The sequence below is a fragment of the Ambystoma mexicanum genome, chromosome 4q (genome assembly GCF_040938575.1).
Source record: "Ambystoma mexicanum isolate Mex_15411 chromosome 4q, UKY_AmexF1_1, whole genome shotgun sequence".
Lineage (NCBI taxonomy): Eukaryota > Metazoa > Chordata > Amphibia > Caudata > Ambystomatidae > Ambystoma > Ambystoma mexicanum.
The window spans coordinates 879294589-879582946 of record NC_090928.1 but is presented as its reverse complement, the minus strand read 5'-3'; the positions used below and the strand labels follow the sequence as shown (position 1 = coordinate 879582946).

At 44.6% G+C, this 288358-nt stretch overlaps 1 long non-coding RNA gene across 1 annotated transcript; it reads right to left on the bottom strand.

The window, feature by feature from the left end:
* Positions 1 to 143513: 143513 nt before the first annotated feature.
* LOC138468051 (uncharacterized) lies at positions 143514 to 279770 on the bottom strand. The gene is made up of 4 exons (XR_011268189.1): positions 279681 to 279770; positions 158664 to 158701; positions 156473 to 156855; positions 143514 to 146857 (listed from the first exon to the last, which is right to left on the bottom strand). It is a non-coding gene; the product is annotated as an uncharacterized lncRNA (long non-coding RNA).
* Positions 279771 to 288358: the final 8588 nt, after the last annotated feature.

Below are 288358 nucleotides of genomic sequence, written 5' to 3'. Positions count from 1 at the left end.
TGTGCCATGCCATTTAGAATCATGGGTTATTGATCCGCTCCCAGAGGGGTGTGCCGCTTTTATCCTTACTTAGAACGCATTATTCATGGATGAGTGCCACGAACTTCCTAGAACATGACTAAATTAAATACCCCCTAAAGATGAAAAAATGGTTAGGTGCCAGGCTGCTTTCCTGACAATGAATACATTATAATGAGGAGAAAATGAATGATGAAGCGAAAATAAAAATTCAGCTTAAGCTCTTTCCAATGTCAATGTACATATATCTATTCCAACCTAACGTATAGATATAATTATTGTAATAATTGTAATTATAACATCAGGAGATTTGATATCTCGGGATCAAAAACTGGCAATGCATTAAGTATTAAACTGTAATTAGTAGCTGGCAGAATGATTTGGGATGGGGAAAAGTACTCGAGGTAATATTTCACTGCGCCCTTGGACTTCTAGTTATGCCTTCTACCGCATATATCCATGCGCCTATTGGGGTTTCTATGTTGAAGCACTATGCCAGGAGATGGAAATCTGCCAGTAATTGGCTACTGGCCCTGCACCTTATACACACGGTTTACAGTTAAACTCGGTGCCTATTATGCATACTTTGGCTTCAATATTAGTTGCAAGTCGCTAGATGGACACTTGCTCTCCGTAATCTTATAGCAATTGAATCATGTGTTTATCGCTAATTGTAAGGAGGTCCTTGTGCTTGCTTTGGTCGTATTTCAGAAACTATGCAGTGGTGCAGGTGACATTACTCACGGTATTAGATCTAGGGCCAAGATCGTCCCAGTGAAAACAAATTGATTCTTTCAATGCATTTTTGCACAGTGGCAATATTTGCTACCGATCTTTGCTCTAGTACTGACGATGTGCAAAATTGCACTTGCAGTAGGGCAACGATTCTGTAATATGGAACTTGCAGGTGGCTTGTGTGCACTGCCACTTAAGCAAAAACAGATGATGTAATTGCCTCACACATGTTGAGTCTATTTAGAGCTTGATTTACAGAAGCATTTTATAATGGTGCACTCCCATAGGAAAACACTGTGCATCAGGCCCGTAGTCTCCACCTATAGTCTTAAATTGGCCTCCTCAGCTTTAACGGTCAGTCAAGATTGCCCATCAGTAGGGGTGTTCAAACTCCCTAAATGTGACGTGTGTGTGTGACTTGTTGAAAGGTTTAATGGCACACAGAATGGTGCAGTCACTTTTAGGGTTGCATGCCAGCCAGCCTGGAGCCGAACACTGTTCTCCAATGCCTCCTCACCCCATGCCCAGCATCCCATGAGAGATGTAAACAGTTTTTTCACCTGTTGACACTTTCCTTTTATCACAAGAGTGTTGGAAAAAGAACACCAGGTGAACATTTCCCAATGAAATGTGGGGGCCTGCCAGGCAGAGGAGCATTTTATAGGACACTGCAAGGCATGACATTGACCTGCCCTATATCAGGGGCCTCTTCTTCTTTTATTTGTTTAGCCCTGAGTGAAGTCAGGGTTTTCTTGATAAATCTCTGGAAAAGCTCTAAAATGTTGTGGGACTCAAACAACCCAACATTCTTAAATGGTTGGAACACATGCAAAACAATTCCCCAAAATTTGAAATTTGAGTGTTCCAGCTTCACACACTAATATATATTTCACAATTTTGCATGAGAGTCCGTTTGCAGAAAATACCTGCATGTACAAATGGATTAAGTTTCACCCCATGCAAAAATGCAGACCAGGCACAGGGGAATTTACAAAGCAGATAGTAGAAGCATGTACATTAGATATCTACATTTGCGCCCGTGATATAGATGTGTACATCCAAAACATGCATTGGAAGTGATGGGTCCTTTACTCTCCATCAGATGTAATGTGGGATGTATATCTTTTACTCAAATAAACTGCTTACATTTCGTTTGCTTGTTTTTTGCTCCCAGTATTTTAACACAGAATGTGATGCAAGACCCCTACAGCCCCGCCATTAGTACGTAACACCCATACCAATATTGCCTGACCCCCAACCCACCAACTACCTTTGGTGATAAAGTTCAAAACAAAAACAAAAAGACTAGTAAAATAAATGTGAGCAGTTTTTGGTCGAGCAGTAAACCCACCACCCTAATGTGCACCCTGCACCCAAGTAGAAGATGGGCTTACCCGACCTTTCCACCCATGGGTTTCAAGTGGACATGTGTATAATGCACCCAGGTGCTCATATTTTGTTTAAACTCTGATACCAAAGCACTGTGTAGAAATGAACACAACCTTTGAATAAGTCAATGTTACATTGGATGTGTGGGAGATGGTCCTGAGCTAGCTTTGTATGATTGGCAATGCTGGTGTACAGGTCATTCTTTGTTACATGTTTCTGAGATACCTTATCTCCCAGTTATTTATGGTTCTGGAATCCCAATGTCAAACCCATAAATTGAGGTTGGGTTAACAAGGACACATTGAGGTCAAAGGCTCCTCGGTATCAGAATCTCTTGGCTTTTGTCAGATTCCAGCAGTCATGTGTATGGAATGATATCTCACAGCCATGGTGCTTCAGTTTCTTTCAGTCATGAGCTATAAATGACTTTTCTCTTTTATGAAATATCAAGGTCTGTTTCAAACTGTCACTTACCGTAGGCTGGGTGGTTCTCTGATTTCAGTAGCCGTGTTGGGTCACTGGAGAGTCATGGGGACTTATTTACAAAAATCAATTTTCATGTTATTTCTCCATCCTCTCAGCCTTCCCCCTCCTAGCACTTACTCCTATCATCTGTTCCCTTGGCTTTTGATAGTAGCTTGTGTGTCTCCCCTCCTCCTCCCCTATTTTCTTCTCCCTCCTCCCCCCACCCCTGCTTTTTAAATTTGTCACTGACAAATTTGCTTAGTAGTGTGCCTTGTTCATCTCCTTCTCCCCCTTCATATCCCCCGTCCCCACTCCCACCCTTCCTCTTGTAAACCTCCTGCACTACTTCAATTGTCGTCAGACATAGTGATGTTACTGCTTGCTTTGTTCTCTTTCCTTTCCATTACCTCTTGCCTTACTTGTTCCTATGCACTTGCACTATCAGAAATGTCGTCAGGCCTATTACGATAGTTATTTTTCACATTCTGTATTGTTTCAAGGACTTTTGCTGAATGTAACTGTATTTTCCTATTTTCCCTCCCTCCTTGAAGCACTTTGAAAAACATTGTGTATAGGCGCTATCTAAATAAACAATCAATCAATCAATCAATGGGAAAATCATTGAAACACGATTTGTAAATCCATCCTGTAGTGTTGAGATCCCTGAAATCCTCTTAAACGATGCTGCCGAGTGGTGTAGATCTTCTGGTTTGAGGGAGCCACATCATCCTTAAAACTGTTAAGGATATAGGAATGGATGCCTCACAGAAATGCAGACGAGGAATGGGTGCACTTTAGGGAGTGCAGAATAAAACTGGAATGAGCCACTGTTGCATGGGAGGTGAGGGCACCACACTCTGCCGGATGAACTCTGATTAGGGTTTACAGCAGCAGGCAAGTGGATTGCATAAACTGTAGGGTATCGCAGTTCCGGTAGTTTCTGTTTCTCCATAGAATGGGGCTGGCAAGCAGAGTAGGGGATACAGGTTTAGATTTTGTCCCAGACAGTTCTGCTTAGACAGGAGAAGTGAACGCCTGTAGTGTTCACATTCTAGAAGATGTGGAGACTCTGGCTTCTCAGGTTGCTTCACATATCTTCTAACTCCTGGATTATCAATACATGTTCTTCAGCTGTATTTGTTTATTTTATTTATTTATTTTTGCGATTTATAAAGCGCACCCAGCCCTGTTCACATCTATTTCACTTTGGGATGTCTTACATATAACTTAAACTCCATGTAGTACAGAATCTATGTTTTTGGAAAATGCTTGTTAAGTTTAGTCCAAGAAATCAATCACAGTGCTGCATTCATTCAAGCATTTAGTGTGCACCCAATCATTGAGTGGTGCCAAAATTAAACTTGGTGTGCTTTGCCCTGGACCAAAATTCACTCCACCTTCCCATCACGCTGTTCAGTTCTGTGCGTGGGTTACACAGAGTTGTAAATCCCATTCAGCCCTATATTCACATGCATGTTGCAAACTAACTACTCTCATATGAATAATGTCTGTTTTCAAGGTATAACTATTGGATGGAAGGGTGACTTATATTAGCACTCTCGGGTTACAGTCATGCTATTATCACCACACAAACGATTAAAACTTCCAACAAACAGGCAGTCGTCACACTGCAAGTACGACGTAGTTATTAATGTGGGCAAAATAAAGGGTACATAGTGTGCTCCCAGCCCTTGAAAGCTTCCCCTCGGGTATGCACCAGGAATTGTTTCCTTGCCGCTCTCAGTGATCACAGTCAATAAGGCAAAAGTAAACAGCGTGGAATAATGAAAACATGTATGGACGACGCTTAGGCCTATACCTAAGTGATGGCAGATCCATCATACAACAAGTCACAACAGTTAAGAAATGAAGAAGGGAATGCCCAGGAGAAAGTGGTTTCCAAAAGAATAACAAGTTATCAACAACAATAAGCAGCAGCCTTGATAAAAAAGAAGGTTGACCATAGAACATGAATTTAAGGTTAGACCAGATATTAAAGACGGCTATGGACCCAAAAACTCATTATCAGAATACACATGGTCCAGAAAAGGTAACTTTTTGTTTGGATGGGTGGGAGGTGTGCAGTAAGACCAGAGGCATAGCAGCCCAGCGCTCCAAAATGCCCTAATAAGCCCCTATTGATGAGACTACTAATATTGTTATGTAACCATCTCTACTCAGAGATATAATTTAATGGTTGGAACTGATAAAGCTTATGTTTGTGTAGGGCTTGGAGTCAGTAGTTGAGACTTGCTTTCCCTTGTTAGGTAATTCAAGAAGGATAACAGATAGCACCAGATAGTTGCTGGTAAGCCTTGTAGATTGTCCCCAGAGAATACACAAGGCGAGCTGGTTCCAAATTGGCGTTATAGATATTTTTCATACCAAGGTCCCCTGACCAAGAAAAAAGCTTCTCTGCACAGAGATGTTCCATGCAAATTCTGGAATAATGAATCCCCTCTTCTCCCTCACCCCTGTTCTTTAGTCATACAGTCAGCACATCTCCAGACCACTCACTTGGCTGCTGTGCTAGAGCCAGAGATGAGACCCTGCAGCATTGAGTGGACAATGAAGCCACGGCCACAGTAACAGATCATAAGGTGGCTGAGAGGGTGGTTATTGAGTGAGATGGGGAGGATGTCTTGCCTGCTGCTGTTCCCTCCCATAGTAGTCCCACTGATACCAGAGATGTAGAATTCAAAAGAGACAATACTACAAAGGAATTAAGATCAACAGGGAGGCCAGAAAGAAATGGCTGTCCCAACAATAACTAACTCCACCCTGTTACCAAAAACACAAATGACAGATCAAACAAGCTTTTAACTGCAGTCCCAGGTGAAGAGCAGTAGAGGGGAGAATGACCCGGAGAATGGAGATTGACAAGGGGCTTAGAATCTTTAAGCAGTAACTAGGGACACAAAGTCCCAGTGGAAATTACTGACCTGGAAAGGGAGGGTGAGGATGGTCAAAAGACCATGAATGAACTACAAAAGCAAGAGTATGGACCCTTATCCAAGCTGGGAAGAAGTAGGGACACTAACGGTGGTGGTGGGGCATTGAGTGCAAGGCTTAAATGTAAAAGAAATGGAGGTGTATTCAACTGGAACTCAAACCTACAATGGCATTATCAGGGATAAGGAGGAGCAGATCATTCCTAAACTGAAACACTAAAAGAGGTAACCTTTCATAAAGGGATGGTGAATCCAGAAAACTAAGCTGCAGAAGCTCTGAGGAAACACAAGTTCACCAGCTAGGTGTCCCAGAGGATGAACCATCAATGGAAGAGACAGATCTAACCAAGCCTACAGATTGCCGAAAAGGGGCAATTGAGCCAAAGAATGAGAATTTGCAGTAGAGATACAAAATAATTACTTTTTAAAAATTTGGTGTACGGTTTACATGAAACTTTTACCACTCACAAAAGAATTATGAAAAGAACAACATAACTAAAACCAAGGGAATTAAATTTTCATCCTCTTATAAAATTACATCTTAATATTTCCAATTCTTTCCAGAGTTAGTATAGTTTTTCCTGTCTAACTTAATAATACTTTGTCTCTGGGAAGATGTCCATTAAAAAGTGTGTTAACCCAAAAATTAATTTGGGATCATTTCCTCCATAAAGATGCTCCCACCACTCCTCATCATTGGTCCATAGCGCATCTGATATTAGGTGGCCCAAGTGGGCTGTTCTTTGCATTTTCACTGCTACACAATTCAGAAGAACATGTTTTAAGTTTTCTGTCGGCCCACAACAAAATCTGCATGCTGAATCAACCATTCCTTCTTGTTTCCTTGCATGAAGGACTTCTTTTGTGTGGATCATATTCACCCTGAAGTGGAGAAATACATTTCTCTGCATTGGGCACGGAAATTTCAAAAGATACTTAGGTGTTCGATTTAACAATCTACCCTACATCTTCGCCAAGTTCCTCAGTTTTCGATGATTCCAATTGTTTTTCGGTGCGACTCCAATCAACACCCCATAGTTTAAGCTTTGTTTTGTTAGGATTTGATTTCAGTTGATCTTCACTGGAATCAATGTCCTGTACAATCTGTTTGCAGTTTGTGGCACACGCCAATAGCACTGCATCTTCATTCAAGTTATGTTTCTTTTTTAGAATCTCGAATTGGGGCAGGCTGTCTTCCAGAATAGATTTCCTAAACAGATTAAGGGAATTCCACAACTCAGCCATAAGTGGAAGTTAGGCCCAACTCCCATGTGATTGCAGCTGTTGGCAGTGAAATTGGACGACCCAAGATCTTTTTCCAGAAGCTATCTTCTATTAACTCCCAGGTTTTACAAGATGTGGAGAGGGCTGCTTCTGCACCAAATGTCAGTACGAGAATCACTTTCATTTTGTAGAATTCAATAAAAGGAAATAGAGAACATTTTCCATATATGTTTGTGGAATACTTGAGCCTGAGATCTCAAACTTAAAGCTTTCCTTTTCAGTTCACAGGTTCTTTTTTTTATTCTGTGTATAATAAGGAAATCAGGGAAATTAAGAAACCCCCCAGCCCCATTCTTCGTAAAACCGAGAATAAAGACAGCCACTCAATGGAATCAAATGCCTTGGTGGCATCTAGCAGGGCTGCAATCGTTGGCTCGTCTTTGGGCAATGCCGCCATCAAACCAAAAATTCTACACAACCCAGAGGATATTGACCGCCCAGGAATAAACCCTGCCTGGTCAGCTCTGACCATAGTGGGCATCAACGGCGCCAGTCTGGCAGCTAGCACTTTAGCCAATATTTTATTGTCCAGATTAATGAGAGAAATCGGACTGTACGAAGAACAGTATTCAGAGGGTTTCCCCGATTTTAACAGCACGACTACCACCGCTTCCCTAAGGGACCTTGGAAGCCTCCCCTCAACCGCTGCTTACAGGTATACCTGCAACAGGTATGGTGCAAGTTCGTCTGCATACAATTTATAAAATTCAGCTGTGAAACCATCTGGGCCGGGAGATTTCCCACTCGGCAATGACTTAATAGCCCCGACCACTTCTTCCAACGCTAAGGGTCTGTTCAACCATTCCCGTTGCCCATCCGAGCAGCAATATAATCCCACCTCATCTCAGTACGTGTCTCTTGCCGCCTGCGTGGCCTGTGACTGGGCGGAGTATAAATGACTATAAAATGTATGAAATTCGAGAACAATCTTCTCATCTTCAAAATGATCCACCCCCCTTTCATTGGTAATTACTACTATTCTATTCACCTGCTCACCCATCCGAGTGGCTTTAGCAAACGACCGACCTGGGCCTGACCGTCTCCATATTGACGAGTAGCTACCCTATCCCACAAATATTTCACCTCCCTCTGAGCGAGGGTGTGAAATTCTTGTAAGTTCTGCATTCATTCTCCTTGTTGAAGTTTTGTCGGGATGGGGGCATCTCTTTGCAAGATGCGAATTTCCTCCTCTTTGTCGGCTAGATCCTTCTGTATGCGTCTTATGATACCCACTTCCTTCGCTAGACACATCCCCCTAATCACATACTTAAATCCTTCCCACAGGGTGCCAACTGCGCCACCGACCCCTCATTATACTTGAAATACATATCTATGGCAGCTGATAGTTCCTCCTTAAAGACCATGGGGCCTCATTACAACTCAGGCGTTAAGGGCTTAACGGCGCCGGCGGCGCCGTTAACCCTTAATGCCTGATTCACATTTTAACGCCTGCTTTTTGCAGGCGTTAAAATGCAAGGTGCTAAGCCACCTTTCTGCTAATTACGGCACCGTAATTTACGGTGCCGTAATTAGCGCCTTTCCCCATTCCCATTATGCCCTATGGGGCAAAAATGGGAATGGGGAAGGGGCCATTGGTGAATGGGGAATTACCGCCCCACTCACCTTGTAAAGGGGCGGTAATTCTGCCATCCACCATGGCGTTAACGTAAATTACGCCTTGGCGGTAAAGTTGAAAACTTACCGCCAAGGTTGTAATGAGGGCCCATGTCTGTGAGGCTATCACTCTTGAATCTCCAAGGAAGTCTCGTCTCCACCCTTCCCCTCAAATGGATACTCAACAAAACAGGGGCATGATCCGAGAGGGTACGAGCTAGTATGTCCACCCCTTAGTTTGTCCCAGAAGCGCACGGGATATTAGGAATAATCTAGTTGCAAAGCCGAGTTGTGTGGAACAGAGTAATGCATAAATTGATGCGTCGCTGGATTCCTCACCCTCCATCCATCCTCCACCCCCCATATCGACATCATACCCTGGATTCTGTCAGAGCTTCTGCTAATCGAGCGCAGAGCACTGCCCATTCGTTCCTGAACCAGGTCCAAGACCGAATTAAAATCACCCACCCACAAAATCTCTCCATCCGGGATCCCCCCCAATTGCCTCTCGACCCATCGCAAAGGGTCCGTCACATCCTAATTAGGAACATAATAGCAAATCAGTGTATAGCTTTCCCTGGATTACCCCTGCACTATCAATGCCCTTCCCTCACAGTCCTTCAACACCCTAGTCTGCCAAAAACCCACCGAGCTATGCACCATAATGGCCACTCCCCTAGAGTAAGAGGAATAAGATAAAAATGCCTATGACACCCCCAACTCTTACCAAATTTGGACTTGGTATCCGCCGTCAGGTGAGTCTCCTGGAGGAATGCTACCCCCACCTGATGACGCCTCAGGTATTGTAGGACTTTCTGACATTTAGGTGGGTTAAGACCCCTAATATTCCAGGACAGAAGATTACGTGTCGCCATCTCTGAATAATTCATCATGCCTGCTCAAATTACCTCTCGCCTGCCTGCACCCCCTACCATCCATAACACCATATCCCCCCCAACTTGTCGGTGACTTATTACCCCCTACCCCCTCTTTTACCCCCTACAACCAAAACAACTCCCCCTCCCCCACTTATTACCCCAACATCCCAAAGCAGTAGCACCCCAAACCATAACAATTATCGAGCTTCCACTTCAGGGAAGGCTAGGAGCCAACCCTCTCTGCACATACTAGATATCGCATATCCAAGAAACACCCCACCTCAGGAGATTGCATCAACAGTAGGTGACTCAAACCGCACCATGATCCCTGCGGTTATATCATGTGTTGTTGTCATGGGATCCTGGAGACCTCAGCAGCATGTCCAAGAAGGAACTGGCCTCTTCAGGTGTTTGAAAGAAAAGCGGTTTGCCCTCATGCTCAACTCTTAATTTTTCCAGATACAACATGGCGCACTTCATGCCCTTGTCTCGCAATCTCTTCTTAATGGCAATGAATGTTCTTCTGGATGCCTGTACTTTATCGGAGAAGTCAGGAAAGAACCTTATCGGCTCCCCCTTGTAGGAGACCGTGCCCTTCTCCCTTGTCTTGCCAAGGGCAGTGTCCCTATCGTGGTAATTCAGCAGACGGGTGATTAGCAGACAGGGCAATACAGCATGATGAGAAGCCCTCAGGGCCCAGCGCCTCCCGGAGAATCTCCTCCACCAGCTCCTCCATGTTTTTCCGGTTCTGCGACTCTGCCAGACCCACTATCCTGACGTTATTCCACATAGAGCATGACTCCGAATCATCCTGCTTCTCTGTGATCTCCTTCAGTGCCCTCTTGACAACTGTCATGTCCCTGGACGTGGAAGCGGCCTCATCCTCCACTCTCGATATTCTGCCCTCAGCTTCATCTAGTCTCTCCCTGTGCTTGTCCAGTCTCACCTGCATATGGTCCACCTTGCAGGTCAATGAGTCCAGCTTCCCGTCCAGCAACTGTATGCCAGATTGTAACTGCATGAACATCACTTTGATATCCTGGAAGGCTGTCGCGTGGTCCGCAGGAAATGCTAGTGGCTGGGTCTCTCGCTGCTCCTCTGCCGGTTTGCTTCCTTTCGCCTGCGACTACATGTCAAAATTCAGTTTAGCATGCTGCTGTCCACCTTTACCAGCTTTAGACATGTCACTTAGGGTCAAAGAGGGGAGCCCAAACAAACCTTCAGGCCTCTGAGCGAAGTCTCCACTGCCCCCGACTCTTCCCTCTGCTTGCAGGACATTCCGTGCCACTCAACCTCTTGAGGGGGCAAGGGTAGGGCGACCCCGTTCAGGTACACCACAGTACTTAACTAGGACCCCTTTTCACTACCACCCGGAGTCGCCTGTTCCGAGCACAAGCCCCAGGCCATCTATACAGCAGCTGCCACCTTGCACTCACCCGTCGGACTCGTCAGCTATGCCAAGCCCCACGGTAAAAGGTGTCTCCTTTTGCCACCCACTCGCCCTAATGCCCCAATGACTGACTGGCGGAGTCAGCAGAAAGTGGGTTCACCCCACTGCACAGTGCTGTATAATTAAAACTTCTCAAGCAACCCAGGTATGCTTTAAGGGGTCTGTTGGGTTGCTGATCATACAGTCCCGTACAGTCCACCAAGTCTCTGATACACAGTTCCGGGGAAAGTGGTCCAGAGACCCACAAGACACCACTATATGTCCCTTAACATGGGTCCAGGGGCTCGACACCCACCCCCTATGTAGAACGGTTGGGAGGCTCCTCACCTTGCACAGGGCAGCACAGATGTTCCTGAACCAGATTGGTGCCTTGCTCTGCAATCACCGCTACCGAAGATCACGGCCCTTCTCAGTCACTGATGCCCCCAGCTGCGGACAACGGGCCCCATGGCTGCTCCGACCGGGTCCGATTCCCATAGCATTCCACCCCATCGCCGCCGGCAGTCCCGCCAAAAACAATAAGCGCCGGTCGGCAAGAGCCCCCACACAGCGTGCTCCCAGGCTGCCACCCTCCTCCGGCCTGGGTCAAGAAGCACACCGTCTCGCGCGTCGACCTACAGCAGCACTCCACTCCGGCAGTTGGGGCCCAGGCAGACCCTCAGGTGTCCGGTGTATGAGCAGGGAATCCCACACAGCCCGCTTCCGAAGCACCGCCAGAGCTGGCGTAGCACCTCCCCCACTCGGCAGCGTGGTCCCGGCCTCCTTCCGCCCTGCAGTTCCACCGTCGGATTAGGTCTTCCCAGCACCGATTGACTTAGGAAAAAATCCTTCTGGGTCTCGAGTCCTCCCGCACTTCAATCTCATCAAATATTCACAGGTGGGGCACTGAATACCGTCCGGATCAGCTACCGGATCTGTGAGTGCATAGGAGCTTCACGGACTCGCAGCCATGCTGGTCGGGCTCGCTAGCACCCCCCTTTTCAGCTCACAGATTCTTACTCTGTCATCTCGATTACCGTTGACAAGTATACCTAATATTTCATCACCTTTACAGTCTGCAAGAAGTCATTGTGCAGTCTCCAACAAAATGACATTGGGCCTCATTACAAGTTCAGCGTTAACCTGCCGGTTTTTCCGGCTCGGTTACCGCCGGACTCTTATCACCATTCCGCCTCTGTGATTCCCGGGAATTACCGGGGCATTACAACCCCGGTGACCCGGGAATTCCGGAGGCGGAATTTGGTAAATCCCCATTCCCATTGAGTCCCATAGGACTCAATGGGAATGGGGACCATGTTTCCACGTCCGCCTGCAGGCGGGTGGTGTTAAACACGCCAGGTCAAACCTGGCGGGAATGACACCTCTGCGTGCAGGACTTGGGATCACCCGGTATGGAAACAACAGTGGTGGCGGGTTTACCGCCACTGTTATTTCCATACCGGGTGACTCGTAATGAATCCCATTTTCTTTTTTTAGTCTTGCAAATTTTGGAATGTCAGGATTTCCGATGTTCTTGTGTTCATTTCTAGGTCATTCATCTTCATGTAGGTCTGTAAAATGACCAGACTTCTTTGTAGATCTATTTGTGTTTGGGACATTCAGGGCTAAATCGTCAGCGTAAATCATTCAACCTAATGATTTGCTGTTTAACTTCAGTGAACATGTTACAGAGTTGTTTAGAACATGTTTTAGGTAGATGTATAAGCTGAACAATTCGGATGCCATGGGACAGCCTTGTTTTACTCCTTTCTGCGTCACAATTTCCTTTGATAAATGACTGTAGGCATCTAATCATACTTGTATCCCAGTACCTGAGTGTAATTCGATAATTGGATCAAGAAGATCCTTCGGGCAATTCCATGCTCTTAATTTGTCCCAAAGCAAGGACCTGTTGGCACTGTAAAATATCTGTCTTAAATCAACAAAGGCTAGAAATAGAGGTCATCCTGAAAACAATGCTCACATCTTTAATTTTGTATCTTTCTCTTCTTAATGCCATAGGAATGAATGTAGGATTCTGGTCATCCACACTCACTTGTTGTTGTTCATTTGGCGATTCAACTGCAGCAGGCAGCCCCCAGGGAACTCTACTCGCTTCTGTGTTATGATTGCTATTGCCAACGCTATCTTCACTATCATATACTGAAAGATCCAACAGATCTGATTCAGTTATTGAGATTTCCGCTTCTTGAGAAGTCACCTCATTCTCTCCTGCATGTGTTTCTGTGGTTTCCGGCATCCTCTCATTGCGGTCTTGATTGATTAGCTTCTTTTTTATTATTACAGCCTTTGATTGCATAGTTAGATTTGTTGTATGTAAATTTCATAAGAAGCCCTTGACAATTTTCGTGCTTGGACGTCTCCATGTATTTATGTTTTTCGGTTTTTTTCTTGGAGGCTATTTCAGTTTTGTGCTTATTTTGCCCATTCTGTTTCGGCAACAAGTCAAATATTGCAAAGTTAGATTCCAGTTCAGATTGAATTTTGCCAGTTGTGGGTTGTCATCAGCCTCAGCATCTAATTCAATCGTGTCTAGCAGCCTATCAGCAGCAGGCAGCAGGGTTGATGGTTTTGCTGGCGTATTTCTTGCTGCCTTCATCTCCATAAGGACTGGTTTGATGTTTTGTGACGATAATTCTTGAGTCACTGTCAATGAAGCTTGAATTTCTATCCGTCCTTCTGACATGACGAGACTGTCAACAACCCGTACCTCCTGCCTCTGAGGTAGATCTGGCCAAGCCTGTGTTGTTTGTAGGACAGATTTTTCAGCAGAGGCACCCTGCATTTTTGTGGGGGGTGGTCCAGAGGACGACAGCAGATGTTACGGTTGGCTATTTCCATTGATCTGAATAGTGGCTTTTAAAATATCTTCTGAGAGATTTAAGAGTGATATTTTTTCTTCTCTCACTTCTTTCAGTAAGGTCAAGAGATAATTTTGAGTGCTAGTCTCAGAGGCCATATTTTGTACCCAGACACATTTGATTGTATTCATGAAAGATTCACTAAAGATTAGTTTGGAGTTCGTCATTGCAGTTAAGGTTAATTGATCTCTGTGGCCAAAGAAAAGTTAATTGATAATATGATGATGGCTTGATGAGTAATTGGGTCTAACTGGCTCCGGCCTTTGCAGCTACAATCTTGTTTATATCCTTGATCATGTTTTTGCGGCATCTGTTTTTCTGATCTTTCTGATGAGCTTGTCTCTGAATCTGATGAGATCTGAGTTTTTGTTTGTATCCTTGGGGGATTAGGCCTCAAATTCAAATGACCAGGAGATGGAAGACTCCCCAGACCTTTTGTCGCACCACATTTATCTTATGCGACTATGTAAGTATGACTGACAGAAGCGCGTCCTGCATTCTCTACTTATATTTTGTCTAATAAAGCAGAGACTCGATCCACAGAATCGATTAATGTTTACTCTGTCGTGATCTGGTTCTTCACTTGCAACTTGGGTGAAATCCTTAATAGGTCTCTTGATGTATCATCAAGGGCCTGGCTCGCATTCTCCATACTGACTCTATCCATACGGTTTGGGGGAGTCACCTCTTCGTGAATAAGGCAAACACAGCCAAGGACGAAGAGTTACGAGTTGCCATCTCCAATCCATTTTTTTTCACTTCTTTTGATTTTGAGCTCTTCGCACTGAGAATAAGATGTGGTTTTATTTGTGTTGTTATAAGATTTGCTTGGGCTCTACAACGTGGCATCATTAGAAGGGCCTAACTCCTCATGCGAATTGTTATCATATTTGTTAAGTTGAAAGTCATCCTCCTTGTAGCCGCATACGGCTGGCACTTCTATATCTTGTGCTTGACTTTCCATTGATGTTTGAGTCAGACCAGCCGGAGTTTCATAATCTGTACATGACATAGAGTGAGAAGTGCCAGACAAAAACAAATCACTCACTGCACTAGGTCCTGACAATATATCTGTGTCAGAAATTTCTCTCGTCAGTTGTTTGTTGGCAGTACTCAGCAATAGTGTTTTTTTCCATGGGGAGGCAGTGGATAGTGATTTTGATAGTTTCGCCGGGAAAAGTTACGTCCAGCAAATGGGCAGTTTACTGTCACTTTGGTAACTGTCTGGCCAGAAGATTTAAAGATTGGTGCTATTGGTCGCACAATAATATTTTCATGAAGATGGTCAGCAGTAACTACCTCTTCAGCATTGCCCTGCAGCTCGACATTACTGCATTTGTTTATATTGCTAATAGTGTCTATGGCTGAAGACTCAGGGGGTTTTGTTTCACAACCGGCGTTACTTGCTTTTTCACATTGGAAAGTCTGTGCCGTGTTTGTTGAGTTCAGACTGGTCACTCCAGCCCCACCCGCTGTTTATTAGATCAGGGTTTTGGACTGGGTGCACGTGGGTAGACTGAATGGCTGTAAACTTCGCACATACCTTGTGTTTTTCTTGAAGTCCACTCGCTCATGTCATCATCCATTTCAGCACAGGTGTCTTTCCACAAGTAGGCTTCAGCCAGCAATTGCACACGGGTTTGGCATGCAGACCAAAGTGAAACAATGTACGACTGATTATGCGTTGAAGAAAAAGCAGACAGGGAACTCGGGGCAACATGTAGATTAAAGCTCCTTGGCTCCGCCTCCCCCGGCACCCCAGGAAACACAGGCAACACATTCCCAACACTCTACAATGCTCCACTAGGTTGGTGTGTTTTATGGCGTAGCTCCTCCTCCTGGAGGGATGAAGTAAAGTGCTAGGAAAGACTGCACACTGTTCATACAGCAGCAGAGTAAGGAACGGGCACAGGCAACACACTCCCAACACTCTGCAACGCTCCGCTAGGTCAGGGTGTTTTATAGTGGAGCTCCTCCTCCTGGAGGGATGAAGTAAAGTGCAAAGAAAGACTGCACACTGTTCGTATGGCAGCAGAGTAAAGAACAGGCACAGGTAACATACTCCCAGCACACTGCAACGCTCCACTAGGTCGGGGTGTTTTATGGTTTAGCTCTGCCTCCTGGAGGGATGAAGTAAAGTGCAGGGAAAGACTACACACTGTTCGTATGGCAGAAGAGTAAGGAACAGGCACAGGCAACGGACTCCCAACACTCTGCAATGCTCCGCTAGGTCGGGGTGTTTTATGGTGGAGCTCCTCCTCCTGGAGGGATGAAGTAAAGTGCAAAGAAAGACTGCACACTGTTCGTATGGCAGCAGAGTAAAGAACAGGCACAGGTAACACACTCCCAGCACACTGCAACGCTCCACTAGGTCGGGGTGTTTTATGGTTTAGCTCTGCCTCCTGGAGGGATGAAGTAAAGTGCAGGGAAAGACTACACACTGTTCGTATGGCAGAAGAGTAAGGAACAGGCACAGGCAACGCACTCCCAACACTCTGCAATGCTCCGCTAGGTCGGGGTGTTTTATGGTGGAGCTCCTCCTCCTGGAGGGATGAAGTAAAGTGCAAGGAAAGACTGCACACTGTTCGTATGGCAGAAGAGTAAGGAACAGGCACAGGAAACGCACTCCCAACACTCTGCAATGCTCCGCTAGGTCGGGGTGTTTTATGGTGGAGCTCCTCCTCCTGGAGGGATGAAGTAAAGTGCAAAGAAAGACTGCACACTGTTCGTATGGCAGCAGAGTAAAGAACAGGCACAGGTAACACACTCCCAGCACACTGCAACGCTCCACTAGGTCGGGGTGTTTTATGGTTTAGCTCTGCCTCCTGGAGGGATGAAGTAAAGTGCAGGGAAAGACTACAGACTGTTCGTATGGCAGAAGAGTAAGGAACAGGCACAGGCAACGCACTCCCAACACTCTGCAATGCTCCGCTAGGTCGGGGTGTTTTATGGTGGAGCTCCTCCTCCTGGAGGGATGAAGTAAAGTGCAAGGAAAGACTGCACACTGTTCGTATGGCAGAAGAGTAAGGAACAGGCACAGGCAACGCACTCCCAACACTCTGCAATGCTCCGCTAGGTCGGGGTGTTTTATGGTGGAGCTCCTCCTCCTGGAGGGATGAAGTAAAGTGCAAAGAAAGACTGCACACTGTTCGTATGGCAGCAGAGTAAAGAACAGGCACAGGTAACACACTCCCAGCACACTGCAACGCTCCACTAGGTCGGGGTGTTTTATGGTGGAGCTCCTCCTCCTGGAGGGATGAAGTAAAGTGCAAGGAAAGACTGCACACTGTTCGTATGGCAGAAGAGTAAGGAACAGGCACAGGCAACGCACTCCCAACACTCTGCAATGCTCCGCTAGGTCGGGGTGTTTTATGGTGGAGCTCCTCCTCCTGGAGGGATGAAGTAAAGTGCAAAGAAAGACTGCACACTGTTCGTATGGCAGCAGAGTAAAGAACAGGCACAGGTAACACACTCCCAGCACACTGCAACGCTCCACTAGGTCGGGGTGTTTTATGGTTTATCTCTGCCTCCTGGAGGGATGAAGTAAAGTGCAGGGAAAGACTACACACTGTTCGTATGGCAGAAGAGTAAGGAACCGGCACATGCAGCGCACTCCCAACACTCTGCAATGCTCCGCTAGGTCGGGGTGTTTTATGGTGGAGCTCCCCCTCCTGGAGGGATGAAGTAAAGTGCAAGGAAAGACTGCACACTGTTCGTATGGCAGAAGAGTAAGGAACAGGCACAGGCAACGCACTCCCAACACTCTGCAATGCTCCGCTAGGTCGGGGTGTTTTATGGTGGAGCTCCTCCTCCTGGAGGGATGAAGTAAAGTGCAAAGAAAGACTGCACACTGTTCGTATGGCAGCAGAGTAAAGAACCGGCACAGGTAACACACTCCCAGCACACTGCAACGCTCCACTAGGTCGGGGTGTTTTATGGTTTAGCTCTGCCTCCTGGAGGGATGAAGTAAAGTGCAGGGAAAGACTACACACTGTTCGTACGGCAGCAAAGTAATGAACAGGCAACACACTCGTGCTCTGAAACACTTGTGTACGAGCACGATATAAATAAAATATCATATCTCCCCAGTAAAGATAATCAGCCCACAACAGGGGTACAGAAAGCACAAGCGACTGTTAAGACACATATGTTAAGTACATTTGTATTCTGTAAAGAAGTGCTGTTGACACTAAAAATAATAACAGAGTGGTCACTCAACAAATCCCTCCCTTCTGAAGTTAAGAGAGGTATTACAATTGTTGATAGAATCACTGTGTATAGCTTCACCATTGAAAGAGTGGAGTTGCAATCATAGGTTTCTGAGGTGGGAAAAGTGATAACAAGAAATATAACTGAACATGTCTGCAAAAACATATCTGATCTCACTGCAAGGTAGAGGGTGTTCGACAACATAAACAGATCATATAATGTGTGAATCATTTACAAAAAAGAAACATGAGAAAAACATGTCATAGTTGCTTGACCAAAGGAGGCCTTTCCGGAATGGGAGGAGTGGAACTTTGATAGAGAAGTGCACCTGCTCACCTGATTTCCCTTCAGGAAAATGAAAGAGGCCAGGAGAGTGAGAGAGAGAGCTTTTTTTTTAAATGTGGAGGGAATTTGCTGTCTATATAATAGCTATTATGCAGCCACATGATGAAAGTCATTGATAACAGAGGACAACAGATGTTTTGTCATAGCTGATTGATGCTGGAAAACATTTGAGAAACATTATCAGCAAAGTGGCTTCTGTCTCACCTTCTTGAAATAGGGGCTGAGGTGCAGTTTCAGGACCCACATCATTAAAGAGAAATTGGAAAGGCTGAGCAACCAACATAGACAAATGGATTAGGCCAAATAATAAGGCAAAGCGGTCCACTGTAGAAAGAACAACAGAGTTGAAGGAATCAATCCGAACACTAAGAAATGTTCTTTTGCTCAACCTACCACATATGATAACTAGTTAAAGAGGTGGGTAATATCCCATTCAAACACACATTTTATTCTGCTTCCTCTGCACTTTATTTTTTAACAAGAAAACATCATATTATTGTTGATAAATGCTGTATCACATCTGTAGATTTAAGGGATGGGTGTCCGTCGGCATATGCTGCTGTAGTAGGCAACCATTAAGGGGGTACCATACTCCCTCCCACATGAGGAGGGAGTAGGGTAGTGAGGTGAGGAAACAGAAGTGCATGGATATAGACTTTTGGGTAGAGCATAGGACTAAGATCAAATTAAGAGGTGGGGGGAAGTTAATAGAAGCATTGGCAACACCAATAGTTTTGTCTTTTGCAGTTGTTCATTGCATTTTACATTCATATGCAGGAATTTGTTTTGGCACCATAAAGGATAGAGCCAGCTCAATCAATGTGCAAGCTGAATTACTGGTCATCACAAAACTATTATACCATCAGCTGTTAGCCTCAGTTGGCTGATAAAATACCTCTAGAATATTAAATCAGCAGCTGAAGCACACAGCCTGTAGCTTACACAGACTACACAAAAGGCCATAGCATGTTTAAGATCTTATCTGTACCATCCAGCATAGTATCATCACTATTACAACAGTCCTTCAAATCCCAATTACGCAGGTTGTAAACAGTGTATGCTAGAATGGAATAACCACTATTAATATTTTTACTACAGATAAAATAGTAGGACTGCACCACTCTGAAATGGAATACAGACATACATGATGTTTGAGAAGTATGGTTAAAGCATTTACTGCTTGCTAACTATACTTTGCAGCAAGAAGAAAATAGTGTGCTGTATCAATATTGAGCACCAATTTGCCAGTCATGCCCATACAAAAAGGGTATCAACATTAATATAAACATGCTAGTTACAACTGATGTAAGGATGATCTGATGGGCATATCACGGCTGAGAAACATTTGAGCAGTATGCATGCATTACTACTATGTCCTTGCCTCCACTTTCTACACTTGTTAAAAGAGCTTCAAATCCATGAATTAATAAAACCATACAAATGGGCCAGGTACAGTTTGCCAAGTAGCATGTCTACCATACCTTCAAATAACCAGCTTCTCTGAATTCGTATAGTTTGTATAGGCTGGCATCAACCATAGTATCCCCTCAAAAACATCTTATGGCACATTTTGTGGCACGGCTTTGTTATACCATAGTTTATGTCTTGCCATGGCATTCGGCCGTGGCCACTGTATATGTTCCACCTGTAGATTTACTTGGGCCCACTAGCCATGGCCTTCAGCCCTGCCCAGTGGGCACGGCCTTTGGCCCACTGTATATTTTAAGACCCTAGGGGCCCGATTCACAGAGAGTTTTCCTATGGGAGTCTGCCATTATAAAATGCTTCTGTGAATCAGGCCCTAGGTTTCTTCCAAGCCCACTCATCATGGCATTCAGCCATGGCCACTGCACATGTTTCACCAATATGTTTCTTTGGTGCCAATTGACCAGGGCCAGTGAAACAAAGACCCAATTCCCTCTGCTTAGTAGATGTGATCACAAAAGATGTTGCCCAATTTATTTTTTCCCTTAGTTTTCAATCCTCTGAAAATGACCACAGTAATTTTGCCGTAATCTCACGCTAATTACCGTGATAATGCGTGAATATTAAAAAGTCCCCCCCACGTGTCTCCTTCCTTTTCCCCAGGTACCCCACCCACCTCAGTTTATTTTTACTTCCCTGGCCCCCTTCCGTAACTCTCATTCCCTGTTTGCTTTATTTGACGCAGTTTCGTTCAGCAGCATGACTTGCGTTATTACCACAGTAATCTTGTGAGATTCCCCCGTATTCCCCCAAAATTGCAAAAATGTCTGAACTGTAACTGGCACCCCAGATCAACCCCAACTCCACAGCTTCATATGATGTCCTCTTCCCCCTCCCCACCATTAGCCTGATGTAATTTCAACAATTTCCCTCCTTCAAATAGCATTTTTTGCACTTTTCGTTTCGCATTCTCCTGGTATAACCATGGTAATCACCCACATCGAGCACACCAAAAATTGGGCTTTTCATTTCGCAGAAGCCTCTCTGCTGCAAAGCACCATGGGAGATACAGCTTTATATTTGGGAGAAGGGGCACTCCCCTCCCTGTCAAATATTTTTGAAACTACTGGACAGAATAACCCCAAACCTGTCCCAGACATTAAGTCAATGCTTCGTGCCCAAGTTGAATAACCTCCAGTGATTTTTGTGTTTCGGCTTGATACAATTTTGACTTTTTCTCTATGGGAAAATGAATGGGAGTACGCCAAAAAACATAGTTTTTTTTAATGCTTTCTTAATAACTGTCTAATTTTTTTACAGATCTTCCCCATAATTTCTAGTCTGGGGGGGGAGGAGTGATACACTTTATGTTTGGAAAATATTAACCAAATCTGTTATGCAAGTCAAACGTTATTAACAATAGAATTTTCGGATTTCCTATAGCTCATGCTATACACCTTAACTATGGTGCAGCGACCGCCACACTATAATATGTATGTATAGGAAGAAAGGAAGATATATATATGTACAGAGAGAGAGAAAGAGAGAGAGAGAGAGAGAGAGAGAGAGAGAAAGAAGATTCATAGTCAATGAAAAACGTTTGTAAAAATGTTCAGCGAAAATCCATGGCTTGAAGTTATGTTAAGGTGTGGGTTTAATGAAATAGGCACTTTGAAATTTGGGGGGCTTAGAAGGTGACGTAGCTTCCAATACTTGCTCAATTGCAAGGGCTTTGTTGCGTTAAACCATCAACTTATTGTCACTTCAACTAAGTTTGTCAGTAAATTTCAAGGGTTTTGTTGTTTTGAACCATTTCATCCTAACTCTACTTCAAATTAACATTTTTATTGAAATTCCGAAGTTGTGTTTTGCCATATCTATTGACACCTGTATTACCAAAGATATTTCTTTTCATGCCATCCCAGATGCCAATCAGAAAATATGGACCAATAGATTGAAGTCATGTATGGGTGATTTGGTTGACGAATCTCAGGTAGGTTTTATACCAGGGTGTTTTGGGTATGATAATATATGGACTGTGTTGGATGTGATAGGAGTACATTTTGGGAAGGAATCAGACAAGATCATTGATTTTTTCGATGCTGAAAAAGCATTTGACAGAGTCAATTGGAGATTCATGGAATATACTTTGTTGCAGATGGGTTTTGGACCTGTATTTATGAAGATGATAGGATGCATTCATAATGGTGTTAGGGCTAAGTTGTTGAGTTATCTCAAGGTTATTTCAATTATCAAGAGGTACGCGCCAAGGCTGCCCAATGTCGCCTTTTTTGTTTAATTTAGTATTGGAACCACTTGCGGTGTATATTAGGCAATGTGAACTGATAAAGGGAATTAGTGTTGGGAAGGTCAAGGTTAAGCTTTTATCTTATGCTGATGATATGTTGATTTTGTTGTCATGTAGTGTTGTGGTAAGGGAGATGTTTGAGGAGGTTGGTAGGTTGTCTGGCCATAAAGTTAATTGGGAAAAAACTGAGATCTTTCCGCTGTCTAGAACTTGCGATAATGGTATTAGGGACATTTGGAATTGTGGCTGGTCGCCTGGGGGGGGTCACTTATTTGGGGATTTGTGTTATTGGGGATTTGAATAAAATAGTGCAATGCAATTTAGATAAGGTGTTGACTAAGATGGCCTTAATAGTTAGGAAATGGGAAAGATTGAACTTGTCTCTATGGGCTAAAATAAACGCCATTAAGATGGTTCTGTTGCCCAAAATATTGTATATTATTCAATCCATTCCATTGTTGATTTATAGAAAACAATTTTTGAAGGTTGAGAATCTCTTTCAAACTTTTTTGTGGGGAGTTGGGAAAAGGTCTCGTGTTCCGAAGTTCATTTTGATGCAGAAAGTGGATGAAAGAGGTTTTGGCTACCCAGATCTAGTAAAGTATTATCGGTCCTTTTTACTCAAAAAGGGCTCCTATTACTTTGGAGTAGAGACTGTTAAGGAGCCATTTTGGTTACAAATGGAGAGAGGGATGTGTGCGCCATTTTAATTGGATAATCTTTATTGTATGGAAAAGTTGTCTAATAAGAAATTGGTTTTGAAGCCAATTGGGGTTACCAGACAGGTTTTGGGAGCTTGGTTTGATGAGAATGGACAGACTTATGGTTTCAGTGCAGATGCCTCCATTTGGCATAATGAAGCAATAAAGATTGATAATGAATGTCTTCATTGGAAGAGTTGGGTCTCAAGGTGTATTTTGCAACTGGGAGATGTTTTGGATGGCACTCGGATGTTGAGTTTTGTGGAGTTGGTGGATAGATTTAATCTGGGTCAAAGAGAAATGGCTAGATATTTGAGATTGGCTCTGATAGTTGAACATAGAATTGCTATGGCGGGTGGCTCGCTTGGGAGGAGACCGGAGATTAGTAAATTATTGGATGGTCCAGAGTATGGTGCACGAACTTACATGAATTTCATGTCCATGAATGCGAAACACCTGTTGGCATGGGGTGGGTTGAGGACTGCTTGGTCGAATGATATTAGCAGGGTCATTTCTGATGTTGAATGGAAAGATATTTTGAGAGTGGGTGTGAATCTAGGGAAAGATTTAACCTTGCGTTTAATTCGGCAGAAAATTGTGGGTAGGTTGTGTTGGACACCTGTGAGGATGTTTAAGTTGCGGTTGAGTTTGGATGATTTGTGTTGGAGTTGTGATGCGAATAGGGGTACTCTTTTACATCTATTGTGGGAATGCCCTAGAGTACTGTCATTTTGGTGTGAGGTGATAGATAGGATTGATTTCATTTTTGGAATACGTTTAGCTAGATCTGCGGCGAATATAATCTTGCTCTCGCATGTTGAAAGGGGTGCTCAAATTAGGAAACCTAATTTTTGGATTGATAGAGCTGTGATGGTTGCGATTAGATTAATCCTCAGGATCTGGAATACTAGGAAGAAACCAAGCGTTGAGGATTGGTTGATAGACCTGAGGGTGTTGTCTAGGTATGATAAGGTTTCGTTGAAGAATAGAGGCAAGGAGGACGAGTATTTGTTGCTGTGGGGTTCGTTTGATGCTCTCTATGATTGATTTGCTCATTCATGGAACATTTTGGTGGCAGGTGGAGATTGGTATAAGGTTTTTTTGTCTTTTTTTTTTCTTTTTTTTTCTCATTTTAATTCCCTTCTCCTTGTGATGTTGTGTTTTGTCTTCGTGGTGTTTTGCGTGTGTAGGTCTAGACATTTGGTGAGGTTCATTTAGCTGAGTTTTACATAGTTGATTTTATTGCAAGATTTGGTTTAATTGGTTTGTTCGTGTTTTCATTTGAATTGAGTGCTTTATGGTTTCTTTCATACTATGTGGAACTGATGTATTGTAAACCTAATAAACAGAAGTTAAAAAAAAAAAAAGAATGTTCAGAGTCCAGTCAATAGCTACTGGTATTGACTTCATTCTGAACATTCTGACTTCAAATGCAGACAGGGAAACAATAATGCATTACCAGCCTAGAGGCCTTTAATCAAGACATTTTTCTCTAAGAGATAATTTTCTTTGACTGCAACATCCTGTTTAGCACATCAACAGAAAAGCTAAGACATGGGAATATTATTTTACTTTTAGAGAAACTATTTTGCACAACCCCTAATGCATGCTCATGTTAAATCTGATACAGTTCAACAAAATGTGCAATTGAAATGCTTAACTTATGAAGACAGCGAAAATCAAGAGGTGATAGCTGGAAGGTTTAGAATTAATCTTAGCCTCTGGCATTTCTCTGGGCAACAGTCCAGACCATTGTTCTTCAATTGCCCAGCCATTACAAAAGCTGAAATACCATATGAAAATCAGGATTGGTCCCACTCCAAAAGGGGCAGTCCAACCTGAACTGCTAGCTCACATCCCTTCTGTGTGAGACCACAAGCATCGCCATACATGTTTCAGCCTTGTTGGGCCTCATCAGTGAGGAGTAGCTTGGTTCTCTAGGCCCAGCAGTGACGGAACCCATGTCTGGGCATACCCGTCCCAGTCGCGGTGATTAGAGCAAAACAAAAGAGGTGATGGCTGGAATTATAATTAATCCTAACCTTTGTCATTTTTTTTTTTTTTATTTGAACTTTTATATTTACAATAAGTTTTATCAAAATTTCGCCTCATCTTCAGTCGAATGAAAAGAGCTAAAACTTCACCAACTACATAAACCTCCCACATTAACTGGTACGTAGCCATGGCTGTTATACGAGAGCAAGGATCTAAGACATAGGGCCTCATTACGAGTCCGGCGGTAACCAAGGCGGTAAAATCGCCTGGTTACCACCAGACTCGTATCACCATTCCGCCTCCGTGATTCCCGGAATTACCGGGGCATTACAACCCCGGTTTTCCGGGAATCACGGAGGCGGAATGGTGTTAATCCCCATTTCCATTAGGACTCAATGGGAATGGGGATCATGGAAACACCGGCAGCATTACGAGATGTCAGACCTGGCGTGAACTCCCCTCCCGCCTGCAGGAGTTGTGATCGCCCGGCATGGAAACAACGGTGGCGGCAGGTTTACCGCCACCAGTGTTTCCATACCGGGCGATTTGGAATGAGGCCCATAGTCTTTTGAAATTGACGCTCTACGCCACTCCACCCTCAGGTCCTTGGCGATTTATCTGTTCGAATGCGAGTTCGAGTAGTTTGACCAGTGCAATGGTCCATCTCGTTTTTTCGCCAGGGATCAGTCTGTTCCACAAATCGTCAGAATTGAATATCCATAGGTTTTCCACCAGCGATGGGAGGTAGATGTTTCTGTTTGCGTTGGTTTTAGAACAGTCAATCACCAGGTGTTTGAGTGTTTCAACAGATGAATCCTCCTTACATAGGCGACATCTCTTGTCGGTTGTGGTTCCTCGAGTTGCTATGATCTCTCTGGTCAACAAAAGGTTCAATCTCGCTTTCATGGCATATATTCTCATTTTCTTGTCCGGAAATCTTTGGCAGTAGTTCATCTGTGTTCTCACTTTATTAAAAGCCGGTGGCAGGTGGCTTAGGAGTTTGTTCCCCACCGCTTTCTCTATTGTCAGAATCCAGTCCATCTCTTCCATTTTTCTTTTGATTTGATCTGGATTTTCCTTCAGCTCTACTTCTGTGCATGCTATTAGTGCTAGATCGGTCTTTCTGGCCTTGACCCATTTTTCCAAAGCCTCACAATTGCCTGCTTCGATTTCCATCTTCATGAAGTTAAAAATGGGTAAAGTATCTGACATGATTATTCTCCTGTACAGTCTCATGGCGCTTTGATCTACCATCGACGCTAGTGAGACTAGCCCCAGCTCTCTCCTAATGGCAGTTGATTTTGGAAGGCCCAAAAGTATTTTCCAGACATAGCCCTCTAGTTTGCTCCAGAGATGACGTGGTATATACAACGAAGCTTCCATTCCATATGTCATCGCGGGAATGACTTTGGCCTTGTAGAAGGTTATCGCTGGTATTGAGAACTTTTCAAACTTGGAGTCAACCATTCTTGTCTGGGAGGTTAGACATCTCACTTTTTCCCACAGTTGGTTTTGCGCACTCATGTCTGTTCTTGAACTGCCCATCTGGACCCTTAGATATTTGATATTTTGACAATTTCAATTTTGGTCTTGTTGAGAAACCAATTTAGTTTTTTCATTGCTTTGTTGGTTACTTTTTCAATTACCAAGATTTTCGTCTTTGTTTTATTTATCTCCAATTGGTTTTCAGCGATGTATTTCTCCAGGTTAGCTAGTTTTCTTTGAAGCCCCACTTTGGTCTGATCTATTAAGATGACATCATCGGCGTACAGAAGATGATTTTAGGAGGAAAAGCTCTTATTTTACTTTCAGAGAGCTGGTAATCGGCTAAAAACGCTATGAACAAGGCCGGGGCCAAAGGGCACCCCTGCTTGACCCCTCTGTTCACCACTATCTCCTCGGAAAGTGCGCCTTGGAGGTTTAGTTTAACTCTGATTTTCGTGTGCGAGTGATTAGCTTTTATGGGGTCGAGTATTTTTTTCGGACAGTTCCAACCTTGAAGTTTCAACCACAGTCTGTTCCTGTCGATCCTATCAAAAGCTTTCGAGAGGTCAACAAAAGCCAAGTAGATCTTTGGTGCACCTTCTTTGACTTTGGCTTTCAAGATGTTTATTATCATTAGGTTGATAGTTGTAGAGCCATTTTTTTGGAAGCCCGTTTGTAGATGGTCTTTTGAAGGGCCGTCTTTTTCCCAAATTCTGAAGTGAACTAGCAGGAGGGTTGCATAGATTTTCCCAATTATGTCCAATAGGGCTATTGGTCTGTAGCTCTCAGGTTCGTTTCTACCTCCTTTTTTGTAAATCGGGACTATCACCGCTTTCTGCCATGACTCAGGGATCATCTTTGTTCTACCATATTCGGCGAAAATCATGCTGATCATTTCCGACCATTGTGTTGGGAACATTTTTAAGTCCACATTCGTCAACCCATCAGGACCTGGGGCTCTCGATGGTTTAAGTTTCCTTATGGCTGCTTCGATGTTTTCTGCGTTCGAGAGGTCTTCCCAGGGTGTGTTGGAAACCTGGTTTATCATTGCTGGGTCTTGATTTACGCCTTCAAATTCCGTTGTAAAATAGTTGATCCACCTTACTTCTGTCACGGCATTACACCGGACTGCATTTTGAGGGCGATTCTTTGCTTTTATCATAGTCCAAAAATCGTTGGATTTTTTTGTTTGAAGTTTTCTCATCATGTTCTCGGCATCGTTTTGATATTGAGCTGCTCTGCGTTGTTTGCGCCAGGTGTTATAGCTTTTCATTTCCATTTGCCATTTTTCCCAATCCTCGGGGGCATTTGATTTCTTCACTATTCTTTTCAATCTGCGGCCCACCTTTCTTTTTGCAACCAAGTCTTTGTCATAGGTATGGTTCGTATGCTCAGGTTTCGTTAATTTCTTCTTGCCCCTTACTTGGAATGACAATAGTAGAGGTAGGTAATTCGGTCTATCCTTTGTTGTGTTCAAGACATCGCCGTTGACCCTCTGCTCCCAGGCCTGTTTAATTTGCACGATATCTTGTTCAGTCAGTCTAGCCGGGTCTGTTGGATATTTGTTTCAATGGCCATATAGTAAGAGCTTGGCTTCAAAATTCTTATTTGCCACGTACACATCAATAAGTTATGATCACTGTGCACCGTTTTTTGCACCTTGAAGCCCATCAGGTCTTGAATCATCCCGTTAGAGACAAAAATGTAATCAAGAGTTGCTTTTGAAGAGTCACGCTCCCATGTCGGGATGTTCACTTGGTTTGGGAACAAGGAGGCGACATTTTGGATGTTTCTCGAGGCATTAACTTCGTTCCACGCCTTGCCTCTCTCGATGGTGCGATCAGAGCCTCCCAGTGGTTGGACGGGTCTTTGTTGGTCGACCGCCGTCGCCGAGCATTTGGCGTTGAAATCACCACAGATGATAAGCTCAATTTTGTCAAATTCAGTGTAAAGCTGGTCTATCATTGCACTCATGTTGGAACAGAATGTTTTTATCGACATACGCTATGGATTCCAGTAGCAATTAGCTATGGACAAGGGATTTTGTGGACCATTTTGGTTCTTGTCCTTCAATTCTGGCTGCGAGGTCAGAATGACCAGCCTTTCATAGGACTCTTTCCACTTTATGGGTTCACTCAGACCCGTTCCTGTTTTGATAGCAGTTAAAACACCCGATGAAGGTCTACCTAACAGGCCTTTCACTGCGGGTGATATTGTCACTGTGATGCCATCGAGAGCCGGTTGTTTCAACAACCAGGTCTCTTGCAGACAAACTATGTCGAAAAGACCCAGATTGATGTCTCCAGCTATTGTGAGATGAACATGTCCTCGCGTATTCCATGAGCCCAGACTGTACTTTTCCTTTACGGGTCGCTGGATTTCTCTCTTGCAGATGTTGTTGTCGAGTCGGGCTAACCCTGGACATTGCTATTTGCCAGTATTTTTGTTCCAATTTGACATTAGCCTCTTCCAGGGCCCTTTAGGTTGTCTCGATCCTGATGTCTCTTGAGTATGTCCACAATGAATTTATCTTCTTTTCCGAGTATTTGGGACCTACTTCTGTACAGGGAGAGGATTGCTGGTGTTCCTCTCTTTGGGATCTAGGTCCCTTGCGACCCGATTCAGAATGCTCCCAGTTGCTCGGACTTTGCCTTCGTTTTTTTTTGGAGAATCCCTCTTAGTTGCCTCAAACCAACGCTTCTCTGCCCCAGCCTTCCAATGAGGTCTTCTGCTGGATTCATCAGACTCCCGAGACCTGTACCATTGATTATTGCGGTACAGATCCTCCGTTTTTGATCAGTAGTGCTTTTGGATTTTGTTCCTTTCTTTTTTTTCAACTTCATAATCTTGACTATCCATCTTCCTTTTTATTTCCGTCAGACGGAAGCCCAAAAATTCCAGCTCTTCATATGCAGACTCATCAATATATTGAATGCATGCCGATTTCATGTGTAGAAAGGCTTTTGCCTTCATTTCCCTGTGGTATGGTTCCAATAGCTCAAAGTCCTCCATTCTGATTTTTTTCATTGTTTTTGTTTTCCGTGTTATTTGCAACACTGTCGGTCTGTTCAGTATTAGGAAGTTTTTATCTGCTTCCATTTGCTCCAGTTTGAAAACTCGTGTCTCTTCTTGTCCATTTTTTTTTTGATGGTTCTCCACTTCAAACCTTTCGGCTCGGTGTTTCCACGAGCTTCCTCGTTTGACTGCCTCCTTTCGTTCATATCGGGGTTTCGATGGACTCCTTCTTGCTCTACCCTCATAGATTTTATCCTGCTTTTCTTCACAGCTTCGGTGTGGTTTGGTTTTGAGCCGAGCCTCATTTGCATCCGGCTGGGAGGGTCCGCTCTTGTTATTCCAGAAGGCTCCCTCTTTGGCCACTTTATCCGTGTCTATAACAGAAACATCCTGATCATTGCGCTTTTTTTTCCGTTACATTCTGTTCGGTCTTCCTTGGTCTCCTTCCTCTCCTTTTCTGAGTGTATAGATCTATTCATTAAGTCCGAGCAGACTAAAAATTCTTCCGCTGTTCTTGGCGATCTTAGTGCACTATTTTCTTCAGGCAAGTTGGTTAACCTTTATTAGGGGCGTTCCAGTTCTACCGTCTGCTTTAACCAACGTTTCAATGGTGTTCTTGAAATTAGCGTTTCTCTCAATCTGGGGGGTTATAGGCAGCGGGGTCTTTTTAGGTTTTGCAGAATGGGTCCCTTCGTTTGACACTTGAGGGAGCGTTGGGACGCTTTTATCCTTTCCATTTGGCTGCACCTGAACCTCTTGAACCATTTCCTCGTGCACCAGTGTTGTTGGTTTTTGAATTCTGTTTTGTGTGTCCATAAATTCGATCTTTTTTTCCAGGGCTAAAATGTTCCTTTCCCAACAGGTTTTCTGATTGAGCGCTTTATCTTCAATTGCTGTTATATAACTTTCTACGTTGGCTAATTTCCCTATTGTATTCGAAAGGATTTCAGTGTTGTCATGCACATTTTCTTTTATAGCTTCATATAATTTGCAAAAGGGTGCTAACACGATGGTCATGGCCGACATGATAGCTATCATGTCCGGTTTTTTATTTGGCGATTCATTTTGCATAGCCACTGCAATGTCACTAAGTTGTCTCTTTTTTGGCAATACTTGGGTTTTTTCAGATCGCCTTGCGGGTGTTGATGAGTCCAACACCAAGCCTTCCACTGGGGATCTTGTGTTCCAATCCGAATTCACCCGGTTTCTTAATGGACCATTTTTTAATTGAGCGTTGTCCCAATTTCCTTTTAACTCTTGTCCTTTCGTAGTTGGGGAAGAGATCAAATGGCCTGTTGACAGATGGGGCTTTCTCCATGCAAGACGGAGCTCTTTTTCCTGCTGAGTGATGGACTCACGATTCAAGTCCCGGGCTCTTTGATCAAATTTCTCCCTTTCTTCCTCCTGTTCATCCTCCAGTATCTCAATCTCCTCTATAATTGCCGAAACCCCCTTTAATGCCTTTTGAGTCAGGGGGGTGGGGGCCATCTCTCTTGATAGGGCTTTTAGGCTCTGTACCGATGTACCCAGTGCCGATGTATCCAGACTCCCTGCCGCCGTTGGCTTTTCTGTATCATTGCTCAGTTCTTTAGTAGCTGTATTCTTTCTCTCCTTGGGGCTACTGGTTTCTCGCCCTTGGTTGTTATTTGGCAATGTTGCCGCTTCAGTTTTCCTCTGCTTTAGAGCTGGCAGTGTTTTGTTTGCTATTTCAAGCATTTCCGCATCTGAAACTTCCGTCTCTATACTCTTTTTCCTTTTATGTTGTTGGGTAAAAAACACCTTTAACGGGCAAGACAGAAGTGGATTAGGCAGTCCTTTAGATGTTTGCCCCGTCTTCTGATACTTTGTTTTTCTTTCGATTCTCCCATGGACAGTTTATTCAGGGCTCTCGTGTTTGCCGTGTTTTTTGTCCCTTGTTGCCTTGCTTTGGCCGGGGTATTGCTTTTGTTTCTCTTTTTTCTTTTCACTGCTTAACCAGTTTTAAGTTGCTCCCCATCCGTCTGCTTATTCGAGTCCTCCTGCTCTCCCTCCATTTGTTTTTCACTTTCCGAGCCACATTCTTCTGATTCCTCCTCTCTGTTTAGGTCGGCGTTCCTCTCATTATCACTGATCTCTATAACGGGTCTGGTGACCCTTGATTGCCTTTTACCCTACCTTCACGGTCTGTATCATAGAGCATAACTTGGATGCGCACTGTATTAGGGGCTTATTTGTGTGTCTTCAGCTCTACCTGGCGGATTAGTCAACCCTTCTACTTCGGTGACATGCTGACGGGACAGACCCTCTCCTGCCAAACGCTGTTCTGATGTCTCAGATGTTTCAAAGCATGCTGCCGATTCTATGGTCCCCTGTTTGAACCCGCTATCCGGGTCCCGTGCCCGGGTGGCCGCCGCACCATTTCCAGCTGGTTTCTCCAAGGGTATGCGTACCTCCCGATCCTCCGGTCCCTCTGGTTCGGGACTCTCCTCAAGACCGCCACCCGGTGACGGCTTCGAGTCGGGTGGGCGCCGTCCTCCGACCGCGCCCGGACGAACTCTTCTCACCACCTCCGCTGAAGGCGGACCACTCCCAGCTTGGTGTACTATGGCCAAGGTAGGCGGGCGTGGCCCCTCCTGAGCCCCCTCTGCCTCCTCCTCCCGGGCGGGTAACTCCTCCCGCTCCTCTGCTGATGCCGTGGACTTCTTCACTCCAGCGGACTCCTGCCCATTACTTTGTGGTTCAGGTAGGATATTATTTTCTTTTTTGCTTCTTTTGCCGAGTCCATGTACCGGTACCTGTGGATATGTCCGTCCGGGCACTATCGGTATAAGGTCAGCCATTGGTGATGTTAAAGCCGGTCTTGGTGCCGAATCCGATTTACTCCTCCTCCTGTCGGTTGATCCCGGGGCCATCGCCCCCTCCGGCTTGGTTGTTTTGGTCGACGGCGAATTTCTTAGGAGTGGTCTCAAGAGTGGTTTCAGTGAATTTGGAGGTCGAACCTTCGGCTCCATAAGACTCAGACTTCGCGTCTGCAGCAGACTGCTGCAGACTGGCTCTCCACCTCGGCTCTCCAACTCCGCTCACCGCTCTGCGGTGTATTGAGGCACTTATGGGCACCTCCTGCACAATAGCGTGGATGGGCTGCACAACGCTGCAGACTGGCTCTCCACCTCGGCTCTCCAAACCTTTGTCATTTGTCTGGGCAACTCTCCAGACCATTGTTCTTCACCTGCCAAGCCATTACAAAAGTGGAAAGACCATATGCAAATTAGGCTTGGTCCCACCCAAAAGATGTAGTCCAACCCGAATTGCAAGGTCACATCCCTTCTGCCTGAGATCACAAGCATTGCCAGACATGTTCTGGCCTTGTTTGGCCTCATTCATGCAGGGTAGCTTGAATCTCTAGGTCCAGCAGGCATGGGACCCACGTCTTAGCATACCCACCACACTCAGGGTGACTACAGCAAAACCAAGAGGTGATAGCTGTAAGGTTTAGAATTAATGTTTACCTCTGGCATTGCTCTGGGTACCCCTCCAGACCGATTGTTCTTCACCCGACAAGCCATTACAAAAGGGGAAAGACCATATGCAAATCATGCTTGGTTTCACCCCAAAAGGGGCAGTCCAGCCTGAACAGCTAGGTTGCATCCCTTCTGCATGAGACCACAAGCATATCCAGATATGCTTCAGCCTTGTTGGGACTCATCAGTGAGGAGTAACTTGGCTCTCTATGCCCAGCAGTCACAGGACCCTTGTCTGGGCATAGTGGTCCCAGTCGCTGTGACTATAGGAAAACACAAGAGGTGATGACTGGAAGCTTTAGAATTAATCATAGCATCTGGCACTTCTCTGGGCAACATTCCAGACCATTGTTCTTCACCGACCACACCATTACAAAAGTGGAAAGACCATTTGAAAATCAGACTTGGTCCAACCCCAAAAGGGGAAGTCCAACCTGAACTGCTAGGTCACACAGCTTCTGCACGAGACCACACACATTGCCACACGTTTTGGCCTTTTTGGGCCTCGTTCATGAGGAGTAGCCTGGATCTCTTGGCCCAGCTGCCATGGGACCCACATCTGGGCATACCCATTCCACTCAAGGTGACTAAAGAAAAACACAAGAGGTGATGGCTATAATGTTTAGAATTAATCTTACCCTCTGCCATTGCTCTGGTTAACCCTCTAGACCATTGTTCTTCAGCTGCCAAGCCATTACAAAAGGGGGAATAGATATGCAAATCAGGCTTGGTCCCACCCCAAAAGGGGCAGTCCAGCCTGAAATGTTAGGTTACAGCCCTTCTGCATGAGACCATAAGCATTCGCAGGCATGCCTCAGCCTTGTTGGGTCTGATCAGCGAGGAGTAGCTTGGGTCTCTTGGCCCAGCAGGCATGGTACCCATGTCTGAGCATACCTGTTCCACTCGGGGTGACTATAGCAAAACACAAAAGATGATGGCCTGTGACTGTTAAAATGAAAAATATGATGTCTGGAAGGTTTAGATTTAATGTTAACTTCTGGCATTGCTCTAAGAAACCCTCCAGACCATTTTTTGCCTGCCAAGCCATTACAAAAGGGGAAAGTCCATTTGCAAATCAGGCTTGGTCCCACCTCAAAAGGGGCAGCCCAGTCCAAACTGCTAGGATGCATTCCTTCTTCACGAGACCACAATCATCCCCAGGCATTTTTGGCCTTTTGGGGCCTCATCAGTGAGGAGTGGCTTGGGTCTCTAGGCCCAGCAAGCACAGGACCCATATCTAGGCATGCCTATCCCAGTCGGAATGACTATAGCAGAGGTAATGACTGGAAAGTTTAGAATACATTTTAACCTCTGACATTTCTCTGGGCAACCCTCCAGACCATTGTTCTTTGCCTGACAAGCCATTACAAACGTAGAACGACCATATACAAATCAGGCTTGGTCCCACCACAAAAGTGGGATTCAAACCCAAACTGCTAGGTCACATTCCATCTGCATGAGACAACAAGCATCCTCAGATATATTTCGACTTTGTTGGCCCTCATCAGTGAGGAGTAGCATGGGTTTCTAGGCCCACCAGTCACAGAACGCACATCTGAGCATACCCGTCCCAGTCAGGGTGACTATGGCAAAACACAAGAGGTGATGGCTTGAAGGTTTAGAATTAATCCTAACCTCTGGCATTGCTCTGGGCAACCCTGCAGACCACCGTTCTTCACCTGACAAGCTATTACAAAAGAGTAAAGACCATATGAAAATCAGGCTTGGTCCCACCCCAAAAGGGGCAGTTCAATCCCAAACTGCTTGGTCACATCCCTTCTGCACGAGACCACAAGCATCCCCAGTGGTTCAGATTAATTAAAAACCTTTCACCCATGCCCAGACATGCTCACTGTGCCAAAGGGAACCAAGCTACACCTCACTGATGAGGCCCAACAAGGCACCAGAGCACCCCGGAGTCTCTCGTTTGTCTTAGACTCACCAGATAAATTGCTTCATGTACGCAGGACTGCTGGACGTGTGGCTTCTCCCGACCAGGCGCACCCTCTCTCTTTAGTCACTGCCACTTCAACCATGCTGGTTTGGAGCCGCTCTGACTCCCGAGTCAATGCAACCCAGCCACCTAAGAACTCTCCACTGCTCACACCACGTCTGCTTCCCACTGCGTAAACTCTGCACAATGTAGTCTTAATGGGTAAGCCTTTCTTCTCTATGCTTCCTGATGTGCGACCTCTGAAGTTTGGAATTTTAGAGGCAGAGACCCTCTGAAGGCCCGTCTTGTGCCCAGCGTTTTCTTGCTCCTCTACTTCTTCCTCCCAAAGCATGCAAAGCCCACACTGTCTTCTCCAGTCCTGCTTCCTCTTTACCTGCACCTGAGGGGGCCTTTTAAGTCTCTCAGTCTCCCTCAGTTGAAGGTCATTTTTACCAATCAGCTAACCACTCCTACATCTTTGTTCCTCTGCATCCCTCTTCCTCGTCCCAGTGCTGAGGGAATTATGGGACTTGAAATCCATAATGATAAAGTTTGTCTTCTTAACCCCTTCTTTATTACAAATTTTATGTCTTCTTTCTAAGACATTTAACAAAGGGATATCAGAAGAATCAGTCATAAGTCAGGTTGAGAAGAAGTATATGTATCTTTGGCCTTAAGACTTCTAATACTGTACAACTTCCTTTAGTTATGCTTTTGGGAGCTAGGGGGATTTAAAACCATATGCATTTCTTGGATTATAAAAGAATGTTTATTACTTTTAACACCAGATGGTTTATGGCAGAATTCGTTCACATTCAAATGATATGCTTGTGAAACAATGGTGAAGAGGAAGTGCCAGGCATCATCCTCACTCCAGCCACCCCCTTCGAAGTGCCAGGAACGTTCAAGCCAAAATATGTGACGTATGGAGAGCAGATAAACCAGCAGAGCCACAGTTGGGCTCTGCCCAGTGCCTATCGGAATAACAGCACCTATTGAAGTACCGACACCTAAGAAAAAATGTACAGAAAGGTACCCAGTGAGAAGACCATATCTACAGACAAGACAAAAGGACGTTTGTCAGGATGAAATACCCGAAGAAGCCAAGAGGATACTAAAAGAAGACGAATGGTGACGTCATGAGAAAATCGGGCGCACGCTTAGAAGATATAATGGCCTAAGAGTACTGACAAAGAGATGAAATAACATGGATAAGTGACATCTTGTGCCTAAGGTGAAACAGTTGATGTCAAAATGAAGAAACTTATGCCAAATGCCCAATGAAGAAATTCAGTTAGTTTAAACGTGTACAGAGGCAGGAAACTGCAAGAAGCAAAGAAATCGTGAAGCTTGCTTATGCTTAGTAGTAAAATAGATTGCGGCAAGCGCCAACTATACATATATCTACCTCCAAAGCACTTTATAAATGAGTGAAAAGCACATGAGCAGAACTGAACAGAGGTTACTAAAGGTCTCAAGAGGAGAGTGGCGCAGCAAACAAATCAAGAATTAAGACAGAGAGAAACGAAGCTGAAGGTAACCATGCAAAGAAGCCAAGGTCGTATCAGGCTGGAACGTGCTAGCAATGGCTACAAGTAAAGAGAGCAGAGTCTCCAGTTCAGAAAAGTTGAGATAAGCCACAGATGATAGACGACTGGCAGAATTAAATCAAATACACGAAATTGCATGAAGAAGAGGCCAGTTTCATGGTGTCCTAATCACGTAGCAAGGCAGGCAGAAAGGGATGAAACTTCCACACCTATGCATGGAGCCCTGTCATACCCGTACTCCTTAACTTTCTCAGACCAAGAACCAGACTCAAGAAGCAGACTCAAGGCCAAACTACAAGGCAGTAATTGACACACGACCACTAAGGTGATGAATGATTGTAACATAATTGGAGGGAAGCTGGGGTGCAGACTTACTCCCTGCACCTGGCTGATTATTCTGCATGCTGCTAAGAGTAAGTGGAAAAGTATGAGTGGGATTATTTCCAACCCAATCATAGTGGACCATGTAATCTAGGGTCCTAAAGAGAGTAGAGCCAATGGGACGTTGTACTTTTAGTGACGTTTACAGTGGCCAGTTTGAAGGAAGGGCTTAGTTGCCCCACCTGACATTGATTATCCAATCCCCTTTCCCGGTTACCATATACAGATATAGTACCTATGTTAAAGTTAACTTCCTATAACCAATCAAGTTGCATGTTAGGTTTTTAAGATTACGCATCAGTGATGAAAAGTTTTGGTATAATATTTGTTTATAAATATTGTGTTTTTTCTGAAAATTAGTTGCAGTTTAAGCGAGAAGGAAGATCGAGCGGTTGCTGATGTTCATTGAACTCCCCGTTTTTTGTACTTGTCATTAAACGGACTCCCTTTGCCAAGCTATTGAGTTATCATTATTATTTGGTGCAAGAGTACGAATATGCATCCCCATCTATCTCAAAGGTGCTGCTGCTAATCTTAAAGGGCTGTTTGGAGACCCCCAGTCTTATGGGCCGGCTGGGGTCTATCCAGTTGACTTGGTAGCAGAGATTAGATGGTTAAGATTAGATAAGACACCCATTGACCGTCGACATAAGTAACTTCGTGTCCTGGCGATATTACAAGTCCTTTGCCATTTGGCTGAAAGAACGAGAAGCTCCCAGTAGATAGTGGCTAAATTAATTAGAAAACCCTGCAGGTTAGGTCTGAAGGAACCTTTGCTTTCTCCCAAGACCCCCTTCCCACTTCTACGAGCAGCTGATCAGACAAACAGTACGGAAAGGCGGTAACAAAGGCATTGATCAAGAGCTTCCGGAGAGGAAAAACATGCGAATGGTGAGTGAAAAAGATTGGCTGCTTTGGCAAAAAGCGCATGCCTTAAAACAAGTAAAGGAAAGGTAACGGAGGCAGGTGGGACAAAAATAACATCAGAGTAAGAGTATATTGTATATATAAGGGGAAAATATTGACTCGAGGGTGACCGAGCAGTAGAGAGAGATACTGGGAGTGACTGTGGTAGAGCGTATACGCCCATTTTCCTATGTTTTAAAGAGCGCTACAAGAAGCCTTCATTTAAGGTCCTGAATTGATCGGATCACGTAGGAGACCATAATCGATTAAAGACGATCCGAAAGAAATGTGCTTAAATTCCATGTCGGAATACAATTAGGGGCAGACTGCATCTGAGGAAGCAGATGGCATGAGCTTTGTGTAGCCGGCCAGAGTCTGTCTTGCCTGTTTTATGTTTTTTTTCTCCTATGTCATCAGAAGGTTAAAACTTTTTAAAAAGAGGAGCATGACAATTGTGCGATTGAATAGATAAAATGTTGCATGGCATGCATTGGTAGGTGTTTGTAAAAAGTAAAAGTAAATTCTTTTTTGAAAAACGGGATTGCAGCTTGCAACGATTGGTGCTCGCTCATATTGTTAATCTTGTTTATGAAACGTAAAGCATATTTAAGTGGTATACAAAGATAAGATAAACAGGAAAAGCATGGAAGACATTACCCCATTGGCACACATGTGTAAACAGCAGCCGAAACATGCACCTAAGCTTAAACAGTACAGTGCAGAATGGGTTAAAGGGACCACAGACAAAATGTTTATACCATGGCCCCAGGGTGGATCACTATCTAGAACTGTCCTACAGCACATGACGACATATTTGCATGCCGCATACACAGGCAAAAAGTTAGATAAACGCCTAGCTAGTTTGGAACTTTGGAAGATGTACCAACAAGAAAAGGAGGAGGAGCCATCGTTAGATTGGATACTGAATATATGTACAGAGGGGGGTAAAGAGCCTTCTGCACCACCCGCCCCATCCGAAGCGAAAAGCAAAGCTAGTAAAGACAAAGGATTATACCCGTTGAGGGAACTTAAAGCAGCCACAGGATATAGCAACCCAGCATATGAGTCACCTACACAAAGTAGTGACGAAGGCCAAGAGAAAGACAGAGACAGAGATATTACCTCCAAAGTCCTGAAGGACAAGGAGAGGCACGAAAAAGAAGAAGGAAACCAAACACAAGCAAGTACATCCCCAGATACGGGAAGAGAGGGAAAGCGATGGAAAGGAGACGAGGATAGGACTGATGAGATGGCATTCGCACAGAACGAATGGATGGGAGGTAAGATTTTATTGAAACTCGATGGTAAAGGCATTGAGGATATGAGCCAAAAAGGAGAACGGGACAATCAGAAAGGAAGGAGAAACGAGCGAGACACGAAGGGGCTAAGAAAAAGGATACACAGAAACGAGAGCAGTTACATCATGATGACCAGGTCAGAAACAGGAAATGGCAGAAGAGCAAAGAAAATGCGATCATAAGCAGAGAACAGCATAGAACAAAGGAGAACAGAAGAAGAAGAACAAAAGATACAGGAGAAGAGAATAAAAAGACAAAGGGATGAGGAAATGCAAAGGACAAATGAATGAAGAGATGCGAGGAAGCAAGAAGAAGATAGGGTCAGAGAGGATGCAAGGAAACATAGAGAATTTATGATGACATAGAATGTAAACGAAGACAGAGAGGACAGAGAGGACGGGATAGTGAATATCTGGAAAGAGAGGTTATAAAACCTGATCCAGTAGTAGGGTGGGAAGATATAGAGGAATTCTTCCCTGGGTACGATTCAGTACCAGGCAAGTCTAGGTCAAATATCGAAGATGACTTCGACACCAGAAGCATCAGAGAGATGATTGATAGAATATATGATGAAAAGGGGCTAGAAAAGGTACCTCAAAGGAAAGGAGAGGATGAGCTTCTTGAGAGCACTCAGTTGTACGATACTGAGGACGCCTTCTGAAGTAGCATAAATAGAGAGCTGTCATTAAATAGTTTGACTCTAACCAGAAATGAGGAGGATGAGAGAAGTTGCACGAGTTGGGCACAGAAAATATCGGACGCAGAAGAAGAAGAGTGTGAAGAAAGACAAAAGAAGAAAGAGAAAAGAAGATGCGAAAGGGGAAAGGGAGTAAGATGGTCAGATTCTAATGGGTCTGCACCTAAGACATCAGAGTCAGAGGGGGGTGTCTTCACCACCCTATGTGAGCAGATTAAGGACATTGCCAGGTAGACTGTGATGCAGTAATATTACCCATGTGGTAGACAGAAAAATTATGTCATTACTGGTGCTGTTTGGCTGTGCTGCGTGCTGCGTGAGAGGAGAGGAGAGGTGAACACGAGCACTTGCTGAGAGCTGCAAGGAGAATCAGCTGTTTTTGGACTGAGCCTACGGAGCACCGTGAGGCAGAGTCATTGATTGACAAGTTTGCAGAAGCCCGCCTACGGCCCTCGGCTCTGCCCCCTTCAGGAAGTTGCTGGTTCAAAAGAACCCCCCGGCGGCGCTTGCGGCGTTAAGCCCTGTGGTGTCAAGGGCTGTCATTACTGGTGCTGTTTGGCTGTGCTGCATGCTGCGTGAGAGGAGAGGTGAACACGAGCACTTGCTGACAGCTGCAAGGAGAATCAGCTGTTTTTGGACTGAGCCTACGGAGCGCCGTGAGGAAGAGTCATTGATTGACATGTCTGCAGAAGCCCACCTACGGCCTTCGGCTCCGCCCCCTTCAGGAAGTTGCTGGTTCAAAGGAACCCCCCGGCGGCCCTTGCGGCATTAAGCCCTGTGGTGTCAATGGCTGTCATTACTGGTGCTGTTTGGCTGTTTGCTGCATTGCTGCAGCAGTAGCCAATGATTTCTGAACCACGAAAAAAAAAACATCTGAACAGGAACGTTTAAAACAAGGTGTTAAGGTCCCGGATGCGGGGGAGAGTTGGTGGAATGGCTGAGATTCGTTCTGCTGATGTGGCTATCCCGAGACACAACACCCGAGCGAAGTCAAGACTACCTACCCACCCTCCTACTATTTCATCTTCAGATATGCTTACGCAATTGGACTTTGGAAGATCAGGTAAGGAGGGGGACTGGGACTCTTCCGCGTTATGTTACGCAGTAGCTACAGAGAATGGTGGTAAGGGCGGCACATTGGGGAAACTTAAACAACAAGAACAGACATGTAATGTGGTAATAGACGAACCACGATTCAACATGAGGAACAGTTTTATACAACCATCTTTAAAAAACACTGCAACACAAATGCAGATGCACCTAACAACGGAAGGCAGTCCACAAGAGCTACCTACCTGCTCTCAGGCGGGAAATAGCAGCCTGCAGCAAAGTACTGGTAATATTTTACAAAAAAAAGGCCTTAGCGCAACAGAAACTATGGCGTGAGACTCAGGTGAAGCCATTTAACATCAACAAAAGAGGGGAAAAAACCCTGGTGGTTACGGACGTGGAGCTGCTCTTCAAGATAGGGAATCAGATTGATGATGTCCTTGCTAATGCACAGTTGGTAACCAATGGTGGCGACAGGCTATTGGACAACAAAGCCACCCAGGGTAATGATTCATTAAACACGCCATATGTTTCAAACTTAGTAGAGATTTCAGCCGAGTTGGACTTAGTGCAACCAATCCAAAACAACCTAAGTCTTGACTCTGTCACAAATCTGGATGAATCTATATACTCTGATGCATCAGATGTAATGCTTGCCGCCGAGCGCTACGAGGATATGATACCCAATGGACAATCAATGACAGAGGAACTACTAACTAAAAACAGTGCTGAGGTTCCTTTAAACTTTGATGAGGCCTTGAGAGCCTCCGATAAAATCCCTAGGCTGGTCAAAGGAATAGAAGAGGTTGGGTATGTGGTGCCCGAACGCAGAAAAGATTCACGCTCAAGGGCCAGTAGGCGGTGACCTTGAAAACAAACACAATATGAGGGGCAAAAGTACGGAAAGTTCTTCTGACCACAGGCAAACCGAAATGCTCTACGAAACCGTAAAAAAAATGTGTCTCTAAATTCCAATGGAAAGGAAAATGAAGTGGGAAGTGAGGAGGAACCTAAAACTCCGAACAAAGAAAAACGTGTTTTCAAATCAAGAAATGTACATACCCAAGTGAAACGGCTATTAGATGAAGTGAGAAAAAAAGCTGCCTCCCCCTAATTGGGAAAAGAATAAGCCAACAAAGTACAAGTAAACATGAATTATCCATTGCAGATGAAATTTGTGAGCAAGAATGGAGAGAACAATTCATAAAAATGATGAAAGGAAACTCCAAGAAGAACAAAGACCAAGATACTTCAGTTCAAATGGCATACTATAAGGACTTGACGGAGTTGGACGGAGGTGCTTTTGTACATTCCCTATTACAAACGCAACATGCTACAACACCTATGAATCCCCAGATGGTCCAACACCAACTGAACAATTCTGAAGATGTAGAAACAATCAAACTTGTGCAACAAGACAAATATTGCTTACAATCTACCTTTGTGGCAAAAGGAAGAAACATCGATGGCACTACGCAACAAGAAGTAACGAACCGGTTAAAAGAAAAAAACAGATCAATCGTGACGCAAACTGAAAAACTTACGATCACCACAAAATATAAAGGTGTGTCGACTGGAAGTGAAATCAATATAAATGAAGACATAGAAAAAGTGAACTAACTAATGAGGCGTCTAAAACAGTCTATGACAAAACTGACATCGGTGAAGGGAATCGAGGAAATAAAAGTCAGCTGTCAATTGCAGCTGGCATGCAGATTCACAATAACGTCATGGCCGCACTGTCAATCTCCTTAGCCCCCTACACGAAGCTGTACGAAAACATAAGCAACAGCTTAAAAGATAACAATGCATTATTAGCCCTAATGCTAACCAAACTGTCAGCTCAAGAGATGATGTCAGTTAACTTGGATGCCAAACTAAATCAGGAAGCTGAAAATTCTGTGGCCTGACAACAAAGACTTTTTGACCTAGCAAGTGGTGAAAAAAGCGAAAAAGAACAACTATCGCATGAACTGGTGGCCTCATTAAAATGGATGAGGAAAACCTACGAAACCAGAGATATTGACCTAAGGAATGGGCATGAAAAAAGTTCAATAATACGATTGAGAATAGAGTGGTCTCTGACTTGGAGGGGAATTGCAGCTTTTCAACCACACAAAAAGAAAGTGGAAGCAGACGGGGAGATAATCATCCCACGACAGTGCAATCCACGAAAGGCGCAAACGTGATACCAAGGGCACAGATTGGAGAGGGGCCAACACAAGGAACAACAGATTCAGAACCTAACAAAGTAAAAGAGATCACTCAAGAGAAAGATGCCAACATAAACACCTCTATAACCTTAACAGAAAAAGAGGGGGTGGAAAAATCAATACCTATACAGAAGGGAAGTTTGACAGAAACAAGAAAAAGCACTGTGAATGACAAATTATTCCCTGTATTTGGGGGGAGTCATGGTCCGTTACTATTTAGAACTCTGCAGGATTTACAAAAAAACTGCGGAAATGGAAAAAGAATAATGAAGGGAACGGCTCCTAAGGACGCTCAGAAATCAAAAAATGTTAAAGGAAGTCAACGGAACCAAAATACGGGTACAAGAGCATTTTTTAGAAATATAAATCTGAAGCCCAAGGCCACGATGGAGGAAAACAAAGGCTGCACGACAGTTCAATCAGTGAAAATGAGACCGACGCAGATAGTAGAGAGCATTGAGGACTCATGTTATGAGGGCGAACAACAATCGCAAGAGCTAATTGACGACATTTCATTGTATATTAATGAAGTGGAACAAATACCAGTAGCAAGTTCAATGGGTCAAATTGAAGAAAAACTGAGTACAGGAACAACACAAAATGGTCGGGTAGTGGAGATCAGGAGTAATGGCTCCACAGATACAGATGATGAAGACATAAATGAAAGGGACCAAGAATTTTTCACATTAGATCAAAAACGAAAAAGAAACTTGAGAGACAAAGTGAACATCAACGGATGGAACAGGGGAAAAAGAAACTAAAATGGAACACAAAACAAAGTGGAATCCAACAATGCCAGGCAAAAGTAACAGTAACAATAAGAGTAGGCAAAGAGAGCCCGAAAAAAAAAGAATATAAATTGCCCAGATGAATTAAAGATTGTGATTGAGAATATTTTACCTGAGAATGGTGAGTATAACCTGAATCGGAAAAATGTCATGAAACTATTACAATGTGTCCCAGGTTATAGGGGAATAAGTTCCAATGACATTGTCGTTGTGGAATATGGTAACGAGGATCTGGTTGACCATGTGATTCTGCATCTAAACAATAAAACAACAAAAATATCTGTGCTTAAAGATGCAAAGGACTTTAAGAAAAGAGGCTATGATATGAGGGATCTCAACGATGAGTTCCCAGAGAGGGAAAATTATGAGTTTATCCCATCTTTTGCGAATAAAGTGGGTGAAGTTAACGTGCCAAACAAAAATGCAAAGGAAAACAAAAAAAGTAAAGAAGATTTTAAAATAACAATAAGAAATAATTACAGTGAGAATAGTACCCAAAACAGATGGCCGGAAGCTTAACAAATAACAGCGAGGACTGGTCTTGGATAGCAACCTCGTTGGCAAACAAGAAGACACAGCAGTAGCATGATGCAGAAAAGGTGACAAGTGAAGACATCATAATCTCATGTAACACAAGGGCCTTCAAACACCTTATGACAACCGAAAATCAACATCTAAACAATGCCACTCTAATGTTTACAAGAAACATGGCTAAATGACCTACCAACTACCAACAGGTTCGACGTACACATGAACGGAGCTATAAAAGATCTGCTTGGTCGACCATCGGCGGGTTTACTGATACTGGTCAAAAAAGGTAATGGTCACAGGATAACAAAGAGTGGAAACCCTAACACATTTTTGCAATGGGTATTACTTGAAAACAGAGAGAAGAAAAGTGAAAAGATAGGTAAAATATTACTGATCAATGTTTACTGGAACCATACAGGGATTACGGCAGAGAATTTACTATCAGCAATAACTGATTTATTGCGTATCCAAACTGCCGCTAACACAAACTTGGACATACTCATCTGTGGTGATCTGAACATAAGATGTCTGAATGTAAATGGAATTCCACGTCTGGATGACTTGGAGTGTGGTGGTTCAAATGCCGCAAAATGGGTTCAAATGGCATTTGAAAATAATCTATTAATGTTAAATGGCCAGACAAAGGGTGACATTCCCGGTGGTGCCACATGGTCTAATGGAATGATAAAATCAACTATTGACTACATGTGGGTATCAGCGTCAATGTTGCAAAAAATAAAAAGGTCCAGAATTATTGAACAAGAAGACAGCGACCATAAAATACTGGAAGCTTCCTTATGGCCAAGAATGAAAAAAGGAATGATAACAGATAACATAGGCACACAGGACTTGTCATTGAATCCAGCTGGAAATCGGCTGCGGTTTACCATCAAAGACATTACGAACCTAAGTGAAAATATCACAGCTCTGAATAAACATCTTGAATATGATTCCATGCTTACAGTATATGTGACAAAAAAAACAGGCCTAAAACAAGATGCGATGATAAGAAAACATCAGTATAGCATCGAACTAGTGGCAAGAAGGAAACAATTTAGGCAAGAAATAAGGCAATTGAAAAAAGGAAATAAAAAAGTCTAGATGGTAAGGCAATAGCACGGGCTAAAAATCACTATAAATCCTGGCTTAGAGAATTTAAAACCAGGAGATTGCAAGAACAAAGTGAGCTAATGTTAAGGTCTCTATGGAATGCAACAACAAGAGACACTTGGAAGATCATTAATGACTGCACCTTAAATCAACAACAGAGATTGACGGTTGGGGTTGGCGAAAAAGACTGGATCGCACACTACACTCAAGTCTTCAAAGTTCTCGATGAAGATGTGACTCAGTGTGAAGTGGATACAAAGACTCTGTGGTCAGGGAGGATGGAGATAAAAGATCTAATAGTTAAAATAAAATACCTAAAAAATTCGACAGCGGCTGGTCCGGACGGATTAACTAATATACATCTGAAAAAAGATCCAAAAAAATGGCCACGATTAATTCATAATATATTCAACCAGATAATACTACAAAAGAAAATACCAGGAGTTTGAAAGAAAAGTATCACAGTCCCAATATATAAAAAAGGAAATAGGGACGAACCAAAAAACTATCGTCCTATATCCCTCTTAGCAACTATGGGTAAGATTTTCGCTGCAGAACTACAGCGGCAATTGACAAGTTGGGCAGAAAAAAACAACATAATTGACCCCAGACAAACGGGTTTGACGAAAAGAACAAGTACTGACCTGAATCTCTTTATACTAGATATTGTGAAAAAAAAAGCACAAAAGTCGAAGAGAGAACTACACCTGGCATTCATAGACCTAAGTCAGGCATTTGACACGGTACATAGAAGAAAATTATGGGACAAACTTGAAGACTGGAACTGCCCGAAAAATCTTCTAAACCCGATAAAAGCTCTACATCAAAACACTGCAACACAGATACGTCTCGACAACAAAGGGACGCTGTCTCGGGATGTGGCTATAAAAAAAGGAGTTCAACAAGGATGCCCGTTGGCAGCTACCCTTTTCAAGTTATATATAGCCGACCTCCCGAAAATAACAACCAACATAAGACACTTCCCTCCAAAACTGAATGAGAAAGAAGTACCACTCATTTGCTATGCCGATGACATAGTATTACTGGATCAGACAATAATCGGGCTACAGAGGCTACTAACCAAATTGAAGGTCTATATGGCAGACAATCACTTGGTGATCAATAGTGAGAAATCAAAGATCGTCACTATTGGAGGAAGTATGATGCTCTCTACTAAAACATTTAAATGGCAAATTGGAGGTGAGCTACTGGATAATGTCACAGAGATCCGATACCTCGGTATCAGGTTTAACAGCTCAAGCATAGAAAAAAAATGGGAAGAAGAGTTACTGTCAAAGGTAAAGCTGTTATGCTCACAGGGCAATATTATAAAGGGAAGATTTGGCAAATTCTCTCTGGTACCGGTGAGGATGTTTTACTCACAAAAAGTGGTGCCGTTGGTAACGTATGGAAGCGAGGCAGGCATGAACTTAAGTCACGAAATCTGGCCAAAACTTGAAAGTATGTTTTGGGAGACCATACTGAAATTGCCGAAATCTATGCCAATAGTTGCAATAAGAGCAGAACTTTGCCTTGAGTCAATTGAAGCAAAGATGAAATGGAATTCTCTATGTCTTCTAAGGAAAATCAGCGAAGAAAAACCCGCTGAAGGGTATAGAATACTGGCGAAAAATGGCAAAGGAAAAAGTGCTGAGCTCCTAAACATATGGAAAAAGGAGTTGGGAGATTTACTGCTAGAGTTGGATTCATCTATGGACAAACTAATATCCAAACCAAATAAAGTGAAGGAGAAACTTCTCAGACGCGACTGGATTGTGACAAGAGAAGCGAAAATGGCTCTCAAAAACAGTGGAAATATGGCAAACGAACATCGAAAAAGAAATGAAATGCCTGGATATGTGCACAAATTTCCCTCAAATTTCTATAGAGAAAGACTGATGAAAATCAGGCTGGATGTTTACCCAACCAACGAGTATAAAAAATGGACTGGTAAAAGAGGGATTGCCAATGGAACCTGTAGAGGATGTCAAAGCCTAAATCAAATTGAAACAACAGTCCACTTACTATTGGAATGTAGTGCTGAAGAAAATGCAAGAAAAAACTTGCTGAAGAAATACCTTGACACAGAAGGTGGAACAAGCAACAAGGAGCGTTGGGACTATTTCTTGCAGGGACATAACCACAAATTCACATGCCAAGGGATACATTTCCTAGAAAAGACTCTACAGAAACTGGAAACCAGCGTGGAGAAAGCTACCATCGATGAAGTAATTATGAAAAAGGGGTTGTAGGAATACAATGGTGTTGTTTGTGGTTTATGTAGGAGAGATGGATTTTAACAAATAGGAATGTGATAAAAGTTTTCAAATGTAAAACAAAATGTCACAATAAAAATAAAAAATAAAAAAGGAGTGTCATGTGTCAGAGTTCCCTTTAAAAAGGAGGAACGAACCCACAATATATACCCTGGCCTCACATGGACAGAGAAAACCTGAAAAATAAGCTCCCAATGTTGACATCGGGAGCCGGAAAATGGATATATGAGTTAGAAAAAACGACAGTAGGGAACATGCTATCTATAGGGGGTATTAAGGGTCTTTTAATCGCCATATTTGGTGATAGAGCTGACGATGTGTGGACACAGGCAGGTTACCCTGGAGTGACTACAGTTAATACCATGCATGACTAAGAGCCATTTAACAATTGCAGAACCATGGTATGGAAAGTGCTTTGAGTGCTATACCCGGACACTTCTGATATGGGAGCCATAATGACACATAAGATGAAGAAGTCAGATGACCGTTTGCTTTTCATTCAGAGTTTCCAAGCCTCCTGGATGCTGGAAACTCATGCATCTTGGGGGAAACTATACACATGTTTCACCATACATTATGCCAATGGCTGCCAGAGCAGGTACAGACACAGCTCAAGGAATTGGTAGGGATTGAGGCTAAGCCATGGTCTGAAATACAGTTGACCATTGTGTACTATTTCAGGTTGCTGCTAGAGAAATATCACAATAAGGATTCTGCACAAAAAGGTGAAGAGGCTAAATTGGTACAGTAAAAATTATCAAAGTATGCCATTGAGGGGGATGGTAACTAACACAGACGGATCTAAAACGCAGCAGATCAATAAACAAAGGCAGTTTGATCAAAACAATAACAAGCTTTACCCAAGGGGAAGAGGCTTTCGAGGAAGAGCATGGCAGAGTAATCAGGGAGATTTTCAAATCAATCAAAGAGGTTTTCAAAATATGCAAAATGGAAACTAGGGTATGCAAAATGGGCAAATAATCAGACCACCGCCGACATGGACGTGTGGAATGACAGGGCATCTAACACGCACATGCAGAAGTCAAGGCCTGGTGCAAAATGACCAATTCACAAGAGGAGGGATGGTGAATCCATCTGTATTCTCACAACAGGGTGGAAATGGAGTTGTGCAGAATCACACGATGCAGCAGCAAGCGCCGGGAGTACAGCAAAGTTTGCAACCCCAGAATGTGACACATTTTCCACAGGGACAGTCTCAACAGTTGCCAATGCAAATGTTACAAACAACAGGTATAGGACAGATACTGAATTCAGGAATGAGAAGTGCCACAAGTGACGGGGGAAATCCATTCACTCAGAATGGGACAAGATTATATGTAGACTAGGACAGCTCACTGGGAGACCTGATGTGTTCTATCCTATCAGTAACACCATACCCTCACGAGGAACCAAGAGTAAATGTCTGTATAGGGGATAAAGAATATTCTTTCTTAGTTGACAGAGGTGTGACATGCTAATGTATATGTGAAGGCATGTTTTCTTTGTCAGGTGATGCCATAAATACTCAGGGCTTCACAGGAGCAACAAGTCATGTTCCTTTTACCAAAGAACTTCCAGTCTCCACAGGAGAACGTGACATGAATGTGCCACTGTTATACTCAAGGCAAACCCTGTGAATATATTGGGACGAGACCTAATGACAAAGTTAAACATGACAATCTCATTCACGCAGAAGGACATAGTATGTTCAACCCCAGGAATGATATGATATTTTATTCATATCGTGCTCATACACAAGTGTTTCAGAGCACGACCAAGCAAAGGGAGGGGAACAGGGGAGAACAAAAATACGATCTTACTATGCCCAGTGACATGACATTAAGAACATGCAAGTGCAAGGAAAAGGGAGAAAGGGGGAAAGTGCATTGAGGGGTAGTAGTGGAAAGTGCAGCCAGAAGAGAGAACAGAATAGATAATACGTGGGATAAATAACTAACTAAATAAATAATGCATTATTTGAACGTGTGTGAAATTATTACAGCATACGCAGAAGAAATGGCTATGAGAGCTATTGCATTGGAACCAGAAATCTTCGCTTATGGAGTGCGAATATTAATGTCATGGCTACCAAGCCTTGCAGACAAAACCATGAGAACCCCAGATGAGTTTTTATTCAGTCCAAGAATACCTATGCATGAGGAAAAGGGACAAGTGTTTCCCTTGACAATACAAACAGCCATAGTGCGATGAGAGATGGCTCTGCTTGATGATTGTGATGATGAAGGCAAACAATGGTGTGCAGTAATCGCCATTGGGGAAGGTTACAGATTGACTGACGTCCCTGATGATGATCTGTTTGAAGAACAAACAAGTGAAGATGAGATGACAGCGGAGGTTAATCTCATCTATTTGGTGAAAATTATCAAAAGAGAAGTACCTCAGAGAATGATGCTGGCACAAAAACGTCCTGAATATTTTGATGACGACAGGGCAAAGGTGCCTGTCTCAGTATGGACTACAGGCCCTTATGATGGAGGATTACTGAAAGAAGTTAGAGAAGTGAAGATTAAACTGAAACCAGGAGCAATTTTACCAAAAGCACGATATGCATGATATGGCAGGGCATCTTATTGACGTCAGAGTCATCATGCAATACTTTGATTTACTCAGTAAACAATGGAAAAGGGGATCTTGGAGGCTTGTGCAAGATCTACACCCAATAAACCAGCAGATAGTCAAGGCTGAGTTCCGTCTAGTCCCTAATCCGTCCACGATCCTATGTAATAGACCCATTGAAGCAAGGTATTTCACGGTGATTGACTTGAAAAATTCATTTTTCTCAATCTTGTTACACAAAGACTCACAAGATTTGACATTGTTCACATACAAACAAGTTTGTCTGAAAAGCACAAGGCTGCCTCAAGGGTATTGTGAGTCTCCTTCGATTTTCAACAGAGTCCTGCAGACGAACTTAAGCAGTATCGCATTAGAGAGTATTGTCTTGCAATATGTGGATGACATTCTAATTTGCAGCATGTCAGAGGAAAAGTGCAGACACGATTCTATTCATCTATTGACTATACTGGCTGAGAAAGGAAGTTGACAAAGAGAAGATACAATATTGTCAACAAGAAGTGCTGTATATAGGCCAGCTAATCTCACATGAGGGAAAAAGGTTACCCTAAAAGAGCTGAAGCCATTTCAAAGACAGCTTACAACACATGATAAAACAAATGCAGAGTTTTCTCGGATTATGCAACTATGTCAGAGCATGGGTCTTTGACTACAGTTCCTATACCAGACCCTTGTTACAAGCCTTCAAGAAAGCATAGGCCATGAAAGAAAAAATCGTGTGGATCGAGACCATGGAAGAAGGGTTTGTTCATCTAAAAAAGGCCATTTGCACGGCACCAGTTTTAGGGATTCTCAATTATGCAGAGGAATTCTACCTGTTTTCACACAAGAATGGCAGTGTCATGACAGCAGTACTTACACAGAGAACCACGCTGGGGTACAAGCCCCTTGCATAGTACAGTGGGAATTTAGACCCAGTGATGAGGGGGTCACTTCCTGTGCGAACAAAGTTTGGCTTCTGCAGCGTTCGCCATAGAGAAGGCCACATCCATTGTGATGGGATGCCCAATGACGTTGTTCATCGAACCCGCACTATTTGCCATTTTAGAGAAACCAATAGGCAAATTGACATCTCAGAGAGCTTCTGCTTATGAAGTGGTCATATCAAATCCAATGATCAAAATAGTTTGATGCAAAATAGTGAGCCCAGCTATGTTTATAGCAGAGCCAGTCACTGAAGGAGAGCCAATACATGATTGCGCAAACTATGAAGAATTCTATGATAAGATTCACAGAGTGAAAGAAAATCCATTGGCTGAAGATGAAATCGTCTTCGTTGATGGTTTTTTCGAGGATCGATCAAAATGATGGACAGAGATATACAGGCGCCACTGTGGTGAAGCACATGGCAAATGGGGAATATCGAGTACTCATTAGTGCACGATTACCCTCACACTATTCAGCACAAGCTGCAGAATTATAGGCATTGATACTTGAACTCGAGAGTCATGCAGACCAGGAAGTAACGGTGTGCATTGACTCCGCCTATGCGACGTCAACAGAACACGCAGGCCTAGCGTGCTGGAAAAGGATGGGCTACCTCCGAGCGGACGGCACGCCAGTGCAACACGCAGCCTTATTGGACAGGCTCATTAGTGCACTACAGCTCCTAGTGGGCATAGCGGTTGTGAAATGTGCCGCCCACACGAAAGGGACAGATTTTATCTCACATGGAAATCAAACAGCAGACACTGAAGCCAAGCGTTTGATGACTAAAGACGATGTAATAATGAATGTGGAAATAACTGATGTGCATGCGAGAATGATTGGTGCATGAAGTGAGCCTGAAGACTATAGCAATTTGGCAAAAACTCAGTTAATGGAGCTCCAAGTGGAGGCACCACAGGAAGAGAAGAACCTGTGGAAGCGACAAGGGTGTTCGTTAAACCCCTCCGAGAGCTCGTGGCGACAAGACAGCACTGGTAAACCGGTGATGCCTAAAACCTTATTAAAGATAGCACTGGAAGCGCACATGACAAAGGAGAATCTAGCAGCAACAATTGCCGAAGACTGGTTTATACCGAACTTGGCAGAACACGTTGCATTTTGTATGGTGAACTGTATAATCTGCCAGCAGTTCACGGGTGGGCATACACTGCATGTGATTAGAGGGGTTATCCCAAGGCCTAATGGGCCTTTTCAGCACTTGCATATCGATATGATTCAAGTTGTAACAGATACAGGTATCTAATTGTTGTGGTGTGTCCATTCTCTAGATGGAAGCAGGTCCATGTACACACACAGACTCTACCTGTGCGGCCAAATTCTTGGGAAGGGAGGTGTTTCCCAGATGAGGAGTGTGTGAAGTCATGCGGTCAGACAATGGTCCTCATATTGTTAATGCAGTATTTGAACAGATTAGCTTGTTGATTGGTATAAAGCACACGTTTTCTTCGGCATATCATCTGCAAGGGAATGACATATACGAGAAGCTCAATGGCTTGTTAAAGTTGAAGCTTACTATGAAGAAGGGATGATTACACTGTCTTCCACTGGCACTGTATGCACTCAGAAACCAGCCTGGTTCTGACCATCATCTCACGCCACACGAAATTGTGACAGGCAGTAGGATGCGCACGCCATTGACATCTCAAAATACAGCTAGATGTGATGCCCAGCCAACAAGAGAAGTGTTAGGATTGGAAATGCAAAACTACTTGAATTGCATGACATCTTGTCTTACTGTAATTTCAGGACAGCTGCAGCAACGACAAGAAGGGTGCAGAGCAGCACAGAACACAGAAGGAGGTACTACAACAGACCAAGTTCCAAATTTATGTGTTTGGCCAATATTCCCTGGGGACACGGTCCTGGTGAGAAACCACACAAGAAAAATGTGGGATGAGCCGAGGTTCAGTGGCCCCTTTAAAGTGGAGGATGTTACACCCTCTGCAGTCAAGCTACAGGGGAGAAGAGCTTGCATCTTTCTGGGTGATATCAAGCCAAAAATCGGAGAAGAACCTCTGCCCACACCCCACCGCTTAGAGACTACAGACAATGGGGAAGAACCACAGCACGTGCAGAAGAGATTCATGACGAGAAAGAAGGACGCATGACCAGCAAGGCAGAGACAAAGAACATTTTGTTCAAGTTGTGGTTTAGTTTTGGACACTTTCTTTGAGCAAAACAGCAGGATGTTTAAAGGGAGTGATAAAAATATGGACCCCAAAGGAACATTTCTGCAGACCTAGATGTCTAGATCCAGAGGATGACAGAAAAGTGAATACAAAGAACGAAGTAAAAGTGGTCGATGAATCGCCCAGAGGGGGGAGTGAAGAGGAAGTGCCAGGCATCATCCGCACTCCAGCAACCCCCTTAGAAGTGCCAGGAATGTTCACACCAAAATATGTGACGTATGGAGAGCAGATAAACCAGCAGAGAGCCGCAGTTGGGCTCTGCCCAGTGCCTATCAGTATAACAGCACCTATTGAAGTACCGACACCTAAGAAAAACTGGACAGAAAGGTACCCATTGAGAAGACCATATCTACAGAAAAGACAAAAGGACATTTGTCAGGATGAAATATCCAAAGAAGCCAAGAGGATACTAAAAGAAGACAAATGGTGACATCATGAGAAAATCGGGCTCACGCACGCATAGGAGATATAATGGCTTAAAAGTACTGACAAAGAGATGAAATAACATGAATAAGTGACATCTTGAGCCTAAGGTGAAACAGTTGATGTCAAGTGAAGAAACTTATGCCATATGCACAATGAAGATATTCAGCTAGTTTAAACGTGTACAGGGGCAGGAAACCGCAAGAAGCAAAGAAATTGTGAAGCTTGTTTGTGCTTAGTAGTAAAATAGATTGGGGCAGCGCCAACTATACATATATCTACCTCAAAAGCACTTTATAGATGAGTGAAAATCCACTACGCACATAAGAAGAATTGAACAGTGGTTACTAAAGGTCTCAAGAGAAGAGGGCCGCAGCAAACAAATAAAGAATTAAGATGGAGAGAAACCCAGTTGACAGTAACCATAAAAAGAAGCCAAGGTCGTATCAGGCTGGAACAGGCTAGCAATGGATACAATTAAGGAGAAAAGGAACAGAGTCTCTGGTTCAGAAAAGTCGAGATAAGCCACAGATGATAGATGACTGGCAGAATTAAATCAAATACACAAAATTGCATGAAGAAGAGGCCGGTTTCATGGAGTTCTAATCATGTGGCAAGGCAGGCAGAAAGGGATGAGTTTTCCACACCTACGCACGGAGCCCTGTCATACCCATACTCCTTAACTTTCTCAGACCAAGAAGAAGACTCAAGGCAAAACTACAAGGCAGTAATTGACACTCAACCACTGAGGTGATGAATGATTGTAACATAATTTGAGGGAAGCTGGGGTGCAGACTTACTCCCTGCACCTGGCTGATTATTCTTCATGCTGCTAAGAGTAAGTGGAAAAGTGTGAGTGGGATTGATGCCAACCCAATCATAGTGGACAGTGTAATCTAGGGTCCTATAGAGAGTAAAGCCAATGGGACGTCGTACTTTTAGTAACATTTACAGTGGCCAGTTTGAAAGAAGGGCTTAGTTTCCACACCTGACATTGATTATCCAATCCCCTCTCCCCGTTACCATATACAGATATAGTACTTATGTTAAAGTTACCTTCCTATAACCAATCAAGTTGCATGTTAGGTTTTTAAAATTAAGTGTCAATGATGACGTGTTTTTGGTATAAATATTGTGTTTTTTCTGAAATTAGTTGGAGTTTAAGCGAGAAGGAAGATCGAGCGGTTGCTGAGGTTCATTGAACTCACCGTTTTTTGTATTTGTCATTAAACGGACTCCCTTTGCCAATCTATTGAGTTGTCATTATTATTTGGTGCAAGAGTAGGAATCTCCCCATCTATCTCAAAGGTGCTGCTGCTCATTTTAAAGGGCTGTTTGGAGACCCCCAGTCTTATGGGCCGGCTGGGGTCCATCCAGTTCAATGGAGCTATGATGCAACAAGTCATTACATACTGTGGTATTTGTTGGATGTCTTCATTAAAAGAGGTTGATTACAGCGCCTCATCCCACAAGTATCCCTCACTTCCCAGACCCTTTTCTCCTCCCAGGTGATTTTCCCACAGTAAACCATCCCCAAGGTCAGGATCAGGAAGCATCTGCCTTCACCCCGGCCACCCGGAAGTATACTTTAGGCAGCATTCAGTGAGGTATCGGTAGGATTCATCACACCTAGCAGTTTGGGTTGGGCTGCTCCTACTGGTGGTGGTACCTGACTGATTTGCATATGGCTGGACCCCTTCTACAATGGCACAGACGTGCTAACAAAATGGTGGCGTGGAAGGTTGCCCACAGCAGTTTCAGTGGTTCAGATTAATTTAAAACCTTCCACCCATCACTTTTCTGATTATAGTTTGTCTCCCTACCATAGGGAACCAAGCTGCACCTCACTGTTGAAGAACAACAAGGCTAAAACATGTCTGGGGTTGCTTGTGTTTCCATGCAGAGGAGACCTGGCCCAGCGGTTTGGGCTGGGGTGCACCCATTGGGGCAGTACCTGACTAATTTGCATATGGCTGGACCACTTTTCCAATGGTTCAGAGAGGCCAAAAATCTGTGGTATGAAAGGTTGCCTAGAGCTGTGCCAGTGGTTTAGATTAGTTCAAAACCTTCCACCCATCACTTTTTTTGGTTAAAACGTATGAAGACAAACTTGTTATTTAAATACTACAAATAAAACAACAATAATTCACTAACTCACTTTGTTGATTTACTTTCTCATTCTTAAACCAAAATGTTTTACTTTAGCTGTGAAGCTGCAAAACATGTATTACAAGTACCATTATGTGCTATTGGATTTATGGACCTTGAGTGGGATCATTATTGCTTGGCATAACGACCCTTCCCAAATTTATAGCCTTCGACTCGCCTTGGGCCATAACTTGGTGGTGGATCATTATTCCACGATAATGACTCCACTCTCAGTCTATAAGGCTATATTATCAGTATATTTCTAAGAAATGTACCATAAGATTTTTCCCCATTACAGATTTTTGGCCCACTGGTCACGCTAGCATGGCCACTAGCCATTTTTCGATAATGAGGAACCAGTAAGAGAATGGGTGTCATAATTGATTTTGCATACATTTATAAGAGGGACTTTTGTGACCCTGTTTTACTGTTCTCATGATATGTTACCACTAGAATTTACCACACTAAACTACAATGAATTTACAGTGTAATTAATGTGAGAACGAATCACCATATCTGACAGAAATCTGCAAATGTCTTATTCCAGTTACACACTACAAAAAGCATTTTTGTGAGAACATCACCATTCTTATGAAAAGGTGAAAATTATTCGAAAGAAATACTATCCCAAGCCCACTACAAACTGTACAACTTCCCATTTCCTACTATTTCAGCCTCTCCACATCCACCCTGAGGGCAAACATCCCTTCACTGCTCCTAATATTATTTTACTAATGTTGTACATTTTCAATTTTGCAAACATTCTTGGAAGAACGCCTTGCGTCGGTAAAGAAAATTGCCAGGTTTTTATTAAGGAAAAGTCTCAGCTGCAGAAATACATCACCGGAGTCCACTGCCAAATTAAAATAGAACTGCAATGATTTCCACCAAATTCCCAAAAGGTTCAACTTGTTTCAAATTTGAAGCAAAGCTGTCCATCAGTTTGGGCTGTGCGACTGTTCAATGTTTGCACATAATAGAACCTCTTGATATGATAGATTATTTATAATTTATAGATTATTTATAATGCACTTAATACCCAGAGGTTTCTAAGCACGGATCCAGGGATCGAACCTGTGTTGTTCCGTGTCGTCCTGCTTCCAAGTTGACCACGTTGCCCCTGAGCTATCCTGCAGAGACTTTGATTTACTGAGAGGTATCAATGGACACCGAATTGTGAATGGGGTCCATGGACTCGATTCAGATATTAATTATTTTTGTATCTACTTCGCTGGGCGAATTTACACAAAATTACAAAAATGTGTTTTTGGGACCAGTTTAACACTCCTCATGCAAGCTTGCTTCTAATCCATCCAAGTCAAGGACTTTTTCATATATATATATATATTCACTGAAGAAAAACATTAGCTTAGGTGCATAATGCCATTGTGAATCTCTTCTTTTATAAAATGTATGTTCTCATGGGCATTGCAACAGCAATGTGTCTAGTTAAGCTGATCATGACTTCCCACATCCCCTGAATTTCAAGGGGTTTGTTGCATTAAATCTGTGCAACCTAACTGCACCTTAACTAAGGTTTTTCAGGGAATTTCAAGTTTTTTTTAAATTCCATAGTTTTTTTATAGGTCACTAGCCATGGCCTTCTACTATGGCATTTGGCCATATCAACTGTACATGTTCCCCTAATATCTTTCTTTTGGTTCTTTTGGACCTTGCAGGTGGCCACAACCTTTGACCAGGGCCTCTATACATTTGTTTTGGGCCCACTAGCAAGGGTCTTCGACCGTGCCCAATGAATATTTTAAAATGCTGCCAAGCCACTATCCACGGCCTTCGGTCGTGTCCACTGTACATGTTCCCCAATTTGTTTCTTTTGGAGCTAGTAGATGGCCACAGCCCACTATACATGTCTTTCAGGCCCATTATTCAAGGCCTTTGGCTCTGGCCAGCGAGCTCGGCCTTCAGCCATGCCCACTCTATATTTTAAGATACTACCGGACCACTGGCCTTCAGCTGTGCCCACTGTACATGTTCCCTACAATATGTTTCTTTTGGACCCGCTAGGTGGTCACAGTCTTCAGTCATGTCCACTATACATAACTTTCGGGATCACTAGCCAGTGCCTTTGGCCGTGTCCACTTTCCATATTGCACCCCTTGACATGTTGCCACAATAGGTTTTGTTGGGGACCACTAGCCATAGCATTCGGGCATGGCCAGTAGCCAAGGGCTTTAGCCGTGTCCACTTTCGATATTGCACCAAACGGTTCCTTAAAGTAAACCAGTACCCATATACTTTGGCCACACCCAATACCCCCAACATCACAGAAGCTGTAAGATTTCTCTTTTTTTGTATTGATCTAATTTTGTAACTTTTTTGTAAACTTTTTTCTCATAACCGCAGCGATATTTGCATTGTACTACAAATAACCGTGGTTATTTGTAAAAATGCCCGCAAATAACTGATTATTTTCATGAGACACACTTTCATTCCTGATCCAGTTTCCTACTATATCCCCGGTTATTCCCAGGATAACCCTGTTATGCAAAAATGTTTGATATCTGAACCTGGTCTTCAGGTCCCCAAACTCCCCAATTTCACATGGTATCCCTTCCCCCCTCTCCACATCTATTCTGCTACCATTTCGTCATTTTTTCCCCTTAAAATGGCATTTTTTCCACTTTTAATTTTTGGCTAATCCAGCATATTACCGTTAAAACCCTGGTTATCTCTCCCACTGAACAAAAAAATTGCAGCTTTTTCATTTCTGAAAAGCCTCTCAAATATTTTACAGAAGGAATAATCCCAGACCTGTCCCAGAAATGGAATCGATGCTTCATGCCCAAGTTGTTTTATACCTGTTCCTATTCCATCCAGTAGTTTTTGCTGTGCAGTGCGCAGAATTTGGGACTTTGTCTCTATTGGGAATTGCATGTTGCTAGGACGAAAAACAGTGTTTTAGTGCTTTCTTAATAATTTTTTCATTTTTTAACAAATCATTTCCAAAATGTCCAGTCTGGGGTTGGGGGTGGGACATGACAAACCTTTTGTTTGCAAAATATCAGCCAAATCCGCCATGCAAGTAAAAAGCTATTAGCAATTACATTTTCAGGTTTTCTATGGAACTCAACTTAACTATGCTGTGGCGACCGCTGCACTATAATGTATATTACATGGTCAGTAACTATAGTTAGGGTAAATTGCATTCCCCATAAGACAAACACTGTTTGGGTAGCTTATAACTTTGGTACCCTCTGATATCTGCCTGAAATATTCAAAACTAAATATAGACCTGATTCTGAATCTTTCTGGAAGGTTTCATGTGGTTTCATTAAAGAGGGACAAGTCATTGGAGTGCTGCAAGCTTTTCAATTCCCGATTCACTTATATTGAAAACAAATTCGGACTCATCTGCAGCCCGAACTGCTGGACACATTTTTACCAAACTTGCATAAGCAGCAGAAGCCTGGTCCCAAAAGCATGTTTTTGCAAACCTTGTTTTAATCCAGCCAGCAGATTTTATGACAAAAATAGGGCAACAAATTTTGATATCTTGGTCTGATCCATGGACCCCCTTTTGGAGTTGGTGTTCATGGATACCCCTCAACCAATCAGAGAATCCTAACAAGTTCACAGACTCTGATAGGTCGGATAGGGAATGTGAGGTACGGCAAAAATGTTGAAACCGGTGTTATGTTAGATTCACAGATATCAAGTGCATTCAAACCATGTGGTGAAAAATGTTGAAACAAAACATTTCAGTAATATTTCGCCTACAGTGATATTTTGCCTAGTTCAATGTGACAGGGGTGGGAGGTGGTCAGTATTTGGTGGAATATATTTAAAAAATAGTCACCTAAAGATGCAGTGTTTTTGTGGTGGTGATGGCGGACATACCCATCAGATCACAGACAATGCACTGATCATTATGCGGGAGAGAGAGCTTTACAATAGTCTTGCAATTAAAACACCACGAGAGAGTGTTTGGGGTGGTTATGATGGGACGGCAGATGTTTGCAAAATGTGTGGGCTTGCTTATGTTTATAGCATGGTAGAAGTGTCTCTACGTCAGTATGTCTGCAAAGAAAAGAAAGCATAATTGAACTGTAATATGTTTTAGTGGATATGCATTAGTGTTTGGTTATTCTGAAGAATTTGCTAGAAACATTTTTTTTTACTGGCACAGCCAAGATTCCTTTTGTTCATTTGAACATCCAGCCACATCGTACACCATTTTCTTTCCTCGCCTGTTTTTTTTTCATCTCCTGTTTTTCTTTTCTTCAACTTCTTCAGTATGCTTTACCCTCAGGTCAAAAGAAGTCATTCTTATTACCAACTTTAGCTCCTTCTTTATTTATTTCAGTTAAAACTGAGATCAAAAGAATATAATTGTTACATGCAATAGCAGTTTGTTCAATCAGGTGATACAATACTTATATACATCAAGTAAAAATTACCATTCAAGTATAGGCATGATGCATGTGGAGACATTTAAGTCTCATTTCTATCTCAGTTTCTCTTTCAAAACCCATGAAAATTTCAGCACATTTTAAACTACATCAGGTACTTAGAAGGTATGTATGTAAAGAATGGCAGCACAAGCAATTTTAGATATATTACCAATTCAGGAGGTCTCCTTATATGTTGATATTATTCAAAGCGAAGTGCTCTTGAAGAGATAAAAGGGGCACCTGATGTGTTGAGCTGAGATGAGTACGTTTGATCAATTGTTCATTTAATTTAGTGGATGCTTGTGTGTCTGGTTGAATTCAGCCAATTAGAGTTATTTGACTAAAACAAAGGAAGGAAACCTGTGTGTCCCTTGTGCAATGTCTGCAAAGAAACACAGGATCTCGTAGAAATCAAAGGTGTCATTCATAAACCCTGCCGTGCTCTTTACAAGATGCATCTTTTCTCCCCGCTTTCAGCACGAACAATATTGCTGTACATGGACATTTTAGGGGGGAAAGGACGTTTTCGTCGGGAAGCACAGGTGTTATGCCCCCTTTTACTTGCCAATGTTGGGCACTGCCTGTAGTGTTTGAAAATGTTCAAGGAGCTTCTGAGTATTTTGTATCGTCAGTCCAATGGTAAAGTCGGTAAGCGGTTTGGCTGTACAACAGAGGAGCCAACCTTTAATTATACTGCGCTCAAACACAGAGTCCAGGCACCCTTTGACGTTCACATGCTCTCCCACTGACGACTTACACCCATAAAATCTCACAAACACTCTCATAGAACTGTACAAGCCACTATAATGTGCAAGTTCTAGCACAAACCATTGTCACTCTTGCATGTATGAAGTCTCCCTATGGACCTATGAGGCCAGTCCATCACCAAGGACTGCCTGACCTCATTCCTTCCTACCAACACAACATCCAGACAGAATGGAAGGATGGTACAGCTCCATATGCAGCTCCAGATTGTAACCAACTACTGAGTTCAGCTCCCCCCAGCTTACATGCATGAATAAATGCACGGATTGAGAACCTGCATGCCTCATTTCCAAGTCTCAGTCTCAGGAATTATGCCCAACGCTGGGTTCTACCAGTGGCATGCCATGCCCATCCACTTGTTGGGACAGCGCCAGCACCAGAGGCCAGCAAATGGCTGCAACGGCCAATGTCACTGACACCGATTGAGTAGTCTGGGTGGGTAGGGGTGTTTCCTGGGGCTGCTCGCCATGCATGCCTAATGATGCTGTGCTGCATCTTCATCCTAACTACCACTGGATGGGGTGGGGGTGGTAGCCTGGTCACTAGTGAATACTGTAAAGGTAGGAGACGCATTCACCTGATAAATTGCAACATGATTTTATTTTTGATGCATTTCTAGCATGCTTCTAACATAATTAACTGCATCCAAGCGTAGATGTTTGTTTATTTATTTATGCATTTATTAAGTGCACTAAACTCTTAGGCATCAATGCACTGGTACAATCAAGCCAGGCAGATATGATAACTTATTTACAAGAGTGCTGGTACAAAGCAACAAGACAGTTGTGATAACTTGTTTATATATGTGGTGTGCCAGTATATGTTAGAGAATAGTAAAGTTAGTGAATTCACAAAAGAGTCTTGAGATAATGATAATGATATGTTATTTATATAGCGCCTTAATCCAAAGTGCTTTACAGAGCACATATTTACATACAATATCACCCAACCGAAATCAGTACACATTTATCGATCTCATGACTGAGGTTTCCGAAACACCCAGTAGGATGGTTCAGCACTGGTTAATGGCGGTAGAGAGTTCCAGGTTTTGGACGCTGTAACCCAAATGTTAGATTCCCTGCTCTTTTCCACATGTACCTTGGGATGGAAAGTTGTTAAGGGTAAGAGGAGCATGTGGGTGTGTTGGATTGTGATTTGGCACATTTCTGGGAGAGATATCTCATGGCCCTACCGGTAAGGCATTTGTAATTAATAGCTATGGATTTAAAGATGATGCGTTTGTGGATCGGTAACCAGGGTAAGCTATTTCTTGGGGCTGAAATATGCTCTCTCTTGGGAATATTGAGTGCTGCTCTAAGAGCATTATTTTGAATAATTTGCAGTTTGTTACTGTTGCGCTGTGAGGTCCCTGCAAAAAAGGCATCGCAATAGTCCAGTCTTGAACCTATGAGGGCTCTGGCAAGGGTAACATAGTTTTCCACTGTAAGGAAGGGTCTGCAAGCCTTGAGGTAGACATCCAAGGTCTTGACATTACTGGAAACCTGTATTGTGCTACCATCAATGGTACAAGATTTGTAGGATTGGTTCAGTTTGGAGTGTGAGTTGGGGGATCCAACCACAAGGATTACCGTTTCTTCTGTCATTCAGACAGAGGAGGTGTGTCGCCATTCAGACCTGGATGTTACTAAGTTCTCATCCACACCAGTATTGCTAATGCTCATACCGAGAAGGAGAATGTAAAAGCAGAACTACTACGTAACCGTATGTGTCTTTAATGCCTTCCAAATTGGAACAAGTGACATGATAATTCGAATGTGACCAGGCATTGAGTTCCATAATCTATGTCCATATGTCGAGAAGCGTCTGTTGGCATTGTAGACAAATCTAAATGCTAGAATTACTAATAAGTGTTGGCAAAGGGATCGCAAAAAGCATTTGGGCTTGTAATCAACCATCCTGATAGACAAATAACTTGGCTCCAGATTATTTAGGCATTTAAACGCTATGTAGAGGATGTTAAAGTCAATCCTCTGCTTCTATAGAAGCCAATAGAGTGTTCTGTGCATTGTAGAGATAGCTGTAGTGTTATGTGCTTTAAATATCAGTCAAATGCTGCATTCTGAGCCCTCTGAAGGTGATTCATTTGTTGGCTATCTCCATAAGTGTGCTATTTCCACAGGTATCCAGTTATATTTTCGAATGTAATAATTTCGAAAGTCAAAATGTCAAAAATATTATTTCGAAAATATTACTGTTGAATAAACAATAAATTAACATTTTTCGAAATAATTCTTCATACAAGGTAAGTGTTGTAGTATATTCTAAATTTTATTAAACAGTGAAATTGGTATATAGTTAATTATAAATACTCATTCATAATGTGTGATATCTACCCATTTTTTTGTGGACGGTGAGACGGTTCCGTGGGGGGTTTGGGGGAGTGGGGGGGTGGAACCCCCTCCCATAACAACGTTACTGTTTTGGACATTTTACATTGATATTTTAGCATTGCATTTTCGAAAAAAAATTGACATTTTTTTCCGATGAAATGATTTTGTCCATTGTATGTATGTAATTTCGACATATTTACATTCGACATTTTTTTCGACATTTTTGTTTTTCGGCATTATTTTTTTAATATTATCACTATAAACCATTTCCACATAGCACCAGGAAACGTGTTTTCACATGTCAATCAACCCCCAAAGGATGGACATTGCTTCTCTGCCTCTGCTTCACTTTTTTACCACAGCCCTCCACCCTGCAGAAGGTCTTCCTTGCCTCCCCTTGGTTGTCTTTCCGTGTGGGAGGACAAAGTACTCCCAAACCTGGGACAATGTGGGTTCTGTACAGGCGGAGTAATCCTGGGATTACTGTACCCGTATTTCCCCTCCCACAATGGCAGGCACGCAGTGATGCTCTTCCACCACAACCTCCTTGTCTCCCTCAAACTGTGGTGCCACCACATGCTTGTCCTCCCTTAAAGTTCCTCCTTAAGGGTAGGCCCTTCCATTTCACAATCAACTTGCTGGGTGATGGCTACTTCCTCTGCTGCAATGGCCTCCTCCCAGGTAGACGTTATCCCACTGCACTCATACACCAGATGTCTTGCGGCAACCACTCCCTCCTTCCACATGAGAAATGTACCTGTGACCTCCTGCTTCTCCAATGTCTCTCCCATCATAGGGATCACTGCTGCTGTGCTCTGAGCCTCTACAAATGTACCAACCTCCTCTCTCACTCCACCTGAGGCCACACCCAATACCTCTGAAGCCCCCCCATGCCTACTGGCAAAGCTGTGTAGTCACATCCGCAACTCAGCATCAGTAAACAGCCTGATGTTCCCTCCTCCTCATCAGTCATGAGAGAAACCTCCTCAAGTGAGGAGAAACACAACTTCTCCTTTCCTCATGTTATCTTCCCCTGAAACAATTTACGCATGCCATTCCCCAGAACCAAAATAACCCAGAGAAACAAAAACACTAAAAACACCCAGAAAACACATCAGCAGCTCAACTCATCCTTACAAGCACTACACAGCATCACAAAAAACTACTGTTAGGAAGATTTTTACAAAGTCCTCTGGTGAGGAATTTGAAACAATCTAACCTAATGGAGAAACAGCAATTCAGACAAAAAGGGAAGCCAAACATTTCTCAAAGTCTGGCAATTTTAGAGCAGTAAGATTTAAGTGCAGGTGGCAAGCTAGACCGCTAATAAAATTCTCTCAGTTCGCACAGTTAACTCAATTAAAAACCCAGCAGAGGTATACTGAAAATGGTACTTTAGGTAAACTTGCAGTAATATCACATGAGGTCCTTCTTTGAGTGGAGATGTTTTCCTCCACACAAAGGCAGGCATACATGAAGAGTTTTGGTAAAGAAACCTAAAGTTTGGTGGAGGGGTAACACATGCTTTATTCAGAAAAACATCTACTGCCAAACATGCAATCGCTCTCTTAGACTGAGGGATACAAAAATTGACAATATAAACACTCCTCAGAACAAATTACATAGAAACAAACATATAACTAACACAACCACATACCACTGTGCAAAAAGTTCTGAATTTTTGAGAAGCATCAAACACTTTCTAGGTGTTCTTGAATGCCCTCTGCAACACCTTCCCTCACAGCCGAGCAAACCACACAAAGGTACAGAGAATGAGCTGAGTCTTTTATAAAGCCTCAAACTTTGTTTAGGAAATTCTAGGGCGTTGATTTGTTAAACAAACTCCCTCAAACTTCATTCATGAGATTCTAGGTCTCTGATTTTCAGATTGAACTCAGTGAATACATTTGAGATTCAATCCCAGAACTGCTGCTCCTGATTGGACCACAAATCATTGTAAGAGACTGGGAAACCGCCATGAATTATACTTGGGTTTTGACCATGCCCAAAACCTGCTGTACCCTCCAGATGCAGGGAAAATAATGCCAACGAAATTTGAGAGGGTCGCTGGTTCCCTTTTATAATGTTCTACCAGACTTACTACTCACATATCACCTTTTCTTTCACAAAAGTATCTCTGCTGACTCTATTTCCGAACAAATGAAAGTCCACTGGGTAGAATTTAAGGGGTTCATGAACCATTTAATGTCAAACTCACATGGTGTGCTTCACATCCTCATTCCTCACTCCTTTTGTCTGTCTCCTGTAATATTGACTCCTCAGCCACTTCCTATAACTTCAATTAATTTTCCCTTCCAGTGTTTTCTCCTTTATCAGATTCTGCCAAATGAAATCTCCTCTTTCCACCCTCCACATTTGTTTCCTGAATTAACTTGACATATTTCCATGAACCCGATAAAATAGTAAAGATCATATGAATGGAATTATTTACCAAATCCTTTCGCACTATCTAGCGACCTGACTATAGTGATGAAAGTCACAACAAAACAAAACCTATAAATGCAACACAACCAACTGGTGTTCCCTTTTTGCACAGAAACGCTTTAGGAATAGATGCATTATTTATTAATGAAGGGGCCATTTTGTATTTCGCATAAATATGCTTAAGCCATTACTTTTCCCTTTGTCTTTACAATCTGCTTCTTCGTCCGTGCCTGCCAGCAGGATATCCATTTTGAGAGCCGGGCAAATTGCTCGGAATCGCAAAGAGATTTGCCGAAGGTAAATAAATAAATAAGCCGCGCCTGTGCATTCAACGACTCCCAGAGTTCCAAGCGCTGGTTAAAGGCTTCGCTGTGTCTCACTTCAGTAAACATCATGCTCCAGTTACCACTTCAAACCACCAGGGTATTATCCCGCGCTGCACTTATCAATATTTTAACATGTGAAAGTCAAATGATGTTGAAACATTGAACTATATTTCCATCTGTGCACGATAAAATGGTCCAAATGCTTCCTTTGTAATTGAATACTGCATCCCCAGCTACATACTTACAAGTGATACCTGACAGATCCCATATTTCGTAAGGTTTTTTCCCTCATCCAATGTAATGGTGCCTCTATGCACACTACCTTTCGTATTAAACTCTAGGGCATTTAAAGGTTTCCAGCATGACTTGATGTAAGAGAGTAGGCCAATATATCATGGTATTTTGGCATCCTATTAGCTTTTTGTCTGTCTGCTGTGCTTTCATTTGGAAGGATGTAGGAATTAAAGTGCCTTTCATTCACATTTAAAGAAGTTCGTCTGAGCTGGGAATACGCTTATATTCTAAAAGCAAACATGACTTTACTCCTATGCTTGTGGCATGTTCACACTTTCCGGCCAACATTGTTTGCTATGCATAATCAACACCTGGATGGAGTTAGGCGCTAAACTGAGGCAATTGCATTCGGCCACTAGGAAAATCATGCAGTCACTGGCTCCTTCCCAGGTTTCTCGGAAGGGGAAGGCTTCACTGCACTGAACACGAAGGCCTCATGTTATAAGAGAAAGGATTTAACTGATCATTATTTTAATGGCCTGCTCACACAAAACTATTCAGAAGCGCTTAATAACATTGAGATTCTCTATATTTGGAACAATAACCTTGACTAATATGCATTTAAAACTAAACTATGAAACTGACGTTCTCTAAATCAACGGATTCAATGATACATTTTTGAGTGACTGTCTCATGGAGATTATAATCAACGACTGTCGGCAGAATTGTGAGGAATTGATATTACTAAATATAGTTCTTAAATCCAACTTACTTTAAATAACTTACGGTCCCTGATGTGTAGTTTTACATTCACGGTTGAGTCTAGAACATTTATGTAAAAATGGCAAGCGGAGACATATCACAGCTGGCAGTCTTTGTTTGTAGTTCGGAACAAGCAGGTTAGGCAGAATGAAGGCAGGTGTGATGATGCCTGGAGCAGGCAATGCTGTTCACAGAAGCATTGCTGGGGGGATTGGGTGAGGGGGCTATAGCCCCAGGCCTTCTGGTTGGAGCCCTGGATAGAAGCTCACGCTCTACAACCAAAAGGCTAGCTAGTCCCAAGTCCCAACAGCCCTGACATTAGCGTAGCTCCAGATCTTTTACAGACCTAGCAACACCGACAGGGTGTGAACCCCGCCAAAATAAAGCATGAATACTGGAAAGAAATGACTGCACTAAAGAAACATAGCGAGGACAACGACCGATTCTACTGTGATCCATCATGTTTTTGACAGATAAAGAGAACAGAATCCGTCATGTCCTGATCGTTATGTGGGCGAGTCCTCACACTGCCCAGGTGTGATCAGGAAGTCTGAGAGTGAGGAGAAAAGAGGTTAGGATGCCACAGAGGAGGGGATACTTTAGGCGTCCCTTGCTCCAGAGAGAAGAGCGAGACCACCAGTGAAAAAGAAAATCAGTGCATTCCCATCAGTCCAGAGATGCAGCACTGTCAATGAGACAGCATCCTACTAAGCAGACTTGCTGAACCCGCTGATGAGAGATTGCATCCATGAGCTGACACCGAGGTGCCACATTTTTTGAAGAGGCACAGGCTGGTGACCAAAAATTCCTGATGTGATATGATAGGTTATTTATAACGCTCTTAATACTCAGAGGTTTCTAAGCACAGACTCTGGGATCGAACCTGTGGTGCTCCATGTCTTTTTGCTTCCAAGGCAAGCACATTGCCCCTGAGCTATCCTCCTGAGACAGCATGTGGAGGGGATGCACGAGGGTCCTTGCCTGTGGGTTATGCAGTGATGGTGTTTCAAGTGCTGAAGCAAAGATCTCACTGGGGTATGCATCACAACACACCCCTGCCTCATTCACACTGGAAGCATTGACCTGTTTTCTTCGCTGTGTGGCAGTGTGAGAATCACAATCTTTGAAATTATACTTTTGAGAATTGGAGGACAAAGGTCCCACATAAGTGCTTTGGCTGTGCTTAGTAAGTAAAAAGAGAGCAGTTGTCTCCTGGAGAAGGGATGTAACCAAGCAGTTCGGGATGGACTGCCCCTTTTTTGGGGTGAGACCAACACTTATTTACATATGGTATTTTTGTAATGGCTTGCCAGGTGAAGAACGATGGTCTGGAGGGTTGCCCAGAGCAATGCCAGAAGTTAAGATTAATTATATACCTTACAGCCACCACCTCTTTTGTATTACTGTAGTTACCCAAGTGGGACAGGTATGCCCAGACGTGGGTCCTCTGCCTGCTGGGATTGGAGACCCAAGCTACTCCTCACTGATGACGCACAACTAGGCTGAAACATGTTTAGGGGTGCTTGTGGTCTCATGCAGAAGGGATGTGACCAAGCAGTTCGGGATGGAAGGCCCCTTTATTGGGGTGGGACCAAGTCTGATTTGCATATTGTTTTTCCCCTTTTGTAAGGGCATGGCAGGCGTGGCCAGAGGGTAAGATTAAATCAAAACCTTCCAGTCATCACTTTGTTTTTTAGCAGGTACTACAGTCTGACATATATTCTCATGAATATGTTGTACAAAATGTGGCACATTACTATTTTTAGAAGATATATTACATTGTCAACACAGTCATTCACAGAAATTGAACTTCCTTGCAGATAGTATTGCTTTCTTCTCTGGTATTTTTCAACAGCCAGAGCGCTTCACTTACCTGATTGCAGCAACGCTTTTGGTCCTCTGAACTCTCCACTTACCTGACTACAGCAACGCGCTCCCGTCCTCAGAATTCTCCACTTACCTGATTACAGCCACGCACTCCAGTCCTCAGAGAGCTCCACTTACCTGGACTACAGCTACGTGCCCACTCCTCATGGCACTCAACTTCTGCAAAGGAAAAACATATGAGTGAGTGGAACGTTTGGTTTACGAACTCACTCCCATTAGAGTCAACTTACCAGATATCACATTGCATCCCAGCACCTCGCTGGCTCCCCAGTGGCACTTCAACTCTGCTTGTCAGGGTCACAGGATCCATAGGTTAGCATCAGCCGCTTGATGCGGCACCTGCAGGGACACAAGGAAAGAGAACATTATTGCGCAATCCACACACCGCGCTAAAGACTATTACACGCTGCCCTGAATCGCACAGAGCCACCAAAGACATTTATACATAGACTTACCAGAAGAAGCACCATGTGTGTCGCAGCTGGATTGGATCACTGCATCAACACGAAGGTGAGCCAGATCCCCTGCCAGTCAGTAAACCTAGGGGAAAGAGAGGGGTGTGAGGAGGAGGTTGAAATTGTCTTGTGACCCCTGGTGTAAAGTCAACAACTCACTGTCTAAGGCCTGACCTTGTGTTCGACGTGCAAAGAGCTTATCCAGGTCTTGCAGGAAGGCCGGGAAATGGTGCAGAATCGGGTCATCCCGGTTCAATTATGCAACAAACACCCCCAGAAAAAAGCAATTCCTGTAACAGTGCCTCGATGCCAGCAGGCTGTGTGAGCGCTGTAAAAAAATGCAAATAAATTAAAAAATAAATTAAAAAAACAGATCAACTGGTAGCATGCCCACTCATATATTACAAGACAAAATCGACATTGGTTTGCTCTGTTGGGAATTCCCGAAGTCGACACAAGAAGTGCAACCAGCACTGATTCATGAAAATGGAATACTTCATAGGGTCCCCCACAAAGCGTTCTGGAGGAGCTAAGAGAACTCTGGCAGGAGTGGTAACTTGTACGTATGCGGGCGGCACTGTAGTTCCTGTAGCACCATCAGAGGGCCCAGGTAGAGGGACTTGACCAGCTTGGGTTTCAGTTAGAGATTTTTCTAGCTTATCGGTCCACTCCCGATTTACCACTAATTCTTTCCTCATGGCATTGGTCTCAGAACGGGCAGCACGGACCTCAGCTCGAAGTTCCCCCATGGCAGATAACTAATCTACCTCAGACACCATGACGCTCAGGCAGGGCTTACAAACATGGGCCTAGCATTCTGTAACGCTTACCTGTTACCCTGGGGGAGTGCCTGGTCTTCAGGTATCGGATGCGTGGCTTGCATGGCTTTCTGGTGTCAGATGCGCTATCCAAACCACTCCTTCCCCACAATATTACAGAATGGCAAAATAGCCTTGCATACTGTGTGGTCGACAGTGGTTTGGAAGGTCCCCAGGATCTGGATAGGCAAAGCTGTCCCAATGACTGGCTAGGCTGAGCTGTGGCCAAAATGGGGATCTATGAGTAAACAACAGGGGGATGTTAGTAATCGTGCATGCCTGGATAGCAGGTCTGAAGGCAGTCGGCGGGGAGAATTTCTTTTTTTGCGTTTGCCAGTTTATGATTGCATTATGGCACTCCAGCCAGGCCTTACCTAGAATGAGCTGGAACTGGGGGGCACTGATCAAATCAAAGATGATACATTCCCGGTGGCCATCAAGACAGAGCAGCTCGACCACCCCTGTACACTGGGTCACTGGTCCGGATGTTAGCTGCGTTCCATCGACAGAGACAATATGATCCGTTTTCTCTCTCAGCTGCATGGGAACGCCAATCCTTTGGACCATGGTGAAATCCATTTAGTTTCCCATGGCTTCATTGTCCACATACGCTTCAAGGGCATGCATCTTCCGTGGTTGTCCGGGCTAACTGGTATGGTGGGATGTGAGACCGTTGATGCCTTCTTTTTACTCAACAAGCTGACCTCTATTCTTGCAGAGCAGAGTAGTTTTCTGAGGGCTTGGCCGTTGCTATGCCCACTGCATCAATTGCCCCCAAGAGCCTCTTAGGTAACTTATTTGGCAATCTCTTAAGAAATGTCCAGTTTTGCCACAGTATAGGCACAACTGTTCCTGCCTTCGCCTGTCCCTTTCCTCCTTGTTCAAAGGTGCCCTGACAAGCCCCAATTGAATGAGTTATGGGGTGTTCTCCACTGGGTGAGAAGTGCTTTCTCGGGTGCATAGGTACAAGGCTGTCCCTCTGAGCTAGACCGATCCATCCTCATTTCCTGCAGACCATTATCCAGCTGGACCACTAAATCGATATATTCTGTGCAGCGCTCAGAGGGATTTACTGCTTGTGCTAAGACATCCTTAAGTTCACTGCGAAAGCCCCGATAAAACAGTGTGGTTCTCTTCAGGCCAGTTAGTTTTGCCCACTAACTGGTCTACCCAGTCACCAGTTACAGTTGCACAGACAAAGAACCCTGGTTCAGTTTTAGGCATCACAGGAAGATTTCCCCCCTGAATATGAGGAGTACCAAGACGTTTTCCAGAAGTAACAAACAAATACCCTACCTCTGCACCGGCCCTACGACTGCCAAAAGAACTTGATCCCAAACTCCCAGGTGCCCTGTGGTCGAATCTACGCACTGAGAGAGAAGAAATATCTACATCTCCGTAGCTACTTTGATCAATACCTGGCAAATGGTTTCATATGGCCTTCCAAGTCGCCCGCTGCCTCGCCCCTCTTCTTTGTACCCAAGAAGGAAGGAAACCTCAGGATCTGTATTGACTACAGAGGACTCAACAAGATCACAATCAAGAACAGGTACCCTTTGCCGTTGATCCCGGTGTATCTTGACCAAGTCAAAAGCGCAAACATCTATACCAAGCTGGACCTCAGTGGGGCATACCAACTGGTGCTCCATGTATCAACTAAATACGTTCCCATCCGTTCTATCAAAATATTCTGTTCAGAATCCCCCTTTATCAGAAATCGCAACTAAAACAGCTGATTCATCATCCTCTTCTATGTTCATTTTAGCCCACGTATATAATTATCTCTTTCTGTATTCAGATACTATGCCACAAGTCGCTATTCTTGGATCAGCTCCCACCCCTTCAACCACTACAGGTTGTGCAGAACCACCTGGGAAAGAGAGTTCATACAAATCTTGTACAATAGGTAGCGGAGGCAATACTGCTGGCAGTGCAGACGGAATTGTGGGGACGGCAACTGTTGGCACGGGTGGAGGTGCATGAGCAGGAACAACAATGGGAGGAGGAGGAACAACAATTTTCAATGTTATTAATGAACTCGTCTGATGTTTGAAAATCCTGAGAGGGATATATCTTTTGCACATCTAGTTGGAAAGCCCTATCCATTCCTCTAATGGATTCTGACTGTTTCTGCTGATCATGCAATAATGCTTTCTCCGCATTCGTCATGTGTCTACGTGCATGCTTTTCTCTACTTTTGAGTTGCCGCATAGCTTCCTTTCTCCAATCTTTAACTGCATCAAATGCTGCAGGCATAGCCTTTTTCTCAACAATACAGATTCTAAATGCTCTAGGCGGGCAATTTCAAAACTACCATAAACTGGCCACTAAATTCGGAAACATGTCTGGTCTGTCTGTGCCAAATTTCATTAAATACGATAGTTCCCAGGCCATACTTACAATAAATTAAATAAGCCGGCGACCCTTCAGGTGGCGCCGGTTGGCCTTAGTTCAAAGATTCTCTTTCCCTGCGGAATAATACCCTGAAACAGGATGACAATTTCCCAGGCATAGTTAAACCGTGATCTTACCTGGCTACGTTTGTTTCTGCAGAGACAACACTTGCAACAAATATCAGGATTTTTTAGGAATCGGGGTCTGACGCACCTGATTTCAATCAATCAAAGGGTCAGATCGGATATGAAATTGTTGTGGCTGGCGTTTTTCAGCAAACAGGCCTCGATACGGGGACCCTCGTCATGATGTCCAACTAAACGCTGCTCACTGTCCAGGGATCGGTCGTGCTGTACTGCGGAGGAATCGCATCTCACTTTGCAGGGGCCCTCGTCACTCTCCAATCCCAGTCCGGTAGCCTCATCTTAATCTAGCGATGTGACATCAATCTTGACGATCCCTATTCGGGCACCATCTGAAAGGTTAAAGAATATCGAGGATTAATAACACATAATAGAAACACGCCAGTCACGAGTCCAAAGGTACCATGTACATTTATTAACAGGCAGGTGTCTGGTCTCTAAACACCCCACAATGTGTGCAAGCAGACACTGTGAGATGAGAGAGTGCTGGACATTTCGAAAACACAAGTATTTATACAAGTTTTCCACAATCCCGGACACATCATCGAGCCCCTCTTTGTGTAATACATTCACCTAGGGTTCATGGCCTATCCACATAACTAAGTCATGCTTAAACATCTTTGAATAGTTTGTTGTTTTCCTTTAAACATTTCGCATGTTTTCCAAACATAAGACACAAAGCTAACATTCCTCATTTTGCTCGCTTATATTTGTCTATCATTTGATCTTCAGTTTTAAAGTCAGCTTAGTTTCAAAGAGCGAAAACAAAGATTTCTGAAAGAAGAGCACGTTCAACTATTCATCATTCTACTTTGCGGTTTGAATGGAGAAGGCACTATTGGAATGCATGGTATCTAAATTACTGATTAGTTTGGCTTTTGTTTAACTCCAAGGTTTCTTATCTACATTGACATCATGGAAACAGTACAAAGTTCATTTTTCCTCGCTGGAGCCAAAAACACAATTCTAAAAATGGGACAGAAAGCAAGAGGCGATCAAAATGGTGGATAACTCAAAATGGTGGCGTAGTCAGCCTGTTTCAGGTTTATTCAATGCAATTTATTGTGCGATGCGAATGCGTTCAGGCCAATCGTTTACTATCAGGCAGTATTCATGCAAAATATACTTTTACACTACATAACCACACCTTGGGACACACCCTGTGCTTAGCATTTTTCCTGCTTCCCGTGCCGCAGTGTAATGCTTACTGCACTGCCTGTTTTCCGATTCAACAGCCAGAGCACTCCACTTACCTGACTGCAGCAACACGCTCCAGTCCTCAGAACTTGCCACTTACCTGACCACAGCAATGCGCTCCAGTCCTCAAAATTCTCCACTTACCTGACTACAGCAATGCGCTTTGGTCCTCAGAGCACTCCACTTACCTGGACTACAGCAACTCGCCCGCTCCTCACTGCATTCAGCTTCTGCAAAGGAATAACATATGACTGAGAGGAACGGTTGATTTACGAACTCACTTCCATTAGACTCAACTTACCAGATATTGCATTGCATCCCAGCTCCTCGCTGGCTCCACAGTGGCACTTCAACTCCGCTCGTCAGGTTCACTGGATCCATCTATTAGCCATCAGCAGCCCGGTGCAGCATCTGCAGGCACACAAGGAAAGAAAACATTATTGCACAATACATGCACCACGCGCGAAGACTTTTACGCACTGCCTTGCAGCACACAGAGCCACCAGAGGCATTTATACATAGACTTACCAGAAGAAGCACCACATGTGTTGCATCTGGACTGGTGCACATATCTCCAGTGACGGAACTGGACTGGGTGCCTTCCTTGCACATTGGGGTGCACAGCATCAATACGAAGGTGAGCCAGTTCCCTTGCCAGCCAGCAAACCTAGGAGACAGGGTGGGGTGTGAGGAAGAGGTTTAAATAGTTACTAACTTCCCTGTGCTGTTTACCCAAAGATCCCCATTTTGGACACAGCTCACCCTAGCCAGTCATTGGGAAAGCTTTGACTATCCAGATCCTGGGGACCTTGCAACCCACTCTCGACCACACCATATGCAGGGCTATTTTGCCACTCTGTAATATTGTGGGGAAGGACTGGTATGGATCGCACATCTGACACCAGAAAGCCATGCAAGCCACACACTGCATACCTGAAGACCAGGCTCCTGCAGCGCAACAAGAAAGCGTTACATCCTCTGACATATAAATAATGTGTTGAAGCCGCTATTTTAAATCTGTCTCATTATGGTGAAATAGCAGATTAAAAGACAGGACTCAAAACACAAGAAAGCATATGCAAATGCAATCCTAGCTAGATTTTAAAGTATGTACAGTAAACATTTCCTTAATTTGAACGTACTGTTCAAACTGCTCCCATGATCAGAAGCACAGAATGAATACCTATATAAAGATATGTTTACATTCTAGGTTGTTTTTCCTTCAGCAATTAGGTGAGGGGGTTTGACATTCCATGATAATGGTCGTTTCTCTCTCTTCAATTCTTAATAGTGGTGGAAAGATGATTTGGTGAAATGAAAACTGGACTCACTGCCACGTTTTAAACTTAAGGGAATTGTATCTGGTTCATACCTGTTTTTATAATAGCATTTTTTTTTCTGCGTTTGTTTTATTACAAACCTTTCACAAAAACAAAATATCCATACATTTCATATAGCAATACATAAAAATGTAAAAATACCTGAAGACAATGTTTATCTACTAAAGACGAAGACTATCTTTTCCCCCAAGTACCATTTTTAGAATTCTAACCACAGTTATTGTTAAGGATGTTAAGCTCCCACTTAAGATTTGTCTCCAGAAGGCATGTGTTTTAATAGTTGTTTTCTCATGAACAAACCTAACAAGGTATATTTCTCTTAAGGACTGCAGCCAGCGACATTCCATAAATAAGTGCTCATGGGTCTTTGGTTTACCCTCCTCTGTACACAATCTACATCTTTTGGGTGAATTGACTCACTTTAATCTAGTATTCAAGACTTCTAAAGTCAGAAACAAGTTAAATGTAATTCTATTGAGGCAATATCGCCACTTCTCATTTGGAAATCTAACCAAATAGTTTGGGAGTACATTTAGTTGTTTTTCTTCTCAACCCAAGTAGCGGAACAACGTATAACAATTTCTCAAAGATCCAGTATTATTCTTGTTGTGTAACCACAACTTTTCTTTTACTGAAAGTGGATTACTTACTAGATCGTGCTTTGTGTCATTGATTTTCTCTAATTGCATCATGCAATGAGAAAGCCACCTTTTTAGAGCTTCACAAAAACCTTCCAGTGCCTCAAACCTTCGGTGACTCAGGTCACAAAGAAGAGAAGACACCGGAAGGTCTAATACTTTGTCAAACAAGGTCAGGCTCCTCCAATCCACTATTGCCTGCATAGATACTAATCCCAGCTCAAAACAGATGATTGCAATGGGCACCCCTGTTGGCAGATACAACGACCTGCACTACAATTGTCCTTTCATTTCAATCAAAGGAAAGTCCATTCTCTTTGATTCGGCTCCAGATAACAGGTCTGGTATGGCCTTTGCCTTGTAATACTTCAAAATAGGAATTATGGAAAACCTACCATATTTCCGATTCTGTTTATTTTTTTGACCCATAAAAGCTAGTATTCATGGGCTCATATTTCTCTGTTCTTCCACCCTATTCTGCCTCTGTTTTATTAGGAATCATAAATATGTTCAATTCACAACTACCTCTAAACCCACTTCATCCAAATGCCATTGAAAATGTTGTTTTCTGCTTGTAGTAGGATTCAGCATTAGTTTCTTAGACTTGACTGGATTCATTTCCAAGTCATGAACCTTGGTAAAATTAGCCAGACCATCAATAGAATACTGTAACACAATTGGGGCTTGATAGTCTTTCAGAAATTATAGTAACAGTAGATATCACAAAAGACGGAGGCAGCTATAGATAAGTATTGCATAGAAAGGAGATTCTCTTTATTTTTTTTATTGAACAAAGAAACAAAATGAAAAATGATTAAAGCAGGCATAATATTTTTAGTAAAAGTATTCACTGTGCAATATCAGATGTTATTTAGGAATATTTTTCCTTTATACATATCAACATCTTCTTTTTCCAATATGTCTTTAATAGTGTCTCTGATAGTGTCAATTTTTCTCTTCATATATTGAATATCTTGCTTTAGAATTTTCTTATCAAACATACTATTTTCAATTATTTCAGTGATTTTAAATGCTTTTTTAATTAATTTCACTGTCACTGTCTTTTGATGATTTTGGCTTTTGATAAAAAGTTGTTATTTAGTTTGAATGACTTCTTTTCCTGTGTATAGTAAAAAGGAAAAATCAGTTTACTGTTATATCAGTTCATTTAAAAAACAATATTTTATGAATCATTAGATATTTTATGAGATATATGTAGTAGTGGTTCTCACTCCAATCTCATTCACAGGCTTGAGCTGACGCCATCTTTGTAAAAATTAATGGAAGGGATGATAAACACCTGTTAAAGCATTTTTAGTTGGGTAAAATATAATTTTAATATGCATATAATAAGGAATTAAGGGAACACGTGTGTAATAAAAGAGAAACTTGAAGAGGTTTTAAAGCTTTTTAAGGAAATAGTGAGCACTGAATTCAAAGGGTAGGGAACATGAGAAGTTAGTGTTAAAGCAGTCCAGGATAAAGTAAGGAGATGGAAACACATTGTACTCCTTGACACGTTTCCCTTAATAACATTTATAGATATATTATAGAGAGTTGGATTGTAGAAGATTTTAGAGTACATTAAGGAATGAAGGGGACAGGCACAACTTTAGAATGAAAGAAAACAGCGTAATGTGACTTAGATATGACTTAGAAGATTAAGTGCACAACAGAGAGAATGAATGAGTCAAGAATGCAAATTTAAAAATAAAAATATTCACTGGTTCCTTAGGCAGTCTCAGGTTGTAACGTCCTGAGGTCCAAGATGCAAGACCAAAGTGTACTAAGGACATTTAAAAATGTTTGCTAGGTTGTTACCTCTCACTATAGCCAGGGAGAGCAGTGATTATTTCTGTTAGCACCTAAAGTTACAAACTCTGTGTAGTAGCAGAAACATATTTCTATGAAACAATGGGTTGTGACAAGCATGTGACTCATCATGTTATACAAATACTCACTATACCTACTCTTCTGTTGAAATGGTAAATTGGGCTCTCAGAGCCCCCTCCTTTCTATTACCATGGCTGCCTCAAGGGCTAGTGAGGAGTAGCAACCAGATGCCACTATAGTGACACATACATGATAAATGGGGAGTTTAGGGAAGAAGGTGAGCAGATACAGAAGCAGTTTGGAGAAAGAGGGAAGATGGCAGGCAAGTGAAAGTAGCACTCTGCTTGCTCATAGCATACATTTTAAAAATGAGGTTCAACCTGCATTATGAGCAGCTTCTTTGCTTACCGGCCCCACTCTGTGTGCTAACATAAAAGAAAATTAGGTGGAAGATTAAGGCTAGTGGAGGTCATAAGTAGAAAAGATCTACTATCAAAAACTACTATCAAAAACAAATCTCAAAATGAAGGATATAATTATTGAAAAACTATAATTTAATATTTATTTTATTGTGTATTCATTGTCATTATTTGGGGAGTACATATGGAGACAGTTAGTTACACAGATAATCAGATAATCTTTTTTGTCATTGTAGACTAAGAAATTGGCTTTATTTTGTGTGCTTCCATTAACTAATCAAGTTGTCTGGTCGAGACACTAAAGTTTCAAATAAGGTCTGATCTTAGTTGTTAGCTCCTCTTTTTATTTTTGAATGGAGATGTAGGCAATTACAGACTTGCATATTGGTTTATTGTCCTTCAGTATCCTGTCTTTCTATGGTTTCTTCTGCAAGATGTTTCTCCTTTGGCCATTTTATGTGATTTTTATCAGAAATGTTGTTAGGATGATATATATAATGATTGATAAGTTTGTCAATAGGTTGATCATAAAGAGCATAAGAACCTTTTATCCCCAAACATATCACTATCATAGCACATGCTTTATGACTATATCAACTATTTACAGATACTTACCATGACCAACATACCTTAAATTTACAGATTTTAATTATGTATATGTTGATGTCATTTGCATACAAGCTGTTCATAACATATAAATACAACCTATCCAAGTTATCATATTATAGTGTTTTTAGCGAGTACTATTAAATTTAATTTCTCTTTTCCTTTTAATGTAATGTAATGCGAGTGGTCTTCTATAGCAACTCTCTGCCACTATTGGTTGCCTCACTGTCCTTGGCTCTATAAGAAAGACTTGGGGCGGGGTTCATTAGTGGGACAATGAGAAAGGCAGATGCAAAACCGGTGGTGTTGGTGGGTGCATGATGGAAGTACCTGGTTTTTGAGTGCCAGTCCACTTTCTTTCGGCTTGATGGAAGAAACTAGCGAGTATGTTATCCTTAGGAAGAGCCCATGATCTGCTGGACTACAACACTTTGGCTATAGTTAGCTGCTGATATGGGAGAGTGTGACATGGCTAAAGAGGAGAGCTTAGTCGTAACTCGGCTACTGTTGAGGTGCTAAAAGCTAGGCTTATGGTGGCCTTTCTTGGTTGGGTTTGAGTGTAGTGTAAGGAGGTAGGAGATCTGACAGGGAAGTCAGTTAGTCATATTTAGGCAAGAGTGGGCCTTACAAGGCAAAACAACTTGCAACCCTACCCCATGCATTTGGAAACAGGTACCCTTTTGCTGTTTCACAATTCCACCTCTCTTTCTCTCTATCTCACTCTCTCTCTGTATCTGTCTCAGATACATTGTTCGCCACAAGGAACAAAACAAGCATCTGTAAGATGGCAAATGAGGGAGTAGGGTGGTTTGGAAATTCAAACATTGCCATAACTTGGTAAGGCTTATGGGAGGCAACAGCATAAGGTGCAGTGGAAGGGAAGCTTACAATTTGAGGACCAAAGTCAACCATTTCACCTTATTTAGTAAGCTGAGATTTGTTTTAAACCTTGCTCTCACATGCTCTTGTACTATGTTCCATTGCCTGCTGGGACTTTGCCTGTTGAGGGCAGTGCCAGTGGAGGGCAGAGCTCATCGACACAGAGTAAGGCATTTGTCAAGCATTTATCAGGGGATTGGTCAGGGTAGGGGCCAGATCCCTGCTCATTTTGTCCAGAAGTCTAACCTGCTGTCTCCCACAAGCCTCAAGCTCTTCCCACACAGTCCAAAATTAACCCCTGCCCCTCCCATCACTACCAACAGCCACTCCATGCCTTCGGTATCATACTGAGGCTGCATCCCTGTAGGGGATTTCTCACAGTGAAACAAGTAGCCGATGGAAAGATCGTAGGTGGATTTCTAAAAAGAAAAGCACCTCAGCCTACAAAAGGGTACAGGGAAGTGAGACAGGTGCTGAATGGTGAAGAGCAGTGTGCTGACAGTGATCCAGGCTGTACTCACAATTTCAAAAAATAAAGGGTACCTGAAAATAATCTATGGTCCTCCAGGTGAGAATACAACAAATACAGTGAAAATGGACCGGTAGATCAAGGATGACAATCATTCATTCGTTATTTTCTCAAAAATGATTTTATTTCATCATACAGTTTAAAATACACAGTTACATTTTTCTCACACATATAAAAGATAAATGCTCAAATTCAATTACCCCATCGCTCACACGCACTCATACATTCATACATAGGACCTCTCCATCTAAGTTGATACATGGTTTCATGATCATTATATTCAAGGGGAAGATTTGTTCTATGGAGGGAGTTGTTTCCAGTCACCTGCCAGTAAAATCAAGTGTTAAAAATACAAGTACCAGAATCCTCAGAGTCAATTAACTTGCCACACCTGAAAAAGAAACACAGACACGCCTGAAAAAGCAAAGAAACTCAGCCTCCCTGAAGATTGATGGAGTCATCAAAACGTGCGTTTGGATGAGAAGCTAATGAGTGGTAACAGAGAGCCTACCTTACCTACTTTTAAACATTGTTCCAGGAGTCCCGGGCTCAAAGGCAGCAGCAGCAGGGCCATCATGCCTTCCAATGGAGAGCCACAACCATGGCTTTCTCCCTCCCCCCAAAAAGGGGAAGATGTGTGTAAAGGAGGGAGTTGTTTCCAGTCACCTGCCAGTAAAATCAAGTGCGAAAAATACAAGTACCAGAATCCTCAGAGTCAATTAACTTGCCACACCTGAAAAAGAAATGCAGACACGCCTGAAAAAGCAAAGAAACTCAGCCTCCCTGAAGATTGATGAAGTCATGAAAACATGCGTTTGGAGGAGAAGCTAATGACTGGTAACAGAGCGCCTGCCTTACCAACTTTTAATCATGATCATTAGAACCATCTCGCACAGTTGATTTACTCAATGTTTTTTCACCCATTCCCAAATTCAAGTTTGTCTATCTGTGTGTACCACAGATGATATTCAAGTCTACACGTGATTTGGTCGGTTATGCGGGGCTTTACACCTGTAGCCCTTGTATTGATCCAACCGTCACCAGGACGGAAGCTATGTGCCAAATATGCCTTGCTTTAAAGTAGCTGGAGTGAGAGGCATCTATAAAAACACAGCAGTAAAAACCTATTACCATAATTTTACATCCTTGCCATCCTCGGTTATTCATTATGTGGAGGAAGTACAATAGTTCTGGCCGTTGTCCCATGCAGACTCTGCCAAATCAAAAAATCTTCTAACCTGAGCCTGAAAATAGGAAAACCCGAGGATGAAAGCATACCCCTTGGTTCCCAATTTAAGCAACACAACCTTGATCACAACCTCCTAGTTGAGGAATGGAAATGTGGATGTACTCACTGTTTAGTACACAAACAGCTAAATCTAGCCCTGTAATCCTTATTTGGTGGCTCCACAGTGCATCATTGTTTACTGCTGGTCTCCTAATGAATGTTGAGAATACAACATCCTCCTTTTAATATTACAGCACCCCGGTATCAATGTGTTGAATGCACTGCAAAATATCCCTAATGGGAGGGCGTACTACTTATTAACCTCAGTTTACAGTAGACTCGAACTATATATTTAGTTAATCAGCGGAGTAAATTTGCTGCTCAGTGAATCATCACCTACCTATCTTCTTTTGAGTGATTCCAATAGGCATCTGGCAATATTCTGATTCCTTATCACGTGAGGTCCCGGTAAATCTCAGCCACATCAATGCTCGGACTAGTGGAGCTGCAAGGAAAAAGCAGAAAACCCAAGGTTTCCTGTTATCCTGCCAATAATGGAGGGTTGCCCCTGTTGAAAAAAGACTCATTCCCCTTGCCCCGCAGTAGGGAGATTTGTCAGGGACATTAGGTTGTTGCATATTAATCTGCTGCGTCATGTTCCTATCTTTTGGTAACGTATTGCCACAGCCCATACAGGCTCATGTTCGTTCACGGGCCAATGGGTTCCCGGTGGATGCTACGGTACGTTTTATCGTTAATGTACTGATATACTCAAGTGCCGGATCTTAGGCGAATGCGGCACTGGCGTGCAACACAACAAACATCTATTTAGACTTTGCGTGGTAACAGGGATCACTCACCTCTAGTATCGCTCTCCACATTGTGAATCAGACTGAGGGGGTCTCGGTGTACACCCCTCCTCTGTGCACCTGATACTTTCTGAAGCACAGTAGTCATAGAAAGAGGACAGGAATTTTAGAAAATGTTCCTTGTTCATATCAAAGCCCTTTCATAGTTTTCGGGCTAAATGACTTCTTGTATGGCCATGTAGGTGACTGTGATTCCATTGGAATATTTGTCCAGGCCGATATTGTATTCCGAGCATATGTATGAATACCTCCCACAGATTTAGGTAATGCTGGGATATGTAGTGCTGACAGTTCGACCTGATACCCAGTTGTGTTGGTGAACCATACTACCTTCTTGTGGTCAACTCTTTTAGATCTGCAACACCATTTTATTACAGGCTGTCTTCTACCCGGGGGTGTTACCTTCTCATTCCTTCTTACAGGATCTTCACTTGCTCCCCATCATTATGTCCTACCCAGATTGGTAGATCCTAATTCAGCCACGGACTGATTTATTACACGGGTGCATGCCAAGATAGAAGGAAGTCTATGTTCAGTAAGGCTTTATAGATTGAAGAATACCATCGCACATGAATGTAAAGATATAGATAAATGCGCTGGTTCTTATTACCAAGGCCCACCATTTTATATAGGCAAGGTATCCTTTTCCTATTTTGAATTAATCGGTTCTGCCAAATAAGGTCAATGTGGATGTTGCTTCTGAGACAGAGGACAGGGGACCAACGACTCCTTACTCATTTCTCCAGAATTAACACAATTTGTGGTTACTGCCAGCTGCCACCATAGACGCTAGACTTGTATGACCCACATCTCATCATCTACTGATCAGATTATTCTACTCCACCGAGACGGTGTGCAGTAATTTTTTCGAAAACATAATGTTGAAAGACAATAATGTAGAAAAAAAAATATCGAAAAAAAAGTCGAATTCTTTTTTTTTAAATTATATATTTATTTTGGGGTCCGGGAAGAAAAAAAAGGGGTAAAATAAAAAAATAGAAAAAAAGGGGGGTTGGGGGGAACCCCCATTTCGAAAAAAAAAGGATTGAAAAAGAAATTCGACATTTTTTTTTTGATATTTTTTTCTTCGGAAAAATGAATTTCGACATTTTTGTTTTTGAAAAAATGACTATGAACCCCACCGAGACATTTAATCCATGTTGTACGGTATTGAGTGTAAAAATCCAGCAGTGCTCAATCTTATGCATAGTCATTGCCATATTCCCACCACGTACCTGTGGTTTGATAACCTGGAGTACAAACCACCTAAGCTCAGTGTCTTTGTGGTTCCTTTTTATAAAATGGCCCACTAGAGGTTTTTCAGCCACTTTGTTTTGGATACACGATCTGTGTTTCGAGATCATCTGTCTTCTTTGCCTAATAGTTTTGCCTACGTGTATCAACTCACGTGGGCAAATAATAAAGATTTCCCACCCTTACAGCTCTGGAAGTCTTCATTCTACTAAAGACAAGGAGGCGAGCATTAAGCTATACTTTCTTTAATACTGTCATCATAGCTTTTCAACTTATAGCTTTTAAAACTTTAACATTGTGCTTTATTTCTCTGTAGTACTGAAAATAGCCAATCCGAGGTTTAAAAGTTCCAAAACAGTGTATACTCGTTTGAGATCAGCTTGAAATAAAACTCCCATGAACCTTCGGGAGTGTAGTAGTCCTGACCCTAGCTCTTGCTCCAATCTGGTGTCCGGTCAGCCTATAAGAACCCCCAGTCCCAGGTCCTTTCCTCTTCTTTTTTGCCTTTCATGTTCTTCGTAACAAACTCAACCAGTGTTATGAACGGCCACCAACAAACTTCCAACACAACCATGAACAGTGTCCTTGAACAGTAACTGCCCGGAATCCTTGGGCGAAGTAAACAAGCCTCTACGATGATGTTTCACTGCTTGCAATCAGGCTGCTTTCTGATCGTCTCCTAGGAGAAACAGAGAAATACTCATAAAGGCTGGCATCGAGACCCAGCTGAACAATTTATACATGACACATAGGGGTTGGCAAAGTTGTACATTTTGCTTTACGATACACAATATCAACTTCTGTCCCTTCTGGGCGGGATATAATGCTTGCCTCCTTGTCTTTAATAGAATGAAGACTTCCTGAGTTGTAAGCGTGGGCAATCTTTATTCTATGACAAGACAGGAGGCTTGCATTATGCTTATTCAAAGCTAGCCACCACTCTGTTCGTTATGTCAGACACTGGTTTGAAATAAAATGTCTTAAAGGTCGATTCTGATGACCAATCGGCAGCTTTCGTTATATCTTATCTATCCGCTGAGAAGGCTCTAGACGCCATCGCACCCCTAGCAGATGCGCGCCAAACTGGGACAAATCTATCCTTGCCCATTGCATCACTTTGCGCCCCCATCTTGCAATTGTCGCCGTTGCTACTGCATGATAAGGCTTTCTATGCGCTATTAACAACTGTGTTACGCCTGGCGGTCTGAACTGCGCTGTAACAAACTCGTAGTCCTTGATACTCTGTGCTACACATACTTTCTTATTCTGAGTAAAATAGGGATATGAGATCACTTGAGAGTCTGATTTTGTCTGCTTAGCTATGGTGAAGGCTACTCCTTCTGGATAGAATATTTTCCTATGAATTTCTAGTGCTTTTACATCGGATACCCTTCGGCATGCCGTGAGACACAATAACATTGCTAGCTTGCCTGAAAGCTGTGATCGGGATAGATCTCTATTGTCTGGCCACCTGAGAAATAGCTGAAAAACTTCTTTGACATCCCCAAATGTCATATATCTAGGCTACGGGGGCTTCCTCAACATCATCCCCCTCAATAGCCGCAAAACTGTCGGGTGTTCGCCAATGGCATTACCCTTTACTCCTGCTGAAATCGCTGACCGTAGAATTCCTATCGTTCTAAAGGCACTACCTCCTTGAAATCTCTCTGCCAAGAAATTTAATAACTGTACTACAGGGGCAGAAACGGGATCCAGACTGTGCTCTGAGCACCAGTGTGTCCAACTCTTCCATGATGCGTTATAGCGCCTGACGGTGGATGGCGCCCATGAATCTCTGATACAGTCTACAGCGAGTTGCAAACTGCCTGGCAACTCCCGCTTTCTCCTGAAGCCTTGCAGATCATCAGCCGCAATGTGTCCGGAGTTATGAGCGGGTGAGTCTTGCCGGTTGGGTCGAGCAGAAGGTCTGGCTGGTGAGGAACTGCCCTCGGAAAATCCGTAGAAAGTTCCATCGCCACTGGAAACCAGGGCTGAGATTTCCAGATGGGGAGCACCCTTATTAGATCTGCTCATTCCCTGCGGGCTTTCGCCAGTGCTCTCGTGATCATGAGAAACGGAGGGAAGGCATAATTTAGTGTTCCGTTCCATGGTTGGAGAAAAGCGTCTGTGCCAGCTGCACCCGGGTCTATTCTCCAACTGAAATATGTCTGTGTTCAGTCTGGACGCAAATAGATCTATGTGAATGGGGCCCCAGAGGTGTTGTATCTTCTTGAATACTGTTGGGTGTAGCTTCAAATTCCTGGAACATACAAGATATCGTGAGTTCCAGTCCGCTACCTCGTTGAGTGGCCCTGGCAAATACTCTGCTGTTACTGCGATCTGGTTCTGCAGGCAATAATGCCAGAAGTCCTTTGCTAATTCTGCTAGCATTTGCGATCTTGTTCCCCCTAGCTTGTTGATATATCGCACCGCCGAGATGTTGTCTATCTTGAGCAGCACGCAGCATTGTACTTTGTCTTCATAAAGGAATGTACTGTGAAAGAACCTGCTAATAGTTCGATACAGTTTATGTGCATGCGTAGTTCTTGCTCTGACCACTTTCCTCCTGTCTCTATGTTCTCGCACCTGGCCCCCCAGCCCAACCTGCTGGCGTCCGACTCTATAATGATGTCTGGGGTATCTCCGAAGATCGCTTGGCCATTCCAGGCTTCCATGTTGTGGAGCCACCAATGAAGTTCCGAGATTGCTTCTTGGTCCAGTGTTAGTAGCTGGTGGTAACCTAGCCTCCCTTGTAGATGCCTTATTTTGAGCCTCTGTAGAGCTCGATAGTGTAGCGGACCCAGGTAAATTGCCCGGATTGAAGCCACTAGAAGGCCCACTACTCTCGCAAGAGCTCGAAGAGATATATTCTTCTTTGCAATGATTATTCTGAGCTCCTTCTTTATCGCCTTCACCTTGTGATGAGGAAGTTCGAGGGTTGCTTTGACAGTGTTTATATTGAAACCTAGAAACTCTATGGACTGGTCTGGTACCAGCTGGGACTTGTCCTAGTTTACTAAGAATCCTAGAGACAACAAGAGCGTGAAGATCCATTGGACGTTTTTGGAGAGGGTAATCTTGTCTGCACACCTAGGACGAGAATGTTGTCTAAATAAACGATTATGCGAATACCTCTCTCTCTTATGGCTGCTGCTACGGGCTTCATCAGCTTGGTGAAGGCCCAAGGTGCTGATGCCAGACCAAATGGAAGACACGTGAATCGCCATGTCTCTCCTCTCCATTGAAACCAGAGATATCTACGAACTCCTGATCTATTGGGATCGTTAGGTAGGCATCTTTGAGGTCTAATCATGCTAACCAGTCCCCCGTATGGAGGAGATCCCGAAGAAGATGGATACCCTCCATCTTGAAGTGATTGTATACAACCCATTCGTTCAGGCCCTTCAGATTTATGACCGGTTGTGTCTTGTCCCCTCGGTGTACCAGGAACATGTTGCTGAGGAACCCTGGTCCTCCCTGTGTATCTCTCTCTATAGCGTTTTTGTCTATCAAATTGAGAATTTCTTTGTGTAGCAACGCTCCCTCTTCTTGTGACACCCGAATAGGATGTGGTTCCATGTTCTGAACGGGGTTCCCTATGAATTCTAGTCGCAGCCCCGCTACTGTTTGCAGTACCCATGCATCGCGCGATAGCGCTTGCCAAGCGCTCAGAAATTGGAGAGTTCTCCCTCCTACTGGTAATGAAGTTACACTCACCTCCTGCGGCGTTGGGTTGTCGATAGGCACCTCTTCCCCTTCATCCCCTAGGGAATCTGGTTCATGTCGGAAAGAACAAGTCCTGTTGTTTCCCTTCCCAGTTCTGAGCACGTGGCCCCTGGGTTCTGCACTGGTAGTTAAACCGACCAGACGAATGACAACAGTAACGTCCGGTCCCGGAAAAAACTCCAGTGGGGAAGATTTTCTTGATGAAGCTTTGGGCCCTCTCTAGCGCTGAATAAGTACCTACAAATTGTGCCATCTCTTTAGCAAATGCCTCGCCAAACAGTAGTCCTTTGGCTCCTGCCCCTGCTTCGTAGGAGGCTAAGTCACTTAACTTGTTATCAATCTTCAAAAGTACTCCTCTTCTCCTCTCAGAGGACAGAGCGCAGTTAGCGATTCCCATAAGGCTGATCGCTCTTTGAGCCCAGTTGGCTAGGACGGAGGAGTCTACCGGGGTTCCCGTGTCTCTCGCCTTCTCTGCTAAGTCTAATATTTTCGCTAACGGGATAGCGATGTCGAGGAGCTTATCTTGGCATACTCGCCAGGCGCGATCTATGCCCTTTCGTAGGTCTTTTGCTGTTTTTGTTACAAAAGTGACCATCTTGGGGTCTAATTCTGGCGTTTCTTCCAGCTTTCCTGGCAATTCTGGCCTAGGACACTCCGAACGCATGCGCGTCCTCACCTCTCTATCAAGAGGTTTTCGTATATGTTGCGCCTATAGGCAGCTACTCTGGGTGAGGGGACCCATTTAGAGGACTTCGGGTGTCTGATGGCCTCTGGGTCTAACATGTCTGATGTACCTTCTGGCTCTTGAGGATCTATGTCCCCCTCGTCGTGACGATCCTCGTCTAATTTCTCCTCTTCATCGTCGGGCATATAGCCCTCATCATTGTCCCCTGATTTGTCCACCCTTGGGGCAGGGGGTATGTTCTGGGACCGTTTCTTCTACTGAAAGGCTTTCTTTAGCCTGGCGACTCGGTCGCTTACTTCTTGGGGAGTGGAATCCTAACTATCTAGATTGCTCAGGGGGGTCATAGAGTGTTTAGTCTTGCGAGACGCTTTCCGCCCCTTTGGTTCAACCCCTTCCTCGGGGTGTCTGGCTGACAGCTCTTTCTATGGACTTTCTGTCCTTCTTTTCTTGGGCAGTTGAGTTTGCTGTTCATTAATCACAGCTTCCAACATGTCCAACCTCTGGGCAATAGGCTGTACTCCCTGAGACACAGCCTTTGCTAACAAATCTCCTAGCAACCTTTTAAAACTTTGTGAAAGTGCTGTGTCCTGCTGGTAGGGACTTTCTTCTTCCCACTCCTCCTCTGACCACTCTGGTGAGGTGGAAGGATTGGCACCGGGCTCTCCACCATATTCCATAGTGTTAGCAAAGCTAACTTCACGTGATGTCAGCAGGGGTTAAAAAGTCCTTGTACTATCACCCTTTCTTAGAGCTCTGGTGTAATGTTCAATAAGATTTCTCCTTTTTTTTTAATGAGCCTTGGTACTTAAAGTCTTCCTCGCTCGACAGACGCTACGCAATTACATTGGGAGCGCTCGAGCGGAAGAGATCCCAGGGGATTAAGGGGATGGAAATCTTCCCGCTCCCCTGGGTCCTACCGCTCGCCGTGTTCGATGGCGCTGACTTGAGGGATGAGGAGTGTGACCGGGAGCCTGAAGCAGGCGCGTTCACTCACGGCGTGCCGGTCCCGCCTCCTCTTTTGAAATGTGCTTGCTTGCTCGCTTGATAGTCGCGTTCCCTAATGCGTCACCGGCGATGAGAAAAACAAAGCGGAATATAATCAATAAAATAATGCGTAGTTACTTCTAATTTACTCGCGCCGCCTATGCGCAGATAATATCAACAATAGCATGTACATTCCATAATATTCCATTTTCTTCAAGAGAATGACAACTGATGTACTTATCTTTTGACAGCAAAAAAGAAAGAGGAAAGGACCTGGGACTGGGGGTTCTTATTGCCTGACCTGACACCGGATTGGAGCAAGAGCTAGGGTCAGGACTACTACACTCCCGAAGGTTCATGGAGTTTTAGTTCAAGCTGATCTCAAAAGAGTATACACTGTTTTGGAACTTTTAAACCTCGGATTGGCTATTTTCAGTACTACAGAGAAAAAAAAAACACAAATGTTAAAGTATTAAAAGTTATAAATTGAAAAGCTATGATGACAGTATTAAAGAAAGTATAGCATACTGCGAGCCTCCTGTCTTGTCATAGTCATTCAGTGCTTGAGAAACCACCCGCCAATGAGCACGCCAAATCCCCAAGCCGATTACGGCTGGATACCCGGAACAAGCACACTAAACACGTGCTTTTACACTGCACTATTGCTACAGCTGCGGTACCTCGGCCAAGCAATTCACCACGACTTGCCCCGAGTAAAGCATACTGAACTGATCAGCAACATGTTTTGGGAATTATCCGTTGCTTAATTTTTTCTATAGTTTGACTATGACCCATCTGAGAACAATTATAATAAGGTTTTTGGAATGAATACAGTTCAGGTTTAGCATTAGCATTATAGTCCAACGTACTACATGTATCTATATGCCCTGATGACGACCCTATAGGTTGAAACACGTGTTGGCATTTTCTGTATTTCTTGGCATTGTTTGGCATTTTCTGTATTTCTTGGCATTGTTTGTATGGACTTCATTTTGGACACTGCCTGGTACTTATCTGTTTCAAGTACCAAGTACCTTACAAACTTGTTATGCGTGGCACTCAGTCCACTTTATATATTTGTTTCGAGTGTCAGATTACTGCTCACTGGCAAAATGCTTTTCCAGTACCACACCATTTTACATAAGGGTTTATATCATCCTGTTTAAATATCCCTTTTCTATAAACACATGAAATGTGTGCCTATGTGTACCAAGAATGTACCACTTTTCTTTTGAAACTCTAAATCAGTATGTACTATTATTCATTTGAATGAAAAAGAGTTGGGCTTATTGAACCATAAACTAATTGAACCATAAACCAGTTGTGCCTTTTTGTGAATACTCCCCATCCACCCTGCTCTAACTTACCACATCTAGTGAGCATATAACAGGTAGCAAGCGCAGCCTGTGCAGATGGTTACCCCTCACAATTTATAGAATGATATAGATCACGTTCTTAATTAGAAAATTAGTATGATTTCTGGGTTGCCACTTAATGGCGCCATAGTTGAATTCCTGTCTTGTTTCAGTGAAAGGACATGCGGCACAATTGCTGCATTTATAGTGCCCTGTCACTGAGAGAAGACCCATTGCTGCCCTGTGACTGTTCAGATTTAAACTGTGAACCCCAACGATTTTGCCATATGAACTTGAGTTCTACAATGTAATATCATGATACGAAACAAGGAGACAATTATATATACAGCAAAATATCGATGTACATGGGTTTCTGACTTCTGCCTGTGGACCCTGCGTGACCCCCCAAAACAATTAAATGTAATTCCTGGAAATGCCACAATGTGTCTACGCAAATTTGTGCCAATTGTATGATAGGAGTGATGAAATGAATTGTGAGTGAATGGAATGAGGAGTCCATGATGTCGATGAAATTCTACTGTATTGTAGATGGAGGATTTGGCAAAAGTGCTGAGGGGCCGCGGGTTGTTTGCAATTTACATGAAAGGTCCCTGGAACCTAAGGAGAAGAATAAAGTAGTAATTTATAAGACAACATATATTTGATTATTGCAAGGATACACAACATTTCTCACGCGAATTGCCATTTGACAAATAGAAAGTTTGTTTAATGTCATATAGCCAAAATCCATAAGCCGAATAAAGGAAAACCCACATAAAATTCGTATTTTGCAACAAAAGCGATACCGTTAGTAAACAAGGCCATCTCATCATTTGGGATTAGACCTATCGGCCATAATATTTTTCCTCAGAAAGAGGTTGATAAAAAATCCTAGTGCCACTTCCCCAGCTGCAGCTACCAGGGCATAGATGCCAGACGAATCCCGTGTCAGCTTCTCTGATGGGACTGTCGCTGTTTTGAAAATGCTTGTTGACCCCAATTATTTGAACATTTGATTTTTGATGGGACGTGCTCCCTAGAAATGTGGGTACTTTGAACTTGGGGCTTTGTTTCCATTCGTTTATTAGGTGACGCTGTTGTTCTGCATCTTGTGTTTCATTTCATGTTCAGTAGCGTGGTTTTGCTTTTAATTTCTTAATGTGTTGTTTTACTCTGGACTCATGAATGCCTGAGTGCTTTAATCTAATTGATTCAGAGACGTGTAATTGAGCTGGCATAGAATGCGTAGCTGGCATTAATCTCGGCATATAAACCGTCAAGCAATTGACAGCCATCATGTTTACCGGAAAATATTGTCCATTTTAACTCCGTTCAATCCCGTTAGCTCAGATTCATTTGCCAAATTTTAGATTTAACAACATGTTTTAAGTACTGACAAGTGCTGCTAGCTGTGTGCTTCTGTCTGACACTGGGGTGCTTTCTGTAAAAGGTTAAAGAATAAACCAGGTTGAGTAGCGGTTTATGAATATACACAGAAGTACATTTTATTTAATTCACCCACAGAGTCACCCTAAAGTTAGGTCACAGGCTGTCCGGTCCCCATGGTGTGAGGGTACTCTGGGATACAGAGCGAGGGGCCTGTCATGGCCACTGCACGCGCTGCGCCCAGCAGGACCGCAATAAGGCCCTCAGACAGCCGTCCCCGTGGGTGATGTCCTGTGATCACCGAGAACACATACGTGACTACACGCGCACCCTCGGGTGCCGCACTGCCGTCGCACCTAATAACGTTCCTGTGCAAAGATATGTTTAAAACTATTGCAGTTAGAATACATGTTTGCTTGATGTTGGCCTAATTCAGAAGGTGATGCAAAGCTGTTCATCCACACGTTTGCTTTGTTTGGGAGGTTTCAGTGAGTTTAAAACCCCAAACAGGAAGTGGTAGGAAGCACGCATAACAGACCTTAAAGAATAAAAACACACCCAATTCATACAGCAAGTTCATAAAATATTTCCAATAAATAATCGCAATAGTTAACACCATAATACATAATATTAAGATTGTCGCCATCCATAAAACATTTCCAGAGCTCATGTTTGCTAAATCTTACACAATCATTAATGTATTTGATGAAATATCAGTCCCTAATGGCATGCATGTTTGAGCAATCAACAAACAAATACCTCATAGTTTCAATGACAAATTCCCCACAAAATCTACAAAACCGCTGCTCACGGGCAATGCCAATGCGTGGACCAATAATTTCAAATGTTGCATACACTTACATTTAATTAACATATATTTCCAAGCTTTGGTTGCTTTTGGATAGGCCATGAGGTATTTGGGTGTGCTCATCATTTCATCAAGGTAACCCATTAATTAATTACTGTTTTTGTTTGTAGCCAGATCAACAAACAGCTGTTCTCTAGTGGTGGTTTTCCACACTTTCTTCACCCTATATTTACACTTAGAAAATGTCAATCCCCCCAGGCTGCAATGGGTTGGTCCAATTAACCTCAGTCGTTGATGCCCTTTTCCAAACAACAATTATGCATGGGCATTTTCCAGTCACTACATGTCTTGTAAATCATGTGAACAAGAGCGGACCATTCTATTTCTTTTATTTTCCTAGTTATCAATAATAGTCTTATCGAGACTGCAATTCCAATGCTGCTGCATTTGTGGCCCCATGCTTCCACCCCGTATAAAATAATGGATCTTATGTTTGCTTGGATAGATGGTAAGAACGGTATGAATGTATGTCGCCATGCATCCCAATGAACTTGCTCAGTGCACCAAGTCATTGTTGTACCTTTGCATGCATATACACCCAATGTGCGTACCAGGATAGTGTGTCATCAATCACAATCCCCAAAAAACAATCGACCACATCAACTTGACTGTCATTTAGGATCCATGCAGAGCTACACATATTTTATTCCGAACCATTATGAATTCCATAAATTTCGTTTTTCCAACATTAATCTGGAGGCCATTCGACATAGCATAATTCTCAAGTGCGCTAAGCGTTTTGTGTAGTCTCTTAGAGGGTAATACATAATCACTGTGTCATGGGTGTGCCACAACCATGATACACTGTGCTTCCCATACTGCGCTGCTATCAGCTAAATCGAGGGCCTGTTACAAGTCATTCATATATAGATTAAAAAAGGTCAGTGCAAGTACAATTATAATTATAATTGGTTTTTTATAACATGCTTAATACTGAAGATGTTTCTAAGTGCGGGCTCGGGATCCATAATACACGTATCTTGGGATCATGACGATAATTGCAGATAGATTGTGTATTACATGTACTCCCTCTAACCACCCTCTTTCGTATTACATGTGCCTGCTTTTTCAAACGGACCATGAAACTTTCATATGTCATAATACAGCCACTGTCACTGATTCCAAGAGCTCAGTTTTCTACAACAAAATGTGCTACTTCCTCACTGGCTAAATCATTAGCCTTTAACAGTTTAGGGTGGTTCCATCTGATGCAATTACCAGCACTGTTGACTGTGATCACACCACAATTGCCATAGCTAAATGTCTGCCTTTTTATATATCGAAAAACACCTATAAAGGAAAGCAATAACTTTTCTCTCAATATACATTACTCATCTCAATCACAAGAAGCAGCATTGTTTGGTTAACAAAAATATAATCACTAGTGGATACACAACACCCATCAACCCTGGTGAAACCACCTTCTTTTAGGTGCACAAAACCATATTTGTACAATAGGTGTGCTCATGTCAATCCCTTGCTGTCATACTGCCTTACTTGTCCTGGTCCAGAGGACACTGTATGACTATAGTCATCAGTGTGTGGTGGAATATGGGCACTGAAATCCCCTCCAACAATCACTGGGGAATGAGTGCCTATAATCGCTAGTGACTCCTCTACCTTCTGCATTATGGTAACATGCGTATCTCTGGTGGGAGGGTTGTACACATCATGGACCCACAGTTCATTATCCATAATAGGTATGTCAGTAATTTTACCTACCAAAACATATTCAAAACCAGAATCGATGTTTGTAAGTAATGCATGCCTTGTTTGCAGCAGTAAGATGAGCCCCTCTAGGCCTTCCTATTGATCCTTCGTGGTCAACTACAAATATTGTGGCAAATCCATCAATTGCATACAGGTCGATAGACCATGTTTCCTGGAACATCACTATACCACAAACCTCAATATGATCCAGTAATTCCCCCTCATGTGTGTAGTATGAATGCCCCCTGGAATTCCAAGAGCACAACAGAAGTCTATTATCAGGTATTCTGTTTGAAGTGCACTTGGAAGGCCTTTGGCAACTACTGCCAATGACCATCAGTTTGGACTCCACCTAACTCCTTGGAGTTTCCATTCCCATCCATACACACAGTGGACTTAGCCGTGTTGTACTGACTGTCTACAGCGTTGGTAACTGCAGGGTTGGATTAAATTCGACTTTAGAAATGTTCACAATTTCACACACGTATCCTTTCTTAAAAAGTGCCATTTCACAACCCATCACATATTCCAGTAATTCATCAATACTAAACACTGCATTAGAACACAATTTTCCCCGTCCCTTCCACCATATCTACGAGCAGGATATCATCCATACTCACAACCTGCAATGGTACAAGGCATTGCACTATTTTAAGTAAATTCCCTCTGTTTATCACATGGTGGTTGCCATCCATTAATGTACACGTCAGTCTCAAAGCATTATGTACCAGCACAGTACTCAGTGATGGTGCCATAATATCGGCTGTATCATTCTCCTTGGTAATTTAACAGATGTTAGTGCTGAGGATATCATTCGGTGGTGTGGACGCTGACATGACTGCTTTATCTGCCAACTGGGTGTCATTATGGAACACGTTCAAGACCATCAAGTGCTTCAAGCCCCACAATTTCTAGTCTGCCTCTGTTAGCCAATTTATTTGAATCAGTGATGCGTGCAGGTTTACCCACCCATTGTACTTCAGATGCACACATGTAGGATCGTATGTCCCTGTCTTCTCTCACCAGCTGTCTCTTCTTTGCGGTAGCATTGGGCCATTTACTTCTAGATTCCCCCATTTGCTGGTCCAAGATTATCAGCCACTGAATCGTGGATTGCTCCACTGTCAGACAGTTGGCCAGTGGGCATGGAAACGGAATCTATGGGACATATTTTTTGCCCCTTCTGACTACTATACTTAACTGCCTAGACCACTTATTTTTTAATTTTATTATATTTATTTAACTTAGTTTTTTGACCCCGCCGTGAGGCAACATTTCTATCTAGTATATCCACTATGGTAGTGTCGCAATTTTTATCAAACAGTAATTTCATCTCCAAACGCAATGCACGTGCTATCTGAATTATTGTTATTAGGCCCTTCAATCACTAGCTCTACGATAGAGTGGCAGTTGCATAGAGTGGTACCCAGTGCCGCGCTTACAGTGCTCAGACCCTCTGTATATGCAGCTCTGATGGTCATGTCAACATCCACTGCGACATTAGATCGTAATCCCTTGTTGATACCATTTTGCCATATTCTATCTAACAGTACACCATGCACACCCAATTTAATGTCAATGGCATCATATTTACTCAAAATGGTTGTCAGCATTTGCTCAAGCACTGAGTACAGCATTATATAAGACGTACTATCATGCCGACTGACATTTGCGGCCTCACCATGGAGTTCAAACTCCGATTCCTGCAACGTAGCACACATACCATCAGACAAATTTATGGCATCATTTTGCAGCATTGAGGGCGCGTCATAGTGAACACTATCATGTCCACTCCTTCCTGCATCATCACTCGTTACTTTCTGGTTTGATACGTCAGGTATATCACTATAATCATTCGTGGCTACCGTATTGCCCAGCTCATATTGTGTAGCTGCACATAGGCCCACGTGTATGGCTTGGCCGGGGCAACCTACTGTCCCATTTTCCAACCTGCTCGCAGCAACATGGATATGGGCTGCAGACAGGTAGCTTGATCCTTAATAGGACCATAATTACATAAGACGCTTTCAGTCCCATTAGTCAACATTTCCTTAGACAGGTTAACATGATAGGGGGAGATGACATCAATAATGATGTCTGTCATTTTAGAACCCAGGCATGCCACTCTCTCTGAGAGTTCAAGCTCCAGCGGGTTGAGATACCTGTTTAGCTGTCTAGGTCGAGTTTAGCTGTGTCCAGTTGCTGCATGTGGTTTCACATGGCCTGCCTAAAGTCGAATTTAGCTGTGCCCAGTTGCTGCATGTGTTTTCACCTGTCCTGCCTAAGGCCGGATTTAGCTTGGCATCTGCAGCCTCTACTTTCTGCCCGCTGTTTCTCCTCCGGCCCTCCTCTTCCCACTCTAGCCCGCCCTATCTGCTACCACTCTCCGCTTCCTCTATCCCCCTTGTATTGTTGGTGTATTTTCCCCCTTCTGTTTTCAAACCCCCCCCATCCTCCTCTCCCCTCCACCCTACTTGCCCATTTCCTTAAACTTTAAAAACTGCTTAACGTGGTAATGCCCATTAGTCTACCTTTCCTACACTCCTCTTCCCTTTCCCTCTCACCCACCCACCCACCCACCCCCTCCACTGTATTTATGTCACGCCGCTATATAATTGTATGATCCATTTCAACTTAGCATTGTATAGTAGCCTCTCTGTTCTACCCTGCCGCCACCCCACCCACCTTTAGCCTATTTGTGTAAGGCACTTTGAAAAACGAAGGATTGTCGTCAGACATGAAAGAGTTATCTCCACTGTTACATGTACTATTTGCACGTATTCCTGCACAAACCCTGCTCTGTGCAGACCTGTATCATTCAGAAAGTCAAGGGCTCTGAATGACTGTTGTTTTTTTCCCACTGCCCCCCGACAGCCCCATCCTTGAGCGCTTTAAAACACTTCTCTGTGTATAGGCGCTATACAAATGAACACTAAATTAAATAAATAAATACATTTTCTCGATACTGACATATCGGATAAAAGTTGGTAATTCTTGAAGATTGTATATTTCTCGACGCGTTGTGTGTTCCCTTTGGGGCTTGTACTACCTTAGGGGAATAAACACGTGGGTGCCTGAATGAAGGGTTTGGGCATCAATGATTGGAGTCTTGTCCATGGTCTAATCAGAAGTCGCCTCAGGGATAACTCCCATGGCACCGTTGTCCTGATTTGCATGCACATTACAGCACACCTCAATCTCATTACCTGCTACCAGTGCAATGCCATCTCCATCTCCCTCTCCATTTGCCATTAGTCCTAGTAGCGTGGCAGCCACTCGCATTGTATGCTTTGCACACGTCGTCGACTCAACGCTAGCATGTCGCATCAGTGTCCGACACTATCAGAAAGAAGCAGAAAGTGGTTCAAACGGAATTTAATTGGCCCCACAGTCACGACACAATGTTTTGTCACAGTAGACCTGGCGGGTGGAATGGCACCCACCCGCAGAGTTTCACGGAAGCACCGGCACTGTTGTTAACAGTGCCGGTGCTTCCGCGGACCCCTTTCCCACGAAGTCCTATTAGACTCGTGGGAATGGGGACTTACAAAATTACTGGCGCCTGATTTCCCGGCCAAAACGACTCAGAAGAGATGTTAAAATAGCTATGCGGGAAAAGTGCCCAGAAATTTTGGGCATTAATCAGATCTACGGACCGCCAAACAAACAAGGTAATAACCATCTCCATATCTGAAGAAACATGGATAGCCCACTACAAAAATCTATTTCTAGGTGTGAGTCAAGATCTTGACCCCCGGAATGAAGAAAATGACCAAGAAAGCCACAGAGAGGAGCCATCATGGGTAAAACTCCATGACAAGTTGGACATTCTGAAAGTAATACGAAAACTTAAAAACTCCAGACCTCCTGGACCTGATGGCCTTTCAAACATCAAATTGAAAAAACATCCCGAGGAATGGTCCGTCTTTATCAGCCTGGTCTTCGAACGCTGTGCAGAAACAAAGCTACTCCCGGACTCCTGGACATCGTCCATGGTGGTTCCGATATACAAAAAAGGAAGCAGGGAAAACCCTGCAAATTTTCGGCCGATCACATTATTGGACGTGACTGGCAAGGTATACAGCTCTCTCTTACTTCGTCGTTTTCAAAACTGGTCACGAAAAGCAGAATGTGAAGATCCTTTCCAGTAAGGCTTTAAGAAAAATATGGGCACTACAACAAACATCCTGACTATTAATGTCCTAAAGGGAAAGGTCATGACAAGAGGTACCCGACTCTACCTGGCATTTATAGATCTAAGCCAGGCCTTTGATCAAGTCGACAGGCATATCCTGTGGGAAAAACTACAAATGTGGAGATGCTCAGAAGAAATCCTGCAACCGATAATATTGCTACATAAAAACACCAGAATGAAGGTACGACTAAATAATCAAGGTTTATTGTCTGCAGCAATACCAACAAACTGCGGAGTCACACAGAGATGCCCCTTGCCTCCAGCCTTCTTCCTGTCTTTTATGGGAGACTTCAAAGACTCGGAAAAAGAGGTGCGCTCCTTCCCTCCACAGCCAGGCAAAAGTAAAATTTCAAGACTGCTCTATGCAGACGATATCATACTACTTGATCAAACAGCTATCGGTCTCCAGAGACAGCTGTCAAATTTTGCCAAATACATTGCCAATAACCATCTGGAAATCAACAAAAGTAAGACTAAAATACTAACCTTTGGCAAACGTGAAGGAAGCTCAAAAAAAATTAAAATGGCAAATCGAAGGCGCTCCAATAGAGAGCGTAACTGAGTTTCAATACCTGGGAGTGATGTTGGACAATTCAAACCAGGAAAAGGCAATGCAAACTGCACTACACACAAAAATCAGAAGCTTAACTACCCAGGCACAGGCTGTAGACAAGAAATGTGGCCGCTTTTCTCTTGTCCCCCTCCTAAACTTCTACAAAGCGAAGGTCGTTCCCGCCATTTGTTACGGAGCGGAAGCCATGCATTCCTTGCCAATCCAGATCTGGACAGAATTGGAAAGTTACTTTTGGAGAAAGGTTCTCTTCTTTCCCAAGTCAACTCTGATTGTGCTTATAAGACGAGAGCTAAGCCAACTATCGCTGAAGGGAGTCATCGAACGCAACGCCCTGATGCTATATAGGAAAATCCTCCTTGACGACCGTCCAAAACTTCTAAACATCATATTTGAAGAACATATAGGCGAGCAAAATCTGCATCTAAACAAATGGATAAAAATCCAGGCCGAAAAATTGGAGGAGATCCAAAGCACAAAAAAGGAACTCTCAGAGAATCCAACAAAAACACAAAAAAGATTATACGAGAAAGACTGGATCACCACATTAGACTCAGCCGCAAAATACAAACTTGCGGCCCATCTTCCACTACAGGCAAGGAAGCTCCACTAGTCACAAGCTTTCCTGGTAAAATATCCAAACAGGAAGTTTAGAAATCTTTTTCTGAGAGCACGACTGAACCTCTTACCCACAAATGAAATCTTAAAGATTAGAAACCAGTCATCATCCAACATATGCAGATTCTGCAATAACCAGGCTGCAGTGGAAACGATCCGACACCTTCTACTCATGTGCCCAGCACATTCTTGCATCATCCTATATACACGAAGAAGAACTATGGTGGTCTCGGCTGATTGGAGGAGAGAAGACCACTTGGGTGACGGCCGCGGCAAACATTTTAGATCTCACTTTAAACTTTAACACAATGGCCATCATTAGGACCCTGGTGTTAAGAGGTTAACGGCACCGTAAAAGATGTCGGCGCCGTTAAACCCTTAACGCCTTACTACGAGGTCCCTTTGCGGGACCCGACCTTAACGGCTGGTATAGACCAGCCGTTAAAGTAGGGGCCCGCAAAGGGACTCTCGAGGTAAGTACGGTACCGCAATTTGCATTACCGTACTTACCGCCTTCCCCATTCCCATTATGCCCTATGGGGCAAAAATGGGAATGGGGAAGGGCCATGGTGGCATGGGGAATTACCGCCCCGCCAACCTTGGAATGGGGTGGTAATTCCCCATTCCGCCATAGCGGACTCCGGCATCGACCATGGTGCTAATAGCACCATGGTTTTCCGCCGGAGTCCTAATGAGGGCCAATGTCATCCACGACATAACCCACTGACCCAAAATGCAAGAAAACGTGGTTAACGACATAGTTTCATGGAACCTTTTAGGTTAAAAAAACAAGTAATAATAAAAAAAATAAAACATTTTTAAAAAATTCCCGGCCACCAGGGTTGTAATACCCCAGTGTTACTGGGAAGTTAGGTGCCGGTAATTTATTCCGGGTCTGGCGGCAAGCCGCTGGTATCACCAGCAGGCTTACCGCCAGACCTGGAATGAGGACCAATGTTTTAATACTCTGCCTTAAGTCAAAGGATCAGGATGTATATGGCCATCTGGTCCATTGAAGCAGCTTTTACTAAAGAAGCAGGCCTATGACTTCTGACCCTGCTTCCATCATTAACTGTGAATCCCATGTAATTCAGTTTATGCAATGTAAAGAGTTTGATTCAATGCATTTTAAGACGGGGACATATGCTGTGAATACCTACAGTTGTGTCTGTTCAGCACAGCTAATTAATTAGCTACTGATTAATGGTTGGTTTGTTTTATCCAAGAAGTTGACCTATGGACCTTCTGCTTTATGAACTGAGCTCTGAATAAGTTCAGGACAGATTTCCATGATTTTGGCTGCATAGAAGATGTTAAAGTGACAGGCATGTAGAACACAAAGCTTTTCTTGTAATGTTCACTTAGTAGGAATTTAATTATGTATGTGTTATGCACAAATGTAATTTAATCTCCTGACTACATACTGTAGATTAATTTACCAGCTTCTCTCCGAATTTTAGAACATACTTTATGAGTAATTTCTGCAACATCGTACACAAATACTGTTTGCATAAGAAATATGCTGAGAAAAAATATTTGTTTTGTAGCAATGAACATAATATGTATGAAATGCCATGCACAAGACACCTTGTTTAGTTAGTTAAAGGCATTACATTCATATTTTTTGTTATAACTTGACAGAATGCAATTGCTAGCCTTCATTCAAGATGTAATCATTTATGTTTTCAACAGGTTACTCAATATAGAAATGTCATGCACAATTCCATGCTGCTTCAGGTTTTGTGCTGTCAGACAAGAAAGTGGCTGTTGCCACTTTTTCAGTTAATAGTCTCCTTTTGCCTGAGACTTTATTGGGGAAATATCCACCTGTATATCATTTTCTGTTAATTTGCAGAGTATGAGGTTTCAATGACTCGCACATAACTAGCACCTGTTTTTATGCTAAACAGAAGTTCCATGTGGATTCACTTGGAAGCTTAGTGAATACAAATTGCAGATATGCACACATGCAGAAAACCTTTTTCACGCGAAATGTACACCTGAAAATTGTACTCTTCATGAACTACAAAAAATATTGAATTACTTTTAAATGGTATGGTGACATATGCAGAAGTGAAAATAAAATTCAGACCATTTTTTGGGTTGTCCAATAACAAAGAAATACAACAGCAGAGACACTTCCTGTAACTTGATCAACGCATAAATTTAGACTATGACATTAACCCATTATCCCCCCAATGTGAAGTAAACAGTTCTGCAAAAGGATTGAAACCATTGGGGCTGGTACAGGAAACAATGCAAATGAGAGGATAAAAGATGATGTGCCGGAATATCTATGTTATGGTGTCTATATTATGTTAGCCCAGATTTGTCCTTTACTGATCATTCTATTATTCCACTCTGCACATGCCACACGTGATCACCAGGCCTGGCCGGGCAGACTTCGGCCTCCCCTGACAACACATGCCACTCCTACCTAGGTCTACTTCTCCTTTCCACACTGTTATATATTTCTACAATATATGGCTTGCTTGCTAAATTGTTTTCGCATATGATTCTGCATTGTGACAGGATGTAAACACAATGCTATGACCTGACTCCATCTGGGCTAAGAGTTTGTTATTCTTATGCTAAATGCCACTTGGATCCAGCCCAATCTGATTCCATATTACAGGCTTTATAAGACAGTCATCTGTGGTCTCGCTCCAGAGCTCCTTCTGACAACCTCTGTAACTTGTCACAATGCGTTTCACAGATCAAAGCTGCCAATCTCTTTATTCTGATGTCTTGTGCATAATCAGAAATCGTTTATCCATCATCCTGGCTTTATTGTGTGTTATTCTTGTCTGGTCATCAGTGTGACTCCCGAGGCACGTTTGGGATTGTGGCTTTTACAGGCCACTACAAAGAGGAACAGGGAAAATATCAGGTTTTAATAGAGTCAGGGTATCGAACAGGAAAAATTAAAAGGTTCGATCCCTGCCCAAAGGTCAACTCAAAAAGATAAATGCAGTTTTGTCATGGGTTTTGACCCATGTTGAATCAATAGACTGGGTAGATGTGGGGATGAGCTGTCGCCGCCCATTATTCTATCCCAGAACAAACTAAATCAATAGACTGGGTAGATGTGGGGATGAGCTGTCGCCGCCCATTATTCCATCCCAGAACAATCTAAATCAATAGACTGGGTGGATGTGGGGATGAGCTATCGCCGCCCACATTCACGCCAGAATAGGAGAACTGCGCAGTTGGCACGAGACCACTCCAAAGATACAACCTTCTTGTGGGGGGTTCCACATCACCACTCTACTGTGAGGATGCCATCAAAACAATGTTAAGCAAGGGTCCTATACTATCAACCAAAAGACCACTCTATTGAAATGCAGTAGTTCAAGACAACTCAAAAAAAATGCATGCAGTACCTGCTTTGGACTCAAGGCGGTGCTAGCGGTCTAAACTCTGACAGGAGAACTGCTACTTCAGAAGCTAATCAGCCTTCTGTGACAATTGGGACTTCAAAGCTTGTTAGGTAATGGAAGATCTAACCACCTGCTGTTCCCAGAGACAATCTGATTTGATTAACAGGCCAAAAGGCTGGGAAACCTTCTCACCTCAGAAAACCCAGGATATCACATGGTCATGCTAACCAAATGCAAAGTGGCCCCATGGTCTGTTGACCTCAGCTTGCTGGAGCCCACACAAAAGACCTTTTCCCTTGAATAGGATATGGTGATTTTGACTGTTTCCTGTCAATAAAGATCTGCCAGCCAGGAGAGACATGTGATCACTGTCATCCCCAAACTTTGGGGGCGGACTCAAACACTGCAGTACTTTTAATTGAAATCAAATATATATTTTACAGAAATACTGATAACTCTTGGTAACCAGATGACAGAAATGTGAAATTTGGGGATCCTTAAAATGAAAACTTTGCCCACAATTCAAGCCCAAACTCCAATTTGTGTGATGTTCTGGGGCAAAACCCCGCTATTTATTGATACTACAGACTCTGTGTTTAAGATAGAGACATGGGAATTTACTGGAGTATGTATGGACAGGCCGTGTATATGTGTATAATTTTTAATGAAAAACCAATGTTGCATAACCCACTAAAATCGAAAATAAGTTGCCATTTCTTTACCCAAGCTCCTAGAAACGCCAGAGTCGGAACAGTGCCTACCTCATGTGATATATGATGTGTGTAGGTGATGTAAAAGCAACTGTGTAGTTGGGAAAGATGTATTTGAATCAAATATAGATTTGTGGGCAAACTGACCAGGGGAGGATCCTCAGACCCATAAACAGACCTCATCATGATAACAATCCATTTCCTTCCCCCAATCATGGGAGAGGGGAGAATTGGGCCAATGACAAGTAGAGAGGGGCAGGCTTAGCTAGGCCCAGGCACACACCCATTTCCAAAACACATAAAAAGAGACTGCTGGGACAGGTAAAGACATTCAATTCCATTTGCTGCGGAGCATGCTGACCGACGACTTCACATCCAGAGATCCAGACTTCAAATCCATCAATCTCCAAAGACCAGAACTTTACTTCAGAACTTAAAGCAAGGGCCTAAACCCTCAAACTGAGAACTCTTCTCGGCAGGCCTCAGCAACCTCAAAATCATTTGCAGACTATTCGCAGCCGGGCTGAGCTGTTGATTCTGGCCTGAAACCCTGCACCAGAAAGATCCAGAAGCAGTGCTGTACCCAGAGAAAGCAGAGACACCCAGAAACACCCAGACACACCCAGAAAGCAGACCAGAGATCCAGAGAACCACAGGCCGCCGTATCCGGGGAGCTGACCCAGATGCTGTGAGCAGAACCGTCCGTGGCGAGGGAACCGCAGCCAATCCTGACACGATCCGTGGCGAGGTCCAGTCCTTTCAAAGCTAGGAGTGAGTACTTAGATCAGATTGTGACAGAAATAAGCTCTTAGTTAAAATAATTTAATCCAACTATTTTAATCTGATTAGAACTGTCTCCTAGAAATCGTGTCACCTGTCATTTTCAAAGCTGTCACCTGTCATTTTGAGTTTTACTTTAAATCCGAAAAACGACCTTTACAAAATCGTTCATATCTCTGGAACCGTTTGTCCTAGGAACTACTCCTTATGCTTTTGCCGTAATCGCGATTCACGCACTCACGAATTTTGCCGCGATTTGGCCTGATTTCTTTACCTGTAAAAAGATAGCAGCTTATTGCTTTCCTTTGCTAAAAATGTGTTTGCCTCTTAATAACCATCCCTGAATCATTGCTAAAGTGAGCCTGAGCTCATCCCAAGTATCTCTCACTCACCCTGAACCTCCTAAAGGGAATTAAAAGCATTTTCAGCATATTTCTCACTTCATTGCCACCACATTCAAAGCACATGGGCCTGTGTTTTAAAACTCATACCTGTTTTCTCTAAGCTTGCTGGGGTGGGAATTGAATTTCGTATTGTATTTAATTGCATTCCTGAGAACTGTGTGTGTTACTTCCATCTCCTTGCATTGCATATAAAGGGGGGGTGAATTGTCACCAGGGGAAAAGTGAACATATGATATCTTGTGAAACCATATTAGTTTTTTTCTGTACTGCCTTTTCATTCAACATTGCATCCATTTGAAACCATAAAAGTATTTTCGCTGCCTTATCCATCCTACACCAAATCCTCATTGATTATAAAGAAGTGTGCTAGTGTCAGATTACCCATTGTTGATTAACATTATATTTATAAGAGCGATATCGATTATTAATTTATTATAAAAGTGTGGTATCTATATTTTGTTTTATTTCTCAAATAAACCTTTTAAACTTGCAAAACAGAACTACTTCCTGGCTCAGTGGAGTCAGGGGGATTCTAAGAGAGGGCTGTTATATAGGGGTAGTCATCCAGAAATCATGAACTGGACATAAAGATATATCAATAAGGGTTTCCATTCAGTATCCCAGACTAGGCATTGACTTAGCTGTAGTGTTGAATTGAATCCTCTTACAAAGTGGGGGCTCGTCCGGGATATTCTGGGTTAGATTTACCATTTGTGCAGATTAATACAGTGTGCCAACTGATCAGATAAACATATCCGGTTAGATCACCACGCTGTTTTACACTGTGAAAGCACCCCTCAAAGGAACGCTCTAAGGGAAAGGTCTGTTTTGCAAAAATAAAATACTAATTTCTGTAAGTCAGGACGGAAATCAATTTCTAGAATGACGACCTTGGTAGACATGAAAATAGCGAGGGAGCACCTCTTACATAAGCTATTTGTGAGAGGTGAGTGGACTCATCAGGACCAAACGGTCTGGTTGCAGGCAATCGCGCAACAGGTCACTGAAACAGGGTCAGATAAATGGAGAGATCAGGGTCCCCTACATATGGCCCTGAGTGAACTATATATGGCCCCTAAAGCCAAAGAGGAACATAATAAGATTGCCAGGATAGCGGCATTCTTGTACCTGTATATGGGAGTCATACAGAATAAATGTGCTGAAGGCCAAGATCTGGCAAGTAGGCAACAGCTGGCGTTAGAAAAGGCCCAATCTGACCTGGTCTCTTCTGAGCAGAGGCTGCAGAGGAGCCAGGAGTCAGAAAATGATAGTAGGCAGTATATCATTAAAATGAAAGAGGACATGGATATACTGCAACAGGAAAAGACAGACCAGGATACCAGATTTCTGGCCTTGCAGAAGGAGTACCAAGAAGGTTTGGACTCCCTTCTGCAGAGCCAGAAAAAGCTGGAGCAACAACTGGACTTCAACAGGGCATGCACAGAGCAGGTAGCCACCCTGCAACTTCGATTAGACAGAGAGAAAGAGGAAAGCAATAAATTGATTCTGAAAGACCTGGATACCCAGGCAGAGTTTGATCAGGGGCGCCAGAAAGCTGGTGCCTTCCAAAGGCAAAGGGGCGACCTGGCGGCACAGATGCAGGCTCTTAGTCAGGAAAGGGATACCTTAGTCCAGGAAGTCTGCCACTTAAAAAGGAAAATGGAAGAAAATCACCTGGCCCTCCAGGGACTGGGTGACCTCCAAAAAGAACACCAGAACTTGTTAGAGCACACCAGGAGGGTGGAGGATGCTCTGGCAAGAAAGGAGCAGGCCAATAGGGACACAGCTCAGGAGGTAACCCTCCTGCTGCAGAGACTGGCCCAGCACTCCAGGACCAATCAGGAGGCACAGAGAGAAAATGGGGCTCTCTGTCAGCACAATGATAGGCTCCAGCAACAGGTAGCGATGCAGAAGAGACTGATAGAGTCTAGTAAGGCCTTAAGTGAGGAACTGAAAGCGCAGGCTCTTGCATTGCAACAGGAAGCAGGGGCGGATAGAGATGAGGTTCGCTGGGAAAGAGAAACTCCTGAGCATAACCTCAGGAGCCCTAGTACCAGAGGCCTTCATCTCTCCCAGTCCCTGGACTCTGCCACCCCCATGTCCCTCACGCACATGAGCCCAGGGACACGGGGATGGCAGATTACTATCCAGCTAGAAGTATGGGGCTCATAGGCCAGTACCTCCCAGGAATGGATGGGCGGATATCCGAGTATGGGCACCCAAGCATAGTGCAATTTAGTGGGGAACCCCAGGAGAGTAGGCCCATTAAGGGCATCCTGAAAACCTCTGCCCAGTTAGGTCAGGGGGGGCGATACCCAGCAAATCCTGGTAGCAAGGAGGGATCTGAAGACTACTCTGAGTGTCACAGGACACAGGAGACCAGGTCCCCACATTCTGCCAGCCATTCCCAGGCACGCAGAATCCGGGAAAACCCGGAAGATCAGATGGGCACCTCTGGGAGCAGCGCTTCTGAGTTGGAGGATGAATGGACCAGGGTTACCCGAACCAAAAAGGCCAATAAGGCGAAAAGGGCCTTGCTTAAGGACCCATTGAAAGAAATAAAGGCAATAAGGAGTGTCATCACGCCTTATCATAAGAACGCCAAGTATTCTGTTTGGGAACACTTGGAGCTCTATGAGCAAATGATGGAGACTTTCCATTTGAAGGACAGCTAAAGCTGTATTCAATATGTAAAGTGTACCTTCTCACCAGAATACTCCAGTTTCTTTGCGGGACTGGAGGATTAAAACCATTCAAGGTGGTCCACATACAGGGCTGCCATATTGAAACATTTTTCTGTGCACAGAAATCCTCAAGAGGCTCGCAAGGCAGCCTACAATTTGCAATGTGAGGATCATCCATCCTTCTTTCCCCAATTCCCTGAGCCCAGACAACCTAATCCGGGAGAGGGGAGGCCAAGGGTGGAGGGGTACCAAAATCTTCCCAACCAGGGGTACTACAAGAGAAGGGATAGCTACCCTTCCTGGGATCAGCCCAGGGGAGAAAATAGAGCCCTGTATCAGCCTGAGCGGGTTTCACAACTTGAGCGCCAGGTCCAAAATATGGCACGAGATTTGGGTCACATACTGAGGGCACCACAGAACCCTCAGATGAGCATGCCACCGCAGAATGCCCCAAACTCTGGACCTGGTGCTCCAGAACAATGACAGGGGCAGCACCCCAATAACCCACCGGTTCCGAGGGAGGAGGCACATGGGGAAGGGGGGTGTAAAGCCTTGGAGGAAGCTTCCTTCCCAACTTGTAAACAGCCCCTGGAAAACCAGGAACCGGAAACAAAATCTCCTGCCCCTGAAAGTCTGCCACCCAAGGAGCAGAGAGGAGGTAGGAGAAACAAAGGACCCAAACAGACCCACTTTGTGGAGGAGGTACAGGTCTTTCAATTTGAGGGAGGGGGATCCTCAGAAGATCCTGGGAAAAGGATCTTCTCCTTCAGAGATGGAGGAACTCCGCCCAAGAAAAATGGGTCCCAAGGGATTCCAATCCAGACTGGGGAGATGTGGAGACTGAGCTACCGCCACCCATCATCTCATCCCAGAACCGACAATACCAAAATCCCCTGGTTCAAACCCATCCTGGTGACTGCCTCCAAAAAGGGGTGGGCGGGCCAGAACCGGAACCAGGGGAACCCACAATGGCTCTGATCTCCAGTTGCCAACTTTTTCTTTCAGATTCCCAAGGCTCTCCACAGAATTCTGCCCAAATCTCTTCGCTAGCAATGTCCAAAACCAGAAAGTTAGCCCACCAGTTGTCCGAAAATGTGCATTATCTGTGCCCCCTTGAGGAGAAGGAGGGAAGATACTATGCCCCAGTACAAGTACAGGGGCAGGGTACAATTTTGGCACAGGTGGACACTGGATCCCAAGCTACCCTTCTGTCCAAAAGAGCCTTTGAGGAACTAAATGCAGGAAGGGGGAGAATTACTGTATTCCTCTCACCTCTCTTCCTGGACAACTGCAGAACTTTGACGGGAAGGAAATTCCCATTGAGGGGACTGCAGACTTGGACATTAAAATTGGGCGACACAAGGTGAAACACCCGGTCATAGTAGTGACTCCAGAGGGCACCCCTTGTTTACTAGGGAATGACCTTCTGAGAAGGTTGTCACCCCTAATAGATTGTGTAAACAAGGTCCTCTGGACCCAGACTAGCCGACCAATAAAATTAAAACAGAGTGTCAACCATGTTAGTTTAAACGGCACATGCCACATGGTTGAACAAAAATCTGACCAAGTAGAATTTCACTTCCAGAATAGCCAAATTCTAGACGTGACAGTAATAGCAGTAGGACAACAGACTGGTGGTGGGGGGTCCTCTCTATTTCTGAAAATCAACCTTCCTTCCAGTTTAAGGTGGTATTCCACACTGGAAGGAAACACCCTGAAATTCTTTACTAATCCACAATCAGAAACTCCCACTCCTATAGTCCAGAAAGATGGGAAATCAGCTCAGAGCCTGGGTGATATTCAGCAAATTGGAGAGCAGTTGTTCATCCCTGTTCAGTTAAATGATGGGAAGGACTCTGTCCTCGCTCGAGTGTGTGTGAACAACGGTAAGAGCTTCATCAGCGAAGCCATGTTCCGCCAACTCCCAAAAGATACAGCCATTCCCACATTCAAACTGATAGACAAATGGGAAATGGACCTGGAAGCACCTAATTCCAAACATCTCCTGCCAAGCAGGTGTATGCTCAAAATCTCCATTGGCAACAAGAGCATAGTCCATAATTATTGGGTCATGCGAGACGTCACTGCCTCCTTTTACTTAGGCAGTGACATTCTCAATCGCTTTGCCATTAGTTTGGACCTAATAAACTTCAAAGCTTGGTCCCGATTAGCGCATAATCCCATGGGCTTTGATGATCCAGAAAAAGCATTTAGGTCAGCTCAATTGCTACCTTATGCAGTTGAAATTCAGATCAAAGAGGAAGTCACCATCCCAGAAAGGACCCGACAATTCTCCCTGGAAGTGAAAGCTAAAAGAGGACAAAAATTGAAAAACCCTGATGCTTATATCCATCTAAATGCTTCTCTCCAACAGCAAGGGTTAGGGGTAAACCCAACACCATTAGTCAACATAGAACATGACACCATTCCAATAGAGGTGGATAACAGCGATTTAAAGAGTATTACTCTAGCCGCAGGCACCATTATTGGAATGGCAATTGATAACCAACATTTCTCCATTGATTTAGGAAATGAACTGTTAGGACCAATCCCCAAGGACTGTTTTGACAGTGACAGTGAGGACAATACAACACCAGACAGGATTTTCACCCGGCATGAGGGGAACTTCCTGGTGTACACTTCTTGCCCTTATGGTAAGGAAGATGTGACTTGTGACTTCAGGAGGGATGAGGTGATTTTCCAGGTCCATGAGGGCTGCCTTTCCCACCTGAAGCATCCAGTCCAAATCAGCACTCTGACCAGGGACTTCTCCACCCAGCTGGAGGAGGCCGCTGAGATAGCCAAACCAGAAGTCTTTCCAGGCTTCAGGCAGATGGTGGAAGAGAGAGTCAACCTAGCTGATGCCTGTGTGACTCTGGAACAGAAGCAAAAGTTGAAACAAGTTTTCTTGGATTTCCAAGATCTCTTTGCGGTAGACTCATATGACTGTGGTCGCACCGACATCCACACCACAACAATTCCGACAGACCCTGGAATGACTCCAGTGTTTGTGAAGCAATATCGCTTGCCTCTCGCATCCATGGAGTCCCTTACTGAAATAATTAAGAACCTTGAGTCCCGGGGAATAATCCGTCCAGTCCACATCACTTTCAATAATCCGGTGCTGGGAATATTGAAGCCAAACGGCCAGTGGAGACTCTGCGCCGACCTTAGGGAGCTCAACAAATGGGTCCATACTTCCCGATGGCCTCTGCCCTACATTGACCAAGGGCTGGCCCAGAATCAGGGGTCACAGGTATTCACAGCAATAGACCTGACCAATGGATACTGGACCGTGCCTGTCAGTAGGGAGGACCAATACAAACTGGCTTTTACCTTTGGGGTCCAGCAGTACACATGGACTCGGATTCCCTTCGGATACCTCAACTCCGGCAATTAATTCAACATTTTCCTACATAAGGCCATGCCCGACCTGGGTGCAAGGGGTAACCTGGCTTATGTAGATGATGTCCTCATCAAAAGTTCATCTGTGGAGGAACACATAGCGGAGATCCGTTATGTTCTGACACAGTTGAGGGCCGCCGGAGCAAAACTTTCCTTTCAGAAAGCACAGTGGTGTAGAACCCGTGTTAATTTCGTGGGGCATGAGATTACTCCTCAGGGTCTCTGTCCCCAAGAAAAGAAAGTGGAAGCACTCCAGAAACTGAAAGACCCCACAACAATGCAGAACTAAGGAGCCTCCTTGGACTGACTTATTACAGCAGAAAGTTCATTGAAGGCTACACAGAGATCAGTAGACCCCTGATTCATCTCTTGAAGGGGGGGGTGAAGTGAGAATGGGGTCCAGAACAATCCGAGGCGGTAAGACAACTCAAAAGAAGCCTCTCACAAGCGCCTTGCCTAGCTTACCCTGTCAGAAACAAGGAGTTCTTCCTGGAGACGGGGTTCTCTAATACATGCTTGACGGCAGTATTATACCAAAAGCATGACAAGGTGAATAAAGTATACTCCGATGCCATCAAAACTTTATCCTCTGTGGAGGAAAAATTCAATGATTGTGAGAAGGCACTCCTGGCAACGGTGTGGGCATTGAAGAATTACCGCCCGTTTATCCAGGGGGAACACATCATAGTGGAGACTCCACACCAGCCTCTGCAATATCTCCAAAGTGACAGAATCCGGGCCGGAAATGTGAGTAATTCCCAAATTACTTCCTGGATTCTGTCAATGCAAGGCTTTCCTGTGGAGGTCAGAGATGGCCAAAACAAGAAGAGTCCCCTCGCGCAAGGTCTGGCTGACTTGCATGATTGTGCCAGAGAAAACTGTCTCAAGGACGAAAGTCTAAAAACCAAGGACAACATGGAGGCATACCTTAATTCCCCACACAAAGTCTTTGAAGAAGACAAGTGTGAGGGAATTCCCACTGTCTATGTGGATGGATGCTCGTACCATGTTGTCAACGACGGGGAGAAAGAACTGGTGGCCGGCGTAGGGAATGCATGGGTGAAGGAGTTTCCAGAACCCTCCGCTGGATACAAAATTGGTCCCCGAAGTAGTCAGGTGGCAGAATTGATGGCTGTGCATCAGGCCATCCTCACTGCTGTCCAGCATCAACTCCACGAACTGGTCATAATCACAGATTTGGATTATGTACGGAACGGGTTCATGGAGCACCTGGTCAACTGGAAAACCAGAGGCAAGTTATGCGCTAATAACAAACCCCTGAAACATGGGAAGTTAATCCAAAATATTGATGATCTGGTCACTTCGAATGGGATGACCATCTACTGGAAAAAGATCAAGGGTCATTCCAAAGTAGAGGGACCAGACAAAACTGGAAATGACTTAGCTGATCAGCTGGCCAAAACCGGGGCCATCCAAGGGGATCTAATAGAAATAGAGTTCCTGTTGGGGGAAATCCAGGTCACTGCGATCACTAGGTCCCAGACAAATGCTCACAATGATCTTTCAACTGCCCAATGGAGTAAGGAGACCCCTGATGCTGATTTGATTACAGCTCAGAAGGGGGATCCAATTATTGGTAAGTTTTACCAACACCTTGAGGACCCTGAGAACTTTCCCCTGACGGATACCGATTACATTGGGAAAGAGGACCTAAGAGTGTTGATGAAATGTCCAAAAATGTTCCGAATCCAAGAGGGTTTACTGGTAAGGAAATCCAAAGCTGGCCACGATCAGTGGGTGGTTCCTACCTCATTCCGAAGCCTGATGTTAAGTCACGCCCATGATGCGGCCACCGCCGGTCATAGGGGGTTTCACAAAACACTGGAAATCTTAAGAGAGGTTGCATACTGGCCACACATGGGGCAGGACCTCGACCAATACTTGAAGTGGTGTCTTGTGTGTGCACATTTTCAGCCATCATCCCTCACACACCGTGCGCCTCTCCAAAAGAGGGGGATGACACTGCCATGGTCAGATTTGCAAATTGACTTTGTAGGCCCTGTGATTCGTTCGTCTAGAGGAAACAAGTACATGTTGACCGTTGCATGCTTGTTTACCAAGTGGGTGGAATGTCTCCCAGCCCCAAACTGCAAGGCAGAAACAGCAGCTGCCCTGATGATTAACGACATCTTTTCCCGTTTTGGTCTACCACAAAGGATTGAGTCAGACAGAGGTAGCCACTTCACCAGTGAAGTAATGACAAAGATGTGGGAGATACTGGGGGTCAAAAGAAAGCTACATATTGCTTACAGGCCAGCTTCTTCTGGAGCAGTGGGGAGATATAACCAAACCATTGTGAGCATCTTAAAAAAGTTGTGGCAGATTCTGGGCCAAGCTGGGATATCCGATTACCTCTGGTCCTAATGGCCATCAGATCTACCCCTTCATCTGCAACCAAAATGTCACCATTTGAGTTGATGACTGGACGCAAGATGGTGCTTCCCCAGCATTTGCTCTACAGAACCCAAGAGCAAACGTTGATAAATGCCTCCACAACTCATTAGTATGTGGAGAATTTAAGGAAACACCTTCAGCATGCTTTTGCCTATGCTCAGCGGAATCTAGAAAGATCAGCCGAGAGCATGAAGAGCCACTATGATTTAAAAACTACCCGAAAGGAATATAAGGTGGGTGATCGGGTCTATCTATACAATTTCCAAAGGAACCAGGCCAAACAGCGAAAATTCTTGCCTACATGGAAGGGACCGTTTGAAATTATAGACAAGATCTCCCCTGTTGCCTATAAGATCTGCATCCCCAAAGGCAGTCTGGCGGAAGGGGAAGACAAGTGGGTCCATATTAACCAGCTAAAGTGTTGCCATCCCAGGCACAATTTGCAGCAACTGGAGGAGTCCTCTGCAATACCAGAGGGGGCCGCTCCAGAGTAATTCAGTTCCAACCCTAAAATATTCCACATATAGCATATAAAATTCTGTGATCCATATATATATATAGATGTTCTTGTCTCCTAATTTAAAAAAGAAAATGTATATGTTCATATCTTCTGATTCATAAAATGTATATGTTCGCCACACCATTAATAGTGGTGGAAAAATGTCTAGGAATGTGTATTGATGCTTTGCTTTATCATCCTAGGAGAGATGAAACCATGGAGACTGACCAAGGAGGACGACCGGGGACTGGGAGCAGAGACCCGAGGGGCCCGGGGTACCACCCAATCCTCCCATCAAGACCGGTGAGGAGAACCGATCGATCCAACTGGGTGGAGGAAAAGATGCTGAACTGTACCACCTACAGGATTGGAAGAAGATAATGGGGACATACCAGCGCAAGGGCTCAAAACCTCCTTGGCACCCGACTTCCCCTCGACTTGAATCAAAGCGCAGTCGGGCGGGGGGATTTGTCATGGGTTTTGACCCATGTTGAATCAATAGACTGGGTAGACGTGGGGATGAGCTGTCGCCGCCCACATTCATGCCAGAATAGGAGAACTGCGCAGTTGGCACGAGACCACTCCAAAGATACAACCTTCTTGTGGGGGGTTACACATCACCCCTCTACTGTGAGGATCCATCAAAACAATGTTAAGCAAGGGTCCTATACTATCAACCAAAAGACCACTCTATTGAAATGCAGTAGTTCAAGACAACTCAAAAAAATGCATGCAGTACCCGCTTTGGACTCAAGGCGGCGCTAGCAGTCTAAACTCTGACAGGAGAACTGCTACTTCAGAAGCTAATCAGCCTTCTGTGACAATTGGGACTTCAAAGTTTGTTAGGTAATGGAAGATCTAACCACCTGCTGTTCCCAGAGATAATCTGATTTGATTAACAGGCCAAAAGGCTGGGAAACCTTCTCACCTCAGAAAGCCCAGGATATCACATGGTCATGCTAACCAAATGCAAAGTGGCCCCCTGGTCTGTTGACCTCAGCTTGCTGGAGCCCACACAAAAGACCTTTTCCCTTGAATAGGATATGGAAATTTTGACTGTTTCCTGTCAACAAAGATCTGCCAGCCAGGAGAGACATGTGATCACTGTCATCCCCAAACTTTGGGGGCGGACTCAAACACTGCAGTTCTTTGAATTGAAAGCAAATATATATTTTACAGAAATACTGATAACTCTTGGTAACCAGATGACAGAAATGTGAAATTTGGGGATCCTTAAAATGAAAACTTTGCCCACAATTCAAGCCCAAACTCCAATTTGTGTGATGTTCTGGGGCAAAACCCCGCTATTTATTGATACTACAGACTCTGTGTTTAAGCTAGAGAGATGGGAATTTACTGGAGTATGTATGGACAGGCCGTGTATATGTGTATAATTTTTAATGAAAAACCAATGTTGCATAACTCATTAAAATCGAAAATAAGTTCCCATTTCTTTACCCAAGCTCCTAGAAACGCCAGAGTCGGAACAGTGCCTACCTCATGTGATATATGATGTGTGTAGGTGATGTAAAAGCAACTGTGTAGTTGGGAAAGATGTATTTGAATCAAATATAGATTTGTGGGCAAACTGACCAGGGGAGGATCCTTTGAACCATAAACACACCTCATCATGATGAGAATCCATTTCCTTCCCCCAATCATGGGAGAGGGGAGAATTGGGCCAATGACAAGTAGAGAGGGGCAGGTTTAGCTAGGCCCAGGCACACACCCATTTCCAAAACACATAAAAAGAGACTGCTGGGACAGGTAGGGACATTCAATTCCATTTGCTGCGGAGCATGCTGACCGACGACTTCGCATCCAGAGATCCAGACTTCAAATCCATCAATCTCCAAAGACCAGAACTTTACTTCAGAACTTAAAGCAAGGGCCTAAACCCAGAAACTGAGAACTCTTCTCAGCAGGCCTCAGCAACCTCAAAATCATTTGCAGACTATTCACAGCCGGGCTGAGCTGTTGATTCTGTCCTGAAACCCTGCGCCAGAAATATCCAGAAGCAGTGCTGTACCCAGAGAAAGCAGAGACACCCAGAAAGCAGAACAGAGATCCAGAGAACCACAGACCGCCGTATCCGGGGAGCTGACCCAGACGCTGTGAGCAGAGACCGTCCGTGGCGAGGGAACCGCAGCCAATCCTGACCCGATCCGTGGCGAGGTCCAGTCCTTTCAAAGCTAGGAGTGAGTACTTAGATCAGATTGTGACAGAAATAAGCTCTTAGTTAAAATAATTTAATCCAACTATTTTAATCTGATTAGAACTGTCTCCTAGAAATCGTGTCACCTGTCATTTTCAAAGCTGTCACCTGTCATTTTGAGTTTTACTTTAAATCCGAAAAATGACCTTTACAAAATCGTTCATATCTCTGGAACCGTTTGTCCTAGGAACTTGGTTTAACTTTGCCGTAATCGCGATTCACGCACTCGCGAAATTTGCCGCGATTTGCGATTTGGCCTGATTTCTTTACCTGTAAAAAGATTTTGCTTTCCTTTGCTAAAAATGTGTTTGCCTCTTAATAACCATCCCTGAATCATTGCTAAAGTGAGCCTGAGCTCATCCCAAGTATCTCCCTCTCACCCTGAACCTCCTAAAGGGAATTAAAAGCATTTTCAGCATATTTCTCACTTCATTGCCACCACATTCTAAGCACTTGGGCCTGTGTTTTAAAACTCATACCTGTTTTCTCTAAGCTTGCTGGGGTGGGAATTGAATTTCGTATTGTATTTAATTGCATTCCTGAGAACTGTGTGTGTTACTTCCATCTCCTTGCATTGCATATAAAGGGTGGGGGGGTGAATTGTCACCAGGGGAAAAATGAACATATGATATCTTGTGAAACCATATTAGTTTGTTTCTGTACTGCCTTTTCATTCAACATTGCAACCATTTGAAACCATAAAAGTATTTTCGTTGCCTTATCCATCCTACACCAACTCCTCATTGATTATAAAGTAGTGTGCTAGTGTCAGATTACCCATTGTTGATTAACATTATATTTATAAGGGCGATATCGCTTATTAATTTATTATAAAAGCGTGGTATCTATATTTTGTTTTATTTCTCAAATAAACCTTTTAAACTTGCAAAACAGAACTACTTCTTGGCTCAGTGGAGTCAGGGGGATTCTAATAGAGGGGTGTTATATAGGGGTAGTCATCCAGAACTCATGAACTGGACATAAAGATATATCAATACGGGTTTCCATTCAGTATCCCAGACTAGGCATTGACTTAGCTGTAGTGTTGAATTGAATCCTCTTACAGTGTATCATACTATCTCCCGCTGGTAGAGCACATTTTTAATGCATATCTGTGCCTGATACAATGGGGCTCATTACAAGAGTGCCAGTCCGGTAAAAATGCTGAAGAAGATTCTGGCATATTGACTTTACTGACTCACTCTGAGTTTGCCGGTAGGAGCTCTGGTCCACTGGCAGGTCTGACCTGCTGGTAGTTCAGGCCCCTATCGGCAAATAACTGCCACAATCACCGGCACCAGTGTTACCAGAGCCATGGGACTCCATGGAATGGGAACCTACCGCCTTTGCCAGCACCCATAATATCTTGCCGGCAACCCCGAGCCCAAATTTCTTTTTGCAGAGTCCACACACTCCAGTACTCCATTCTGCTTAATGGTGTAAAAATTGACAACAAAAACACTGACGCTTCGGAGGAAGAGGGCCACCTGGTAGATAATCCCCTGCAGTAGCTCCTTCAATTGAGGTAAAATAATCCACATTTATCTTTTTTACTAATTTTCCATCCAACTGTTAAAGACACATTTCCATATATACATTTACACTATCTACCACTGCCTGTTGTTGGAAGCTTGGAAAATGTAGTCTGCCCTTCATGTTCTCAATGTCCTCACCTTTTTCAAATAAAGTCATTGTTTCATTGACTAACTGCTAATTATACATTTTTATTATTATTATTATTAGGATTATTAGCAATCATATTCATACACTAAAATGAAGAGGTAAGAGGCATTACAGGATCTTAGTGGGGAGATTTCACCGTTTGCTATTTCAATACACTGTGCGCCCACCATACTGAACATTGTGGTCCTTCTGGAATCCTCTCGTACCTACACACAAATGAGCCATCTTCTTTGTAGCTGCAGTGGTGTGTGCCGGGTTGTGTATGAACATGAAGCTGATGAAATGAATTGAATTGATTGTTTATTTGTATAGCGCCCATACACAATGTGTTTCAAAACGCTTCAAAGAGGAAGGGAACATGGGAGAATACAAGTACATTCTGTTAGGGAGAATTCGCCAGAATGGCTAATTTCCCTTACCTACTGAGTCCCTCAGCAGCTTTGCTGGATTTCTAGGATTTATTTTTTTCACCTGGTAAGAGTGCAAGCCTTTTTTTCCCACTCTTACATGTGTTTTGCTGTGTGTGTTTAACATTTTCTTGTGTTCATAGACTGTGGAGCCTCACCTGCTCCATAGACATCATCTTTTTACTGTGTGTTATACAGCACCTTCAGTGCAGTGACACAGGGTTGTCTTTTTTAGACATCCCAACTAGACTCCATTTTCTGGGAATTACTACTGTCTTCCAGAACATGTAAAGCTGCTATTGACTTTATTAGTCTTTTTAAACTCAAAGACCCAGTACTAACTTTCTTACATAGAGTTCTGGAAAGGGTTAATATGTATCCCTTTTTGATTGTTTCTCTTGGAACATTGTTTTGTTCCCTTTTCATTAAGATTTGGCTGGTAGCAGTGGTAACTACCCTATTTTTCCTACCGCGGTTATTTTAAATAGCCTTGCTATTGTTTTAGGCTATCTTAGAAGCCTCGAGCTTAAACCCGCTGGACCATATATGTTGTTGGTTTATAGTGAATATGTCGAATACAAAAATGTCGAAAACAAAAAAGTTCGGAAAAAAAAATTCAAAGTGTTTTTTTTTTAATGGGGGTTACCCGGGGGGGTTCCCCCGCAACCCCCCATTTTTTCTTTTATTTACAATTTATTTCTACTAGCATAACCCTAAAAAACATACAAATAAAAAAAACACATTTGACATTTTTTTTGACATTTGTTTTTCAACATTTTTGCATTCGACAAAATGTTTTTGACTTTTTAACTGGATACCTATGTTTTTATTTGGTTCCGGCTGGGTTTATTCCCCATTTCATTTTGTAATAGTCTTTCTCCTGTTTTACTCTGCGTGCCAAACCAGGTTTGATTCCTTAGTTCGCCGACCTTTGGCGGGCTTCTTCCAAGAAGCCCTCCTTAGGCGCCTGAATGTCTGATGGGGACAGGATGTGAGGGAGGGGTTTGAGACTCCCTGCACAAGGTCTCCTTGGATACCCATGTCACACTCTGGTATGATTGGCTGTGGTGACTTTCCCGGCGGGACAGCCATCCTGCTGAGTGATTGACAGCCAGGCTTTGTGAATGTGGGATAACTGCATAAAAAGCAGGTCTCTGGACTGAGAAGGCAGAGTCACCACTGGATCGAGAGAGCCAACGAGAAGCTGACAGAAGAGGACCTCTACCACGACTGAACCTCCCGGTGAAGCCCTGCTGCGGGTCCCAATCTCCAAACTTCGACGACAGGGAAGATCTGCAGGGAATCTTCTCCCCTTGAACTGGTGGGAACAACCAGTTCGCCAAACTGAAAGCCAGACCTCCCTCCTCTGGTCGAATTTGCTATGCACAGCTACAGTGAAACAGATAGCCAGGAGGAACAGACCCTGCTTGGGTTTTAAGGAGCGCACATTTTAATCGTCGCTTTGCTCTGCTGCTAGTTTCTATCCTGGGCAGTGCAGGACCCTCCAGTCTTCCTCCTTCTTGTCAGTCCGACAGTCGCTTCAGGAACCGTGAGCCTGCAGGACCTGCCAGGAACGTCTGCCTCAGTCACAGCATTCTCCTGCTCTAAAGGTATTGTGCTAACTCGGTTGTTCGTTTCGTCCAGCCGCAGTGAAGGTGTGTGAAATCTCTCGCCAATCCAAGAGCTTGTCCTTCTCTATTCTTTAAAGTAACTTTTTGTCCGACCAACTTCGTTCTGAACTCTTGGCAAAGACTAAAACTCGAACTACCCTGAACTGTGTGATCCTCTGCAAAGACTTTAATCCATTGACTTTGGCCCTGGCCTCGAGCACGAAGCACCGCCGTTCAGCTGAGGGCTGAATCAGCTGTTCCTCTTCGCTTTGGAACATCCGCGTGTTCCTCTTTGTATCCAGCTCCTGCCGCGTGCGCCGAAGCACCATTGAAGGCAGACAAAATGGCCCCCATCTCCATGGCGGCACAATCAACAAAATGTGCATTGGAAATCACCACCGCGGCCCGTGTCCCGATTCGCTGCCTCGCCCCGCCCGCCCCTCCCCTCCTGCTATATATGGAGGGGGAGAGGGCCGAGAGGCGAAGACGAGCAGGGAAGGCCGTAAGGAAAGGCCTCTGGTGCTCTTTGCAGCTCTTTGCTGCTCGTCTGCCGTCTGCCCAATGCCCTTGCAGCACCTACAAGGTAAGAAGCACTACCCTAGCAAGCTTCTCGCCAACCCAGGTGCCTCTTCAAGGCTTCTCAGGTTGCGCGCCCGTACTTTTCCAGCCGCCTTCAGCTCACACCCCACCCCCACGAGCACTCGTAATACGCGGCTCTGCTCATGTTCTATTCGACCCCTATACTTGCTGATAAGGCCAGGCTCCCACGCACAACCTCAAAGGCTGCATCCACTACTAGTACTACCAATACAGCAACCAACAAAGTACTTTACCTGCCACACGACGGTCCTACCCCCATAACAAATGTGATTAATCATGTGTCCATCACCACCCCCAGTGTAAAATCTGTGATGTGCAAATCTTCTACCACCATTTTGAATTCTATTGTGCCAAATGCTATGCCACATGTGTCCACCACCTCTGAAAATATGCCCCCAGTGTAAAATCTGTGATGTGCAAATCTTCTACCACCATTTTGAATTCTATTGTGCCAAATGCTATGCCTCATGTGTCCACCACCTCTGAAATTGTGCCCCCCAGTGTAAAATCTGTGATGTGCAAATCTTCTACCACCATTTTGAATTCTATTGTGCCAAATGTTATGCCACATGTGTCCACCACCTCTGAAATTGTGCCCCCCAGTGTAAAATCTGTTATGTGCAAATCTTCTACCACCATTTTGAATTCTATTGTGCCAAATGCTATGCCACATGTGTCCACCACCTCTGAAAATATGCCCCCAGTGTAAACTCTGTTATGTGCAAATCTTCTACCACCATTTTGAATTCTATTGTGCCAAATGTTATGCCACATGTGTCCACCACCTCTGAAAATATACCCCCCAGTGTAAAATCTGTGATGTGCAAATCTTCTACCACCATTTTGAATTCTATTGTGCCAAATGTTATGCCACATGTGTCCACCACCTCTGAAAATGAGCCCCCAGTGTAAAACCTGTAATGGGCACCTCCCCCAACACTATCAACGCACCTAGCCCTTCCACACCACCCTCTCGCATCACGAACCCCCCCCAGCCACTACTGAACCCCACCTGAAATGCGCCATGATTAACGCTAGATCCATCAATGCCCACGCTCTAGACATACACGACCTCCTAACCTCCCAAGACCTAGATCTATTCATGATCTCAGAAACTTGGTTACATGAGGCCTCCGGCCCTGCGCTCTCACTCGCCCTATCACCTGGCTACTCTATCACTAGACAAGACCGCCTCTCCAAAGGTGGAGGTGTAGCAATCATCGCCAGAGACTGCCTCCCTGTCGGAAAGGTAGAGAAATCCCTGAACAACAACAGCGACTACCTCCAAGTCAAAATAACCCTCTCCCACACTGCACAATTACTGAGCACACTATATACTGCCCACCAGGCCCAACAGGAGACTTTCAAGTTTCTCTCATCCACCTCCTCTCTGACAACCTCAAAAAACTGTCTAAAGCCATTCTCCTTGGGGATGCCAACCTAGGGCTCCGGGATAGTAAAGACGCAGCAGCAAAATCCCTTGACTCTGCCCTCAAGGCTCTAGGTTACAAGAACACCATACTTAGCCCAACTCACACCCAGGGCAGAACGCTTGACTGGATAGCACAGCACAACTGTCCACTCATCATCACAGGAAACACTCCCACCCCATGGTCTGACCACCACATCATCACCTTTAGCATCCTCACCACTAGCTCCCCAGCTACCCCTTCACCCCAACCACTCCCTCAATGCCTCGCTAGAAGCTCCCGCCAACTCACTAAGGAGAGACTACTGCCCTTCCTCCAAGGCCCAGCCTTCAGACCACCTTCCTCTTCAGACCCCGAAACTCTTGCATCAACCTATGATACTGCCATCAAAGCAGCTATCAACGCCATTGCCCCACTCAAACCTTCCAAATCCAAACCCACTACCCATTCCAACTCTTGGTTCACACCTGACCTCCTCTCACTCCGCAACGAGAAAAAAGCCACACTCACACAGTGGCAAACGTCCCACTCCGAAAAAAGATAAGATGATCTTTAAAGTCCTTTCCACCAAATACAAAAAGGCAATCACCCAAGCCAAGGCCAAATCCTTTGAATCCAGAATCTCGGAAGCCCAATCTAGCACTAAAGAAATATTTGCCATTTTCAGAGAGCTTGAGACACCAACTCCCGCCCCCCAGAATTTCACCAAAGACAAAGACTGGTGTGACAAAATACAAAAGGCCATGCAAACCAAACTAAGCCTCCTCAAAAACAAAATATTAGCCACTAATCAAGCCCTACCGAACAAGCACATCCCAGTCCCACTGCCTGCCCCTGATCCCCCCCTACCCTTCTCCTTCAAACCCATTCAGGAAAAAGACATCATCAACATAATGAGGAACATCAAACCCTCTAACTGCAAAGGTGATGCATGCCCAGCCTCCATTATCAAAGACTGCACGGAAACGCTAGCTCCTTCCTAATAGCCTTTGTAAATGCCTCCTTTACCACAGGGAAAGTCCCTGCCTCCCTCAAGGAAGCTTGGGTCCGCCCTCTTCTAAAAAAGCCAACGCTCGATCCCACCTCCCCCAACAACTACAGACCCATCACCACTGTCCCTTTCCTCCTCAAAATACTGGACAAAGCAGCCTACCTGCAGGTCCAACACTTCATTGAAGAGAAAAAACTCCTTGGACTCTGCCAATCCGGCTTCCGCTCCAGACACGGAACCGAAACAGCCCTACTGGACCTGAAAAACCAGATGGACGATGCGAGAGACTTGGGTAAACCAGCACTTCTCCTACTCCTTGACCTCTCAGCGGCCTTCGACCTCGTGGATCTTGGCGTCCTATGCCACCACCTCTCCACAACTGCCAAATTCTCCCCAGAAGCCACAGCGCGGATCACCTCCTTCTTACAAGACAGAACCATGCAAGTATTCTCTGACCTAGCCACCGCATAACCAACCATTATACTCTGTGGGGTGCCCCAAGGCTCCTGCCTCTTCCCCACGCTATACAACATCTTGACATGCCCCCTCTTCCTCATCCTCGACGCCATGGGCATCTCCTACACCAATTACGCCGACGACACACAGATCCTCCTCACTCTCACAGGTGACTACAACACTGACTCCCTGACCCTCAACAACCTCTACAACACCATCCAAGACTGGATGGTAGACAACGGACTATGCCTCAACTCTGACAAGACGGAACTCCTCCTGGTAGGTTCTCCCGACACCCTAAAAAATCTAGATGTCCAATTCAGCCACTTCACCATTGATTCCATCAAAATTCCAGTTTCCGACTCTGTCAAAACTCTGGGAGTTTATCTGGATTCCAGCCTATCCATGGACAGACAAATCAATGCAATAGCCTCTGCAGCTGCATATCATGCCAAACTTATCAATGCAGTCAGGCCCTTTCTCTCCAAAGAGAACTGCACCAACATAGCCATAGCCATCACCGGCTCTAGGCTAGACTACTGTAACATACTCTTTCTAGGAACCTCCAATAAAAACTTAGAGAGATTACAAGTAATACAGAACAATGTGCGCCAGGCAGCCCAAGGCATTGCAAAAAGAGAACACATTTCTGAGGCCAGAAAACTAGCCCACTGGCTCCCAATAAAAGAAAGGATCTTATTCAAAGCCCTGACACTGACCCACAAGTGCATCCACCTCACTGCTCCTGCATACCTCTAACAAAGGATACACCCCGTTTCCTCTATCAGGCCAACCAGATCACCGTACACCAACATGCTGTCAGTGCCACTAGTAAAAAAAGTAAAAGCGGGCGGATCCAGCTTCCCTTATCTCGCGCCCTCTCACTGGAATGCCTTACCACCCACTATCCGTGGCGAGGCCTCCCTCACCACCTTACGCAAAACGCTGAAGACTACCCTCTCCACATAAGGCCAGACACGCCAGCACGAATACTTTTCATGTATACTGTATTATATGACCAGAAGCAATATCTGTAACAACAGTATGTTTTCCTATAACATTCAAAATGTGTCAACAACCGCTATCATGCCTGTACCATGTAACTAAGTTATTGCAAGTAACAGTGCCTCAATGCCCCTGGGCTGCTTGCGCGCTATATAAATGTAAAAAATAAAATAAAAAAATTTGATTTCCTCACTGTAGTTCCTTTTTCTAGATTGCCCTGCTTACTTACTTGTTGGTGATGCTCAACTTTTGTCTATCTTTGTCTTTCCCTCCCTTTTTATTACTGGAGTGCCATTTTGCTCACACTTAATTTTGAGCCTAACTTGTCCAGAATCTATTGGGTGTGGTGTAGTGTATTAGGATCGTGATTTTTCAACTGCTTGATAACAGTGAAATGATTGATTACTGATGTGTAAATAAATGTATATTCTTTTACTCAGAAACCTTGAGTCAGTGTTTGTTTGAATCATAGTAATTGCTGTCCTTTGTGTAACTATTGATACTGCTCACTTTACTCTTCAGATAAGTCTGACTGCTCAGCCATCGCTACCACGTTACTGTGTTGTACAGGCTTGTACCAAAGGTGAATGTGTACTGTCACTTGTAGTCTTAATGGTTTGTGGTTTCCCAAAGGGTAATGCATATAATTCTGCCTAACACATTCTAACAAGTCCTTGAGCAATTCAGTATGTGAAAAATAACTATCATAATCAGCCTGGTGACATTTCAGATAGTGCAAGTGCAGGGAACAGTTAGGGAAGAGAGATGAAGGGTAAAATGAGACAAAACAAGAAGTAACATTACTATGCCTAACGACAATTGATGTAGTGAATGAATAACAAGAGGAGGGGAGGCGGGGGTATGGAATGAGGGAGACGGAGACGAACAAAACAAGCACCTATCATACTAGATCAGACGACGATTCAGAGTAGTGCTAGGGGGGAAGAGGGAGGAGAAGACCAGGACGGAAGGGGGGTGACAGACAAGCAACTATCAAAGGTCACGGGACAGATGATAGGAGTAAGTGCTAATGGACATAAAAAGGGAGGGGGAGGGGAGAGGGCAGGGTGGCTGCGAAAGACAGGCAGTTACGATTACTATGCCTGACAGCAATTGAGTTAGTGCTAGACTTTAACAAGACAAGGGGAGGGATGGGGAGGAGGTGAGGGTTGGTGGATGAGAAAGACAGGTGGCTACTGTTACTATGCCTGACGGCAATTGAGGTAGGGCCAGACTTTACAAGACGAGGAGAGGGATGGGGAGGAGGAGAGGGTAGGTGGCTGTGAAAGACAGGCGGCTACAATTACTATGCCTGACGGCAATTGAGGTAGTGCTGGAAATTAACTGGAGGAGAGATAGGGCTGAAGGAGGGAATAGGGTGGGAAAGGAGGGAAAAGAGGTGAAGGGGGCACAAACACACTTGCAGGGGGATGGGGTGGGTGGGGGGCACAAAACAATTATGGGAGCAAGGGGCTGAAGGGGGACACAAGGGACACTCACAGGGGGAATGGGGGTGGATGGCAGACACAGCAACACTCACGGGGTGCATGGGGGTGGATGGGGACAAAGTGAAACTCACGGGGGGCATGGGGGTTGAAGTGGGACACATTAAACACTCACAGGGGTCATGGGGTGGATGGGAGACAAATTGAGACTCACAGGGGCATGCGGGTGGAAGGGAGACAAAGCAACACTCACGGGGGGCATGAGGGTGGAAGGGGGACACATTAACACTCACGGGGCAGGGGGCTGGAAGGGAGACACATCGACACTCACGGGGGTCATGGGATGGATGGGAGACAGAGCAACACTCATGGGGGCAGGGGGGTAGATGGGAGACACAGCAACACTCACAGGGGGAATGAGGGTAGATGGGAGACACAGCGACTCTCACAGAGGGCAGAGGGGTGTATGGGGGACTAAACGACACTCACTGGGGTGGATGGGAGACACAGCGACACTCACGGGTTATGGGAGTGGATGGGAGACACAGCGACACGGGGGCAGGGGAGTGGATGAGGGACAAAGCAACCCTCACAGGGGACTTGGGGTGGATGGGGACAAAGCGACACTCACAGGGGCATGGGGGTGGATGGGAGATACATCAACACTCACGGGGGCATGAGGGTGGATGGGAGACACAGCGACACTTACGGGGGGCATGGGGTTGGGGGGCACGAGGAGGCGCATGGTGGGGAGCAATGTGGCATACCGTGGTGGACAAGGGCCTTTGTTGTGGGTCTTCGATGGTGTGGCCGGCTCCCGCCTCCCAGTTGAAGCCATTGGCTTAAGGAGGCCAAGGCAACCACTGGGAGAGGGAGGAAGGAGCTGGCACAGTGCCAAGGAAAAAGAAATCATGGTACATCGAGCAAAGGGGCATCTTAGAAGACCTACTGGCATCAGGCATGTATGTGGCAATAACATATTCATTCCCAAGTGGGAAGTGCCAGGAGCGCAACATGCAGATCAAGCAAAGCCAAGTATGCACGCACGGTCGAAATGTGCAATTACAGTCAATTCAGAACGTCGCTCGCCGCATCATGAAGAAATGTTCCAAGTGTCTTAATCCTTACCCCCAGCAATGTTACGGCCTCGTTGGGCCTCATCACTAAGAAATAGCTTGGGTCTCTAGGACAAGCAGGCATGTGACCCACACCTGGGCATACCTTTCCCACACAGGGTGACTACAGCAAGACAAAAGACGTGATGGCTGGAAGGTTTAAAGGTAATCTTAACCTCTGGCATTGCTCTGGGCAACCCTGCAGACCATTGTTCGTCGCCTGCTAAGCTATTGCAAAAGGGGAAAGACCATATGCAAATCAGGCGTGGTCGACAACCCAAAAAGGGCAGACTAGCCAGAACTGCTGGGTCACATCCCGTCTGCACAAGACTAAAGCATCCCCAAAAATGTTTCAGCCTTGTTGGGCCTCATCAGTGATGAGTATCTTGGGTCTCTAGTTCTAGCAGGTATGAGACCCATGTCTGGACATACATGCCTCACTCCGAGTGACTGCAGCAAAACAAAGGAGGTGATGGATGGAAGGTTTAGACTTGATCTTAACCTCTGGTATTGCTCTGGGCAACCATCCAGAACATCATTATTTGCCTCCCAAGCTATAACAAAAGGGGAAAGACCATATGCAAATCAGAATTACGAGGAGGGCTACTTGCCCAAGTATGAAGGGGGTGAAGAAGAGGAGGCCAGTAAGCCCACTGAAGAGAGTGTCGTCCCCGAGGAAGAAGATAACACATGGGACATGTTTGACCCTGAGGCCATTAGGCATCCGAAGGCTTCGGAGTGGGTGCCATCGCCCAGAGTGGCGCTATATATGGCACAGCATATTAGAAAACCCCTAGACAGGGAAGTGCAGTCTCGAATGAGATCAGAATTTCCTAGACCGGACCTGCCAGGGAAGCTGGCGGAAATACAGACATCAACCCCAAGATGGTCACCTTTGTAACCAAAGCAGCGCGGGACATCCGGAAAGGTGTCTACCGCGCTTGGAGAGGATGTCAGGACAAAGTCCTGGATCTAGCCGGGCCTGTGGCTAAAATGATGGATTTGGCAGAAAAAGCCAAAGACAACGGGACCCCAGTAGATCCCCAAGTATTGGGTAAGTGGCGCAATGCACGGTGTGAATCCTTGGGAATTCCAACTGCGCCTTCTCTTTGGAGAGCAGAAGAGGCGTCTTACTAAAAATAGATATCAAGCTCAGCGAGCGGGCCTCCTATGAGGCAGGAGAAGGCACTAAAGGGCTTCTATTTGGAGAAGCGTTTGCAAAGGAGATGTCCCAGTTCATCGGAACATATTCTGCATTGGAAAAGGCACAGAGCTCCATAAGAAAAATATATCTGGGGCAAGTTTTTGCCAGGACCAGACGTCACATGGGTTGCTCATCCGGTCGCTACAACTTCCACCGTAGACCCCAAGGGCCTCGTGTCCAATATTGGGAGGGAAGGCAGCAAGACACCTTCTTTCTGGCTAGAGCAAGATTTCCTAGATGTCATAGAGGAAGAGGTTCCTACTGACAACCCAGTGCCTCAGGCGGTAAGTACACCAAGCATGTGAGTGGGAGGGAAAACTCTCCAATTTTTAAGTGAATGGTAAGCGGTAGGGGGCCGACGATTAGAGTTTGTAGGCAACCCCATTGAGAGGGCAGAACCTTACCCATTCACATGCCGCCGGAGGAAGTGGTGCTTTTACGGGACGACTGCTCAAACTGATAGAAAAAGGCGCGATAGAGAACGATAATCAAGGAGGAGCTGGGTCCCTCAGCAACATGTTCCTGGTACACAGGGGGGGAACGTTAAGACAAGTCATAAACGTAAAGAGCTTAAACGAATGGCTAGCATACAACCATTTCAAGATGGAGGGTATCCACCTACTCCGAGATCTTCTACGTACAGGAGACTGGCTGGCACGACTGGATTTCAAGGATGCTTATCTCATGATTCCGATAGTAACAGCGTTTCGGAAGTATCTCTGTTTCAGGTGAAACAGAGACATATGGCGCATCACGTGTGTCGCATTCGGCCTAGCATCTGCACCTTGGGAATTCACCAACTTGATGAGACCCATGGCTGCAGCCATAAGGGAAAGAGGAATCCACATTATCATTTACCTAGACGACATCCTCATGTTAGAAGCAGACAGAGTTTCAATCAGCAAGAACGTACAGTGGGTTTCAGACTCCTATCCTCTCTAGTAAATCTATACCAGTCACACCTCATACTAGTTCAGAGGATAGAGTTCTTAGATTTCACAATAGATACCGTAAGAGCAACCCTCAAGCTCCCGGGACACAAAGTGAGAGTGATCAAGAAAGAACTCAGGACAGTGGTATCGAAGAAGATTATTTCGCTTCGGAGTCTTGCCAGGATAGTGGGTCTGCTGGCAGCTTCCATGCAAGCGATATTTCCCGGACTGCTCCGTTATCGTGTGCTCCAGTGGCTCAAGATCAAACACCTACAAGGAAGTATAGGTTATCACCAGCTAGTGCATCTAGATCACAAAGCTCTCACAGAACTGCATTGGTGGCTGCAAAATATGGAAGTCTGGAATGGTTGAGCAATCTTCTGAGACATTCCAGACGTAGTTATAGAGTCAGATACAAGCAGATCAGGCTGGGGAGCAAGATGCGAGCGATAGGAGACAGGAGGGAAATGGTCTGAAGAGGAATTGAATTTACACATAAACTGTTTCGAACTGTTAGCATGTTCCTTCGCGGTGCGCGCCTTTCCGAAGGACAAAATAAGCTGTTGTGTACTGCTCAAGATGGATAACATTTCAGCCGTACGATATATAAACAAGCTAGACGGAACAAAATCCAAGATGCTAGCAAAACTAGCAAAGGATTTCTGGCATTATTGTCTGCAAAACCGAATTGCAGCTACAGCAAAGCCAGGGACCCAGAACAGGGTGGCAGACTGGAACGCACGGTATCTTGTTGATAACAACGATTGGAAGCTTCATACTTAAGTATTCGAACGATTACAGGAAATCTAGGGTCTCCTAGACACATATCTATTTGCGTCCAGACTGAACGCTCAAACACAGAAGTATGTCAGCCAAAAGATAGACCTGGGAGCAGTGGGTACAGATGCATTTCTTCACCCGTGGAGCAGAGCAGTGCATTATGCCTTCCCGCAATTCATCATAATCATGAGAGCCCTGGCAAAAGTCCTCAGAGAGGAAGCAGAGATTGTGATGTTCTGCCATTTTGGAGGTCACAGGCCTGGTATCCAGTAGCAATGGGTCTTTCTTTGGATTTTCTGAGGGTAGTTCCGCATCGGCCGGACCTTCTTCTTGGACCGACCGGCCAGACACCCGTTGATAGCCGTGGGCATGCTACACTTGATCGCCTGCAGGGTTTCAGGAGGAGATGGGAGTTGCCAGGAATTTCGCAACTCACTGGAGACTGTATCAGAGACTCCTGGGCACCTTCCACCATTAGGAGCTGTAGCGTTGCATGGAACGGTTGGGCTCATTGTTGTTCAGAACATGGTTTGCATCCCAATTCAGCCCCTATGTGCATGTCATCAATTTCCTGACAACTATTTTTCCGGAAGGTTGCGCTTACAGGACGGTGGGAGTCTAGAGATCAGCAGTTTGAGCAGGCCACAACAAGGTAGAAGGGAGCTCTGTAGAACACCCAGCGGTTTTGCACCTTCTTAAAGGAATAAAGCTGAAGAGGCCGCCAGAACCCAAATATGCTCTTTTGTGGGATGTCAGAGACGTTTTTCATCTTTTCCTCAGATGGCTAGAGAACGAGAGCCTGTCACGATCACAGCTGTCAGGGAAGCTGGCAATGTTATTATGTCTTGTGGCATGCTGAAGGGTGTCAGAAGTAAAAGCCCTAGAGATAGATAGGAAGATGTTCTACCCAGAAGGAGTAGCTTTTACCATTGCTAAAAGGACAAAAACTGATTTGAGGATTATCTCCTACCCTTACTTTACAGATAATAGGAAATTATACATGGCACAATGCATTAAAGATTATGAGGAGGCGACAGCCCATCATAGACTGTAAAGGGTGACCCAATTCCTTATAGCGTGCAGGAAGCCCCATCATGCCAGAGCAATAGCAACTATTGCTAGATGGTGAGAGAAGTGATGCAATGTTCGGGGACAGACTTGTCCTTATTTGGCATGCATTCAGCTAGAGGAGCAATGGCTTCTAGTACTTTCACGGCAGGGGTCTCACGGCAGGGGTCTCACTACAAGACATAATGAAATCAGCTGATTGTTCCTCTGAGTCGACCTTTAAGACATTCTACTTTAAGCCTGTTTCAGATATAACAAATAGGTTTGTAGCAAGATTCTGACAGGCATAATGCAAGCCTCCTGTCTTGTTATAGAATAAAGATTGCCCACACTTACAGCTCAGGAAGTCTTAATTCTATTAAAGACAAGGAGGCAAGCATTAAATCCCAACCAGAATGGCAAAAGACTTGACTTGATATGTAAAGTAGTAAGTGTAAGCTTTAGCACATTCCCACCCTCAATATTTCCTCTCCATTTCTCACAGGAGACAACCAGAAGGTGGCCTGTTCAGCGCTTGAAGGACTGGCATTGGAGGCATATCGTTGCAAGTTACACCGTTGGACCAGAGAGCATTTCGCTTCTGAGGATCAGTTCACAGTTCCGATCGTTCGGATCATTCGTTTACAAGTTATAGTGACGTTCATGGCAAAGACATTCATGGCAAAGAAAGAGGAAGGGACCTGGGGGCTGAAGGCTCTTATACCTCGGGCAGACCAGTGATAGGTGGAAAGGAGGAGGTCAGGACTACCAGAGCCCAGAGGATCATGGGGCTCATGGTACCCTTAGAACATTTCTGAAACCTTTAGATTTGAACTTTAAACGTTATTTGTTTTTCCTCAGGAGCAAGGAGTAAAAAGTAATAAATGTACAGTTTAAAGATTCATGTTTTAAAGTGCTGATATGGCAGTAATAAAGAAAGAAAAGCATAATGCTCACCTCCTTGTCTTTAATAGAATGAAGACTTGCTGAGCTGTAAGAGTGGGAAATCTTTATTATCTCATCCTAAATTACTAGGGGAATCCGGACGTGGACCTCTTGCTCACTATTCTTAGAGAGGCACAGCTCCACCCTACTGATGAGGTCCAACCAGACCCAAACACGTGTCTGGGGTTGCTGTTGGCACTCTTATTCAGAGGAGAATTGCCTAGCATTTCAGTGCTGGACTGCCCCAGGGCAGCACAAAGACTGATATGTTTGGGATATTTCTTCTTTGTGAAAGATAGTGAGCTAAAGACTCTGGGTAAGTCTCTTGTAAGCAGGACTAATGTCTGGCAGAGGGACTCCCAGGACCCCCCCTTGTTAAGTTACATTTTGATGTGGCACTTTTTATTCATGAGGAAATGTTATCAGGAAATCAGTCAGAGTTTTTAACTTCTCTATGTCCAAGCTTTTGGTGTTTATTTTTGAGTTATGTATTTGTATTAGATGATATATTGTGATGCTTAAAAGTTTGTATTGATTTTTAATGGTGTAAGTCAAATACATTTCTTTGTTGACGATGATTGCCAAAGAGGTTAGAACAGAACACAATCAAACGCTCTGCGACTATGAAAGCCTTGCTTGTCAGACATTCCTCCCCCTGCCTATTTCAGATAATAAATTTCAACACCTTTACACCCGGCTCCTAAATTAGCACTACGAGGCTAAATTCTACTTTCGGACACCTCTTCTTTCCCTTCGCCTCCGTTTCCTACCCATCTCTCTCATGTCCACCCCACTCCAACAGACATCAAAGCATTTGGCTGGCTAATTTCCCAATCTTCAAAGGCTATACAGACAATTTTATGCATCCATGATAAACAATTTATGAATGGAAACATTACAAATAGTGATCATGTTGACAGGAAATCTTGGGGTGCTTAGAACAATTTAGCTGTGATTATAAAGTCTTGAAGACATTGCTAATTTAAGGACGGCCTCAAGTCTGGTTCCCTCCTGCCTTGAGTGCAGTTATGTGCTTTGACATTTTGCTTCACTTTGATCAGATGTGTCGGTAGTTTCCTCCCTTATTACCTCGCTTATTGAACATACAACCATCTTTTTTGTACAGATGTGGCTATGAACATTTCAATCAGATTGTAGTTGGCTTTAAGGACAGAGAGGGTATATTGGCTGTATTTCTCTATGTCGGGTCTCCTTTAGGGACCTCATGCATGATTCCAAGGACTTTGTTGTAGCACTATCTACATGGCCTCTTCAGCGACACAATATGATTTAGAAATCAGCGGACACGAGCTTGGTGAAGCTGCAAAATACATTTTCCCTATGGAGCCATGCGTGCACTATGCATGGCTTTTGAATCAGCACTCCTTACAATAAACCACTGTTTTGTTGCAGCCCCATCATCCTGGTGGTTTTCCATTTTGGTAAATTGCAATTGTTTTATTTTATTTTACTAGAAGTACTAAACTATAGACAACATGAATACCAGTGCACCTAATTCCTGACCTGCAATGCCCCATCCGTTGTTTTACTTATGCCCTGCACCTCCTCTCAATGTCCTGGACCTCACATGGCCTACATTTCACCCATGGTGTAAGGTTTTTCTCCATACTACTGATAACAGGACTACCCATTAGTAACTAATGTTTGCAGGAGTGAGTTGTTTGTAAATGACTTGCACCTGTGCACAGCTAGGTGGATATTATGAACACAAGCTATTGCTGTCAGGAATCAGTTTGAGCACAAGATTTGACTAGAGCAAACATGACCTATTTTGTCACTTAATTAGGTTCAGCCTAATAGACATTTTAACACTGTGAATGTCCACATGCAAAAGTACATAATGGGTCTATGGAATGTATTAATCAGAAAACTGCTCTGTTTGAATATAGGTACAGGGATTTTGAAGAGTTTATAATTGGGGAAGTGTTTATTTTGTAATGATACACTGGCAACAGGCTATAGATTTGGTACATCTGCGCTTGTTTATATAGGAATATGTAAGGGAGTTCTATCTTGGGTATGTGGTGGGGCAACAAACTGTCCATTTTACATATCACACTTACACAATATTATGCATGGACCTGTTATGTTGCTGGTTCTTGTCCTATCTGCTTCATTGCCTCTTGGCTCTCTGGCGGGTGTGCACGTGGTGGGTACAGTAGGTCGGGGGAGGGTGGGTGTGGGCTGGCTGTGGTGTTGTGTCGATTCATGCTGTTTGTGGAGCGTGGTTTGTCGTTCAAGTCTTTTTCTCTGTGGTTCATGTGGAGGGCACATGGGGTGTCAGACTAGGGGAGAACTTTGTGTGTCTATTTGTTCAGATGCTGAAATCTGTATACTGAAATGTTATGTCAATTGGGATGGTTGGGTGGCTTATTTGATTTGCATGTTTTGTGTTGGAACATTGACCTTGGGTGTGTTGGTGCAGGGAGTTGTCAATGGAGACCTCAATAGGCATTTGGAGCATACTTCTGATGTTGCTGTGCAAATGTCCTGGTAGCCATGTGCCTCTGGTGGAGTATTTGTAAATGTAAACCTGTTACTGTGAGATTCTGTATCCAGATTAAGATAACTGAGCTGATTAAGAAAACCCATTTTCAAATGAATATTTTAAGATAGGTAACCACTCATCTTGTGATGCAAAACATCAACATCAGCAGAACTCTTGCCACATCCAAAGTGAAACAACAGTCTCTAGTTACAAAGGAATTTAATCATACCATTGGGTTGGTTTCACTTCATAATTTTGCATCGCTAGACAGACTGATGTGCAGAGATTACAACTCCTCTTAACTACTTGTACTAAATCATGTATTCCTTTAAGATAATTTGGATATTGAGACCATTTGAGGGGAATTTCCTTGTAATTCACATCCACACTTGATTCTTCACTGGCTCCCTGAATAGGGTGTTCGGTCTCCAAGCAAACAGTAAACACTTTGAACGATTTCAGGGTAGTCATATTGGTGACATACCTAGAACCATGACTTCTCTATTTCCCCTCTAAAGTGCACCTTATGGTGGCTCAAGGCAGTTCATTTCGCTCTCTTCCTAGTTGTCGCCTTATACTAATCTTACATGCAGCTTATACGTGGCTCTGAATGCTCTAAAGCAGGATTCATCTATTTCAGTACTGCCGCTAGCCTACACTTCCACGCATCCTTATCTTTGACTGGCAGCTGGCATGATTTTGAAAGTCCCAGAACTATTATCTGGGAATCCTCCTCTGGTTGTATAATTAAGCACACAATGTAGCTAAGCAGGAACAATTCAACAAATGAAAAGGACTCTTTTTTTCTCTTCCACAGGTATCACACCTGCAATTGTGGAAACATTTTGCACACATCAGATGATATTCCCAAAAATGTTTTATTAGATTTGTCTCTAAAATTGACACTGTAATTAAATTAAACAACTTTTCTATGTTCGTCAAGGTGACTAGTGCAAGTATCGCTGCCACAACATCTACACTACACGTTTTGATCAATCAAGATCATCTTCTGGTAACTAAAGTGTGTGACCCGTCCTGCATAACTTCCAATGTCAAGACGACAGCTCTTATAATTAAACACCCAGATATTTAATCTGACAGATCTCCCATATTTGTTTGAGCATCTCTTTGATCCACACACCCATCCAACAATATTAACATTCTACCTTTAGTACACAAAGATCTGGCTCAGGACCCAAAATTTGAAGTTTGTACCCTCTCTCCCTTTCTCTCACCTTTGCCTATTCTATTCCTTTATGTACTTTGAACACAAAGCACACTCTTGGTGGTGAAATGTCTGTCGGTGGGCTGTTTTTACCAGATCACGTGAACTCTTCTCATGAGATAGTTTCAACATTATTTCCTGATTAAATATCTCCCACAACTCCTTGAGCACTTCTCACGTCATCACACATCAATAACTAGATTTTTTAAATAATTGTCCTCATCACATTTGAACATAAATAATGGCCAGAAATGTAGATTATCATTATGAACACTTCTCTCCCTCTTCCCCATAGACACATTTTCTGACCAAACACAGACAATTGTACATAGATTAGATTAGTATCAAGATGTAGACCAAGGTTGGGGGCAGTCAGAGAAAAAGGCAGATGCGAAGGGGACAAAATAACAAATGGAGGACAAACAGGAGGGGGATTGTACTGGCGGGAAAAAAGAGAAATTTAGTGTTAGATGGATTAAGGACAAGAAAATGGTCCAACATCCAAGTTATGACCATGGAAAGACAAGCAGAAAGATTTAAATATATATCAGACGTGACAGAAGAAAAGGATAGAAAAAAAACATAGTTTGCATAAACAAAGAGAAATTCAGAGTGAAGCAAAACCCTTAAAGTGAAGTGGGAAGGTGGATAGTTTGTACATGCTACTCTCAAGAAGCATATGTCAATTTGAGCAATTACCTTGCATTAAGAGATTATAAAGGCCAAGTAGAAATTGAGTATTGGCGCCCTGTTCTGTAACAAAGTTGTATTCTCATGCTTGCATGAAACTCCTAGGTTTTGTGCTCTCCAAAGTCAAAGCTTCTATCAAAATCAAAGCCTACAGACTGGATAGTCCTACATCATGCACTGTTTGCATATATTCCCAACTATATTCCCAAACTAATGAACAACCATACACACAATTCAGAGTAGAACTATCCATTGAATAGGAAGGTATGTGTGTTTCAAATGTATGATTTTTTTCTGATATATATTCAGGGAAAAAACTTTAGTTACAGGGACGTTAAGGTGAACAATACGGGGTCTGTGTCCGGTCTGGTTGAATGGGGACTTACCGGTCAGTGCCCATTCAACCAACCCTTCCCCATTCCCATTTGAGCCCCCATAGGGCTCAATGGGAAGGCCCTAATTGTGAATAGCAGGTCCGTAATTAGCGCCCTGTTCACTTAGCGGGACCCGTAAAGGACGTGTGGTCAGACCACACATTCTTTGCGGTTCCCGCTAAGGGACCTCGGAATTGGGCGGTAAGGGTTTACCGGTCAGAATGAGGCCCATTGTAACAAAACCTTTCAAATTCAGGTACAAATCTTTAGTTGCAGGGACATTAAGGTGAGAACTTAACGCAACAAAACCCCTGATATTCAGCTAAAACCACCTTAACTTCACACCCCCTGTTACGCAGCATATGACCACAATGATGACATCAAATATGACATCACTGTTGACATCACTGCTGACATCACTAATGACATCTATGACATACACAAAAGTCAATGGGCCTCATTACAACCCTGGCGCTGATGGAATGAACCTGACATCACTGCTGACATCACTAATGACATCTATGACATACACAAAAGTCAATGGGCCTCATTACAACCCTGGCGCTGATGGAATGAAGGGGGCCGATACGGGACCGGCCCCCAACACTCCGTAAGGGCCAATTACGAGGTTCACTTTGCGGGACCCGGATCAGATGTCTGGTAAAACCAGACGTCTTTTCCGGGTCCCGCGAGGGGAAGAGGGAGACTTGTAATGTGGCTGTTGTTACCTCCATCCCCATTCCCATTGAGCCATATGGGGGCTCAAATGGGAATAGGGAATGGTTCTGCAAGGAGGAATTACCGGGTCCTCCTATGTCAGAATGACCCGGTTATTCCTCATTGCAGGAACCCGGAAAAGGAGCCCGGTTTGGAGGTAGCCATGGAGCTTATACCTCCATGGCTACCTCCAAACTCGTAATGAGGCCCAATGTATTCAATAAACATTCTTTTCAAACTGTACAAAGTAAAATTAATCTTTAAATAGTATCCAATTGTTTTAATACATTGGGACTATAAGTGTCCCATTGTTACCGCCCTCATCCCCTCGCGGGACCCGGAAAGGACACCTGGTTTTATCAGGCGTCTGATCCGGGTCCCGCGATGGGAAGCTCGTAATCAGCCCTGACGGAATGAAGGGGGGCGGTCCCGTACCGGCCCCCTTCATTCCGTCAGCACAAGCCTCGTAATGAGACCCATAGTTTCTTACAAATTTTTATCAAGTTCCTCACAAATCTTGCAAATCATTTCCATTAAGGGACCAGCTATAATGCAACACAGTTCAGTTCATGCTTTTCGTATTTGATGTTATATTTGGTCCAATACTTTTCACACTTGAAGAACTTCTTTCAAAAACTGTAGCAAAGAAAAAATTAAACCAAAGTCTTACCCACCCAAAAGACGAGACCAAAAGAAATCTGCCCCTACACAATGGCTTGAGACAAGGGTTCACCCAAGCACTTGGTATGACACTCTGTCAACCCCCTATAATCCACTAGGACATGCCACAGTGTTTCTACCTGTTCATTCTGATTACAAAACCTACACACATCGGTTTTGAATTTGCCGTATTTCTTTAGAAACTCGTTGGTAGGGAGCAAGTTGAATTTCACTCTCATGAACTGACCTCTATACCATGGGATGGAAAGAGCTTTAGGTAGTGGAGTCTTTTTCCAAAAGCCTTTGATTCTTTCAAAAGTCCCCATTGCCACCGATGAGAGCTTTGGTCCTCAAGAGTGTTGATCCAATCTTGGTCCCAGATTTTCTGCTTTACCTTATCTGGATTAACCAATACAAGTTTGCTACTTGAGCCCGAGTCCAAAAAAGCTTGACAATTGTTCTTCCATTGAGTCAATATGCTAGGTTCCATTCTGCCTGATAATTGGGTGAATATTTCAAATGGGGGAGCCGACGGCACTAATAAACACTTCCGAAATAGCAAGAGTGCATTCCAGGAGGTTTTCGCATAGAGCGAAATGAGACCAAGTGCGTACCTTGTTATGGAGGTGGGCACCAGCTTTGGCAACTTTAGAAGCTTTCTCCAGAATGCCCCTTCCAACCATTCCCAATCCTTGTAAGATATGTAGAGGAAACCGTCAGCTCCGAAGATCAAGGATGGATCGACCTTACCCTCATAGAAAGTAATCAGTGGGTCTAACGAAAATTTTCCAAATTTCCTGTGGAGTAATATTTCTTGGGACATCATCATGGCATTCTTCTTATTTAGGGAGAGGTACCTTGGGACATCATCATGTTTGTTATTGACCAGAGCACCCAGATAAGTCACAGACTGAATTTCCATTAGGGGGGCATCTTCCAAGAACCATTTAAACCCTGATGTGCCCATCTTGTTTTTTGCTCCCAAAGGTCAGGATCTTTGTTTTCACTGGATTGATTTCTAATCAATTCTCCCACATGTACTCCTGCAGTGAATTTAACAATTTGTGCAGACCGATATGGGTCTAATCTATAAGCACCCGATCATCAGCAAAGAGCAGTCTACCGATCTTACACATGCCGATCTTACACAACTAATCATGTTGTCCGTGCTTGTTAAAGTCAGTTGCCCGTGTGTTGGTCTGAGTTGAAACTCATTTATAATGGTTGTCAGGTGTGAAATAGTCAGTCTTATATTTCTTCTTTTTACTTGTACTGCAGTATTTATAAACTGCCCACCAATGCAAAGGAAAACTGTCAACAACCCCAGGACTTACAAAATATAAGTTAAGAGCTGTGAGCCATCAAAGATATAAACAAGAAAAAAGTATTGGAATAAAGTCGTTTCTTGAGTAAAGTCAGCAGTGGGTTCTCTTCGTTACAAGGTTTGGATTTGTATATGCAGCCTGTATTTATCATGATGATGAATGCTGTGCAGCACAAAGAAAACATGCACCCACGTAGGTATCTATATAAGTATGGGATTTACATAGCTTGCACCTAGCTATGATGCCAAGCAATAGGGGACACTGCCCAAACATATGGGAGACTATAGGGTGAATGAAGAAAACGAAGATAGAGAGAGCCAGGGGAGCATGGGGGGCACAATCAGGATGATGCCTTCCATGATGACCGCTTCACACACTCATGATATGATATGATATGATATGATATGCTATGATAGTTTATTTATATAGCACCTACACACAATTTGTTTCAAAGTGTTTCTAGGCAAGGGAGGGAACAAGGGAAAATACAATGACACTCTTACAGGCCATGAACAGTAAGGATGTGAAATTAACTATCGTACTCAGCCTGATGATATTTCAGATAGTGCAAGAGCTAAAACATAGATAAGGAAGGGAGAACTTTATGAAACCTACATGTGTATGCCCACATGATGGCATCCTCTCCATTTAGTTTGGCAACAATAACATCTGTTAATAACAATGCCATGATGCAATCTCAATCCGGGCATGTAAAAGATAACACTGCATCTACATGAGCCCCGCTTCTTTGGTGGCTGGGGACACCTTTTATTGACGTATGTGAATAGGTACAGGCCCTCTGTATAGTGACCCTGGATACAGCACTCAAAGGCAGTCCATCCATTCCCATCACCATCTCCCAAACTTTCAGAAATTGGACTCAGGAATTTCAAGTTTGCACTGCGTTCAACATATGGGCCCGAACCCCTGCTCAGACCAGACAGCAGGTAAGCATGCACCAACATGTGTTTAAGACCTCTGTCCCGACAGGCCATCCCCACCCCTTTGTCCCCCGTGATGTTCCCGTGTGCCCCCACCCTTCTCGCACACAAGTATTGTCTGTTTTGCTTGATTCTTCTACCCTGCTCCACCTCCCTTCCCCTCCAGCCTACTTCTGCAGGAGTCAGTCCTGATACATTCTGGTTTGACTATCTTGGAGCCAATGCTGGACTTGACTTTTATGGACTTCATTGTTTCACGGTGCGTCACGCTTTATCAACTCTGATGCTGGACTTCCTTTGCATCTGGTACTTATGGTGGCCCTGTATCATGCTGTTCACATCTTCATCTTGCATCCTGGCTTGCAACATTATGTGTTACTACTGACTGCAATTGTATTCGCTCTCTCCTCTTGCTTCTCCACTCTTTTTGACTGCCTATTCTCTGTTCTCTCCTCCACTCTCTCTCTTTCTCCCTTTTCCTATCGCCTCCCCTCCTCACCTTACTTTTTTCTATACACTTACTCTATCAGAATTGTCCCTGCACCTAATATGATAGCAACTTTGTCTGTCTCCTCCCCCCTTCCCTTATTTGTCCCCACTTCCCCCTCCAGCACTATCTGAAATGTGTTCAGGCCTCGTATGATAGTTGCTTGTTTTGTTCCTTCCTTCCCTTTCTGCACCCCTCTCCCTCACTTTTTGTTTTTCCCCAGCTCTACCAGAAATGTTGTCAGGCCTAGTACGGTAGTTGCCTGTCTGTTTCCGTTTCCTTTCCACTCTTCCCCTCCCTTCCTTATCTATGTCTTAGCACTTGCACTATCTGAAATGTCGTCAGGCCGAGTACGATAGTTAATTTCACATGCATACTGTTCATGCCTGAAAGAATGTCATTGCATTTTCCCCTGTTCCCTCCCTTGCCTTGAAGCGTTTTGAAACACATTGTGTATAGGCGCTATATAAATAAACTATCATATCATATCATGCATCAGCGCTACCATCACATTGGATAGGGTGAATGCCTTTCAGGGGGAAAGGCATTCACCCTATCCAATGTGATGGTAGTGCTGACAGAATCAGATTAAAGTTGGTCGGGGCAAGGGGGCAACCTTGTTTCAACCCTCTAGTCATAGGAATGGGACTTGATAGCAGACATTCAGCAGTGATCCTGATTTTAACATTGGTATCCTGATATAGTGCTCTAATAGCAGACAACAGGCTCACCGGGCAGCTCCACTCCTCCATTTTCCTCCAGAGCCTCTCCCTGTCAATGCTATCAAATGCTTTACTGATGTCAATAAAGGCCATATATATTCTGGTCCCCCTTTCCAGACTTATGCCCCTAAGAATATTTAGAAAGAACAGATTTAAATCAGTCCCCACACCCTTGGTAAAGCCTGTTTGCCTGGGATTCGATCTACCTATTGATGCTATCGATTTCTGTAAGTGAGACAACAGAATCCCCTAAAGATCTTTCCCATCACGTCCAAAAGGGCTATAGGGCAATAGCTTCTGGGATCTGCCCTGTTACCTCCCTTATGGATCGGAACAATTACTGCAGATTTCCAAGAGTCTGGATTGGTCTCTGAACTCAGGATTTTATTTAACAGAGAGTACATAAGAGCCGCCAATTCTTCTGGGGTTTCTTTAGGATTGCATTGGTAAGACCATCCGGGCCAGGGGCCCTAGACCTACTAGCCTTCTTGATGAGTGTGATCAAGTCTCCCACATCGAAGTGGAGAGACCATCCCCCCTGCGGTACATGCGTAGCCAATGGCACTCCTTCCCTTCGATCAAATATTTTCCCATAGTGACACATCCATTTGCCCTCAGACACCCACTCTTCTTTCATTATTGCATTGAGAATAGCCCAGAGTCCGCCTGCAATAGTTTGGGTCTGTGGGCTGCTGCCCAGTTCCTATGTTTTTGTTTTCTCCTAGCTATTGGTCCACTGACTACCACTCCTTTCCTTTGTTTAAATACTCTTAGATCCTTTCTCAGGAAGTTCTTCTCACTGGCTATTGTGAGATCATAAATATGTAAATGATCTCTAGCCATCTTCTTAGCAGCATTAGTTACTACTCTAAATATATGCAGGATATGGGCATAGTTAACACCCTTTCTAGCACCACCTGGTTCTTCAAATTTGTATTTCAGGGCTATAACACCCCCTCTCCTTAATCTCAACCTGCTTGCTCTGTTGGAAACCTCTAGTGAAAAGTTCCAAAGCTCCTTTTGCATGGGTTCCAACATCAATTGTATGGACAATTTTAGGATGGAGTTGTTGCTGTGTTTTTTCTGCTTTATTCGTAAAGACTTAACTTGCTTTCTAAGATGGGAGCCAACAAACACATAGTCCAATGTAGAACAAAAAATATCATTGGACAAGGTGATTGTCAGATGGTTACCACCTTTGTCAATGCCCTGAAACTTGGAAAGGCTGCAGGCCTCCATCAGGTCCAACCAATCCACCACTCTCTTGTTATTGGTTCCTCTAGTGCCAGCTGCATTTCCCTGTCCCGGTCCTTCCCAGACCAGACTAGGCAAATTTAGATTGCCACCCATGCAAATGCCATTGATTGGAAATTTTGCTGCGATATTCGTCGATCAGAGTTTTCACAGACTGAATGAGCCTGGAGGAATCAATCCCCTTCGGGTTCCATTAGATATTAATAAGTAGCAAGCAGGTAGAGGTACGTGGGGGCAGCCCTCCCATTCGCAAAAACATAGCTTGCACAAATCTGTTAAGGCATTTGGAGTGTAAGATATTTTGTGTAGATTTGGGATCTGGCAGTATTTTCTTACCGCCAAGGAAGAGTGGTAATTTGGTGATGACTTATCCTTGCATTTATATTGGGTTTGGCCTTATTTCCTTTCAGTGACCATGTCTTATTACACTATATGGGATAATTTAGTAGTATACACTATTGGTGGTATTTTCTGGTGGTAAATTACTTAGTGGTGAGCATGATTATCCTTCCCTACATTATAGCCCCATCATACACAAAACCGTCATTATTCTTATAATGGTCTTGTGATCTATAGAGAGCCTTGGACCTACATTCAGAAACACCACAATTTCACATAAACATTATCAATAACCTGTGGTGTTATCACTGATTTATCTACATCAGTGAACTATGCTTCCATAGGCCTCATTACTGATTCATTACTGGTTCATGGACCCCCAGCAATCTATATTTTGTATTAGATTTCACCCAAACATCATGCACTGGGTGAACACACACAACTATTTATCACTGCTAATTCTATCTATTCCATCTGCATGGGAAACATGACAAATGTACTACCTAAAAAAAAATCTTCCCTGTGTCATACAGTATTATTCCAAAGGCACCAAGAAAAGAGAAAAACAAAACTCTATACACGTTCTGTTTTTATATTGTGTGTATTAGAAATAATTGCAATTCAAAATAAAAATCTTACCATTTGTATTACCACATTGTCTGTAACAAAAAGAAGAGAGAAAAACATACAGCGACAGAACAAAATTCACTTTGTAACATTATAACATGGCAATTAAATACAGGGGATTCCCTTTTGGCTACTCTGCCTGCCTGATATTGTTAGAAATTCATTCGTACAACAGCACACAATAACCTCAATTCAACTTTGGATATTTACCAAAGACTTGTAGTTCTCTCCCACACACAACCTCACTTCGCTCGCCTCCAAAGAACGGGCCCAGGGGTTGCCTTTGTAATCTTGAAGGTTTGAAGTGCACAGCGAGAACATAGAGTTCTCAAGCCAGTGCTGAGTGAGACTAGGCACGTCTGTCTCACAACCCAGTCATCCAGATCATCCGTCTCGGGAGCACAGCAAAAGCGATCTGAAATTTTTCTGTCAGACTTTCCCCAGCAGAACTCTGTTACCTATGCAGCCTATCTGCAGATATACTATTTCCAATCATATTAGCAGAAAATGTATTAGGTTATCACCCTCTTGTCACAAACAATGGTAGCTTCATATTATAATAACTGTTTCTTTTTCCAATTTCCTGCTGCCTTCCTGTGTTCTGCATTCAGCACAGCAAGAGAAAATGAGAGAAAAATGCATGTTTAAAAACGAATTTCAAAACCTGTACTTGCACCTCATTTTCCTCATAGAGATTACATTATAATATGAGTTAGCACTAGTGATTAGTACTTGTTAATTAAGTCAGTCAGTTAGACAAATATTGTAGTCTCCTGTGTATGAGGCATTTCAATGAAGAGAAAAGAAAGAAAAAAAAATAATGCACATTTACCCTCTGTAGCTTTATATTGGGCTTTCTGGCTGCATTATGAATTCCAATCCTTGCACGCCTCCAGCCATATATTCACCTGTTATATTGGCAACATAAAGATGACTATATGTGTGTGCCACATTATTGCTGACTATAGAATGCTATCACATTCAGTGAGGCGCTATACTTCAAGACGCTATACTACAAAGCACTATAAAATATACTACATTATCCCTCCTTTTCTGATAATTTGGCAGTGGTCCAAGCCACAATTGGAAGAAATCCAACTTGTGCTCCTCATTTTTTCATTTTTTAAAATGTATGTATATAGGGATATCTTTCATTCCCTATTGTTGCTAATATCATGAGCAACATCTTCACTTTTATGGATAAAATGATTAACCAACCTCCCATCATTAACACCACAACAGCTAAACCCACCATAGTGCGTTACCCCCAGGTTTCCCAATTAAACTTTTCCACTTCTATTATACCCAGGTTACTAACTGTGATATTGTTTTTTTTTCTCAAATTCATTTTCACAGTATGTTTTTCTTTATGATTCAATAAGAACTCCACATCCGGGTCTATTGGGAATGCATCCCTTTGAAAAAACTCAATATTTTCTACTTGGCTTTCCCAAATATTATTTGTTATATGGAACAATGGAAAATCCCCAATCAAAACAATTGTATCCTTTGGAACCTGTAAGTAAAACACATTGGCCCTCATTACGAGTTGGACGCAAAGGGATACCGGGCACCGGTAAGGACACTGTAATCCCTTTGCGCCCTATTCCGAGTTCCCTTAGCGGGTCCCTTCCTTAACGCCTGGTTTTACCAGGCGTTATGGACGGGACCCGTTAAGGGACTTTAGAGCTAATAACGGTACCGCAATTTGCAGTACCTTTATTAGCGCCTTCCCATTGAGCCCTATGGGGGCTGAAATGGGAATGGGGAATGGCTTTTTCAATGGGGACTTACCGGTCCCGCAAAGGTCGGAATAGACTGGTAAGTCCCCATTGAACCAGGGCGGACTCGGTACCGGTATTAGAGGTAGTCATGGTGCTAATACCTCCATACTCAGAATGAGGGCCATTGTATTTCACCTGTTTCAACGTTCCATGATTTAAATTTATGATCGTCAGATTTTTCATACAGGTGCTGACCAACCATTTACCTATGACCATTTTAGCTTGTGCCAACTCTTCACCTCCCATATTGCTAATAACTACTTCACATCCTCCTGATATACTTGGGTCAGATTTCAAACCACAAATAGCGTCTTTAGCATCAGGAATAAACGGTTTACCTGGACACATGTAATTTTGTTCTTTAAATTTTACACAGGTTTCCAAATTTGAGATCAAGTAAACCTCAGGATGCCATGACTGAAATGCCACCACTTCTGGAGTCTTAATCTTTATAAACTTATATTCTTGCCAAAATTCCACATTATGTACCCACTTAGTTTGATAAATAAGTTCAGGAGCTATATATGGGATGCATAATAAAAACCCTATTTCCAACCTTTCCAAAACCACATATAAGGGCATTACATTGCCCATTTCAAATGCAATTTTCAATTGTACCACATCAATCTCCCTCCTGGTCAGCCTTTCTATCATTTGATGAATAATATCTTGTGAAACGAAATACAATGGTATATATCCTCGGATCAATTGTGGAATTGCAGTTTGAACTTCCCTCATGTAATTCGTCAACAATCTATCAATAGGATTTATTACATTCAGGATCTCATTCAATGTCCAGTCATGTTTAATTATTAGCTTGGTTGATCGCAGTTTTATTTATAAACCTCACTTGTTCATCCAATCCACCTCTAATTCCATCTAAAGTATTTTGTATCATTTCTAAATCAACACTCAGCTGTTGTGCTTTAGCACTCAGAGTCCCTACTGAAATGGCATTGGCTGTTGACATCGTAGTACCTAGTATAGCTCCAACTATAGACATCAACAATGAGACCGCAAGCATTACTGCTCCTCTTTTTCCTCTCCCTTTCTTTATGTCCGCTGAATTCACAAATGTCTTTTTCTAATTGTATCAACATATCTCTTGTCGACTGCTTGGCGTCCTCCTTTCATAGTTCTAGCCACTCTTTAGTCTGCTCAGCCTTAATTCCAGTATTATTAAAATGTTTTTCCATCAAAGTATCAGGATTCAAGGGTATATAAATGTTCTGGGAGATCATCCTTCTATCTTTCATGATGAATCCTGGTGCTTCTTCTACCGCAATGCCAGATGCTGGTCCGGGCTCAATGACAACTTGTGCTTCCAAAGTTTTGAACTTCCCTCCAATCATCATAATAATTAACCATGTTGTTGGCGTCATCATCAATGCGTCATCATCAATGCTACTTGTTTTATAGATTTGGTCTTCACCCCCCAGGGCTTTTTCAGAATCCGTCCTCATGGATTCCAGGACTCCATCGCTTCCCGGGTCCTCTTTTCCTGTGACCTTCGACCTCAAAAGACAAGTTAGAGTTCTAAATCAAACAGAAAAGAAACAGATTAAGTACATAGCACCATACTAATTTCCTCCTTTTACCAAAAATAAAATATATATATTTTCAAAAATATTTCACCCTTTTTCTTTCGCTTTCTGAAATTAAGCACATGTTAGAGAGAAAATAAACAAACATAAAACATAATTGATCATTTAACATATTTCAACTTTGTAAAAATAATTTCATTATTTTCAGCCCTCTTTTAATGCTCATCACATCTTTTAATTTACATCTATCCCATTGCCACAATCACTTCTATTTTTATTTCTCTGTTATTGGACATTATGAATAGACTCATGTGTCTCCTTTCATGTATTTAATGGACCTGATCTGTTTCTACAAGCTCAAGTCTCTTTATCTCATGCTTGGGGTGCTAGGGCTTAATTTGGTTAACATGAACAAATAGCTCTGTCACCGTTTTACCTTCAGTTTTCAAAACTTTATAGACCACTGGGGACCCTTTATCTATAATTTGAAATGGCCCCTGCCAGGCTGCCAGAAATTTCGAATTTTTCTGTTTATCTTTTCCAAAATGAAATTTATACACCTGATCCCCACACTATACTCTTTCACCAATGTCTTTTTTATCATAATATGATTTTGCACTGTCAGCAGCCCTTTCTAAATTGTGCTGCACAAAAGCAAATGCATGTTGTAAATGCTTCCTCAGTTCTTCCATGTATTCATGAACTGGAGATGCACTTACAAGTGTCTGCTCATGTGTCCTGTATAGCAGGTGTTGCGGCAACACCATTTTCCTACCTGTCAATACTTCATGAGGGCTGATACCTGTTGCTTTGGCAGGAGTTGATATGATTGCCATCAAAACCAGAGGTAAACGTAAATCCCAGCTGGAACCTGCCTCTGCAACAAACTTCTTTAATATAGCCACAACAGACCTATTACCGTGTTCAACTTCGCCAGAAGAGGCGGGTCTATATGCAATATGTAGTTTTCTTTTCACTCCCAGTATCTGCACACCTTACTCATTAGAGCACTTGTGAAATGACTTCCTCTGTCTGATTCTATTCTTTGTGGTAACCCAAATCTTGAAAATATATGATTTACCAGTAATGTAGCTACCGTTTGCGTACTACAGTCTGGTGCAGGAATACACTCAATCCATTTTGACATTAAACAGACCACACTCAAAATATACCGGTTCCCCCTGCTCAACCTCTTTACAGGACCTACATAGTCTATTTGTAAATATGACCATGGAATAGTTAAGCCTCTTTCCATTATAGGGGCTCTATGCATTGGTGAAGCAGGTTTAAATAGGGCACATACTAGACATCCCCTAGTATATAATTCTACATCTTGGGACACATGTGGCCAGTAAGCATAATCTTTCAGTATCTCCAATGTTTTTTGTGAACCTCTGTGTCCTGCAGTTATTGCATCATGTGCATGGTGTAGCATTAGCCCTCTGAATGAAAGGGGTACCACCCACTGTATTTGTCTTGTTATGGACACTCTAATCATGAGTCCATCCTGTAGTCTAATTCGTTTCTTATTCTTTAATAGCACCCTCAACTCTTCTTTTCCCACACAATCATTTTCTGTTAAAGGGTTTTGTTCAGGGTCTATCAAATGATTATAATACATTCCCAAATTGTATCATCTTTGTGTGCCTTAATCAGATCTTGATCTGGTGTATCATAACTCCATTGTACTACTGGTTGGTCCACCTCCTCTGGAGCTTTAGAGCATGTAACTGCATCAATTTGTATTTCACCAAGTAAATGTTCAATAGGTAGTAACTCTCCCATCACAGCCCCAATTTTAGCTAAATGATCTGCCTTATCATTTCCTTCTTTATCCTCTCCTGGAGTTTTTAAATGCCAACACACTTTTCTCCAGTATATTGTCAAATCATTCTCTGACAACAATTTGTCTATGGCTTGTATAATTTTTCCATGTTTAAGGGGCTTTTTATTGTATGTAATCATGCCTCTTGCTTTCCAGCCAGGCAAATATTCCACAAAGCTATTTCGTGCATAATCAGAATCAGTCACCAGGACAATTTCACTAAATGTATTATCAACTGCAGTAGTAATTGCTTTCTAAATGGCTGCCAATTCCACTACTTGACTGCTCCTAGCCCCATTATCATCTCTATACTGGGATGCCTTCACATTTCAACCAGACATTTCCTATTCCTGATACCAATTGTTTATTACTGTCATTTTCAATGTGAAAAGCACAACCGTCAACATATACAGTTGGCAAATCCGTGCATGTCTTTTCATCAAAAGCTTTGTGTGGTGATTTCCCAAATTCCTGTAAACTAGATTCCACTTCTACTTCATTTGATACATGTTCAGCTGCACAGTCATGTAGATCTGCGAAACCTTGAGCAACTGGGCTCTTTTTATTTTGGCCATATTTCACTTCTACAGGAAAACCTTGCAATGCCAGTGTGCATGAAGTGATTCTGGACAGTGCTAGATTACCTGACCTCATTATTTGACTCTCTAAAAACTGCAAAGGTCGATGATTTGTCTCAATAATAACCTTTTCTCCCTGAACAATGGGGCGGAAATGTTGTAGCACCCACACAGTGGTCAAAAGGGCCTTTTCACATTCACTGAATTTAGTTTCAACTTGGGAAAACGCCTTGCTTGCATAAGCAATGGTTTTGTGATTCAAATCATGTTTTTGTGATAACACTGCTGACATACAATGTTCAGAGAAACCTATTTCTATAAAGAAATCCCTATCCTTTATGGGGTATGCTAAACATGGTGCCTTTATAAGACATTCCTTTAATTTAGCCATTGCCTCAGACTGCTCTTTTCCCATTTCCAGGGTGTATCCAGCTTTAGTGGTTGACTAATTTCAGCATCATGTTCAATAAACTTTCTGTTATAGCCCGTCATTCCTAATAAACTTTTCAAACCTTTCACACTTCTAGGGTCTTTTAGTTTTTGTATGGCCTCTACCTTCTTCTTTTGTGGGTTTAATCCATGTTCAGTCACTTCATGGCCTAGAAAATTCACTTTTTTCTTGCGCCATTGTGCCTTTTGTAAAGATAATTTGGCACCTGCTTTTTGCAATTGGCCAAGAACATGTCTTATTTCATCAAAATGGCTTTTCAAGCTTTCATTTTTTTATCAGGACGTCATCCACATAAACTATGGTTCATCTTTCTGCTGCATCAGGCATGGCCTTTCTCAAAAATATTCCAAATTCACTCCAACTGTTGACATACCGAATGGAACTCTAACCCATGCATATTGGGTCTTATCAAATGAAAATTTAAATAAATTCTGAATCTCCTCTGCCAATGGCACACACCAATATCCAGATGTGAGATCTAATGTAGTAAACACTTTTGAGCCATGCACTTGAGCCAGGCCTTGATCAATGAATGGCAGTGGCCAGCTGGACACTGGCACTCTTTTATTTAATTCTCTCAAATCTGCACATAGACGCCATTGACCATTTGGCTTTAACACTCCTAAAATAGGTGTGTTGGTTGTGCTATAATAGGCCTGATAATTCCCAGAGACTCCACATTTTTAATTATTTCTGCTAATGACTCTAAACATCCCAGTGGAAATCTATACTGGTGTACAAATACTGGGCTTATACTACACTCTTCCGGTACTGTGGCAACATGTAAATTTGTTAGGCCGCAATCATAAGCATCTTTAGCAAAGACATCTTTAAACTCCATAAATATTTTTCTCAATTCATTTCTATCTTCTTCGCTATCGCATGTATCTGCTGATAAAATCTGCTCCTCTACCATCTTTGAAAATTCTGGGAAATATTCCAGTGGAGGAATCCCTGTGCTTTCTTCTAACTGTGTGGCTTTGTCTCTCTGTAAAGCTGCCACTTTTATAAATATTTTGGTATATCAGTTTCCACATTAATGGGCTGATTTTCTGTTTAATTTTCATTTAAGTCTAATGTTATATAATCCTTTTGATGACAGCACGCTGTCTCATTTGAAACATAAGGGTACACAGTATGAATTTTAAAGTTTCTTTTGGGCTGAGAATCCAGGTACTCTGGCAACACACCCCTTGCATCTACATACCTTTCAGGGATATATCCAATCACCATGTTATTGAAATCTGCAGTATAATGTGATCTTTGTATGGCCATTCCTAATGAAGAATTTTCCTCTAAATGAATATCTTGACATCCTTTATTATTCACCAAAATGTTTACAGATCCTTCACCAACATCTATCAATGGAATGTATTCATAATCCAGGCCTTGCTGATTTATGGATTCATTCAAGCACACAAATGCATCAGAATCCTTCATCTGTTGCCCATTTTTGCATTTTAGTGTTATGGCAACCTGCCTGGTGAATGCAGGGATAATAGTATCCTTCCTCAGCTGTATTTCAATTGCATGTGGATCCAGTTGTGCGCAATGATAAGCCCTTCTTTTGTCTTCAAATTCAGGCGCTGGCCCACGTAGGAGTGACCATATTTTTTGATTAAGGAAATCTAACACCATACAAATTCTGTGCATGATATCATTTCCCATGTAAAAGTCATTTTGTGTTCCACTCACTATCCACACATTATGGTGAATTGTTTTCTGCCAATGTTAATCTTAAGCATGCATCTACCTGCAACTCGGTTTTCAAAGTCTGGACTGACCAAACCAGAGACATATTGGTTTTTAATTCTAAATTTTGGGATCTCCTCCCTCTCCATTATTTTCTGTAGTAATTTCTCATTTATAAAGCTTCTTTCCTGTTCAAGCGATAAGGTGGCTTTTATTATTTTAGAATAGTCATTTATACCAATGGGAACCCATGGTTGCTCATCTTCCATCTGTATTTCAGCAAGAGTAGTAATGTGTTTTTCTGTGTCTGTTTTAGGATTAGTATTCTGTTTGCATGTTTTCTCTTTTAAATAAAAACGTAATCTCTGCTCATCTATTGTAGTTTGCCATTTTTTCCTAGGGTCTAAATATATTTGTACAGATTGTTTCTCATTTTCACTTTGCATTTTATCTTGACACATCAAGATAACAGTGACGCCAGGTATACAGCTATTCTGGAGATATACCTCTACGGTATCATTTGTTTTGGCAACGGCATGACATTCATTTATATTGCTGTTTTGTGATTTTAGTTTCTTAGGACTCAATGTTTTTTTGGTTAAGGACCACAGTACTCCATTCACCCCATCTATAAGAGGAGACAATCTTTTCAGGCAATCTGTCCCCATCAGAAATTGAATTTCACAAATAGATGTGATCAATACCTCCTGTTTCATTCTGTGTTTTCCTATATTTATGTCAACTTCGGTAACACCTATAATAGGCACCTCCTCCCCGTTAAAGTTATGCACGGAACCTTCACTTTTCCTCACTGTGATCTGATTCTGTGGAGATCTCCCTTCATTGATACTTTTTACCAATTCTTTGGACATAATTGTGGCCTGTGCGCCAGTGTCAATCATTGCAAATGTATTGCATTTCTCTTCTACAGAGATGGGAGCATAATACCTGTCTTCAACTTCCTCTAACACACATAAGAAGTGCACATTTTTACTAATTTCAGGACTCACCTTTCTCAGGCCTTTTTCACTTTTGGCTAAGCACATTGGTAAATGGAAAGATATTTTCCCCTCCTTTCTGCCCATTTGTGTCTGAGAGACTTTATTCATTTCCCCATGTTCAGAGTTTTTTTTGGAGTGTGGCCACTGTCCGCCCTTTCCATCCAGGTATCATCAGAGGTCACATTACAATCCTCCAACTGAACATGTGTAACAACATCACTTGGAAATTTGTCATTTTCTAACTCTGTGCATTTGTGATCATTTAGTATGGTACCAGTCATTTTAACTTCTTCAAAAATATGTGGCTCAAAGAATTCTTCAGGTGATTGACCTGTAGCCTCCTTTTGAGTATTTCCTTTTTCTGCCTGTGTTTGGTTATTGCTTTGATTGCCCAGGGAAGGAGTTATAGCATCCCCACTTACTCCCTGTTCACTGGTATTCCCCATACATGAGTAATTTTTCTTAAATCTGTCTCTTTGTTCTTTTGGAATTTTAGGTGTTCCTGTTTCATTTGTACAAATCTCCAATGTTTGATTTAGCTCTAGGTTAAACAGAACTTCTTTCATAAAGGTATTTGCACTTTCTGTCACATGTTCATTTACCAGTATCTTTATTTTTGAATCTTTAGACATCTCAGAGTCATTATGGAAAATCACATCAGAGCAATCTCTTTTCTTGGCACTGCAGGTATCATAAGTACTTAGTCACTTATCAGAAACCACCCGGTCATTGCTATGGCCTTCTGCCCCCTCCTTTGATGACTGTTGTTGTGCTGTACAGAACTTTCCTATTTGCTCAGCTAACATTTTCACTTGGGCCTCGACACACTGGAATCTTTCCATTTCTCTAGAATCCTCTCTCTGTGGCCTAGATCGATATTGGTTGTTTTCCCCCTGATTGGATCTATTCTGATACCACTCAGGGGAATGGTTTCTATTGGGATTGTTCCTGAACTCTTGATTCATATGTGGAGGGGAGCGGGGTGCACCCATCCTTGATTGTAGTCTCCTGGTGGTGGTGAATCATTGTATTGACGTGGAGCGTAATTCATATTCTGCCTCATGTCCTGTCTCTCATGTTGCCGGTACTGACCCGTATGTTGATTCCCATTATCAGTAAATCAATCCACATATCAGGGTCTATCCTGATTACCATATATCATGGTGTTGGGATCAAATCTGCTCTGTGTTCCCAATGTCTGGTAGGGACCATTATTTCTTTGATCCTGACTTTGTCTCTGGTTATTGTTCCCACCTGACATATCAGGCCGGTATCCCACCCGGGGCCTGTCTCCTAAGTACCTAGGGCTGATGTAGCTCTCCCTATTACTAGGATCATTTGATTGAAACATTGGTGCAGAGAGTGACAACCTTTGTTGATTACCCCTTTGTTCAGGTGTCAAATTATTTTTACCTGGATTTTGAGCAGACTCAAGGGACATTTTGGCTGACCTGATTTCTATCACTGTTGCTGAGGGTTCTTTGGATTTTGGCCTAGTGTCTTTCATTTTATCACTTTCTCTACCCTGACAATAGAGTACCTCATATAGTTTTGTGCTTTGGTGTACAATCCATTCAAGGGACTTGTCACGGTCAATTTCAAGGTCCATCTGTGATATGATGTCTTTCTGTAACCCATAGAAGTATGCTGTTTTAAAACCATTAGAATTGGGGTCAAAAGATACATCAAAACGAGAAAAAGCTCTTTTTAAATCTTGCAAAAATTAGCGAGGGGATGTATTAGGCCCAGCCATGATTGCGTAAGCAACTTTCTTTGCCTCCTGTAATGACTGGAAAGGAGAAAAATGATGCCTAATCTCTTTTTCAAACTCAGCCCATGTATATTCTGCTGTTCATTTAATCCGCTAATGATACTGGCTGTGGGAGCATTTAGAGTTAAATGAAAATACTGTCTGTATTGTTCCGTAGGTATCTGGAGGGCTTTAAATATGTCATGCACCGCTTCTAAGTGATCCTCTATGCAACATTCCCCTCCTTTTTTAAATGGTTTAATCAGGTCTTTGATGGATTTCATTATCTTTATGGGGCTACTTGTTGCTATGCATGGAATTGCACTACTTGGTGATTCAACCCTGGTTCCAGGAGTATGGGATTGGTGGCAACCCCCAATGGGTGTATCAAATCCCCCAATGCGCTGCAACCAAGTTCAGTCACCGGCCCAATCACTGCGGCACTAGCTCTTTGGGTAGACATGTGATTCACCTCAACTCCATTGAATGTGGTGCCCTACCGTCTATCCTGGGACCTGGAAATGTACATTTGCTGTTCCAAATCCTTACAGTTCTTAAGGAACCTATCTGTTTCATTTTGCAAATAGTTGTTTTCATCACTCATTTTATTAATTACCTCCTGCATATCACACATTTGCATTTGGCATTCATTGAATTCTTTGTTTCTCTTCTCTCTTTCTTGAACCATTTTAACCATTTCCTGTTCAGCGTTTTGAAGATCACTTTCTTTTTCATAATGTTCTTTTTGTAAAACCTGCATTTCCGAAACAATCTCATCTTTGTCTTGTCTAATATGGTCTACCAATGCTTTTAAATGTACCAATTCATGTTCACTATCCTCAAACTGTTTCTTGCTTTTGGACAATTGAGTATCAAGATCCCTACATTTTAACTGCGTGTCTTTTTGACATACCTCCAATTCTTCTCTCAACATTTCCTCCTTTTTACTTGCCCCATCTATGTCGGCTTTTAATCTGTTAATCAGCAAAGTATCATTTTATTGCATTCGCAGGGACATATTCAAAATAAACCATGTCTGGCGCATAGCCGTATCAGACAATCTTTCTCTACATGTTTATCAGCTGCATTTAATAATATCAGAAGGCAGACCTGAATTATGCTGCCTTCTGCAAAAATGCTGTCTAGTGGTTCTTTCTGTACTTCACCATAAATGCAGTCATGTCATTCTGTGACATTATTTGATGACCATGTCCCATGTGCATATAACTTTGACTCGAGATATTGCACTAGTTTTGAGAATGTGGCTTCTATTTGAGACATTCTGAAATTTGCTTTTAGTGACACACTGCTATTATGAAATGGGTTCCCTCTAATGCACGGAGACACACGGAGGTGCTCTATGATCACTTTCCCGGCCTGCAACGCACCATAAATATGTAGGATATTTTGTGTAGATTTGTTATCTGGTAGTATTTTCTTACCGCCAAAGAAGAGTGGTAATGTGGTGATGACTTATCCTTGCATTTAGATTGGGTTTGGTCTTATTTCCTTTCAGTGACCATGTCTTATTACACTATATGGGATAATTTAGTAGTATACACTATTGGTGGTATTTTCTGGTGGTAAATTACTTAGTGGTGAGCATGATTATCGTTCCCTACATTATAGCCCCATCATACACAAAACCGTCATTATTCTTATAATGTTCTTGTGATCTATAGAGAGCCTTGGACCTACATTCAGAAACACCACAATTTCACATAGAGCATTATCAATAACCTGTGGTGTTATCACTGATTTATCTACATCAGTGAACTATGCTTCCATAGGCCTCATTACTGATTCATTACTGGTTCATGGACCCCCAGTAATCTATATTTTGTATTAGATTTCACTCAAACACCATGCACTGGGTGAACACACGCACACAACTATTTATCACTTCTAATTCTATCTGTTCTATCTGCATGGGAAACATGACAAATGTACTACCTAAAAAAGAAAATCTTCCCTGTGTCGTACAGTATTATTCCAAAGGCACCAAGAAAAGAGAAAAACAAAACTCTATACACGTTCTGTTTTTATATTGTGTGTATTTGAAATAATTGCAATTCAAAATAAACATCTCACCATTTGTATTACCGCATTGTCTGTAACAAAAAGAAGAGAGAAAAAAATACAGAGACAGAACAAAATTCACTTTGTAAAATTATAACATGACAATTAAATGCAGGGGATTCCCTTTTGGCTACTCTGCCTGCCTGATATTTTTAGAAATTCATTCGTACAACAGCACACAATAACTTCAATTCAACTTTGGATATTTACCAAAGCCTTGTAGTTCTCTCTATCACACGACCTCACTTCGCTCGCGTCTGAAGAACGGGCCCAGGGGTTGCCTTTGTAATCTTGAAGGTTTGAAGTGCACAGCGAAAACATAGAGTTCTCAAGCCAGTGCTGAGTGAGACTAGGCACGTCTGTCTCACAACCCAGTCATCCAGATCATCCGTCTCGGGAGCCCAGCAAATGCGATCGGGACTTTTTCTGTCAGACTTTCTCCAGCAGAACACTGTTGCTTACGCAGCATATCTGCAGATATACTTCCTTCCAATCGTATTAGCGGGAAATGTATTAGGTTAACACCCTCACAAACAATGGTAGCTTCATATTATAATAATTGTTTCTTTTTCCGCTTTCCTGCTGCTTTCCTGCTTTCTCCATTCAGCACAGAAAGAGAAAATAAGAGAGAAAAATGCACGTTTAAAAACGAATTTCAAAACCTGTACTTGCACCTCATTTTTCACATAGAGATGACATTATAATGTTAATGAGTTAGCACTAGTGATTAGTACTTGTTAATTAAGTCAGTCAGTTAGATAAATAATGTAGTCTCCTGTGTATGAGGCATTGCAATGAAGAGAAAAGAAAGAAAAAACATGCACATTTACCCTCTGTAGCTTTATATTGGGCTTTCTGGTTGCATTATGAATTCCATGCCTCCAGCCATATATTCACCTGTTATATTGGCAACATAAAGATGACTATATGTGTGTGCCACATTATTGCTGGCAATAGAATGCTATCACATTCAGTGAGGCGCTATACTTCAAGGCGCTACACTACAAAGCACTATAAATTATACTACAGAGTCAAGGAGACAAAGATTACTTTTATTTTGTACAGTATGTGTTTAATTTACATTTTAACATGTTAATCACTTACAAAAGACACACAAGCAAATATTGAATTTTAAAAACGTCATTTCTTTTCTAAACCTGTATACATTTAGACTACTCACTTTATTTCAACACCCATGTATGGAAATCTTAAAATATATCCTAATACATACTTGTTCCTTGTTTTAAAGCACTTCTCCTTCTTCTTCTTCTAAATTACTGAATGCGTGGGCGGACCCACTCAGGCACTTCCCCATCCAATAGGATGATGTGCACCTACCCCCACCATTCATACACATTGCCCTCACAATCCCATAACTCCTCCCACCGCCCCGTCTGCCTCACAAAATCCAACAACACACTGCTCCTCCTCCTGCCTCTCACCCCGTCACCTCCCAGCAAAGCCTTCCCACTCAGCTCAGCCACACCCAGCGCTAGAAAATGAAATGTGTACACATTGTTCTTACAAAAAACAATTGAGTATTTACATATGTTTATTTTAAAATGTAGTAAATAATTAAGGGTTCAACATTTGCCTCTATTTCTACTAATGTTTTTTGTAACTGTATATACATATTATATTATAGTGAACATGTTTTACATATATTTGGCACAACCAGTAACATTCTAACCAGGGTACCTTTTTTACTTCATTTCTATTAAAATAAAATATTGCATATTTATAATTCAGATATCATAGTTTACCAAAGTACTACAAAGGAACACTGCACAAGTAGTGGTCTGATGCATGTGTAGCTGTTTACAGTTTTAAACCATATACTTATTGTTATGAACTATTCTAAAATTATAATATCACATATGTAGAAACTTAAAGGTGGTCTAAATATGTGCAAATAACTAGGGTGGTCTTATGCCTGATGCCATTATTTAAATAATAATTGATGTCAAACAGGATAGTATTAGTGATGTCAAAATTGATGCCAACAGTGATGTTATCTGTGATGTCATTAATGATGCCATTAGTGATGCCACCAGTGATGTCCTCTATGGTGTAATTATTATAGTCATAGGATGCGCAACTTGGAGTGTAAAGTGTAGGTGTCTTTAACTCAATTTCAGGGGATTTGTTGCGTTTAGTTCTCACATTAACGTCCGTGTAACTTAAGATTTTTCCCTGAATTTTAAAAATGTTGTTACAATGTATTGCTGACCCTAACATCCCTACAACTAAAGTGTTTTCCATGAATTTCAAACATGTTTTTATACCATCGTTTAAACATTTTCTTTGTTATATACTGTCTAAAAAAATCTAACACTTAATTTGCAAACATATGAATAAAAAAGAATTCACCAAACAAAGTATGTTTTACAATATTTTTTACCTAACTTCTTCATTTTTTCAGGTTACTCACCAACAAATCTGTCAAAGAAAATGGAAGATATGTCAAAAGTATAAAAATAGTACTAAAGGTATTTTTTCATATTATTACTGTATGAATACTGAATGCATTATTAGCACACAACCATTTAAAGTTGTGAGTAATAATCATGTTAATGTAGAGGAAAAAAACATCTTGTTGTAGTGCACTAAAAAAAACTCAACTCTACTAAAATCTGTGGTTAATTCAAATTTTAACATCTAAACGGTTTTCTACTTTTACAATTCTAAAAATCTAAAACAGTATTATTAATATGCATGATTGCATTCTACATTTCCTAAAATAAAACACTACTTTATAAAGAAATTTCTGCTGATACATCACTTCTTTATACATGATTTTCCTTACTAAAATAAATATGTACTCACAAATTAGATTCTGTCTGAGTTTGCAGGAACCTTGCTGAATCCCACGCCCTCTGAGGATGTTAATTGTGCAATGAATCCACAATGTATGGCTACAACAGCCATTAACAATCTGGATCACAGATTGCAGGCACAAGCAAAGGGGGTACCGTTACCAAAGCTCCTGCTGCTGTTTCTGAATCACTGTAGCCCACAGAATGTGCAATTATTGGTATTAGCACCCTAAAGGAAACTCTAAAAATGTTAACACCTCGCTCAAGTGCTGCTTTGTTTGCAGCAGCGACTGTAGAGAGGCTGGGTTGAAATGGATATGAAAGCCAGATAATAGCTACACCATTTTTATAGCAATGAACAAAGAAACTAGAAGAAGAAGAAGCTTTATTGTATTAAGCTTTATTGTATTATCTTTGATAAGAATGCTCCACTGTCGTACAGGTTATGCCTGCTTGTAACCATCTTCTTGTAACTACGCGCCCAGATGCCTCAGGGAAAGGCTGCGCTATACAAATAAATAAATACAAACAAATACAAAATACAAATACTATAAACCCTATATTTAACTATTGTTAAGGTTAGGAGTGTTAGGAGTGTTAGATTGGAAATGGAGAGTGGTATGGAGGGGCTGCTTTAAGGATGAGAGTCACTAAAGGAAGGACAACACTGCAGTGGTAGGGCGGCTGCACTACGCATGATGTTACTGTGAACCTGAACCTGCTTCAACAAATTTCAAATGGGGTTGCAGCAATGTCCTTGGTTCGTGCACCTGCCAAAAGCAATTTTACAGACAAACCTTTCAAAAAGTGTTTTCCCACTTAATGTCCCACTTTAGCAATGAAACATTGTATTTACAGAAAATATGCACAATAAAAACATCATAACAATATATACCTATATACACAAAGCTTACCATTCATGTCTATACAAACTACCTTTTGTTCAATACATACAACATTTGCTGAGTAGTTCATGCAACCTTAACAAGGAAACTGAGACATATGACCTAACTATATCATCAGATTTATATAGCCATGTCAATATTGTACAATTAATTTGGTGTAAAACATTTGAATGTACAGTCATACTATGATTTAAAGTTATAGTTAGACAGTAAAAATGACCCTGTTTTTAAATGTATGAATATTTACTATAACCTATACTATCTTAGAAATGTAATTTCAATACTTCTTGTAAAATCTGTGTGCATCCTTATTTTGGCCAGCTATATACATAGAACTATAATGACAACATTCTCCAATATATACTTTATCTTTCAATCTTCTATTTCTTAAATGCTCAGCTTTCTTAATACTTAGATGCACACATGCGCTTGAATATAACTGAAGAATACCTTTGTGAACTTGTCAACCAAATGGCCAACATGAATTCTGGAGTATCTCAGAAACTCCACCAACTGGTGGTTAAATCTCACGATGTTGCTCGAGCTATTACAGCTCAAGGAGCCATGTAAAATAGTCATTTTGCCATCCAATCTGAACTATAAGTTAAATTGGTTATTCACTTGGAAACAAGGCAATGCTAGAGACCCAGAATGCTGAGTGGATTCCCTTTTTTCTGCTACCTTGAAATGTACTCAGTAGTTTACCAATTATCTCTAGGTTGACATTGAAATACTTCCATTATAATGGATGTGCATCCTTACTTTGGCCACCTACACACATAAAAAGCTAATGACAATTTTCTATAATGTATACTACAAAACTGAATTTTTATATTTGAAAAAGTATCTTTGTTTTTATCGAGGTTTTAAAATCCTCCATAAAGAAATGGGACAAGATCTGGGACATCCAAGACACGCTAAGATTACGAAAATATAAAATGGTGCCCATTCATATACACCACAAAAAAAGGAAAACATACCAGAACAAAATTTCCATCTGCTAGGTACCATCAGTGGTACTTGACATTAAAGTTGAATTGTTTACCTACCTTGGAAATGTTGGGACCACAATTGAACATTCCAGCAGAGCTATGAATTTGTCAACTGTGCAAGTTACAGTCTTTAGACCTGGTCATGGAATGTAATTCTCTTATGAAAGAAAGGATCAATGCTGTTGAGCCATTCATACACTGCATAACTGCTGTGATTAGTGGATCATTATGGACCAGATTGATGACAGGGAAACAGGTTTCACATCTCTTTTCACATCTCTTGTCCCTAATAAAGTTTCTAATGGTCATATTTGAACATTTATCCAGTGTAATCCAAGTAGGGAATCAGCTACTGGAAATGTGTTCTTAGATTGTATTAGTCAGTTTAACGAGGATGTAGATTCTAAAGATTTTAATATGAATATAGGACTAGGTAGCATGCTAGTTTTTTAATGTAATTGTACTTGCAATCACTTCATAAGCTCTTAGGTGTAGAACTAAGTGTAGATATGTAGAAGAGTGTATATTGTACATATATATGTGTTAATTTTTGATCTGGTGTAAAACTCTATTTTTGTACTGATGGTAATGTTGTGTAAGGTATTATGCATACTAAAAACGCAACAATTAATAAAAAATAAGGAATGTATAAATACATGTTTCTTTTGGACCCACTACACAGCCATCATAGGTATATTTTGGGCCTCTAGCCAGCACCTTTGGCCCAGGTATTGAGCACAGCCTGTGGTTGTGCCCACTGTATATTTTAAAACACTACTGGGCCACTAGCCATGGCATTTGGCCACTGTACAATGTCCCCCAATATATTTGTTTTGTATCCACTAGATGATGCACATTTTTTCTAAGCATGTCTTGCGGCTTTGCTGCTGTAATCTTGTGAGATTTATGTAGTCTTCCCCTGATAAACCAAATCATTTCTACCCGTAATTGGCTTCCAAAATCCCAACCATCACATGCAGTCTTTTTTCTGTTGGGATGCACATACTGCGCCTTAGTCAGGCAAAAAGGTTCAGGCCGAGAAAACCTATTTGTATAAACCACAGTGCGAGCAGGAGGCGTTTAGCATGGGAGAAGGTGCACGTATCACTTGTAGTTAGCTTTGACACACATTAGATACCCACATATAGCAACACAGAAGGTGCAACAAATATAGTAATGTTGCGGTTGCAGAGGTCATAGAGAGGGCAGTGTATTGGCCCTGTGTGTGGTAGTAGTAGACAATGTTATGTTTGTCAGGAAAGAGCTGAAGTAGGTGGAAGATGGAGTCAGAAAGGAACTGTAGAAGGAGCGAGGTCAGTGTGTCAACATGGCAGAAGTACCACCATATTTGGTTTTGAGGCCTAATATGCCTAATACACCTAAAACGCCAAAAACAGAATTGAACAAAGGCCTTTTTGTGGAGCTGTGGCGCTGTTTAGCGCAGTTCAAGACAAATCCCTTTTCTGTTCCGCCAAGGTCAGAGATACCCATGGTGCAGAGATAAATGCTAATTATATCTAGCTGAAAGACCCGAACGTGGTGGGAATGTAATGTAAGCTGTACAGAGGGCATGTAGGGATGCGAGAATAGAGCATTGGGTTTTGTGATGCCAATAGGCCCAATAGGCCTGGAAAAGATTTAGAGCACTGCTGCTGCTGTAACTACAGCTACCACAGACAATGCCCTGTCTGTGGTAGCTGTAGACGATGTTATGGTTGTCAGTGAGGAAAAGAGCTGAAGTAGTTCAAAAACGGAGTCAGAAACATACTAGGGAAGGGGCAAGGTGAATGTGTCAACATGACAGAAGTACCACCATATTGGGTCTTTAGGCCTAATACAGAAAAAACAGAATAGAACGAATGCCTTGTTGTGGAGCTGCGGCTCTGTTTAGCTCAGTCCCAAGACAAATACATTTTCCATTCCCCAGGAGAGAAGCCGATTTCGGAGACACCTGCGATGCACAGATAAATGCTAATTGTATCCAGCTGCTAGACCTGAACGTGGTGGGAATGGAAGGTTAGCTGTAGGGAGGGCAAATAGGTATGCGCCCTTTGAAGGACAAATTCATGAGAACAGGGCATGGGGTTTTGTGATGGCAATAGGCCCGGCAAAGATTTAGAGCACTACTGTCCTTACCCCGGGGGCGGGGGAGTCATCCCATAAGAATTACAAGCACACGTACAACCAAAGAAAATAAATCCCTGAAATTCAAACTCAAGAGTGGTGCCCTGATCATGTCATTCCTGGGCACCTGAGGTTTGATGGAGATAAGGGGGAGTTGTGTCTGGAACATTCCATGATTTGGGATAGGAGGAGCAGAGGTGATGTCAATAAATTTAGTAAAAGGTTGTAGTGCAGCTTGTGTGTGCTGCCGCGTATGGGATAATGAGAAGGTCTATTGTCTCATCAACTCAGAGATGGCCTCACCAGTTCGCTTTGAATGTGTCTGGATCTGAGGGATGTACATCACGTGATGTTCATGATGTGTTAGTCTGTCAGTATTTTAGTAGCCAATCCTGTACCTAGATTCAAGAGTGACAATGTAGTAAACCACGTGCATAGGGGAATGGGCTTAGATATGGTATGGCCAATAAGTCCAGGAACTGTAGGGGGACATTAGCATATTATATAGGTGGTAGCCAGTGAGGGTGGTGGGATATCATTAGGTGGGGTAGTTATATGGGCCTACAGCCAAGCCAAATAAGCACTGTGGGTCAAAACAATCAGTGTGCCCATATGAGTGACTACATAAACAGAAGAGTTTTGAGCCTCTTTCTGAAGTCAAGAACATTATTAGACTCTTAAAGCTCATGGGGGAGTTCATTCCAAAGTTTGATGGCATCTTTTTTTCCTCCTTCAAATAGCATTTTGAGTTCTTTCATTTGTGGCTTTTCCTGGAACAATCGCAGAAATCACTTGCAATGAACACAAAAAAGGCATGTCTCTCTCGAATATTTCTTTTCAAAGATGTCTTTTATTGATTTTCCAAAGACCAACCAAACATCAGTTCTGTATGACAATTCACATAGTAACAAACCTAAACTTGTTTGTACCAGGTTAATCCCCCCTCCACCGCCTCATGTGACGTGGTACTCACAACTGCGTCCATAAAGGACGCCCTGCCACTGCTTCCTCAATGTCCACCCATTTTTTGTTGGCATCCTCCTGGACCCAGTCTACAAGAGGTTGTATCTGGGCAGCTCTGTAATAGTTCCAGAGATTGGGAAATGCTAGTCTGCCTTGCTCCTTTGAAGCATATAAAGTATGCCGGTTGACCCTGTGTTTCTCCCCAGCCCACAAGATGTTTAGAAGCACAGATTCCCATTTTTCTATGTCTGGTTTGGGATTGGGAATAAATACTGTCTGGAAAAGATAGAAAAGTCTGGGCAACACATTAATTTTAATTGCAGACATGTTTACCAAACCAAGCGAGATGCAGTTGGCTCCATCTGTGTAGATCTTTCTTGATCTCCATAATAAGGGAAGAGGGGTGGTTGGCAACAAACAAGTAAGCTAAGTTTATGTGGAATCTTTAGTTGCAAAGATTGTATTGGTTTGTTGGCACAGCTGTAAGGGTACTTGCCTTCCAGTATGTCTCTGAGTCACGGCCGAACATTGAGGCCTAGAATCTTAGATTTATTTTCATTGAAGCTAAAGCCCAATAGTCACCCGAAAGATGCTAGCTCCTGGTCTATGGCAGGCATGGACGTCTGTGACTCTGACACTGATAGTATTATATCATCTGAAAAAATATGTATTCTATGACACACTCCCCGTAAGGTAATGTCGGTGATATTGTTGTTGTGTATGTGAGCAGCCAGTGGCCCCATGGTAAGAGCAATGAGGAGTTGGCACAGCGGGCATCCCTGCCTCATGCTCCTCCACACTTGGACTGGATCCGTAAGGGCTCCATACACCATTATTCTTGCTGTTGGTGCCACGCAGTTTGTTAGAATCATATGCTGCATTTTGGGTCCAAAGTTGAGTTTGCCAAATCCAGTTTAAGAGAAGGCCTATGAAAGCTTTTCTGCATCCCGGGCCAATAATAAAGACTGAGCTGGATTCCGGCTTGATTTATCTACAAGATGCTGCACCCATGCTGCACCCATGCTGCACCCATTGCACATTATCTATCGTTCCACGTGGCCAAATAAACCCTGACTAGTCTGGGTCCACCAGCAGAGGCATACATTTCTCCATTCTATCTGTTTGAATTTTCGTGAAGATCTTGGCATCAAGATTCAATAGTGCAATGGGTTTGGAGGATGTGCAGCGTCGGGGATCTTTCCCCTGTTTGGGAACAACGATCACTTGCACTTTGCTCATTGAAGATGGGAGAGTGCCCCCCTACCTGATTGCATTAGCTAGTAGTTTCAGCAGAAATAGGTCCAGGGCTTTATAAAAGGAGGCTGTCAGGCCATATGGTCCTGGCACCTTGTTCAGCTTAAGAGTGTTTATGGCTTTGAATACCTGTTTTGACTCAATTACAGATTCTGGATATTCTGTATTCACCATGGACAGACTTAGTGCATCCTTGGAATCTAGATATGTTTTTATTTGCCCAGGTCTAGGGCTTCTGCCGAGTACAGAGCGGAATAGAAGTACCAGGATAGCTCTCTCTTCTTGTGTTCATCCAACCATTGCCCACCTTGGTCATCAAGCAGAGTATGAATATAAGCTTTATTCTCTTGCACTTGCAACATACTGGCCAGCAGATTCCCCAGGGCATTCCCCTGGTCATAGTCATTTATTTTTAGCCTAATCAGGATGCTCTCAGTCACCTGATTTCTAAGTATTCTAAGCTGGCTTTGGGCCACGTTCAATTGTCGTTATGTTTGTCACGTGGGTGCCTCATTGTATAATTTTTCTTTCTCCTTAACCTTGTTCATTTGTTGTGCTTCTGCAAGCACTCTAGTATGCTTAAGTGCTGCTGTCCCCTCTTTAAGACCCTCCCTAGCTACCACCGTCAGTGCATCCCAGTGGATGCCCACCGAGGTATGGCCTGGACAGTTGATCTCTAAATATTCACAAATAGTTTGAGGTTATTCAGAGTAGCTGTGTCTCTGCGGAGGTGTGCATCAGAATCCCAGACAGGTACGCCTTGGCCAGCCCATGAGTGTCAACAGCACCATGCTATGGTGAGACACTGTCATTGGCTCAATTTCAGAAAACATGATCTGCTTCATGTAAGTGGAAGAGGAAGAAAATGTAATCGATTCATGAAGAGGATCCTTGAACCTGGCAGTTGTATGTGAAGCCCAGATCAGTGGGATGCAGGATATGCCAGGTATCCACCAAGTTAATGATAATACAGCCTTGTCTTGAGTTTGCAGGAAACCATCCCCACCCCGGAAAATGCTTACCTATCTTTTTCACTGTCCATAACTAAATTAATGTCACCCATCAATAACAAATCCCCTTTTGTCCATGTTCTCAATGTACGAAGCAAGTAGAACAAATGCATCCTGTGGCGTGCTAGGAGCATAGAAGGAAGCTACCTCCCCTCAGAATCCCTTCTCAGACAGCTTTTGTCAGTGCCACATCACTACTGATCAGCTGATCAGGAGTACCCCCCTGCCCTTATGCAGGTTGCTGAAGAGAAGAATTGCATAGCTGGTATTGATCCTTGGTCAGTAATTGTGTCTCTAGCATGGCTATTATGTGTATGTTTAATTGCTCGACTTCCCTAAACAGTTGGCAGCACTTGTTCAGTGTGTTTAGGTCATTTGTATTCTGGACTAAGACTATTCGAAGATTTCTGCACTGAAGATTCCCACCATTCCCTGAGAACCGTGCTTTCTAGCTGCCGAAGATATGTGAGAATATGCCCAACGTGCTCTGCACTATTTCCCTTAATTGTTCACCCTGTGCATTTACGATCCTGTCGTCCTGTGAGTTCCAAGCTTCCCTCACTTTGCCTTCCACCTGATCTAATATCGCAAACCGGAAGTGTTTCCCGCTCCTTCCACTTAACGTCAAAAACTGTTGGGAGGTCTCCCTCTCCGTCATAACTGTGTCTCATTATGGATACCAAAACCTACATAATCAACTGACCACCACCAACCTTCAACTTCTCCAAACAGTATGTAAAATGCAATATTTCCACCATCTTACTTAATGCATTGTTAGCTCATTCAAGGGGTCATTCCGACCCTGGTGGTAGGGGGTTAACGGCACAGGTAAGGATGCCAGTGCCGTTAACCCACTACTGCCCTATTACGAGGTCCCTTAGCGGGTCCCACCAGGACCGGCTGGTTTTACCAGCCTGTCTTAACGGGACCCGTTAAGGGACCATGGAGCTAATAGCGGGCCCGCAAATTGCGGGCCCGTTATTAGCTCCTTCCCCATTAACATTGAGCCCTAAGGGGGCTCGAATGTGAATGGGGAATGGTTTTCAGTGAACCCGGAACCGGACACGGGTTTGGAGGCAGCCATGGAGCTATTTGCACTATGGCTACCTCCAAACTCGTAATAACCCCCAAGTTCCTGGTTTCCACTTAAGTTCTTAACAGCGCTCAGCTCTCTTCTTCTCCAAGGGAACCGTGTGCCATGACTTCCTTTCCAGGCCTCTCCACTTGTAGTGGCTTCACTCACTGGATTACTATACCCAACTGGATTATTCAGTAGCTTTCCTTCTGCCTCGGCGGTGAGGAGGGTGTGTGGCCTACCCTCCTTTTGAAACTGCAAACCAAATGGATATGTCAATTTGTTTTTATTTTTTATTTTCCTATGCTCCTCCACAACTGTCCTCCTCATTTGTATCTTTGCCAATGTGGGTTGAGAAACATTTTGTTATATTTGGACCTCTGAGTTGTGGAAGTCGATACAACCTGACTTCCTCGCCTCCCCCAAAATGAGTAATTTTATCATGTGATCATGCAGTTTCACCACAATGTCTCTGGGATGACGGTCCTTGTCACCTCTGATAGGTCCCACTCTATTGGACTATTCAATTTTAATGGTGGCCTGAGGGTGCTGTGCAATTAATTCTCTGTAAAGCTGCTGAATGCAAGAATCAATGTTTCCTTCTTCCACACCTTCTCTCAGAAATCAAACACAGAGATTGGGCCTCATTACGACCCTGGCGTTAAGGGTTTAACGGCGCCGTAAAATGTGTCGGCGCCGTTAAACCCTTAACGCCTGAATACGAGGTCCCTTTGCGGGACCCGACCTTAACGCCTGCTTTTAGCAGGCGTTAAAGTAGGGTGCCGCAAAGGGACCTTGGTGCTAAGTACGATGCCACAATTTGCGGCACCGTACTTAGCGCCTTCCCCATTCCCATTGAGCCCTATGGGGCAAAAATGGGAATGGGGAAGGGCCCATGGTGAATGGGGAATTACCGCCCCGCCAACCTTGGAATGGGCCGGTAATTCCGCCATTCACCATGGCGGACCCCGGCATGGACCATGGTGCTAATAGCACCATGGTTTAGCGCCGGGGTCATAATGAGGCCCATTGTCTATCTGTAGCCTATCCTCTAGGTCGATGGATTTGGACCATAATTACTTGTTGGTCTCCTTCAATTCTGTCACTATATCCCTTATTACCACCATGTGTTACTCATGATCGACCAGCACTCTTTTATCATGGTCCACCCAATCACCCAATGAAGCAATGGGCCTCATTACGACCCAGGCGGTAAGTTACCGCCTGGGTCGTACCTTTACCACCATGGCGTAAACTATGTTTACGCCATGGTGGTTGGCGGACTTACCGCCCCATTCCGAGGTCGGCGGGGCGGTAAGTCCCCAATCCCCATTTACCCTTCCCCATTCCCATTTTTGCCCCATAGGGCATAATGGGAGTGGGGAAGGTGTTAATTACGCCACCGTAAATTATGGTGGCGTAATTAACAACATGGTCCCTTAGCGCCATGGATTTTAACACCTGCTGTTAAATCCGCCATGGCGCTAAGGGACCTCGGAATCAGGCGGTAAGGGTCGGCGCTGTTTACGCCGCCGTAAACCCCTTACCGCCTGGGTCCTAATGAGGCCCAATGTCTTTTTTTATTTTCGTCAATGAAGGTCAGTAACGCTGTCCTTCAGTCTGACATCTCAGAGTGAAGTGAGCTGTTCAGATCCTGCTTAAATGCTTCAACGCTTCAAGGGATCGCACCAAACAACTCCCTCTTAGTCTGCTGTAAAGTAACCTTTCGACAACCAGACCATAAATTCATAACCCTCTAGGGAAAAAGGTTTGGTCCACCCTTTTGTGAGAATAACAAGACCTTTATTTTGTATACAAAAAGGAAAAGGCGTGACAGGGCAATATAAGTCCACTTCCGTAGAACTCTCCATCTTCTTCAAAGCAAACAGCACATTGTAACTGCAAAAATCATCATTCCTGACATGTTCAATATACAGGGTTCACCCCCCACCCTCATTGGCTACCACCTATTTACATACTAATAATCACGTATAGACCCTGAGTTCATTGGTTGCATCTTCTCTGACTCCAACATCTCTTTACCTTGGGTCACTGTAAAATGATTGGTTCCATTTCTGGGAACAATGCCCTGCCCTGAGGCGTAATCACCTGATGTGCACCTGGCCGGCAACATGAGCTCAGTGGTTAACTTTGAGGTCAGTTTTGTCCTTGCAAATAAAGCATCCCTTTTTTCATACCAGACATACATGCGCCCCCATCATGCCTCCCTCCGTAATACTACAAGGGTTGGCATCATCCTTTGGTCTCCCCAGTACAAATGAAGGACTTCGTTGTCCTCTATTCCCCTTTCAGCTACCCTTCCATGCCCCCCACCGAGGGGCAGGCCTGGGTTTCCTGCAGGTCGCCCTAATCAGTCCAAATAGTGAAGGAATTAGGAATTTTGCACATGGGCATCTGGTAGTTCAAATAGGATGGGAATTATCCTGGGCGTGGCAGTGTCCAAAATCTCTGTTTGTGTTTTGGTACCACAACACCTCTGCCCCAGCTCCCATGGGTTTGTCCTGCACAACTGGTTGCAGCCCTTACTTGGGGTGTGTGTTAGGCAGAATCCTGTGCAGTGCCCTTAGGGACCACTACACACAATTAAGACTACAGGTGGCAATACAAGTTTTACCTTTGGTACAAGCCTGTACTACTATGTCAGAGTGGTAGCAGTGGCGGAGCAGCCAGGCTTATCTCAAGAGTATATGAGCAGTAGCAGAGATTACACAAAGGGACCACAATTACTGTGACTCAAGCAAACACTTACTCAAGGTTTCAGGTAGAAAAATATAAGTACATTTATTTTTAAACCATTCGTTATAAACACAACACTTCTATTAAACTCAAATTAAAAACACACGTTAAATATACTACAACTAACCAATTCACTTTGTACAGTAAGTCTCAAGGTAAGTACCCTGTGTTCGAATGAACCGGTGTTACGAACAAAACACGTTACCGCTAATACGATTGCGATCACTTTTTGACAGTTCGGTCTACTAAATAAACGCGTATCCGTGACATGAAATGCTACCGGGGTAAAAACACACTTAGCACCTGAGATACCCAGAATGAGTGGAGGCAAAAATCACAGGCAATATTTTGGTTAGGCAGGCAGAATCAAGAAACACTCAGAGACAGGAGTTCAAAAGTCAAAGGGCCGGAGCCAGGGTCGAAAGACACCGGGGCCTGTTGCCGAAGATCACACAGTCAGACAGTTCACGATTCAACGTAGCCAAAAGTACTTCAATATTGTCAATGTTCGGTAGCAAAAGTTATAAGAAGGAGGGAAGACAAGGGCAAGCCTTGGAAATGAAGAAAAGGGATTCACCCAGTTTCCTCAAGTAGAACACAGTACCTTGTTCAAATGGTGCAGCTGGTGCCCTGGCAGTTGTTCCTGTTGGTTTCCCGCAGACCCACGATTCCTGGTGCTTCGTTGCAAAGGAGGACATCTGAAGGGGGTCTGCACCACACAGGGATGAAGCCGGCAGCAGCGACGAGGAATAAAAGGTGCGCTCCTTAAAAACAGGAGAGGCTCTTCAGGGGGCTATCCAGACCACTACAGCAGCGTGCAGCAATTTCGACCAAGGAAGAGGATCCTCTGGCTGTAGAAGATGAGCTGGTTATCCCCAGCAAGCTCAAGGGACGAAGAGTCCGGACTGTATCTTCTCTAAGTCGTTGAAGGGGAGATAGGTCAGGACTGCAGCAGGGCTTCACCGGGACAGGGTAGTTGCAGCAGCCGTCGTTCTCTCCGCTTCTCTTCAGTTCCTTGTAGTTCCAGTGGCGACTCTCTGACTTCTAGCCCAAGAGACCTGCCTTTTATGCGAAAAACCCCCATTCACACAGCCTGGCTGTCAATCACCCAGCAGGGGGGTTGTCCAGCCCAGACAACTACCCTGGCCAATCATGACAAAGTGCGACTTGGGTTTCCTAGGATACCCTGTGCAGGGGGTGACTAAACCCCTCCCCCACATTCAGCCCACCTAGACACCCAGGCGCCTTGAGGAGGGCTTCTGAGCAGAAGCCCGCCAAAAGACAGTGAACAAAGAAGGCAAACCTAGTTTGCAGCGCAACGTAAGACACAAGAAGGACTTTAACAAAAAGAAATGGCGAATAAACCCAACCAGAGCCAAAAGAAAGATGATTTGGTCAAGCAGGTTTATGTTTGAGGCTAATATAATAGCCAAGAACAGTGCCACATTTATCTAATATAATCGCGGTAGAAAAGTTAGGGTAGATACCACTGCCACCAGCCAAGTCTAAATGTTAAAAGAGCAAAACAATGCTGTAGAAGGCACAGATAAAAAAAAGGGATACAAATTAACCCTTTCCAGTACTCCATGGAAGATGGGGTGTACTGGATCTGTGGTAGATTGACTAAGTAAAGTTAATGGTAACTTTTCCCTTTTCTGGGGGACGGTAGTCGCCTCAGAAATGGAGTCGAGGGAAGTCTCAAAGACAACCCTGTGCCACGGAACTGAAGGTGCTGTGTGACAGACACAAAGAAGGGGGCTACTGAAGTGATGTACTTCAGACTCCACAATCATAAAAACATCTAGAAACACATAGCAAAGCACAGGTAAGAGTGGGGAAAAAGCTTTCACTCTTACCAAGTGGAAAAAAATAAACTCCAGAAGTCCAGCAAAGCTGCTGGGGGACTCAATAGGTGAGGGAAATTAGCCATAAATGAGAATTCTCCCTAACAGTGTGCCGCTCACACTCCTTTCTAATTTCTCTGCTCTAGCTTAATATATCTGTATCTGTGTTTTGTGTAACTTTCCTCAATCCCAAGGACTTGGGTCCAGGCCTACCTCCGAATATGTTGTCAAAGATCCATTGTATATGTATGTTGCGCACAATGTATCTACCCAGCATTCTAAGAAGCTTGTTAGTTTTTTGTCTTATACGGTCCTGCATTAAACATACCCTGTGCCATTCACCTATACCCATAGGTCTCCCCCGGCCCCCGAGTACCAGCTTATGTTTATTTCACGCACATTAGTACACTTTCCGCAGTCAGAATCATTTAGAAGGAGCTGAGATCTGAATGTGCATCCCAGCAGTGCTCTTAGGGACAGCTCCTTTGCTTCCCTCTCCACAATGTGTCAACAGCAGATGTCTGTGCAGACTTGGAGCTGGGGTGAACACCTGGGCCTGGGACCTCTCACAGTGCCTCCTCTCTGCCTCAGTGGCCCACCGCCACCCCAGCTCCTTCCCAACTCACAGCAAGAGCCATTTGGGGGTCAATGGGCCCACGCTGTTCCAGAGAACCCAAGCTGCAGCGGTTCTTCCTCACTTGCCATGCTGTGCAACGTGGCTTCAGGTCTGCTGGGGTGGGCTCCTCTGGATCTCTGCCGAACATCAATCTTCTCTTTTGGGCTGCTTCTGGCACCAGGTCATTGCCAGCATGGCGCCTTTACGGGAGGTGAGCTTATCATGGGTTTAGGGCTCCGTATTCAACATTTCATCACTGGTTTCTGAAGCAGGTCACAGGAGCACGTCCATTCAAGTCACTACCTTGGACATGCCACCCTGCTGTCAAAATGTACTGGATAGATTTACCCCAAACCTGTCAAGGAAATTAAGTCAATACTTTGTGCCCAAATTGGTTCTTATTTGGTGCGAGTCTGCCAAACGGTTTTCGTGCTATAGTTGTTCAAAAACTGCACATTTTCTGTATGGGCCCATGATAAATCATTTGTTTAAAAAATGGCATCTATATCCATCCATAAAGTCAAAGTTATTAGCGTCTCTCAAACTCTCTTCTGCAAAGCACCAAGACCGATATAAATGTTTTAAGGCACATGGGGGCAACCTTGTCCTCTGTCAAATATTTGAAAAAATTCTGGATGGATTTACCCTAAACCATTCAAGGAAAGAAATTACAACAATGCTTTGTGCCCAAATTGTTTCTTATTTTGTCCAAATCTGTGAAACCGTTTTAATGCTACGGCTGTTCAAAAACTGCACTTTATCTCTACTAGAACTTGAATGTGAGTAGGCTGAATATAGGACTTTTATGTTTTCTTAATAACTTTTTAATTGCCAAAATGTCCAGTTTAATGGGGCTCTTGACAAACCTTTTGCTTCTAAAATTTCATGCAAATCCATCCAGCAAGTCAAGCATTATTAGCCTTGCTCTGCCTCTCTGCTGTAAAAAAGCACCAAGGCTGATATAAAGGTTTAAAGGAGCAGGAGGCACCCCCTTTTCTGTTCAATATTTTAAAATCTATGGGATGGATTTGTCCCTAACTAAGTTGTTTCTTATTTGGTCCAAATCTGCACAGCGGTTTTCGTGGTACGGCTGTTCAAAAACTGCACTTTTTCTGTAAGGGAAAATGAACGAGATGAAAACTGTGAAACTGTGTTTTTTTGATTTCTTAAACACCTGTTAATTTCATAATATATTGTTCCCAAAATGTGCAGTTGGAGGAGGTGGGGGTCTTGGCAATCTTCATGTTTTCAAAATTTCATCCAAATCCATTCAGTAAGTAAAAGGTTATTAGCAATAGAATTTTATGGGGAAAAGGCTGCGTCTTCATTTCTGAAATGCCTCTCAGCCTCTCTGCTGCAAAGCACCCTTGAGATATAGCTATATTTTTGGGAGAAGTGGGCACCCTTCAGCAAATATTTTTAAAAATAATGGATGCAACAACCCCGGAGCCCTTTTGGAAATTGAGTCAGCGCTTCTGCCCAAGTTGTGTTGTACCAAGTCCAATTCCATCCAAAGGTTTTGACTGTGTGCTTGAGGAAAAATGTGACCTTTACTGTATGGAAAAATGAATAGGGACAAAGTCAAAACAGTGTATTTTTACTTTCTTGATAACTTTTCTATTTTTTAACAGATTTTTCCCAAAATGGGGTCTCTGTGAATGCAATTGTGTTTGCACAATTTCAGCCAAATCCTTCATATGAGTGAAAAGTTATTAGTAATTATTTTTTTGGGTTTACTATGGAAACTCAATACTCAACTATAGTGCTGCAACCTCTGCACTATAATACACACACACTGTAAGTGATTTCAACCCGGCACTCCACCTAAGTCAATGCCTAGCATGTGATGCACAGCTGGAACCCTTAATTATATAAGTTCTTTTATTTCTGAATGATGTACCCTTATATCACCCCCCTCTTTTTGAATCCCCCCCCCCGGTCTCACTGAACCACTGAACCAGGAAGCAGGCTGTTTTGCAAAGTTAAAAGATTTATTTTATAGATTTGCACAATATATATATCACACTATTTAATATTATACAAGGATCACCAATGGGGTGATGTTACAATCAACAATATCTTTAATCAGAATTAGTATGGATAGGAAAAATAATGCTGCATAGAATAATACTATGTGTGGGTTCAGTCAAATGGAATGTCACTCTTTCCCCCTGCACACTAGTCAATCCCCCCAATATGCAGTATAAAGAGATGGAAGGAGAGATGGAAGAAGAGAACACAGGTTTCAGGATATACAGAATTCAACAAATACAGTATTACTCCCAATTTCACCCACCAAACTCAGAGAGAAACAGGAATGATTGCAAACAGGTCAAATGCTTTTGAATGTGGCTTTGAATGAATGGTTAAAAACACTGAAAAATTGATTTAATTCACTAAATTGGATTCAAAACTAGTGGGAGCCACTTTGTATAGTTTCATATAAACACTAGCAATGATTATTGAGACACTAGCAGATTGAACACTGAATTCTGAGGTCGGCTGTTTTATGCGTGATGAAATTGAGCCAAACGAAAAATTAGCGGCAAACTTTTCCGCGCGCGAGAAACGCAATTGCGGGAAAACTAGAAGGAGTTGGAATTCTTTGAAAAGCTGAGGATGTTAGCCTCAATGTGACACTTAAATATTTTCTAGCATGCACGGTACGGAAGTTACAAAGGTTTTTGTAGAGGTCGTTTTTTTCTCAGAAAGAGTCAAAATGTTCAAATGAAAGATGCACTTTTGTTTTAAAATGACAAACAAGGTTCTTATACCAGGGAGTCTATGAAGATACAAGATACCAAACAGTACAGCCACCAGCTCAGTGACGCCTCTGTCTAGCTTTTGTGATATTATCACTACCATTACCAAAGGACTATAGGAATGAGAGAAAGATTTAGGAAAGACAAAAGATTTTCTACAATTCAGTTTTGGATATGATAGAATGGGTTGGATAGGATTACTTAAGGATAAGATACTTGCTAGTGACAATTCTATGCTATAGATACTCACTACTACTGTTTGGAATGGGCCCATTGTTAGAACTGATATAATATTGTTTCGTCCTCATTGTATAGGTTGGCCTATGCCCAGTCGCTTTGCGAGGAAATCCGTATTACAAGGTCGTCATTTTAGTTTATTGTACAAAGTCACCCTGTGGCCTAAAATGGCCGTCTCGTGTTCTCTTGTTCTTGCTTGCTTTAACCTCTTCAACCTCTGGAGGAGAGTTAATGTCCAACCTGCCTTCAGTCTACATGTTAGGGTCATGTAGACCTTGTCCTTTGTTGACCTCGGGATCAGAGCATTACTTGAATTGGCGATGTTAACCTACAAGTATATAAGAACAATGACGCTATCTAAACACGACATGCAAAACATTTGTTTGGTCTGTATTAAAGCAATGTGTAAAGAGTGTAAAGTTAAACTTAGAGAATAATAGTGTTTGTTAGTAAATGTATTGAAAAGTAAACCGCATGCACGAGATATGTAAATTAGGAACAAACCTGGCGTGACCCTAGCCCAGTGCATGATTAACTTGTAAGAGGCTGGACATCGTTATAATGAAACTGTATAAATATGCTGATGTCCAGCTAGCAAATCCTGTTCACTGCTCACATTGAACCCTGCTGGTGGTCTCTGATGTACTGAGGGCCAAATAGCTATTTGTGTACTTTGATTGTAAACTGTACAGTATTGTAATAAAGATTCTGGGAATCTTTACAAGCCTGTGTCGGTGTATTTCTCTTTTCATGGTGTAAAAGCCTTAATATTGCATTTTCTGATTCCACAGATGGCGCCGGAATAGGGACCCTCAAGATCGACTTCGTCTTGTTGAAGGTTGGCTCGGCTATCGGACCGGAATCGGACGGTGCCAACAGAAACAGCCCCTCTGGGTGAGAAGTGAATTCCTCGACAGTACTGCACAATCCGATCCCTGAACGGTGAGCTGTAGCCCGAGACGACATCTTGACGAGGGTCCATATATCGAGGTGAGTAAATTTGCCGAAATCACCAGACACGTGGGTCCTTAGCCTTGCCCTTAGTAACCCGATCGGGCCTCCCCGTCCTTTGGTCAGGTGAATCGTGACCCGATTCTTAATTTAACACTGACAATTTGAATTTGGCACATTGTACTCGCGAGCACAATTATTTGACCAGGTAACACCAGAACTTTGATATGCCTGGGAAATTGTCTGCCTGCTTTAGGGCATTATTCCGCAGTGACAGACAATCTTTGAAAGATAGCCGTCCCGCACCACAGGAGGGGTCGCCGGCATGTACTATGTACTGTAAGAAAGGCTTTGGTAGTATAGCATTTAATGACATTTGACATAGACAGACCAGACATAACTCTAATCTTCGGTGGCCAACCAATGGTAGCTTTGAAATCCCTCGTATAGAATATCTAGAGTCTGTATTAGTAATGAAAAAGGCTACACCTGCAGCATTTGATGCATTGCATAGTTGGAAAACAGAAGCTTTGCAGCAACAAAAGAGTAGAGAGAAACATATGCGTCGACATATGACAAGTGTCGAAAAGGCACGGTTATATGATCAAAATAAACAATTGGAGTCAGTTAGGAACACGGACAGGGCGTTTCAATTAGGCATTCAGAAAATGTACCCTTCAAAAGATTTTCATACGTCAGATGAATTGATTAATAAACTTTTGCATGAACGAAGGGCCGGTGTCTCCGCGCCACCTCCGTACATCCCTCCTCCTGGCACTTTTCCCCTTCTCGTTGTTATTCCTCCTCCTATAGTTCCTCTGGTCCTCCCTGTCATTCTTCCTGTTATTCTTCCAGCCGTGGCTCCTTTGCATGCCCCCTTGCCTCCACCTGTTGATATTCAGAATGTGCCTACTCTTCCTCTTCCAAGTGATTCCGCATTGCTTGTAGTAGACCAGGAGCGGGATCAAGGGTTGTGACTCGTAATACTGTGTCCCCAGAAAAAAAGAATGAATTGATTGCTTGGGCTAAACATTGTATGGAGAAGGGTGAACAATCTGATGTTTTTTCCACACTCGAGAATTTAAAAGGTATTCCTGAGAAAAATGTTTTTATTGAAGGATTAGGGATTCATTTGAGTATAATGTGGAATAGATTAAACAATGTAGATTTCCCACAAGGGTTACGGGATTTGAACGCCTTAGCGTTGTCCAGAGATACTGCGGAGAAGGTATATGAGCATGTTGGAAGGATTTTTGTGTATAGGCAGGAGTTGGAAGAGTACAGAATGAGGAAGCAGAAGCTGATAGTTTAGGTATTATGTTCTTACAGAAACGGTTTTCTCCTCGCCATGAATTAAAAGGTGCGGAAGCACAAATTTGTACAAAGGATGCGATAAGATGGATTTCGGATATGTCGATAACTCCACATGAAGTATATGAGACACATATTCATTATACGTTAGAAATGCAAAAGAAAGTGATACAGGTTATGGTAGAATACCTGCAGAATGAGTGTGTAAAAAGAAAGATTTGTTGTCCCGCAGAATTGTTGTGTTTATAAGAGAGCCTTTTCGATTGATACTTCTTCGACTACCTTAGCGCTTGATTTGGCTCTGTTGCTTAGTAAACGTTCGGAGCTGCCTACTTCTCAGTTGCCTATGAGAGAGGTCCCTCCGACATTTGTCCCGAAAGTTGAGATTGCGGCTGATGCTGCACGAGGAATACTTGCGGTGGACATCCCTGCACATTACGTATCGCAATTTGTTCATGTCCTGTTTTCAAGACAGGAAGTAAACACCATAAAGCAATCTATTCCCGATGTAAGAAAGAATCCGACCGGGTTCTATAAAGAAATAGAGTCGGTCTTACAGTCATCGGTATTCACCTTAAGTGATATTGATTTATTCTTTCCCGTACTCCTGCCAGTTGATTTGTGGAAACAGATTAGGACTATAGATGATGTACCTGGGTTAGGAGATACATGGGATAACATGGTTAGGCTCGATAGAGAAAGACAAGCTGGCGAGCGACCGGCTCAAGTGATATTAACTTTGCCTGATAGGATTATTGTAAAATTGAAAACTATAGTTCCTGAAAAAAGAATCATTTGGGACAAGCTTACGGCCTGTGTCCAAGGAAAGTCTGAGGGTGCTACCGGTTTCTTCAATCGGTTTGAACAGGTATTTTCAGATTTCAGTGGACAAGACTTAGGCACAGAGTCAGAGAAAAGGCTGTTTGTCGACAAATTTGTATGTGGATTGCTGCATGACATCCAGTTACAGATTATGTCTTCCGAAAGCGCTTGGCAGCCGAAGTCTCAATCAGAAGTACTGCACATGGCTCAGTACTATGAAAATCGTGTGAATAATGAAAAGGAAAAACTTGAGAAAATAAAGGGTGACCTGAAAACAAAAGTCCTATTACAACAGATTGTTAGAAACCCTAGAGGCGGTAATCAATTTAGAGGTCAGTACATTCCACAAATTGTCGACAGGAAGGCCACTGGTGCGCACAATGTCCGACCTTGCAGCAAAGGTCATTTGGGAACATGGGTAGACGATCCAGAGGTCGCCCAGGTGCAGGGGGCCCTGGCAGAGGTCAGTTTGCACCAGAATCACAGCAACCTCCTTCACAGGATAAGCAAGTTTCGAATGAGGATAATATAAACATTTTTGATCACCCTTCTGCTGCGTACCTCTCTGAAGAGCTTCCTTTTGACAATATTCTGTTTTGCTAGGATTGCCCGAAGCAGGATTTGGAACCGACGTCTTTTCCCGTTCATCAGAAAGGCCCCTACATTGAGATGGCGGTGGGAAATAGGAAGCATCTATTTTTAGTAGATACGGGAGCACAGAAATGTTCCATTGACTATTCACGGGTTCCAAATATTCCCCTGTCAGGGAAGTCCAACGTTTCCGTAGGGTTTTCAGGCACACCTGTAGTTTGTCCGGTGTCTTTGCCGGTACCGATAACACTGGGTCCCTTCACGGAGCAGTGTCCATTTCTACTTACCACAAACAGTGGGGAGAACTTGCTGGGGTTAAATTTGTTTAAGGAATTGCATGCAGTAATACATTGTTCTCCGGACGGAGTTCGGTTAACAATTTCACCTCAGCAATCACTCGCCTCTCAGTTTTTGACTAGACCTTTACCGCCAGAATTCAGTAATATTCCGGAATACTTATGGGCAATTGATGATAATGATGTAGGCATTCTTCAAATTGAACCTGTTAGAATTATTCTGAAACATGGAGTTAAATTGCCTCGCATCCCACAATATAAGATCTCAGTTGAAGGCGAACAGGCTTTGAAATATATAGTCTCTGATTTAGTACATCGTGGAGTAATTGAGGAAATTATGGGTAGTTTGTGTAACAGCCCGAGTTTGCCAGTATACAAGAAAGGTGATAATGCGATTCTCTTTCGGTTTATAATTGATTTACGTGCTATTAACAAAATTGTGGCTCCTCAATTTCCTATTGTACCTGATGTTACAACGATACTAACCATGATTCCGGCTTCTGCCACTCACTTTAGCGTTGTTGACCTCAAAAACGTGTTTTTCAGTATTTCCATATGCAAGGATAATAGGTATTTGTTCGCGTTTACCCTAGGTGGACGCTTGTTCACATTCACTCATGCACCACAAGAGTACACTGAGAGCCAAGTATTTATAGTAGGGCATTAAAAGAGCAGCTCGATACTCTTGAGTTGCCTACTACTTGCACGTTACTACAGTATGTAGATGATCTCCTCTTGGCTGCTGATTCTGAGAGTGCCTGTAAAGAAGGCACCGTGTTGTTGCTTTGTCATCTAGCGAAACATGGCCACAAAGCTTCACTCAAAAAATTCCAATATTGTTGTCAGGAGGTTGCCTATTTAGGCTATCTCCTGTCAAAGGAGGGAAGACGGTTGACACCTGAATGAATAAAGACTATTTCTGGCATGTCTGTCCCAAATACGCAGAAGGAAGTTAGAGCCCTGATAGGTATGGCTTCTTACTGTAGATTGTGGATCCCTAACTTTTCGTTAACAATTAAAGAAATGCTGGCTTTGGCAAAGAAGGGCATTTCTTTGCCATTGCCATGGACTTTGGAACACCAGACAGCATTTGACTTGCTCAAAACCGCGCTGTGTTCAGCGCCAGTTTTAGGAACTCCAAATTATGAAAAGTCCTTTGTGTTGTATCTGCATGAACGTGATGGATGTGCTTTGGCTGTGTTAACGCAGGAACATGGAGGGAAGAATAGGCTGAGCGGCAATTTCTCATCCACCCTTGATCCTGTTGCATGCGCTTTGCCGAGATATTTGAGAGCTGTTGCTGCTGCTGCTGCGTCTGTAAAACAGAGTGAGGGAATGGTCCTGGGTCATGCGTTAATCCTAATGGTACCTCACTCTGTAGATATTATATTGAATAGAACTCAAACGCAACACCTCACTTCTGCACGATTGACAAGATACAAACTGATCTTGTTTGCTCCCCACATTCAAATTCAGAGGTGTTGTGTATTAAATCCGGCTGAACTTTTACATGTCTCGCAAGATACTGTTGATGGTGACGAAACGTCACACGATTGCCTTTATGCGACAGAACAAGAGACTAAAGGTAGAATCGATTTTGTGATGGCTCTTGTTTTAAACTTCCGAATGGTACATCCACGGCTACTTATGCCGTCACTACCTTAAGCACGATTGTGGAAACCAAAGGAATTATGCATAATTCTGCGCAGGCCGCAGAAATTATAGCGTTAACTTGAGCTTGTGAACTTTCTGAAGGGCTTACAGTAAATATATATACCAATAGTCAGTATGCTTTTGGGGTGGTTCACAACTTCGGTAGACTTTGGAAAGAACGAGGATTCTTGACCTCAAATGGCACGAAAATTCAGCATGGCACTTTAATAGTGTGATTACTTTCAGCGCTCGCACTCCCTGTTCAGTTAGCCATTATAAAATGTGCAGCACATCAAAAAGTTACAGATGATATAGGAAAAGGGAATGCTTTCGCTGATCAGATAGCTTTGCAAACTGCCACTGATTTTAGTCCAGAAATGTATGCTGTAAGAGAAACTGTAAATATTTGCACTTTTGGTGAAAGTATCGATTCTGTAAAAGACAATCAAGCAGATGCTACTATAGAGGAAACCAAGAGATGGGTCGAGGGTGCCAGAAGGTTGGATGATGATGGGTGTTGGGTGGACAATGTTGAAGGAAAATGGTTACTCCCTGACGCCTACATTACAATGATGGTTATTATGGCTCATGGTCCGACACATGTCTGCGCGCATAAATTGACTAAAATGCTACACAGTGTATGGGCCAATGATAAGATTTTCAAAACTGCGGAGCGCTTTGTCCAAGGGTCCATGGTCTGCTTGCAGCATAATGTAGGAAAAGGTACCTCGACTCCTAGAGGAAGTTTCGCTCCACCTTCTGTTCCGTTTGAGGTTATTCACTTTGATTTTATTGAAATGGAACGTTGCAATAATCTTAAAAATGTGTTGGTTGTCATTTGTGCTTTTAGTAAGTGGGTTGAGGCCTTCCCTGTTAGAGATGCAACGGCCATAACCATGGCAAAAACTCTGTTGAAAGAAAGAGTTTTTTCCTAGGTTCGGGCTGCCGAGAGTCACCTGGTCGGATAATGGGCCACACTTTATCGCTGCTGTAATCCTACAAATATGCAAAGGATTACAGATTGATAAACGGTTCCATTCGGCCAGACATGCCCAAAGTGCCGGATTAGTGGAAAGGCATAACGGCATTATAAAGAACAAGCTCGCTAAGACGTGTGCTAGCACCAAGTTAAAATGGCCGGACGCCTTACCGATCCTGTTGCTGTCGATGAGAACAACCCCTCAAACTAAGACTGAGCTCTCTCTCTTTGAGGTGGTAATGGGGAGACCTGCTAATATTTAGGGTATGCCGAGAAATCACTCGTTGCGGGATATAGAGAATGTGCTTCTTTCAGATTACTGTAACCAGTTGACTAAAAATTTGTTTTCAATTTATTACCAGGTGCGAGAGGCATTACCTGTACGTTACGAGGGTCCTGGTCACAGTCTACGACCGGGGGACTGGATCCTCACAAAAGTTTTTGAGAGGTCGTCTTGCCTTGCACCTCGGTGGAGGGGTCCCTACCAGGTCATGCTAGTCACCCAGACTGCTGTGTGGGTAGCGGGTCGTAAGACCTGGATCCACGCGATGCACACCAAACGGATCCTGCAGCCCGAGCCATATGATACAGAAGACACAGAAACCCTTTCCACTGCTGTAACCAACGTGCCCGAAACAGCAACAATCGACCCAAGAGTATTGGAGACCGTTCCAGAATTCGCAAGGCCAGACAAAATGGCCATATTGTCTCTGCACTCTCCAACAGTGATACTTCCGGATCAATCATTTTCTGATCCCATTTCTGTTCACTCGCCACCTCCAGTGGGAAGTGACGACATTTTACTTTCTGATCTTTCAGCACCAGAAATTGTGAAATATAATTTACGTCCAAGGAAATAGACGTACAGCACGGTTTGACTGTGCAATTGTGGGAATCATTTGAGGGTTTGCCTTTTTGCTCGACTGCACGGAAGGATTCTGTTGGCTAAGGGTTGTGGGAAAGACATTAAGAAGACGCGCGACTGGAGTCGCCAGCAAACAAACAATTGGTGTTTTTTCGATTGAAGACTATAATGCCTGCACCCGCTACTGCTCGTACCGAACTTTTAGATAAATATGTGACTAGCAGAGACAATGATCATGCATGCAATGGGACCCCCAAAGTGTATTGTTGCCTTTTTGTAATAATAACTGGGTTTTTAGTAACTGTTGGTTTTGGGTTATGGTATCTGGAGGAAGCATATCCGCTAGAAGACTTTTTACCTATTGAAAATGTATCTGTTTTCCCCAATCCTTCAGTGCAATTGCATACTTTATCGCCTAGAGATTCTTCGCATAGACGGAACTATCAGAATAATACCCTTTTGTTAATAATGAATGCCACTCATGCAATTTTAAATAGGACCAATTGCTGGATCTGTTCACATCTACTGCAACATGGGGATAAGGGGCTAGGTTGGTATATTCATCCTTTACCTTTGACAACTGCTTGTTATGCTTCTCTTAGAGCACTATTCTTTGGCCGATGGAATGACAGCATCTCAGGGAACTTTGATGGTACAAATCTGAATAGCTTTGAAAAACATGTTTTGATGCCCCTGGGATGCTCACTTTTTGCAAATAGGAGTAAACCAAACGTTGCTTCTGTTAGGCCCTCTGATAGATTGTCTCGTCCTTTTCAGTCTTTGATCTCTTTCAAAATGGCTCCTATAGGCAATAAGGATGCCACGCCTCCATCTTATTCTGTTAATCATAGCCCCGATTCAATATCCTTCTGCATACAGAGGAATGGAACACGGTCAATGGGTAATTTTAGAAAATGCGCCAACGTTGCGAATTTGACTAGTGAGAACAGACCTCTGTACGTAGACGAACCTGTCTATTTTGTTTGCGGTAATGTGGCATTTCCATGATTGCCCAGGGATTGGCAAGGAACCTGCTATTTAGGGATTCTATTACCTGGGGTATTTATTGCCAGTACTGCACAAATTTCGAAGACTCATCCACAACGAAGTGTGAAAGGGGATACTCCAGCGCAAACTCTAGGGGACATCATGAAATCCGTTGTGCCATTTTTTGGGCAAATTACGAATTCAGAAGATATCAGGGGACTAGCGAGAGTATTGGAGAGAACCATCAACCGGACCACTGACATACTCTATAATATGACGTTAGAACAGAAAGCGATAAGATTAGTGGCTCTTCAGAACCGGATGCCATTAGATGTCATTCGGGCTGAGCGTGGAGGAGTATGTAAATTAGTGGGGTCCGCTTGCTGCATTTACGTACCAGACTCCTCTCCAACGATCTTTAGGGCTATCCAAAATCTACATGTTCTTAGTTCAGAAGTGCATGTTCCTGAGGGAAACTGGGAACTTAGTGCATGGTTTTGGGACCTCCTATGGTCATGGGGATGGAAGTTGTTTTCAGCCCTGCTGATTATCTTGGGAAGTTTTCTGTTCCTTTGTTGTTGTATACAGTGTCTCCCTGGTATATGTTCAGTATTAGGGGGGTGTTGCGCGCAAGCAACAAGTGTATTAGGGCATAAAATATACACCCCAGATAAGGTTTCCAAGGAGTATGTGTTGAAAGAAATTCTATTGTCTGATTTAATAGCAATAGATATGTCTGACAATGATTCGGGGTGTATAGACGTTGAAATGTGGAGTTAGTCGCAAAGAGATTGAAGGTAGTTTAGCGCTTGGCATAGGCCAAAAGAAGGGTTTGCTAGAACTGATATAATATTGTTTCATCCTCATTGTATATGTTGGCCTATGCCCAGTCGCTTTGCGAGGAAATCCTTATTACAAGGTCGTGACCTTAAGTGAATCAAGCCTCCATTTTAGGTTAGAGCCGCCATTTTAGTTTATTGTACAAAGTCACCCTGTGGCCTAAAATGGCCGTGTTGTGTTCCCTTGTTCTTGCTTTAACCTCTTCAACCTCTGGAGGATAGTTAATGTCCAACCTGCCTTCAGGCTACATGTTAGGATCATGTAGACCTTGTCCTTTGTTGACCTCGGGATCAGGGGATTACTTGAATTGGCGATGTTAACCTACAAGTATATAAGAACAATAACGCTATCTAAATACGACATGCGAAACATTTGTTTGGTCTGTATTAAAGCAATGTGTAAAGAGTGTAAAGTTAAACTTAGAGAATAATAGTGTTTGTTAGTAAATGTATTTAAAAGTAAACCGCATGCACGAGCTATGTATATTAGGAACGAACCTGCCGTGACCCTAGCCCAGTACATGATTAACTTGTAAGAGGCTGGACATCATTATAACAAAACTGTATAAATATGCTGATGTCCAGCTAGCAAATCCTGTTCACTGCTCACATTGAACCCTGCTGGTGGTCTCTGTGATGTACTGACGGCCAAATAGCTATTTGTGTACTTTGTTTGTAAACTGTACAGAATTGCAATAAAGATTCTGGGAATCTTTACAAGCCAGTGTTAGTGTATTTCTCTTTGCATGGTGTAAAAGCCTTAATATTGTATTTTCTGATTCCACACCGTCAGGGATCTGGTCAAAGATTTCTGGACTGGAATTTTGCTAGCCCACCGGACGGGATTCAGGGCACATGGGTTCTGCACTCAGCATGGCACTCTGGACACTGCACGGCACTCTGGACTGGATCTGACGGGTTGGTTCTGGGTTGCAGCTATCAGGTTACAGCTCTGATCTACAGGTATGGATCTCTGGATTCTATCAAGAGTTCTTGGCAAGAAAGCAGAAACAGCACAGCCAGGCTGTTCTTTTGGTGCCCCTTGGAGGTATGGGGTAAAATCTGGTTTCAGGATTTTAAAAGGCCAAGCTGAGAAGGGTTTACCTTTGGAATTGGGCTCTCTGCTTTCAAAGGTCTGCAGTCTTGGATATGGGTTTCTCCTGCAGAGTGCTCCACCAGCAATCAGTGATGGGTGAATCTGTGTGTGTCTTTCTAGGTCCTAAGATGTCTTTATTTATGTATTTCACAAAGGGGTGGGTAGGCTGAATTATACTAGGCACACCCTCTAGGAATCCTATTGGTTAGGTCTGTCCTCTCCCCTGATTTCAGAAGGAAATCTGGTGCCATAATAATGCTGTATTTTACAATCCAGGGAGACCCTCCCCTTGTTTCTGCACAGTAAATCTATTTTTCAGGCATATTTACAATATTACCAACTTGCTAGCAATAACATATTTACATCACAAATTTAGTGGAGCAAGTATCTGTCCGAGTTCCATCTCGGTGAGAGCTTCAGTTCAGATTTTACCGTTTTTCGCGCTTTTGGTTGGGTACCCAATGTCAGATTTGTCCACATTTTTCTACATATATGCGCATGACATCTGGGCATAATCCTGTGAAGCTTCATATTTCTAGCATCATCACAACTGCTACAAAATCACAATTTCTGTAGTCATGTCTCTGATCATAGCACAGAGTTCTGAGTAGTTTCAAAAGTTGACTGGAATTTTCATGTTAACAACCCTATATTTTACAGATTTTTACAATTTTGCACACTTCTCTGTGAGCCTTTTTCAAAAAGATACTCTTTGTAGTTTATGGATACACATATCTGACTGGCCCGCCCCCAAAGTTTTGCTGGGTGGCCAGAGCAATCCAGGCCTCTCTTCCAGCTGGCAGGAGTTCTTGTTGACACTTGAATTTGCATACCCTTTCAGTCCAGGAAGTCTATTTTCTCTCCTCAGAGCAGCAGAGCAAAATCTCCTCCGCCCTCCATTAACATCCAACTGAGAGTTTCTGGCTTTGATGAGAAGCCGGGAGCTGCCTTTGTTGGAGCAAACTGTGGAATGTGCTTTGAAGTCCTCTGGCTGGTATCAGTTCACTTTAAAACCCAACTTGTTAAAAATTTGTCTTTGATAAAATAAACTTACATTTCAAAATAGGCAAACAGATCTCTATTTCCAGTCTTTTTAAAACATAGAAATTAAATCGTTTTGTTTGTTTGTTTGGTTTTGGGCATTTATATAACGCTACGAACCCTCAAGTATCTGAGCGCTGCTTATTTCCCACAGTGTGTGGTGCTCATTTATCGACCTCGGAAGGATGAAAGGCTGAGTTGGCCCTGCTGGAATTTGAACCTGCGTCTGCACGATGTCAAAGCAAGCGCTCTACTCGCTGTGCTATCTGACCAGTGGCAACCTATATTGCTTTTGATGGCAAGTCACTTCTTTTCAACAGTTTGATTTTAATGCACAAGTTTTAAACTGCCAGTGTAATTAAATGACAGCTTTGACACTAGCGGCCAGCGGTACTGCGCCCATATTCTGACAGGTTTCTACAAGCAAGCAGACTTTTTAATGTGGATATTCTCTGATAGATTCTGCTTTTCCTGACATAGTGCACTTATGTGGATTCCTTAAATAAGGTGATGGTTAACACCCATCAAGGATGTTGGATCTTTTCTGATGTTTGGGAAAAATGATTTTGCAATTTCAACAGCCAAGGAAAAACGGATTTTAGAGCACTTTTGGTTTTCCTGGCAATGAAGCACTGCCGTTCAGTAGTTCCATTTCACTCTCTGGGCAGCCCAATGACAGGTTTTGGCAAGGGTGGCCTCCTGTTCTACCACTGACACAGGCAAAGTAGATTGGCATTCCATTTTCCGGTTTCACTGCGCACATGGCTTTTTGTGGCCATTCTGTTGGTTCTGGTGAAAGCAGCGCACAGTCAATGCATCCCACAACACATTACACGGCCTGCGGTAGCGGCCATGTAGTTATGGTTAAGTTGCTAAACCGATAGGAAGAGCACTTTTTGGGCGGCTTATAACTTCGCTCCCCCGGACGAATCCTCACCAAACTTTGCAAAAAAAGTATATGGCCCACTCTGAAAAGGCAGTTCCAAACTGTCCGCGAAGGACAGATCTTATTGTGAAGTGTGAACGGGTTCTTGGACACGTCATCATGATGTCATCAATGATATTTGTGATGTCATCTTTGATGTCCTGGGTATTTGGCATGGTGCATGGTGGTGGCGCGAGTTATGGTTGCTTAGCTTACCATAACTGGCGAATTTCAGGGGTTTTTCAGTTTTACTTGTAACCACAATGTCCTTTTAACAACATTTTTTATGGAATTTCATAGGTTGTTATTAGTGCAACGTAACCATTACGTCCCTTTCACAAAGTTTTTTCATTAAATATATATATATATATATGAATTTGTGTAATATAATCACTTGGATTTGATTTTATATGAATGGATGTTTGTGTGTATTATAAGTGTAATTTGTAAGAGAACTGCATGCAGATTGTATTCCTTCTGTTTTGTAGACAAGCAGCCACTGTTTATTTGTAAAGAGTACTTTGGGTGATTTCCCCAGCATAAAGTTAGTGGCCCACCTTTGGCTTTGGTTTAGTATTAGCCTACATGAATTAGAATATACAGATGTACAAAAACAATGTTGTCTCCAAAATATGAGGTGGTATTGTAGTGGTATAGTGTGTGAGATCAAGGGATGCCATTTCGTTGAACAACACTTCTAGACTAAGATATATTCTATTGATCAAATCACCTTGCAGCAGGTTCTATAAGCGCATATGTATGGCTGCCATATCTTATTTTGAGAATGCTTTTTCTGCACCTTTCATTTTCCTTATGAGTAAAACCATGATGTTGTTACTGAAAGCTTAAATATTCTGGGCAGGGAGCCCTTTTATGATGTATGTATGACAGAATGCTTTTTCCGCACCTTTCGTGTCTCAGAGAGGATGAAGGTGTCCAAACATAAGCGTACTAACCTAAGAGTGGGGATGGTGATGAATGAAGTGGGTCATCTCATAATGGTGATTGAAGATGTGGAAGAGAAATCAGCTGAGGTAAAGGTTGAGAAGGGGTCTTCTGTGCCATGGTTTGTCTTCTCTTTTAATCTTTTGTATTTGGCACCAAGTTTGAATTGGTGATGGTGAACATTTACAGGGTAAATCATGGAATTAATGTGCGCTGAAAAGAGGAGCACAAGCGTGAAAATCGCAGCGCACGTGTGCTAAAGCCGCGCACACAGCTGTTTGTCGATTCATGGAACGCGCTGCGCGTGGCTTACCCGAGATGTGCGCTGAATCGGCATGTAGCGCACACATCATTGCGACATCCCAAAGGCTGTGCGTGAGACGGCCAGTGAAGGCACACACAGGGCAGCGCACACACTAAAAAGGGGGCAGAACACGTGGAATGGGGAACAACATGTGAAAATGTGGGCGTTACGGGGGAAGTACAGCTGCCAAATCCTCGCAACGTCCACATGCGCGCTAACAACAAGTATTCATGGAATCGAACAGGGGAAACCTGCGTGCCAGAAAAGACACGCTAATCCGAAAACATGTATGCCAGCAGGAAGCAGGCATAAGCGGCCCTGCGCAGCATAAAAGTGTGTGCAAACAACATGTGGAACACCGCAGGAGGAGGAGGATAGCCAGACCCTGCAATTTTTTACCCAGGACCAGCCTTTTTGGGATGCCTGATGACCAGGTCTATGGGAGGTACAGGTTTCCATCCCAAATCATCCTAGAACTGGTTGCTGAGTGGGATGGGAGGATGACCTCACCTCACCCACCCTGTGCTCCCCAGCACTGAGCTCCTTGGAAAAGGTGTTCAATGTACTGCATTTCTTGGCTACTGGGTCATTTCAGCAGACAAGTGCCATAGTTGGAGGTGTCTCACAGGCCACGCAGTCATGCTGCCTACACCAGGTGTTGGCGACTATGACTGTACGCCCCTCAGTCCGCAGGCACATATACATGCACAGAACACCCGCAGAAAGGCAAGCAGTGGTCTAGGACTTTTACGGGGTGGCGCACCTCTCCAAAGTGCTTGGTGCCATTGATTGCACCTATATCCTCCTAGGGCAACTGAACACATCTACCGAAACCGCAAGCACTGGCATTCCATCAACGTGCAGGTTGTATGTGATGCCAAGGAAATCATCACCTATGCCAACTATCCGGGGTCCAGTCATGATAGGTTTATATTAAGAATGTCACCCCTAAACCGGGACCTGGAAGCTGGGAGGCATGGTGATACATGGCTCATTGGTGAGTGGAAATGCCTCTGCACATGCATGCATGTCAGACACTGACAAATGGCAAAACCCAACTAATGACAACCATTATCACCATCCCAGGGGACAATGCCTACCCTCTGAGCACCTACATGATGACGCCAATACAGAAACCCACCACACCACCCCAGGTAAGACACAACACAACCCATATTGCAACCTGGGGCATAGTGGGGCATAGTGGAGCGCACATTCAGAGTGCTGAAGTCACATTTTCGCTCCTTAGAAAGCTCTGGTGGCCAGCTGCTATTTGCGCCCCCAGTAGTGTGCAGGATCATAGTGGCAGCATGTGTCCTGCACAACGTTGCAACCTGGCGGGGCGTGCCGGTGGACATGGTGGTGCCCCCACATCCCCAACCACATGCACGACCGCTGCGCATGGGAGGGGAAAGGGCGTGTGTTGAGGCAGCCCGTACCCAGCTTGTGGGAAATGTCTTCATATAATATCCCACCCCTGCAGAGTGCACACAGGTCTGCCACATACCAGCTGACAATTGATGATGATGACAAAAGGAACAGTCAGCTGTCACAACCATATGACCCTGAGATTGTTTTCCTGGAAGTGCTACATTGTGTGCATCCCTAGCTACTTAAACAGACCCAATGCTGTGTCAGTAAAAGGCACACATTCATGCAGCATGAAGGACTACCCCCTTGCAAAATAGTACTCCCAAATAGGGATATGTCACCCAACCCCTCCCAAACCCCATCTCAGCTGCCCAGCACACCATCGCATGGGATGCAATGTCAAAGCAACCAAATGAATGCACAACACATGACACAAGTGTCACAAAGTGCACCGTCCCAAATGGAAACAGGCCAGAGCCAATTCCCTCTCACCAATGAAAAATAAACAGCACACATGAACAAATCCTTATCAGCAAGACAAAACATTAATACAGGACCCAACAGTGGCAACGTATGACAGTAAGCAATCATAATTGTGCAAGTGACATAACCTGACAAAGGCAGCACATCGACCCCTTCCATCTCCAGTGTGTTGCTGGTATGTAAATATGGTAGTGTACTGCATACAACATGAACTGCATCTACAAAGGAGACAGGCAAGTTAAGACATGAAGAAGCTACATGCAAATATGCATAATGGGCAGAATGGAATACAATTTACAAATCAACCATTCAGTGGAGAAATCATCAGCAATCCCCACTAGGGGTGTATACACAGTTTGGACTACAGACTGCCCACACAACTTATGGAAGCCCAATGCCTCTGTGTAAGTTACTGTTACACAGTGACACCCTTGCAAGCCCATGCAAAGTGGAAGCAGGAGTGGCATATGTGTCAGGACCCCAAGTTTCAAACACAAACACAGGACAAGCCTGCATGGGCCCAGCTGGAACACACAGTGGATGCCTACGGGAGCCACACAAAGCAACACACTGTAACATGAATGTACAATCTGAAAAAAAGTCATAAACAAAAAAGGAAATGAAAAATAAAAAATGAAAAAAAAATGTAAATGAAAAATTTGAATTCAAATGAAATAATGAAAATGAACAAAAGAAAAAATCAAATGAAAATGAAAATATCAAATGAAACATGAAAAGAAAGTGAACATGAAAAAATGAACTAAAAAATGAAAAGAAAACATTTTCATGAAAAAATCCAATTCTAATGAAAAATGTATATTAAAAAGAAAATGCAAATATGAAAAATAACAAATAATATCAAAAAGAAAAAATGAAAAATTAAAAAGAAAAATTAAAAATAAAATTCTAAAAAGGCTTGGGTCGACCGGGGGTGGGGACTACCCAGGAGAGAGGAGGTACAGGGTGCACCCCAACACCCACATGCATGGATGTTGAGAAAAAAAAAAAACCTCCGTAGGCTCATGGCCTGCACGGCTACCCAATAGTGGGAGAACTGCCAATGCTGTCGTCACCCGCTGGTGGTAGAAGGTGTGTGTGGTATGGGAGGCAGACCACGCAAAGCCCTGGCATGCTCCTCCATGGCAGCAAGCATGCAGGTCTGAAAGGTTTGGTTCTGCCAGATGATGGTCCAGAGATCCCCATGCAGCACCTCACGGGTAGCACAGACTTCTGCCTGCAAGGCCTCACCTGATGCCTGTATCTCCTCACGGTTTGCCTGGAGCTAAGCTGAGATTGTGCGTGTTAGCTGCTCCAGCTGCTGTTCTGACCTTGTAATCTGGGACACCTAGAGTGCACCCAGAGTATCTCTGAGGAACCAATGTTCTAACCTCAGGGCATCCCTGTGGGCCTGTGACTCTGCAGATATGGCTGTGCAGAGAGTCTCCAGTTCAGCCCATCGGTCCCTGTGGGACGCCATGTCCTCCCTGTGTGAGCGGCACGTGGACTCTGTTGCCTGCTGCTGGAGCTCCACCTGCCTTTCTGGGGGGATAATGTAAGTGGCCACCCTATCCACGGCCTGAGCCATCATCTCACACAATGCTCCCTGTTGTGCTGCAATAGTATACATGGAGTTCTCCCACACAGTATTGCCTGGTGGCGTGCGGCCACCGCGTTTTCGGACACCACACCTGTTTGGGCCAAGGTGATGTGCACCTTGCTGTGCTGGCACTGCCTGAGGCTGCAGGATTGTATTCCTCCATTGATCTGCTGGCCCAGGAACAGGAGCAAATATACTGGAGTGTGACCCTGTATCCGTAACCGCCACAGGCGGACATTCCAACACTGATTGGCCCATTGAGGGGTCTAACCCCAGTGTAGCTGCGTTGGACAGAACAGCATCCCTGCCGGAAACACTCACCTGCAACGGGACATTGGTCTCAATGTCTGATTCAGCACCTGAGCTATAGAGGTCATCGGAGGTGTACCCAGAGACACCTGTGGACAGGATGGTCTGCAGGACTAATGGATTTTCCTGCACCACCACTCCACGTCCTCCAATGGTGCCTGGTTGGTGCTCTGAGTACTCCTGCCCCTGCGCCATCTCGTCCTCCTCAACAGCATCTAGTGCCTCATCACCTGCACAAAGGTAAAACAAAAGTAATGAAGACAGGCATGAACAGCATAGCCGACACACATAGGCATCACAATCTACACATCAAATACAAGAATGACACATGTCACACATGACACTAACTCTGGCATGCATTCACTGGCAATGAAGTGGAACGGGAGCCTAAAAGCAGACACGGAGGACTCCAAAATGGAAAAGCAACACATGTGCTGCATGGTGCACAGCACCTGCATCACACCTTAGCCTGTTAGTGGCATGAACAATCCACAAACATGACACATGCCAGCACACAGATGGCACGTAGTATAGTCATGGCAGAATTGACAAAGACACCCAGATGGTAGTAAATCAGTACTGTCCCCCATCCATGTGAGATGCACATCATGAAATAGAACATGCAAAAGAGTGTGACAAAACACACATGTGTTACACGCTGCAGCAAAGTCAGTGTTTACTAATACAGTGATGGTAGGCACATGGATACATCAATGGTAGGTCACTTGGACATGACAAAAGTCAATTGGCATGTTGAACATTCAAACAGGGCTCTGAAGTGATCGTGTGCAGTGAATGTGTAGGTGCACAAAAGTCAATCAGCCTGATTGATGAAATCATTCCCATAAATAGTAAACAAATGTGAGGCATTGTGGGGTGAAATCTATGTCTGAAGTATGTTGAATTTGGGGCAGAACGGCACAAAAATGTGTGTTTATCATGCAAATGATTCTATTAATCAGGCAGAATGAAAAGAAAAACAGTATTAACAATGTTGCGGCATGATGCCAGTTGAACGGCAAGTGCAGTCATCAGGTGCAAAGTGTTTACTGGGTCAGTAGGGATACTGTGAAACCCAAACCGAAGGGTGGGGGATGGTTTGGAGGCACCACATGGGTGTCCTAAAGCAGTCATGACTACACAGCCTGACCTGGCACTCAATCAGAAAACATCACCCAAGCAACATACACATGGTTTGCACACACACGCATGACCACTCACCGGACATTGCCTCAAGATCTGGTAGGTCTCCCGCCTTGGATCTGATCCTCTGCGATGAACCCTCCAGCGATTGCCTCATGTTCTGTGAGTTCATCCTCCTCTGGGGGAGACCCACTGCCAGTCACCAGAGAAGAGGCATAATTGGTAGCCAGCTTGTTTTTTGCTCAGCGTTTGAGGTCATTACACCGCTTTGAGCAATCATCAGCTGTGCGCTTCACAAATCCAAGGGAACTAATCTGGTCCGCGATGCACTGCCAGTGGGCCCTATGTTGAGCAGTCATAGTCTTGCACCCTGCAGTCATCAGCATGTCGCGGCCATGGGCCGACACGTAGCCCACAAGTGCATCTAGTTCCACATCATTGAAACTCCACTTTCTTGAAATGCCGGAGGGGTGAGCCGTGTCTGGGGTCCCAGCCTGTTCCGCAAGAGCAGGCTTCTTCCTCTTGAGAGGTGGTGTGGACCCTGAGTGGCTTATGCTGCTCTGGTCAGTAGGGGCTGAAGCGCAGGTGGACTGGGCACTGGAAGCAGGCAATGGCATGATGACCAAAGGTCTCACTGCAGGCATTGGCTGCTGGGTGCTGTTGCCAGGACCAAGCGGCACAACTGCCTTGGTGTGATGGTCTGGGACCAACACTGTCCCAGCTGGGTGACTCAGAGCCGGGGTGGATTGAGCTGCAGCTGCCCCTGCAGCCTCCTCACCCTGGCTACTTGGGGCAGCAGATGACATTGCTGCCCCTGATCCACGTAGCCTGGTGACAGCAACTTTCACTGCCACACGTGCCTTTGACTTCGTGACACGGAAGTCGGCCTGTGAGTCATCCCATGCCAATTCTGTGACTAATCTGGGCTCGGTTAACAGGGCCTGAGCTGGGATGGTGTCAGCTGCATCTCCACGACCCATTGGGGGAGGGGCATAAGTGTCCCTGATTGGTCCTCCACACACTGGCCACTTGGGCCACCCTGCTCATCCTGGCCACGTCCCCTACCGCGGACACCTCTTGGAGGTCGGCCACCTTTGCCTCCTTTAGCACTTGGTCACCTCCCAACCATGGCACTGATGTTCTTGTGCGAATGGGAGGTGCAGTAAACAATTGTCCTTGGCAATTGGGATGAAGGTGGCAGGGTACTAGATGGAATATGTACCCCTGTGCTCTAGCAAGGCTGTCTGTAACCCCTGGGGGCAGATGACGGGTCACGCAATGCTCATGCACCCGAAAACAAAATGTTACATGCACGCAACCCCTCGGTAGCACACCTGCTTGGAATTAAGGACCTGCCGTACGCTGTGGCACCCAGAAACACAAAAAAAGCTTACGCGTGTTAAACGCAGGCTACAATGACCTCTGAATGGGTACGCGACACACGGGGGCAACCGCAGTGGTAAAATGCATGCGCGACTCATAGTCTGCCTGGAAAAACAATGTGAAAAAGAGACACGTGGGTGCGTTGGCAACTGCCCCGCCAAAAGAAGAATTGAACGCTGTCTGAGTAAACAAGGAGTACGCACTGCAACCGTTGTGAAGTAATCGCATGTGAACCGACAAGAATGTGAAAAAGAGACACGTGGGCGCGTTGGCAACTGCCCCGCCAAAAGAAGAATTGAACGCTGTCTGAGTAAACAAGGAGTATGCACTGCAACCGTTGTGAAGTAATCGCGTGTGAACCGACAAGAATTACCGGCTCGCTCTCCACAAAAAGCACGTACAAGAAAATGGTGTCCTACGCGTACCTTTAAACCCTGCCCACAGAAATGCCCATGCGTGCCACGTCACTTATGCGCTTATGCGCTAAGGGCCTTTCCTCCAATTACACGCAGTGACACCCGGACATGCTGTTTTTGCACGTGCAGATTCACTATGCACCCGTGCCGAGGGAAACGCCAGCGCGCATCACGTCACTTATGTGCTTACGCACTAAGGGCCTTTCCTCGAATTACACACTGATGTGCTGTTTTTTTCACGTGCCAAATCACCCTGTATAAAGCTGGCCATGCGACAACACACGGAAGACCATGCTCCTGCCCAGAAGGCCATTTTCCTGCCCCCTAAAGCCCAAAGCCGACTCCCACCAGCCATCTGCTGCTGCCTGCCTACCTGCTGGCCACATGCCCTGCTATTTGGTGCCTGCACATCAGCCATCTGCAGGGGTCCAGTTGCTGTGGCCACCCCTACTGGAACTGAAGACTCCTGACTGCATTCCCATCACTCCACAGCCCAGCACCAGGACCCAGTTGCCCGCCCACACCTGCCTTAGGGGTTGCCATATCAGGGCAAACACCATCTGAGACCACTGGCAACCCCCAGCCAGAGAGGAAGAGGGCTGCCAATTTCACAGCAGGAGAAGTTGGCATCCTGGTGGAGCAAGTCCTGGTGCATTATGATGCCCTCTTCGGAAGAACACGCGCTGACAAGGATGGACGGGAGAGGATCTGGACGGACATGGTGGTTGCCATCTACACGCAGGGGGCGGCAACCTGCGACCTACCACACGTCTGTAAGCGCTGGGAGGACTTCAGGTCCAGGACCCTCAGGAAGGCCCGGCGCCTCTTGGACGCAGCGGATGCAGTGAGGTGCCGGGTCTACCTTACCACCAATGACATGAAGGTCCTGGAACGCATTCACCTAGCACTTCAACTCTAGGTCCTCGAGAGGCAGACCCGTCCGGAGTCGAGCGGTAAGTGCCCATGCAGCTTGGACATATGTGTTGAAAGGCCCATGTATGGATGTGTATGTGCAGGGACATGAGCCTGCTGCATGTGAGTCCAGTTATGTGTGATGTACATAAATGATGTATGTGTTCCAAAGCATGATGCACAAATGCATGTGGAGACACACACATGTTGGCATTTCTGTGTATGTACTATGCCATGGTTGGGGTGTGACACATGGATGCTGGATCCACCTTCATATACGTGCACGGCGTACATAGGCGTGTGTGTGTTTGACATGTGTGCGACTGTGATACACCATGGATGCATGTGACACAGACATGTAGGAACACGATTGGCAGATGTGACATAGTTGTCGATGATTGCACTGTGACAGGTGGTGGAGATGTACAGATGTATGTCTCTCTGGTGGTGTGTGTACATGTGTTCGTCACTCCCCATGTTGCTTGTGATGTCATGCCAACCTTCGGATGTTCATGCTGTTGTGTCTGTATGGATGCTGCTGCCTGCTGTACGATTCCTGTAAATTTGTGCATGTGTGTGGTTTCAAATGATATGAGTGTCGGGGAGTGTGATGCCATCTGTGAAGTTTGACACTGCCACTCATGTGCAACTGTCATGTGTGTATCCAACCATTGTACAGTGCCCTGATGCCTGTGTTCTGTCTCTCCCTGTCTGCCGCGTCGACTGATGAAGAGGGCGGAGACAGTGCTGTGGAGCACAGCGGCAGGGATCCCACCACCAGCCGGAGACACGAGGCCTAGCTCCCCTCCCGCGTAGTGATCTCTTCCGGGAGTGAGGAGTCTGGTGCCAGATTCACGGCCGCAGCTGCCAAGGGGAGGTCCAAGAGGCAGAGTTTGGAGGTGGACTCCTCGGCAGCAGTAGGGGCAGCTGATCCTCCACAGGGGTCTATGGAGGAAGATGGCACAGACTCATCCAGGTTGGTGGGGGGTTCAGTTGAGCAGGAGGCTGTGGAAGGGCCACGCACAGGGTCTGGGGGGGATGATTCCACTGGTCCTAGTAGTGCAGTCCAGGGGCAGGGACAGGAGGCACCACAGGCCACCGCGGAGGTGCCTTTGTGTAATCCTGTCCCCGATCCTGTGACTGCATCATCCGGCACCAACAGGGATGCCTCCGTCCAGACCTGTTTTCAGTGAGGGGATGCGCATACAACAACTGGCCTTCCTCTCCCTGTGGACATTGCAATTGTGACCGTATTGAGCCTGCCCTAGCTGGGATGGTGTTGCACCAACGTGGTATTCGGGATGACGTGCAGGGTTCTCGTCTGGACAATGCATGTCATTTCGAATACTTCTTTGGCTGCGTCGACCTACTAGGACAGGTCGTCGCCACTGGGTTCATCCGTGTGCTGGAACTTCTTGCGACCCCCTCCTCTACTGAGCCCCCTATGCGCCAGTCATCCTCCATGCCATCTTCCAGCCCAAGTATTACCTGGGCCCCCTTTGGAGCTGCCTCTGAGCCAGCGGCCAGGCTGGTGGAGGACACATCCCTGCCACAGTCGGGATGCGGAGGTCTGGCAGGGGTGGCCACCCCACCAACTGGACCCCAGCAAGAGGAGGATGTGCAGGCATCAAAGGGCAGGGCACGTGCACAGCAGCAACAGGCTCAGGGTGGGAGCGATCATGGCTTGGGGCCATCAACATCCCAGGGGAAGGCATCGGCCGTTGGGCAGGACAACCCAGGATTGGGAGTGTCTTCCGTGTGGCAGCGGTTGGGCCGGCAAATAGATGCGTAGCTGCGGCGGGCGGAGAGGGCACGGCTCACAATGGTCAGGGTGGAGAACTCCATGCGCCAGGCGTTGAGACGGGCTGCGTGCCTCGAGGCAACTCGCAGGGAATTAGAGGAGGCCTTGGCTGCATCCCTGCGAGACCTAGAGGCCAGGGAAAATGCCCGCCTCCGGGACATTGAAGTGGAGTTTGATGATGCCCTGACCCGGGACACGAATGAGTGAGCCGTTGGACTAGCCCGCTGCCTTTGTAAATAGTTATGTAAGTGTAGGTTTCCTTTTTGTTTTTTTTTCTTTGGGGCACATGGACTATACCCCGCCTTTTTGTATATAGTTATTTATTATTAGGTAGGATTTTGGTTAGGTTTCCTTTGGATTGTTGGGCTCATGGACCCTTGGATATTCTTTTGTATATAGTCATGGACCTGGATTTACTTTATTTTTTGACCCATGATGGAATGCTTTACTTTTTTTTTAAACTTTGGATTTTGTTTTATGGATGGACGCTTTGCAGCCATTTTACTTTGGATTTTGTTGATTTCAGCCTTCATTTGTTTTCCTTATTTTTGGACATCCAGACTTGTAGTGGAATGCTTTACTTTTTTTTTTAACTTTGGATTTTATTTTATGGATGGACGCTTTGGAGCCATTTTACTTTGGATTTTGTTTATTTCAGCCTTCATTTGTTTTCCTTATTTTTGGACATCCAGACTTGTATCTATCATTCATTTTCTTGTGTGATTTCATTTCATTTATTCATTTTTGTATTTAATACATATTTTTTCTACTTTATTTGTGTGCTGTTCTCTCATTGTTTTCTGGCATGTCACAATGTGAGTTTTCTCAGTCATGTGTCGGCATTGTGGGGCTCTGACGGACATGTATTCATGGGCATACTGGTTATTTTGTATCTATCATGACATGGGGAATTCAATGTGGAGTGGATGGAATGCTTCGTTGGGTGTTTGTACTGGGGTGGCGTGGGATGGGATTTGGGTGGCCATAAGGGCCATGGGTCTGGATTGTGATGACGTGTTGGGTGGGGGACATGAGTTGGGGCCCGATAGCAGGTGCACGTCACTGGGGATGGGGTGGGGGACATGAGTCGGGGCCTGCTGGCAGGTGCCCATCACTGGGGGTGGGGGACATGTGTCAGGGCTCTCAAGTGCATGGTGCCATGTGGGCTGCCTGCGGGGCATGCCCAGGGGTGATGGGCTGCCTACAGGGCATGGACTGGGGTAATGGGCTGCCTGCGGGACATGCCCAGGGGTGTAGGGTGGTCCCCTGTGGTGTGGGATGCCTGCGGGGCATGGGGAGGGGGAGGAGGGGCACACCCGGGAGGGCCCACACTGCCAAATCGCGTGTAAAAGGCCCTGCGCACCCCCAGAATACGCATACCCCTCTCGCGCCAGGCCTATCGCATGTGAAACTCCACGCGCACCCCCGGAATACACGTAACCCACTTGCACCAGGCCAATCGCATGTAAAAGTCCATGCGCACCCCCATAATATGCGTACCCCGCTTGCGCCAGGCCAAACGCGTGTACATCTCCACACACACCCCCGGAATACTCGTACCCTGCTCATGCCAGGACTATCGCATGTGACACTCCCCGTGCATCCCAGTAATATGCGTACCCCGCTCGTGCCAGGCCAATCGTCTGTAAAACTCCCTGCGCACCCCCGGAATATGCGTACCACGCTCGCGTCAGTCACGTGTGAAACTCCCCGTACACCCCCGAATACATGTACCAGGTCGCGCCAGGCCTATCGCGTGTGAAACTCCCTGTGCACCCCCAGAATACGCGTACCCCGCTCACGTCAGGCCAATATGTGTGAAACTTCACGCGCACCCCCAAAATACGCGTATCATGCTTGCGCGAGGCCAATCGTGTGTAAAACTCCACACGCACCCCCAGAATAGACACACCCCGCTCGCGCCAGGCCTATCGCATGTAAAAGTCCCCGCGCACCCCTGGAATACACGTAACCCGCTCGTGCCAGGCCTATCGCCTGTAAAACTCCCCGAGCACCCCTGGAATACACGTACCCCGCTCGCGCCAGGCCAATCATCTGTAAAACTCTCTGCGCACCCCCGGAATATGCGTACCACGTTTGCGCCAAGTCAATCGTGTGTAAAACTTCACACGCACTCCCAGAATACACACACCCCACTCACGGCAGGCCTATCACATGTAAAAGTCCCTGCGCACCCCTGGAATACACGTAACCCGCTCGCGCCAGGCCGATCGCCTGTAAAACTCCCCGAGCACCCCCAGAATACACGTACCCCGCTCGCGTCAGGCCAATCGTGTGTACAACTCCCCATGCACGCCCTTCCATACGCGTACCCCGCTCGCACCAGGCCAATCCTGTGTAAAACTCCATGCGCACCCCGATGCTACCCAAAGTAGAAGACCTTTTCTGTATATTGCAGTCACGACCCGCAGGCAGCCCATCCACCCTCCCCATGGCCCGCAGGCAGCCTATCCACCATGACCATGACCCGCAGGCATCCCATCACCACAGACCATGACCCGCATGCAGCCCATCACCCCAGACCATGCCAACCCGCAGGCAGCCCATCATCCCAGACCATGACCCGCAGGCAGCCCATCACCCCAGACCATGACCCGCAGCAGCCCACACCACAGTGGGGACATTTTCCATGCAATTTGCCTGGCACAGGCGGAGTACCCGTATTGAAGGGGGTGCACAAGTTGATTTCCACATGTTTTGGCTGCCACGAGCGGGGTAAGCGTATGGAAGGGGGCCCACGGGGAGATTTTCAAACGTTTTGGCTCCCACAAGCAGGATACCCATATTTAAGGGGGTGCGCGAGTACATTTTCAGGCGTTTTGGCTGCCGTGTGCGCGGTACGCATAATTTTTCACACGATTACAGTGTAGCAGGCCTGTAAACTGGTCCAGAGTTAGCGCGGCCCTTTGTGCCATATTGGGAATTTCAATGGCTTTTCCTTGCGTATAGGGCGTTCTTGGGGGCGTAACTGGCACTGCGGGATGTTCGCTGCGCCACGGCTCAAAATGGCTTGGGAAATCCATGAATATGTGGTGCGCCCGAATGCTGTTTATTGCACACGGCTGGCGCATGCTGGGGCACGCTCCCTCTCTGCCCTGCTTGCGTGCGCTGCTTCTGCGCTGAATTCTATGAATTACCCCCATAATTGCCTTGTAGTTGTGTGTGTTGATGTGCTGTGCATGTTAACATACCTTGTGAAACATGTGTCAAATAAAAGAACTTGCTTTTGTAAAATATGCATGGGTTTTGGTTTGGTGACTTCGAACATACACAGGGATTCTACCCAAAGTAGAAAACCTTTTCTGTATATTGCAGTCATTTTGTGTTGTCTGTTCTCTGAATCAGCCTATGTCCTCCTTATGCTCCTACCATGGAACTTTCAGGTTCTGCAGTAGCAATCAGGATCTGCTTAGCCGACTTGTTTAATGTTGTTGATGGGAGTCTTCATCTTGACACTTTAGGACCTGGCTCTGCTCACCTCAATGTCTGTATCTTCAGCCCACTTAAGATGCAGCTCTAGGGACTGCAGTTTGGCAGACTCGAATACTTGTTGGCTATTTTTGAAGCACCAGCCACTCAGTGGGGGGACTTCAGCACTGTCCCTTCCTTCAGAAGGATTTTTTCTCAGCGTTGATCATGGTTCATTGATTATAGGCCATAGTGGGGGTAAGGGTTTTAGGAGACATTTCCTCTATTCATAATTCTTTTAGGATTACCTGCCCTGGTGCTCATTCATCCACCCTCCAGCTTTGGCACCCCTTTTGAATCCCTTTACTTCTCCCTTTCAACGGCTATGCCGTCCAACTCTGGGAGTACCATTGGCCATATGTCAGTGGAATGTTCTTGGATGGGGGCATTGTAGTAGGCTCTTATTGTATAGATCTGGAAATAGTGTTGCAATTGTCGACCTTTTATTTGGTGGAGAGTGCTGAGCGCCTGTCTTTCTAAGAAGTTCCTTGGTGCTCTGTGTTTTGGGAGTCGGCGTAGGGTTGCTTTCTTCCTTGGTCTTTGTCTGGGGCTTAAGTGATTATCTGTGGGTTCATGGGTTTGGGCTGACCAGGTTAAGGGCACGTGCCCTGCCTGAAACAGTCTGATGAATGGTCTGGGTGCATGTTTGTTCATTGCACATGGATGTGTGCCCCTGTCCTGTTGGTCTCTGGGAGGGATGACCTCCACACTTCCCTCTCTGTGGTTTGCTTTTAAATTGACATTGTATGGCCACTGCTCTCATTGGACAGGGGTTAAGGGGAAACACATTTTTTGTCCAAGTATGAACCGTCCAATATATGGATTGTTGGTATAATTCATAGAATAAGTACTGTGATGTGGAAGAGGGATGTGGAGGTATGAGGTCTCCATTGCGACCTCTTTGGTCTTCCTTGCGACCTTTAAAAAAAAAAAAGAAAAAGAAGAACAGGAGTGCCACAAGTCTAACACTTTCAGCACTGGCCCTAAAGAAGAAAGAATAGGAATACCAAATAATGTGTCTTTCTGGAATTCTAATCAATAATTGCTAGACTCATTAAAGGTTTATTTCAGGCACACTTCAGGGGGTGAGTCACTGGTTTACAGGGTAATTCATAGAATTTCGCAGAAAAATGTCGCAAGCGGCTGGCGCAGAGTGTCCGCGTGCGATTGACTGCGCCAGGCATTTGCGCTAAAACCGATTTCCGCGCACAGCGTATTCATGGATTTTAGGCTCCCAAACCAGCCGTGGCGCAGAGTATCGCAGCGACCCTGCAGCAGCGCCAGTAACGCCCCCAAGAACGCCCTCGCGCAAGGAAAAGCCATCAAAATCGCTAAATCATCGCAAAGGGCTGCGCTAACCCTGGACCAGTTTACAGGGCTGCCAAACAAGGAACGCAAAGCGGGTAACGTTCATATCAGGGGTACGCGGGAAGTTTTACACGCGATTAGCCAGGGTACGTGTATTACAGGGGTACGCGGGAAGTTTAACACGCGATTGGCCAGGGTACGTGTATTAGAGGGGTACGCGTGAAGTTTTACACGCGATTAGCCAGGGCACGTGTATTACAGGGGTACGCGGGAATTATCACACGCGATTTGGCTGGGTAGGTGTATTACAGGGGTACACGGGAAGTTTTACACGCGATTTGGCTGGGTACGTGTATTACAGGGGTGCGCTGGAATTATCACACGCGATTTGGCCAGGTACGTGTATTACAGGGGTGCGCGGGAATTATCACACGCGATTTGGCTGGATACGTGTATTACAGGGGTGCGCGGGAATTATCACACGCGATTTGGCTGGGTACGTGTATTACAGGGGTGCGTGGGAAGTTACACACGCGATTAGGCTGGGTGGGTCCTCACAGGTGTTCCCTGTACACCCTCCACGGCCCCTGCAGGCAGCCCACAAAACAGGGGACTACCCTGCACACCTGCTCATGTCCCCCTGCACCCCCACCCCCCAGCCACCAGGGGCAGCCTCCACCAGGCCCCCACTCATGTCTCCCTGCACCCCCATACCCCAGCCACCAGGGGCAGCCTCCACCAGGCCCCCACTCATGTCTCCCACCACCCCCACCCCCCAGCCACCAGGGGCAGCCTCCACCAGGCCCCCACTCATGTCTCCCACCACCCCCACCCCCTAGCCACCAGGGGCAGCCTCCACCAGGCCCCCACTCATGTCTCCCACCACCCCCACCCCCCAGCAGTGCAGGGGCAGCCTCCACCAGGCCCCCACCCATGTCTCCCACCACCCCCACCCCTCAGCCACCAGGGGCAGCCTCCACCAGGCCCCCACTCATGTCTCCCACCACCCCCACCCACCAGCCACCAGGGGCAGCCTCCACCAGGCCCCCACTCATGTCTCCCACCACCCCCAAACCCCAGCAGTGCAGGGTCACCCTCCACCAGGCCCCCACTCATGTCACCCACCACCCCCACCCCCCAGCCACCAGGGGCACCCTCCACCAGGCCCCCACTCATGTCTCCCACCACCCCACCCCCCAGCCACCAGGGGCAGCCTCCACCAGGCCCCCACTCATGTCTCCCTGCACCCCCATACCCCAGCCACCAGGGGCAGCCTCCACCAGGCCCCCACTCATGTCTCCCACCACCCCCACCCCCCAGCCACCAGGGGCAGCCTCCACCAGGCCCCCACTCATGTCTCCCACCACCCCCACCCCCCAGCCACCAGGGGCAGCCTCCACCAGGCCCCCACTCATGTCTCCCACCACCCCCACCCCCCAGCAGTGCAGGGGCAGCCTCCACCAGGCCCCCACCCATGTCTCCCACCACCCCCACCCCCCAGCCACCAGGGGCAGCCTCCACCAGGCCCCCACTCATGTCTCCCACCACCCCCACCCCCCAGCCACCAGGGGCAGCCTCCACCAGGCCCCCACTCATGTCTCCCACCACCCCCACCCCCCAGCAGTGCAGGGTCACCCTCCACCAGGCCCCCACTCATGTCACCCACCAACCCCACACCCCATCAGTGCAGGGTCACCCTCCACCAGGCCCCCACTCATGTCACCCACCACCCCCACACCCCAGCAGTGCAGGGTCACCCTCCACCAGGCCCCCACTCATGTCACCCACCACCCCCACCCCCCAGCCACCAGGGGCAGCCTCCACCAGGTCCCCACCCATGTCTCCCACCACCCCCACCCCGCAGCAGTGCAGGGGCAGCCCCCACCAGGCCCCCACTCATGTCCCCTATCACCCCCACCCCCCCCAGTCACCAGGGGCAGCCCCCACCAGGCCCCCACTCATGTCTCCCACCACCCCCAAACCCCAGCAGTGCAGGGTCACCCTCCACCAGGCCCCCACTCATGTCACCCACCACCCCCAGCCACCAGGGGCACCCTCCACCAGGCCCCCACTCATGTCTCCCACCACCCCCACCCCCCAGCCACCAGGGGCAGCCTCCACCAGGCCCCCACCCATGTCTCCCACCACCCCCACCCCGCAGCAGTGCAGGGGCAGCCCCCACCAGGCCCCCACTCATGTCCCCTATCACCCCCACCCCCCAGTCACCAGGGGCAGCCCCCACCAGGCCCCCACTCATGTCTCCCACCACCCCCAAACCCCAGCAGTGCAGGGTCACCCTCCACCAGGCCCCCACTCATGTCACCCACCACCCCCACCCCCCAGCCACCAGGGGCACCCTCCACCAGGCCCCCACTCATGTCTCCCACCACCCCCACCCCCCAGCCACCAGGGTCACCCTCCACCAGGCCCCCACTCATGTCACCCACCACCCCCACCCCCCAGCCACCAGGGGCACCCTCCACCAGGCCCCCACTCATGTCTACCACCACCCCCACCCCCCAGCCACCAGGGTCAGCCTCCACCAGGCCCCCACTCATGTCTCCCACCACCCCCACCCCCCAGCCACCAGGGGCAGCCTCCACCAGGCCCCCACTCATGTCACCCACCAAGGGAGTGATTTTGCACGTGAAAATCCTGCACGTCAGCGTGAAAACTGAGGAAAGGCCCTCAGCGCGTAAGCGCGTCTGTGACGTGACCCGCACAGGTGTTTCCCACACAGCACGTGATGACAGAGCACACGTGGAAAGACTGCACGTCAGAGTGTAATTGCGTGTGATTGGTGGAAATGGCCCTACACGCAGAAGTGACAAAGCGTGTGATTGGTGGAAATGGCCCTACACGCAGAAGTGACAAAGCGTGTGATTGGTGGAAATGGCCCTACACGCAGAAGTGACAAAGCATGGAATAGGTGGAAATGGCCCTAGCGCGTACACGCCGCGTAAGTGACGCTGGACGTGTGGGCCTGTATAAAAGGTACGTGTAGAACACGTTTTCCTTGTACGTGCTTTTCGTGGAGAGCGAGTGGGTGAATTCTGTACTTCTTGTCGTTTCACACGCGATTTACTTCACGGCGTTTCAAGTTCGTATTCCCTGTTACCTCTGACAGCTTTTTCTCTTTTTTCTCTTTTACTGGTTTACCTGGGCCTGTTCCCTCAAACAGTGTTCCCTTCTACTGTTGTCCTGTCTCCTCAGACAGCGGACAAATCTTCTTTTGGCGGGGGTGTTGCCAACCAAACGTGCTCCTTTTACACGCTCGTTTACCAGGCAGACGGTGAGTCACGCACGTATCTAACATCTGTGCTTGCCCCGTGTGTAGTCTACCCCTTCAGAGGTCATTCTAGGCTGCGTGTGACACTCATACGTTCATTCTTGTGTTACTGGGTGCCACAGCGTAGTGCAGGTTTTTCTTTCTGCACACGTGGTCTAGGAGGGGTTGCGTGCACGTCATCTTTCCCCAGGGGTTACATTCAGCCTTGCTAGAGCACTAGGGTACAATTACCATCTGGTACCCAACCCCTTTGACCCCCAATTGCCCAGGACAATAGTCTACATCCACTCCCAAACGCACATTAACATCAGTGCCATGGCTGGGAGGCGAGGATTCCGTAAGGGTGGCAAAGGTGGAAGAGCCACAAGTGGTGGCCGTGATGGATCCGGTAGGGGACGTGGTCGTAACTTGCAGGGTGAGCCTGTCCCCCCATGTGTGGAGGACCAGTCACGGGCACCCACAATCCCCCCCCTTCCCCCCCTCCCATTGAGGCTGATGTGGCTGACACCATCCATGCTCAGCCCTTGTTGGACCAGCCCATTGTGGCACCAGACCTGGCTGACTCCATGGCTGACTTCCAGGTCAGCAGGGCTACGACACGTGCGCTGGTGCATGTTGATGCCATCATGCCACGTGGATCTGGGGCAGCAAGGTCATCTGCTGCACCAAGGAGGCAGGGCGGAGAGGCTGCAGGGGCAGCTGCGGCTCCATCCACCCCAGCCCTCACACACCCAGCCAGGACAGTGTCGGTCCTAGTCCATGCTGCTAACATTCCCCCTGACACCATCACACTAGAGCCAATGCCTGCACCAACTCCCATGCTGAGTGTGCAATCCCACACTCCTGATACAGAGTCCACCAGGGCTCCTGCCCCTAGTGTCCAGAGCGGCGCAGGACACTCAGGATCACCACCACCTTCCAAGCGGAAGAGGAAGAGTGCTCGTCCGGCACAGGCTGATGCCCCAGACACGGCTACACAGTCCGGCCCGTCCAGGAAGCCCAGCTTCACGGATGACGAACTGAATGCACTTGTCGAGTATGTGTCCGGACATGACAACGAGATGGTCATTGTTGCAGGATCCAAGACCACACCTGCACAACGCCAGGCACACTGGCAGACCGTTGCGGACATCGTAAGTGCCCTTGGAATCGTGAGGCGCACAGCCAATGATTGCTATAAGCGCTGGAATGACCTAAAGCGCAGGGCAAAGAGTAAGCTGGCCTCAAGTCATGCCGCAACTCTAGTGACTGGAGGTGGGTCTCCAGTAGTAGACATGGAACTCACTCCACATGAGTCAGTCGCTGGGACCTACGTCACGGAGGAACAGATCCAAGGCGTGGGAGATCTGGCTGATTACGAGGCATTGTCCGGTGAGTGCACATGCATGTGTGTGTCATCCATGTGCATGGTGTGTGTGTGAGGGCTTCTGTTCGGGTGCCAGGTGAGAGTGTGTGCGCCTGAGTCGTATGGGTCAGCCATGTGCTTCATGCAATCCTTCCTGCGCAGCTGCATTTGGCCATAGCAGTATCCCTTCTGCCAACAGTAGACATCTAGCACAACTGCACGCCAGTTGCCCTTGAAGTGTCACCTTGACACAACATATTTGCTTCTTTTTCACTGTTCATTCAGTCAGTTTGTTTGCATTCCACCACTTTCACTAGGCATGTCGCTGTCCACTAGTCACATGTCTGACATGGGTATGGTAAAGTGGAGTGACTTTGTTACCTGGATATCATTTGTACACACATGTCCCTGTGCAATTTGACCATTTCAGACTGGCAGCTCCAGGTGAAAAATCTGACCTGTTAGAATTAGAAAAGCAATTACATGCGGGAACTGGACTGAATGAATAGGTGCTGCCCTCCTCTCCATCTTCACTCAATAGCAATGGTACATGCCATCTGTGTGATGGCATGTGTGTTTCACCTGGCAATTACAGGCCAATGTGTGATGCCACTGCCAGGCAGCATGCAGAAAATGTGTTCATCTTCCATCTTGGTGTCATCAGTGTGTGCCATTTGCCTGCACTTCATACGCAGTGAGGGTGCATGCATGGGAGGGTTTTAGTCATGTGGGACATGTGTCAATCAAGTACTGGTTCTCTTGCTTCTCAGCCCGCAATGTGTGCCATGGTGCTAATGCCTGTTTCCATTTCTTTGTTTTCATGTCTTTGCAGGGGAAGACGCACCTGATACTGCTGGGGTTGTGGAGATGGTGCAGACCCAGGAGGTGTCCCAGGGCCGACCAACCACCAGTGAGGGACGTGGTGTGGTGGTGGGGGAGAACCCACAAGTGCTGCAGGTCGTGCTCTCAAGGGGTGTCTCTGGCTGCACCTCCCCCGAGCTGTACTCAGGTGTTGATTCGGATGAGACCTACGTGCCGTCGCAGGTGAGTGTTCCAGGGAGGGATTCTGTTCTGTCTCACCCACCTGCACCAGGGTCAGTACCCTCCATGGGGATGTCAGTGTTGGCAGCTACGCCTTCGGTGGTTACGGATGCAGGGTCACACTCCGCGACATCTGATCCTGTTCCTGGGCCAGCAGATCAGAGGGGGAATGCAGTCCTGCAGCCTCAGGCAGTGCCGGCACAGCAAGGCGCAGTTCGCCTTGCCCCAGACAGGTGTGGTGCCCGCCGACATGGTGGCCGTACGCCACCCGGCAATACCGCATGGGAGCAATCCATTTACGGTATGGCTACCCAACAGGCTGCATCATCCGAGATGATGGCTCAGGCCATGGATAGGGTGGCCACTTCCATTGTCCCCCCAGAAAGGCTGATGGAGCGACTAGAGCAGGCAACCGACTCCATCTGCCAGTCACACAGGGAGGACATGTTGGGGTCCAACAGGGACAGGCGGGCGGCACTGGCGACTCTGCAGGAGGCCATCTCCATTGAGTCCCAGGGCCACAGGGAAGCCCTGAGGCAGGAGCTCCTTCACCTCAGGACGACTCTTGTTGAGCTTGAGGCTTCAACACACCAAAGGACAGAACAGCAGCTAGAGCGTCTCACCCGTACGCTCTCAGCTGAGATGCAGGCAACGAGGGCGGAGGTCCGGGCATCCCGTGAGTTGTTGCATGGGGACCTCCGCACACTCATCCTCCAGAACCAGACCTACCACACCCGCATGCTTGCAGCCATGGAGGAGCAGACTAGGGCCTTGCGTGGGCTGCCTCCCATAGTGCAACCACCTCCGGATGCAGCTGCACAGGGTGATAATAGCGACAGCAGTGATACTCCCACAATAGGGTAGCCGTGTGGGCCATGAGCCCATGGAGGTGTTTTATCTTCCCAGGATCCACGCAGGTGGGTTCTGGTGTGCATCCTGTCCTCGGACCTCCTGGGTGGCCTCCCCAACCCCCCCGGGCCCATCAATGGCCATTTTTGATTGTTTCTTATTTTTATTTTTATTTTGATTTCTTTTATTCCCAATTTTTTTGGGACGATCTGTTGGCTTCCGTGGTTCCTGTGGGCATACGCTGCATTGTGGCTGGGCACATGCAGGCTTGTAATGTATTTGGTTCAGATGCTTGGGTTTGAGTCACACACACCCCTCCTGCTTCCCATTTCCATGGGCTTGCAAAGGGTGTGCCCAAGTGACAGTGAATTACACAGTGACGTTGGACTCCCATGAGCTGTGTGGCCAGTCTGTAGTCAATACTGTGTATACATTCATAGTGCATATTGATGTTGTGTTGTACACTGCATGTTGCATTGATGTGTAACTCTTCTTCTGTGTCTACCTCCCAATTTGCAGGTCCCTTCCTCATGTCCACACAAGGACCTCTAGTCTGGAGATGGGGACCATGTTGGCAGCAGTGCACCTACAACTCTACATGGCGACAACACTGCACAGTTGGTAGTGGTGGGAGTGCAGGCATTTCCAGGTGGTGAGACTACTAATATGTAACATTTGTGATGTCATGTTAATGGTACTACGTGCTCAAGTATGTTGTTGGTCCGGCATTGCTGTGAGCATTTCAGCTGTTGCAGGTTTCTAATAGTGCCACTGTACATAGTGAGACTGATGTCATGTTGTGGGGATTACTTTGTTTACCTGCAATTAGCATGACATGGCACGGTGTGTCGTGTGGCAGTGCTGGGGTTGGGTTGGCTGACATGGCACTGTCCTCTTGTTGCATTTTGCAAGTGGGTATTCATTTTAGCTGCTTCAATGTGTAACTTCACAAAACTGCATTGGTGGTGTCTGTGTGGGTAGGGATGCACACATTGTGACACTTCCAGGTGAACAATCTCAGGCTGACATGGTATTCCCGGTTCATTCTCCAGACATTCAGGATCAGTGTCAGGTTGAGTCATCATTGATTGTCAGATGGAATGTGCCAGGGCAGTGTGCACTCCACAGGGGTGTGATTTCTATGTGAAGTAATTAGCCACTAGCTGTGTACGGGCTGCCTCCCCCCGTGCCCTTTCCCCTCCCATGCGCAGCGGCTGTGCATGTGGTTGGGGATGTGGGGCCACCACCATGTCCACGGCCAGGCCCCGGCGTGTTGCAACGTTGTGCAGGACACATGCTGCCACTATGATCCTGCACACTACTGGGGGAGCGTATAACAGCTGCCCGCCAGAACGGTCAAGGGAGCGAAAGCGTGACTTTAGCACTCCGAATGTGCGCTCCACTATGCCCCTGGTTGTAATGTGGGCTGTGTTATATCTTACCTGGGGTGGCGTGGTGGGGTTCCGAATTGGCGTCATCATGTGGGGGCTGAGAGGGTAGGCACTGTCCCCTGTGGAGGTGGTGATTGGTATCATTGGTGAGGTTGTGACCTTGCTCAGTATCCAACATGCATGCATGTGCAGTGGCATACATACTCACCAAGCAGCCATGTATTGCCATGCCGCCCAGCTTCTAGGTCCCGGCTTAGGGTGGACATTCGGTAAATGAAGCTGTCGTGGGTGGAGCCGGGATAGTTGGCATATACTGAGGTGATGATTCCCTTGGCATTACATGCTACCTGCACGTTGATGGAATGCCAGTGCTTGCGGTTCCTATAGATGTGCTCAGATGCCCTGGGGGGACGTAGAGCCACATGGGTGCAGTCGATGGCACCTAGCACTTTGGGGAATCGTGCCACAGCGTAAAAATCCAGGGCGGCAGCATGCCTTTCTGCAGGTGTTCTGGGCAGGTATATGTGCCTGCGGACTGATGGGCGTGCAGTCATGATGTTCAAGACCTGGTGTAGGCAGCGTGACTGGGTGGCCTGTGACACCCCACCCACTATGGCACTTGTCCGCTGAAATGATCCAGTGGCTAAGAAGTGCAGTACATTGAGGACCTTCTCCAGGGGGCTGAGTGCTTGGGAGCACAGGGTGGGTGATGTGAGGTCATCCTCCCACTCACTCACCAGGTCCAGTATGATGTGTGGTGGAAACCTGTACCTCCCATACACCTGGTCATCAGGCATCCCGAAAAGGCTGGTTCTGGGTGTGAATATTCTGGCCCTGACTATCCTCCTCCTCCTCCTTTGGTAGCCCACTGCCACTGCTGCTAGGAACGGTATGTTCATCCTGGCGTCTGAGCTTGTTATTGTTAAAGTCCGCAATTTTATGCTTTGCGCGTGTTCTAGGCGAGCGTGTGACCCGCGCACCCCTGGAATCCAGTTCCCAGTCCAATTGCGTGTGGAAATTCACACGCACCACGGGATACAGCGTGTGACCCGCGCACCCCTGGAATCCAGTTCCCAGTCCAATAGCGTGTGGAAATTCACACGCACCACGGGATACAGCGTGTGACCCGCGCACCCCTGGAATCCAGTTCCCAGTCCAATAGCGTGTGGAAATTCACACGCACCACGGGATACAGGTTCGCTGACGTACTTGCGTGTGTAAGTGGCCGCGCACCCATTAAATACACGTACATAGGCCAATCGCGTGTACGCGCACTTTTGTCCAATTACACGCGATGACACTCTGACGTGCAGTATCTCCACGTGTGCCCCGTCATCACGTGCTGAGTGGGGAACACCCGTGCGGGTCACGTCACAGACGCGCTTACGCGCTGAGGGACTCTGGTCCAATAGAATCGCGTATGCGTGCTGACGCGCTTACGCGCTAAGGGCCTTTCCTCGGATTTCACGCTGACGTGCAGGATTTTCACGTGCCAAATCACTCCGTATCAAGCTGGCCACGCGAAAACACACGGAAGACCACGCTCCTGCCCAGAAGGCCGAGTTACTGCCCCCCAGTGCCCCGAGCAGCCTCCCACGTGCCATCTGCTGCTGCCTGCCTGCCTGCCTGCCTGCTGCCACCGTGCCCTGCCATTTGGTGCCTGCACATCAGCCATCTGCAGGGGTCCAGTTGCTGTGTCCACCCCTGCTGGAACTGAAGTCTCCCGACTGGGATTACATCGCTCCACAGCCCAGCCCCAGGACCCAGTTGCCCACCCACACCTGCCTCTGGGGTTGCCATGTCGGGCACTTCCACATCTGGCACCAGTGGCAACCCCAGGCCAGAGGGGCAGAGGGGCACCAGCTTCACTGTCATCGAAGTTGGTGTCCTGGTGGAGCATGTCCTGGGGCAGTATGATGCCCTCTTTGGATCGTCCCGCGCCAGCAAGGAAGGACGGCAGAGGATCTGGGCCGACTGTGTGGTTGCCATCAACGCGGAGGGGGTGGCAACCCGCGACGTCCTGAAGATCAAGAAGCGCTGGGAGGACTTGAGGTCCAGGACCCTTGTGAAGGCCCGGCGCCTCGTGGAGGGGGGCCGGGGCCGCATGAGTTCCATCCAGATGAGGGTCCTGGAACTCGTACGCCCAGCGCTCCACGCCCATATCCTTGAGAGGGAGGCCCGTCTGGAGTTGAGCGGTAAGTGTCCATGCATTACTGTGTGAGACAGGGCATGTTGCGGTGTGCTGGTTCTATGATACTTGCCTGTATGTGTGCCATAGGCCATGTATGCATGTATGTGTGCAGGGACATCATGGTAATGCATGTGCGACCAGTGATGTGTGATGCACATGGTTGTTGCATGTGTTGAAATGCCGCATGGGGAGCCCTATTCAGATTTTGAACATGAGAGCATGCCAGTCTCTGTACCTGGACATGGGTGGGGGTGAGGGATGGGTGCTGATGCCAGGTACATATATGGTAGCCATGTCTGTGTGCCTGACCTGCGTGTCTGTGACTTGTGCATGCCATGGATGCATGACACATGTGTGTGACAATGCAGAGATTCAGTAAAGCAGCCAAATTACCCTTGTATCCGCTGTGTTTGGTGTGTTTGGGGCCAGATGGATGTGACTGAGGTGAAGTGTGTGCATGTGATGGGCATGAGCCATGATGCATGTGAGTTACATATCATTGAATGTTTCAAGAGTCCATTGGACATGCATGGAAATGTCCATGGCATGCACCATGCCTGTTACTGTGTGTGTTTTGCCTGGACTGACCCATGTGTTGTGGAGGGACATGATGGAAGTGTACTTTGACAGTGGTGCTCATCTGCTATTGCTTCCTGTCTAGGGGACCATTGTACAGTGCCCTGATGCTTGTGTTCTTTGTCTCCCTCTACGCAGCGGCTAGTGAAGAAGAGGGCGGAGACGGCGCTGTGGAGCAAGGCGGCGGGGATGCCCCCACGGCTGCAGCGGAAGGGGTGGGTGAGCCCCCACAGGGGCCTGCTACGGTGGGAGACGGTGAGGAGCCATCCAGGTTGGTGATTTGCACAGAGGAGGAGGAGGCCGCCACTGGGGCACACATGGGGCCTGGTGGGGGCATCCCTGCTGGTGCAAGTGGTGCAGTCCAGGGCCAGGGGCAGGAGGCAGCACAGGTCACCGTGGAGGGACCTGTGCATGTCGCTGTCCCTGACCCTGTGAGTGCACCACCATGCACCAGCAGGGATGCCCCGTCCCAGGCCTGTCCGCAGGTAGAGGGGATGTCCATGTCACCTGACTCCCCTCCACCTGCGGACGTGGGAACCCCTGGCCGTGCGGAGAAGGTCCTGATTGGGGTCGCGATGCGCACGGCTGTGATTCGTGATGCCGTGCGTGCTTCCCGGGAGGAGCACGCACGTCATCACGAAGTGCACCGTGCCGACGTGGCCCAATTGGGATCGGCCATGTTCGGGGGTTTCCTGCATGTGTTGGCCAATGTGGCGGCCCTCTCCTCCTCTGTGCAGGCTATACACCAGTCGTTCTCCTTGCCGTCTTCCAGCCCAGATGCCACCAGGGCCCCCTGTGGACCTGCCCCGACCAATGCAGCCAGCTCGGTGGGGATCCCATCCCTGCCACAGTCGGGAGTCAGAGATCCAGCAGGGGTGGACACCAGAGCAACTGGACCCCAGCAGATGGAGGATGTGACGGCATCATCGGGCAGGGCACGTGCACGACGGCGTCGGTGGTTTCCATCAGCCTGGATGCCGTCGTGCTGGCACAGGCAGTTGCGTCGGAGGCAGCAGCAGGCTCAACGTGGGAGGCATCATGGCTCGGGGCCATCAACATCAGGGGTGCAGGCATCGGCCGGAGGGCAGGAGAACCCTGGAATGGGAGTGGCTTCCGTGTGGGAGCGGTTGTGCCAGCGGATAGGTGCGGAGCGGCAGCGGGCAGAGGAGGAACGGCTCACGATGGTCAGGGCGGGGAGGGCGCTGAGGCGGGCTGAGTGCCTCGAGGGTCTTCGCAGGGAGTTTGAGCTTGACACTGCGTTATCCCTGCGGGACCTCGGGGCCAGGGAACATGCCCGCCTCCAAGCCATTGACCAGGAGTTCGATGATGCCCTGGCCCATGACAACAACCAGTGAGCCGTCCGAATAGCCCGCTGCCTTTGTATATAGTTGTATAGTTAGGGTTAGGTTTCCTTTTATTTTTTGATTTTTTTTTGGTTGCGATTGGACAATGCACCACTTTTTTGTATATAGTTCACTTTTTAGTTAGTAGTCATAGTTAGGTTTAATTTGGTAGGGCTCATGGACCCAGGATGATCTTCTTCATTGGCTTATTTTAATTTTTCAGATTATTTTCTTGGACATTCATCTTGTTTTGTTTGATTTGCTTTGTGTTTTTTCTTATTTCATTTCTATTCTACTTGCTGTTAAATACATATTATTTTTTTAATCTTCAATGTGTCGTATCATCTCATTGCTTTCAGGCATGTCATGTTGGGTGTTTTGTCATTCACTTGCAGCCATTGTGTGTGACAGACATGTGTTCAATTGCATTATTTAAATTGGGGGTGTAACATGTAATTGCCTTTGATATGTGGGTGGGTGTGATAGTTGGTTGGGCCTTTTGGCAGGGGAGGATGGGCATTACGGACATGATTGGGGAATGTTGGGACCCAGGTGCAGGGGGGCATGGATTGGACATGGGTGGGGGCCTGCTGGCAGGTGCCCCACAGTGCTGGGGGGGTGGGGGTGGTGGGAGACATGAGTGGGGGCCTGGTGGAGGGTGACCCTGCACTGCTGGGGTGTGGGGGTGGTGGGTGACATGAGTGGGGGCCTGGTGGAGGGTGCCCCTGGTGGCTGGGGTTTGGGGGTGGTGGGAGACATGAGTGGGGGCCTGGTGGAGGGTGCCGTTGGTGGCTGGGGGGGGTGGGGGTGGTGGGAGACATGAGTGGGGGCCTGGTGGAGGGTGCCCCTGGTGGCTGGGGGGTGGGGGTGGTGGGTGACATGAGTCGGGGCCTGGTGGAGGGTGACCCTGCACTGCTGCGGTGTGGGGGTGGTGGGTGACATGAGTGGGGGCCTGGTGGAGGGTGACCCTGCACTGCTGGGGTGTGGGGGTGGTGGGAGACATGAGTGGGGGCCTGGTGGAGGCTGACCCTGGTGGCTGGGGGGTGGGGGTGGTGGTAGACATGAGTGGGGGCCTGGTGGAGGGTGCCCCTGGTGGCTGGGGGGTGGGGGTGGTGGGAGACATGAGTGGGGGCCTGGTGGAGGGTGCCCCTGGTGGCTGGGGTGTGGGGGTGGTGGGTGACATGAGTGGGGGCCTGGTGGAGGGTGACCCTGCACTGCTGGGGTGTGGGGGTGGTGGGTGACATGAGTGGGGGCCTGGTGGAGGGTGACCCTGCACTGCTGGGGTGTGGGGGTGGTGGGAGACATGAGTGGGGGCCTGGTGGAGGGTGCCCCTGGTGGCTGGGGGGTGGGGGTGGTGGGAGACATGAGTGGGGGCCTGGTGGAGGGTGCCCCTGGTGGCTGGGGGGTGGGGGTGGTGGGTGACATGAGTGGGGGCCTGGTGGAGGGTGACCCTGCACTGCTGGGGTTTGGGGGTGGTGGGAGACATGAGTGGGGGCCTGGTGGAGGGTGCCCCTGGTGGCTGGGGGGTGGGGGTGGTGGGTGACATGAGTGGGGGCCTGGTGGAGGGTGCCCCTGGTGGCTTGGGGGTGGTGGGAGACATGAGTGGGGGCCTGGTGGAGGGTGACCCTGCACTGCTGGGGTGTGGGGGTGATGGGAGACATGAGTGGGGGCCTGGTGGAGGGTGCCCCTGGTGGCTGGGGGGTGGGGGTGGTGGGAGACATGAGTGGGGGCCTGGTGGAGGGTGACCCTGCACTGCTGGGGTTTGGGGGTGGTGGGAGACATGAGTGGGGGCCTGGTGGAGGGTGCCCCTGGTGGCTGGGGGGTGGGGGTGGTGGGTGACATGAGTCGGGGCCTGGTGGAGGGTGACCCTGCACTGCTGGGGTGTGGGGGTGGTGGGAGACATGAGTGGGGGCCTGGTGGAGGCTGACCCTGGTGGCTGGGGGGTGGGGGTGGTGGTAGACATGAGTGGGGGCCTGGTGGAGGGTGCCCCTGGTGGCTGGGGGGTGGGGGTGGTGGGAGACATGAGTGGGGGCCTGGTGGAGGCTGACCCTGGTGGCTGGGGGGTGGGGGTCGTGGTAGACATGAGTGGGGGCCTGGTGGAGGGTGCCCCTGGTGGATGGGGTGTGGGGGTGGTGGGTGACATGAGTGGGGGCCTGGTGGAGGGTGACCCTGCACTGCTGGGGTGTGGGGGTGGTGGGTGACATGAGTGGGGGCCTGGTGGAGGGTGACCCTGCACTGCTGGGGTGTGGGGGTGGTGGGAGACATGAGTGGGGGCCTGGTGGAGGGTGCCCCTGGTGGCTGGGGGGTGGGGGTGGTGGGAGACATGAGTGGGGGCCTGGTGGAGGGTGCCCCTGGTGGCTGGGGGGTGGGGGTGGTGGGTGACATGAGTGGGGGCCTGGTGGAGGGTGACCCTGCACTGCTGGGGTTTGGGGGTGGTGGGAGACATGAGTGGGGGCCTGGTGGAGGGTGCCCCTGGTGGCTGGGGGGTGGGGGTGGTGGGTGACATGAGTGGGGGCCTGGTGGAGGGTGCCCCTGGTGGCTTGGGGGTGGTGGGAGACATGAGTGGGGACCTGGTGGAGGGTGACCCTGCACTGCTGGGGTGTGGGGGTGATGGTAGACATGAGTGGGGGCCTGGTGGAGGGTGCCCCTGGTGGCTGGGGGGTGGGGGTGGTGGGAGACATGAGTGGGGGCCTGGTGGAGGATGACCCTGGTGGCTGGGGGGTGGGGGTGGTGGGAGACATGAGTTGGACATGGGTGGGGGCCTGCTGGCAGGTGCCCCACAGTGCTGGGGGGTGGGGGTGGTGGGGGACATGAGTTGGACATGGGTGGGGGCCTGCTGGCAGGTGCCCCACAGTGCTGGGGGGTGGGGGTGCAAGGGGACATGAGTTGGTGTTCATTAGTTCAAGGAGACATGTGCCTTTGCTGGGGGGCATGCCCATGGTGGGTGGGCTGCCTGTGGGACATGACCAGGGATGCAGGGTAGTCCCCTGTGGTGTGGGCTGCCTGCAGGGGCCGTGGAGGGTGTACAGGGTACACCTGGGAGGACCCACACTGTCAAATCACATGTGGAACTTCCCGCGCACCCCTGATATACACGCGCCCAGGCTATTCGCGTGTGGAACTTCCCGCGCACCCCTGAAATACACGCGCCCAGGCTATTCGCGTGTGGAACTTCCCGCGCACCCCTGAAATACACGCGCCCAGGCTATTCGCGTGTGGAACTTCCCGCGCACCCCTGAAATACACGCGCCCAGGCTATTCGCGTGTGGAACTTCCCGCGCACCCCTGAAATACACGCGCCCAGGCTATTCGCGTGTGGAACTTCCCGCGCACCCCTGAAATACACGCGCCCAGGCTATTCGCGTGTGGAACTTCCCGCGCACCCCTGAAATACACGCGCCCAGGCTATTCGCGTGTGGAACTTCCCGCGCACCCCTGAAATACACGCGCCCAGGCTATTCGCGTGTGCAACTTCACGCGCACCCCTGGAATACACACGCCCCCAGGCTATTCGCGTGTGGAACTTCCCGCGCACCCCTGGATCTTCTCGCGCACCCCTGGAATACACGTAGCCCGCTCCCCCAGGCCCGATCGCGTGAGGAACTTCACGCGAACCCCTGTAATACACGTAGCCCGCTCCCCCAGGCCCGATCGCGTGAGGAACTTCACGTGAACCCCTGTAATACACGTAGCCTGCTCCCCCAGGCCCGATCGCGTGAGGAACTTCACGCGAACCCCTGTAATACACGCAGCCCGCTCCCCCAGGCCCGATCGCGTGTGAAACTTCACGCGAACCCCTGATATACACGTAGCCCGCTCCCCCAGGCCCGATCGCGTGTGAAACTTCACGCGAACCCCTGTGATGCACGTACCCTGCTGAAATCGCGTGTTAGACTTCCCGCGCACCCCGGTATACACGCACACGTATTTTTTGTCAGCGGGTGTCCGTGTTTGTGGGTACCCCTTTGCACGTCATTTTTCCTGGAGGGCCACAGTATGGGACATTCATCATGGCAGTATATAGGTGCTATTTGTTGGCGCACCTTTTGGCGCACATTTCTTACAGCCGCAGAGACGCTACCGCCTGCTTTCTTGTGGCGGTCGTGTTTGTGCCTGTGCGCTGGTTTGAGCGTGCGCTTTTTTCCCCTATTCTATTCCATGAATACGTGTTGTAGGCGAGCGTGTGGGCGTTCCGCGCACTTGTGCCCTGTACTTCCCCCGTGACGCCCACGTTTTGGCAAGTTGTTCCCCATTCCGAGTGTTACGCCCGTGTTCCGCCTACTTTTGTTGCGTGCGCCGCGCTATGTGCGAATTTTGCTGTGGCCTGTGCGATTTTCGCTGTGACCTGGCGCACGCTGTTAGATGGCCTGTGCGCCAACGTGCGCCGCAGACTTTTTTATCGCACATCCGCTGGTTTTCTCGCGCACGGCCTTCCATGAATCGACGTGCGCTGCTTTTCGTGCAATTTTCGCAATTGCACTGCGATTTTCGCTATTCCACTGCAAATCGCACGTTTTTGCCCACTTGCGCCGCGCTAATTATTCCATGAATCGGCCTCTCAGTCTGTTCTTAAACGCCTCAACTTATCCTTTCATCCTTGTGAGGTCGATACATGAGTACCAACACAGTTTGGGTGATATTGGGTGTATATTTTTTCTATATAAAGCACTTAAGCGTAAGTGCTATATAATAACAAATCATTATCCTTTGGTCATGGACGTCTGCTTGCATTCACAGTAATTTGGTAATATGGGCCTATAGACACTGATCTTAACGATACATATGGCGATCCATTCTTGTATGAAATGTACATCACATTATAGTGATATCGCAACTTTTTTTTTTCATAGTGTAACAATGCTATGTGATGCCACTTCCTGTTTCGTCAACGAGTGAAAGGTCGTGTTCCATCGCTTCCCGCAATATCACTTTGGGGTGGGGTCAAATGGCATCACTTCCTGTGATGTCATCAGGGGTCAAGGGTCATGTGATGTCACTTCCGCTACCCCTGGCATTTTGGTGAAATGACATCCCTGCTTACTGGTAGTATTCATTACTCATAGTTCCTTGTCCCATTACTGGCACCCATCCCTCCCTCCCCAATGGTAAAATCGTTCCAGATCCTTTATATTAACAGGTGGAAAATGGAATTCGCCACAGCGATTACATTTTTTGGGAAAGTGTTCTGTCTGAAGGCTTTTATTTTTTTAGATTTTGCGCTAACATCATTTTGTGAATGAGTTCACCAGGCAATAGTTTTGCACAGTGAAATATTAGCGTTGATGCAGAGGCTTTGCGGATTTTTGACTTTTTTCTTTTTTAAATTAGGCCCACACAGTTGTATTAGTGCTAGTCCAAGTGGCCTTCAGACTGCGGCCTCATTACAAGTTTGGCGGTAACTCCGCAGGAATACTGCCAAACGGAATTACCGTTGTCGCCACTTGGTCCGGTGGAATTACCGCCGAAGTGGTGGTATGGCGGTGTTAGTCCCCATTTATGGAGTCCACTCCATGGGGATTTTGGCAGAATTACCCAATTTTGCCAATTTGCTGGAGGTTTTCCTTTGCCTCACCACCAAAGTTATAGTACATTGGTGCGGTAATGCAGCGGGAATGCAGTGGCAACAGAGTTACCACTGCATTATCGCCATTTCTTTTCGCACTTCCGTACTTGTAATGAGGCCCTTTAAACTCTAATGCAGTTGCACAATTCGCAAATGTTATTTATTTGCGCATGCAGGAAATGTATCGGTAATCCAGCCCAAGTTAGGTAGATCCGAGTCATCAACCCAAAGCTGATGCGCACGCTTTATAAAACGATCATTTTTTTCGGTAACTCGATATCACAGAAGTCATAAGATATCTTCCAGAAGGTGCAAATACAGTGTGGCTACATTTCACTAGAGCAAATAATGTTGATGCAGTACCGCTGCTTTCTTGCAAAACAGGTAATAGTCGTGTTTTATTTACTTTTACTTTATGAGAAATCTAATGACACACAGATGAATAAACCATTATTTCTGTTGCAGAGCCAAACTTCTCCATCTGATTTATAATCGAACATTTGAGGTAAACTGCTGCTCCAGACGTACGCTGCCCCCGAGCTGGAAACTGAGAAAATATTGAATATAACTGGTAGCTGTGAAAACCTTAACAAGGGATGGTGTGACTCTGAATGAAATGTTTTCAATAAAATAACTGCGTGGTAGATTTTAATGTATCATGTCTGCACAATAGGTGCCTGCCGATGACAACAAAATCACCTGCACTCTTTAAATGTATTGAAGTGACTGCAAAGTACTATCTTCTTATCTTGGTTGTCTATAGCACAGCTCAAAGCAAGCAATGACATGAAGCCAAAAGCTTAGAGTCTAACATTTAAATGGAGGTGTTGACATTTAAATTGAACTTTTGGCACGGTGTATTAACTTTAAAGCGGTCAAACTGCAGCTCTCTGCTTCTCAACATATTTACCTTCAATTATCACCGCATCTAAGAATAGTTTTAGAATTCGTTTTGTTTGTCGGCACAGCTAATAGGATTTAGGGCTGCTAGCAAGATAAAAGGCAAATAAATGTTACAGGCCGAGGCGTCATGCAAACAGTGTATACCAGTGACTACCACAGTCACTCTCTGCCCAAGAGGAATTGGGATGATCTGGTAAAATGTTCAAGCGGGTATTTGCAACTATCACAAACTATGCTTTAGTTGGGAATGTTCTGTGCACTGTCTCCAAGGGGTCATTTTTTCACAGCTTTCACAGTAGGGTATAGGCGTTTTAATGATAGAATGTGTTATACTGTGACTCTGGCCAATGTCAAAGCCTATTGTCATTGGGCCCAAATTCTGCTTTAATGCGCAACATTAAAAGAGAGTGTCCTGAAAAAAATGTGCCAGCAGTGTGTGGGCAGCGTGTCTAGGGTCCCGCTAACCTGCTGGAAGTACTGCTGGAGCATGCAACTTTGGAAAGGAGTCTGTCTTCCATCTTCCCTGCCAGCAGGAGGAGGGATTTCCCTTCCTAAACTGAATGGGAGCACGGGAGCCCACGCAGTGTGTATAGTGTCCTGCTAACCTTCTGGGGGAAAGACTTCTTTCCAAAATTGCATGCTCCAGCAGTACTTCCAGGGGCCAGATTACATAAACTTTGCACCGGGGCAAGTGCAAAGTTTGCACAGTATTACCACCAGGGCAAAGTTTGCCCTATTTTTAAAAACACTGGGACAGGATAAAAAAAACATTGCACCTCGACAAGTGTAGTTTGGCATATTAAAAGCACTAGGGCAAAAATTGTCCTAGTGCAAAAAAGATGCATTTTCACTACATGTTTGCACAAGGGCAAAGTTTGCCCTAGTGCTAATATGGAATGGTATTAGCACTAGGGCAAACTTTGCCCTGATGCAAAAATGCATAAAAAATGTATCTTTTTAGTAGTAGAACAATTTTAGCCATTGTGCTTTTAATATGCCAAAGTGCACTTGTCGAGGTGCAATGGTTTTTTTAATGTGTCCCAGTATTTTGAAAAATAGGGCAAACTTTGTCCTAGTGCTAATACCGTGCAAACTTTGCATGTGCACTGGTGCAATGTTTCTGTAATCTAGCCCCTGGAAGTACTGCTAGAGCATGCAATTTTGGAAAGAAATCTGTCTTCCATCTTCACTGCCTGCAAGAGGAGGGATTGCCCTTCAAAAACTCAAAGGGACCGCAGAGCCCACACGGTGTGTGGGCAGTGTCACTAGTGCCATCAGTGTGGTGTGTGGCCCATTTAACTGTGGGCCTGTTGCCCCTTTAAGAAAGAGCGTCATTACCATGTCATAAAATAACACTATGTCTAAAGCTCTAGACATCATTGCACCTGTCAAATTGTGCAGAAGCAAACAGTGTGCACGCCTTAATGCCTGGTTCACTCCTCATCTTAAAAACTTGAGACTACAAAAAAGAAAACTAGAAACCATATGGCGACAGACTCTCACTGCAGAAAACAAGTTACATTTGACTAACTTTGCAAATAGCTACAAAAAGGAAATAATTTGCAAAAAAAAGACCTTTACAGTGAAAGAATCTCCAAGGCCAGTTCCAATACAAAGGAACTATTTGTGATACTACGTTAAATGAAATCCCATATCCCACCATAGACAATGTGCCAAAGGATAAACTGTGGGGCACAAGTATATAAAATGCTCTAGCTAACAAAATATAATTACTTCAAAACAAGATTGTATATAAGAAAGCCTCCCTGCCTAATCTTGTGTCGCATCCGACCCTTCCCACAGAATCCCCTAGCACCCTAGAACCATTCAGATTCACCAAAGTATCTATCCTTGAAACGGAAAAAATTATCTCATCACTGAAACCTTCCAACTGCCAGGGCGACAATTGTTCCGCTCAGATAATTAAAGAGGCAGCTAGAGAACTAGCCCCATTTATCTCCAAATTAATCAATGCCTCCTTCGTGACCAACACTGTCCCAGGCAACCTAAAAGAGTCTTGGGTCCTACCAATTAAAAAGAAAACAGACTTTAGACCCCGCCATCCCAACAAACTATAGGCTTATTACCATGGTGCCGTTACTTGTCAAAATAATTGATAAAGTGACATACTTGCAAATACAGAACTACCTTGAGGCCAATCATCTCTTAGGTTCCCGCCAATCCGGCTTTAGGCCACGACATGGCATGGAAACGGCTTTAATCAACCTAAAAACCCAAATTGATGAGCTCAAGGACAAAGGGAAAACAGCCATGCTCCTTTTGTTCGACCTCTTGGCTGCCTTTGACCTGGTGGACCATGAAGTTCGGTGCAGACACTTGGCCTTGGTGGCCCACTTCTCTAAGAATGCAATTGCCTGGGTCCATTCCTTCTCAAACAACAGAACAATGAGAGTTTTCTCCCCATCGGCAGCTGCAGACCATATCCAGACTACATGTGGCGTCCCACAAGGATCCTGTGTAATACCGACCATGTATAATATATTTACAAAGCCTTTGTTTGACAAATTGGACAGGCTGGGTGTCACCTACACTAATTTTGCAGATGCAACCCAGATCCCCATTCCCCTTTCGGGCAATTATGATGGTGACCTGGTTTTGGTAAATAAAATATACCTCCTCATTCAGACATGGCAACCCATGGCCTCTGCATGAATGACGACAAAACAGAGATCCTGATTCTCGGAGCAGCTGCCAACCTAAACAAACTGAACAATAATTACTCTGCCTTCAACATAGATGGAAATACTATCAAGGTAATGAAAGAAGTGGAAACTCTTGGTTTCTACCTTTATTCCACTCTAACCCTTAGCAAACAGGTAAATTCCTTGGCGTCTTCCTCCACCTACACGTGCAAGCTCATAAGAGCTTGCAGGCCTTTTCTATCTAAGGCTAGCTGCATTATCCTCGCTGATGCACTAATACTCTCATAATTGGATTACTGCGATACCCTAAACTTAGGTGCTAATAAGTACATCCTAGATAAAATCCAAATTTTACAGAATAACGTGCTAAGAACGGCCCTGAACATACCTAACAGAGAACATGTTTCAGAAATCAGAAGAGAAAATCACTGGCTGAAGATAAACGGCAGAATCCTGCTTAAAACAGTCTCCCTCACTTTTAAATGCAGCACACCCATACCTAACGGAGGAATTGTAAGGAAAACTTCCACCCGCCGCTCCAGAGTCGCTACCGCCTTCTGCTTGAACATACCAAGATTCAAGTTAAAAAAAATTGGGAGGAATTAGTTTCCCCGTGAAAGCTGGCCAGTCCTGCAATACATTACCCTTCTCTCTCAGAGCTGACCAATCCCTCTACAACTTCAGAAGCGATCCAACGACATCTGACCTATCTTCATTATATACAGTTTCTGTAATTATCTGACACACCTGATATGCGCTGCTTAAACTATGTACTATTTATACTTGCACTTTGTTACCACTGTACTTCACCGTTGTTCAATTACAGATTATTATCTGTTCAACCTTCTGTAGATATGTAACCTGCGTGAAAATGTTACCTAAGCCTTAAGTATCCTTTTACATTTGTTGCGCCCAATTACCTCCGGGTTCAGTGAGCCTTACCAATTAATAAACAAACAATCAAAAAATCCTCCTCAATAAAAGGGGCTCTGCTGGCACATGAGAGTCAGTGCCGCAGAGCCCCAGGAAGCGGCAACTTGTGTCTGTGTCAAGATTAGGTGCTGTGTTGCCGTGTGATTATGGCCTGGTCTGGAAGCCTTGTCTGGGTGCCCCCAGAGCCGAGGCTGCCATGTGCTGGGTGCCCCCAGCTTGTGTGAGCCATCCGGTGATCTGAACTTTGCAGGGTGATCCCTTTAGCCTGTGCGCTGCTTGCACGCAGCATTGGTTCTCGAGTCGGGTGATCACAACATGTGGTGTGGCCCGCCCCAGTGACCGGAGGCAGGCCACCATATTGGCGACGAAGGTGGTCTAGGCCCCGCGCATGTCTGTGTGCAGGCCACCAGGAGCCTTTTCTTTTGTGGAGGTGTGCCTGTCACGCTGCGTGTGTGAGGAAGTGGCATCGGTCGCGTTGGGGGTGGCCAGGGATCTTGTGCTGTGTGTGTGCACGGGTCGCCTAGTGCCCGCGAGCAAAGCTGAGGTGCCGAGGGCCACCAAACAGCTGAAGCAGCCCCGATCACAAGCAGCATTTGCCGCAAGAAAGAGGCGGTGCCGCGGGTGTACCGAGGCCAGCTGGCGACTCCCTGAGGAGGGACGATCTGCTGGCAGGCCCTCGTGCGCCCTCTGAGTAGAGGAGTCAGAAAGGAGCCGGGCCCATTACCACCCGGGCCCACAGTGGTGATCATGTGAGAAGAAAAAGAAAAAAAAAGTGTAACGGAGTCCCGTGGCAGTCCCCGGAACACACGAGGCATGGCATATAACCACTGGGCCATGTCGGTGCTGGAAGGGGAGCAGCTAAGCCCGCATCAAGAAAGGGTGGGCGTGGCCCACAGAAAAAGCCTGCAGGGGTGAAGGAAAGAACAGAGTTTGGTTGCAAACAAAGGACGGTGGGCATGGCCCACGAACACCTGGCTTGCGGCGGTGGAAATTATTTTTTTTTCTCTTGTCTGGATTGACAGACTGAAGACAAGGGTTGTGGCTCCATGTGAGTGCTTGTCTGCCCTGGGAGTGATAGTGCCTGCATCTGTTGCCTTGCCCTGGGAGCAAGCGGCGCTGCAGTGTGGACAGCATTGCCAGGTCCTAGCCAGCGGGATCCCATCAGCCCGGTGGCCCATCAAAGTGGAGGCATCCTTAGAGGCCCACCACCCTCTCAGCTGCCCCTTGCCTCTTCCCCAAAGCAAACTGGGATGGCAGTGGCTTCAGAAGGAGTGCTTGTGCACCCCTTAGTGTTTCCCATATTGCCCAGCTGAGCCAGGGGCACATCAACGGTAACCGATAACAGCGGCACGACCAGCAACCATCATGGGGGATGAGGAGAATTAAATGGTGTGTCGACAGGGTGGTCAGCTGGTGCCCCTGTATTGCTTCAATTTGGTGGGTGGTAGGACCAGTCTGGGACCCTGTTGGATGGTGGGGGTAGAAAACCTAGAACTCTATTTCGAGGCCGTTGAGATCAAGGACAGAGCTAAATTCCCAATGCTTCTATTTTCAGCTGGCCCGGCCGTCCAGAGACTTTTCAAAACCTTGCGGCCCAGGGATCAATCGTATGGCGCAGCCATTGCAGCACTGAACGAGTATTTCATGCTCATGGTCATGACCCTAACCCAAAACCCCCTCTGGCAAACCCATTGGCCAGGTGGAGTCAGGACTTGGGCCTCTTGAGCCTGGCATCCTCTTCAAAAGCCCTCACGGGGCCAGTCCTGGCACCTATGGCGCCAGGCTCATACACCATGAATACCCAATGTGCTTGGGAACTACTTTATTTTTGTCGGCCAACATGGAGGCATCCACATAGCTTGGTTCTTAAGAACCAAGCTATGCGGTCTAGTGTTTTGGATGTGGTAGCCTAGGGACTACTTTTCCTGGACTATTTTATTGGGGCTATTTAAACCACACCCGAGCAAGACAACACGGTTCGCGTTACTTTGCAGCTTGCAACGTGACGCTCACCGTGTCCAGCTATTCCCTCGAACCTCGGAGAAGCAGAACCTGCAAGGAGACAAAAGGAACGTCATTAGCAGCAGCATCTCACCCGCAGTCTTCATCTTTAAACACTCGCAGTTATTGAGAACAGCTTCCTCGAATCTGCATGCCTCCCGGACAGAACGACCTGAAAGAGGAAGATAGAGGCAACATTAAAGATGAAGTAGAGACATTTACTAATACGGACTGCTCAAAAGGCTTACCTGGCTGGTCGCCTCTCAGCTGGCACCACTCCAGACATTCCACTCGCGCTGAAGAACAACGCGACCTACAAGGAAGGAAAACACAGGTTAGCAAAGGCAAGACTTTGCAGCGCTGCGCAATGCGCTTAGTTACCGCATCATAGCACTCTTAACGCGCCAACATTTACCAGCGGGGCTCAACCAAGCCTGTTCGCCGTGCTGAAGGTCCGCATACCTAAGGGAGAAAAAAGAGACATTTTAAACAAAGAAAGGCATGAGGATAGCAACAAAACTAAAGAACAGCAATAAGACCTACCTGAACAATATCAAACGGGTCAGCGTCAGTGAAGTAACTGGACTGCACTCGCCCATGAAAGACAACGCGCCCCTACAAAGAAGGCAGGACAGAGAGCACACCTAATTCTACCACAAGGTGAGGAGAGGGCGCTAGAGGGACTGAAATCATAAGGGGGTAGAGGGAGGATACTTAACCCAGTCGGTCAGTCTTGAACACACTCCTCCTGTATTTTCAGGCAGAACCTTCCCCGCAGAGCACATCAGGTCAAAGCTGAGAAGCATATCAGCGAGTAACCCGGCTGGGTGGCATCCCTGTGGATTGTGGGATGTTTTTACCCATGCATCCAAGCCCTACCGTAAAACTGTGCAGTACTGGCATGGAAAACATCATGATGGCCAGAACTCCCCAGAGAGTGCACAGGGAAAACATGAAGAATAGGCTGCCACCAATTTTTGCCTATGTTGTGAGCACAAACTGCCTAAAACCACCATTGGGCTACCCACACAGTAGCCTGAAACCATTGGGAATGGCAATGCTGATTGCCAAAAAGCAACTCATAACTGTGGGGAATTCATTTCTTAATCCCAAAAATGGTTGCATTACCAGTACTCACCACTATCAGAAAGCCGGCGTTTTAAAACCACCAGACTTTTGTGTAAAACTGAACAAATGAAACAAAACCAGACCAAGGAAAGACTTGCTAAGAGGTGGATACAATGTAAATCTATATTCTGAAATGACTTGAAGGAAGTCATTATTTAATGTATAGGTAAAAATTGTCAGTTTGATTTGAATGTAGAAAACTGGGAACAAAAAGTGACATTTGGCTGAAACCTGGCTTAATGAAACTGAACTCTGCCTGACAACTACCCCCGACAGGAGTTGAAACTGGATCAACAGCCACTCTTCCCAGGCCTAGCTGCATCCTGCTGCCCCTTGCCAAAAGGAGTTCACCTCTCTGATTAGATTAGGGGTGGAGCACCTGGGAACTGGAAGGGACAGAACAATGCAACTTCCTTGACTCAGGCAAATGTTATATTGGGGGCATCGTAAAATAGCTTCCTCTTGGGAGAAACTGGGGGGCAGCTGTGCCTCTGTGAACAAGCTGGCTTGGGGGAAGTGGATAAACCAGTTATTCCACCCTGTGATGTGGGAAGCCACACCCCTTTTTGACCAGAGCATAATTTTAAAAAGATAGATAACTCATAGTGTGGACTTGTCAGAATTATATAAGTAATATCATTATTTTTGTGATTTTTCTGTGAACATTTTAAGAGGCGTTAGGACCCTGTAGTGTATTCTGGGGGGTTGCTAGTGGAAAATAGGGTCTCACTCCAAATGTATGCATGTTAAAAATCGGACACTTTATCATCTGTAACCCATATCCCTGGTGCACATTTGTGTAAAATCTGGAAAGGTTTAAAGGTTGTTATCTGGATGAAAAGGGGAGAATTCTGTCATCAGTGGACACAACATCGTACAAAGACAGGGATCGGATGGTTTGGTGCTACAGAAAATATGTTAACTGAACCTATAATATTAGAAAAATGGTACATAGATAAATATGTATTTGGGTCAGAAATAGATTTGTGTGCAATCTGACAAGGGGAGGTTCCTCTGACCATAAAACCTACAGCATCACTCTGACTCACATTTCCTTCCCCCAATCAAGGGAGAGAGGAGGAATTGGCCAATGATAAGTGAGAGGGGCAGGTTTAGTTATGACCAACGCACACACCCACTTTTCAAAACACATAAAAAGAGACTGCTGGGGCAGGTAGAGACATTCAATTCCATTTGCTGCGGAGCATGCTGACCGACGACTTCACATCCAGAGATCCAGACTTCCAATCCATCAATCTCCAGAACCTGTAGCAGAAATTAACTCCAGAATTTGTAGCAGAGAGGCCTGAATCCACCAGCTGAATCCTCTTCAGCAGACCTCAAAACTAACCAAACTATTCAACAGCCAGGCGAGCTGTTTGAAGTTTTGCCGAGAATTTTTGCAAGAACCTGTAGCAGTACCCAGAAAGCAGTGTTACATCCAGAATCCAGAGAGGCTAGACCAGCAGAGCAGAGCTGACGCAGATCGCTGTGAGCAGAACCGGTGCCTGATTGACCCGCCGAGCAGACAGAACCGCAGCCGGACGTGTTGACCAGATCCGTGACGAGGCCTAGTTGAAATTTATATTGTGAGTACCTAGCAGAACTGTGCAGAACCAATCTCTTAGTTAAAATAATCTAATCCAAACTATTTTAACCTAAGTAGAACTGCCTCCTAGAAATCGGGTCATCTGTCATTTTTAAAGCTGAACAACTGTCACCTGTCAATTCTGCAGCTGCAAGCTGTCACCTGTCATTTTAAGTTTACTTTAAATCCGAAAAACTACCTTTATTTAATCGTCCGTATCTCTGGAACCGTTTGGACTAGGAACGAAATTTATCTAGGCTTTTCAACGAACCTAGAACCGACTTCCTACTCCCTATACTTTTCCCGTAATCGCGAGACATGCACTCGCGAAATTTACCGCGATTTGCGATTTGGACCGATTTCTTCATCTGTAGAAATCAGCAGCTTTTTGCTTCTCTTTGCTAAAATTCGTTTGCAATCTGCTAATCATTCATAGAGTATTGTTAAAGTGAGCCTGAACTAATATAAAGTAGCCATCACCTACCCTGAACCTCTAGAGGGAATTAAAAGCAATTTTAGCACCTTTTCACTTCCTTGCAAACCACATTAAAGTAATTCGCCTGTGTTTAAAACTCATCCCTGTTTTCCCTAAGCTTGCTGGGAGAACTGGAACTGTGTATTGCATTATAAAGTGTGATTTGTTGGGATTCTTGAAGACTGTGTGCTCTCCTTCCATTTCTGGTATTGCATAGGGGGGGGAGTGAATTGTCAAAAGAAAAAGTGATCATATTATCTTTTGCTGAAATCATAACAAGTTATTTCTGTACTGCATTTTATTCCACCTTGCGTTTCCTTGAACCATATAAAGCATTCTTTCCCACCTTGTTCTTCTGTTCCTATTCATAGTTACCTCTTGCTGATTACTGCTCATATTCACAAGTGTAATATCCATTATCAATTTATTTATAGAAGTGTGATATATATATTGTTTACATTTTCAAATAAACCTTTTAATTTGCAAAACAAACCTACTTCTTGGCTCAGTGGGGTCAGGGGGATTCTAAGAGGGGGGTGTTATACAAGGGTTGTCATTCAGAGTACTGAACTGGATATAAAAATACATCAATAAGGGTTTTCCTCAGCATCCCAGACTAGGCATTGACTTAGCTGTAGTGTTGATTGAATATCGCTTACAGGATACCAGGTGAGCATATCAATCGGCACTATGAATGGTTCAGGATGAGATGCGCCAGGCAAAAGGAAGGGGAGAGCCTTGACACATTTCATGGCAAGCTTTGTGGAATCGCGTTGTCCTGCTCCCTGGGCAACTTCGGAGATGATGAGATTAGGGCTCAGATAATCTACGGCTGTAGCTGAGCGAAGTTGCGAAAACGGGTCCTCAAGCAGCCAGGTCTGGGTCTGGACAGTATCCTGGAGCTGGGTCGCGCCCAGCAGTTGGGAGAGGTGCATGCCTCAGCTATGGACATCTCTAGGCAGCAGCTCAAGCTGGAGGCCCCCATGCATTGGGTCAAGTTGGAGGAGGTGTCGCCGTCGGCAAGTGGCAAGGAGGTAGGCCAACAAGAAAAGGGGATTGGCCATGGAGAGACCCAGGCGCCACCATATGGTATCAGTGTGGATGGGATCTCCCGCACGTGCAGGAGTGACCGGCCAAAGGACACATCTGTGTGAGGTGCGGAAAGGTGGATCACTTCGCACGGGTGTGCCCAGCCCCAATGCCAGCAAGCATGGTGGGGCCATTGGCAGGAGGTGTGTCAAAGGAGGGCGCAGGGAGAAAGACCCCCAAAGTGGCAGCAGTCCAGGTGGCCGAAGAGCAAAGGAGGGGACTTTATGACTATGCTGAGGAAGAAGATGAGGACAATGTATTCTTCTTGTCCTGCAGCAGTGAAAGCGGGCAGGTTGATCCAGGCATTTTCTGATCCCCAGCGCCAGGCATCGGGCCCTGTGGTGTGGGGACTGGAATGAACCTGGTGTTTGCAGTTATTGAATAGTTTACGAGAGTCGTGTGTGGACTTGATTACAGCATAGTTGCAGGCCCATATAAAGGGTCTTAGTCTTATGTGTGCTGTGTTTTTTGTTATAATAAAGGAGGGATGTGGTGTGTGGCCCAGTCAACTGTGGGCCCGGTGCCCCTTTAAGAAAGAGCGTCATGACTATATCAAGATGCTACTCAATAAAAGGGGCTCTGCTGGCACGTGAGAGTCAGTGCAGCAGAGCCCCAGGAAGCGGCAACTTGTGTCTGTGTCATTATTGGGTGCTGTGTTGCCGTGTGATCACGGCCTGGTGCCCCTGCCATCGAGTGATCCGGACTCTAAAGGGTGATCCCTGCAGCCTGTGCGCTGCTTGCATGAAGCATTGGTTCTCGAGTCGGGTGATCCCGACACGTGGTGTGGCCCGCCTCGGTGACCGGAGGCGAGCCACCACAATCAGTGTCATCTGGTGCCACCTCTCTTGAGGTATTGTAGCAGTTTGCAGTTTGCAGTTGTACAGACTTCCAAGTAAGTAGGAAGCTGCAAGTAGCAGTGATGTGACGTGTATATAAGATTGTTTGCTCTTCCTTTCCCATAGCTGCTTTAAGAGCAACCAGAATAACATTGCTGATAAACTGTTTTCGGGCTTCCACAAATTAAACAGGTATGAACGCTTTGCTGTAGTTGAACTGCAGGGAAAAAAGAAAAGTGCTGCACAATCCAGCGAATACAACCTAAGAAGGCCAAAGAGAAAAACTGGTATGCCAGGGGAAACTGCACGGACAGCAGTAATAGCGACTAAATGAAAGTTGAAGAGAAATCTGCCTAAAGACACGATGGCCCTCATTACAAGTCAGGCGTTAAGGGTTTAACGGCGCCGTCGGCGCTGTTAAACCCTTAACCCCTGATTCACACTTTAACGCCTGCTTTTTGCAGGCGTTAAAGTCCAAGGCGCTAAGCGACCTTGGTGCTAATTACGGCACCGTAATTTACGGTGCCGTAATTAGCGCCTTCCCCATCCCCATTATGCCCTATGGGGCAAAAATTGGAATGGGGAAGGGCAAATGGTGAATGGGGAATTACCGCCCCACTCACCTTGGAATGGGGTGGTAATTCCGCCATCCATCATGGCGGAATCCGGCATGGACCATGGTGCTAATAGCACCATGGACCAACGCCTGACTTGTAATGAGGGCCGATAAATCAAAGTAAGTCGGGGACAAAGAGCCCCAAATGGGAAAGCAGATTCAGGCAGAAACAACGCGGTTGTTTTCCGCAATGCCGCATTGTTTCTGCCTGAATCTGCTTTACCATTTTGAAGCGACCGCAAACATAAATACAACATAAATACAACGTTATTGTGTTGGAAAACGCTACGGTTTTTCTTTCCAAGTTTCTCAGAGGAGCCTGAGAAACTTGGAAAGAAAAACCGCAGCGTTTTCCAACACAACCGCGTGTGTTTCTGCCTGCTGTGGCTATCACTTTGGGTCTCCGGTGCTCCAAGGGGAGCACCGGAGACCCAAAGTGAAAGCCACAGCAGGCAGAAACACACGCGGTTATGTTTACATGCCGCGTAGTGTTTCTACCTGCAGCTGATTTCAAAAGCGACCGCAAACATAAATACAACGTTTTTAAAGCTGCGGTTTTATTTCTAAGTTTTCCGGGCTCCTCCAGCCCGGAAAACTTAGAAAAAAAACCGCAGCTAGTGCTCATTTTTAAAAAAATGAATAAATAGCACTTACTGAGATTCAGCTGCAGCTTTCCTGCTCTGGTCTCCGGTCCCCGTCCTCCGCCTACAGCACTAATGAAGGGAAAGCCACCCAGCGGTAGCCTTTGTTTACTACAGCTGGCTGGCTTTTCCTTCATTAGTGCCGCAAAAGCAAAAGCCAGCACAGGAGGGCCTCCATTTCACAAAATGGATGCGCCCATGTGCTTGCTTTTGCGAATTTTGAGCTTGAATAGCTCAAAATTTTACATAGGAAGTTTTAAAACGGAGAATGCTAGTATTTTTTTATGTTGCCTATCTATTTTTTAAATAAACATTTTTACTAGACCATCTCTTTAACGTGCCCTGATTAGCAGAAAGCCAAATTAGACTTCCGGAAAATCCCTTTGTTCATCACTCATTGGAGGACAAATGCATTTCCCTTGCAAAGCTGTAAGAGCAACATTTATATCTTAAGGTTATTAAAAAAAAAGACTTGTACTGAGCTACTTGTAGAAGGAGGTTACACTTTTCTGAGTGTGGAGGAGGATTAATCGCTTGGGGTGAGAAAAGCTAGGAAGTGGCTCTCAAATTGCTACTGGCATAAATGCGTTCCATCATTTCTGACAGATTGTGAAACCAGTGCGTGCAGATAAATGGGAAAATGTATATATTTTTTTGTTCAGCTCGCTTTTAATGTTACAATGATTGCACATCTTGTGTATTGCCGTGTGTCTTTATTCTGATCTGCAACAAAATCTATAAAGTGCCTTATAAAATAACAAAGGCTATGCATGACGGATATCTGTTTGGCATATCTATTTGGTAACGTAAATGATATGATGTGGAATTTACAACGCACCTGTATACAGGTGTTTCTAGGTGCGAGAGTGTAGAGGGTTGAATTTGGTAAAACCATAACTGCTAAATAGGATAAGAGTTAGAGAGCCCTACATAACACTAGGTACATAACACTAGGCCTGGTGGTGTTCCTTAGTCAGTGGCCTGAATAAAAGGTACATAATTGTAGTAACTTAATCTCCACGCTAGAACTCAGAGAAACACATAAGACAGAGGAAGAAGTGATAGAGGCCTGTAGATAAAAATATCCTATGGATTTTTGGCGTCCCTAGGTGGTCCCTTTTGACTTAAGGCATAGGTGTTGGGCATGGCCCTACATAGTATGGTTATATTGTGTTGTGAAAGGTGCAATTTGACCTTAAACCATTTTGTTATTGCCCATATTTGAATTGCCTTGTGTGGGGAAGTGGCAGTGATTGTGCTGGGTGCACGTTGAATTTCCCTCATCTGCCACAGTGCCTTTGGGTGCAAATATGACATAGACTAAGATTGAATTTGCTGACTTGTGCAATTATGCAGAGGCTATTCGCCATGGCAACGTGGTCATCCAAAACGTTTGTCAGGATGGAGAGAGGGGATGAGTACAGAAATTGAAAAGGAAGATTTTAGTCAAACATTTGATGAAGGGAAGATTCTACAGACCTGCCTTGCCTGCTTTTCCAGGCAAGCGATTGTAAACAGGAGGTTGACTGCCTTATTCGCTTAGGTGACAAACCTTGGTTCTCATACAGAAATGAATTAGATTGCAGGCAAAAGATTCTGCGGGTATTGCAGCATTACAGTGCAACTTGGCTGCACCGCGTGAAGAACTATTACAAATAGAAGGGAATTTGAAACAAAAAGAGCTCAATACAGACTTGCAGGCAAAATATGATGATGTAAGGATACAGTTGGCATGGAAGGAAGGACAGTTGTTGGAAAGCCAGAGAGAGAAGTAGAACACATGAAGGTTGTTTTGGAAGGCATCCAAAAAGAAAGACATTACATTATCAGAAGTACAAGTGCTTAGAAAGGGTAGCCATCAAACACCCAAAGAACTACAATTTGGATTTGGATTGGAATGATCGAAGGGACCTAACAGTTGATAATAAAAAAAATGCAAATTACTGAAATGTAGAGGGAAATTGTTCAATTAAGGAGATATCATGCTGCACGTTATGGTCAAACTCAGGATCTCCAAGCACCATGCAGGGAGGTAAGGTGGAAAATGCAGGTGTCAGTAGCGATAAAAGTACAGAGCTGCTTATGCCCAGTGGCCAGCAGGGTGTTTCCCTCGTTAAGGCTGAATGTAGTCACAATCTGGGAAATGGGCCAGCTGTTGTTCACTTGGCAGGAACTGGATGCTCTCCAGTGCTCAGGGCTGAGCCTACCTACCCAAAGCAGAGCAACAGGGGGCAAAGTGACTCATTGTGCAATGCACTAAATATAATGAATTCTATCAAGACTCTAATCAGACCATTAATAAAATGCAGGCTTTTCCATCGATGATCACCTGGAGAGTGTAACTGAACATTTTCAGACAATTGAGATTCCCCGAGCCCAATACGGCAGATTTTCCATCTTACTATGAACCCTGCTTCTGCTAGTTTATTTGAGGCTTAAATGAGTCAAAAAACTTGTCATGGGAGGATTTTGAAAGAGATTAGGAAACTATTTTCTCCATATCAATCTATCCAAGATGCTAAGAAGGCTACATATAGGATAAGTCGCCACACCAGTTATTGTACAATTTGAAAAGAGCATTATCACTTTTTGATGTGGCATGTGACCCTAATTCAATTTCAAAACCACATTTATCTACGGATGGAAGTGGGACATAGTTTTTCAGCTTGCTCGGGAATTTAACCGAGATAAAACCTTAGAATGGATTATTGAACAAGCCATCAAGAGCTATGAAATAACTCTCATGAGAAGGGAGAGGTAAGGGGTAAGGAACCCAAGCAAAAGACTAAAGAATCTACACCTGCAATTATAGAGGTAAAATATGGAAAGAGCATTCTCACGTTTTGATGTGGCATGTGACCCTAATTCAATTTCAAAACCACATTTTATATTATGGATGGAAGTGGGCAGTTTCTCAGCTTGATCTGGAATGTATTCGAGATAAAACCTTAGAATGGATTATTTAACAAGCCATCAAGATCTATGAAATAATTTCTCATGAGAAAGGAGAGGTTAGGGGTGAGAAACCCAAGCAAAAGACTAAAGACTCTACACCGGCAATTCTAGAGGTGAAATCTGGAAAGATGCCATTACCAACAGCTCAAATTCAAATAAGGAATGACACACCAAATAATCAGGGGGGTATAGCCATGCAACGGAAGGCAGCAGTATCTCAAACACCCATTTTACAATCCACAGATCCCAGTGACAGAAGCTCATACATCAATGCTTTGTATCTTGGTTTTTCACCCAAGGTGGGAATTTGTCTGATATGTCAGCAGCAAATAACAACCAGAATCTGATTTATAATGAGCCATACAGAGCAGATTTGACCCTGCAACAATGGTACAAGGAAATCAGGCAAGGCCAAGGTATGTCGATAGATTCATTAAAAATGGGAGCAACCAGAGGTAATTTTCTCAGCCAAGTGAGACACAGAATGTAAACTTTGCACCTTGTCATTATGCTCAGTCCTCCCTGCAGGTTGCCCATGGTCAGAGGATGGTCACCCCATGCTCTCCACCCGTGGAATCACGGGAATTCAGGGGAAACACAAACAGATATCAGTCTTCTAAAAGGTACCGTAACCAACCTGATCTGGTTGAATTCAATTAGTACGGGCCCAGAGCACAGAGGGATGAGTGCATGAATATGGACAGATTCCAATGCTTAGAGGTACTGGTAAAAAGCAGATAGAAACATTGTGTGCAGTACAGAAGCAGCAGCTGAGTGAAAGTGAAGAATGTCACAAGAGTGACATTGTAAGGGCGATAAAAAATGACTACTTAGCCAGGCTACCCACAATAAAAGTGTAAATGACAATGATTTTCCATTGAACAAACAAACAAAATTGTTTAGCGATTTAAACCAAGAAAACAAATAAACGATAATGATGTAGGAAATAAAAACACAAACAAAAAGAGGGTATGGTTTAACCTAGAGTTGAACTTAAGCATTCACGTGTGTGAAAATGAGGAAGAACATGACAGAAATACACAGGAAGAACTTAAGGAACAAAGAATCAAAAAACAGTTTAAAAAGGGTAGTGATATGAAAAAGTGAAGTGACGGGTGATGCTATAAAAAAGAAAGAAGTGATTGCATTTCCTGACTTTTCTAACAATTATCATATCCTCATAGGAAAGAAAAAGCAGTGTTGGCATTAGAGCAGGACAAGAGTTTCATTAATGAAAACATGTTTAAACAGATGCTTGGCAGGGAAGAGATACCAAGTTTTAAATTAATAAATCTGCAAATGTTTGGTCTGGGTGGTCCAGAATTGGGTCAATGAATTGTGGGAACATGCATGTTGAGAATCCCAATTGGTTCCAAATGCATACACCACAACGTATGGATTGTAAGTGGGACCCAAAATAACTTCTATTTGGGAAATGACATTGTGTACAGAATGTGCATGGTTTTAGATTTCTTAAATCAAACGGTTTGGTCTAGGATGGATGGAACAGCACCTGAATTTGAGAGTAAATGACAAGCTTATCATTGTACACAAATGATGCCATGTGCAATTTAGCTTCAGGTAAAGAAGGATGTCAATATTCCTGCTTTCACCAGGCAGTTTACAATAGCATTAAAGTACAGAAAGGGACGACAGATACAAGGGCCTGATGCATTTGTGTGTCTCAATGAATCCATGAGACAGCAAGTGTTAGAATGAGAATATACACCAATAATAGAGATCAGTGGTGACCCCATTCAAATACTGGTGAATAACAAGTGGTGTCAAGACATTCATTTGGAAGAAAATACAGCATTAGGAATGGCAGTGCAGGAATCTCACTACACTGCTGATGTAAACAACCCAGTGAGCGGGAAAGTCCCTGAATTCTATGTCACTTCACAGGGTGGATTGCCTGAATCATTGGATTCTAAACCAAAGGGGATTTTCAGGATTCAGTGTGCTTACCCTTATGAATATGAGGATGTGATTTTCTGTCATCAGGATAATTGCCTCCTATTTAAGGTGAGTGAATCTACAAAGGAAGATCAGAAAGGTGAAATACAGCAATTTCAAAATGAAGCTAACGTTCCAACATATTTGAGGGTGGCATGCATCCAAACAGACACTGCCACACAACTAGAGGAAAGTTCCTACAGTGGAGGATTTCCCAGAATTTTCCAAGATGATTGAGGAGCAAATTCAAGCAAGCTGCAGATGTGTGCACAAGTGAAGATGAAAAAGATCAGTTGTGGAAGATATTCATGATGTTCAAGGAGGTATTTGCTAAAGATGCCTATGATTGTGGGCTGACTGATTTGCCTGTTGCTACACTGCCAGAATTATGTGGTAGGGAGCCAGTATTTGTGCGACAATTGTGAGCTACATTGACCCACTTAGCAGAATTCCCATCCATAATCAAGCTGCACTTCTGCTGTCAACAGCAAAATGACTGCATTGGCTCCTTGGAGCACCATTGCATCAAAACTGCATTTTGCAGTGACAAAAGAATGGCTGCACCATGTTGCCAAACATCTATTGGGTGAGTTGGAACAGGGAGCACCCCGAGAAAGGTGCCAGTGGATATTTTTGTGTGCACCAAAAGAAGCAAATTGAAGAAAAAAAACAGCACTGATCTGCTGTTTGCAAAAGGTTCCCATTGAAAAGGGAATATTTTACATTTAAAATGATACTGCCCTGACACTATTTTCATCTATTCCACATCACATTGCTTTTATCAATAAGGCACTGCCATGCCCATCCATATTCACATTGTGCTTTAGCAGAAGAAAGCATGATGCCTGCATGACAAGACTGTGTCAAGCCAAATCTGGGAAAATCAAAAGAAAGTTCACTTTCAGCCGTACAGTAAACGCTTAACTTTTGCTACAGAGTGTCAAAAATAAACCATGCAAAAAGAAGCCTTGGCTCTCTGTGCACATGTCAATTTTAGGGGGGCTTTGCCTTGTACAAAATGCTGTATAAAATAAACTGAATAGGGCTGCAAAACAATATTGGGAAGTCACATGGAAGTACCAAAATTAAAAGAGAAATCCTAGCAGCTTTAACCATGGGTTATTAATCGCATAACCTCAAAAACACATCATCAAGGCTTCTTCTAGGAGATTTTAATCTTGGCTACAAAGACCCCTCAGATCCTAATGCAACACAGATCAACAATTACATTGAGGAATTAGGCTTCGCCCAAAAGGTAACAGGCACTACTCACACCAAGGGCAGAACCATTGATTGGATAGCAGAACACCATTGTGTAATGTCTATTAAAGCTATAACACCTTTGCCCTGGTCTGACCATCACTTGATCTCTTTCGCCCTTGAAGCCACTGCCCCCATCATACCATCAGCATAGCCCATACTATTCCTACAAGGAACAAAAAGAACATTACAGCTGACAAACTTATTCCTCTGATCATCCTCACTCTGAATTCCCTCCCTGACTCTGCAGACCCATCTACCTTGGTCAAAGAATACAATAAGGTAATGTTATCCTCCCTGGACACCATAGCACCTTTGAAAATTAGAAAATGTAAACATAAAAAACATGTTAATTCTTGGTTCTCTCCCCACCTGAAAGCCATTAGACTTGTAAAATGTAAAGGTGAACAGATATGGAGACTAAACCCTTCTGAAACTAACAAAAACAACCTCACCAAACAAGCCTCCCTATACAAAAAAGAAATAATCCTTGCTAAACAAGAATCCTACAATCTGCGCATTACTCAAGTAAATTCTAATACAAAAGAACTATTCACAATCCTTAAAGAATTGGAAACACCTATCCAAGCCCCTGGCATCTACCTTAAGGACAACCCTGGTGCACTAGCATTCAGAGCGCTCTAGCTAATAAAATAACGGCTTTACAGGCAAAAATGAACAACAAAAAAGAATCCCTCCTCCTTGCATCTAACTCTGACAATATTACGGCCCCTGTGCCTTCAAACACCTCCTCACCTCTCACCCTGCCTGAAATATCTAAACCCCTTTTTCACTTTAAGAAGGTATCCATTCGAGAAATTGAAAAGGTTACCTTAACTCTGAAACCGTCTAACTGCCATGGCGACCCTTGCCCAGCACAAATCATAAAGGATGCCGCAAGGGACCTTTCCCCAATCATAACCAAACTCATAAATACCTCATTCTCCTCCGGTACTATTCCCAACAATTTGAAACAATTGTGGGTCCTCATACCTCTAAAAAAACAAACACTTGACCCCACCATTCCCACAAATTATCGTCCCATTATGACAGTGCCTTTACTGCTTAAAATCCTGGACAAGGTAGCGTACCTCCAAATTCAACAATACCTGAAATGCAACCACCTCCTATGAGCACGTCAGTCAGGTTTTAGACCGCAACACGGAACGGAAACTGCACTGATTGACCTTAAAGCACAAATAGACACCCTGAGAGACAATGGTAACATAGCACTACTTCTGCTGCTCGACTTCTTAGCGCCGTTTGACTTGGTTGATCATAAGACTCTCTGCCATCACTTAGACTTGGCCACTCACTACTCACAAGAAGCCATAGGCTGGATTCAATCCTTCTTAGATAATAGAACCATGCGGGTCTGTGCACCTTCGGCAGCTGCCGACCCTATTCCTATCACTTGTGAGGCTCATGTGTTTCACCCACTCTGTACAGTATATTCACAAAGCCCATTTATGATGATCTAGATGGCCTAGGTAACACCTACACTAACTATGCGGATGATACACAGATCCTCATCCCGTTGACGGGAGATTACGATAAGGATTTCTTCTTTGTGAACACAGTATACCTCATCATCCAGGCATGGATGGCCTCTCATGGACTATGCCTGAATGATGATAAAACGGAACTCCTCATTTTGGGCAACACAGCAAATCTCAATAAATTAGGCCATCTATATTCTAACTTCACTATAGACAATAAAAATATCCCAGTAGCTAAGGAAGTGAAAACTCTTGTCTTTTACCTTGACTCCACTCTCACATTCAAAAATCAAGTTAACTCCATGCCCTCGGCCGCCACCGCCTATACATGTAAGTTAATTAGAGCAGCCAAGCCATTCCTTACACTCAACAACTGTGTTACTCTAGCAAGAGCTAGCTTTGATATTATCTAAACTGGACTATTGCAACACCCTATACATAGGCTGCAACAAATACATTACCAACAAGATACAGATCTTACAAAACAATGCTTTAAGAGCAGCCCTTAACATTCCCAAGAAAGCTCACATATCTGACTTTAGAAGATCCAACAACTGGCTCTCCACCAAAAACAAAATTTTCCTCAAATCAGCCTCCCTAACTCATAAATGCCTACACATGGCCGCCCCCAGGTACCTTACTTCCAGATTCCGGAGACAATCCACTAACCACCAGTCTAGAACAGCTAATACTAACCTACTTCAAGTGCCTAGAGTCAAACGTATGAAGACTGTTGGTAATAGCTTCCCGGTCAAAGCTGCCCAAAACTGGAACTCACTCCCACCCTCTTTAAGAGAAGACATGCCCTACCTACGCTTGAGATCTAACCTCATCCAATGGATTAAGGAGCACGACATTTGACCTTCTACCACATTGCCACACCACTGTCTACCACTGCGCATAACTGCATATATATATATCTGTATCTGTATAATTGTATATATTGTATATAACTGTTGCTTGATGCCCTTTGCTATCCTTTGCTCATTTGTATGATATAGGCCAACACTGTTTATCATTATTTTGCACTGTAACGCACAGCAATGTAACCTAAGCTGAACAATCCTCTTTTCCTTCTTCTGCGCCCTAATACCTTTGTGTCTGGTGAGCATTATAAACAAACAAACAAACAAACAAACAAAATGGGCTTTTGCAAATCATAAAAGAAAATGCCTGTTTTAAAGGTACAATGTTGAATAAAAACATGTCACTGCCTAGCAATGTAAAGGGGGTTTGCTGGGGAACATACATTGGATGTTTTACTCAACAGGCTTGTTTTTGATTCAGAACAAAATAAAAAGAAAATAAAGGAATTAAAATGTATTGGCTGGATTTTACAAGCTCCAGAACAGGTCTTTGTGCTTGCTAAACTGAGGCCTTCCCCCAAAAAGAGCCACCATGAACTTCTGGGACACATAAGTGATAATTGCTAGCTTGGAAAACTTTCAATAGGACCAGAAGGCTGCATATCACATAATAATCAGACTTTTGTCTGTGCTCCAGGCTCAGACAATAAGATCTTGGACACCTACTTGCAAAGTGGCAATAAACATTCAATGAAACTGGTAAACCCCCATGGCCACCCTGGGCTGAGCTGACAGCTGGTGGTAGCTGAAGAAAGAAAAATTGGCCCAGTTAAAGGACAAAGGCTGACTATCTGTCTCAAAATACTATTTGATGAAAAAACGTTTAAGACTTTTATCTCTGCAACAAGACTTCACAGGAACGTAAAACGTTAACCGTGTAAATGTAATTTTGTGGTTTTTCATTTAAGACGTTATAGCCTTCACTGCCATATTAGGAACAGAAATGGCGGAGAATTGCATATTCTAAGGAAAGTGTACATGATGTCACTTTGAAATTCAATACTGATATGCCTAATAATAATCTATACACATGCATAAAGTTGTAGAAATTTAGGCGAAATATTTCTTACTGAAAACGACAAAAAATTGTGCAGCAGATGAAACAAAGTCTTACAAACTGGAGAGTTGGACTGGCACAATCTGCGTAAAATATGTAATCTGCCCATGTGATTTGTTAAGATGCCCCAAATGTAAAAATGTGCCATTTATGTCAAAACTGGGTTGTGGAAAAATGAACTGTGGGAGGTTCTGGACATAGTAAACCCATATCATAAATCTGATGTCATGTCTCTAAAAGTCCAATCAGCTGATAGGAGGGAGGTAACAACCACACCAGTTCAATCCAGTTGTTAGGGGAGTACCCAGCCTAAGCCTGCCCTACCATATAATTCTATGATGTCACCCGCTGTTATATAATGGATGGGAGCTCACAGACACAAGACTCTCTCCTGAATTCCCAGCGCCTGCCTTCCTGATATTCTACATTCATCTTGCCAGATTCCAGATTCCACTCCAAGCCAAAGCATAACTGACACTATCCCAGCAAGGCCTTGAACTAAAACCCCACAAAAAAAAAGAAAAGCTGTGGTACTCTTTTTGGGGAGCATCCTGAGTCCAGACCAGCTTTTTGCCCGCTAGCTGCATGCCCGCTGTACCTCTGCCATCCAGATGTACCACTACCTGCATCCAGCTGTGTCTTTGCCATCCAGTGACCAGAAAGGCCTAGCTGTGGTTCTGCCAGGAGAGTCCGCTGCTATCTGGAGCCCGTCATGTGGTGACCAGAACCCGGTTAACTGTTCCAAAACCCCAAGCTCAAGTGTGGACTGTGAGTATCTTCCCATCTGGTAGAAACACATAACCTACCCATCTTGATCCTTTGTCTTGTTCCACTCTCCCAGTAACCCTATCCATAACCTGGTAACTTGTTTAAAACTGTTAGAATTCTCTGTGCACCCTGTCCTTGTTTTTCTAGTGTTTCCACAATTCTTTCATTCATTCCATCTTGTAACTCCTTAGCGATATTTGGAATAATTGAAACTAATTCCTACATAAATTTGAACGCGGGGTGACAAGGTTGATGTCGCGGATCAACCTTGGATTGTACCATGTCTTTCTTTAACTACCTAGTCTTGATAATCTAGTTTAAGTAAAACTTATCTTTCTTTCAAAACCAATTTCCTCACTTTCACAGCTTCATTTTATCAAAACCGAACCTCCTTTTATCTTGCAAATCTCATCCAGGTCTTTAGCTATAGCCATCCTATTACCTCTATATTGTCCCTGTGATATGAATCTATCCCCCAGCCCAAATACCGCATTCCAAATCTGAGTATTTCACCCATTTTTCATAAAAACCGCCTGACATTTAAAACTGCAATTGAGAAAAAAATGCAACTTTCCAACATGTGATTCTGGCTGCATTGTGTTCTTACTTTCAACTTGCTTTTGAACTGTATGCCTTTGTTGATAATTTGCCTTGTGACTGCTAGGGTTTATACATTACAGCTATCAAGAGAAATCATATTTGCCTCATAAATTTAAATTTCTGAGTGTCATTTTAGGCCATTGCAAAGGGTATAAAATCCGGATTTTGATCTGTTTGCTGCCTCATATCCCTGACTACTGCTGCTTCTTTTTATCCACTCAGAATTCAATTAATTGTGGTTTGAGGAAACATTGCAAGGGGAAATCCTAACTCTGGTGCTATCTATCCTAATTGAAAACGTGCTCCTATTCCATTGTGCTTTGGATATGTTCTTGTAGAAGTTTACACACGTGCACTTCAGTAGTTTTCATTGTAATTATCACCCCATTGGTGATTTCTGCCAAATATTAAAATTTGTGTGATTTCTTTGAATTTTAAAATAAATTCATATTGCATTCCCACCAAGTGTCCTGGTTCATGGTCCATTGTCCGTTGTGACCTGGGGTATTTGTAAAAGGGTGTGTGAGACGAGTTGTGTTCCATCTCAAATTGAATTCATAGAAAATAAAGAGAAAGCTTTCCAATTGAGGATAGCTCAGTGGCAGCGTGCTTGACATGGAAACAAGACGACACGGAGCAACACAGGTTCGATCCCTGGGTCCGCGCTTAGAAACCTCTGGGTATTAAGCGCGTTATAAATAACCTATCATATCATATCATATCAATTGTACGCTACATCCTAGGCTAAGACCAAGGTGTGTCGCCCGATTGAAATCATTAACAAAATGTAGGTTACCCTTGGCTTGTTTGGAGTCCCTAGCAGAACTAATTAAACATGTAGCATCCAGAGGACTCATGAGGCCTATCCACAGTACTTCAAATACTCTCATATTAGATGTGGTAAAGCCCAATGGTCAATGGAGCTTGTGTGCAGAATTAAACAAGAGAGTACCCGTGTCAAGCTGGCCACTTTCATTTATTGATCAGGGCTTTGCATAGGTTCAAGGGTCAAAGGTATTTACCACTTTGGATGTTACAGAAGGGTACCACTAGTGTGCCACTAACTGAAGATATACAAAATCTATTTGCCTTCTTGTTTAATTGATTACAGTATGCATGGAATCGTACCCCTTCCTGGTATATCAATAGTGGGAGTGAGTTGGCATATTCGTGAGCCAAGCACTCCCAGATGCAGTTTAGCGGGGAACTGTTATTTGTGTGGATGATGTGCTAATCTAGAATGAAGACTTAAAAAGTTACTTCAATGAAATTAGACATGTGCTCAGTCAGTTAAAAAAGGCCAAGGCAAAGCTATCATTACAGAAAGCACAGTGGTGGAGAAAAAGGGTAAACTTCCTGGTGCATGAAGTAACAGAGCATGGGTTATACCCACGAAAGAAAATGTTTGAGGTGATTCAGATATTAAAAGATCCCACCAATCTGTAGAGTCCAAAGTGTTTGTTAGGAATGAAGTTACAACCAAAAATGTATTGAAGATTATGCAGAAATTACACAGCCATTGACTAGATTACTGAAGCAAGGGGTTCCCTAGAAATGGGGAACGGAACACCATGAAACAGTGGCCAAGTTAAACAAAGCTGTTTAATAAAAGCCCCATGTTTAGCTTATCCAATATAGAACCAGGATTTCTTCATAGAAATAAGATTTGCAGATAAGTATATGTCCGCATTTCTATACCAAAAACATGATGTTCCCCTGGATATCTCATAGCATTATTGCCATAGCGACAAATGTTTTCGCATTATGGAAACTAGAGCTCCTATTAACTCTGGAGTCTACTGGAGTCATATCTCAACACTCTTTACCCTGCTTCTGATTTCCATTCATCTCGTAAACACTCTCAACCTTGGCTTTCTAGCCACCTCCAGTTGAAGCAAAGTGTTCTACGCTGACTGGAAAGGTGATGGCTTCATTTCAAACTTGAGGGCAACTTTAATTCTTAATCATCTTATCACATCTTATACGATGATTGTCTTCTTGCTGCTAAATGGTCATATTTCTCAGATACCCTTCATGCTCAGTCAGCTCACCCATGACCCCTCTTTCAAACCATTTCTCATCTTCTTTCCCTCTCCAACTTTGGACCACTTACTCAACTCTTCCCTATCTGCCTCTGACATCGCCTCTTTCCACTCCTCCAAGTTAGCCTCTCTACACCTTGCTATTGACTCCTCTTCCTCTCCCACACCTACATCACTCCCCCATCTGCTTTTCCTCCGACTCCCTCTATTTATCATTTCTCTACCATCACAAATGAACATATCTCTCTTCTGATGACTCCTGCTCATCCCACTGCTGCACTTAATGATCCCATTCCATCTGTTCTCAACTCTAAGGTCTATTCCTCTATCCAATCTTATCTCACATCTTTCTTTAATATTTGTCTCTTAACCTCAACTTTCCCCTCTTCCTTCAAACACGCTTCCATCATTCCTATTCTAAAGAAACCTTCTGTTGACCCCTCTCTTATTTCGAACGTTTTCTCTCTTCCATATCTTTCTAAACTACTTGAGCGTCTTGTCTATATAGAAGTCTCATTTGTCTCTAATAACTCAATTCTGGTTTCCGTCCTATGTACTCAACGGAAACTTCTTTCTGTCCTAAACTCATTACTTATGAACCGTCACTCCAAGCACTCTTCCATTCTTATTCTATTAGACCTTTCTGCTGCCTTTGACACTGTTGATCACTCACTCTTGCTAGCCTCCCTTTCAATCTTTGGCTATTCCGGTTCTGTTCTCTCCTGGTTCAAATCTTACATGTCCCAACAGACATTCTCTGTTTCTTGGTGTGGGACAACTTCGGACCCCCATCCTCTTGCTCATGGTGTCCCACAAGGATTGGTTTTGGGACCTTTTCTATTCTCTCTCTATACTTCTCCTCTTGCTAAAGTGATTTCTTCCTATGGCCTATCCCACCATTTCTATGCTGTTGACACCCAGCTTTTTCTTTCCTTCTCTTCATTCTCATCTGATATTCATACTCAGCTGTGTTCATGCTTATCGGCCGTCAAATCATGGATGTCCTCCCACTACCTCACACTTAACACTACAAAAATGGAAGTACTCTTTTTCCCTTCTACTACCATTCCCTCCCCTATCCCTCCACCATTTATCTCATTTCCCCCATCTCAACTTCCCATTGTATCTACTTCCTGAAATCTGGGACTCTACGTTGACTCAGCCCTGTCATTTAAATATCACATTTCTATCTTTTCTCGTGCCTGCCGCTATCATATATTTAATATTTACAAAGTTTGCTCTTTCTAAACTTCTGATGCAACTAAGCTACGTATATCTTCACTAATTATTTATGTCTGTTCTATTATTCCACTACACTTTTCAGTCTCCCAACCTCTCGACTTTCTCCTCTAAAATCTGTTTTCAATGCCGCTATTCGGGTACTCTTCCGTTTGACATTATGTGACTCTATATCCTCTGCTCTTCTCACTCTTGGTTGGCTTCCTTTCCATGCAAAGCTCAAATTCAACTTTCTGTCCCTTGGCTTTAAATATCTCTAGGGTCTTAATCCAGATTACCTCTCCTCACTGGTCTCATTCTATACTCCCACCCGCTCTCTTCGCTCTAGCTCTCAGTTTCGTCTTGAAGTACCAGCCCCCCAGTGCCCAGTCAGGCTTTTGCACATTTGCTCACCTTGCCCCTCTGCACTGGAATGCTCTTCCTCTCTCTTTACGTTCTATCACTAAGCAGAGGAGGAGCCAAATGCCTCTACCGTAAATTCGACCCCTATTTTGCCTATATGCTGGAAACCGGAAGTTGCAACATGCACAACACCAATAATGGTACCTATCCCACAAAGAATTCTCGAAACAAGGTATCCATTGAGAAAGCCCCATAGGATGTACCCACGAAAAAATTACAGTCTCTTAAAGGAGGTTCCTGAAGAAGTGTGAAGCAGCGAAGCCAAGAGACGGGTGATGTTGCATGAAGCAGAGGTGACGCGCCAAGAAGAGATGCCAAGGAAGAAAGTATTTAAACCTTATAGAATCTGATGACGAAGCAAGGAATTGAGTAACATTTCATGTGCGGAATGAAAAAACACTTCAGAAAATACAAGCCGTTTTATAATTGTACAGATGCTGAAACACAATTAGACTAAATAACCATGAAGGCTGGCTATAAGTAGCAAATAGACTGCAGGCAGTGCTGCCATTATATATATATATATATATATATATTTATATAAAATCTGGATGTTCCACGTCACATTTTAGCAAACTAGGACCTCAGTTGGAAAAAGGCTGAAAGTGTGGTGCAGTAGAGAAAGACAGCTGACGATAAACGAAGAGTCGAGAAAGGTTGTCTGACCCAGTGTCAAGAGTTGGGGCAGACAAGAAACTGGTTATCTATTCGAGAAGATACAATGAACGTGAGAAGCTGGGCGAGTTCCTGTTGAGGTACAATGGAAAAACACTATGAGTGCCAAGTTTTATTCATTTAATAGAATTAAAGGCGAAGAAGGAGCTAAAACACGGTCTCCGGTCACATGGGGTAGATGGAAATAGACTTTGGGCAAGCTACATTGAGACTGAAGATAATACTGTGTAACGCTCCCTTCTATTCCCAGGCGCAGTGATACTTTGCAAGGCCGAGTTCAAAGACAATTCAAATGGCAGACAGCAAGAGTGATGATGGGTGATGGGCCAATTGGGTGGGGAGGTATGGTCAAGTCCACTCACAAACACCTGGGTTACCAGCTGGAGTGCTGCTAGCGTGTGGAATATTCCAGAAGGACACAAGTGCGGCAACCAATTGTAGAGGGCTATGTAGCAAAGAGCCCTATAGTTTGAAAGCTTATGAAACGTTGTGTATTTTAGGACACTGAAGATGACTTGCACTAGTTCCACCTTACTAGAAAGACCCAATCACAATCCTATCCCCTATAAAAAAGTATACCTAGATGTTCCCTGTAGACCAACCACAATCCAACTTAGGTTTTCTTACTTTACCACATATTGTGACATCAATGACGATGATTTTTTACTATAAATGTGTGTTTTTTTCATGTAACACATTGAGATAAATACTGTGAGACATCCATTGATGTCCGTTGTACTCCTTGTTTTAGGCAATTGCAAATAAAACAGCTACGTTTTGCCAACTTCCTGAGTCAGTCTTATTATTTGTGTAAGAGTAACTTCTGCATCCCCATCATCCCATATACTGTTACCTCACTTAAAGGGCCTACAGGTTCACGTGTAAGCAGAGGGAGGATGGTTTGAAAAGACCTTTCAACCAGGTGGTTTTCAGTGTTTCAGACGATGAAACACCCTCTGCCATCTAGCTGAAAGATCACAAGGTTTCCTGTGGAGAGCGGCCAATATAGAATACTTACAAGAAGATCAATATAGGTGGGATGGGTACCTCTTTGATGAAATCCCTCCTGGCTTCCACGGGCGCTGAGTGGACAAAAGGCAACAGTGTTCAATTGGAGGAGGGGCAACGATACCAAAGGCCTTGAGCTGAATAGCGAAAGGTGAGAAGACTGAGGGGACTGGCAAAATAAGGGAATGGGATTGTGGTAACATAGAAAAGTAACAGGGGGTTGTGTAATATATATCGAAGAGCATTTGTAGAACCCGGTTTCCTACCTCAAGGTAGGTCTAGAAGGAGTAACTTTAAACCCCAATTGGGGTATAAATAGGCGGCACATAAACAGGTTTATGATAGGGAATGACTCAAACTCCAATCAGAGTATTTTAGGGGCTAGGTGAAAAGGAGTACCATGATATATATGTGAAAAGTCTACTAGTATGTCTGTGTGTAGTGTATTATGTAAATTTAAAAAATTGTCAAAGAGCGACAGGAATACGTTGTGTAAAGGTGAAGTAGAGATAAAAAGTTACTGCCTATTTTAGGGCATTGTCGGTTTCGACCAAAAAGACAGTTGAGAAAATTGAGAAATAGAGGCTTTGCGTGGCAAAGGTTGAAGCGCGCTCATATTTGTTGTTTTTCTGAAACTTATCTCTGTAACCAATGGTAAGGATTGACAGTCAATTGAGACTTGTCACAATGGGGGATGTTACTCCACTGATGCATTTGTGTAAAACTCTGCCAAAACATATGCCTAAGCTCAAACAGTGCAGTGCGGAGCGGGTAAAGGGCACAGCAGACAAAATGTTCATGCCATGGCACAAGGGGGATCGATGTCAAAAGGGGTATTGCAACATATGACCACATACTTGCACACTGCGTATACAGGGAAGGAATTTGAGAGAAAGTTAGACATTTTTGAGCTCTGGAAAATATATCAGGAGGAGCGGGAAGACCCGCCGCCTGAGGAGTGGATGCTTACTAAGTGTAGAGAGAAAGGTGTTGAGCCTTCTGCTCAACTTACCTCACCCGAAGTGAATGATGGTAGTACAGAAGATGTAGGATTGTACCTGTTAAAGGAACTAAAAGCAGGGACAGGGTATAGTAATCCGATATATGACCCGTCTGCTCATAGCAGTGACGATAGTCCAGAAGAGTCTAGAAGAAACAAATTAACATTTTACAGAAAAAGGAGGAGAAAAGTGAATGATCGAATGTAAACACAGACATAGAATGAGAGATTAAGGATGGAAAGGAGAAAAGGAGAAAGCTGATCAGGTAACGCACGTACAGAATGAATGGATTGGAGGACAGATATTGCTCAAGCTTGATGGAAAAAGTATTGAGGTAGTTAGGCAAAGAGAAGATCAAGGCGAGCAGGAACAAAAAGACAAAGAACGAGAAAAGCGACTGAAAGAGGATGAGCATAAGAGAAAGAGTAGGCAGAGACAAGAACAGATGTATCAGGAAGAACAGCAAAAGAAAGAGGAAGGGGCGGAGGAGCAAAGGAAGTATGACAACAGGCAGAGAGAAATCGAAGAACAAGATAGGCAAGAAAGGAAGAGAGAAAAAGAGGAAGCAAAGAAATGGAGGGATACAGAATACAGAGATGAAGGGAAGAAGAGGAGCGTAAGGCAAACAAAAGAAGAGAAGAGAGAAGAAATGAAGAGGGAAGAGTGAGATGGGAAGCGAGAAAGCAAAGGGAATTAGACGAAGAAGTGGAGCGAAAAAGGAGATAGAGGGAGCACGATATTGATTGCGTTCAGAAAGAATTGATGGAACTGAGTCCACTAATGTCATGGGGCAATATAGAGACGTTCCTCTCATTACAGGGAGCAACCTCAGGCCCATCTAGGGTAGCCCTTGAAGAGAATATTGACATAGGGAGTATCGGGGATAGTTTCACTAAGGCCTATCAAGACTTAACGGAAAGTAGTAAATCAGGAGGCCAAATTAAGGGAGATCAATCTATGCTATTCCACCCACAGAGTGGAGTGAGAGACCTATTTAGTCTTGAGGAGAGAGCACTATCTTTAGACACACTGACTTTAATAAAGGTGAAGGGAATGAGAGCCACACTAACTGGGGGCTAGATATGTCAGACGAAGAGAAAGAAACCTTCTGTGGGGAAGAGATAGGAAGTGCATGCAGCCTGAGTGATGTCTGCAGACAGAAAAGGAAGTAAGATGGTCTTATCTAGAGCAGCCTAAAGATAGGACGCCTGATCCTGTAGTGTATCCAGAATGTCCTAAAGGATGATCGCATAGTGAGAAGGGAGAGTCACCACCATATGTGAACAGGCTGAGGTAATTGCCTGGTAGAAGGTTATCAGGAACCTGTGTCCCCACTATAGATAGGCAGACAATGGGAGCCAATTGTAGATTTGGGTTTACGCAGTTTCCTTTATTGGAGAAACACTGCAGTATATTCCTTGGCCACAAATCTATAAGGATAATTTAAGGTGTAAACTTCCCAGTTTAACCGCGGGTGTGGGAAAATGGATCTATAAGCTAGAGAAAATGACAAGGAGAAATACTTTAGCAACAGGGGACAATAAGGGTCCCCTAGCAGCCATTCTTGGGAAAAGGGCTGATGACATTTGGATAAGAGCAAGATACTCAAGTAACATGGCACAGAACACAGCGCACAATGGAGCGCCATTTAAACATTGTAGAAAATATGTCACGGAGCACTTAGGGTTCCGTATCCTGATACATCAGATATTGGTGCAATTATGACAGATGAGAGAAGATGAAGATCCGCTTGCTTACATTCAAAGTATTCAGGAATGGTGGACTCTTGAAACGCGGGAACCGTGGGTGAAGACAGTGGCAGTATTCTACCATATTTTATGTCAAGGATTTCCAGAACAGGTACAGAGACAGCTCAGGAAATTAGTGGGAATTTAAGCAAAGCCATGGGCAGAAATACAGTTGACCATAGTGCATCACTGTCGGTTGTTGCAAGAGACAAAGGAAGATGCTCAAAAACTTGAGGAAGCCAAGTTAGTTCAGAAGAAATTGTCAAAATATGCCATAGAAGGGGCAGTGTTGAATAGCGGGGATGGATTGGGAATGCAGCAAACAAAGGGTGCATCACAGGCTAATAGTTGGTGCCAAATGGATCATGGAGGGAATGGGTTCATGCCACTAAGCAGAGGAATGAGCTATAGAGGAAGGGGTGGTTTTCAGAATATGCAGAATGATAATCAGAATGTACAAGAAGGATTTAATCAAGGGGGAGAAACTTGCAAATTTTTCCAGTCCCTGGCAATGGGGAAATGCAAGGCCATTACAACCCTGGTGACCCTGTATTTCGCCATTGCCAGAGGCCGGAAACATTGACTCCCTATTCCCATTTGAGCCCCATGGGGCTCAATGGGAACGGGGAGGCCGGTAGCACTGGCACCATTCAGAATGCTGCCAGTGCTACCGCCAGTGCTTGCTCGCGGTGCCGGTAAACCCGCCAGTTCAGACCTGGCAGGCAGGAAGACACCCGCAAGCAGAACTCGTAGTTTGCCGGTCCGTTAACAATGGCACCGGCAAGCTTACTGGTACCATTGTTACCAGACCGGCAAACTTGTAATGAGGTCCAATGGCAAAATAAGACTGCGTATCTCAGGGAGGTCAAAAAGAATATCATCACAGAAAAATGTCCACTACCAAAAATAGACTAAATGATCACTGACTTAAATGGTTCAAAGGTGTATTCCTTATTAGATCTTTGCTCTGTATATCATCAAGTAAAAATGCATCCAGCATCCTATGACATATTAACATTTATAAATCACATAGGTCTGTTTAGATGTGTCAGGGTGCCTTCTGGCCTCATATCGGCCGCTAGTGTGTTTCAGCATGTTATGCATAGCATATTGGGAGGAATGAGTGGAGTTAAGTTTTATCAAGATGATATATTGGTATGGGGATAGATCTTAAGGAACATGTTGAAGAAGGTGTTAAATAAGTTGGAAGAGGCAGTTATAACACTGACGCTGGAAGAGACAAGTGGGTTACTTGGGATATAGCATTTCGGGTGAGGGTGTAAGGCCAAAGGGAAGTACCATTCAAGCTATTACTGATACGTCATCTGCAACAAACAAGGCAGAGGTGTCTTCAATTTTGGGGATGATTGAGTATTATGCTAAATTTGTGAAAGCTTTAGTGAGTAAGACAGTGATTATAAGGAGATTAACAAGAAAAGGTCTGACATTTGAATGAATGGAATGAGGGGTGTTAGAATTTTTCTTGAAAAAGAAAGATATCATGAAAGCGCCAATATTGCAAGGGTTCAGAGAGGGTCTGCACACGGTTTTATATACCGATGCCTCTGAATGTGGGCTTGTAGGACTGTTGATGCAGGAAGATGGTGCTGGGCAACATACCATGGCGCATGCCTCGAGAGCACTCAAGGAGGTTCAGGAGTGATACTCGGTCATTGAACAAGAGGTGTTAGCCCTATTGTCGGCAATCATTACGTTTGGACTGTATCTATAGGGTAGAACATTTGTGGTTTGCACTGATCACAAACCTCTGATTGTCATATTTAACAGAAAAGGTTTCGATGGGGTGCCCAGGCGCATATCCAAGTGGATTCCGAGACTACAATGGTTGGAATTTGAAGTGGAACATGTTAATGTAGAGACAATGTAGTGGCTGATGCCCTATCCAGGAAACCATTGATGCAGGATGATGATGTTAAATGTACCGGGAGATAAGTGTATCAAAGATATTTTTGTGGAGGAGGAGACTCTTCAAGAGGAGTAGCTTGAAGCTTGTGACAAGGACATGGTGTATCAGGAAGCCAAGAAGTTGACAGAGTTAAGGTGGAGTTGTCAGGCTGATGATAGTGTTGGAGAAAAAATTAAGGAGTACAGATGGATTAAAGATGAGTTGTCCATAACAGTTGGAATACTGTGTAGAAGGAAGTGTTTCATTGTTCCCAAGAGTATGCGTGAGAAAGTAGTGGAGTTAGGGCATAAATACCACATAGGCATCTGCAGAACTAAGGCACTTCTTAGGATGGATTTTTGGTGGCCAGGTATGGACAAGTTTATTGAGGTGAGAATTAGGGAGTGTGAGCGGTGTAAGAATAGTTATACAATTTTAGAAACAAGGACACCTCCCATGATTATACCAGAGAGTCCCAAGATGGTATGGCATACCATTGACGTTGATCTTTTGGGACCATTACATTTCTGTGGTGCACAAGATTGTTATGCAGAGGTGGTAATGGATTTACTCACAAAGTGCCCGGAAGTTGGTGTTCTTATGAACATCACCTCAAAGAATGTGATAACATTTCTTGAACATTTTCTGGAGAGAAGGGTGGCCAGCTGTGGTGGTGACTGACAATGGCCCACAATTTGTCTCCAAGGAGTTTCAACTTTGGACAAAGGAGAATGGTATCAAACAAATAAAAGCAGCCCTGTATTATCCACTAAGTAACGGTTGTGTGGAGCAATTAAATAAAACAATAATGGAAGGGATACAGTCCAGTTTGGTGGGGATTGGAAAAGAGGTATGTATTGGAGAGTGTGTCAGTACAGGAACACTCCACTCCCAGTGACTGGAGTTACACCGTTTGAGTTGATTCATGGTCACAAGAACAAAACCTTGCTAGTTCCTGGGTGAATGGGGCAGGCAAAAGTGGTAAATGTAAATCTTCAGATGGTCAGAGACAAGGTGAAGTTGAAGTGAGATGATACAACAAAACTGGTTTGATAAAAAAACATGCATGCAGATTGATGAGTGTTAGGAGAGGAAATGAGGTGAAGAAAACCGCCTAGATGGACCAGAAATACTGGATTCCAAATACTCAAAAGCCAGGACAGTGAGTGAAGATCTTGGCAATTCCATTCGTTTGGAGGGAGGGGAGGTCCGGAATAAAGAGTAGGTGGTTAAAAGATCATTTGAGTAATGCACCACACATACTTTTGTGTGGCACAGATTGTTTCAGATTTGTTCAATTTATTCCTTTGTCCCTGGTCAAAGGGAAGAATATGTGTTATACGGTGTTTCATATTGTATACAGTTCACCCTGGTCAAAGGGAAGAAGAAATGTTATATTGTATATAGGTCATCCTGTTCTAAGCTCGGTGTTATCTATTACCAATGATGTCATACTAGATCCATGTAGAATACATCTGTTTCATTATCAGAGTCACATAGATGTGGAATTATTATGTTAGAACTATTGGGCAGTTGGTAGCTGAACAAGGGAGAGAGTTGCAGTCCTTTGACCTGAACCTGAAATAAAGATATGCTCATCGCTGAGAATACGAGTCTTACTTGGATTATAATACACAATGCAAATATCAAAACCATTGCATATGCCAGCAAAACATTTTCACAGGTAGAGACAACATTTTTGAGAATGTGAAAAGGCATTATTGACCACTATCTGGGCATTACAACATTTCTACCCCATTATTCAAGGGGAGCGGGTGATTTTTTTAAACAAATCATCAGCCTCTGCAATTTTTACACAGTTAAAGAATCAGGTCAGGGTATTTAGCCCAGTCAAGAATCACTTCATGGACGTTGACATTGCAGGGATTCCCACTAGAAGTTAGATATGGACAGAGTAAAAAGAGCCCAGTTGCTCAGAGGATGTCAGATGTACATGATTGTGCAGCTGTCTGTGCATCTGATGACACAGAGTTAGAAACAAATGTGACCAAATTTGAACAATCTCCACACAAGGCACTCAATGAAGAGACATGCAGGGATCTCACAACTGTGTATGTAGATGGTTGTGCATACAACATAGGGGGTGCTTTTGAAATATAATTAGTGGCAGGAATAGGGAATTTGTGGGTCAAGGTAATGGCATTCCAAGAGTAAGCATGAGGTTAGGTTAAAAAAGCACTCAAAATGTAGAGTTGGCTGCCATTTGGAAAGCAATATCCAGAGCAGTAGAGAATAGATTCAAAGAGAGAGTTTTAGTTACTTATTCTGATTATGCCCAAATAGGTTTGTGGCATATTTATTTACCTGGGTGTAAATTCAGAGGAATGTCACATACAACAAGAAACCACTTAAGCATGGTAAAATGATTCAAGCCATTGATAAACTTGTTTCAGAAAATGACAGGATCATTCAGTGGAGGAAAATACAAGACCATCTGAAAACACCATGGGAGGACAGGGATGGAATTGGCAAAGCAGATCAGTTAGCCAAAATTGTGGCTGTGGTCGGGGAGTTATTTCCTGCTGAGCATTTGCTTGGTGACATCCAGGTGGATGCGATAACACACTCCAAATCTCAAGGAACCGTTGATTAGCATGTTGCACAGTATGAGTTGATCAAGAAACAAAAAGAAGATCCTATTTTAGGGCCTACTTTATAACCATTTATTAGATGCAGAGCAAAATCCTCTGACTAGGGAGCACTGTAAGGAGAGAGAAGAGTTGAGGGTGCTGCTAAAGAACAGGAAGAGAATTCGGGTACAGGATGGGCAGATGATTCTGAAATCCGTGTCAGGCCAAATCCAGTGGGTGGTACCATTGTCATTTTTGAGGATTGATGCTACATAATATCTATGATGCCATAACTGCCGGTCACAGAGGGTCCCAGAAAACATTGGAAGTCCTAAAAGAATATGCTTATTGGCCACACATGTCCCAAGATGTAGAGCTCTATGAGAGAGGCTGATGGGTGTGTGCACAGTTTCAACCTACTTCTTAAACACACAGGACACCCTTAATGAAAAGAGGTCTGTCACTTCCATGGTCATATTAATTGCAAAAACTATGTTATTGGTCCTGTCCAAAGATCAGCACGGAGAAACATATATATTCCATATATAACCAGTCCATTTCTTCTTTAATTTAGATATTAACTGAATTAACCCCTGGAGACGTAGGAGGCCCCTGGATGAACTGGAGCCCCCTGGACCAAAGACCCCAGAGTCAGGAAAAGAGAGAAGAAGGTGAACTACTGGCGTGTGTGAAAGAAACCCCACATACAGAGGGTAAAATAAACCCCACATCAAGGAGAACTGTGGCATGGACACAGGCTTATTGATGAACAGGCTAATTTTGCAAAGCTCCCAGGGCCATGGATAGGCCTTGTGATGGATCTGCCACCACCAGTTTAAGGGAGTTGTCATTTTGCAAACAATTCTATGCATTTTGTTGTAGCCTTGTCTTTAGCTGTGCCTCGCAAACAAATTAAGTTTGAACGTCTACCTGTGGAGCGAGTCATTCTTCAATACAGACATTGGTTTCCATATATTTATTGCTATGTTTGGACTGCTAACGGCATCTATTGCTAAAGTAGGCAGCGATTATTAGCAATGTCAACAAATACTCAAGGTTTAATAATTTATTTCAGTAAAATGACTTGGTGTTAATTGTGTTTGGGGAGTGATTTATAAGCTAAAAAAAATCATCTCATATTTAGAAATCCTACTTGCAAAACGAATTTTGTGAATGAATGATTTTGTGAACAATAATGGATGATTCTTGATTCAACAAAATGAAAAATACTTATATTCTTACAAATGAGCCCATGATTACATGGATTGATGGAGTGGAGTAGCCAAGATCTATGTTGTTTCTGTAGAGGCTTTGAGTCTTTAGTCTCTAGAGAACAAACGAGGGAGATATGTAAAAGATAAAAGTGGCACGAATTTGAAATAGGCAATGAATTTCATCAACAACTCAGACCCCATTTATGAAAGAACAACAGATATACAATTTGAAAACATTACAAATGTTCATGAAAAATAAAATAGAAAAACTAGGACACTTTACAAGAACAGATTGGTGACTGTGAAACCAAAGCAGAAAATGTATTCATGATTCAAAATTAGGATGCTCGAACTTCAAATATGTGCCCTCTGCGGTTCTAGTGGCATTTTCAATGGGTCGAACCCCACTTTGGGTTTCAAAGCATGGTAAAAACGTGCTGTAAAATGGCAAGTCAGAGACTAAAAGGGGTGTCTTCAGGCAGCCAGACAGAATCCCTGAGCCATTGAAAAACAGGTTTGAGGTCCTTTAAAAGGCCAGCCTTCTTCTTGCTTTCTTTTTGGGTTTTGTTTGATTGTCGAGTTCCCATGAAAGAAGTACACATTGTTTTTTTTGTGTGTTTTTGTTGAGTTTGGGAGACTTTTGGGGGAGTTTGTCAGTACTGAGGGGTGTTTTGCTGTTTCTTGATCCCCATTTTATCCCATTTTGTGTACTTGTGTGTGTGTTTTAGTCTCCTTGCCCAATCTTCCCATTTTACTCTTTCTCACTCTTAAAAAGAAAAAACTTGCGGGCAGATGCAGGATGAGAGTGCTGGATAGAGTCACTATTTTGCAACAGCGGTAGAAAAGAAACAGGCTCCTGCACGAGGGGCCACCGGTTGGGGTATGGGATACCCATCGGTCCCCGACGCAGGCAGACCCAGACTTCTCCAGTTCAGTTCACGTTGCTGGCAGGTTCAGCTGCGATGATCAGGACGTCTCGACACCGTGTAGATTCTGCGTAGCAGGATGCAGGGTAGAGGGTGTCCCAAATGCAGCGGACGTGCACAGGTTGTTACTGCAGCACGGCAACACGGCAACCACGTTTACTCTGGTCCAGGCGCACTCGTCTCACTTCAGACCTGGGAAGGCCAAGTGTACAAAATTCGGTGTGAGGGTGCCGTGGACGCAGAGCAAGCAGTAGACCAAGTTTCGACATAGCGGCGGCGGCGGTGACAGAGCAAAGCGTCCTGCGTAAGCTGGTCAGCCCACTGGTTGGCCCAGGGACACTTCCAAAGAGGCTTACTTGCAGGGTTTGATGAAGGTGCCGAGAATAGTTGATCACACACAACGCATGCAGAAGCCCGCGAAAACATTGGGTTTAGTGGGAAAGTGCATGACCAAATAAGGACAGACCCAGGTCGGCTCGACCTGGGGAAGGTGAAGGGGCAAGACGGTCAGCGGACAGGACAAAGAACCTCATAGCATGGCCATTTTGGGAGCCAGGCCCCCTATTCGTGCCAAATGAGGGAAGCGCAGATAACATGGCAAAAAAGGGTTCAAAACACAAGAGAAACGATAGTTGCCACCAGTCCTGTCCGTGACACAACTGCACAGTTCATAATAAGTCCAGCGAGAGTTTCTAGGGCCTTTTGAATGACTAGAGACCCAAGAGCGCGGTAAAGTGAGTTACAGTGCACTCTTGTTTCATGTTGCACAAAAGCTGCAACATGAGGAAAGGACTAAGGGAAACGAAGTCTCCCAGTACTGACTGTCTGAAGGGCATGTCAGTTTCCCCATAAGAATTGACGGAAAGCCCAGAGGAGTGCGGCAAAAGGCTGCGCTTCTCTGGCAAAGTCTAGATCAGGGTGTAAAACAGCAGTAAAAAGTTTGGGGGTTGCCACATGGAGGGAAAATTACATACAATTATGAAATCTTTCCTAACACTCGCTCCTCCCAGACTAAGGACAGGGGGAGCTAATCCACCCCTGGATGAGTTTCTTGTTCAGGTCGGTTAAACATTCTAGACAACCCTTCAGCATTGCTATGTTGGACATCTGGCCTATGCTCAATAGTGAAGTCGAAGCCTTGTAGACTTATGGACAACCTAAGCAACTTTTGATTCTCTCCCTTCATGTTCATCAGCCACCTTAAGGGCTTATGGTCAGTTTGCACAGTGAATTGGGTCCCATAGAGGTAGGGACTCAGCTTCCGTAGAGCCCACACAACAAAGAAACATTCTTTCTCTACTGTGGACCATCTGAGCTCTCTGTCCTTAAACTGGCGACTAATTAAACCAATAGGATGTTCCTTACCCTTCTCATCTACTTGTGATAGTGCAGCTCCTATCCCAGTGTCAGAGGCATCTGTCTGCACAATAAAGGGTCTTTGGTAATCAGGGGCCTTGAGAACAGGGGCCTGGCACAAGGAGTCTTTTAAGCCATTGAAGGCCTTCTCACACTCTACAGTCCAGGTTACCTTCTTGGGTTTCTTCGGAGTGGTGCGAGCAGTCAGAGGGGCAGCTATGGTGCCATAGTCTGACATGAAATTTCTGTAAAACCATGTGAGTCCGAAGAAGGCTCTCACTTGGGTCTGTGTAGTGGGTGTAGGCCAGTCTTGTACTGCTTGTGCTTTACTGGGTAGAGGCTGTATCCTCCCTCCACTTACTTCATGTCCAAGGTAAACCACTGAGCCTTGTCCAATCTGGCATTTACTGGCCCTTATGTTCAAGTGGGCTTTCTGAAGAGCCTGTAACACAATCCCAAGGTGTTTCACATGGTCTTCCCAGATGGCACTGAAAAATGCTATATCGTCCAGATATGCAAGACAGAATTCATCCAACCCATTCAACACATGATTCACAAGCCTCTGGAAAGTGGCAGGTGCATTCTTCAACCCAAAAGGCATTACCCTGAACTGGTAAAGACCTTCTGGAGTTGAGAACGCGGTCTTCTCCTTGGCATGTTCTGCGAGGGCTATTTGACAATAGCCCGCAGTGAGGTCAAACGTGCTGAGGTGCTTGGAGGCACCCAAGGTATCAACCAGCTCATCTGTTCGAGGCAAGGGGTGTGCATCTGTCTTGGTGACAGCATTCAGAGCTCTGTAATCCATGCAGAACCTCAATTTGGAAGTACCTGCTTTTGGAACCAAAACCACAGGGCTGGACCAAGGACTACTAGAGGGTTCAATCACCCCAAGATCTAACATTTTGTTGACTTCCGTCTTAATATAAGACCGTACTTTGTCTGACATCCTGTATCCCATACTTTTGGTAGGTACACTGCCTCCTGTGTCTGTGTTATGTTTTCACCAAGGTGTCAAACCAGGGGACTGTGAAAACAGGGGGGAAAATTGCCTAAGCAAACTCTTCACCTCAGCCTGCTGATCAGAAGTCAGGTAAGGGGCCACTCGGACACCCTCAAAGGAGCTATCTGAAGGGCTGCTTTGAAACAGGTCAGGGAGAGGTTCAGACTCCTCTTCCTCAACATCTGAAGCCAATAGCAGTGCTGCGATTTCAACTCTTGGGATGAAAGCCTTCAGCCTATTTACATGGAACACTTTTGGAGCCTGTCCAGGCCTTCCAAGGTCCACTAAATAGTTGACCTCACCCAGCGGCTCCACCACTGTGTAAGGGCCTGACCATTTATCCTGTAAAGCTCTAGGCCTTATTGGATTCATGATCAGGACTTGTTGACCAGGTGTGAAGTTGATGAGGGAAGCTTTCTGGTCATACCAATGTTTCACCAGGGCTTGTCCTGCCTTCAACGTATCACTAGCCAGACCCATCAGGAGCACCATCCTTTTTCTGAGCCCTAACACATAGTCTACCACGTTGGTAGTAATAGGGGGAGTGGGCATCTCCCATCCCTCCTTGACTATGGCTAAGGGTGACCAAACAGAAGTTCGAAGGGGCTGAAGCCAACACCCTCTTGTGGTACATCTCTGTAGGCAAACAGTAAGCATGGAAAAAGAAGATCCCATTTTCTTCTCTGGGGCTCTTCCAGAGCCCCAATCATACTTTTTATGGTCCTGTTAAACCGTTCCACTAGACCATTCGTCTGGGATTGGTATGCAGAAGAAAACTTGTAGGTGACCCCACATTCTTTCCTCATAGCCTGCATATACTTCGACATAAAGTTGCTACCTCTGTCAGACACAACTTCTTTAGGGAAGCCAACCCTAGTAAAGATGCCGAGTAAAGCTTTTGCGATTGACTTGGCAGTCACAGTTTTCAATGGGATGGCCTCAGGATATCTGGTGGCATGGTCGACCAATACCAGGATAAACCTATTGCCTGAGGATGTTTGGGGGTCAAGGGGACCAACTATGTCGATCCCTACCCTCTCGAATGGTACTCCCACAACTGGGAGTGGTACCAATGGAGCTTGGATTGTTGAACCACTCTTACCAGATAACTGGCAGGAGGCACAACTCCTGCAGTGACTTTTACTTGCACCTCCATGTTTGGCCAGTAGAAGTGCATGGATAACCTTTGCTTGGTCCTCTTAATACCTAGGTGACCAGCAAGGGGCACTTCATGCGCCAGCTGCAGGAGGAAGGGTCTTACAGCAAGGGGAACCACAAACCTCCTATGGTCTACTTCTGTAGACTCTGTGGGCTCACTATACAGGAGTCCACCTTCCCAATAAATCTGATGCTTCCCAGGATGTTCACCTTCAAGCTAGGAGCAGGCCTGTCTCCTTAGGCCTTCCAGAGATGGGCACTCACTTTGGCCTTTACTGAATTCTTCCCTGTCAGGACCACCTTCTACTAACAAATCGTTTAGTTCAGGATGGTCATTGGGGTCAAATACTTCAGGCATCACCACCTCCTTGTTAGGTCCGGGTGATTGACCAACTACCTCCACTGCAGGGGTATGCGAGTTAGGGGGAATATTCTCTTTCCCCCTTCTTGGTTTCTTGACTCCTTTAGCCTTGGGTTTTTCCCATTGGCTGGGGCAGAGCATTGATCTTGGCCAGTGCTGCCCTCGTTTGAGATCTTGTGCAGGGTCTGTCAGCAGTATCTCCCACAAGGCCTAAAGCTCTGAGATCATTGCCCAATAAGACCTTTCCTGGGACACTCCTCTAAATGATCACTGCAATCCTGACTGCTGTACCATTGATAGTAAGATTTACAGGTATTACTGGGAACATGAGAGGTAGGCTGTCAGCCAACTTAGTGGGCATCAGAGTAGTTCTGGCAACTTCCTCTGGGTCTACCAAGGTAGAATCCACTACAGTTCGACTGCACCCACTATCCCTAAGAGCTGGAGTATCTACTCCATTGATCAGCACACTGTCTTTAAAGTAGTGCTTGGTGTCATCTGGAATACTAGCATAAGCCTCTGCGACTTTAGGCTCCCAGGAACCCAGGGAAACTAAAACTACCTCAGCTTCTATCCCACTGCGGCAGGAGTCTGAGGAGAAGGATGATCCTGTAATCTCTTCTTCCTCATAGGAGGAAAAGGCCAGATTAGCAGAGCGGACCCCCAAGGTTTTGACCTTACATCTGGGATCCCCCTTCACGTGGTCAGTTGTTCCACAAGCAAAACAAGATCCATTGGGTCTGTTTACATAGAGAGGCTTAAAATAACCAGAGTTCGGTTTCGGAGGCTGACCTCCGCTACCCTGCGAGTTCTCTTGTGTCTTACCCTCATTTTTCTTTTTGTGGCCCTTTTGGGAAGAAGATTCATCAGTTTCCCCACCCTCCTTATCTTTGGACTTTTTCCCTTCCTCCTGCTTACCAGGATAAGTCTTGTCATTTTGGGACACTCGATGTGACACCCATAAATCTGCTGCAATGGCAAGTTTCTTAGGATCTATCTCCTTTGAATCTGCCAAATGCTGCTTAAGCTCAGGGGAAGAAGATGCAAAAATATGTTCCAGCATTACAAGACTTATCATACCTTCAAAGGTAGAAACCTTATAACCTTCGACCCAGCCAGTCAAGTTTTTTAAGGATTCAGTTACATAAGATACCCAAGTACCACCTTCTTTTTTCTTATACTCGCTGAATCTTTTTAAGTATTGGGCTGGAGTCTTTCCAAACTTTAAAATGAGGGTCTGCTTCAACATTGCAAAATCTGCTCTCTCAGCTTTCAACATTTCCATAATGGCACTGCAGCCAGAATGGTGTAGTCTGCTAAGTAACCAGGCAATTTTATCAGCATTGTCAACTTGTTGAACTTCACATGCATACTCAAATGTATTCAGCCAGTCCATAATGTCATTCTTTTACTCATACACACTGAGCAGATCTTTTGGAAACCTTGGATGAGAGGAGGCCCCAGACCCATGTCCAGGACCCTTGGATCCATTGGCAACTTGCAGCTTGGCCAGTTCCAACTGGTGATCCCTGTCTGTCTGTTTTTGTGCCTGTTCGAATTTTAGTTTGGCCATATTGAAATCAAGCTCCTTCTGCCTAAACAGCAGCTCTTGCTTCTTGAATTCAAGTATGGCCTCCCCATCAGCACTGGCAGAGGAAACATTGGACATTTCATCCTCCCTGTCCTCATGGTCGCTGTGGACCAGTGCAGCGGCAGAATTGTCAGTTCTACCAGTGAGAGCAGCCCCACCTCCTTCTGCACTGTCCTCTGAAGCTATAGCGCTAAACTGAGCTTCTTGCCAGGCCATGATTCTTTGGATCATTTCCATTTTGGTTCCTTGAGAGGAGACACCTCTCTCAGCACACCTCTTTTTCAATGTTTCGGATTTAGAAGCATTTAAAGTTAACACGGTACTTGTTTCCATACTGTTAGATAGGACTATGGCCTTTAAAAAATTATACGACAATTCACTATGTGTCCTGGTAGGAATAACTTGAAATGCCTTCGCTCGTGCGCAAAACTGGATACCTTCAGTCCCATCCCACTGCTGTACACCAATTTGTTAAGATGGATATCTGAACTCTGACCTGGAGGGGCAGAGCTTCAGAAGGCCAGCCTAGTTTCTTGGAACGGGGTAACCTCTGGACAAGCCAGACCAATCAGGGTAGCGATGGCGGCGGTCAAGACTAAGTCTCAAGAGGGGTGAAGGTGATGGAAAGACCTCAATGAGCACACAAAGCAAGGACACTTACAAATTACTCCAGACAGGGGTTATATTAAATATATAGACACATTTATTACAAGGCCTTTGTAACATCGACCACAGCAAAGAATCACAATAATACTAAAGTAAACCAACACATCACAATCAATACAATATACATACAAGACCGAGGGGTCTAAGGAGTTAGGATCACGTAATATGTAGACCACATAGATGGGGAGGAAAACAGGCAGTGCAAGTAATCATTAGACCCAGTTCAGCATCTGAAATACACCTAACTAGGAGGAAGTCCGAACCCTACGAAGAGAGGAGCTTCATGCTCAAAAGTACCTGCACGCGCTGGTGCCAATGGATAAAGTAGAGTCTCTTCAAGGGTCTCAGGCAGTTCAGGAAGGTGAATGAAGCGATGCAGAACAAGTCCCCACTACTCAAGCAAGGACTCTACTTGTGGGCAGAGGCAGGGTGAGAGTGCAGGATAGAGTCACTATTTCGCAACAGCGGTAGAAAAGAAATGGGCTCGTGCGTGAGGGGCCACCGGTTGGGGTATGGACTACTCACCAGTCTCCGATGCAGGCAGACCCAGACTTCTCCTGTTCAGTTCACGTTGCTGGCAGGTTCAGCTGCGATGATCAGGACGTCTCGACACTGTGTAGATTCTGCGTAGCAGGATGCAGGGTAGAGGGTGTCCCAAATGCAGCAGACGTTCACAGGTTGTTACCGCAGCAGGGCAACACGGCAACCGCGTTTACTCTGGTCCGGGCGCACTCGTCTCACTTCAGACCTGGGAATGCCAAGTGTACAAAATTCAGTGTGGGGGTACCGTGGATGCAGAGCAAGCAGTAGACCAAGTTTCGAGGGCTTTCCCGAAACGGCGGCAGTGACAGAGCAAAGCGTCCTACGTACGCTGGTCAGACCACTGGTTGGCCCAGGAACATTTCCGAAGAGGCTTACTTGCAGGGTTTGATGAAGGTGCCGAGAATAGTTGATCCCACTATTCCAATGGGTTGAAGCGCATTCGCAGACCTTCTAGGACGATCAGATGCAGAGGGGTCTCGCAGGATGATAGTGGCTCAGGGTGCCAAACCTTCAGCGGGTCACCAGCGGTTCCTTGACTCAGCTTCTTGTTGCAGGATACTTGGCTCCTTATCCCTTGTTCGGTGTGAACTCAGGAGATAGACATGGTAGTGGTGTTTTCAGCCTCCTCTTATCCAAAGTTCCCTTCGCACCAAAACGGAGAGGACCCAATGGGAGATCTGCTCACAAACACTCACACCATACATGGACCTATCATGGACCACGGTGGTCCCAGGCATTCAGGACACTCCAGACTCTCTGGCACCCAGGATGTGTATTGGGAACAGACATCCCAGCCCACATCCTGGAGGCCCACACAAGGCATGCAGAAGCCCGCGAAAGCATTTGGTTTCGCGGGAAAGTGCTTGACCAAATAGGGACGGACAGGGGTCGGCTCGACCTGGGGAAGGTGAAGGGGCAAGACGGTCAGCGAACAGGACAAAGAACCTCATAGCATGGCCATTTTGGGAGCCAGGCCACCTATTTGTGCCAAACGCGGGAAGCGCGGATAACATGGCAAAAAAGGGTTCAGAACACAAGAGAAGTGATAGCTGCCACCAGTCCTGTCCGTGACACACCTGCACAGTTCATAATACGTCCAGCAAGAGTTTCTAGGGCCTTTCGAATGACTAGAGACCCAAAAGCGTTGTAAAGTAAGTTACAGTGCACTCTTGTTTCATGTTGCACAAAAGCTGCAACATGAGGAAAGGACTAAGGGAAACCAAGTCTCCCAGTACTGACTGTCTTAAGGGAATGTCAGTTTCCCCATAAGAATTGAGTGCAAGCCCAAAGGAGTGCGGCGGAAGGCTGCACTTCTCTGGCAAAGTCTAGATCCGGGTGTAAAACAGCAGCAAAATGTTTCGGGGTTGCCACATGGAGGGAAAATTACATACAATTATGAAATCTTTCCTAACAACCACCTTATTCATATTAGGCCCCTTAGGCACATTTGTGTTTTGCACATTCAGAATTTGGGCAGTGTGTCCTTTTAGGTGGAGGGAGTGCTGCGTGTGAAGATGAAGATCTACGCTTCATCCATGTCATAGATTTAGGGAGTCAACAGGTGAAATGGTGTTTGATGAAGGAGGATGGAGAGGAGTGGAAGAAGGTGATTGAGGCGAGAAGATGGTGGTTGAGGAAGGGGTAAGGTGGATGACTAGTGGGAGAAGGTGTTTGAGGAGGGGAGGTGGTGGCTGAGGAGAAGGAGGATGTGGCAGCTCATTTGGCAGGGAATGAGGTACAGCAGAGTCACTTAAGGATTACCTGCAAAAGGTGATGTTGGAGTTGGTCAGAAGGTGGAAGTACTTCAGTAGAGCATCAGGGTTATGTAGCTTCAAAGGTGCAGGGGGCAAAATAGAAGGAAGTTATGGTGTATCAGGAGTCTGACGAGCACAGAGGAGCCAGATATGAACCCCAGAACATGGCTTAGAAAGTGGAGACTGAGGTTGCTGCACAATTGCCTGCTGATGAGATGGGGTAGAGGGTAAGCTAGCCTCAGGCGTTCCTCAAAAGGGTGAATTCAGGACATATGGCATCTCCAGCCATTAAGATCACATATAGAAGGTTTGAATGACCAGGTGGAATGGTCTGCCTTAATGTGATGTGTGTAGATTCATTGGTATCCCAGTGAATCGTGAATCATGTTCCACTGGTTGTGGACAGTAGAAGCTTCTTGAACAAAATTGATATATAGGTGTGTGCTTTATTCCAAATTTCTATATGAGTTGGATTGGTCATATTTTGACCAGTATGGAAGTAAAGCATTAATTAAGTGTGACTTATGTTGTTTACCTTTATTCCATGTGGACGTATTTATTGATTTTTGAGTCTGCCCTTTACCTTTATGCATATGGAAGTGCCACTTTGTGGGCTGTGGTCTAGTTGTTCGAACTTAGGAGGTGCGTTACATTTATTTTCAACGTTACGTCCATGAGTATGCATGTCGTTTTGTCAGCATGTATCTTTGGAGTCACTATCACTTATGAAGACTGACTATGTGCAGTGGTTAACATTGGGTGGTGATACAGCGTTAGCCTCACTGGCATACAATCTTTCAGATAAAGCAATGTAGGAGAATGTAGCCCAGCAGCATGGCGCACTACTAACTAAGTAGTGAGCATGTATTGTAGTACTTGCTTTATTAATCGTTTTGCAGATGGGAATCATATTTACAAATAGTATCGCAGGAGGTCAACACAATTCATGACACTGAGGGTCTTCAGTTTGAAAATCAGTAATAAGCCAACTATATATGTTCGGCTTCACATAATACCTCACTCCTATTTCGACACTCTAACAATAGAAATATGATATCTTTTTTGTGCATTGATTTGCAATATGTGGAGTTAAAAAATCGTGCGTTTGTATGACTCTGAAGAAAATGTATCAGCAGTTATCAGGGAATAGAGTAATATTTTACACTGAATCATATGATTATCATTTGGTTATAGTCTAGCATTAAGTACTGTTTTGATGGGGTTTATCTTTCTTTTTGTTTGTAGTATACACAGAATATTATTGCCCCTGAGGAAGATGAGGTGTGACGCACTTCATCCAACCTATTATTTTTTAACATATATCTGCATTGAAGTTCCAATTGTTGCAGCAAGACAGCGCTTTCCACATTGTGTAATACTAGTAGGAAATATTCTACTTACGTCTTTGCTTAGAGGCGAGCACTATTACACTTGACTGCACAGTTCAAAGTATGCGTAATGTGCATTAATGTATTTTGTGTATATGTCTGTATTCATATGGTCTTTTAATAATCTTCATTAAATTGTGTGTTTGATATAGATATATGTATGTGATACTGACATTGTTTTTAAATGTTTGATAGTTCTACATAGTACATACATATTTGACTTTGTAATTAAATATATGCCTTCAATATGTTTGCATTGACAGAGGGTGTGAGGTGGAGGCATGCAGTATAACATGCTAACTCTGACAGAAGACAGTTCATTGGTGTAGCACAACCAAGAGTACATTGGGGACCTCCTTAAGGCACACGCATTCTATATGCACAGGCATAATGAAATGTTCAATTAGCACACTTCACGTGCCACAGTTACAGCCAGTGCAATACCTTTCTGCCGTGGTGACAATAGCCACAAGCAAGTGTCAGCTGACACATCAGTTTGTCACCAGTCATGCGCTACCAAACACCCTGGATACCCCAACTCCAGATCTGCCCAATGATCCCTCTGAAACCTCATGTTTTGCTCAGCACAAATGTACCCGGTGACACCATTGAATAGCAGGACCTCTTTACCACAACTAGCAGTGCAGCCCAGTGTATGTAGTGGTACAGTTCCGGATGTACTGCCATTTGCAAACAAAAGGACAGAGTGATGAGAAATGCAAGCACATATTGCCTGCATCCCTGACCTCTCACTGTCTGTGTGAGCTGGGTGAGAAACTAGCATGCCATGGAGAAGCACATTTCTTTTGCCCCACTCTATATTCTTCAAGACCAATAGGAAAGTGGGTAGTCTAAGGGCGGAGGGGGGCTAGTGAACAGGTAGAGTGCAGAAAAAGGCATTAGTGGTTCAGCTACTTGGAAGAGGCAAATACGTTGAGCCACAACCTCCAGTATGTGATTACAGTACTAGAACTCGGAGAGTTATTCTTTTGTTTGGAATCAAATAGATTGAGGCCAGTGCCTGTATTAATTAAATGTACCATCATATAGATTATATTATGTGTCTGCTTGCTTTTAGAAACACAAAGTTGGAGGAAGGAACTCAAGTTCGTGGGTGTAGCACAAGGACTTGCAGTGTGGCTCTTCCTTTTGATGGAGGCAAAAAGATTGAGGTAATGTTGGTGTCAACTGGAATAAAGTAATCAAGAACTGAACACTATGTAGAGGATGTTTTTTGGTCTGTTGGTTGGTGGAACCAAATATATTGAGGCCAAACCTCTAGATTAGATTGTGAGTGTGGTTTGTTTTAGGAGTCACATAAATGAAGAATTAACCATATATTTACTGTTACAATTTACACAACCACTACTTTCAGAGTAAAAGTCTTCACCACATTTCCAAATGCTGTTTGATCGACATGGTGGTACCTGGCTCATACACATTTTCATCGTCTGAGTAATTTGTTGTGTGATCTTCCAAGCAATGCGTCTGTTTTAGCAGTGAGGGAATTTGATATATGTGACTATTGTCTGCATTTGAGGGGGTGATAGTCTACCCTGCCCCTCTTTCCTTTCTTTTTACTAAGAATGCAGATGATACAATACGAAATATCATGTCTGCCCATGGGAAAGTGGTGTCCAAATGTGTACTCAGATTCTCTTGCAAGACACATTTTTTATAAAATATAGGGCAGGTGTCAGAATTACCTGTTTTTTGTGATACAACAGATCTGCACAGCTGCTTTTTTTTGGTGAGGGCGGAAATTAGTCTTTACCTCTCTTCCATGTTGGGGTATTTTTGGTATGTTTTGCAGTGGATGGTGTATGGGTGCTGTTGACTGAGGAGACAGTACTATTGATGTGACTACCAGCAAACTTGTTCTACCACTAGCACGTGTTTATTCTGACGGTCTTTGGAAAGACGTGTACACTGGTGCCTAGCGAGTGTCTGAAGTTTGATTCTTGTGATTGCACTTGACAATTACACGAGCTTGTCAGTGCCAGTACCCTCTTATTCTATATTTAAATCTGCCTCGCTATCTGTGGTATTGTCAAAGTAGGGGTGTCTGAGTCGCAAACTGCAATTTTGGGATTGAGCATAAGCTTTGTAATTAAAGTAATTGTCATCTGTTTTCAAGGAAATCAGAAGTGGGCAGATTTCGAGAAGTACCTTTCCTTAACGATGGGTTGCTCTGTTTGTAACAGAGCTGCTGTCATATTGTCATCTCTTTCCCCTCTTGCTTCTTTGTTGGTGGCGGTTCAACATCCTCCTGCCAAAGTCCATCTTCTAGTACTGATGCTTGTACAAATGGGCTCTACGTGCAATTTAGATTCTACTAGCTGAAGTAAACGGATACCCTTATTCTTTGCAGATAAGGAGGTATGTTGTTGATTTACCAATTTATGTTGTACTGTATTATACTGTTAAATCCACAAGGTTGGTGTCATTTACATGCTTACACAGAATCACACACTCGCGTCGATTACATGCACTCTTGCATACACTCAGCCAAACACTCATACCTGTAAGCATGTATCATGTATTCATGCATGTCTTGTTGCACCCAGTCTGCCTCCTATTCGCTGGAGGATGCACATGCTGATAAAACCACTCATCCATGTGTGCAGCCTCCAGTCTTCACATGCTGACTGTTATCATTAAAGTTGAATGGTGCAGTGGCTAGAACGAGGAAAGAGGACGGCTGGGATCAAAGAATGGAGAAATCAAGTTACTTTACTTTGAACTGCCTCCAGCATGCTCCATAATACTGGCGACAAACCAATCTGGTCCGGCCCCAGTGTCTGTGCTACGCTGACAGAATGTTTACAGGGAAGGATTATCGGATGCTCTCAGGAGCGAGGTGTGGCAAGGTAATCTTTTCGTCAATGTGTAAGAGTTTCTCCTATTAGTTCCTTTAGGCCTTTAATCTTTAATCGAACACAAAGGTTCCCTGTTGCCAATTCAAACAAACTGAGCAATGGAAGTTGCATAAATTCACCAACGGAAACAATTGGATGTACGTGTTGAATAAAAAAGATAAGACTTTGTAGAGTCTGGCGCATAGACCCCAACCCCAGTGGTATTTATTATAGTAGTGGACAAGTTGAGCTAAATGAGCAGTGATCATTTTCAGTCGCATAATTGAAATGTGAATTCGTTAGGTAGTGTTACCGTGGCAAACATTCCTGGACCTGCTCTATTTTGTTCTTTCTGTTGAAAGACCAATGTTCTAATCAAAATATTGGAAAAAAATATTTCTTAAATACATTCTTCGATCGTATGGTGCAAAGTTTGTAACTGATAAAAAAGATGCTTATAATTTGATTGTTTAGGGCATGAAGGCCAAACCATATTTAAAAGGTTACCAGAGCTTTCATCATTGGAACAAGAGGAGCTTGCTAACTTTGAAAGATTGTTGAAACTGAATAAACATTTTCTATTTTCTACAAGAGAAAAGACCTAGATTCAGAGATGAAGCTCAAGCATATGCTCCCGGAAGATGCTTTAGGTGTGGTAGTCTTGAGCATGTGGCTAATGACACGTAGTGCTTTACGATTCATTAGTCATAGGTGTAGGGCATGTGGAAAGCAAGGACCGGATGTCACAGACAAAATGCAGTGCTTAAGTCAATACAGTCCAGAAGACTCGGACATTGATGGACTATATTGGACAAATGAATGGGAATAAGGATGTCTTTACAATCAGTGTTATTCAAGAAGGGGTCCGAACGGTCCAACCTCATGTTGTGTCCAGGATTAATGGCATGGACACTGATTTGTTAGTGTATACTGGATCAGACTTAACTCTAATTAATGCACACAACAATGGGGAAGTAAGTTCAGTTTCTTCCTAGCCAACGCCAATGCTAATGGGGAGATTCCAATCGAGATGTTAGGAGAGTTCTGATCAGACTTGGAATTCAAAGAGAAGCGTGGTGTAACAAGGAAGGTAAGAGAAAGCCTTCTTTCATGAGGAGAACAAGCCAGGGTGGGGATCTAACTGGGTCCAGTACATCCATAACAAATGCATATGGACAGCCAGGTACACATATTGAAACATCATTCTTTTAAAAAAAAATCTTTATTTACATTTTCACCAATTATTAAATGACAATATAAATTGTGTTATACAGAAGATAGAGACAAGAAAAGAAAAAGAGAAAAAAAAAGGATATTATACGCATGTTCAAGAACTAGTACATACTCAAGAAAACATCCCAGACTTTTGCATGTAAATGTAATTTCCCCATCCTTCTGTAAATAAACTTTTCCATACTCGCTAAGCAGTTCATTTCTTCAATTCAGTCATCAGAGTTTGTCGGAATTTGGGATTTCCAACTCCTCAAAATAATTTTTTTGCATATTGATGCACCCCTGAACAGAAACTCTTTCTCCGATAAAGAAAGGTCGTCAAGTAAAACACTGTTTCCTAGAACCATTGTTTTGAAATCTAAATCAATATTTTGATCCGGAACCCGCAAACAGATAGTACATACCTCTTGCCAAAAACCCCAGACTCGAACACAATCCCAGAGTAAATGTTCCATACTTCCTACCTCATTCCCGCAGCACCAGCAAACATCGGAATCCAACATACCCCTCCTTTTAAGCCTTTCTGGGCACCAGTAAACCCCATTGAGGATTTTAAATTGTCTCGAGCGTTCACTCAAACTGATCGAGCAAAGCTTCACATTTGCACACATCTTAAGCCACACACCAGAAGTGATTTCAAACCCCAGTCTTCTACTCCATTCTTTCATTAGATCTGAATTCTCTTTATAACTTGCTACAATTTGATGATATACCTTGCTTGTAAGTGATTGTTTGCACACATTTTTGTCTGCAGTGAATAGTTCCAAATTCACAATCCCATTCCAATCAACCTCACCAATACATCTTTTCAATTTCCTGTAATCTGTAACAGAAAAATTACCAATATTATAATTTGCGCGTAACTCGTCACAATTAACCAATTTCTCATTCTTGTAAACATCACTAATCCAATGAATTCCAGCAACAAACCACTCCGGCCAGAACAAAGTTTTGCCACAGTCAGTAATAGCTTGATTCAACCAGATAGAAGCATCAGGTGACTTTAGAGCCACCGAGCCACACATGTCACAAATATTTTTCCACTTGTCTCTTAGGAATTCAGTCATGGGAAGTCTCTGACCATATCTGTTGACAGTCGTAAAAACTTGGCTTGGTGCAAGAGGGCCCATCAAGCTCACCTCCGCTGCAGCCCATTTACCAGGGGAATCCCCCAGAAAAGGAAGGATAAATTGGCATGAGAACACCAAATGATACGCCTTAAAATTTGGTACCCACCTTCTCAACAGGTAATTGAAGCTTCCACAACTTAAGTTTCGGAGGCTTCTCATCCCAAATGAAAGATTGTAATAGACCATCAATCAATCTCCAATAATATTGACTTATTCTCATGGGACGCATACTCAATAATTAATTCACTTTTGGCGCGGCGTTCATCTTCAAAGCATTCACCTTGCCCCACAGGGATAAATGCAACACTGACCACCTTTGGGTACTGAATTTCAGTTCCCTGCAGACCTCTCCCATATTTTCCTCCACCATATCACTCACAACCGGAGTTAACCAAACACCCAGATACTTTATTTTATTCACGCACCATTGAAATCCATAGTTAGTCACCAAAGATCTATCACAACATGGAGTAATTGGCATAACTTCAGACTTTGACCAATTGATTTTATACCCTGCCACTTCGTGAAACCGATTAAGTGTGTTCATCAGTGATGGCAACGATACTTCCAGATCCCATAATAACTGCAAAAGATCATCCGCATAAAACCATATTTTTTGTTCAATTCCACTAAAGGAAACACCTTTTAAGCCCAAATCACATCGTAAAGCAATAGCAAGAGGCTAAATGGTCAGCACAAATAATAATGACGAGAGTGGGCAACCTTGCCTAGGACCTCTCTATAAACTGAAAGATTCTGACAACCAACCATTCGTCTTAACATCCACCATGGGATGGGCATACAAATGGCCAACCCATAAAATATATTCATCTCCTAAATTCATTGCACGCAAGACCGAGAATAAATATTGACAATTAACTCAGTCAAACGCCTTTTCTGCGTCAAGAGAGAATACTGCTACGTCCTCATCAGAATCCCTGGTTTGCGACAAAGTCAATAACAGATTCCGGATGTTGCTAGAAGTTCTACGACCTTTAACAAAGACTGATTGATCTGTGTGTACATGTTTTTGCATCAACTGTTCAATACGTAGTGCAAGTACTTTAGCCAGGATCTTATTGTCAGTATTTATCAAACTTATCTGACGATAACTAGAAGATAGGTTACTGTCTTTACCCTTCTTTAGGAAGACTGATATAGTACCATGGTTTGGAGATACCGGTAATAAGCCTACTTCCTTAGATTCAGTGTGCATATCTCTTAAAAGCCCTAATGCCGCCTCTGGTAGGATCTTATATAATTTGACTGGTAATCCATCAGGCCCAGGTGCCTTCTCAACATTCAATTTACTAATGGCAAACCTGATCTCATCAGTAGTCATCTCCCTGTTTAGACCCTCTCTTTCTTCATTTGTAATTTTTGGAACATTTAGATTGTCTAAGAAATGCCCACCAAGACCTGTAATACCTGACTCATTCTTGTATAGAGCCGTATAGAAATCCTTGAAAACCGTATTAATCTCACAAGGTCTAAAAGTGGCCACTCCGTTCCCTCCCATTATTGAAGTTATAGCCCCCTCTGAGAGCTGTTGTCTCAGCCTGTAGGCAAGTCACCTATCACATTTTTCACCCCGTTCGAAGTATGCACATTTGATCCTATATAATTCTCTTTCAGCACTCACACTTAAAATATCATTCAATTCTTTCTTCAATTTCTTTAATTCCCCTTTCTTATCAGTGACATTTGGATTATACACCAGGTCACTCATTACCTCAACAATACGAGCGTCAGTTTCAGATCTCACTTTTTCCATTTTCTTTCTTTTGCTACTGGATAAACCTAAAAAAAGACCCCTCATAGTACATTTGAAGGCCTCCAATGTAATTTTCTTGCTGAGTTCCTCCGATTGATTTTCCATCACAAAGTATTCAGCCTTAGTCCTAATCTTCTTTAACAGATCCTCATCATATAAAATTGAGGTGTTCATTTTCCATTGAAAAGATCTACAATTCTCAATGTCCAAAGTCAGGCCCAAAAATATAGGCACATGATCAGTGACTGCGATACATCCAATTCTACTATTCAGAAGGTTTGCAGTCATTTTACCCACTATAAAAAACATATTGATTCTAGAATATGTAGCGTGTGAACCAGAATAAAATGTGAATTCCCTAGTGTCAGGATGTTGTAATCTCCAACAATCTTTTACATCAAAGTCATCAGTAAGTGCCTGATACGAACAATAATGTGAGTCTTTCCTCCGAAATGTCCTTTGTCCAGTGCGATCAACGGATGGATCACTGACTAAATTGAAATCACCACCAAGTGCAATATTATTATCTAAATCTAGCAAGAGTTGTGCATCATCTCTAAAAAAAAGATCTGTCGTCCATTGAGGGGGCATAAATATTGCACAATACAGTTCTGACACCCTGTATATCCACCTGGAGTGCAACAATTCTACCTTCCTTGTCTGAGGACATTTTCAATACTCTTATCGGAGAGCCTTTCCGTATCAAAATTGCAACCCCCCTGCTTTTAGAGGAATAACAAGAGGCAAATATATTTCCTATCCATTTTCTTTGCAATTTACCCATATCCTCTTTCAATAAATGAGTTTCCTGCATAAAATAAACATCGCACTTCATATCCTCCATATAATTAAAAACCTTTTGTCATTTGACAGGGTTATTCATACCATTAACATTCCAAGAGGTGACCAATAGACGAGACCCCCTATTTGAAGACATTTCAAAAAACCTGAAACAGTCCAAAAGAATAATCACTAGTTCAAAAACTACATAAACTAAAGAAACGCTCACCCCACACCCCCTGAAGCAGAAGTATGACACCAACTTCAGGAAGCGCTAAAAAAACAGAAAACTAGCACCCCTAGCACCCCTCCCAAATTCAAGTTCAGCATAAAACCTTAAATCTCTACCTAATAATGTAGAACCACAGTCATTCAACCCCTATTTGCATTTCATAACATTGATTCTTAGCCAAATTGCTCCCTCTCGTACGCTCTATCCTTAGGTGAGAGTGGTCTGTACATCGCCTTGGTATAGTGAGCGGGCATCATACCTAAACTATATTGCACCATTAATGACACTAGAAGCATCAGTGGCCAACTCAACTCGTGTTGCAGTGCTAGGAGTACTGTTAGCCATTGTTGATATACAACTTCTCATTGTTACCTACTGCCCCTCCACATTGCCACTGACAATTTCCACACACCAATAATTGCAGCAACTGCTGTTTATGTTGTAAAGCATGCTGGATGTCCATCCTTCCTACCCTCTCATACATAATGAAGTTGTAGTATTCCATGTATATTCTATCCATGTATATTCTAATGTTATTTGCCATACACTCTTGATCATTTTCCTGCGCGCGGCTCAAAGGCTTGTAGAATGTTGGGGGTGAAAGGGAACGTTCGATAGAGGACGGTTGGCGAGAGACGGGGTGGATGAGAAGGACGCTGTGTGGGACGCCGGCTGATATTAAAGTAAATAAAGAAGTTTATTACTTACTTTGTCTCCTGCATACTTCAGAAGTGTTTATTACCCACGCACGCCAGCCATTGGAAGCCCTGATTGAGCACGTTTCAAAACGTTGTGCTGTGTTTTGTGATCATACATCTGGAGAAGCAAGCATAATGCCTCAATAAACAAGCCGTCAAAATCTCAACATCTCCAACATGAAGACATGTGGTGTGCTGCATCGCATATCCAATATCCCCATCATTAATGCCAGTGCCCGACTGATCAACAAGGTCTTGCAATCAACTATTGTCATAGTTTGTGAACTCGTGTGTGAGTATGCATTTAGTGAAGACAGCTCATCAAAAACGCTCTTCATTTCAGATATAAATTGTGTTACTTCATGTACACACTCAGCATTTAATTAATTAAATGGCCTAAGTGAACAGCAAGACACTACAAAGAATCTTTTCCAGCATTCCCCAAACATGTTCGTGCCAACTTTGGACTAAACCAAACAATGAACAGGATGTGAGCACACAATGCAATGCAGCAAGTGAAGCACAAATTCCTCCAGACAGATGACGCATCGTGCCACATACATACCTAAACACCTTGCTACTATGGCACTACCCACATATTCAGAAAGATCTTCCCAAACATACTTTCTCAACATCATGTATCAAAAACAGTAGACATCACACTTCACGCTTCATAATGCCAGAGTTCCATCACAATAACCCCCAAGCAATAAATGTGCCAAACCATCAATGCCCTCCATAAACTCCTTGACGGAGGGTATATAAAAGAACAACAATAGCAACTTCACGGCACTACTGCTGATTTCAAGTCATGAGTGTGAAAACCTTTTGCATAATATCCAACTTCAAAAAAGGGAAGGTCCATAAGCCGATCCAGTACACATTGCGTTATGTGGGCATATGTATGCAAATCCAGATAATCCTTAAACAAAACGAAATGTGTGTAGATTCCATGAAGATCACATTAACAGTTTGCGCTGCAGGAACACCCGAAAAGGAAAGTTGGTGTAGGCACATGTTTCCAATTTCCTGATACATTCGGTGTGTTATGGGCATGCACCCGAGCGCCAGCCAGAGTGATAAGAAGTGGCAAAAATGCACATATTATGCACAACATGAACCGGAAGTCAGTGCACACTGCACACTCGACTCATTTGCACCCTTCCTGGCATCTTCTGTGTTCACCCTTGAAGCCCTCTGCATGCTTCTTCATTGTATAAATAGCACAGATACACACGTGTTCATCTAGCACCCAGAGCACTGGTATGCCACAACACCAGCCTTGCATTATGTGAGAACGTACACATGGCTGAAAACAGTGGGTCTATGTTACAAAAACCCCAAGACTGATTGCAGCAAGGGCCCTATCCTTTACATTGCGCCATTCTTTCATTGACGTCTCCCGCAACACTGGGGTACCAGCACAATCATTTCATTATCACCCAACAAAACTCAGAGAAACCTCCTCCTTCCACGTGTGGAAAATGCAACTAATGGCGTGCGTAATCTTGCCTGTGAATAGCACACGAAAGCCACGTTCAAACTGTTACCTTAAATAGAGCCCTTAACAAGTCCAGCTCTCCGGAGTTTGTAGAAAAGTTCCAGCAATGGCCACCGTACGGCTCGGCTGTATTCCGCAGTACTCGATTTGAAATGATGATCTCATCATGCAAGCGTGTGCAGATCAGATGTTTCTGTCAGCTGATCGGCTCCAATACAGGGTCCTTTACTCCAGTTATGCATCTTCCAAATGAAGTGCGATCAGAAGAATTACACAGTAAGAAAAAACGTTTAACTGTTTAAATTGCCGGCGCCATTTTCATATACAATAATGGCATGGAAAACATCATGATGGCCAGAACTCCCCAGAGAGTGCACAGGGAAAACATGAAGAATAGGCTGCCACCCATTTTTGCCTATGTTGTGAGCACAGGAGGGCACTGCCTAAAACCACCATTGGGCTACCCACACAGCAGCCTGAAACCATTGGGAATGGCAATGCTGATTGCCAAAAAGCAACTCATAACTGTGGGGAATTCATTTCTTAATCCCAAAAATGGTTGCATTACCAGTACTCACCACTATCAGAAAGCCGGCGTTTTAAAACCACCAGACTTTTGTGTAAAACTGAACAAATGAAACAAAACCAGACCAAGGAAAGACTTGCTAAGAGGTGGATACAATGTAAAACTATATTCTGAAATGACTTGAAGGAAGTAATTATTTAATGTGTAGGTAAAAATTGTCCGTTTGATTTGAATGTAGAAAACTGGGAACAAAAAGTGACGTTTGGCTGAAACCTGGCTTAATGAAACTGAACTCTGCCTGACAACTACCCCAGACAGGAGTTGAAACTGGATCAACAGCCACTCTTCCCAGGCCTAGCTGCATCCTGCTGCCCCTTGCCAAAAGGAGTTCACCTCTCTGATTAGATTAGGGGTGGAGCACCTGGGAACTGGAACGGACAGAACAATGCAACTTCCTTGACTCAGGCAAATGTTATATTGGGGGCGTCGTAAAATAGCTTCCTCTTGGGAGAAACTGGGGGGCAGCTGTGCCTCTGTGAACAAGCTGGCTTGGGGGAAGTGGATAAACCAGTTATTCCACCCTGTGATGTGGGAAGCCACACCCCTTTTTGACCAGAGCATAATTTTAAAAAGATAGTTAACTCATAGTGCGGACTTGTCAGAATTATATAAGTAATATCATTATTTTTGCGATTTTTCTGTGAACATTTTAAGAGGCGTTAGGACCCTGTGGTGTATTCTGGGGGGTTGCTAGTGGAAAATAGGGTCTCACTACAAATGTATTCATGTTAAAAATCTGACACTTTATCACCTGTAACCCATATCCCTGGTGAACATTTGTGTAAAATCTGGAAAGGTTTAAAGGTTGTTATCTGGATGAAAAGGGGAGAATTCTGTCATCAGTGGACACAACATCGTACAAAGACAGGGATCGGATGGTTTGGTGCTACAGAAAATATGTTAACTGGACCTATAATATTAGAAAAATGGTACATAGATAAATATGTATTTGGGTCAGAAATAGATTTGTGTGCAATCTGACAAGGGGAGGTTCCTCTGACCATAAAACCTACAGAATCACTCTGACTCACATTTCCTTCCCCCAATCAAGGAAGAGAGGAGGAATTGGCCAATGATAAGTGAGAGGGGCAGGTTTAGTTATGACCAACGCACACACCCACTTTCCAAAACACATAAAAAGAGACTGCTGGGGCAGGTAGAGACATTCAATTCCATTTGCTGCGGAGCATGCTGACCGACGACTTCACATCCAGAGATCCAGACTTCCAATCCATCAATCTCCAGAACCTGTAGCAGAAATTAACTCCAGAATTTGTAGCAGAGAGGCCTGAATCCACCAGCTGAATCCTCTTCAGCAGGCCTCAAAACTAACCAAACTATTCAACAGCCAGGCGAGCTGTTTGAAGTTTTGCCGAGAATTTTTGCAAGAATCTGTAGCAGCACCCAGAAAGCAGTGTTACATCCAGAATCCAGAGAGGCTAGACCAGCAGAGCAGAGCTGACGCAGATCGATGTGAGCAGAACCGGTGCCTGATTGACCCGCCGAGCAGACAGAACCGCAGCCGGACGTGTTGACCAGATCCGTGACGAGGCCTAGTTCAAATTTATATTGTGAGTACCTAGCAGAACTGTGCAGAACCAATCTCTTAGTTAAAATAATCTAATCCAAACTATTTTAACCTAAGTAGAACTGCCTCCTAGAAATCGGGCCATCTGTCATTTTTAAAGCTGCACAACTGTCACCTGTCAATTCTGCAGCTGCAAGCTGTCACCTGTCATTTTGAGTTTACTTTAAATCCGAAAAACTACCTTTATTTAATCATCCGCATCTCTGGAACCGTTTGGACTAGGAACGAAATTTATCTAGGCTTTTCAACGAACCTAGAACCGACTTCCTACTCCCTATACTTTTCCCGTAATCGCGAGACATGCACTCGCGAAATTTACCGCGATTTGCGATTTGGCCCGATTTCTTCATCTGTAGAAATCAGCAGCTTTTTGCTTCTCTTTGCTAAAATTCGTTTGCAATCTGCTAATCATTCATAGAGTATTGTTAAAGTGAGCCTGAACTAATATAAAGTAGCCATCACCTACCCCGAACCTCTAGAGGGAATTAAAAGCAATTTTAGCATCTTTTCACTTCCTTGCAAACCACATTAAAGTAATTCGCCTGTGTTTAAAACTCATCCCTGTTTTCCCTAAGCTTGCTGGGAGAACTGGAACTGTGTATTGCATTATAAAGTGTGATTTGTTGGGATTCTTGAAGACTGTGTGCTCTCCTTCCATTTCTGGTATTGCCTAGGGGGGGAGTGAATTGTCAAAAGAAAAAGTGATCATATTACCTTTTGCTGAAATCATAACAAGTTTTTTCTGTACTGCATTTTATTCCACCTTGCGTTTCCTTGAACCATATAAAGCATTCTTTCCCACCTTGTTCTTCTGTTCCTATTCATAGTTACCTCTTGCTGATTACTGCTCATATTCACAAGTGTAATATCCATTATCAATTTATTTATAGAAGTGTGATATATATATTGTTTACATTTTCAAATAAACCTTTTAATTTGCAAAACAAACCTACTTCTTGGCTCAGTGGGGTCAGGGGGATTCTAAGGGGGGGTGTTATACAAGGGTTGTCATCCAGAGTACTGAACTGGATATAAAAATACATCAATAAGGGTTTTCCTCAGCATCCCAGACTAGGCATTAACTTAGCTGTAGTGTTGATTGAATATCGCTTACAGGATACCTAGTGAGCATATCAATCGGCACTATGAATGGTTCAGGATGAGATGCGCCAGGCAAGAGGAAGGGGAGAGCCTTGACGCATTTCATGGCAAGCTTTGTGGAATCGCGTTGTCCTGCTCCCTGGGCAACTTCGGGGATGATGAGATTAGGGCTCAGATAATCTACGGCTGTAGCTGAGCGAAGTTGCGAAAACGGGTCCTCAAGCAGCCAGGTCTGGGTCTGGACAGCATCCTGGAGCTGGGCCGCGCCCAGCAGTTGGGAGAGGTGCATGCCTCAGCTATGGACATCTCCAGGCAGCAGCTCAAGCTGGAGGACCCCATGCATTGGGTCAAGTTGGAGGAGGTGTCGGCCGTCAGCAAGTGGCAAGGAGGTAGGCCAACAAGAAAAGGGGATTGGCCATGGAGAGACCCAGGCGCCACCATATGCTATCAGTGTGGATGGGATCTCCCGCACGTGCAGGAGTGACCGGCCAAAGGACACATCTGTGTGAGGTGCAGAAAGGTGGATCACTTTGCACGGGTGTGCCCAGCCCCAATGCCAGCAAGCATGGTGGGGCCATTGGCAGGAGGTGTGTCAAAGGAGGGCGCAGGGAGAAAGACCCCCAAAGTGGCAGCAGTCCAGGTGGCCGAAGAGCAAAGGAGGGGACTTTATGTCTATGCTGAGGAAGAAGATGAGGACAATGTATTCTTCTTGTCCTGCAGCAGTGAAAGCGGGCAGGTTGATCCAGGCATTTTCTGATCCCCAGCGCCAGGCATCGGGCCCTGTGGTGTGGGGACTGGAATGAACCTGGTGTTTGCAGTTATTGAATAGTTTACTAGAGTCGTGTGTGGACTTGATTACAACATAGTTGCAGGCCCATATAAAGGGTCGTAGTCTTGTGTGTGCTGTGTTTTTTGTTATAATAAAGGAGGGATGTGGTGTGTGGCCCAGTCAACTGTGGGCCCGGTGCCCCTTTAAGAAAGAGCGTCATGACTATATCAAGACGCTACTCAATAAAAGGGGCTCTGCTGGCACGTGAGAGTCAGTGCAGCAGAGCCCCAGGAAGCGGCAACTTGTGTCTGTGTCATTATTGGGTGCTGTATTGCCGTGTGATCACGGCCTGGTGCCCCTGCCATCGAGTGATCCGGTCTCTAAAGGGTGATACCTGCAGCCTGTGCGCTGCTTGCATGAAGCATTGGTTCTCGAGTCGGGTGATCCCGACACGTGGTGTGGCCCGCCTCGGTGACCGGAGGCGAGCCACCACAATCAGTGTCATCTGGTGCCACCTCTCTTGAGGTATTGTAGCAGTTTGAAGTTTGCAGTTGTACAGACTTCCAAGTAAGTAGGAAGCTGCAAGTAGCAGTGATGTGACGTGTATATAAGATTGTTTGATCTTCCTTTCCCATAGCTGCTTTAGGAGCAACCAGAATAACATTGCTGATAAACTGTTTTCGGGCTTCCACAAATTAAACAGGTATGAACGCTTTGCTGTAGTTGAACTGCAGGGAAAAAAGAAAAGTGCTGCACAATCCAGCGAATACAACCTAAGAAGGCCAAAGAGAAAAACTGGTATGCCAGGGGAAACTGCACGGACAGCAGTAATAGCGACTAAATGAAAGTTGAAGAGAAATGTGCCTAAAGACACGATGGCCCTCATTACAAGTCAGGCGTTAAGGGTTTAACGGCGCCGTCGGCACCGTTAAACCCTTAATGCATGATTCACACTTTAACGCCTGCTTTTTGCAGGCGTTAAAGTCCAAGGCGCTAAGCGACCTTGGTGCTAATTACGGCACCGTAATTTACAGTGCCGTAATTAGCGCCTTCCCCATCCCCATAATGCCCTATGGGGCAAAAATTGGAATGGGGAAGGGCAAATGGTGAATGGGGAATTACCGCCCCACTCACCTTGGAATGGGGCGGTAATTCCGCCATCCACCATGGCGGAATCCGGCATGGACCATGGTGCTAATAGCACCATGGGCCACCGCCTGACTTGTAATGAGGGCCGATAAATCAAAGTAAGTCGGGGACAAAGAGTACAATAACCTTGTTTTTCAGACCCGAGGCCCCACCTGAAATACCAAATTTAATTTATATTCAAACTGAAATTGAGATCCACACACGGATTACGAACAGCCTAGTGAACCAATGGTCACACTCAATGATCGATAACAGCTCTCTCTTAGAGCTGCGTTACACACTCTGGGGCCTATGGGCATGTGGCGCGTAAAAAATATTAAAATAAATAAATTGCAGAATGTGGCGGCAGGGGAATCTGCAATAGCACGGGGGTAGGGGGCTGGCAGAAGAAGCAGAGAGTCGTCCAGATGTGCCAGCAGGGATGCTGCCATGCCCACTTGATAGCCAGGGCATATCCACATCCCCAAACCTGTTCATGGAAAGCGACCAAAGTGCGAACAGTAGTCAAGAGAGATCTGACCGGGCTGATATTACCCACTTTTCTAATCACCATGCAGTTCGCACTAAAAATGATATTAAAAACCTGCGGACGGTCACATGAGGAACTAAGTACAATTAAGGAAGATATTAGAAAGTTGCAAGAAACCGTCAGAAAGAATGGTGTGGTAAACATTGAGGTGGGAAAAGGGAAAACTCGCTCAGCAGGAGTTCAAACAGAGACCATGGTGCAAGCCCTGTAAATCTGCAGGAACTGGATGCAGAACAAGTGTTGTCACGGAAAGAAGGCTGGAAGCTGAAGCGGACTACAAATAGGATGATCACTAGTGGCAGCTTTATTAAAAATAGTGCAAATGAGCAAGCTGCTACAATCAATCAACCATTGGGGTTAACAAAAATGACTAGGAAACTCAGGAACGCCGTGAGTAAGCCGTGCCAATGTAGTCCCAGGGACCCTTACCAGTTGGGTCTTGAATACTGAAAGTAAAAAAACTGGTAAAATGGATCCGACAGAGGCGACAGAGGGAGATATGTCTGAAGGGGCAACCATTGAATCTGGTGATGTATCAATTGTTGAAAGGTGCTCCACTCCACAGCGAAATCCGATCAACCTTAAGAAGTGGGCATAAGCTGGCAAAGTGCCTAGGCCAACAAAGGAAAGGGTGGGGGGTTTGTCAAATAGTGTTCTGCCCAACCCAGGACTGGACACATGGAGAAAGATGACCATGAGGAGGGAAGATAAGCAGGATGGGCAGAAAAAAAAGTGGGATCAGCAAAAGTGCCACGCTGAACCTTACAATACGTCACAGAAACCAAGGGGATCAAAAGAAATGGGTCAACAGATCGGACATTTAAAGCTATCCACAAAACCTTGTTGTTGAGAATATTAGACACCACTGACTTCGCTTTAATTTAGCCACTTAGGCATACAGATTTTGTGACCTTTGTACATTGTAATGACACAGATGTTCCAGCAAAAATTAGAAAATATGTTTTTTTTTAATGGAAACTTAGGCTATCATATAGATGTGGTAGTGGTGACAAATGACCCCTGTGATCCATCTGTAAGTAATAACAAATTGCACATTTTTTGGAAAGTCAGAATTCAGTTGGTCACCAAAGAGGCAAGTAATATACACATGCCTGAAGTGTTGAGATCGTTTTAGCCTGTATGCCGGCACAGACAGCCTCACAGGCAAAAGCCTCGGGTAATGAAAAGCCATGAAATTGTGAAATCTAAAGTTCCACAAGGGGGTATTGGCATGCATTCTCTGAAAAGGGTTCAATGGTGTGCATTGTGGAAAATGATTTGTTTGCTTTACAGGAAACCTGCCTAAACAGGCAATGCCATTGAGAAGGATATCAAGTCCATCAAATAATGGCCAAAAAAGGGATAATGGTCATCCCTATGATGGGCTATTAGTGGGGTTATGGAACAGCATGAAGTCATCTAAGATAGATACAAAGCTAGGTGACGGCTATGTCCTTGCTGTAGAAATACATAGTGAATCGGCGGAAGGAAGAAGACTGCTTGTAGCCGGAGGAGCCGGAGAAACTTGGAAAGAAAAACCGCAGCGTTTTCCAACACAATAACGTTGTATTTATGTTTGCGGTCGCTTCAAAAGCGACCGCAAACATAAATACAATGTTTTTAAAGCTGCGGTTTTATTTCTAAGTTTTCCGGGCTCCTCCAGCCCGGAAAACTTAGAAAAAAAACGCAGCTAGTGCTCATTTTTAAAAAATAAATAAATAGCACTTACCGAGATTCAGATGCAGCTTTCCTGCTCTGGTCTCCGGTCCCCGTCCTCCGCCTACAGCACTAATGAAGGGAAAGCCACCCAGCGGTAGCCTTTGTTTGCTACAGCTGGCTGGCTTTTCCTTCATTAGTGCCGCAAAAGCAAAAGCCAGCACAGGAGGGCCTCCATTTCACAAAATGGATGCACCCATGTGCTTGCTTTTGCGAATTTTGAGCTTGAATAGCTCAAAATTTTACATTGGAAGTTTTAAAACGGTGAATGCTAGTATTTTTTTTTATGTTGCCTATCTATTTTTTAAATAAAAATTTTTACTAGACCATCCCTTTAACGTGCCCTGATTAGCAGAAAGCCAATTTAGACTTCCGGAAAATCCCTTTGTTCATCACTCATTGGAGGACAAATGCATTTCCCTCGCAAAGCTGTAAGAGCAACATTTATATCTTAAGGTTATTAAAAAAAAAACTTGTACTGAGCTACTTTTAGAAGGAGGTTACACTTTTCTGAGTGTGGAGGAGGATTAATCGCTTGGGGTGAGAAAAGCTAGGAAGTGGCTCTCAAATTGCTACTGGCATAAATGCGTTCCATCATTTCTGACAGATTGTGAAACCAGTGCGTGCAGATAAATGGGAAAATGTATATATTTTTTTGTTCAGCTCGCTTTTAATGTTACAATGATTGCACATCTTGTGTATTGCCGTGTGTCTTTATTCTGATCTGCAACAAAATCTATAAAGTGCCTTATAAAATAACAAAGGCTATGCATGACGGATATCTGTTTGGCATATCTATTTGGTAACGTAAATGATATGATGTGGAATTTACAACGCACCTGTATACAGGTGTTTCTAGGTGCGAGAGTGTAGAGGGTTGAATTTGGTAAAACCATAACTGCTAAATAGGATAAGAGTTAGAGAGCCCTACATAACACTACGTACATAACACTAGGCCTGGTGGTGTTCCTTAGTCAGTGGCCTGAATAAAAGGTACATAATTGTAGTAACTTAATCTCCACGCTAGAACTCAGAGAAACACATAAGACAGAGGAAGAAGTGATAGAGGCCTGTAGATAAAAATATCCTATGGATTTTTGGCGTCCCTAGGTGGTCCCTTTTGACTTAAGGCATAGGTGTTGGGCATGGCCCTACATAGTATGGTTATATTGTGTTGTGAAAGGTGCAATTTGACCTTAAACCATTTTGTTATTGCCCATATTTGAATTGCCTTGTGTGGGGAAGTGGCAGTGATTGTGCTGGGTGCACGTTGAATTTCCCTCATCTGC